The 288,358-nt window shown below is 37.3% G+C and overlaps 1 long non-coding RNA gene, 1 other non-coding gene and 1 pseudogene across 2 annotated transcripts; 2 read left to right on the forward strand and 1 right to left on the reverse strand.

The window, feature by feature from the left end:
• Positions 1–60,689: 60,689 nt before the first annotated feature.
• Positions 60,690–185,828, forward strand: LOC104674897. Its single transcript, XR_749698.2, has 3 exons — positions 60,690–60,826; positions 115,176–115,277; positions 185,537–185,828. It is a non-coding gene; the product is annotated as an uncharacterized LOC104674897 (long non-coding RNA).
• Positions 92,453–92,514, forward strand: LOC115896128. The gene has a single exon (XR_004056086.1). It is a non-coding gene; the product is annotated as a U7 small nuclear RNA (small nuclear RNA).
• A 57,336-nt stretch (positions 185,829–243,164) lies between the features above and the next one.
• On the reverse strand, positions 243,165–244,008 carry LOC104674898 (annotated as a pseudogene).
• Positions 244,009–288,358: the final 44,350 nt, after the last annotated feature.

The following is a 288,358-nucleotide window of genomic DNA, read 5'->3' on the forward strand; positions in this document are numbered from 1 at the left end:
AAGGGCTTGTTTTTGGCCATCAGATATAAAATATGAACCTCCACACTTAATGCTTACCATTTGCTATATCATAATCCTGTTTTACTTTTTTATATCAGTCATTATCAATGCTGAGAAGGGAATAGGCACTTTGTCTATTGTGTTTGCTGCTGTACCCCTAGATCTAGTACCTGGCACGTAGTATTCTCTGAATAGAATATTTAAAGAATTGTGAAAATGAAAAAAGAAAATGAGACTATAAAGTATTTGTACGTGTATGATATTAAATTAAAAATTTTCTGTACATTAAACTTACTATAAACATAGAAATAGTCCATATCCAAGAGACCATATTTGTTTTGCATCTAAGAGAAAGTTGTAAAGTCCAGAATGTGTGCGTGTGTGTGTGTGTGTGTGTGTGGAAATGTATAAGAAAAGCAAACAATTCAAGATAGAAAGGACAAAGGATTTAATTAGATTATTCAAAGAAGAGACAATTTAACTGGCAGAACACATGAAAAAGTGACCTTAGATATGATAGCAACAGGAGACAGATGAATCCCTAGGCAGACAGGAGAGGTTCCCTGATGAAACCTGACCTTCAAACCAAAGACAGCCTGAAGCCTGAGAACCTGAGCTGCCAGTTCTGGGTGGAGTCCACAACTGGAGTTGAATTGAATGCTGCTTTTCCCAGGCCTGCCTGTGGACCAATCAGCATGTGCTTCCCCATTCTGAGCCCATAAAAATTGTGGACTCATCATCACAGAGGGCTACCCACTTTGGGTCCCCTCTTGTTGTTGAGAGCTTTTCTGTCACTCAATAAAATTCTTCTCTGCCTTGCTCACCCTCTGATGTCCACCATACCTCATTCCTCTTGGTCATGAGACAAGAACCCAGAACCCGTGGAAGAGCAGGTGTAAAAGGTGCTGTTTACACACACTCCTGCTAATCAAGCTACAGGAGTGAAAAAAACTGCTGGGCACCACACACCCCCGTTCATTGAGCTCCAGGCGGTGGGACCAAACAAGATGTGTGACGTACCCACCTTCACCAAGTTGCAGGCAGCAGGAAGAAAGAGAGCCATAACACTTCCTTGGGGTTCAGACCTCAGGACTCCCTGAGCAAAGCTGTAACAACCCTTGGGACTCCACGGTTGCTGGCATCTCTGAGTTTTGGGGTGCCACTGTCTCCCTTTTGTCCAGATACCAGGGCCCAGTGGCCCCAACAAAACCTGGGGAGAGGTGCCACTGGCCGTGGAGGATTCCGGCTGGTGAAGCAGCATTGAAAAAATTGTGTATCAGGTACACAACCGCTTTGTTGACATTTGTCTATAATAAACATTGACTGGCACTGCTTGTGGAAATCAAGTAGTGTTTACTTACCTGAAGCACAGAGAAAAGAAAGCAAGTGTAGTCAAGGTATACCACAGAGATCTTAGCTACATTCTTCAGCACTGATGGTGTTTCCCTTTCACCACTTGCAGACCATAACATACAAGAAAGCTGAGGCTTTCTGTTGCCATGACATTCTCTTTCTAGATCTGAAAGCAATCTACATCTAAGAAAATCTGGCATATGCCAGTATCTCATCTGAGTCAGGTTTACCTCATCAATCTCAAAATTGTACAATCCACAATTCAATTACAAGTTATAAGGCATTATACCTAGATATTAACATAGATCCTCATCTGTTCCCTTGCACGTTCGCAGGCTAATATAGTCTCATCAAAGACAACACTGGTGGAAAAAACATATTCCTCCCAAACACATATGGAAGAGTTATCACAGTTGACTACATCCTATGACATTTAAGAAATCTCAAAATACTTCAGATAAGACCTATTATACAATTCATGTTCGTTGACTGCAACACAATTAAGTTAGAAGTTAGAAACAGGAAAATCAAAATCCCCATTAAAACTCATTGGTCTAAAAGAAAAATAAATGGTAAGAAATGTTACAATTCTTAGGGGTGAATAATAATAATAATAGTATATCTAAATGTGTGAGGAATACCTTAGGCCACATTGAGAGGGGGATTTACCGCCTTTACTGCTCCCATTAGAAAAGAAGAAAGACTAAAAATTAAAGAGTAACTGTCCAACATAAAAGATTAAGAGTAAGCAATAGGCCCAAAGAAAGTTAAGTAAAGAAGATAATTAAGATAACAAAATAGATGAAGACAAAATAGAAAAACTCAACAAATTCTAGCTATTTTAAGAGTAGGGAAATAAAAGCAAACTTCTGGTAATATTGATGAATAAAAAGATAGAGACAGAAAATGCAAATATAGTATTATGAATGACAAAGGAGACAGTACTAATGATACAACTGAAATTATAAAGAGAACTAGCAAATATTATCAATAACCTTGTTCAAATTAGATTGAAAACGTAGGTGAAATGAACATATTTCTGTTAAAAGTAAACCTAAGAAAACTAACTTGTGAGAACATAGAACATCTGAATAGCACTATCCTTAGTAAAGAAATGGAAGTGTTGCTAAAATCTTACACAGAATTAATACAAGCTCTGGATGAGTTTCCAGGCGATCTTACAAAACATTTCAAAGACCAGTATAGTAGAAATTTGTATACCCCAAACCCACCAATTCCACTCATAGCAATTTAGCTAAGCAAAAACTTTATCCATGTGCACCAAGAGATGTTGACAAGAATAATCAAAAAGCAAAAAATTACAAACATCCCAAATTGTCTTTGACTGGAGAATGTTAAATGAATTGTGTTTTATTCACACCATGGAGCATGAAAAAGAAGAAACTACAACTGCATGCAAAAACGTGGGAAAATCTTAACATAATAAAACCCCCAAAGCAATTCAATATGACACACTCTTTATAAAGTTTAGCAACAAGCAAATGCAAACCACACACACACACACACACACACACACATCACACAAATTCCTAAAAGGCAAACTAAACTTTAGGGCTGAGTGATGCAAAGGGAGAGGGGTTTGAGAGGTCATTGGTGTCCACGGCATTATTTATAAACAAACAGATAAGCAAAAATATGGCCATGACTGGACTAATAATGTTGTGTCATGAACCTAGGAATGTAATGAATGTCATTCCTCAGGCCAGAGGTCTTACAGAAAAGAAAAAGAAGTAATTGTATCTTCTGGTCTTATCGTAACAAATCTTAACCAACTACTTTACACGGGGAAAGAAAAGTTAAGGTTTCACCTGTCTTCAGTTGGCAAATATTTAGGATGATTAACATCCACATGTTGGTGAGGATATGGGGAAAGGAAACCTAAATATTGACCTTCAAATGTAAATTTATACAATGACTTTAGGGAGCAATTTAGAAATATCTAGAATACTTAGAATATTATCTGTTATCTAGATATTTAGAATATCTGAAGTCACACTTGCACTATGAGTTAGGAATTACACTTCCATATATCTGCGTTAAATAAATTTCTTTACAAGCGCTCAATGGAGACAAGCACAAGGATCCTTCACTGCAGTATTGTTTATCACAGCAAAAACGCAGAAACATCACAGAGAAATGAACGAACTATGGTATATTCCTACTGGTAAACTGTATGTACTAAATTTGCATGTATTAACAACTCAAAACTATCAAGTTAAGTGAGAAAAGCAAACCGCAGTCAGATACACAGGGTATGATACTATTTAAGTAAAGTTTAAGAGTACACAATACAGTTTTGCATATTGTTTATGAATTCATTCAATACTTAGTAAAAGAACATTAGGTTATTACCAGTTCCTGAATAGCGAGTAGTTTACCTACAAGGCAAGAGAAGGGAGGGTTCCAGCGATCAAGCTTTGCTGGGATCTTTAATGTATTATTTCTTTAAAGTAAAAATAAGCTGTGAATTCAAGGAATATGGCAAAATAGGATCCGTTAAACCTAAATCGCACGTCGTGTGTTTGTTACATTATTTTCTTTTTTTCTGTAGGTTTTAATTATTTCATCAATAAAATTGAATTGAATTAAATTCTATTGAATTATGCAACAAAATAGCATGCCATCTCAAACTACCTTAAATGCCAGAGAACACCATCGGTTCCACAGCACAAGAGAATTATCGGAATCCTTGGAATGGTCTGATGTGTCCAGTCTTGCCTGTAATTATTTCACTCAGCTAAAGCCTAAATTCCAACATGAAAAAGGAAAGAGATTTTGGGAAGAGTACTTAGCTTTCTGTAATATAAATTTTTATCAGTTATCAGAGAATGCTGAAAGTGCTCTTTTCTAACAGATAGTTGAGGCTATATTAAATCTAGACAAACTAAAATCATTCATAAATAAGCAGTTTCAAAACACCTTAAATAAAGTCAATTAAAATATTTAATTTTTGTAGCATGTCTCTTTTAAAGAAATGTGTAAACACCGGAGAAAATATATAGAAGCAAAGTAACAAAATTATAAATACATGTATAAATGTAGGTCATATGAACATCTGAAATACCATAATTATGACGTTGTTTCCATTTCAAAAATTCAACCTATCAAAAAAATGTGGTCCTTGATTTCAGTCATGATACTGAGTCATCAAAATGTAACCACAAGCAAGTCTCCACTTGGATTTCCACTCCCTGTTCTTTTAAGAAGCAGGAAATCATAATCTCTGAAAAGGACACACCCGTCATCACTAATGACAGCCTATCTACAGTGTAATTTACATCAATATTCACTTGAATAATTTGTTAGAGGCCTTGTACTTCACACTTTGCAGTGGGGAAAGTGATTATTAAAGGAATTTGCCACAGGAAATAGTTACAAATAAAACAAAAACATTACTGAAGTTGGGGGGGGGGCAAGAATCTTAGTCCATAACATAAAAAAATCCATGCATTTTAATCTATTAAACAAGTAATAAGCAATTAGTTCAAATCTAGTTAAATTCAATTATGAGTTATATGAAAATCTCAACATGAAATTCAGGGCCAGAATTCACTAAAACAATGTCTATTAAAATGACTAACTCACCATGAGTTGTCACGAAGAACTCTAAATAAATTCTAAAGTTTTAAAAAATGTAAAATAATTTTCCTAAAATCAGATTGTTTTAAAAATCTGTTTATGTTAATAAATATTTGACTTAATTTTAGTAAGTAAATTCTCCTTACACTTGAACATCCTTAGGAGGCATATAAATGATATACAAAGTCACATATACCTGATTGACAATTAGCCCTTAGGTGAGAATGTTCACTTTGGATAAGCTGGGTCAGTTCATTGACCTCTTTAAGTGTCTCCCCTCTGCATCTGTCATTTTATTCCTTCTTTAGGCAAATATTTAATGACTACCATGTTCCAGGCATTATACTAGGTGGGGATATATAGAGGTTAACAATAAGAGTATGTAAGTGCCTGTCACTGTATAAGCAATTTACAGTCCCTGACATCATAAAATTTACAATGTAGTAGAGAAGACACAACTAATAAACTGATTTCAATTGTAATAAGAGCCAACAAGAAGATCTATAGGAGTCTAAATAACAGGGAAATGGTCTGAAAGGCAGGGTTGGTGTCCTTGAGAAAGGATAAGAACACTATCAGTTTCCAGCAATTGCTTATTATTTTTCCCCAGTTGCCCCATACAGCTTTTCTCTGAAAACCAATGCTGTATTTCTACAAACTTTATTAAGCCATTTCCTCATTCTTACCCACTTTTCTCCCACATCTGACGAGCTCTTCACTAAGAAGCCTACACTTGCCCTCCATATTTAGGTAAATATACTTCATCCCACTGAAGATTCGGAGACTCATATGAACACTCATTCACAATTAATTTCCTGCATGATGTTAGTAAAACCAAAGAGAATGCAGGTGTTGCTGATTAAAAGCTGCCTTTCTCCAAAATTGTTATATACCATTTCTACTGCAATCTGTTCTCTTTCATTGCCAGGAAGACAATGAGAGCAGGAGGGAAGAAAAGAAGGGAGGAATAAAAGAAGGTATATTAGTCTGTTTTCACACTGCTATATATAACTACCTGAGACTGGGTAATTGATGCAGGAGAGAGGCTTCATTGACTTACAGTGCTGCAATCTTTTTTTTTTTTTTTTGGAGACGGAGTCTTGCTCTGTTGCCCGGGCTGGAGTGCAGTGGCCGGATCTCAGCTCACTGCAAGCTCCGCCTCCCGGGTTTACGCCATTCTCCTGCCTCAGCCTCCCGAGTAGCTGGGACTACAGGCGCCCGTCACCACGCCCGGCTAGTTTTTTGTATTTTTTTAGTAGAGACGGGGTTTCGCCGTGTTCGCCAGGATGGTCTCGATCTCCTGACCTCGTGATCCGCCCGTCTCGGCCTCCCAAAGTGCTGGGATTACAGGCTTGAGCCACCGCGCCCGGCCATGTGCTGCAATCTTAACAGAAAGCATGACGGGGAGACCTCAGGAAACTTATAATCATGGCAGAAGGCGAAGGGGAAGCAAGGACCTTCTTCACATGGTGACAGAAGAGAGAGAGTGCAAAGGGAGAATGTGCCACACACTTTTCAACCATCAAATCTCATGAGAAGTCACTCACTCTTGTGAGAAGAGCATGGGGAAAATCCATCCCCATGATCCAATCACCTCTCACCAGGCCCCTCCTCCAATTCAACATGAGATTTGGGTGGGGACATAAATCCAAACCATTTTAGAAGGGAAAAAGAAAATGAAGAAAAGAAGAGAGGTTAAAAAGGAAGGGAGGAGGAAAGAGGGGCAGTAGCAGAAAGTTCATGCCGTCCACATGAAGAGAACTTTGGTACATCTTTTTCCCGTCTTCCTTTTCCCTTTTTCTTCCTCTTCTCTTCTTTACCTCCCTCCTCCTGTTTCTTCTTATCTCCTTTGTCTAACAATACACATAAATGTACAATTTAAAACTGATATCATGGGATATCCTCAGAACTCTTTTCTAAATGCAGTTTATATTGTAATGCAAAAATCAGCTCCTGGATGCAATAAGCACTCCACAGTATTGAAGACATTTTAAATAAAGCTGTCAAATCTCACTTCTCATATTTGCTACAGATTTAGAGTGAGAAGTGGTGGCACTTAAATTTCTGCCAGCCACCATTGGCACTGAAATGTTACTTTTGCTGAAGTTTATATCACTACTCTGCCTTTGCTTCTTGCTTATGCCTTTGATTTTCCTCACCTCTTCACCCACTGTACACCACCCCCAATCATTTCACACCCTCAAATAGCAACTACTCGGAGTTGTGTATTTATCTATGACTAGCAGACTAGTGTGAAGTTTTGGTGCAAAGTGATTGGAGAAGGGTTGTTCCCATATTATGGTAACATAGGCAACAACTTGGAATTAAGAATTAGTTATGTCTGATTTTAAAGCCTCTTAGCCATTTCTGACATTGGAGACTTCACTCTTCTTTAATATAGAATGTCAACCATTGCCTAAGTTTCTAGATTTGTAGTTCCCCACCTACTTTCATCTTCTTTCTTGTTCTCAGGCTGCCTAGAGAAGCTCAAAATGCTTCTCACGTGACCATTCATAGTAGTATGTTTCCCTTTGCCTCACTTCTTACCCAGCCTATTCCTGTGCTGAAAGACATTCATTGTTCAACCAAAGGTGAGGTGAATTCCTCACCTAAGAGGAATTCCTTCTCAGTTCTTAAATTAACAGGTTATTTTTTTCTTCTTTCTTACAATTTGAAAGCAGAGTTGTAAAAGAAAAGTAAACATTAAAAAAAAAAAAAAGCACAAGCAAGCAGAACAAAGTCTGCAAGGAAGAGTACTAAAAGGTAAAATATGCTAGAATAAATGGTTTAAAAGTCCTGACTAGTGACTTCCAGTAACAGTGCTTTGTTGAAACCATCATAATGGAATTCTCTCCAGCAAATAGCACAGTGCAACTTTCATTCAGTTTGTATGTGCATGTATGTGTGTGTATCCATCAGTTTCCAGAATTGTAGTAAAAAATCTAAGTATGTGGTGTAATGCAATGTGAGGATGAAGGAAAAAGAATGTTAAGACTTTGGCTAAGTGGTAAAATCCATTAGCAGAAACCTCAAAAATGCAAGCATAATTATGACCCCTGAAACTCAAATCAATTGTGCATGTCTGTGTGGGGAGTCAGGGTGAGGAGGAGTGGGGCTGAGTTGAATGAAATGGGGAAAATGAATGTGATTGGTGAAAATGAGAAACTCTAAAGCAGCCACTCAAATGACAAAGTACATCAATATGGTACATTTGTTCTGTCTTTTTCTAAAACTTTGAACTGATCATTCTGCCAAATAAATGAACAAACTGAAACTTAGCCGTCTGTCCCATCCAGCCCTACAATGATTAAATGCACAACAGCTTGTGAAAGAACCAAAAAGGAAAGCCAGGCTGGAGCTAGCCAACAACATATATCATGTGGTAGGAAAGTGTCAATGAATATGGAACCAACCCTTTTTAAAAAAAAAAAAAAGAAATGAAAAGAAAAAAAAGACTTGACAGTTGTTCATGAGAAGGCTGAGAAGGAGGGGGAAGATGATAAGTAAAGCTGACTCAGAAAGCACATGGTACGGTTTTGAAGTACAGCAGGTAGTTATGCAATGCTTGGTGATTACACCCTCAAATACAGCACGACAGGCGAGAACTTAATTTTTCAAACCTCCATGTTAAAAGCAAATTTTGAATCTGGCAATGAGGCCTTTTCCTTCCACTAGTGCCAAGTCAGAGTACAGCCATTTCAGTTGAATGCCCAGCTACAACATCCAGTGCATTTATCATAGCTAGTTATTTGACCACATTTTTGTGACTTATATTTCTTGATAAGAATAGTAGTAAATTGGACAAGTTTTTGCTTTGAAGTCTTCATATTCAACAGTGGAATAAAGGTTCGTCTTGTACCTATTAGTATCACATATCTTTTCCTAGCAAACTGAGACAACACTGGTTTGCATTTTAAAAACTGATATAAATGTAAGGGGTACAAGTACAGTTTTGTTACATGGATATATTATATATGGTGAAGTCTGGGCTTTTAGTGTTGACTGTCACCTGAATAGTGTACATTGCATCCCTAATTTCTTATCCCTCACCTCCTTTCCCTTCCCTGCCTTTCCAAGTCTCCAATAGCTATTCCACACTCTATGTCCCTGTGTACACATTATTTAGCCTCCACTTATATGTAAGAACAATGCAGTATTTGACTTTCTGTTTCTGAGTTGTTTCACTTAAGGTAATGGCCTCCAGTTAAGAAAAGGAAAGAAGGAAGGTGTATTAGCCAGTGTTCACACTGCTATAAAGAACTGCCCGACAGGGAGTAATTTATAAAGAAAAGAGATTTAATTGACTCACAGTTTCACATGACTGGGGAGGCCTCAGGAGACTTACAATCATGGCAGAAGGTACCTCTTCACAGGGTGGCGGGAGAAGAAGAAACAAATAAGAAAGGAGCTTCCAAATACTCATAAAACCATCAGAATGACATGGGGCAACCTGCCCCATGATCTGCTCTCCCGCCACCAGGTCTCTCCCTCAACACCTAGGGATTACAATGCAAGATGAGATTTGCATGGGGACACAAAGCCTAACCAGATCAGAAGCTAAAGAGACAGAGAAGGAAGGAAGGGCGGAAACAAGATATATAGGTAGGGAAGGAGCAATAGAAAGGAGCCATTAAAAAAATAGATGTGCATGGCTGAGTGTTTTATGGTCATTTTAATCGAGAATATGCTATGGTCTGAAGTATATATCCTCCTAAAATCCATATGCTGAAGACTAATCAGTATGTGACAGTATTAAGAGGTGAGACTTAGAGAGGTGAATAAATCATGAGGGCTCGATGGGATTTGTGTTCTTATAAAAGAGGCCCGAGGGAGCTGCCTTGCCCTTTCCACCATGTGAGGACACAGCAAGAAGGTGCCATCTATGAAGGAGGAAATGTGCTCTCGCCAGACACCAAAAATGCCTGCACCTTGATCTTGGACTTCTCAGCCTCCAGAACTGTGAAAAATCAATTTCTGCTCTTTATAAGCTACTCAGTCTATGATATTTTGTTGTAGCAGCCCAAATGGACTAAGATAGAGTGCCATGAGAAAAACATCCAATTACAATAACTCGTGTTTCTATGACACATTTTCAAATATGAGAGAGAAAGAAATTGGAGCCAACCATTTTACGGATTTGACAAAACCAAAACATTTTTCCTGTTTTAAAAGATAACATACAGGCAATCTGTGTCATGCAAAGTCTTACAAAGAGAAAATTTTCGGTGGCACACTTAAAATGGAAAATTAGGAAAAATGTGTTGTTAGTATCATTTGATCATCCTTCCCTCCTCCTTTTTTATATGAATATTTTTGTTCCTTCTTGCTCTGTTCCACTTCCCCAATTGCATCCAATTTTCACTAAAGTGCCCCATAACACAAAATAATTCCTTCTTCACTGATAACTTATTTTTCTTTACTTATAACAATAAAAAAAAGCAATTTTTGTTGGAGAACTTCGTGCAAAGTGTGAATGGTTGCTATAAGTCTTAACCTCAAAGAAATACTTTCTAATAAAATTCAATTAGAGGTATACGTAGGATGGTTTTTTGTTTGTTTTGGTTTGTTAATTGTTTGTTTTGGCATGGAAGCCTTCAAAGTATACCTTGCTCATTCTGATAGAGTAGACTTTTATTCCATGTGTTTTTAGAATAATTATATAACTATTCAGTAGACTTTCTAATAAGTTGGGGACCTTTGGTTAAAAACTGACAACTTATCCTTTTGTTTGTAGCCTTGTGGCATCTTCTTGACTCCTCCCCTTATTTCTAGATTCACTATCATGGGAGGGTTTATTTCTCTCAAGTTCTACACCAGGGTGATGATGAGAGCAAGTAGTGAATGATCAGCCTCATTCAGTGACCAGCTCTGATTAGAAAGCCTTCTCACCCTTTCCCCAGTGGTCAGGTCCTCAGATACCCCTGCTCACCCACATGCCCAGCCTGTTACTACTGTTCCAAGCCCACCACATGCTAGCCTAGTCCATGTTAATAAGTGTCTGTCTCAATTTCTCTCCACATTCTCTTCTGGGAGCCCTACCATCACTGCATCTCTTTTGTGAGACCTGGACCCTTCATCACCTTCAGGAACTAGGGTCCCGTAAACGTTTTACTCTACCACCTCAAGTCACTCACACACACTCGGCCCAGGTCTTCTTATCAGTAACATGGAGCTAACACATCTTCATAAGGCTCTGAGAAATACATAACATAAAGAACCTAAATTACTCAGCCCAGTGCCTGACTGGAAAAGCTGAATAAAATAGCTTTGACTCGTTTTGCAAAAAGAGACAACAGAAGCCTAGGCCAGCCGCGGTGGCTCATGCCTGTAATTCCAGCACTTTGGGAGGTGGAGGCAGGCGGATCACGAGGTCAGGAGATCAAGATCAATCTGGCTAACACGATGAAACCCTGTCTCTACTAAAAATATAAAAAATTAGCTGGGCATGGTGGTGGGTACCTATAGTCCTCGCTACTCAGGAGGCTGAGGCAGGAGGATGGCGTGAACCTGGGAGGCGGAGCTTGTAGTGAGCCGAGATCACACCACTGCCATCCAGCTTGGGCGACACAGTGAGACTCCACCTCAAAAAGAAAATAAAAAAAAAGCATAGCTCTCCTATTTCTCTGTCTCTCTGATCTTCTGCCTCTCTCTTAAAAGGATGCTTATGACTACATTGAGCCCACCCAGATAATCCACGATAATCTCTCCATTTCAATATTCTTAATTTGACGACATCTGTAAAGTTGTTTTTGCAATTTGTATGGCAAAAGTAACATGCTCATAGGTTTCAGGGATTAGGATGTGGACATCTTTAGGGTGGTATTATTGAGTCTATAATAAGCTAAGATGAGCCTCTCTATATGAAATGCAAAGTGAGATGTGTCTTCTACTTACTTAAAGCTGTGGTTTGTTACTAAGTGCATATCTCCACTAACATTTTAAACTAGTTTTTTAGGGCTCTTGAAGAATGTTTAGTTTTTAAAACAATCACTGCACTTTGAACTTTAAACGTATCAGTGGAATCTGAGCGGAAGACATTTCAAAGAAGGTTTATATTTAGAGCAAATATCTATTCACTCTAATCTACTTTAAAATCTGCTGTTTTCCCAGAGAGACTTAATCAGGATTCCAAATCATAAATCAAAATGAAAAAAGGAATATAGTGTACATTTAAAAATCATATTTACCATTCATCTATACCAACTAAACACTGTCAAAATATACAGAGCCTACATTTATGAACCAGTGTTTTAAATACTCTACCATAGCTGATAATTCATTTGCTAATCGAAGTAGTATTTGATATGATTTACAGAAAACTGGTGACCATCAGTCCCCGCTACAAAATACAGTATGTGGATCTGTGAAGATATTTTCATTCACTCATGGTCATTAATACAAAAGGCAATGTATTTGATTAAACACTAATAATTAAACTACATAGTGGAAAGAACTGAATTTTTAAAAATCTATATACACACATAGGTATAAAATATTTAGATCTCATTTAATGTCCTGTAGGGGAAGACATATTAGAGTCTGAACTCTAGAACCAGATCTTCTCAATGTGACTTACTAGCTCTGTGATCTGAGAAAAGTTCCTTAACTCTGTAAACTCTTCTTCCTACCCATGAGATAAGGATAATATATGTACCATATGTCATATTATTGGAGGAAGTTAATGAGATTATATAATATTAAATCTATACAAGATAGATCTACACTTGGTGTATAGTAAAATTTGAATAAATATATGTTACTATTCTTACCATTTATTCTACCATTTCACATGTTAAGATTTTAAACAAACCGTCTTCCTAATCTCCTTTACAGATCACTGAGAACTTGCAACACAGAAGCCAGAGTGAATGTTGCTCTAAAGTAAGTCTTATCAGGTGTCTCCTCTGGCTTACCAACTCAGGCTAAATGAAAGCAGAAGTCCTTATAATACATGCAAGGTCCCTCAGTTCTTTGATAGCAGTTGCTCCCCCACTCCCCACAGTGCCTTTCATGCTGTTTTTGAGGGAATGCCATCTTTCTTCCTGCCTAAATGCATTTACACTTGTTCTTCTTTCTGTTTGGAATATTTTAGTCGCAGAAATCTGCTGGCTTCCTACCTCTTTCAAATCATGAACATTGAGCCCTTCCCTGATCATGTGGGATAAAATAACCCTTTGCTCCTCACAACATTCTCAATTACTTTCTGGTTGATTTTTCTCCAGAGCACTTATTCCTTTTCTGTCATATGTTATAAATTACCTGTTTTTCTTATCTATTGCCTGTGTTTCCCATGCAGTTACAAACTCTAAGAAATCAGAAAATTTTGTCTCCTTTGTTCATTACTGCATCCCCGTTGCCTAAAATGATGCCAGGGAGATATAAGATATTCTGGTGTCTTTGTTTAAATTGATGCTTTTATTTTCTTTCAAATGAGGGAGAGCCAGACCAGGGCCCCTCATTGACCGTAAATCTCTTCTACCATCCTTTGAACAGTATGCTCCCCTTTACTGTTCTCCATTGTCAGGACCAAGTTGTTGATGGGGCTTCCTGTCTAATACTTTTTACACATCCCTGGCTCATTTACTTTACCCCTCATGTTTCATGTGGCAAGAGCAAATATGACTGGAATATATGATATAATGGGAACAGCTCCAAACTCCTTATTGCCATTTGATAAAATTTCCACCCTCTTTATAATAGTCATCTTCCACTGTTGATGTTTTACTTTGCTAATCACACATGATTCCATTTAATGTTCATAGTAATCCTGTGACATATATACTACAATCCATAGTTTACAGATGAGGGAACAGAGTCTCAAGGAGTTTAAGGAAATCTGAAAATGGTGGGTAAGTCCCATGAGAAGTGACTTGGACTTAAAGATGTCTCTCTCCAAAGTCTATGTTTTCAGCATTCTGTTATATCGCCTCTTTAACTGTGGAAAATCTGACACCATTTTTGAAGTCTTGAAACCTAAAACTGCATTGTTTTCTGGCATCCCCAGAGAAAAACTAGTAGTTGAAATATATATAAATGTATTTCTACTCCATACAAATTCCAATACAGATAAATGCTTTCTTTTTATGTTTCTTAAATACATGTGAATTCCAGATGCAGTTTTGCAACAAAACATCCTCTGTGTTGTTGTAGAAGGCAGTCATTACTTCTGCTGATAAAGGATGGTATAAGAAGAATCAGGATATTCATATGAGATTTAAGTCAGATCAGAGAAGAATCTGATTTATGAAGTTGACTAAGTAATAGAGCAGAGAGCCACGCTCAAAAGAAATAAACATTGAAAACAAACAGAATGCAGGGAGAAAACGAGTCAATACAAATTCTCTGTAGTAAGAAATAAATTAAAAATAAAACTGGAGACTACATCCTGAGTATGAAAAAAAAAAAGGCTTCTGGATGAGTGATATCAGATCGCATATGTGCTCTCAGAGTTAAGAGTTGAATTGCTGTCAACAGATTCTAGAGGGGCTCGTTTTCCTGACATCTCAATGTGCATATTGCATCTTCCTAAACAACAAATGCTCACACGGAAAGGACATTACCTGGAGCTCAGCCAAGGAGGTTTACCAGTTTACAGGAACACAGTCTATATTTTATTCCTGCATTTTTATTGCAATCATTATTTTAGTCTCACAAATATTTTTCAAAATTTATTCCTACCTTTTTTACTTTTTGCCTATCTGAAAAGCATCAGAGCTCAACTCCCCACTTTTGCAATATGCTCTTCAGTTTAGCATATTATCTTTTAACAATTATGTCTAAAAAACGCAACCTAATGATAACAGACAAAATACCACCATGTTGAGGTGAATGTGTTGCATAAATAATTCCTAATCATATTCAAGAATATTTTGTAGTTGAGGACTTGTGTCATTCTATTTTTTTAAAAAACTATATTGAAAATATATCCTTAATGTTTGCCCAACCATAGGTTCTTAAGAATCGTGATCATATGCCTAGTTGACATATGACTGTATCATGTACTTCATATTGCTTTGGTGATTAAAAATTATTTTAAATGACTAAATTAAAATATACAAATAAAATACTTGAAAACTAGGAAAAGCTAAAACTTTTAAGGTTACATTATATTTAAATCAAAACCCACAAAATCTAATAAAAAATACAGTTCTGTTTCCTCATTACCTAGGGTGAATACTCAGGAGGCATCAATCTTTTGCTCTTTTCTTTAGTTGCAACTGATACAGGCACCAATTTTGCATGTTATAGGCATCAATATACCAATCTTATTTAACTCTAATTGTTCTATGTCACAGATCAGGGAGGGAGACATGAAGGCAAGTTTCAGCTTTAGCTAAAGTCATTAACTTCCAGTCTCTTAGAAGCAGTGCCTGCTCCAACATGTTGAAGAAACTTGGGCCCCACTATTTCTACAAAGCTCTGTTAAGAAGGCTGAAATTTTGGATAACCCTGGGCACGTGAGAAAAACATTCAAAACTGCTGTAGACAAGGGGTGGAAATTTAAGTAAATTCAACTGGAATCTGAAATTTTGCTGCACTCAATGGATTTTGTTATATTACATTTACTTTAAACAGAAACAGGCAGCCAAAACCAAAAATGTGTTCATTGAAAACCCATTCTCAAGGCATATCTATGTGCAGTGAAAATAGGCACCTCCTGAAAGACAATGAACAAATAAAAATAGTTGATCTACAAATGTGAAGCATCAGAACACTTACAAGATGATTTATTCTGATCTTCAGATACTAAAATGAAGCTTGAATTCACAAATAACTTCAGCTGTAATGATTCATTTACTCTCTTGACATTGGTGATATCACTACCAACAATGGTATAACTAGATCTTGATTAAACTTACGTTTATTTTCATTTGAAGAGCATTTTGTTATGATTATCCTAATTGCTAACTTTTGAAGTTCACTTAAGTTCTTGGTACTTATTTGTCCAGTTAATCCTCATAACAAAAGTGTTAAAACTTACTCCAATGGGTTATCCTGATGGCTAACGAATTTATATATGCAAAGTGCTTTGTTCCTGGCACAAAATATAAATTTAATAAGTGCTAAACATTTGTCAAGTAGAATTATTTTCCACATTTTACAGTTAGAGAGAACTTTTAAATTATAGAGCTGAGCTTCTAGGGTCATGTTCTTGTCCACAATTCTGTGTTTCATACAGTGTGAACTGTACGCAGTTAGAAGTCATGTGCATACACATCTCTTTAATGTCTAATTCTCTTCCTTTACAGTTCCACACTGTCAGTCTCATTTCTCACTAGCCTCTGCTTTATACTTTCTCTAGCAATATGCTTTTCTTGCTTCAGAGTGACCTTTAAATCCCAGAGCTACTTCTTACTTCTGGAACAATTTCCAGGAAAGCATATTTTATCTTATGTCTAAATGTTTGCTTCAGGTATACCTATTTTCTGAAGCTTTTTCAGGTTGACTCCATCTCTTTTCAACTTCTAACTTATCTGTATATACCCTGACCCCTTAATATTCTTCATTTCTTTTCTTTGTATAGAGAAGCATGCTTAGGAACACATCTGTTATTCTCTCTTTTGAATTCTGTATTCTTAGGAAGTAGCAACTATATCTGAAGCCTCTGTTGTTGTTCCATACAAAGTTCCAATGTATTATAAATTGTAACCTTCTAAGGACATCTACATGAAGAAGACTGCATCTTTGCCAACATGTCCCAAAGAATAATACATCATCAATGATCAAACAAAACTATAAGAAAAATTTGATTATGAAATCCAAATTTTTAATATACTAAATATTGTACTATTATGATGTATATTCCAAAGATTCAAACTACTTCTTCTCCTCCATTTAACAGGTCTGAAGTTCAAAAGCAAAACCTTCTATCCATTAATAAATCATATGCTGTATGTCTAAGAACTGAAGTAGAGTATACAATTATACAAAGAACCCACAATGTTCAAATAATAAATCACCTTGGTATTTAGAAAGTATTGTGCCATGAATCAAAACCTTTATTAGAATCATAAGATATCTTACATCAGAGTAACTATGAAATATTACACAGGTTTTTTCAGTATGAAGTCATGTAAAATTTTTCTGATAGGAGATTTACACGATACATATTAATATGACAGTTTTGTATTCTAAAAGCATTCTTACACTTGGGAGTGAGTCTGATAAATTAAGAATGGTCCTCCATGTCTATTCTGTACCAGGTATTAATGAGACAATAAACAAATGATTTATCTTATCCAGGTCTCAATTTTCTAATCTGCAAAATGGATGGATTGACACAATCCTAACTTGTTTCTAAATTCTACCAAAAATTTCTAAATATTTCATACAATTTTTTTAATGATTAGAAATTACTATTCATAAAAATAATTCATTTAGTCATCATATTCTATATTAAATATCTATGGCATTCATACTTCACTATTGAAAATCCAACCTATGGTGCTACACTGCTGATGGAATTATATTATAAGCTGTGCTACTCTGAGCAGTTTTATAATTTATTCTACTTAGAATGTTTCTGTAATGAACATTGTCTTGATCATTATAGGAAAATAATTTCTCTATTAAGACAGCTTTCAGAGAAAAACTGATAAAATACAAATATTGCACATAAATTTTCAATTGGGTGCTTTTAAAAAATTAACTAATTCATTAAAGTAATTATAAAAATTAAACATGTTTTCAGAGAGGGAGAGGTAAGGATGGTGGTATTTTAGGGTAGTTTGTGACATTATTAGGATGTAAATATTCTTGCCAACTTCTCCCTCTCTCCTTTGCTTCTGAACCTCTGTTTTTCTACTGTTTTTCTACTCTCAACTTATAAATGCAAAGAGAGCTAGGAGACATATCAAAAAGCAAACAAAAAATACATCATCTTAGTAAATCACACCCATTTTCCAAGCATGAACATTGGTACAGTTTTTCTGAAGAGTATATTTCTTTATAGTGATCTCTGTCCATATCAGCTCTGATTATCAATAGTTGTAGAAAACATATTCAGACAGGAGAGACATTCAACACTGAAGACCAGGATGCCAGAGGCAAATAATGACTTAATAGAAATACTTCATTTTAGATAACACCAGGGATTTTTCAAGTAGATGCTCCTGGGTTCTCGTGCCTGACAGCTGTGTGAGGTACAGAAATGGTAGCTACTTTCTGCAGTGGCTGTCAAAAGTAACAACTTCTAAACTTTTTTTTTCAAATGGCCTTTTGAACTGGAAAGGAAAATATCAGAGAGAACGGAAATCAGATTATTTTTTGCTCCTCCTTTCCAACAACTTTAAAATAGATTTAGAGGTTGCCTTGCTAAGGAATTTGCTAGCAACATACAAATAAATCCATTTTCAAAGTAAAATGAACAAAGATGGTATGACTATAAATACATCAGCTACCTTTCTGGATTTGTCCTTATTTATCTCATCACTCAGTTCTTTGCTTCACAAAAGCTTGATTATTCCTGTTAGGATATATTAAGGAAAATGTCATTTGAAAGGAAAAGGCCTCTGCAAAGATCCAAGTAGCAGAGTATAAAAAGAAAATCTCCATTTGGCTTCACTGTTTTTTTTTTTTTTTTATGATATTGACCCTTACTATTTACTTACAGACTTTTAAATCTAGAAAGGAAATGACACAATTATCTAGCTTACCTCCCTATTTTAAAGTAAACAGATTTTTGTTTCATTCATGAAATGCAAAAATCATTGCTGTACTGTAATACAATATTTCCTAATATGAACATACTTTGATTCTGTATCTACCATGCTGTTTATTCCAAAGAACATCCTTTTCAGCAGAGTAACTGTTAAAATTGCACAGCAATTGAAACCTTTATTTTCAAATATATTTGCAAGTAACTGTGTCCAATTTTGAAGCCCTAGACTTAGGAACATATGTGTAACATTTTTAAGTTACCTAGTAACCTTAGGATAGGTTGCACCTCATCAAACTGGTTATATTATGTGCAGTTCAATGTCAGGCCTGCTGAATCAATTAGAAAATACATAAACTGAAATATGAGTTATGTCTTGCTAGAATGAAAAATCAGATGTTACGTCTGTTTTTTAGCTTGATATGTGCCCTTGATCTTCAGCTGTCAGATCAACTTTGGACGTTTTGTTTTTTATGGTTTACAAAGTATTCACAGGTGTGAGACCCCAATTTTTTTCAACAAAGGGAGTATTTCTTCACAATTCAAATAATCTTATATACAAAATACCTTGTCTATAAACTACATCTTACTGTTACCACTGAGATAGGACATCATGAAATAGTAAAACAGAAATCTAGTCTTTTATGGTTCTCTGTTTTTAAAATGTACATATACACACACATATGTATTTAATTATTATATACTTATATATATCCACCAACACTTGAATGTGTATCAGTTATAAGTCACAGAACTAAAAATCACACAGTATGTGTCATTTTTTATTTGTATTCAAAATCTGTAAACTGAACACAAAGTTTGACAACTTATGGGGTTACAAACCACAAACAGGCATAAGCGTGACCAGAAATTATGATTTTCCCCTTTTAATTCTGAAATTAATTCTGTGAAATTTATTCACAGTATCAAGATAAAGTTTGGAGAGATAAGGAATCAGGAACTACTAACAACATCTGTGACCATTATCTCTATGATATGGGGGAAAAAAAGCTTTAATAGAAATTTGTGAAAAAAAAACATTGTCAATATTATAAAAACTAGGAAGGAAAGAATAGGGAGAAGAAAGATTAGCCAAGCTAATTATGTGCTTAAGTAGATTTTTATCTTATACTTTATTGCACTATATTTATTTAAGGGTGCCCAGGAATATGCTTTTATTTACCTTTGCAATATTTTTCTTAATTAAAAATGTCTTCAAACATATGATTCACGAAAATCTGCATTGCTCCAAAGAAAATTATTTTCAGAAAATTGCATTCTATTCAGTAGGCATAATTAGAACCATAAGACTTCCAAGAACTTTTTAGAAAGTCCCCTTAAATCTTTGCAAATTTTTAAAATAAGAATTCCTGCCATGCACAGATTATTAGGTCAATATTTATATTCAAATAGAGAGAAACAGAATTGTAAAACATGAAATAATTATGTTTGGCTATAATAGTTTACATGCTCCAAAGTGTTTTAATATATTCAACCTTATTTAGTTGAAACGACTCTACATCATAGGTACTTCGTTATTATTACACGGCCTAAACTTCATCTGTATATCAATTTATCTCCCTGATGTCATCCTACCATTGTCTTTTGTACCCTTCCCATGGCAACAACAAAGATAACAAAAAAACCATCTGAGCTCAACCTGGTAGGTAGGTTATAAAGAATCCATCTCATATGCATCTGTATTTCAAATCCCAGTTGAAGTATTCACAATCTAACATTAATCGCTATTTTAAATATCTGAACACCAGTGTGCCCAGTTACAGGGAAAGGCCATTCACTGTTGGTAGAGACACGGTATTGTCTTTGTCTTTGTTTGTGTTTGTTAAAATTCCTCAAAAAATAAGAATACTTTATATGCATTTTATATGTATAGCATACCTCTGTATATATCTGTACATGTGATAACTATTTAAATTACAAGTTCAAAAGTGCAAAATAAGCAGCACCAGAAATCAATATGATGAAGAATATTTTATTTCTGGACTCAGAAAAATGTCTTTGTGACTTTGGTATACTATCCATCATTTGACAGAGTGGAGAAATACAGATTTTTATCTGAGACCTTCAGGTGCTGGCTTCATTTAAAATTACAAGCATCGACAGCTCATTCAAGTGTTTTGATAATAAAATTGTCAGTAGTCCAAAATATTGATTTCAATATTTAATTATTCAGCAAATGATTAAAAATAAAATTAGTATTAACATGTGAATGTGTAGTTTTCTTAACAATATTGGCCAATATTATTTTAAAGAACATCTCTGAAAGTTTTTACGTAAGAAAACAGACTGTCCCAGAAATCCTGGTCCCAGTTATTCTGAAGTTTCCTCTGATTCATCAAGTTTCCAGGCCAACAGAAGCCTGGGGCTCAAATATTTGTAGCAAATCCGTGACTCAGGGTAACACAGCAGAACCCTGAGAAACAATCAAGAAGGAATTGCTTATAATCATGTGCTCAGTTACACAAAAGATACTCATTTCTTTTCACCACCACCCACCAAAGACCCGGGAGGATCCAGAGGCCATAATAATAGAATAGGTTACCAAAGGAAACACAAGATGACCCATTAAATTTGAATTTCAGATACACAAACAAAAAATTTAAAGTATGCTACAGGCACTATTTGAAGTATACTTATACCAAAAGAAAATGTTGTTTATCTGAAATTCAAATTTAACTGGGCAATTTTTATTTTTGTTTTTGTTTTATTATTTTGATAAATCTAAGAACATCCTTACCTCCACATACATTCAAGGCTGATCAGTGAGGGAAGGCTAAGAGTTTTAGACAAGAGGCTAGGCATGGCGGCTCATGCCTGTAGTCCCAGCACTTTGGGAGGCTGAGGTGGGACAATTGCTTAAGACCAGGAGTTTGAGACCAGCATGGGAAATATAGCAAGACACCACCTCTACAAAAAAAAACAAATTAGCTGGTTATGGTGGCAAATGCCTGTAGTTCCAGCTACTTGGGAGGCTGAAGCAGGAAGATTGCTTGAGCCCAGGAGGTTGAGGCTGCAGTGAGCCATGATTGCACCACTGCACTGCAGCCGAGGTGACAGAGCAAGACCCCATCTTAAAAAAAAAAAAAAAAGAAAAGAAAAGAAACAAATTCTAAACTAATCTAGGCCAGACTGGACTTTTTTCAATACAAAAGTGACAGGAAAGTTTTAAGTCTCCCATAAATCTCATCAAAGGGTGACAAGGAGAAAAAAAGTAAAACTTTAAGTTTCATGTTTTTATGCCCCTTCAATTTCAGATTTTCTCAATAAGACAATTAAATATTCAGAGCTTGATAATTGAGTTCAACTCTGCATTGTTATTAATCCTATCTTAGTCCGTACAGAGTAACCATTACCATCCCTAGAAATAGATGCAACGGGCATTTTAGAATAATAGTTGTGACATCCTTTGAGGACAAATGCAAAAGTTCTGATGTGGATTCTCAGACATCAGTGCAGGTTTGGGAAATACTGACAGCCGAGATGGTGCTGAAAATGAGAACTCTCCAGCCTCTCCTTTAAAACCCCTGGGCAGACATAAAAGTGCTTGGCTGGATGTTTAAAGTGGGAATCTCATGAATGCATTCTTGATAAAGCTTGCTGAAGATGGTAATTCCTCTGCAGTTTCCAGTGAGCTCTCATGAAAGAGGGATGTCTAGAAAGTGACATTTAAACACAAACTCAGATACTGATTTGTCTTTTAAAAATTGAGCCTCTTCCTATAGAAATAAGGAGGAAAAAATGTATGAAAGTGGCCGAAGTCTTACATTCTGACATCCCTTCCTAAAGTGTCTGGGCATGCCATAAAAGAAGCAGGCTCATCTAGTAGAATGGGCAGAGCAATGTATGCTATCCAGCTACTTGGGGAAACTCAGAAGGCATAAAAATGCAGGGAATTCTGGACCTGTCCCAGGGAGACACTTTTCAGCCTTGATTAGAATAGGTCATTGGGATGCTTAGAAGACTGATAGCTGATATGAAAAAGAAAACATCTTTTCCTCTCTGTCCTAGAGACTGCCATGTGCCAAAAATGCCTCTACATGAAAAGATATAAGAAATATCATGAGAGAGCTGTAGGAATAAAATGTTTGAAGATACATCAGAAGGAAAGGAAAATAAATTCTCCACATATATGTCATGGTTATAAACTTTGCTCCAAAACGATGTCCAAAAAGTGATTAAAGATAGCAGAAATGGTAATCAGGTTCAAGTGACAAAAGTTGTTTTTGTGGCCATAGTTAACATCTTTGAAGTCAGGTATAAACTGCACGAATAACAAAGGAAGCCTACTGTCATAGACTAAATGTCTGTGCTATGGTTTGAATATATCTTCCAAAAGTGTGTTGGAAACTTAATCCCCAATTCAACAATGAGGTGAGGCCTACTCAGAGGTAATTAGACCGTGAGGGTGGTGTCCTCATGAATGAATTAATGTTAGTATTGCAAGAGTGGATTTGTTATAAAAAGGGGAGTTCAGTACCCTTCTCTTTCTCTCCCTCTCTCTCTCTCTTTCTTTCTCTCTCATTCTCTCTCATCCTTTCTTACCTTCTCACCATCCACCATGAGATGATGCAGAAGAAGGCCTTTTCCAGATGCCAGTCCCTCGATCTGGGACTTCTCAACCTTTGGAACGGTAAGCCAAAAATTTCTGTTCATTATAAATTACCCAGTCTGTGGTATTCTGTTATAGCAGCACAAAATGGACTAATATAGTTTGTGTCTCCCCAAAATTTATATGTTGAAGTCTTAATGCCCGATGTAATGGTATTAGAAGATGAGGCCTTTGGGAGGTAATCAGAATTAGATGAAGTCATGAGGCTGAAGCCCTGTGATATTAGTATCCTCATAAGAAGAGAAAGAGACACCAAAGTTTCCTGTTTTAATTGCATGAGGACATAATAAGAAGGCAGCCATCTGTAAGCCACGAAGAGGGCCTTATACAAGGACCAAATCTGCCAGCACCTTGATCTTGGACTTTCTAGCCTACAGAACTATGAGAAATAAATGACTGTTGTTTAAGCCACCCTGTCTATGGTATTTTGTTATGGAAGCACAAGCTGACTAAGACATCTACCATTCTCCTAAAGCTAATAAAATTAATTTTGGAAAAGAAGGAGAGAGAGGTCAAAGTCACCGAAGAGAGAAAGAGAGAAAAGACCAAACTATGTACAATTATGAACATCCCTGCCAGGGCTTTAAGGGAACAGATGACAACTTCCTGGAACATATGATGACTTCAGAGGCTTGGGAGTAAATCAGACAGACTGACCCTGTTTCCTTGAATGAGTGCTTAAGTATTCAATACCAGCTTGGTAGGTCTTCTGCTCATGAACTGATAGGATTCTACCAGAAAGTTAAAAATAATACAGAAAGCCTAACTTGTGCCAGGCAAAGAGAGAAACTGGTCTGCATAAGATGCTTAGAGAAGCCCCCTCTGAGAATGCAACATTTAAGATGAGAAGGGGCCAGCTTTGAACATTGGAAGGCAGAAAAGAAGAGCAGTCCAGACTGATGGGACAGTGCATGCAATCGTTTCAAGGTGAAAAAAATCTTGACATCTCTGAGGTACCGAACAGAAGTTGGTTTAACTAGAGCATAATGAGAGAGCAAGTCACTCCAAAGAATTTAAAGAGGTAAGTTGTAAGTTGAACAGGAAAATAAACGAGTGAATAAATAAATGATTACTATGAAGAATGATTGCATTCCATTTATTAGACAGATTTGTGAAGGAAGGATTATCTAGGTACACAGTGAGTTATGGCAATTTTATAGAGGAAGCAAAGCACAACGAATTTCTAAGACCTACAGAAAGAACAGCATTTGAAATCTCGGGGGAAAACAACATGTATGTCAGTGGACATGGAGCTCTGTGGTCCAAAGGCCCAGGAAGTAACAAATGGTAAGAGAGACACACTTCTCCTGATGTGCCAAGAAAACTGATGGAGCAGAGATTCCTCACGCATGACCCCATGTTTGAAAAGTGCCAGTGCAAAGAAAAGCTCCAGTTGCTTTCCATGAAATTGCAAGATCATCCCTCGAGACAGGTGTTAAGCGATATCCTGTGTACTTACAATTTTCTTACTTAGCAAAGAATAGCTTGTAAAAACTCATTTTTGAGAAAATGGTGGTTATTCTCATTGATAATTATTAAATATGACATAGTTAATAGTGAGAAGAACTATCTAAATAACCATAACTGTCAATTTCTTGATGCTAAGTAGAATTTAGTCTTCAAGAAAAGAGGATTTTAAATTACTAAAGTTTGTAGCTAGAAAATAACTTGAAGCAAACGTCATTACTCACTCTATTTTGCAAATTAGGAAAGTGAAACAAAGATGCATTAATTTAAGAATAGGGATAACGCATTCAATATTGACTAGTTTAGTGTACACTTCCCATTGTTCTTCTTTTGTCCCCAAAGTTAGCATTAACAAGATTCCTAAGAACTCAGCAGAGTGCAAATGGTATACAAGCACAAGTTTTTCATTACTAAATTAAGTAAATAGAATGGAATGAAGGTTTTTATCTATTTATTTCTCACAAGACAGAAATGCGGGGGACTTGACACTTCCTCCTTTGAGAGTACACAGTCCTTTTCAGAAATGGTGACCTCTAAATCATGCTTATGTTGTTGCCTAAGGAGCCATGCCTTAGCTAACTCAATAATCTTGCTGCAAAAGTAACCAGTGATCAGATGAAAAGATAAGTAATACTCCGGTCTCAGAGACATGAGTCTCTAACAATTTTTTTTTTTTTTTTTTTGCCAGCAAAATGTATTTCAGCAAAAGTAATTATTAATTTTGAATTAAATCATTCTTTTACTTAAATGACAAACATATCTACTTTTAAAGTATAAATAGTAAAAGAGATTTATCTATTTTTACAATACAAATTATTTTAGAAGGTGCAGTAATTCAGGAATAATTAGTAAAATGAATAATTCCAGAGTTTGGGACCATGTGAATTTTGGGATATCCAAATTTCAAAGAAAAAATTTTTGAAATACTGTATCTCAAAGTATACCTACACATTTTTCTTCCTAGAAGGTGAAATTAAAAACAGTAATATATAAAAATTTTCTTAAAAGGTTTATTATTTCTGATTCTTCCTAATCTATTTCATTGTTATCCAACAAAACAATATGGTAGACGAAGTAATGACCCCAGACAGATTCTGCAGCTTAATCCTTAGAACTTGTGAATATGTTAGATTACTTGGCAAAGGGGAATCAAGTGTACACATGGAATTAAGGTTTGCCAGTCCATGTACACATGGAATTAAGGCAAAACTCAGTGTCAGAATGATACAACGTGAAACAGACTTGAATGGCCATTGCTGTCTTTGAAGATGGAAGGAAGCCAAGAGCCAAGGAGCATGGGCAGCCTTTAGAATCTGGAAAGGAAAAGAAAATGCATTCTCTCCTAGAGCCTCCAGAAAAGAATATAGCCCTGCCAACATTTTGACTTTAGCCCAGTGAGACTGTTTTGGACTTCTGACCACTAGAACTGTAAAATGATCATTATGTTGTGTTAAGCTACCAAGTGCTAGAATTTGTTACAGGAACCATAGATAACTCACACACCAGACATAAAATCATCCAAGTTTGCAAACAATGTTAAATAAATTGGAATTGGGAAAAAGTAATTGAATTTGGGAATTAACTTCTCAGAAATTTCATGCTACACATCCCAAAAGTAAATCAACAAATTCAGCTTCTAAAACAGTATGAGAAAAGTGACACGGTATCCACAGAACATGCAACTTGTTTAATGTTATTTTACCTTTACCACATCCTCTATTCTTTGGAACAATTATTTCTTTTATACCTCTGGTCATCTATTGCACATTTAAGAAGAAAACTGTAACATTTTACTTAGGTATCCTAACTATTCACTCAATATTTCTTGAGTTCTCTCTGCCCAGCTGTTCTCATAGTACTTACAGTATAAGTTTAGAAACTAATATTTTATTTTTAAACATAAAAGAGTGGTACAATAAAAATAAAAGTTGTACAACCAAACCAGATGGAGTGATTTGAGAGGATTCTAATAAATTTTCATGTAAAGGTTAATAAAACGATGTTTTTACTCAAGATTCTAAGGAATAGGATTAAGATTAGTCTGATATATTTGCAAGCCTTCAAAAGCCAGAAATAAAATGATAATTCTTTTAGATGCATGATAAAAATATAAATGCTTGTTTTTTAGAAAAATAATTTGAATTGTATCACATAATAATGAATGTCAACTTTAATTAATGAACAAATATAGCTGACAATTTGAACAATCTTATCCTTATAAGAGAAAACTACTATTACAAAATCTTTTATTAGTAGGAAATTTTTGCTTTCACATTTGTTGTGTTTATTTTTTATGCTGTATTAGAACTTACTTTCAAATTACAAAAGCAATACATGATCATTTTAATATGGAATGACATAAGCCATGTAAAGAAAAAAATAACAAATCTTATCTCTTTCACAGAATTGTGTGTGGTTTTTTTTTTTTTTTTTTTGACTATACAAATTAGTCTTTGTCTCGCTTTTATTTTCCTCTTACTAATATCTTGTGCAAATTGATATGATTACCAGATGCATAATATTCCTCGGATTGCGTAGTAGCTATACTATAATTTCTTTAACATTTCTCACTTAATATTTTAGTTTGTTTGCAAGTTTTGTCACAGAATACAATGCTGATTCACATATCACTTCATATACACTCTCACATATTTATGGTTTATGTCCTTAAGATAGATTTCCCAAAATATACTGCTATGTCAAAGGGAACAAATACTCTTAATTTTAGTAGATATTGTTGGATTGTATTCCAAAAACTTTGGCAATTTAACTTCTAAGAGCAATGCATGAAAATATTCATTCTTGCACCCTGTAAATAACTGAATGTTTTCAGTCTTCTAAGTTTTGACTATTTTGTGGGTGGAAATGAAAGAATCACTGATCTTTCAATATGTAGATCTTTCAGATTAATAATTTTTTGTACATTTATTTTCTGTTTTCATTTCTATTTTTATTGGTGGCTTGCTTTGTCTTTTGTTCAATCTTGCACTAAATAAGTTTTCCTTTTATTGTCTTCTTAACTTACAAGAGCTTTTTGTTTTTAGGGTTGATTACATTTATTCTACCATATGACTTGCAAATATTGTCTCACAAATGATCTTCTATATTTTAATGTTTTATGGTATCTTTTGCCATGTAGAAAATTTCAGTTTCTGTAGACTCAAATTTGTCAATTTTATATACTCATTTTTTACTTCTGAGGTACCATTTTTTATTAATAGAAAAATACTTATTAAGCATTGAATTGATCCTGCTAGCATTCCATTCATTTTTACTTCACTAAATTCAATACTAAAAGTGTTCCAAAACTTGCTTGTTCAAATATCAAATTTTCTTACATTATAGCTCAATGAAAATTCTTTTCAAAATACAGTACTTCTGCTTAAAATATTCTTAAATCATTTTTTAAATTGCATGCTTTTGTAAAATTTGAATTTTGAGAAGGTATATATATATATCTTTGTTTTTGTTGTTCTTTTCTTTTCTTTTTTCTTCCCTCCTCTCCTCTCTTCCCCTCTCCTCTCCTCTCCTTTCCTTTTCTTTTCTTTTGAGACAGAATCTTGCTCTGTTGCCCAGCCTGGAAAGCAGTGGTGCAATCTTGGTTAACTGCCATTTCCACCTCCCAGGTTCAAGTAATTCTCATGCCTCAGTCTCTCAAGTAGCTAGGATTACAGATATGCACCACCATACCCAGTTAATTTTTGTATTTTTTAGTAGAGATGGGGTTTCACCATGCTGGCCAGGCTGGTCTCAAACTCCTGGCCTCAAGTGATCAGCCTGCCTTGGCCTCCCCAAAGTGCTGGGATTATAGTCATGAGCAACTGCGCCTGGCCAATGTATTTATATTTGATCGTTTATAGTTAATATTTACTGATGTTATAGTGGTCTTACTGGCTAATCCTTTCTTACAATGTTCAGAGTATTCTGTCATTATCAATATAAAGTTTTTCACCTGAAAAACAAGAGGAAATAAATTAATTACAGATAAATTAATAAGTAAATAAATAAATGTATGTGGGTCCATGTATTATTTTGCCTGCAAACAAATGAATACATACAGAGATAGGTTACTAGTCTAGGACCCAAGTAAATTAGCAGGCAAGGATAATATCATCTGCAATTTAACACGTGAAAAATTCAAGTTAGTGTAAATTGTATTATATTCTATATATAGAAGATAAACCTCACAAGTAAACCCTCGCTATTAGAAATAAGTAAAATTTACAAGTAAATTGACAGGAAGTTCCTCAGAATTATCACATATTAGTTTGGCTATATGGAAGACATAGAAACCACCCAGTTGCCAAGTACACTGACTTGAATCAAGTGGCTTAGAGAGTAATTTACAAATTTGAATGGCATTATATAAGAGATATGAATATGCCACATTCCAAAAACTATTACACGTTCCCATCCCATTCAATTGTATATTATCATTGAATGATCATTTTTCTGTTCAATAACCACGATCTGCTTACTAATTAAATAATAATTATAGAAAGAAGTCAATATGATAACAATACATTACAAAATTATCTACTAATTTTTGATGTATAATAATAACACATTATAGAATGTAATAATAATATTCAACACTTTATCATGTTGGATAAATGCAGGAATCATTGTAAGTGCTCTTAATTAATTATTTAATTTATCACCCAAGCAAACCTTGAAGTAAAAACATGTATTATCCCCATTTCACAGATGAAGAAAGTGAAGTCTAAATAGGTTAAATTACATGCTTGACTTCACAAAAACTAGTGAGTTGCAGGTGTGAGGCTTGAATCCAGAAAATATGATCCAGAGCCCGTCTTAATTGTTATTCTATAGTACCTCAAAGTATACAGATAAACGGAAAAACAGCCTTTTCCAAAACATTGTCAATGTTTACTTTAATAGTTTTTAATATCAATCTATTAGTGTTTCCTTGTTATTAAAACATTTGTGTGTTATACATTTATAATATAAAATTCTGCCTCATTTATAGATATTATTGTTACAAAAACACAAGTTCTGATTTCAGTAAAAGCATGTCAGGTAATCTTAAGAACAGCTAGAAAATTTGGAGTTAACAATTTTTCTTTTAATCTATTGAAGATCTCAAAGAGCTAGCAAAGCAGTCACAAATTTTAGGGCAAAGGTCTAGAGGATAAGGAGAAAACCTAGGGTGGCTAAGACAGTTATAAATTTGACCAACGTTATATGAGAGATTTTGGGTTCATTTCAATCACATCATTCTGAAGCACTATTACATCATTCTATCCTGTGCAGTTGAATAGAATGTGAGAGGTGAGACTGGCATTTAGATCCTCTTTCCTCCTAGTGGAATCTACCTAAAAATGAAATAAATGTATTTAAATAATCTAAGATTGCTGGAATTTTTATCTACCTGCCAGATGCCAAGGCAAATCTTCTCTGAATAAAGACAATTGTATCTTAAGCCTCAAACTATTTCTACTAATCTTAAAAGCTAATATACAACACTCAATTATAAAGAAATAAACACATGAAGTGATAAATTAAGTTGATCAAGAACAAAATAAGCAATAAATAGTAGAAACAGATCCTCAGAGAATCCAGGTAAGAAAAAGATAATTCAAAAGAAATATGTTGCCTAAGCTCAAAAAAAAAAAAAAAAAAAAAAAAAAAAGACAGGATTAAGAATTTTGTCAGAAAACTAGACACTATAAAAAAATTTAGGAACTCTAACTAAAAGGTACACTAGTCAAAAAAGAAAATTTAATGGATAGATTCAACAGGAAATTAGACATGACTAAAGAACGAATTGGTAAACTAGAAGATAAGTGAGAAGAAAATAAGCAACCTAAAGCATGGAGGGACAGATGAATAGAACATATCGAAAAGAATATAGAAGACATACAGGATATAGTAAAGAGGTAAAGGGTCTATTATATGCGTAATTGGAGAAAAGAGAGATAATAGGGCATAAGTAATACTTGAAGAGACAATGGCCTAGAGATTTGACTGATTGTTTCAGTCATATATCGGGATACTATAAAACAGTGAAAATGAATGGCCTCCAGGTACGTCAGAACAACATGGGTTAATATACATGTAATATTGAGGCAAGGAAGCCAAACACAAAGAGTACTACACGATTATGTTAACATAAAATGCAAACACAGACAAAATTATATTGTAATTTGAGAAGTCAGAACAGTGGTTATATCTTGGACAGAGGGAAAGAATACTGATTTGGTGGATCATGAGGCAGTCTTCCGAGTGTTGACAATCGTCTATTTCTTGGTCTCGGCACTGAATACCCAGGCATATTTACTTCGTAATAATTCACATACTTTTTGTTTACTTTATTGTATATATGTTACATTTTATATAAAAGTTTAAAAACAAAATAAAAATAATTATTATGTGTTAGTGGGAGAAAAATTATTAATTCAAGAAATAAAAAATATTTTTTCATTCTTAAATCAAGAATTACATTTTAAGACTCGTATTTTAAATATTTGATTATTGGCTGGGCATGGAGGCTCACACCTGTAATTCCAGCACTTTGGGAGGCCAAGGCGGGTGGATCACCTGAGGTCAGGAGTTCTAAACCAGCCTGGCTAACATGGTGAAACCCCGTCTCTACCGAAAATACAAAATTAGCCAGGCGTGGTGGCGCGTGTCTGTAATCCCAGCTACTTGGGAGACTGAGGCAGGAGAATTGCTTGAACCTGGGAGGTGGAGGTTGCAGTGTGCCAAGATCACACCATTGCACTCCAGCCTGGGAAACAAGAGCAAAACTCTGTCTCAAAAACATAAACTAAATAAATATTTAATTATTAATAAGACTATGGATTTTTCCAATTTTCTATTCTTTCTATAATTTCTATAATTTAGGACTTACATGATTTTATAAAATGGTCTAAAACACTTTACTTTAGAAAAAAGAAACTGTGATGGTGCATATACAATTTCTCTTCTACTTTCCATTTTTTCTGATTTCCAAAATAGTCAGATAGAATATGTGAATAATAAAAGCTACATGTGAATGTCTTCACTTTTTCAGAATCATGACCCTCTTTTGAATGGTAATACATGCAGGAAAAAAACTTCTAGCCACAATATTTACTCTAGTTTGGATATAAGGCAGCAAGTAACAAGAGGTGTTCATGTTAAATTATCTGATTAAGTTGAATCCTGATTGTTTGCTTGATATAGTATCCTTGTTGTATAATAATCTTTGTGATGATATCTGTGACCTTAAGTCATATTTGAATGAGGCTTGAAGAAAGTATATACAGTCAAAAATAGTTGAAACATTTGATAATTTTCACAAGAAAACATCAGTATGCCAAATATAAGTAAATGCATAAAATTATCTTCACATTATTGGGTGTGAAGGCTAAAATCAAGGGTCATTTCACTGTTTAACAAACTCTTGGGAACAGGACACTTAATCACTTATAATTGAAACTGTAAATAACTGTTGATTATATAAGACATGAATTACTCTAACACTTGCGGAGGGAGGTCTGAAAAGGCATTTATTCAATCAAGTGTATGAAAAATAATACCTATCATCCTCAATAATAAATGGTGAAAATGCCAAGAGAAAAGTTATAAGAATTAATCTATATATCTCTGCATTCTTTAAAAATTTACTTTTCAGAAGCAAATCGATCCTCAAAAGAATTAGGAAAAAAAAATAAATTCCACTTTATAAATCAGTCATAGGTAAGATATCACCCACAATAATAAGAGACTTATAGAGGTTGCTCCTTTGTTTAAAACAAGAGTTTATCCACATGCTATTGTTTCTCTACACATTTTACTGGGATAATTGGAGGGATAGTTTCTGTTCTCTGTACCATTTCTCTTGTTATACATGTACCAAATTATTTTTGAAAAATCAAATTTATTTGTGATTGGTTTCATAGAATAATAGTGTTTTCCTTATATCCTTGGCATTTTTGATTAGCCTCCATAGTTCTTTGAGTCACAGAAATTTCTTTTTCATGCTTGGTAACTACATTATCATATTTGTTTTGACAATTTGAAAATATCTGTTTTAAAATAATGATGGATAAATACACCAAAAATGTACCTTTTATGTAATCTTATTCTTTTAAAGAAGGGTAACTTGCAAGAAAATAAAATTTAAATGTACATCACTATAAGTTTTTTCATATAAATAAATCAATGAATGAGCAAGTGCTTAGACAGACAGTTGAACCTCTGTCAATGGGTTTATCACATCATCTTAAAATTGTTTATTTCTTTGTTCTTCTAGTGCATGTAAGCACTCCATACATAGGAGCAATATCTTATTTAAATCCCCAGGACCTTATACAATATGGTGCTCAGTAACAATTATTGAATGAAACTGAGCCTTAAAAAGTAGTCTTATTCCTAGAATGCCCCAAGGTTGAGGCAATATCTGCTGGATGTGTTTTTACTTAAAATGAAGATTGAAGAGATGTAGAATGGCAATAGATAAGGCTATTGGGACAGGAACAGAAACAAATCTTTACTACATTCAGGCATAGACTGTTACCAGACAGGTTAAACATTATATAGTTTCTATGGAAAACATTTTTATATTTTAAGAAAATATAAAAACTAAAGTGGAATTAAAAAGGAGGATCTGTCTGTAGTGTTCGGTAAATGTGGGTATTGACTAAACAGGAAAGAAACCACGTCAGGGAGTAGTGGAGGAACAGGACTTCAAGGTATGTGTAAGTGGCCTGTCTACAGAAGTGGGAAGCAGAGAGGAAAAAATGACTGAGTAACCATGAGGTTAGAGTGAAACATCATCAGAATTCATGAGAGTAATAAACCAAGGGAAAATTTCCTTAGTCAAGGCATAATCTAGGAAAGGCATGTTGAGTTACTACTGCTGAGTGATGGTTATGGAACCTTAGGAGGTGCTCCTAGACCTTAAAAGAATTTCCTTTTAGTTATTCCACTGAAAGTTCAGTGGCTTATTTCTGCCCTAAACCCCTTTCATCCTCACCTCCTCAATCTGTAGTTGTCCCAACATCCACAGATTCCTCTGCTATTTTACTTTCAAGTATTAGTGTTCTGGTCTTCCACCTAAAGTTGGACTCACATAAGGATATCTTTTCTTAGGATCCGTTTCCAAGTATGTGCATCGAGCATTTGACTTATCCTGTAGGTCTAGGTAGACTCTAATTTAATCTGTTCTTCCACCTACAATCCCTGGTTAAAGCTCCAAGTGAGGTTTTGGCTGCACAAGCTGATGCTAAAAAAGTGCATTGAGTCTGAAAGTACCATGGTCAAGTGAGATTGGAAATTCTCATCCTACACATGCCCAATAATCTGTCTTTTGCGTAATTTCTTCCCAACCCACATTCTTTTCTCCTTCAGCTCTGCGCCAATCCTACTCATAACATGCATATACATAATTGCATTTACCGTATGCTTTGTCTTGATTTTAAAAAGTAGTGGTGTTTTCTTTGCTTTAGGTATATACTTATTCTTTTACTCTTATATGAATAAATGTCACTAGATTTTAATAAATCAAATGTCAAAAAACTTTAGTACTCACCCATAGTATTTGATAAAATATATTTTGTGGAATGTTTCATCCTTTAAGAAATAATTTCTCATAAAACTAATATTTCTATCTGCATCTGTGAAAATAATCCAATTTTTCAGACTATTAAACTGTGAAACAAAATGTAATTATTTGATATTCAGCTCCTATTTTCTTAAAAACATATTATAATAAGAGAAATATTAATGCAAGCAAGAGCAAGAATGAGCCAAGATTTAATACATATTCTCACCTAATTTTAGAGTATTTATTGAGTATTTGTTATATATTTAGCATGATGTTAGGCATTATGGAGGCATGTGTATATTTGAATCCTCCTAATGTGTATAGTTACAGATGTTTGGTAGATTATAAATTTATAGAAATAACTATAGTAAAGGTAGGCCAATAAAGAGATAAGAGGACAGTTACTTATAAAACACAAAGACTTCCTTGATGACAAACAGGCATGAACATATATAGCCTATTTAAAAATAAATAAAAATGGCTGAGTGCAGTGGCTCATACTTGTAATTCTAGCACTTTCGAAGGCCAGGGCGGGAGGATACCTTGAGCCCAGAAGTTCAAGACCAACACCTGGGCAACAAAGGGAGACCTTGTCTCTACAAAACAATTTTTAAAAATTATCTAGGTATAGTGGTACATACCTGTAGTCCCAGCTACTCAGAAGGCTGAGGAGGGAAGATCACTTGAGTCCAGAAGATAGACAGCAATTTACTCTGTGCCACTGCACTCCAGCCTGGGCAACAGAGCAAACCCTGCCTCAAAAATAAATTAATTAATTAATTAATTAAATTAAAATAAAGCAGCTGGTTAATATAAAAAATTTTAACCCCACTTGCAATCAACCAAATGGAAAATATGCTTAAATAAAAAACTATTTTTTAATTGGCCAAAAAAATTTAAATTATGTCGTCCAATGGTATGATACAAAGCTATGCTGCAGAGCTGTACTGATAAATGCTTAAGGACTTGCTCTCTGGAGGGAACGAAAACAACACCACCTCTTTGTAGTATTTGCTGATTTCTGTTTTATAAATACTGTCACCATGGCTGATTGCAAGCTACCAAATACACGTCACTAAACACTAAATTGTGAAGCTATTAATGATAGGCTTTCCTGAGCCAATCTGAGTAGACTCCAGCACACCTCTGATTGTGTGTACTCCTTGAAAAAACGTGAATTAGGTAAATCTTTTGTAACACCGATTTGGCAATATGTTTCATTTGCCTTGAAACCATTTATGGCATTTTGAATCAGTAATCTTATTTCCAGAATCTATCCTAAATAACTTCAAATAATTTTTTAACTTTACACAAATAGTTGTTTGCTGTCATAATAATTATGATAGTGCTAATAATTAAATAGTAAGTAAGTATAACACATCTACAGTGTAATAGCCATCATTAAAAGCATGTTTATAAAAGGTATGAAATAACAGGGATGATGCTTTCTTTATACAATTGAATTTAAAAGACAAGAAAAAGTGATCATGTGTGGTATGAACACAATTCCTTTTTAAAACCTGTACATAGAAAAAAGAAGTGATACTATATTGATAATGATGGGTTTTGGTGCAATTTTTTCATTCCTTCATAACCCAGCACCAAGGAAATATTTGAAAAATATTTATCAATCTTGAATATTTTCTGCTACTTTTCTACATTTCCCAGATTTGTTCTAATATAATCTACTTAGATAAGCATTAAAAAGAATTTTCATTGTGCTAGGTATGAGAGAAGTATAAAACCAGGGTTGCTGGTTTGAGAGGATTATGGGAAAATAAGACCTGAAACAAGTAGGGAACAACAAGTAGTGGAAGAAGAGAAGAAGCACAGAGGAAAGAAGGTATGCAAGATAACACTTAAGTTAAAATCACATTTCCTTAACCACAAAACTTTTTTTAACATTGAAAGACCATATATAAGGAGAGAAAATAATAGAACTAGTTCATGGAGAAAGACAAAGTTCAAAGCAAGAGCCCCCATGATTTGTCAAGAGATTAATCTAAATAACATTAAGAGGTCTAGAGGTTGGCAAACTATAGCCAATGGAGCAAATTTATCCCATTGCCTATTTTTTTTAAATAAAGCTTTTTGGAACACAACCATGTCCACAAATTTGTACACTGAGCAGTTGAGACAGAGAATATATGACCCAAAAAGCCTGTAACATGTACTATCTGACCCCCTACAGAAAAAGTTTGGCAATCCTTGATCTAGAAAAGAAAGCTCAAAATGTAAATATTCCACATTTTTAAACAAAATTCTGTGAAATTAGATCTATCTAATCATTAGAAAATGTCTTCTGAAAAGTCAAAGTGCCTGACTTTACTTCTCTAATTTCCCCAGTCCTTTGTGTGAATGTGTGTGTGCGTGCACACATGTGCTTAGTGGTAAATCCACTTAGAAAGTCAAGGCCACATACTGTTACATTAGAATTGGAAGATAGATATAAAATGCTCTAAACAAAATAGAGATTAATTACAAATTTGAATGCATTAACATTATATGAATGGCCAATTCAATAACTGATTATCTGAAAAATTAATTGCATGCTTAAGTGGACAACCACACCCCACCACATATCCTCGCTCAGCCCACACAGGTGTTCTATGTCTCCTGGACTTCTCAAATGATTTGGCATTCATATGTCATGGCTTAAAAAGCCAGACACATGTTTTTAACATTCAATTATCTATTCATTCTACAAACATAATAAATGACAATTTTGCATTGAGAACTAGATTAGTATTTAGGAATATAGTAAAGAAAGATGGTACTTGACCTCAAAAAGAATGTCTGTCCCCCACTCCCTCCGCCACCAATTTGTTGTATGTTATAGGACTCATTCCAAAAAGTACACATTCCTAGGGCAATTAGTTTATGTCTCTATAATGAAATGGACAAATAAATAAAAATAGCTGCTGTTACAGTTGATACTGACAAAATGTGGTTTGGTTTGTAAAAGTATTTATCAGAGCCTTTTGCTTGTACCCAGAATTGCTCCCAGGATGGTGTGGGAAAAGAGGTTGAGATTGAAAGGAGCAAATTTATTCTGCATAACTAAGTGTATTTAACTTTTGATTCTACCTGGTGACTTGGGAAGTTATTTCTAAAACTTGGGAATGGAGATGGAGGTGGATCTTGGTTAGTGTGAGGATGAACTCTGGCAGTGTGTTGGGGGTCTGGAACCAAAAGAAATACATCATGAGTGAGTAATTTCCATATGCATCTTGACCTAAGTGAGGAATTTCAAAATAACTTGGTACCCAAGTGTAGTTGGTGTCTATACTATAATGAACCTCCATTGTCTCTAAAGCCTGTTGCCCAACACAATAGCGTCATATTTGTGCTTCTTTTGGAAAAGGAGACATGTCCACACTTGGGATAAAGCCCTGAGAACCAGGAAGAGACAGGCAGGAGTGGTGATAAGTGATCCAGGACTGACCCTGGAGTGAAAAATGCGCTTGCTAGGTGATTGTAAGCACCACCAGGCAGGAATCATCATAAACAACAGAAATGGCACTGGACTCCTCAGACTGTGTGGGATGGAACCTTGAGTTATTTTATTGGAACAAAAAAAGACTTGGAGACTTGGAAACTTATACAGCTTATTATTATAAACCTGATTTTTGTTTTATGTTATGCTTATTTACATCACATCAACCTCCTTCAGTGGGATGCAAGCAGAAGTCACATTTATCTTTACATTCCTCCTGTACCAAGCTTAGTGCATTATAGAGTAGGGGCTCATTAAATTAAGCAGAAAAAGAATTTCAAACTCAGAAAGAAGAGATGACCTTAGCTTCACCATAGAAGCAATATAGAATTGACTGAGGGCTAAATAAACTACTTTTGTTAGTTGGGTGTCCCCAACTAAAAAAGTGTCTCTAGAGTTAGGACTGGAGAAGTTTGGGAAGTGTGAATGTTGGAGAGAAAAAGTTAGATAGGACTTTTCTGTAGCAAAACCTCAAGCTAGGAAAACAAATGTTTTTAAGAAGGAGAATATATTTACCTGTTAGGTAAAGAGAAAAAAGGTGTCCCTAATGTAAACTTGACTTATTCTGAGGATCACACACAATATGGGCCAGAAATTTCTAAATACAGCAATACAATAAAAAAACACTAAAAACAGGTTTTTTTTTTTCAGTTTATCAAAAGCATATGCTCATGTTCAACCTTGTGGGATTCTGATATCCTTGGTCTGGGTGAAAGACTAAAATCTATATTTTTATTGTATTTCCCACAACCCATTAAAATTCTAGAGGAAATTTCCTACTCCTCTTGGTCTTTTCAACTTGAGGTCTGGCATGTTTACTGAATTAATTAACAACGTGTTCACCATGCAGAATTGCTCTCTTGCCTTCATAAATTAGAAATTTGTCAATAAAAATACTTTAATGCAACCTACTTCTCACTTTGTTTTGCTTTAAATGAATTCTCATAATACCAGTATTATATATATTGAATACACTTCTCATTCTACTTGATAAGTAGAAACTTAGAGAATGGCTAAAATAAGGCTGTTGGCTAGGAAAAAGACATAGCAAAAAAAAAAAAGAAAAAGAAAAAGACAAAAGAGTACTGAATAAACACGTTTTTATTATGTTATCAATGACCAAGATGATATTGAAAGCACATGTAACAGACGATATTATTTTCGTGCTTCGGATTTCCAATCTACAGTCATGTTCTTGCACTTACTTTGAATAGTATGATAGATGGATGGATGGATAGACAGATAGATAGATAGGGATAGATAGATAGATAGACACACGGATTCACAGATGAGAAGAGAGAGATAATAGTTTGATAATAGATAGATATATAAACATAGAGAGATGGCTAGAGATAAAGTTGGAGATTTTTTTAAAAGTAAGAAATCCTGGAATTTAAGAAATGCCACACAAAAATACAAAAGAGAAAGGGAAATAAAGATTTCTTTCAATGTAAAGTTTTTATTTGCTGTTTTACCTTAAAAATAATAATGTCAATTTCTGTCACACTGTCATGTGATTATACAATGAAGTTGCTTTCAGTATTGTCATTCATCTGTTCTAATTTCAGGTATCAGATGTATTAAGCAGTTCAAACTGAGAGTGTAACAATACCTTTTTAAAACCATATTATAGATTCAGGGGGTACATGTGCAGATTTGTTACATGGGTAGAGTTTGGGCTTCTAGTGAGCCCATCCCTCAAATAATGAACCTAGTACACAATAGGTAGTTTTTCAACTATCATCCCCCTCCTTCAATTCATTCCCCCTTTTGGAGTTCCCATTGACTATTATTTCCATCTTTATGACCATATGTACCCATTATTTAGCAGCCACTTATAAGTGAGAACATGTGGTATTTGATTTTCTGAGTTATTTCACTTAGGATAATGGCCTCCAGTCCATTCATGTTATTGCAAAGAACATGATTTCATTCTTTTTTAAGTACTCCATGGTGTATATGTACCACATTTTCTTTATCCAATCCACCATTGATGGGTGCATAGGTTGACTCCATAATTTTGCTATTGTGAATAGTGCTATGATAAACATATGAGTGTAAGAGTCTTTTAGATAACAAAAAAATTATTTTATTTTAGGTGGATGTCTAGTAGTCAGATTGCTGGGTCAAATGGTAGTTCTGTTTTTAGTTCTTTGAGAAATCACCATACTGTTTTCCAAAGGGGTTGAACCATTTTGCATTCCCACCAACAGTATATAAGCGTTCCCTTTTCTAGTCATTGTTGCCAACGTCTGTTATTTTTTTGACTTTTTAATAATAGCCTTTCTGACTGGTGTGAAATGATATTTCACTGTGGTTTTAACTTGCATTTCCCTGATGATTAGTGATGCTGAGCTGTCTTCCATTTTGTTGGCAACCTGTACGCCTTCTTTTGAGAAGTGTTTGTTCATGTCCTTTGCCCACTTTTTAACAGAGTTATGTTTTCTTCTTGTTGATTGGTAACCATACACTTACACTTTCAAAGACAGTAAAGAAGACATAAAAATTATTGCAAAGCTCCTTTTCTTATAGGACGTAGCACAGAAGTTTGGAGTCTACTCGCTACCTACAAATGTTGTGACGTAAGGGTGCCGATGATTTGAAACTATCAAGGGGGAGAAAAAATCCATCCCTCCCCCTTCTCCCATTGAAAGAGCACAATCCTAGGATAGCTGTGCTGACACTACCCCAAAGCTTTCAAAATTATTCATATATCATCATCTTGTTTCCTTATAAGTTGTACACTCTTAGTTTTCATATACACACACACACACATAAACACTTCTGGTTCTGGAAAAAGAATGTTTTTTTCATAACTGTAGTTTGCTTTCCATGAAAACTACTATAAAATCAAAGGTATATTTTGCAACTGATGGCATATCAAACTTGAGAGCATATTGCATTTATGCCCCCGAGTTTTAGTTTATGCTGTAAGCCTAGCTCTAGAGAGAAAGGAAGTTCTGTGGAAGTCAAGAAAAGAACTAGGGGAAAGAGTGAGATCGAGATTATGTCTGCTGTGCACTTACACCAGGTGCCATTAATTTAGCAAGTTATTAGATAATCCGAAGGTCACAGCTCTTCCATTACTTCTTGCAGTTCCCACACAGTCAAAAGAATACTGCCCTGTCCTTGCTAGATAATGAAAACCACTAAGATCAGAAAAGTAATAAGTTGAAAGAAGATAATTCAGACAGTTCTAAAAGTTACCAAAGTAGGCCCTGTATTCCCATTTTCCCAGAGAAAGAGGATAAGTACTTTCTAGGGGTGCTAGAGCCTGCTCTTGTGGACTCACTAGAGCTGATTAATAAATGTTCAGGAATTTTGTGAGCCAGGCATTACATTGTTGGTCATTTGTGATTGGCCATAGTGGGAGTATGCACAAAACAGAAAGCAGGGAATGCTACAAATCAGGGCCTTTTGTTTCCCCCTGAGTGCCTATTTATTTACCCAGCACATACAAAAATATATTATAGTAGAATGTTTACATTTTAAAAAGATGTAAAAATAACTATTCTATTGAAAAACGTTTACTTTTAGGCAACTGTTTCTCTTTTTCAAAATTCATAAACCTGTGTCTTCATTTTTAGAAATGATCTAGAAAACACAAGCAACTTTATTAATGAGAAAGTATTAATTATCTTTAAAGTAATATTTTGGATTAAAAAATAAATTGACCTAATTTTAACCTAGCCCAATCCACCCAATGTCATTTGAAAATATTTGCTTTTCAGTATTTCTAGGGACACATAGGGTGTTCTTTCCCTAAACCAAACTACTGACCTAAATTTAAAATTAAATTACACACACACGCACACACACACACGGGTGTGCATGCAGACACTGAAGAAGGCCACATTGTTCCAATCCAAATACAGTGATTATCATCCACAAAGAAGACACCCCTCGGGGTGTCTGAAATTTACAGGGAAGACAGCTGAGCTCCCAGCAGGCATAACCCATCTGAAGATGTCTTCCTGCAAATACCACAGGTACAAAACAATATTGCCTCACTCTTGAAATCTGACTGCCTGCTGCAGTGAAAACACAGGCCTCTGTGAACACTGAATTGAGGATAAAGGACAAAATGTTTAAGTTTATTATACTTTTTATACGTGGATGTTTTGAGACAAAATTACAAAGATTTTTTAAAACAAAAATATTTTAAAGCATTGAATTGAGTCCAAATATAGAAATAAATAAGTCATGAATATCACAGTTTACTTTTATAATTTTTATAAATATTAAAGAATACATATCTTGGAAACATAATGATCTTTATACAATCATTTCTCATATTAATAATTAACCTGATCTCAGTTAATCTGGTATGGCAAGTCAATGCACTGTATCAGGAGAAGAAGACTATAGCCAGCAATACAAGATAAATGGAATATACACTTATTGTATGTTCTATAGGGGGAAAAAGCCTTTTTAAAGCTTAACACTCTTTTTTTGAGATGGAGTCTTGTACTGTCACCTGGGTTGGAGTGCAGTGGTGTGCTCTTGGCTCACTGCGACCTCCACCTCCTGGGTTCAAACGATTCTCCTGCCTCAGCCACCTGTAGCTGGGATAACCAGCAACCGCTACCATACCCAGCTAATTTTTTTTTTTTTTTGTATTTTTAGTAGAGACGGGGTTTCACTATGTTGGCCAGGCTGGTCTCAAACTCCTGACCTCGTGAGTCACCCGACTTAGCCTCCCAAAGTGCTGGGATTACAGGCGTGAGCCACCGTGCCCAGCCAAGCTTAAGACTCTTGAACCAAATATTAGTAGCACCTTTAAGCAAAATTGTTTTGCTAAAGCATAAGCAATGAGAATGTTTGCTCCCCAGGAACTCAAATATATTTCAATACACTTCTTTTGTTATTTATTTATAGAAATAAATGACGGCATTGAAGGTAAAAGTAACTGTGGATAATATATCTCTATTTCAGTTTTCCTTTTAACTATGAATTACTTTTAAACAATGAATATATTTAACTCAATTTTAGTTTGGTCATGAATAGTAAATATCTGTATCTGAAAGTCTGCTCTAATATATATTCATTTCTTTGCTGTTCATTAAATACCTGAGTTATTCTCCCATCTCAGGGCACTTACATCTACGATTTTCTCTGTCTGGAACATTCTCTCAGACATCAGGATTGTTTCTTCCCTCACTTCCCCTATGCCTTTTCTTAAGTATCACACTGTTAGTAGGTCCTTCCAATGTGAAACAGCAAATGGCGCTTGCTTCCTCCATCCACATTTCGTATCTCTCTTATCATTTCTCCACAGCACTTACTACCAACATACACACACTCACACACACATATATACTTTTAGAATTTTATACATATAGAAATATATAGAGACATATATATATATATGCTTTTTAAAATTCCATTGTCATAAACGCAGGATTATTAGCTGTTTTATTCGTCACTAAATCTTGAGCACCTAAAGTGATGCCCACATGTAGTGATAGCTCAGTTAATGAATCTTAATAGGGTCAGAAGGAACTCGAATGTTCTCTGATAGCTTCAGCATTACTTAATGGCAAAATCACAACCGTAACCAGAATTAGTACCAAAAAATTCTTGTTTAAATACAGTAAACACGATTTCTTCACAATCCTGTTATGGAATCTATGTAACTGTATCATTCTATATAAAGAATAAAGGGTTGTTGTTATAGTACCAAAGGAAAGCCAGTTACAATTTTATTCCCCAAATAATGCAAACTATAAGACAACAAAAAACTCTATGACCAAAATTTTACCAAGTGGAGAAAGTAAATAGGTAAATCAATAGAATGTTATAAATATTAAATTTATTTTTATATTAGCAAAGAAATTATTATTTTACAAGTGAAAATTATACACCAATTTATAGTTTGGGACTCCATGATTTAAAGGCAGATCACCTATATTATATATGTAGCCCACAGTAATCATTGAGAATTTTTGCTTCTCACAGACTTGAACTTCTGAATTGGATAATAAACATCACTATGAGATAAGAATAATCACAATTACCAGAACACTCTGTATGTTCCAGGAGCTGTGCTTGCACTGGCCACTGTCCCAAAACAATTCTACAAAGTAGGTATTACTTTCCCATTTTTATAGATTAAAAAAAAAGAGAGCTACTAGAATTTTTGTGCTGAATTAATATTGACGTTATCAGAGGGCATTTGGGTTCCTTCTGACCTTGTGGTTACATTAATTCATTTAAGGTTTATTAATTGAGAGACCATTACATGAGTAACATTGCTTAGGGACTTAGCAATGAATAAAACAGATAATGATCCTGATACAAATAAGTGATTGAGTAAATAAACAAATGGGTGGAGAAGTGCCAAATATCCTTTACAGAAAAATTCTGAATTATCTATGTAAATATTCCCTCTAAGGATTTCAATCTTAACTCTTATTCATTGATTGTAGACTAAGTGTATTGGCTTATTGATTTGCTTCTAAGGACTAGAGTGTGGAAAGTGAAGAGAGGAGAATAACTTTACAGTGGAGAAACCTGGCAACACTAACTCAGCTAGGTGATCAAGGTCAACATTATTAGTGATGTCATGCCAATAACAAGTGCGCTTGACATGATGAGATGAGAATGGCATCTCACCTTTGTGATCTTCCTCCTCAAAATACATAATCCTGGTCTAATTATGAGAAAAGCTTCAGATAAGTCCAAATCGAAGGATAGTGTACAAAATACCTGTCTGGTACTCAACACTGTCAAGGTCACCAAAAACAAGGAAAGCCAGAGAAACTGTCACACAGGAAACAAAGGAGATTTGACAGCTAAATGTAGTGTGGAATGCTGGATTGGATCCTTAAACAGAAAAATGGCATTGGGGAATAATTAGGAAAGTCTAAATAAAGTATAGAGTTGAGTTAATAATAATGTATGTTTAGTTGTAAAAATGCACCATAGTAACATAAAATATTAACAATAGGAGAAACTGGGAAAGGAGTAGACAGGAACCCTCTGTACTATCTAGCAACTTTTCTGTGAATCTAAAACCATTTAAAATTAAATTCTTTTTTAAAATATATACTTGACACACACACACACACTTTCAGCCTCTTAAACAAAAATGCAAAGAGGACATGCTCCCATTTCTGACCAAGCACATTTACTACTCTCCTAACAAAAAAATGAGGCAAAATGGACCCCAAGATATTCAAACTGGAACCACCATGGAGGATAGTGTTTTACTTTGGATAAGTGAGGATGGCTTTACTGGCTAAGCATAAGAGAGAGACTGTAGAGTATAATTACCTGGATGAAAGATTTTGGTTTTTCTAATTTCAGGGATGGATGGGAGCTTCAAAATCTCAGTTTAACATTAGAACGTCAGGGAAGCTTTCTTGTGCATGAGAAAAGGCTCATTAAGAATTTCTGTTACTGGAGGTGAAAATCAGAAGGGGTTACTTTGGAGATACTGGGAGTAATCTACAAAATAGGCCAGCTATGGCAGCAGTAAACCACAGGAAAACAATTGCCAGAGATGCCTTTAGGGTGCAGGGGCAGAAAAGCTTATCTGCTCAGTGGAATGTGATTGAGTAATCTCAGGGACTGATTCCTGACTGTGGAGACCAAGGCACCAAAGGCTCTGGTCTCCAAAGTGCCATAGGAGCATTGTAGGCCTCAGGTTTAAGGGGTTTTGCTGTTGTAATTAAACATCAAAACACGTATGAAGAATGTTTGCTAGTTAGATTATGTTTTTCCCTTTATGGAACAGACCAGTGAACTTTTATCACCTCATAATATAAATTTGCAGTCTATGTTCCTGAAACCTTGAATGTAAAGATTCAGATATAATTCTCAATTTGAGAGAAGCCCAAACATGGAAATGGGTTATACAAAGCAGTATTATAAAGAGTAAATTCAATTTTTGCTTTGATTATTTTATGTCTCTTGCCATGTCTACACTGATCAAAAGAAGAAGTGGAATTTTTTTTTTCTTTTTGCTTCCAAAATGAACTTTGTCCTTCTGAAAAAGAGACACACACTTCAGGCAAAATAAAAATATGTACCTTTCTTTTGGGCGCTGGCCATTTACTGCTCTTATATATGATTGCTTTTCTCAGGTGTAATAATTTATTGCCTATTAGTTCACTATTGTGCAGGATCACTTTTCTCCCTTTGGTTGCATGAGTAACTCCATTAGTGGTAATGAACTGTGTCATGGGTAATCACGCCATTAAGACCTATCTACCTTAAACCCCAAAGCTTGAAACCCTCTCAGCTCTCAGTTCGGCAAAGAGAAAAAGAGCAATGACCTGCAAAGGTAGAGACCTGAGAACCTCTGGAGATATTAAGTTTAAGCTTAATAGTGAGTCATTAATAAATAAGATGCAGTATAATTATCAATACGAAGCACATTTAATAATTAATACATTGCAAACAAAAAAGAAATGAAATACCGAGTGGAATTAGACAGAGGTTATATTCAGTTCCCCTTGACAATCCTGACTTGAAGGAGAATTCACAAGCTGTTTAAAATTATGAAAGAGCCATTTCCCCAAAGCTCAAGAAGGGAAGCCACTTCGTAAATAGGATTCTTAACACTCATCTATCTGCGCTCTTACAAACTTTACCCATACTTGATTCTAAAAGTACAACTCCTCCCACTTAATTACAACTTTTCATCTTTCAATTAAATATAAAAATGTTTGGGTGTATGTGTGTGATTAATAAAAACAAGTGGCAAATGTAGCTGCAACACAGCCTCTTTCATCTCTCATTTTTATGACATGGGAGTCTCAGAATGGAATTTGCTGGCAGTAACTTCCAGTTTCTACTCACTATCCCAATTTTTGACAACCTATACTTTGTTGAGTAAGGGAAGATAACTAATATTTATTGAGTATTCACCAAAATAGATTAATTTTGCATTGGTTATCGCATGCAATTATCTAAACAAGCCCATGTAATTAAGCTTATTAACCTCAATTTTAGACCAGAAATTTGAGGCTAAGAGAGGCAAAATCACTTTCCCCAAGATTACAAGTAATAGATTGACAATTTCATTACTGACCTTTCTGATCGTCAAGCTCGTAGTTTTTCAATTCTGTTCCTGAATATATCTTTAAATAAGATATGAAAGTCTTCTTGTTGCTTTGCAAATGATCATATCAAAGCAATGATGTGTTTATTTCTGTAACACTTCAATCAATCACCCATATTATTTAGCAGTTTGTCAACAGGTGGGAAACCAAGGGATAATAGCATTTCCCAAGTCACTGATTTGAAAGAAAATCGAGTCATTGCTCTGCCTTAGTGGCCAGTCAAATCTGTGATGAAAGGAAAGAATCAGGCTTTCACCATCATCAGCTCATAAACTTGGCCACATCACCAGCCTTCCCCACTGCACTAACCACTCAGCTCTCCTGAGAGGTTGAAAGAGAGAGTTCTAATTTCTTTCTATCACTTTCAGCCTAGCATGAGCAATTCTAGCCTTCATCATGAAATATGTTCACTTTAGGCTAAATAAAACCAGAGAGGTAACTCGGTATGTTTTAGAGTTCCCAACTGCAATGTGTGTTTTGTTTTTTGTTTTTTTTAAATTCTCTTCTACTAGAAGACCAACTGCTTACAAGGATATGAGATTTTCTTAGGAATGGAATGTTTATTTAGTCATGATGAAGCCACACTTTAACCATCTATGCTCCCAGTGACCCCAATCTTACTTTCTCTACCAAGTGTTTTCCAGCATGCTGTGAACAGTTAGTTGTTCCATACTTTTAAGATTGAATGCCTGAGTTTGTTTGTATTTCAGATTCTGTTCAAAATACTCCTCAATTCTATTGACATTCTTTAAATTTTACAACCAAATTTGACTAAAAAACACACCTTTAAGGTAATGATGATAATAATTATAATAAAAATAGAGCAACTGGTGTCATAAAATAGTTTATTACTTAACAAGTTTTAACAATTAATAAGTGTTAGAAAAATGACAGAATGCTTACTATCATTAGTGATTTCTTTCTCACTGAATTGAACAATACAAGGAAGCCTTAAGGTTTCAGAAATTCACCTTCCTCAAAGGTCAGACAGGCAGGTAGCCTCATCCACTATGACCTAAAGGAAAATGAAAGAGAAACAAAATTGCCATGGGAAATATGAACTTGGTATAAACTTGTCAAAAAGAATTCATCTATCCAAACAGAATTAAATTAGGATCCCCCATATATGTAGTCTCTCATAATAACAGCTGCAAAATATCACATTCAGCTAATTTCAGGAAATGGCCTTCCTGCTCTTTGGTACTTATCTGAATTCTAGTCGTCTTTCAAAGCTTATATCATTGCATTTTCCTCCTGAAGCCATTGGTTCTTACTCTGTTCCTTTCTCCATTTTGAGCTATGTTATATATAGGATTGTACCACAGAAATAAACATGTAACACAAACTTATTTTACATTTTAAGGCAGATAATTTCATGTGTCATTCTCATCTTTTGCCCAAGAAGCTGAGCCTCTTGAATGCAGAAATTTCTCCTCCTTCCTATATTTCCTCACTGCAACTAGCAATGAGCTAGGCACATGTATTATACTCAATAAATGCCCATAAACTGACTACTGGGTGAATATTAAATGATCCTCTGATGTTATTGTATGTTCCACTTGGAGCATGTTTCATTATTTGTTATTCTCTTAGAGTGTTTTATTTCCTTTTAATTTATGTTCTGATTTATATTTCTGAACCTCATATGCAAATGCTCTTTCCTTTCCTCTTGATCAATCCAAAAGCAACATTTCATTAAAATCCATCCTTAAATCCAGCTTCTTCCAGGAAGTCTCTGTGATACACCCGTGTGTAGTGCTTTCCCCTCCCACAGTCGTGATTTCAATGACACTAGCATGTTCTTAAACATCATTGCCTCACACTATTCTTCAGTGTTTCCTACCACACTTTTTTTTTTTTTTTTTTGAGAAGAGTCTTGCTCTGTAGTCCAGGTTGGAGTGCAGTGGCACAATCTTGGCTCACTGCAACCTCTGCCTCCCAGGTTCAAGTGATTCTCCTGCCTCAGCCTCCAGAGTAGCCTGGATTGCAGGCACTTGCCACCACACCGGGCTAATTTTTGTATTTTTATTAGAGACAGGGTATCACCATGTTGTCAAAGCTGGTCTTGAACTCCTGACCTCATGTGATTTGCCTGCCTCAGCCTCCCAAAGTACTGGGATTACAGGTGTGAATCACCTATCACACGTTTTATTTCTCCAATATGATATATGATATTTCTCCAATATCTCCAAGACATATATTATTACAGAAAATGTGTTTTTATGGTTGAATTAAGTGTGTGCGTATGGAGAAAAGCATAAACCATTTTAAACCACTTAAAATTATTAAAATTGAGATAACTAAACATTTTGTTATGTTTGTCTTATCTTAAAGAGGTCTCTAAAAAGTACAATAGTCAAAAATATGTAATTTTCATTTTTAAAGCAAAGGAAGAAAAAATAGAGTGTTTATAAATGTTAGTGGATATGAATTTTATTGGGATGTATTTTACACTTTTACCACCATCTGGCATAGAAATGTCACTATTTGATAGTTTAGGATTTTCAATAAGAAATTTTGGATGATGTATGCGTGGGGGTGTATATGTAATTATCAAGTACTTAATGGAGACTACTGAACTTTTAATTTGTTAAATTAAGATCTGATCATAAACAAACAGTTCTTTCAATTGCTTTATTGGTTTTAAAAATGAGTTCTCTTACTATCCATATCAGTGATTTGTAGATTTATGAACTTCTCTCCATTGTAAGGTACTTGCTTTGTAAATAATATATGCTTTCATCAAAGCCATTGTAACTCTAAAAGAAAAGATTGTAAAATTACCTTTAAAAACTTGGAGAAGAAACAGAGAATTTTGAAGAATAGAAGATAATATGAAAAAGAATAAATATTGAAAACAAATATATATTTAATAATTAACTGTACAAAATATGACTCGAAGGCTTCTTTGCGTTTGTTTATTTATTTATTTTCTTTTTCTTAGAGACAAGGTCTCACTCTGTCACCCAGGCTGGAGTACAGTGTCAAGATCGTAAGTCACTGCAGGCTTGACCTCTTGGGCTCAAGTGATCTTCTCACTTCAGCCTCCTGAGAGGCTGGGACTCAGTGACTTGGAGAAGGGGTGGGGAAGGGGGGGGCAGAGAGAGAGAGAGAGAGAGAGAGAGAGAGAGAGAGAGAGACTGTGTTATAACAGGCGTGCTTTTCAGTTGCCAGCCCAATCCCCTTTCCTTTGTAAAAGTCTCCTCTACCCTTCAGCATCAGCTCCTTTACGGCCTCCCTCAACTTTTTACCTCTTAGTTTCTCAATTTACAATTAATTTGATGAGAATAATAAATTATTTCCTGACCAGTAAAGCAACTGAATGAGGCAAACATCATTAGAGCTTAATTTAACAAATTAGTTTTCAACTGTGTTGACCCTAAGCAGCGTAGAGTCCCGGGCATAATAACATGCTGTGTGAATTCTGATGGTGTCTATCTGTGACTCACAGTCATCACTGCTTCTTGTTGCTCTAGTTGAATCTGTTCTGTACTGGCACCCCTTCCAGTGCCTCATAGGCCTGTGGTGCATTATGTTTTCCACAACAGTGAATTAAGTTGGAAGAGTCAATGACATTTCCACAAAGCTTTATGAATAATTAAAAGGGGGAGTATCACGTCCGTGTCTCTTGATTCTATGCATGTTGTTTTCTGTGCCCCCTAATCATGTCCCTTCTTGCTCCTTTGCTTCCTCCTGTTTCTCTGTTAAGACTTCCCTGAGACACCTTCTTTAGCAGAAAGTCTTTGCTGACCTCCCAGGCTAGCCTTGCTCTTCTGTCTCTCTGCCTCTGTGTCCTGGGCATCCATCATGGTACTCACTACCTCGTTAATTGCCTCTTTACTTGTCTATCTTTCAAAGCATTCTGTCACCCACATTGAAAGTTCTCTCTAAGTGTGTACTGAGATGTCTTTAACATCTGTGTCTCTGCTACAAAGCATCAGGGTGCCTGATAATATAAATTTGAATGAATGAATGAATGAATGAATGAATGAATGAATGAAAATTTGAAGGAAGGCATGAATGAATAGCCGTATTCATGAATAGCTATCTCCCTTTGTCTCACAGTCTAGGCTCCTTAGCCTGGTCACCAGATTTGCCCCCTTCCTTTTCATCTTCATCTCTGTAACTTTTCTCAAGTTGCCTGGTTATTCAAGTAGTCCAGTCATCCAGGACTTACTCTTTCTCACTTAAGCCTTGTAGTCTTACACCACAAGTCTGTCCTGGTCATTCTAGTTAAAATGTTTTCTGTTTTGTATGCAGTGAAAATCAAGGTTAGGCTTAAATGTTGCTGCCTCTATGTTCCCTGAGCATTTTGATCATAACGCTAATTTAGCACAGATTACATTGCATCCTGGCTGGTGATCTATCTATGTTTCCCGTCAAACTGAACCCTTTCTTTAATGACCAAGAGCCATTTGTACCTTCAAAGAGATTAAATAATTTGCTTAAGACCGTAAAACTGCAAAAAAAAAAAAAAAAAAAAAGGCATGCAGGCAAACTCAGGTAGTTTGCCTCCAAATCCAGTACTCTAAAAATACTTCTTCTGAACATCTCTTTCTCTTCCACACCGGCTTAAGAATTTTATTACTTTTACTAATATACAAATACACACAGACATACGCATATATTTTTCTTTGTAACTTCTTTTCAAATACATGTCTCATAAAACTCTGGAAACAAAAAAATGTAGTTGGTAAATGCAGAGACCCTTATTAGAGAAAATTCTGAATGGAAAACCAGGTACTAGCATATATTCCCAAAGTTATGCAAACTTCTGTAGTAGTATTTACCATGATTAGGCAGCTTCTTTTGCTATTATTTCCTACTCCTAAATAGTTTACGTTCCTATGAACAAGATAAAGACTAATGAAGGCTGAATAAATTGCTTTAATATTCCTACATTTGAAAAAAACCTTTTGAAAATTCCTATATGAAAACCAGTTTTGGAGGAGAAACTGTCTGTCAAGCTATAATGAAGCCCAACTGTAACTAGCCAATGTCGGATATATTTTCTAGGCTGTGTCTCCCGACCTCTTTCACATTTGCTGACAGCAGTTCAAATACTCAACAGAGTGCCCCGGGGGCAGGAGGAAGGGAAGGAGGAATTATTTTAAGTAGGCCAGCTCAGCTTGAAATAAGTGCAGTCTGATCATAGGTCTCGGAATTTGGGGCTTTCTGAACTGTAATCCTAGCTCAGACACTGATCCCTCCTGTGACCTAGGATAAATTACTCAACCTCTTTGCCTTGGTTTCCAGATCCCCTAAATAGGGATAATAATCCTGACCTCAGAAGGCTAGCGTATGAATTAAATATCTGCAAGGCCTGATCTTAACGACAGGCAAATGAAGCATCTCGTTCTTGCAGATATAATAACTCTTTCAACTCAATTTAACAAGAACTATTTCTGCTAAAGAAACAAAAGGTGGCTGATTCTGGTATCTCACCAGCCTGAAATTGTTGATGCAGCCTCAAAAGGAAATCACCCTCATAAATGAAAAAAACTTGAGGCTGAAAACAAAACATTAACAAAATATTGATTTTACCCCAAACCAGCATGCTTGGTTGGTTCTTTTGCTGTAACAAGACAGCTTTTGAGTTTGGCCTTCCTGAGCATTGGGACAGTAGTTAGCTTTCCTGAGCACTGCTCTCTCAAGGTAAGACTTATCAGTATATTTCTGTTGTTTATTTCAATAGTTTGAAGATAACATTTAGTTGGAGAAAGATTCAAACTATGATCACCAACAGTTCAAGGACAAGACTTTTTGACACCTGGAAGTTCTATCAAAAGTGGTATTTTATACAAAAATTACCTGGGCATGGTTGTTGTGTGTGCCTATATTCCTAGCACTTTGAAAGGCCTAGGTGGGCAGATGACTTGAGCCCAGGAATTCGAGACCAGCCTGGGCAACATAATGAGACTGTGTCTCTAAAAAAAAAAAAATTAGCCAGGTATGGTGACATGCACCTATAGTACCAGCTACTCAGGAGGCTGAAGTGGGAGGATATCTTAAGCCTGGGGAGGCCACAGTGAGCCATGATCGCACCATTGCACTCCAGCCTGGGTTGAAAGCAAGACTCTGCTTCAAAAAAAAAAAAAAATAGAGAGAGAGAAAAGTAAGATTCTGTTATTTTAGCAATACAATTAAATATGCATAGAATAAAGTTACTTTTAGAGTAAGTGAGGAATATGTTCTAGAACATCATATATAATCCCAAATTCATGCAGATTAAGATTAATATTTCCGAAGGAAAAAAATGTGAAAGGAAAAATGCATCCTTGAAAAGGTTGACTCCAAAACCAACAGAATATATCCTTACATTCCTGCTGCTTTTTCTTTTCTTAGCATTATCTCTCTCTCATAAAACATAGAGTCAGCTGGGTGTGGTGGCTTACGCCTGTAATCCTAGCACTTTGGGAGGCCAAGGTGGGTAGATTGCCTGAGCTCAGGAGTTTGAGACCAGCCTGGCAACATGGGCAACATGGTGAAATCCCATCTCTACTAAAATACAAAAGAATTAGCTGGGCGTGGTGGTGTGCACCTGTAATCCCAGCTACTTGGGAGACTGAGGCAGGAGAACTGCCTGAACCCAGGAGGCAGAGGTTCCAGTGAGCTGAGATCACACCACTACAGTACAGCCGGGGCAACAAAAAAACCCCAGTCTGTCCTAAATTAACAATAAAATAGAACATTGTCAGTATTTGTCTTTGAATTAGTATCTATTATGTGTAATAAACTACCCCAGAACTTAGTGGCTTAAAACAAGAATATTTACTGTCTCACAGTATCTGTTGGTCAGGAATCTGGGCATGGCATAATTAGGTCCTCTGGCTCAGGGTCTTACACAGTCATGATGCAATCAAGGTGTTAAAGAAGTTGCAATCATCTCAAGCCTCAACTGGGGGTCAGCTTCCCTGCTCACTTGGAACTTGGTTGCTGGCAGGATATACTTCTTCATAGGCTGTTGGACCGAAGGCCTCAGTTCCTCGCCAGCTATTGGCCTGAGGCCTCTCTCAGCTCCTTGCCACATGGGTCTTTCCATAGGGCAGCTCATAGCATAGCAACTCGTCTTATCAAAACACACAAGCAAAGAGTGCTGGAGAGAAAGAGAGAGAGAGATGGAATATGCCAACAAGGCTGAAGTCAGTCTTTTGTAACTTAGTATCAGACATGACATCCCATCCCTTTTACCATAGTCTATTGATAGAAGTGAGTTGCTAGCTCCAGCTCACACTCAAGGGAAGGAGATTACACAAGGCTATAAATACCAGAAGGCGGAGGTGATCATTGGAGGCCATCTTAAAAGACTACCTACAGCTGACTTCTGCATACTATATACTACACCTAACTTCCTTTCCAACATTCCTGAGAGTCAAGAGTGTTTTTTAGTATTAGCATAAGCTTTACTTCCCAGAAAATACTTGTATGACATTGCTATAAGATATTTAAAAACTCTTAAAGATAACAGTATATGTTTTAGAAAAAAAAAAAAAAAACAGGACAATAGTTAAGTGCTGAGACCAGCTCGGTCAGGGAGACCCTAACCCAGCGGCACTAGAGGAATTAAAGACACACACACACAGAAATATAGAGGTGTGAAGTGGGAAATCAGGGGTCTCACAGCCTTCAGAACTGAGAGCCCCAAACAGAGATTTACCCCCTTATTTATTAACAGCAAGTCAGTCATTAGCATTGTTTCTATAGATATTAGATTAACTAAAAGTATCCCTTATGGGAAATGAAGGGATGGGCCAAATTAAAGGAATGGGTTGGGCTAGTTAACAGCAGCAGGAGCATGTCCTTAAGGTACAGATCGCTCATGCTAATGTTTGTGGTGTAAGAATACCTTTAAGCGGTTTTCCACCCTGGGCGGGGCCAGGTGTTCTTTGCCCTCCTTCCAGTAAACCTTCCACCGTGGGCGTTATGGCCATCACGAGCATGTCACAGTACTGCAGAGATTTTATTTATGGCCAATTTTGGGGCGAGTTTTTGGCCAGATTTTGGGGGACTTGTTCCCAACAGTTAAGCAAATCATTCAGGGATATGTCACTAACAGTCTAGGAGGTCTGGGTAAGGGATAAGGAAGCATTACCCTGTGACAAGAGCAACAACTTGTTTTATAATTCCTTCAGACCAATTCAATGGTTCTCACGTAATGCAATGCTTAAAAATTGGGGGGAAAAAAGCTTAGATTTCTTTTAAAGCATTAGTTCATGCCCATAAAGTGAGACTTTTACTAATGTGCTATGTCACATTATTTCAAGTTAATGCAAAATATGACCACATTCTATGTTTCTGTGACTATGTAAATAGTGACTATGTGAATGCTTATAAAAATAAGGCTTATATTCCATATATGTCACTGTGTGAAATGTTTTTGAAATTTAATCCATTAGCTCATTTGGACCATGGCATTAATTCAAAGTCATATGCTTGATATTCAGGTAAGTTTTCTAGTTTTGCAATAGAAACCATTGTTGCTAAAAGTCTTATCCTCCTCTAGGTTGGTTTTAAATATATATATATATACACACACACATATACATATATATACACACACATATATGTATATATACCTAAACATGTACATATTTGTGTGACATGTATATTTTTGGGCATATAAAGATTGTGGATAGATGGAGAGAATTTATCACCACCCTTATGAAAACAACTCAAGTTACATTACCTCCAAAAAGAAGGCCAACATCATGATTTATATATTCCTCCTCAACAGTCATCATTTGTTTGCACAGAAAGTGGTTATCTGAGAATACTCATTCTACTTTTATTCTGATATTTGTGAATATGAATTTGATTAGAAACGCTACTTTTAATATGTTTGCTAAGAGTCCTGTTACAGTTGTGACAGATACTTTTACTCGCCAGTAAATTCTTCTTTTGTGACAACAATTTTTCGTCACTCTAAAATGTTTTGTACTTGTTATTTCCAAATTTATGGCTATGTAGATTGCTTCCAGTTTAGTGATCTGAGATAAGATGTATTACAAAAACGTATTTCCATTTCTGTGTCATCAAAGAGAGAAAATGGAGAAAAATACAAAGTTCATTTTTTTCTCCAAATTTTGTGTCTGTGATTAATGAGCTGCTGACTTTGTGGAGAAGGATTCCCCTCCTCCACAAGGGTTTCAAAGCATTGTTTGTGAATCAGAAAAGCAGAAGCTCTCTCTGAGTCCAAAGTTTCAGTTGTTTGAACTCAGTGCAACTCATAGTGCGTTAAGGAACAGTAACCAGAAAGAAAGTTAACCATTACTCTCTTCTTTTCACTTGTTAGACTACATCTGTTTAGCCTTGACCTCAAATTTCAAATGGGGTATTGATATACTAAAATGCCTGTGGTCAAAACCCGACAGGAAACGAAGTGTTGTAAAAGATAGCTGAAGAATCTGTAGATATATTCGTTTGCTAGGGCTGCCATAACTAAGTTCCATCACAAACCGGCTCACTTAACAGACATGTTTTGTCTCACAGTTCTGGAGGCTAGCTATCTGAAATCAAGATGTTGACAAGATTGGTTCCTTCCAAAGGCTGTGAGGGGAGGGTCTTTTGTCTGTTCCAGGCCTGTCTCCTAGGCTTGTAGACGGTGTCTTCCCTGCAATTTCGTATCACCTTCCCTCTATGCATGTTTCTGTGCCCAAATTCCCCCTTTTTATAAGGAAATTTGTGATGCAGGATTAAGTTCCACCTTTTAACCTTACTTGAGCTTGATTACTTCTGTAAATACCCTATCACCAAGTAAGGTCACATTCTAAGGTACTCAGGTGTGAAGTCTTCAACACACAAATTTTTAGGGGAAACAATTCAGTCCATAACATTGTCTTATTCCATTCAGTCTAACATAACAAAATATCACAGACTGGATGTTTTATTCCTCACACCCCTGGAGTCTTAGAAGACCAAGACCAAAGTGCCACTAGATCTGGTGTCTGGCAAGGGTCCTCTTCATAGATGGCTGTCTTTTCACTGTGTCCTCACATGGCAGAAGAAATAAGAGACTTCTCTGGGGTTTCTTTTATAAAGGCACTAATTCCATTCATGTACAAATGTTTTAGAGGGTATATAATAACTATTTTCAAATTTCTGAAAGACTGTGCTGAAAAAGAGGGATAAGATTTTTCTGGGCTGCTCTAAAAGACAAAACTAAAATGAATATATAAAACTATTCATATATTAGTTTTGTAAAACTAATTGTCATTAAATATAAACAATACATTATTTGAGAACTTGTATATTTCATAAGAAAGGCTTTGGATTTTGCAGTCATTGAGACAATGATGCAAAATCACATCACCAATAATTGCTAGCGGATGAGGACTTACATTTTTGCCTTCTCTCAGTCTTGGCTATTCCCTGTTAGTAAAACAGGGGTAATGACACCTATTTCATGTGATTGCTGTGAAAGCTATATGAGATTATGTATATTTGACATCTAGCACTGTGTTCAGCCCAGATTACAACCTTAGAGAAGATGATTAATAATATTACTATTACTATTTTGAGTTTTCTAATTATTCTAAAGTAAAGAGACTATTTCGAAGAATTAAAATACTGGGTAGAGGGCCACTTTTCACAGATATTACAGCAATTCTTATATTGTTTGGAGGTCAAATAAAGGATTTTTAAAAGTGACTTATACATTAATATTTTATGGTTCTAGAAGAAGATGAGAAGCTGAAAGTAGATTGAGTAGCCTTGGTTTTATATCTTCCTCAAACCCCCACCCCCACTAGACAAAAACTACAGTTTCTATTGCTTACTTTGGTTGTATCATTCCTCAACCACTTAATTTCATAACTTGTAGCAATATTTCCCCTGTCATTGTTTGATTAATGTTTAAAAATGCCTGTACAAACACCAACATCAATTTTAATGTAATCTTCAATGTCAAATATTATCACAAAATGCAGCACTGAATATTCAACTGTTGCAGCTCCTTGAAACTGAATGAATGCCCCTAAATACAAGTCTGTTGTGGGTTTATTGGAATAAGTACAAATTAATCTCTTCCTCATAAAAGGAAATATAGAGGATCCATCATCCATTCATTCGTTAATTCCTAAGTCATCAAGGAATTGTGTGTCCTGTTGTGTGTCCTGAGACTGCTAGGCATTGGGAATACAAATGCTTAGCAGTCTCAGGGCACACAATAGGGTATACATCAGGGAAAGTGCCATCTTGCAGGAGCTTTCAGTTTAGTGGAGAAAACATCCAGGTAGACATTTTTTTATGACAGTGTTTACTGCAGGTGATATGGTTTGGCTGTGTCCCCACCCAAGTCTCATCTCAAATTGTAATCCCCATGTGTTGGAGGAAGGACCTGGTAGGAGGTGATTGGATCACAAAGGCAGACTTCCCCCTTGCTGTTCTCACGTTAGTAAGTGAGTTCTCGTGAGATATGGTTGTTTGAAAGTGTGTGGGGTTGTTTGAAAGTGTGTGGCACTTCCCCCTTTGCTCTCTCTCTCTCTCTCCTGCTCTGCCGTGGTAAGACGGACTTATTTCCTCTTTGCCTTCTACCATGATTTTAAGTTTTCTGAGGTATCTTAGTCATGCTTCCTGTTAAGCCTGTGGAACTGTGAGTCGATTAAGCCTCTTTTCTTCATAAATTACCCAGTCTCAGATAGTTCTTTATAGCAGTATAAAAATGTAGTAGGATAGCAGGTTACTAAAATGAGCACTTAGCCACACTTTGATGGTCAGGAAGGGCTTGGCAGAAGAAGTGTTTCTAAGCTTAGACTATAATGGTTAGTAGGAGTTCACAGGTAAAAAGGAGGAGGAAAGAGTGCTCTGGAAAATATAAAGGTATATATATGAATGTTCAAGAAAAAATATGCATCAAAGAAGGAATTAACCTGGGGTGAGAAGGAACACAATGTGGTGGGAAAACTGTATGAGCCCAGAGTCAGAAGACCTTCTGTAGCCGTTAAGTAGTGATGCCCCTTTCCCATCCATGAATGCAGGATGCACTGTGTAACGCTAAGAATGCGAGGCAGCTTTAGTGTTCATATATTATTTAAGATCTCTTATGCAAATTTTTAAAATGATGACACTCTTATAATGAGATATGAAAAACAGATTGGGGATGATTAGATGTTGAGTTGCTAAAAACGAAATCTCTTTTTTCTTATCTTTGCAATAATTCACAGTGCCTAGCATGGTGAATTTATGTAAAATTGAACCAAGATATGCTTCTCTAGGCAAAAGGAGTTTAACGTGGAGTCACTCCACAAGTACTGGTTTTTCCATTGGAGAACTGAATAAGAATGGTCTCGTTCCGTTAAAAGGAAAGCTCAGTCTCCCATGGTGCAAAATGAAGCTCTCTGTGAAGTGCTCTGCGGAGTACTTAAACCAGAAGCCAGATCACGGAGGCCTGATGGACCTGTAGCAGTGGCTCTTAAACTATTTTACCACAAAATAAACTTGGTGATTTGTTGAGAATACAAGTTTCCTTGTTTTAGCTTCCTGCAATCTAATTGTGTTGCCCCAGGCAGAAGCATGTAAGTCAGGTATACACTCAAGTTTCATTGCCAGAACCAAGTCCTTGCCCCTCACGTTGTATCTTTCCTGTGTTTTCAACCTTTCATCTCACTTTAAACCCTACCTCAATCCTCGCTTCAACCACGTGGAAGTGGTTCAAACATAGCAGTTTATTCATGCCTCTATGCCTTTGTTATCAGCCCTCCCTCTATCTTAAAATGCTTTTGCCCTTAAAATGCAGTGTTCTGTTCCCCAGGTAACTGCCCACACATATTTCAAGACTCATCTATTTTAAATTTCTTCTCTGCCTTTCTTGTTTAGACTTGACCGCTCACTCCTTAGTGTCTTTACTTTAACCCTGACCTGTGATGTAATCTACAAAACATTTCTCCACTTATTTTTTATACATTTCTTTCTTCTCTATTACAGTGTTTGATACAATAAGCACTTAATAAATGTTTTCTAAATGGATAAATGCATGAATGTATGAACGAATGAGATACATTCTAAAACAGGGCTTAAAGCATGGATTCTGCAGTTAGACTGCCTGGTTTCAAATCCTTTCTCTATCACTTACCAGGGGTGTGAATTTAGGAAAGTTACTTTAAGCCTCTGTCTCAGTTTCTCAATTATAAATGAGAATGATAATTATAGTATCTGCCTCAGGTAGCTGTTAAGAGGTTTTAAATAAACTAATATTTGTAAACTAATATTAGTTTACAAACTAATATTTGTAAACATCCTGGTGGTGTCCCAGCTGGCTTGAGACCAGAGAGGTTGTCTCTTCTGATAACTTTGCATCCTGAAATGGTGCAAATAGTTTAAAAATAGTTTAAAATAAACTAATATTTGTACAAACTAATATTTGTAATATTTATATATTATATAAATATTATATAAATATATAATATTTATATAAATAAAACTAATATTTGTAAAACTAATATTTGTAAAGTTTATTTGTAAATAAACTAATAATTGTAAAATGTTTACATTTATATCTAGAAACAGAGATTGAGAGCAGAGACAAATCCAGAAGATGTAAGAAGAAAAAAGTGATGGGCTTGATGATTGAGGAAGAAAAAGGACTGGGATTAAGTCTTTGGATTCTAATAGTCACCAGGAGTGGTCGGCAAGTTTCTTCCATTAATTCATTACTTTTAATTATTTGATCATAAGAAAGGAGAGTCTGACTTTGTGGAAAAACACACAGTCAGTTTCATTAGAAAAGAGAGAGTCAGACGTTTTTAAAACAACAACAACAATATGCCCTGAATAGTAGAGAAACAGAAGAGCGATGGATCTACAAAGGCAAGACTCAGACTGAGACCACAGTGAACCTGCAAAATAGAGGAGCCCCTGGGTGGGAGAGGATATAACTGGAACTCTGGGAATGTAACGTGCATGGTGTGCTCATCTGACAGACATGGCAGCTTAGGGGAATGAGTCTCTGCAGCATTGTCGTGAAGAGAGGATACAGGACAACTGTAGAACCACAGCTCAGCCAAGAGTAAGTATAAATTTCTTGATCTCTCTAAAGTCTCTTTTCTGTTAAATGCAAATAATAATGCATGCTTCATTCAGCAAGTTATTGTGAGGACTAAACGAGACAGTATTTGAAATTACTATGTAACAGGAAATAAGGTACAGATAATCCTCAGTACAAGCACAATAATGTGGGACTGTAAAGATGATTGTGCAAAGCAATCTTAATAATCAATGAGAAAACTAATGATCGGGACTTGGCCTTTAAAAAGTTTTGCCAAAACATCAAAATCTTTCTTCCTGTCATTGACAAAGGTACAAGGAAATAAAAATAGTAAAACTAATACCTAGTACAAAATAACTTAAAACATGAGAAATGTTTAAAACTAACGTGTTTTACTTTTCATAAAAACTTATCAAAAGTAGTTTAAACCATGTCTGCCCCCTTGTCATGTAACTGACAATGTGGAGCACCATCTTTCTTTATGCACTGGTGAACTGTCATACGCTTTTGTAAGTTCGGAATGCCTTCCAGCATTGTATTCTTTGTTCTTTCAGTGTCTTGAAACACTTCCAAGAGTTTTTTCTAATGTGAAAATTTTCTGCCAGCATTACTTCCTCTAGGACATCTTCATTCTGTTCATCACAACTACCTTTCTCATTTATGTTAAGTTCTCTTTCAGTAAATTTCCGTGGCCTCATACCTAGAAACTCAATGACAGCAATGTCAATATTCCATCGTCAGCTGTCTTCTTATTGGATCTAATTTCACATCCAGCATTATTGCTTTTCATTTCTTTACTGCACTTTGGTCTGTTGCACAATTTCTTCTTTTAATCATCTGTTTTGTAAAACGTCACGTGAGTTTATGATTGGAAGATGTGGAGGCAACACAATTACATGCTTTGCTGGGTGGTAACTGAGTAACAGATGTGCAGTAGCCATACTGAGGTGATCTGTTACTGATCAGGGTGTGCATCTGCTATTTATGTAGTGATTTCTGAACTGAAGTGCTATCAGTGAGGTTAGAACTTCATGAAATTGCAGTTAATATACCATAGTTAATGAAATGTGAACCATGTTATTGAGGGACTGGTGTTATTTAACTAAACCATGGTAACTGAAATTGATACATATGAATTAGCAAATCGAGAGCTGCCAGTATTTTTAATTTCATCCTTTAAATGTTCTTAATTTCTTTTTAATCAGCAAGACTTATGTTTTTATGCACACCATTGTGATGAGGATCCCAAGATTTTGATGGCTAAGCTGCAATTTGAGTAAGAGGTTCAGAATTAGGCTTAGTTCCTAACCCCACTCTCTGCGTGATCCTCCTTCCCACACCATTCCAAACATATCAGTGTGGCACACACCCAGGCTGAGAACCACTGCTCTAAAGCCTTCCACATAATTGAAAGTTTAGTCACTCTAGCTTTGAATTTTTCTACTTAAAAAAAATTATTAAGAAAGCTGTTGATTTAGAATTTTTGTGTCTTTGCTTTTAATTATTTCTTCTTATTTTGTTTTTGCTTATTTCATTTCCATTTGCTCATTTCATTGTAAAGAAATGGCTCTGAGAGAAATTTAAATTACCTTTGACTTTTCAGGCTGTGCCCCTAGATCTCACTTCCACCCCTTTTCCCTCTTTCCATCTCAAGAAACAAAATTAAGAATAAACATAAAGGGAGACAATGTGAGTGAGAAAGAACAGAAATATAGCCCCACGTAAATTAAAATGTCAAAAATAAAAAAAAAACACATATTTTAAAAGGATTTTTCCATTAAACATAGGAATTAAATAAGAATTTATGTTAGAGAACTAGGTTTGGGGAGACAAAAGCTTTCATGAAAATGTTTAGATTTATTTTTTAATATCAAGTATTGCAAATATTCTACATACTAAATAATAGGAAAATGACAGAAAAAAATATACTAACTAGGTGGAATATTACATAAATTTAGTGAATGTAATTGTCAGTTTTAAATACATTGTAGCAAGAAGAAAAAATGCAAAAGATACAATGTGAAGTGAAAAAAGTAGGAAACAGAATACCTTCCCTGTAAGACAACAATGCAAGGGAGTTGATGCTTCTGCCCCTTTCCTCACAGCAGGAATGCCATTGCTCTCTCCCTCCCAGCACAAGGAACAAGGTGATGCTCGGCCAATTCCTTAGAGTTACTGCTCAGAAGAAACACTTCAAGGAGAAATAGTAACTGGCATGGAAAGGTCCTGTTGTCTTCAGGTTCCTGGCACTAATAGAATCAAAATACTAGACAAAACCCATCCTGATGCTTCACATAAGTTTAATAGTATGCTCCACTCTGAATTTCTAAGCCTACCCCCAACCACATCCCAAATGGTGTACCAGTGTGGCCCACTGCCAAAAAGAATATAATAATATTCCTAATAGTGGATCATAGTTATACCCAGAGGAATAGAAGGTCCATTTACCTGGAATTCCTTCTCCTCTTGTTGTGAAGCAGGTTCACTGTGTACTGGTCACCAACTTGTCTGAGTCCAGTGAGACAAAATACCTGGGCATACAACAAACTGCATGAAGAGACTTTTTACTACTTACAGAGAGACAGCAAGGGACAACAGAAACCTGTGACACCTTGTAAGCCAGTCTGCAAGGCTCAAGAAATTTGCCCAGGATAAATGGAGTGTCCTCAAAGACTCCTTAAAGAATTCCAGTCACATCCTGGTGGTGTCCCAGCTGGCTTGAGACCAGAGAGGTTGTCTCTTCTGATAACTTTGCATCCTGAAATGGTGCAAACAAATGCATAAATAACTGATCTTTTGGTCTTTTGAAGGAATCTACTCCCCAGTGTGTTTCTAATTCTCTAGGGTAGAATGTTTAGAGGAGAACAAATAAACTCCCCTCTTGATAATATGAATCCTCTTTTATAACATATCTGGACATGTGTTACTTTTCTATTCTCCTTTTACCGTGAGTGAGAAGAGAGAAGAATAAAAGGGATACCAAGATATAAGGACTGTGAAATACTGAAAGCTGAGGATTGGCAATTCATAGAAACTATTTCTCTGGATACTATTTTTCTTACAGCACAACTACATGACTGAAGACAGAGCTCATCTGGGTCAGTGTTTCAGAAAATGTTGCCAAGTTACTTCTTCAAATGCAGATTCCTGGACCTCAGTGCAAACTACCATGTTAGAAATGAGAGTTGGGGTGAGATGGAGGAGAGGTGATATTGATAATCTGCATTTTTTTAAACTTTTATTTTAGTTTCAGGGGTACATGTGAGGGTTTGTTACATGGGTAAGCTCATGTCACAGGGGTTTGTTGTATAGATTATTTCATCACCCACATATTAAGCCTAGTACCCAATAGTTACTTTTTCTGCTCCTCTCCCTTCTCCTACCCTCCATGCTCAAGCAGACCCCAGTGTCTGTTGTTCCCTTCTTTATGTTCATGAGTTCTCATCATTTATCTCTCACTTATAAGTGAGAACATGTATATTTGGTTTTCTGTTCCTCTGTTAGTTTGCTAAGGCAAATAGCCTCCAGCTCCATCCATGTTCCCACAAAAGACATGATCTCGTTTGTTTGTTTGTTTTTTTAATAACTGCATCATACTCCATGGTGTATATCTACCACATTTTCTTTATCCAATCTGTCACTGATGAGCATTTAGGTTGATTCTATATTTTTGCTGTTGTGAATCGTGCTTAAATAAACATTCATGGCCAGGTGCGGTGGCTCATGCCTGTAATCCCAGCACTTTGGGAGGCCAAGGTGGGTGGATCACGAGGTCAAGAAATCTAGACCATCCTGGCCAACATGGTGAAATCCCGTCTCTACTAAAAATACTAAAGTTAGCTGGGCATGGTGATTCGTGCCTGTAGTCCCAGCTACTCAGGAGGCTGAGGCAGGTGAATTGCTTGAATCCAGGAAGTGGAGGTTGCAGTGAGCCAAGATCGTGCCATTGCACTCCAGCCTGGTGATGAAGCAAGTCTACGTCTCAAAAAGAAAAAAAAACAAACAAAAACATTTGTGTGCATGTGTCTTTATGGCAGAATGATTTTAGCTCTTTGAGGAATCACCATACTGCTTTCCACAATGGTTACACTAACTTACATCCCTACCAACAGTGTGCAAGTGTTTCCTTTTCTCTGTAACCTTGTCAGCAACAGTTACTTTTTGACTTTTTCTCAACAGCCATTTTGACCTGTGTGAAGTGGTTTTGATTTGCATTTCTCTAACGATGAGTGATATTGAGCCTTTTTTCAAAGCTTGTTGACCACACGTATGTCTTTAAAAAATAAAAGTGTCTGTTCATGTCCTTTGCCCACTTTTTTTTTTTTTTTTTTTTTTTTGAGATGGAGTCTCACTCTGTCACCCAGGCTGGAGTGCAGTGGCCTGATCTCTGCTCACTGCAACCTCCACTTCCTGGGTTCATGCCATTCTCCTGTCTCAGCCTCCTGAATAGCTGGGACTACAGGCGCCCGCCACCATGCCCAGCTAACTTTTTTTTTTTTAAATAGAGATGGGGTTTCACCATGTTAGCTAGGATGGTTTCAATCTCCTGACCTCATAATCTGCCTGCATCAGCCTCCCAAAGTGCTGGGATTACAAGCGTGAGTCGCTATGCCCAGCCCCTTTGCCTGCTTTTTAACGGGGTTGTTTGTTTTCCTTTGGCAAATTTGTCTTAGTTCCTTATAGATGCTGGATATTAGACCTTTGTCAGATGGATAGTTTGCAGGTATTTTCTTCCCATTCTGTAGGCTGTCTGTTTATTAACAGTTTCTCTTCCTGTACAGAAGCTCTTAAATTTAATTAGATCCCATTTTTTAATTTTTGCTTTTGTTGGGATTGCTTTTGGTGTCTTTGTCATGAAATTTTTGCCCATGCTTGTGTCCTGATTGGTATTGCTTAGATAAGAAAATCTAGAAGAAACTATAAGAAACCCCTAGAAGACACTAGGGTTTTTAGAGTTCTGGGTTTTACATTTAAGTCTTTAATCCATCTTGAGTGAATTTTTGCATATGGTTTAAGGAAGGGATCCAGTTTCAATTTTCTGCATCTAGCTAGCCAGTTATCCTAGCACCATTTATTGAATATAGAGTCTTTTCTCCATCGCTTGTTTTTGTCAGCTTTGTTGAAGATCAAATGTCTGTAGATCTGTGGCCTTGTTTGGGGGCTGTCTATTCTGTTCCATTGGTCTATGTGCCTGTTTTTGTACCAGTATCTTGCTGTTCTGGTTACGGTAGCCCTGTAGTATAGTTTGAAGTCAGGTAGTGTGGTGCATCCAGATTTGTTCTTCTTGCTTAGGACTGCGTTGGTTATTTGGGTTTGTTTTTGGTTCCATATGAATTAAAAATTTTTTTCTAATTCTCTGAAGAATGTTGTTGGTAGTTTGATAAGAATAGTATTGAATCTATAAATTGCTTTGGGCAGTATGGCCATTTTAAGGATATTGATTCTTGCTATCCATGAGCATGGGATGTTTTTCCATTTGTTTGTGTCTTCTCTGATTTATTTGACAGTGTTTTGTAATTCTTATTGTAGAGATCTTTTACCTCCATGGTTATCTGTAGTCCTAGGTATTTTATTCTTTTTGTGGAAGTTGTCAGTTGTGAATGGGATTGCCTTCCTGAATTAGTTCTCAGCTTGGCTGTTGTTGGTGTATAAGAATGCTAGTGATTTTAGTACATTGATTTTGTGTCATGAAACTTTGGTGAAATTGTTTATCAGCTGAAGATTACGGAGTTTTCTAGATATAGCATCATGTCATCTACTAACAGGGATAGTTTGACTTCCTCTCTTATTTGGATGCACTTTATTTCTTTCTCTTACCTAATTGCTCTAGTTAAGACTTCCAATACGATGTTGAATAGAATTGGTGAGAGAGGGCATCCTTGTCTTGCGTCAGAGAACCTGCTGTTTTTATTCAGTATTTAAAAAAACTTTTCATTGTAAAATCTAACAGATATAGAAGACTATATAAAACAAAGCAAATACCCTTGTAACCACAGCTATTTAAAAACATATATTTTTTCCATCCACCTATCCTAACCACAGTCCCTTCCCTCTTTTCAACAGTAATTACAGTCCTGATCTTTATGGTAATCACATCTTTATTTTCTTTGTAATTTTATCACCCAAATGTTCATGCCTAAGCACTAGTTTAGTTATGCTTCATACTCCTTTTTCTAGAACAGGAGTGTTTTGTTTTTAATTGTTCCTCCTTTTGTTTATTTCTTTTTTTTTTCAACGTGTTTTTGGGAACACGTGATATTTGGTTACATGACTAGGTTCTTTAGTGGTGATTTGTAAGATTATGGTACAACCATCACCCAGGCAGTGTACACTGTACCCAATGTGTAGTCTTTTATCTCTCACCCCCTCCAACCCTTTCCCCCAAGTCCCCAAAGCCCATTGTATCATTCTTAGGCCTTTGCATCCCCCCATAGCTTAGCTCCCACTTGTAAGTGAGAACATATGATGTTTGGTTTTCCATTCCTGAGTTACTTCACTTAGAATAATGGTCTTCAGTTCCAACCAGGTTGCTTCAAATGTCATTATTTCATTTATTTTTATGGCTGAATAGTATCTCATGGTGTGTGTGTATATATATATATATCATAATTTCTTTATTTACTCTTTGAATGATGGGCATTGGGCTGAAAGAACTTACATTTTTAACAACTTATTTAAGTGATCCTCAGGAACTCTAAACCGTGGGAATCACTGCTAGCCTAACTCCGTATACACCTAAGGAGCAAGATCTATAGCCTCCAATGTATCACATTTTATTTCCATAAGCCTTCAAAACTGATCAAGGGTGATGAAGATGGCATTATTTATCTCAATTATGTATTTTCATTCTCCTTCCTAAAAGAAAATTATATGCCTCTATCTGTTAGCATGTGACTTGAAATGCTTGTCTTTGCGAATACTCCATGGTCTGAGGAGGTCATTTATATCACACTTGGCCATGTAACTTACTATGGCCAATGCAGTGTGAGTAAAAGTGCTATCTGCCACCTCTGGGTGGATGCTTCAAGAGCTATCCCATGGCTCTGTCACTGTTCTTTCCCTTTGCCACAAGACCAAGATAAGGCTCTTTCCTTTAGTCTCAATCACCAAATAAGGAAGATATGTGAGGCAGACCCACAGCTCTCCTAGAACCTACATTGACAGAGTAGAAAATAAACTGTTATTGTCATAAAGCACTGAGACCTTGAACTTGTTTTTCTTTTTTAATGGAGCATAACATAAAGAAAGATTTCCAATCCATGGAGATAAAATAGTTTTTAAAATTTTCTTTCCTATGACAAATATATGGCCACATAAAAGCAAAAAGTAGCTTGTGCCGCCTCTAAGGTGGTGCAGTAAGTGCACTTATGAATGCCTAATGAAAGGACAGTTCCAATGTGTATACTAGCTACATACCAGTTTCATCCTGCCTTAGCACTCCCATCCTGCACTGTCTCAAGGACAGCAATAGAGCTTTAATCTGTCTTCAAAACAATGGAAGAATGGATTATTTGCCCTGCCCTCCTCCTATACGTATATACAGTTTGGGCAAGAGGAATACCACCAGGCAAATTGTTTTCAAATCTATCTAATTTCTTCAAGACTTCTCCTGTTTGTTTTTCTAAAATCACTTTCTCTCCTTCCATGGCAACAGGACAAGACAAAATGGTTCTCTTTTAATATTCAAGAGCTGTTGCTCTTAGACAATGTAGTGCTGTTCAGCAGAAAAGCCCTATTCAGCATATTAAAAATCCCATTAACTCTTCCCTTCTCATCACTTGTGAATTACAGATACCCTGGTCAATGCCCTTGTCAGATACTGATTTCATCTCGTTTTAAACACATATCAGAATGAAAAACAAAGTATACGGCTGTTTCTATCTACTCATGTCTCACTGTAAATAAATGAAATGGCAGGGTTCTGAAGTTGATACATAACATTAACTTGATAAATACTATTTGAATATGGAGACTTATACATGGAAAGGAATTTCCAGAAGCTACCTTTCTGTAGCTCCCAGTCATCTAAATTAATGAAAACATTTTGCAGTTAAAAAAAATCTAAAAGATACTGGAAGCAAGTTTAATATGCTGAAAATATACATGCAAGTCTACTCTATACATGAGTGACAAGAAAGTCACATAGAATTATATTAAAGCAATTATTACATGTCATTTGTGCTTCTTGATTAGTCCAGAGTCCCTATATAGTACAAAAGCAAATGTCTTTGTTTGATGATAAAAAGCCAATAATTCCTCCAGGTATAACTGGAAACATGTCATTTCACACAATATGCTTTAAAATGGTATCTAGCTTCCTTCAAAACCCAAAGATTTATCAAATATAATTTTGCAAGTGTGCTTACAGGAGCTAACATAAACTTATTTTCTAATATTTTGTTTCAAATGTAAGGAAAAGATGCTTCCATATGGAATAGAACCATTTAGGAGCCACAATCAATCACTGAAGATAATCAAATGTCCCTGAGCTTCATGACCTGGGCTAACTGAGTTAGAGGTAAAGATATTTGAATTTCCTCTTGTTGCCTGATTTAGAAGCCCATGACACTGCTGAGATATTTATATTCAACTCTTAACAGGATTCCAGTGTGGTCCAGAAGCTTCTGAGACTGTTGAAGTTGGGGAAAAAAAAAGGGGTGCTCTAAACTCCACCAGGACTACCTCCAAGAGGACAATTCGCAGGCCAAGATAACTAGTGGAAATCTGGCAAATTATTTATAGAGTTTTTCCTCTTCCTTTCTTAACTACAAGAATTCAAGACATTCCAAGAGGTTTAGGAGAGTTTACTTGGTCCCACACTTCCTGGAATACCTCAGAAGACCCCAAAATTGTTTTATAACCCCAGGGAACATCCACATTTCTATAATATGAAAAAAATACATGTACACTGATTATGGGCTAGACTGTGTGCCTATCAGACTTATATATGACAGACACTTGGATACATCCAGAATCCTTAAAGTTTGGGGGTGCAAAATATGAGGCTTCATTCATCAACTGGCATTCACAACCACAGGCATTGCCACCCCACTACACTTATTATCACTTTGATGGGGACATGTATGCCCTCCATTTCTCGGGCATTCTTTTCCTTCTCTTACACCTTCTTCTTATATCAGTCTCTTCCCCATCACACTTCCAAAATATATGACCATAATAAGAATGCCATCTAGACTGCTTAGGGCATTTGTTCATTAAAAAGCCAACTCTCAGCTGAATGAAGAGCCAAAGATCATTAGAGGTGACAGAGCATGGAATTTTTGAAATGAGTACCTCCCATAAGGCCTCAAATATCACCTTGGCCGTTTATGACTCTCTTGGTGTGTATTTTATACACCATTTATTTAAAACAGCTTTGAGAGAAGGTCATTCAGGTATTTGGATGTGGGTTAACATCTAAAATGAACCACGGTTTATTATTCTTCTTATTGTCCACTTACTAAGGATAGTATAGTAGATGGTTGAAGTCTATGGCCTCATTTACGAAAGTGCAAAAACAGCACTTTTCCTCTGTTCATATTAGAATGAATATCTTGATATTTAAGGCTCTAACCCTTTAGGAGTGAGTGGTAATTTTGTGCATATAGTATATCTGCACTTCATCCTTCTAACTCTCGAGCATAATATTCTAACTCAGGCAGAGAAGAGCTGTGGCAAAGGGATGTTAGTGTCCGCAGCAATGTTCCCTTTAAATGAATTGGATCTATAAGACAATCTTATCAAGCTTGTCTTAGCACAAGTGGCAGCTTTATGTTTAAGAACAAGAGGAGGTAGTGAAGGATACCGTGATGCATCATAAACCTGCAGGATTTTTACAAGCCAAGATAGATGTTGAGATAATGAGAACAGATTCACTTGTCAGAGGCTCTGATGTCAAAACTGGAGTCTTCCATTATTTTCAAAAAGAATACTTTTTAATACATTCACAACACGAAAGCATGCAACAGCAATTGATGATACACAGAAATATATGTGGTTAATATCAAAAAGAAGCATCTACCTCTGATTGTCCAGAGTGCCTGTGGGTGATAGGATAGTTACTTTAAACATTATATATTTTTGAATGATAACTTTTGCAAGTCCATCTTGTTTGCTCTCATTAGTCTGGAACTACTTGAAGGGCCATTCTACAAAAAGCAATTCATTTCAGACTATAAGCAGGATTTTTATGAAACTTCCACCAAGTGGGAACTGAAGAAATTTAGTCACCATAAGACAAAAGATGAAGCTCCATCATTAAAATATCTTTGAGAGGAACTGAGAAGACTCACATGGGTAAGGCTCAGAATGTAAAGAGGTTAATGCTAAAATGCCCCCAGAGTACAGTGTGAAACTGTTAATGTCCTATGAATTTGTTAACCTAGAAAAAGAATGGGTTGTGAATCTGAAAGTGTAGTCATGTTACAGAAGCGTTGAGAGAATTCAGGAATGAGAGCATTGTGAGAGCCCTCACCAAGGGCCATCTGATTTCTTTCTGTGATGCTCTCTAAGTAAAGCATAGAAATAGGCATGATGTAGAATACTTCTGCTTTAAGAGACCAAGACTGAATATCCTAAACAAGGACCAAAGAAAGTATCTTGGATTCTGAAAAGGAAGTGGGGGCAGAGGGCATTGTAGTCAGAACTCCACTAGAAAAAGAAATGACTTAACTATTTGTTGCTTACTGATAAACAAAATTATTGGACATTTAGGAAAGAAGTTATTCAGTGTCAGGGATCAAAAAGAATCTGGAAGGTTCGAACGGGCTTAAGAAATGAAAATAGAGGAAGATGTATGAATAGCTTGGGTCAGTATATAAACCAGTGATGTAGGCATGTGGTGAACACCATTTTTTAGTTTGATGAGAAAACTTAGTACAATTTTATTTAAAAATGTAAAGGATGTCAAGCACTCAGTCCTATTATTTCCCTCAAGATCAGTACCCCTAGCTGCTCCAAATGGAGCAGCAAAGTGAAATTAGCCAATTCCCTTGAAAGGCTGTAGTTGTTCAGCTTCAGGGGGCTTGTTAATTTTCCTTCTCCAAGGGTTCCAAGTGAGGTCTGAGAGCAGAGCAGGGAGGCAGAGTGAAAAGAGGAATTAATAAGCTTTCTAAAGTATTGCTACCCCTACTTCTTTCAAGGGAATTAGTTAATTTCACTTTGTAACTCCATTCAGATCAGCTCAAGTTTGAGAAAACCTCCAATTAAATAGAGGGAGAGGGGAGACAAAGGCAATTGGTAGGAAAGAGAGGGAATGGACAGAATTTAAATCAGTGACCCCAATCCAAAGCATTGCCCCAAATACTGAAAGTACTTTACAAATAAATATTACAAATAGTTATGAAAGATCTGGCCAGGACATAAAAAGTTTTCATTTTTATTAATTGTATTCTTCCTTCGAATCTTGGTAAAACTTCTGAAATACGAATATTTTCTACTTCACCTGAATCACAGGGTTCACAGCAATATCTTTGTGCCTGATCCATATAACATTCTCTCACTTTCTTCACACCTGGATGGTATGAATGTCTCTACCCATTTCTAATATGAAATAACATTATCAAGTGTTTTAAAATTGAAAACAAGAAATAAACACATAGAGGGGACTTCTCTTAAGCACTGCCTTGAATTATAAAAAGGGGGAAAATGACAAAAGAATGAAAGAAACTAATAGGAAAAAATAAAGAGATGATAAGTGGAAGAGGTTAAAAGGGAAGATATACATGAAAATAGTAAGCGCATATAAATTACCTATGGACAGGAAGTATCATATGTTAAAGGTATTATAAAGCGCTTAAGTCAATACATTCATTCAAATTATAATACATAGGTAACGGACAAATTGTCCCTAAGAAACCTTCAAACACATAAAAATCACTGAAATAAATAATGTAATATAGCCCTTAACCTAGTGTAAATAAGTGTTCAATAAACTACTAGTATTTTAAAATTATTTTTCCATTAACTGTAGGACACTTCTGTTTATGCTTCTCTAGAATATTTAAGACCCTTTCTGAAAAAATAATATTTTACCTTTGACAAACTGGACTGACATGAACCAATAATATTAAAACATTAAGGATATACAGACTAGTCTTTTGATAGGCAGCATGATTAAATAGAAAAAGCACAGTTTTGGTGCCAGGTCACAAATAAAAATTATGTTTATTATTTTCTAGACAGACTTCATATGTGGCCTTGGGCAAATTCCTAGGCCATTCTAAGAAAGAAATATCAACCTTCTTTCAGAAAATGAGGATAATAAGATCTGCTGTGTAAGACTAGGGGGCTAGGGCACATGTATGTAAGGCACCCAAGACGGTACATATGCAGTGCTCAATAAATGATAGCTAGTATTATCGTTACTAAAAGTTAAATATGAGTAAGGCTAGAGTTGAAAAGCAGTGTAAGAGCTCATCTTATCAGCAGACTCCCAAACTAGTTTTGCATCAATATAACTGGTATAAAACATAACAAAAATAGAGATTTGAAGGCCCCACTTCAAATGTGTTAGATCAGAATTTCTGTGAATGCTGTCCAGAAATCAATTTCCAAGTCACCATACTATTTTTATTAATAGTACTTAGATGGGTTAGGTCACTTGCCAGTATCTCACAGTGTCCATGCAAAAACTAGAACCCTAGGCTTTCTTTGTCTCCATTTGAGCTTGCCTATTATATCACTGTATTTCTACAGTCAACTACAGTCTTGTACTCATGGTGTCCTTAGAAGTCTAATTATTATTATTAACCATTTTGTTGTCTGATTTTGTGCACTTGGTATATCTCACTATGTTTTTTTTCCCCCAAACTCCAGACTCCTCCTGGCAGACGTTAGCCAAGCACATATTTCGCCCACTTTCTATGGATTCTTCCTGTTACTTTGCCACTGTTTTGTTTACAAACACAGAGCTGAATCAAGAATTCCTATATAGTAGCTTCACTGAAAGCACATGAAAACAATATTTAACCTAAATACAAACTTGTGCTTCTAAACAAGATAGAGTAGCAGGGACCAGATTTACCTTCCTACCTGAAACGACTGAAAATCTGGACCAAATATAGAAAACAACAGTGCTTAAGACATTGGCCCTCAGGCAACAAAGGACAGTGATCACTAAAATGTGGGAAACAATGCCTCCCATGCTCCAGCTCACTTTCTAAAGTGAATTCCCAGGCCACAGTGTAGGAAGAGAAAAGACTGACAGAACTAAAAAAGGTTCAAATCATACAATGTATTGTTTCTGGCCACAATAAAATTAAATTCAAAATCAACAACAGAAAGATCCCTAGAAAATCCTCAAATATTTGGAAACTGAATAACCCTCTACTAAATAACCTATCGGTCAAAAAAGAAATCAGAGTAAAATTAGAAAGTATTTTGTAATAAATGAAAATGAAAGCACACATCTCAAAAATTGTCTAATATGGCCAAAGTAATATATGAGGGACACTTATAGCATGAATATGCCTGCATTAGAAAAGAAGAAAGGTCTTAGATTTCACCTTAAAAAAAAAGAAAATTAAGTATTTAAGTATAGAAAAGGAAATAACAAAGATCAGGGTGCAAATTAATAAAATAGTAAACAAAGAAACAATGAAGAACATAAATCATGAAAACCAAAATGCGGTTATTATTGATGAATAAAATCAATTAACTAACCATACTGATCAGAAGAAAAGAGAAAACACATAAGTTACTAATATCTGAAATGAGAGAGGTAATGTCATTACAGATTGTACAGCTATTAAAAGAATTATAAAGGGATATTATTAATAACTTTATGGTAATAAATTTGATGACAGACAAAATGGACAATTTCCTTGAGAAACAAACAACACTTACTGAAGAAGAAATAGCTTGCATAGTCTCATATACTTTAGTATATAGCCTCATATATACTAAAGAAATGGAAACTGAAATTTAAAAAACCTTCTCACAGAGAGAAGTGCTATGTGTTTGGGGGTGGGGAGGAGATTCCAAAGGGGCATGAGAAAATTTTTGGAAATTAATGGCTATGTTTATTATTGTGATGATGGTTTCAAAGATGACTGTCTCTGTCAAGACTTATCAAATTGTACGTTTTTAATATGTGCTGTTAATTGCATTTCAATAACGCTGGTTTAAAATGTGATGAAAAAATACTTATTGCATTTAAAAATCCTCTGATAGTTGGCAGTTCGTATTCACTCAAGAGGACTCCAAAAATTAATCAGAAACATACAATTCCAATCTTAGAAAATAATCACCAAAAGAACCTTAAACTTCAAAGTGAGAATCCCTCAAGTTTAATGACATTGTAGATCTTCTAGAAGTGTTTTTTTCCTTTCTTGGATGAAAGGTGATTATTTGAATTTCTAATAAAAAAATAACATTTTCAAAGATAGTGTGTTTCCTAATGGCGAGGAGAAAACACCTAAAATCACTATCACTGACATCAGAGAGGAATAATATCCCCATGTCAAAGTGTGTGCAAGTCTGTCTACACCTCTTTCAGCTCTTCATCACCAGTATCTGTGCACTTCATAGGCCTCTCATGAGAACAGAAGAAAATAATATCTAAAAGGAGCTTTTTGTACAAAATGTTTAGTGTTTCCAATACTTTGAATGAACAAGACTCATAAGGTGGAATGGAAAATAATTTTATTCATTTATCAAATCTGCCTCTACATATCAGTTCACAGCTGATTATTCCACCCTTCACTGCCTCTCACATCCCCAGTTTATATGGAATCTAGGGAAAGTCCCATGATTTTTCTGGTCAAACTCAAAAAATTAAGAAGTCTTCACTCTTCCAAGCTGTTCTGGAACATTGAATATGTTCTGCCCAATGTAATACCAACCCTGGATGTAATTCAGTGTTAAAGCTTCGCTCCTGATTACCTTTGACCACCTACAGTGGGAGAAGAGAGAAGGAATGATTGCCTTTTTCCTTTTTATCCTCTTTGTGCTTTAGCATCTCCTCCTTCAGCTTGCTACTGTGGATTTGTTACCTCTCCAGGACCTAAATAGGAGGTAAAGTAGATAAAAAGGCAGGAGAGTTTTTACTTAGGCCCTGATATGGTTGTGTTGAGGTTTAAAGCAGATCCTTTCTCTTATGAAAATATTCATGGGTTCTTGGGAAACCCTTATCACAGAAAATCATGAAAATCTTTTTATTTGCATTTTTATTTTATTTTACTTGAAGTTCTGGGAAAATCATGAAAATCTTTAACTAGCAGCCCTCAGTGGAAGCACTCCCTAGAGCATTACTCAGAACTCTTCTCTTCTTGGGTATACTTTCAACATCTTTTTGCTGAGTTTTCCTTGCACCACCAAGTAGTCCATTTGCACGAGATCTGAAAGGACCCTGGAGCACTCTTTGTTTCTCTCATATGTCTCACAACCTGACCAAGGAAAACTGCCTATATTTTGTATCACTTGGAGCCTAACTACATTCTGTATTACTTTCCTAGGGCTGCTGTAACAAAGTAGCGCAAACTGGGAGGCTTCAAACAAGGGAAAGTTATTTATTGTTTCATGGTTCTGGAGGTTGGTAATCCAGAATCAAGAGGATGTCAGGGCCATGCTCCTTCTGAAACGTATAGGGGAAAATCTTTGCCTCCCCTAGCTTCTGGTGTTTGCCAGCATTCTTTGCCTTACAGGTGCATCATGCCAACCTCTGCCTCTGCCATCATGTGTCCATTTTCTTCCTATGTGTCTTTGTTTCTCATCTTGAATCTCATAATTTCACCCATCACATAGGCTGACCAACCCAATGGCAGCCCTGTGCTCTACTGCCACTGGATCCTCAAGCTGATACATGGAGGCACTATTCCTCTCTGACTTCAGCTATTTTTTTTTATTAGAAATTCAAATAATCACCTTTCACCCAAGAAAGGAAAAGAACACTTCTACAAGATCTACCACATAATTCAACTTGAGGGATTTTCACTTTCTGGTTTAAGGCTCTTTTCGTGATCATTTTCCAAGATTGGAATTGTGTGTTTCCAATTATTAATTTCTGGAGTCTTCTTGAGTGACTACAGACTAACTACTACAGGCTTTTTAAATGCAATAAGTATTTTTTCATCACATTTTTAATCAGTTTTATTGAAATACAATTAACAGCATCTCCTTTTGGAACACGGGTATTGTTAGCATCTATTATATTAGGGCCTCAAGACTGAAGCTGAAATAGTTCCATATTTATTTACATACATAATTGTGAGAGTAGAATAACAATATTTCTGTTAAAGCAAATGCATACCAACCACATCTATAATCAGAAATTTGATTCTTAAGGGTTAAAAAAAGAAGCATACATTGTGCAGAGAAGTGTCTATCTTCTCTGTTGTTTTCTTGGTGAGGGAAGCCAGATGAGTTTGATTACAAGTAATATGCTATTATCGGCTCATTAATACAGAGTGTGACCATGAGTAATAAACCCAAAAGCATAACCACTGAAATCAATAAGTCATTCAGAAAACTAAAATTAGGCTGTAGTATAAATAGCTATCTCTCCAAATAACTTTTGAAGATAAATAATAAAAATGGTTAATTTGATATCTTTCTTTCTTTTTCTTTTTTTGTGACGGAGTCTCTCTCTGTCACCCAGGCTGGAGTGCAGTGGTGCGAGCTCAGCTCACTGCAAGCTCCGCCTCCCAGGTTCACGCCATTCTCCTGCCTCAGCCTCCCGAGTAGCTGGGACTACAGTTGCCACCACACCTGGCTAATTTTTTGTATTTTCAGTAGAGACAGGGTTTCACCGTGTTAGCCAGGATGGTCTCGATCTCCTAACCTCAAGATCCACCTGCCTCGGCCTCCCAGTGTGCTGGGATTACAGGCTTGAGCCACCACATGCGGCCAATTTGATATCTTTCACCTAATTGGTTTGCAGGTAAATGCAGATGAGAATCAAATGACCAAAAACAAGCATAAAATAGCAAACATGGAAGGCTAAAAAACTTAAAGAATAGGGACAATAAAAAATGCAATATCTGTGTTAAGAAATACTGAATATATTTAAAATGATAAAAAGTAAAAAGGGGAAAGTGGTTTTACTGCACATGACTCATGCAGACAACTAACTTTCTTAGCACCTATTTCTTACAGAAAAATAATTAGCTACACATAAAAACTAAGATTAAATGAGAACAATTTGCAATCATTCTTGAGATGTGGGAAGTTCATGATCACATCCCTGTAACATGGACTACCACCCACTGCATAGCTCATAGCCCCATTGATCATAATTTCCATCCATTACATGCCAACAGCTATATGAACTCTTAAGAGAGAGGAATAATAGCTACTTTATCCTTTTAAAATTTCATCAGATAAGACGTTTTCCTTTTCCTGCCAATATGCTAATATAACTTTATCTGAGCTTATGTAATTGCATATGTCCAAACTATTGAGTCAAAAAGCTATTTTGTACCATTAAAAATATTCTAAATACATGTAATAGCACTCCTTCTCAATCTCAACCCCTCCAGTTACATGCTAGACTTAAACTGATTCCCTAATGTATGCTTTATTCAACCATATCAGCTCACATTATTCCCTACTTAGTACTTCTGTGCAATTCAGACCAGCATCAGTGACTTCCTGTGACACCTATGTGGTTAGAATTACAGAGGGTTTTGGGGAAAACCCAGCTGTGACATTCTCCTTCTTTATTTCACCCCAGTCAAACATTTGGCTCTTAGAGACCTTCCATTCTCACTTAGAATCTCCTACCAACAGGTTCTGTTTAGTTTCTATCTTATGAATGAAAATTTTCAAACTTTGATCTCAGCTCCAGCTTCATTATCCCAAACTTTCTGTGACTTACAATGAAATTTCAAAACAAACATAGTGCTTGAGGAACAAACACTCAAAGCAATTCAGGGTCCAGGTATGTGGTACTGAATGAACAACGTTAGGACATTTGAGAAGTGAATAGAGTTTCACTCCTGTCTGTCCACAGTCACCTTTTCTTTCTTTCTTTTTTTTTTAATATTATTATTATACTTTAAGTTCTAGGGTACATGTGCATAATGTGCAGTTTTGTTACATTTGTACCATGTTGGTGTGCTGCACCCATCAACTCGTTAGCACCCATCAACTCGTCATTTACATCAGGTATAACTCCCAATGCAATTCCTCCCCCCTCCCCACGATAGGCCCCGGTGTGTGATGTTCCCCTTCCCAAGTCCAAGTGATCTCATTGTTCAGTTCCCACCTATGAGTGAGAACATGCGGTGTTTGGTTTTCTCTTCTTGTGATAGTTTGCTAAGAATGATGGTTTCCAGCTGCATCCATGTCCTTACAAAGGACACAAACTCATCCTTTTTTATGGCTGCGTACTATTCCATGGTGTATATGTGCCACATTTTCTTAATCCAGTCTGTCACTGATGGACATTTGGGTTGATTCCAAGTCTTTGCTATTGTGAATAGTGCCGCAATAAACATACGTGTGCATGTGTCTTTATAGCAGCATGATTTATAATCCTTTGGGTATATACCCAGTAATGGGATGGCTGGGTCATATGGTACTTCTAGTTCCAGATCCTTGAGGAATCCCCACACTGTTTTCCATAATGGTTGAACTAGTTTACAATCCCATCAACAGTGTAAAAGTGTTCCTATTTCTCCACATCCTCTCCAGCACCTGTTGTTTCCTGACTTTTTAATGATTGCCGTTCTAACTGGTGTGAGATGGTATCTCATTGTGGTTTTGATTTGCATTTCTCTGATGGCCAGTGATGATGAGCATTTTTTCATGTGTCTGTTGGCTGTATGAATGTCTTCTTTTGAGAAATGTCTGTTCATATCCTTTCCCCACTTTTTGATGGGGTTGTTTTTTTCTTGTAAATTTGTTTGAGTTCTTTGTAGGTTCTGGATATTAGCCCTTTGTCAGATGAGTAGATTGCAAAAATTTTCTCCCATTCTGTAGGTTGCCTGTTCACTCTGATGGTAGTTTCTTTTGCTGTGCAGAAGCTCTTTAGTTTAATTAGATCCCATTTGTCAATTTTGGCTTTTGTTGCTGTTGCTTTTGGTGTTTTAGACATGAAGTCCTTGCCCATGCCTATGTCCTGAATGGTATTACCTAGGTTTTCTTCTAGGGTTTTTATGGTTTTAGGTCTAACATTTAAGTCTCTAATCCATCTTGAATTAATTTTTGTATAAGGAGTAAGGAAAGATCCAGTTTCAGCTTTCTACTTATGGCTAGCCAATTTTCCCAGCACCATTTATTAAATAGGGAATCCTTTCCCCATTTCTTGTTTTTCTCAGGTTAATCAAAGATCAGATGGCTGTAGATGTGTGGTATTATTTCTGAGGACTCTGTTCTGTTCCATTGGTCTATAGCTCTGTTTTGGTACCAGTACCATGCTGTTTTGGTTACTGTAGCCTTGTAGTATAGTTTGAAGTCAGGTAGCGTGATGCCTCCAGCTTTGTTCTTTTGACTTAGGATTATCTTGGCAATGTGGGGTCTTTTTTGGTTCCATATGAACTTTAAAGCAGTTTTTTCCAATTCTGTGAAGAAAGTCATTGGTAGCTTGATGGGGATGGCATTGAATCTATAAATTACCTTGGGCAGTATAGCCATTTTCATGATATTGATTCTTCCTATCCATGAGCATGGTATGTTCTTCCATTTGTTTGTGTCCTCTTTGATTTCACTGAGCAGTGGTTTGTAGTTCTCCTTGAAGAGGTCCTTTACATCCCTTGTAAGTTGGATTCCTAGGTGTTTTATTCTCTTTGAAGCAATTGTGAATGGAAGTTCATTCATGGTTTGGCTCTCTGTTTGTCTGTTACTGGTGTATAAGAATGCTTGTGATTTTTGCATATTAATTTTGTATCCTGAGACTTTGCTGAAGTTGCTTATCAGCTTAAGGAGATTCTGGGCTGAGACAATGGGCTTTTCTAAATATACAATCATATCATCTGCAAACAGGGACAATTTGACTTCTTCTTTTCCTAACTGAATACCCTTTATTTCTTTCTCTTGCCTGATTGCCCTAGCCAGAACTTCCAACACTATGTTGAATAGGAGTGGTGAGAGAAGGCATCCTATCTTGTGCCAGTTTTCAAAGGGAATTTTCCCAGTTTTTGCCCATTCAGTATGATATTGGCTGTGGGTTTGTCATAAATAGCTCTTCTTATTTTGAGATACATTCCATCAATACTGAATTTATTGAGCGTTTTTAGCATGAAGGGCTGTTGAATTTTGTCAAAGGCCTTTTCTGCATCTATTGAGATAATCATGTGGCAGCCCATCAGACTAACAGCAGATCTCTCGGCAGAAACTCTACAAGCCAGAAGAGAGTGGGGGCCTATATTCAACATTCTTAAAGAAAAGAATTTTAAACCCAGAATTTCATATCCAGCCAAACTAAGTTTCATAAGTGAAGGAGAAATAAAATCCTTTACAGATAAGCAAATGCTTAGAGATTTTGTCACCACCAGGCCTGCCTTACAAGAGACCTTGAAGGAAGCACTAAACATGGAAAGGAACAACTGGTACCAGCCATTGCAAAAACATGCCAAAATGTAAAGACCATCGAGGCTAGGAAGGAACTGCATCAACTAACGAGCAAAATAACCAGTTAATATCATAATGGCAGGATCAAGTTCACACATAACAATATTAACCTTAAATGTAAATGGACTAAATGCTCCAATTAAAAGACACAGACTGGCAAACTGGATAAAGAGTCAAGACCCATCAGTTTGCTGTATTCAGGAGACCCATCTCACATGCAGAGACATACATAGGCTCAAAATAAAGGGATGGAGGAAGATCTATCAAGCAAATGGAGAACAAAAAAAAGCAGGGGTTGCAATACTAGTCTCTGATAAAACAGACTTTAAACCATCAAAGATCAAAAGAGACGAAGAAGGACATTACATAATGGTAAAGGGATCAATTCAACAGGAAGAGCTAACTATCCTAAATATATATGCACCCAATACAGGAGCACCCACATTCATAAAGCAAGTCCTTAGAGACTTACAAAGAGACTTAGACTCCCATACAATAATAATGGGAGACTTCAACACCCCACTGTCAACATTAGACAGATCAACAAGACAGAAAGTTAACAAGGATATCCAGGAATTGAACTCATCTCTGCACCAAGCAGACCTAATAGACATCTACAGAACTCTCCACCCCAAATCAACAGAATATACATTCTTCTTAGCACCACATCACACTTATTCCAAAATTGACCACGTAATTGGAAGTAAAGCACTCCTCAGCAAATGTACAAGAACAGAAATTATAACAAACTGTCTCTCAGACCACAGTGCAATCAAACTAGAACTCAGGACTAAGAAACTCAATCAAAACCGCTCAACTACATGGAAACTGAATAACCTGCTCCTGAATGACTACTGGGTACATAACGAAATGAAGGCCAACAAAAAGATGTTCTTTGAAACCAATGAGAACAATGATACAACATACCAGAATCTCTGGAACACATATAAAGCAGTGTGTAGAGGGAAATTTATAGCACTAAATGCCCACAAGAGAAAGCCGGAAAGATCAAAAATTGACACTCTAACATCACAATTAAAAGGACTAGAGAAGCAAGAGCAAACACATTCAAAAGCTAGCAGAAGACAGTCACCTTTTCTAAACCTTGTTTTCTCCCTCTTCTTGTCTGTTCTTCCCTGCCAGCAAGATGCTTTGTATTCTTCAGCTCTCTGTGACTGCCATGATAATTCATTTACAAAAAAAAAAAAAAGTGTTATTTGTGTAATAAGTTACATCTTAGGAATATTTAAATTTCTAAATAATACCAGACAAAGGGAAGAAACTCTTTAAAAGGGGGACCAGTACAAGAATCACTGAGTTATAAAACAGGAAGGGACACAAATTCTTCTTCCTTGGGTTTCACTGTGTGTGGTAGTTTATTCATCCAATTTTTCAACAAATATTTTTTGAGAGCCAATATATACCTTCATGGTGCTTGAATTCTTTTATCTTATTTCAATTTGTTCTGTATCAGTGTTAGCTGGACATTTGTCTAGCTTCCCTCTCACTTCTGGACTAGTTTCAAGAACAAATCGAGCTGATTATATGGTACCATAGTGCCTTATTTATAGTACTTGTTCAATAAATGAAGAATTTAATTCATTCTCATCTAGTTCCCCATTGGAAAAAAAGTGCATTGTAATCTTAAGGGACTTCTCCGGTGTTCTACATCTGGTCAGTGGAAAACAAAATAATTCACTAGCATTTTAGGTGCCAGTGTAGAAAAACACTTTTTGCATAATATTAACAATCAAATCATACCATATTGCCACCCATCTAACTATTCCACCTAAACAGAAGAATGGCCTTATCTTTAAAATGCATCTGATTCAAATTTGAATCTTCATCACCAATTTATTTGAAAATTATACTTTTAATTTTTACTTTCTCACAACTATTAAGCTAACTATTCCTGGTTGGTCCTGTTGCATTATAGAGTTTTATGATCACTATGCAGTGTGGCCTGACAGGATCTATGGCAGGAACAGCCTCACTATGCTCAGAGTACATTTGTAAGAAAAGCCTCAGTTTTAAGACAAATGATATAAACCTAGCATGACAGGGGGAGAGGGTGACCAGGTATAGGATAAAAATACAGTTAAATGAAAACTGGCTAAGGAATCAGAGGATTTTGGACCTTGAATATCAATAATTTCAGAGGCCCCATTAATGCTATTTTCAAATCTTTGAAGGTGTTGAATTTAGTACATGAATAAATGATTTATGTGTGTCTTCAGAGACAGGAATAAAACCAAAGCTGAAGAAAAAGAAAATCAATTGCTATCAGTTTAAGTATAACTAATTTATTGAATCAGCTAGACTCAGTAGGATAGAAAAAGGAAGAGCAAGAGAGTGAGTGAATGAGAGAGAGAGAGAAAGAGAAAAGAAAGAAAGAGAAAGAAGAAGGAAGGAAGGAAGGAAAAGAAAGAGAGAAAGAAAGAAAGAAAGAAAGAAAGAAAGAAAGAAAGAAAGAAAGAAAGAAAGAAAGAAAGAAAGAAAGAAAGAAAGAAAGAAAGAAAGAAAGGGGAAGGGAAAAGGAAAGGAAAAGGAAGGAAAGGAAAGGGGAAAGGAAAGGAAAAGAAAGGAAAGGAAAGGAACAAGGAAGAAAGAAAGGGAGGGAGGGAGGGAAAGAAAGAGAGAGAAAGAAAGAAAAAGCAAGCAAGCAAGGTTTTGCCCTCTGACCTTTCATATATACCCCTAGGGTGTTTCTCTTTCCCCATCATTTATTGGCATCTAGGACAAGCCTCTCTGCCCCCGTTTAGTCACAAGAACAGTCTCATTTCAGTACTTTTCAAAGCCCTACCCAATAATATAAAAAGCTTTGAATCTTATCCTATTTGAAGCTTCTCCCTTCCCCTGTATCTGGCTGGAAATCTGAAGTGCATGAGTGATTGACCTCCTCTCTCTTCCCAGCTCCACTTCTTCTCCTCACTCCCTAGCTACTCTTTGATGGCTCCCGGGTCAGACCCAGGCAGTGAGAGAAGATTAGGCAAAAGTGGCTCAGTTGTATGTGGTTGGTTGAGTTACTTTCAGGGCTTTTTTGCTCACAGTGTCTCTCAACAGTGTTTCTGCAGATTCCTAGAAACTCTTCTACTGAGGATTCCTCTACTGCTGGTCAACCTGGGCAAGGCTGCTCCTCCAGCCGGCTGCTTAGGACTAATCTGGACTTTTGCTGGGTCCCTCTGCTGTGCTCTCCTTGTCTCTTCAGGCAGTCCTTTTGGGTGGAATTCTTTTCAAGCTGACCTACAGCCAATTCCTTTCGGTGGGATTCAAATCTAGATACTAGTAAGGACACGCATTTGCCTATAGCTGGAGCAAGTGCAGCTCATTCTATAGCTTACTCTCAAAGTCATTTTTCTTCCTCTTGTCACCAGCAAGGCACAGATCCAGCCACAGCCTCTCCCATTAGACCAAGAGTAACTCAAGTATCACATCTTCACACATCAAGAGCTTGACCAAAACATTATTTCAGGGTTTTAGCCTGATTCTTCCTTGAAGGCTTCTCACTTAGAGTGGGATGGAAAGTACTTAATTCTCCCCTCATCCTAGTGACACAGGAAATGCTCCCCAAAGAAATGTCTTTCTTGAAGGCTTTCAACCCTGGCCTTTTATAGAAGCTTGTGAATGAGTGATAACTACTGCAGGCAGGCCCAATTTAGGATCACCCCCTTTGCAAGTCTAGTGCCATGATTTAGAATGTTTTGTTCTCCAACTTTGGGCCACTGGAGACAACAGAAAATAATTTTATTGAACATCTTTTGGCTTACCTAAAAATGTTTCAATAATTCAGAGGTTCAGAAAATTTAACTATCAGCCTTGTGAACCCCTGAATAATTCAAGTCGGGACTAAATCTCTATTCTAGACTGTGAGAGAACAGGTAAGTCTCCAGCATAGATTGAGAAGGTGATAATCCCTAAGGTCCTTTTAGCTGTTAGGATTTGCTGATCCACAGGCTGCCTCTGTCAGATGAGCCAAGAAGTCCCCTAGTCTTCAAAAACAAACAAAAGGAAGAACATCAACAGAAAACTAGAATGTGATGCAACTCAATAAACATCTCCACATATCCTACTTGGCTATTATGTATTTGATCTCTTCTCATCTTGTTTGAGTTGGCAAATCATGATAGCACCAAGATTGTTATTTCAACTCTAAAATGAAATCTCTAGAGGGATAAAAGGAGAGTTCTGAGTTCAGATGTGTTAAGTATTAAGATAATCAGAAGAGGCTTAGAAAAGAAAATAGTAACAACATTGGAACAATTAAGCAATGTGGAAATCTTTGACTCTATTTAAAAATAATTACAATAATGATAATTAAAATAATTTTATTATCTCTTTCCTTTCCTTCAGGATATTTCATTTTAATTGCACTTAGGCATTTTCTTTCTCAGGCTGGAGTTAGTATCCTCCCTGCCCCCCAAAACTTGCTTGGTTTGATTTCTCTCCAGTAACTGAAAGAATTAGGTTAGCTTTTTCCTAATCTTCTTGATACTGAGGTGGTCAGTGAATGCACTTTTTGCTCTCGCTGAGAAAACTTGGGTGCGGAACTTGTTACTTCTCTGAGTGGTCTTATGGAATACACAAACATACACACCCCATAAGTGTGAAATGTAGATTTGTCACCAGAAAGTGGTGCTGATCCAGACCCCAAGAGAGAGTTCTTGGATCTCACTCAAGAAGGAATTCGGGGTGAGTCCACAGAGTAAAGTGAAAGCAAGTTTATTAAGAGAGTAAAGGAATAAAATAATGGCTACTCCAGAAGCAGAGCAGCCACGAGGGTAGCTGGTGGCTGATTTTTATGGTTATTTCTTGATTATAGGCTAAACAAGGGGTGAATTATTCATGCCTCTCTTTTCAGACCATGTAAGTAACTTCCTGACATAGTCATGGCATTTCTAACCTGTCATGTCACTGGTCAGAGTATAACAGTGAGGACAACGAGAGGCCACTCAAGTTGCCACCTTGGTTTCAATAGGTTTTGGCCAGCTTCCTTACTGCAACCTGTTTTATCAGCAAGGTCTCTATGACCTGCATCTTGTGCTGACCTCCTGTCTCATCCTGTGGCTAAGAATGCCTTATCTATCTGGGAAGGCAGCCGAGGTGGTTTTAGCCTTATTCTACCTAGCCCCAATTCAAGATGGAGTTACTCTGGTTTAAATGCCTCTGACAGATTTTCTAACATTTGCATAAAGAAGATGGAGAAGAAGGTTAACGTTTTGCACCCTACATCAAATAATTTAAAATTTATTAGATATTCTTGCCTCTAAAACCCTGCTTCATCTAAACTTCCATGGAAGATTATTTTCTTTTGACTTTTCACTTTCTTACTGCAATATCTTGACTTTGGATCCTTCTCTCCTCTCCCCTAGGTTTTCCTCAAAAATTTCTCATTCTTTCCTTTACATGAGGAGTCAATTCACTACCTCAGCACCTATTGCATATTTTTTATATTCAAACACATTCCAGTGGTGTTCAGCAAACAAAGAGAGCCTCAAACAGCTCCTGCCTTCCTGAGAATACAATTTAGCCAAGACCTTTGGCTACTAAAACACACTGACCACAGTTTATCCTCCTTATCCCTAAGGTTTATCAAGGTAGTCTTCTGAATGAGATGTTCTCCTTCTGTATTAGTCAGTTTTCATGCTGCTGTTAAAGACATACCCAAGACTGGGAAGAAAAAGAGGTTTAATGGACTCACAGTTCCACATGGATGGAGAGGCCTCACAATCATGGCAGAAGGTGAAATGTACATCTCACATGGCAGTAGAAAAGAGAGGAGAGCTTGTGCAGGGAAACTCCCCTTTGTAAAACCACCAGATCTCACGAGACTTATTTACTATCAGAAGAAGAGCACAGGAAAGTCCTGTCCCCCAAATTCAGTCACCTCCCACTGCATTACTGCCACAACACATGGGAATTCAAGATAAGATTTGGTGGGGACACAGCCAAACCATATCATCCTGTCCCTGGCACCACCCAAATCTCATGTCCTCACATTTCAAAACCAATCATACCTTCCCAACAGTTCCCCAAAGTCTTAACTCATTTCAGCATTAACTCAAAAGTCTACAGTCCAAAGTCTCATCCAAGACAAGGCAAGTGCCTTTCACCTACCAGCCTGTAAAATCAAAAGCAAGTTAGTTACTTCCTAGATACAATGTGGGTACAGGGATTGGGTAAATACATTCATTCCCAATGGGAGAAATTGGCCAAAACAAAAGGGCTATAGGCCCCACGCAAGTTCAAAATCCAGTGAGATAGTCACATCTTTTTTTTTTTTTTTTTTTTTTTTTTTTTTTTTTTTTTTTTTAGACAGAGTCTCGCTCTGTCACCCAGGCTGGAGTGCAGTGGCGTGATCTCGGCTCACTGCAAGCTCCGCCTCCCGGGTTCAGGCCATTCTCCTGCCTCACCCTCCGGAGTAGCTGGAACTACAGGTGCCCGCCACCATGCCCGGCTAATTTTTTTTTGTATTTTAGTAGAGACGGGGTTTCACCGTGTTAGCCAGGATGATCTCCATCTCCTGACCTCGTGATTCGCCCCTCTCGGCCTCCCAAAGTGCTGGGATTATAGGCGTGAGCCACCGCGCCCGGCCGATAGTCACATATTAAAGCTCCAAAATGATCTCCTTTGACTCTATGTCTCACATTCAGGTCACGATGATGCAAGAGGTGAGCTCCCATGGCCTTGGGCAGCTCCACCTCTGTGACTTTGCAGGGCATAGCCCCCTCCTGGCTTCTTCTTTCCTGGCATTGAGTGTCTGTGACTTTTCCAGGCACACAGTGCAAGCTGTTGGTGAATCTACCATTCTGGGGTCTGGAGAATGGTGGCCCTCTACTCACAGCTCCACTAGGCAGTGCCCCAGTAGGGACTCTGTGTGGGGACTCCGAACTCACATTTCCCTTCTGTGCTGCCCTAGCAGAGGTTCTCCATGAGGGCCTGCCACTGCAGCAAACTTCTGCCTGGGCATGGAGGCGTTTCCGCACATCTTCTGAAATCTAGGCGGAGGTTCCCAAACCTTAATTCTTGACTTCTGTGCACCCGTAGTCTCAACACCAATAGAAGCTGCCAAGGCTTGGGGCTTCCACCCTCTGAAGCAACAGCTTGAGCTATACCTTGGCCCCTTTTAGTCGCCGCTAGAGCAGCTGGGATGCAGGGCACCAAGGGCTTCACACAGCAGTGCCCCACTCTACTGGTACCGATTTACTGTATTCATCAGTTTTCATGCTGCTGATAAAGACATACCTGAGACTGGGAAGAAAAAGAGGTTTATTGGACTTTTCAGTTCCACATGGCTGGGAAGGCCTCTCAGTCATGGCAGAAGGTGGAAGGCATGTCTCACATGGCAGCAGACAAGAGGAAAGAGCTTGAGCAGGGAAATTCCCCTTTTTAAAACCATCAGATATTGTGAGACTTATTCACTATCACAAGAACAGCCTGGGAAAGACCTGCCCCCATGATTCAATTACCTTCCACCGGGTCCCTCCCAGAACACATGGGGACACAGCCAAACCATATCACCTCGCATTGATACATGTAATCTCCATGAAATAATGCAAATTTTCTTTTTGCTTTGTTCCTCTGTTCTGACAAATGAAGCTAAGTGGATAATTTGGGGTATTATTTTCATCAGTAGTTACAGTAATCACGTTCAACCAGATGGCACAAATATATGAGGAAGCAGTTGTGCAAAGTGAAGAGGGTTCTTGGATCTCACACAGCTTTCCTGTGCTCTGCGTTTTAAAAGTTTCTGAGTCAGCAAGCCCTGAAGACATCGCCAATAGGATGCTATTTCTTCCCAGGGTCTGCCCACATTTCTCATGGCTCCAAGAACTACATTCCACAAGATTATTTTTATGTCCAATCATACATCTAGAAACTTGTTTAGATGGAAATAATGACAAAAATGACCCAGATGATTACCCTTTGAATTTATAGGGCACTTTTCTGAGGGACTCCAAATTCTTCTAAGGCTAGAAGGCTCCCCATCACTTCTCCTCCCTAACCACCATATTCCAAAAAGTAGTGATTATACCTAAACATGAAGACTTATTTCAAGAATTTAAATAATTTTTAAAGAGTTAACCATAAATACAGAGCCCTGGCATGTTCCACCCATACCCAGCGCCAGGAGCTATGAAATAGGAAGCTGGCAGTGAGTTATGGTGCCTACTCTGGCTGTAAAGTAGTTTACTTTCTGCCTGAGTAAAGCATTAAGACATGCGTCAGGTATCATTAGGGAAGTTGTTCAGCAACTGTCAGCCCCCAGATAATTACAGACCATGGTTTCTTCTAAGATGTGCTCCCTACTTTCCACCATGGCGGTAACTGCCTTACACCACCTGTTCCATCAGCACTGCATGCGAGAATGTGAGGGACAGGCCTGCTGCTTGCCTGAGGTTAATGATTACCCTGTGGATTTTCTCTACAATTTACACATTCTAATGTTTTCCTGCTGTGTATGATCACCTGGCAACTTTTTCAGGGAAAGAAAGAAGTGCACTGTAGGTCAAAATTACCCATAGACTTTCACACTGACTCTGAGTGTGTGTGGGTGTGGGTGTCGGTGTGTGTGGTGTGTGTGTGTAATCAACAACACTGCTGCAGTACCTTTGAACCACATTGGAAAAGGAGGAACCAAAGGCAAGAAAATGACTTGAATCAAAATCATCTCTCCAAGTGTGTTATCGATCCGTAGAAGGAATGTTCTTGTAGGGTTGCAAAATGACATTCCTGAGGGCTATGTGCATACTGCTTAGGACAGATATTACTGCTCTATATATTTAAATTGATGTTTTGCAAAACACACACAAGCACATGACATTAACCTTTGTCAACATTCCTTAAATACAGGCTTTACTAAGGAAAGCACGGGTCTTCGTGTGGTTAAGAGACCATAATTTTGGCCTAGGAAAGGTAGTCTTTATGTTGAGAAAATGAAAGCCCTTTGAAGATTAATACTTCTGCATGTCTTCATTCACTTTACAAGGGCACAGCCGTGCTGATTCCTGCACAGTAGCAATTTAAGGAGAGTAAGCATCAGCCTCACCTGAGAGATATGAATCATGATGTAATCTTCCCCAGATTGCCCCCATTCTCCAGCCTCCCACAACTTCCCAGTTCACTACAGTAATACACATCTCCTCCAGACACTTCTGAGAGTTGAGGCTGGACATCTCAGTAAATACGAACAGAGCCTCTTTCCCAATAAGTTAGCTAATTTAGGTTAGTACATTAAAATTCCCTGAAATGGTATTTGGAGTCTCTTGGAACATTTTATTCCTTAGGCAAATGTGGCCCAAAATAAAATTGCATTTCCCCAAAATGCATCCGTTCCAAGGTTCAGGCCCATCCACAGAAAAATACAGCTGCCTCTCTGTGGCTTACCCTGCCTGGATCCCTAATGAGGCTCTGCTAATCTCCAATTCCTATAAGCGGCTCATTTCTTACTACATCTTGGGCTTACAGCTGTGTGGCTTTTGGGATGAGATTCTTTTTAAAAAGCTATGTTGAAAGGCAATCCATTTGATCAGAGAGTAATATCCTGACTTCATCTTTTATCAGTTCCCAGTGATACTTGGGCTGCAGGTGGAATCCTGCAGGTACCTTGTTTAACATTAAAAACAATTTCATTTTCCTGCCAGAAGCTGGTCTTACTGATCATGTTGCTGCTTAGAAGCCTGGAGAATCATGACTTTTACCTAACTTTTAGTAGTGAGAGATGGCAGATAATCCTAATTAAGAAAGAAACACAGATGGGGAGAAAGACTGCAATGCAGAACAAGAATAACAAGTCTACTGTAGTAGTGATTTCCATAATCCAAAGAGAAAGGGAAATTGTCAAGGCAGCAGGAATTTCTTTCAAGAGCAGTCTCTACTCCAAGAATAAAGTAGAGATGCAGCTGAACTTACTCAGATCCTCTACTTCTTTCTTCAGTTCGGTTGAGGATTTCGATTTAATCTAGTGCTGCAAAACCAACAGTTCAGTAGAAAACACCACCGATTCTGAAGGGAAAATCAGTTTACTATTGCATTAACTATATTTAAATTCAGAAGGTCTGACGACATTTTCCCCAAGGAATTACTTCTTTTCTTTACTTCAAATCATTAGTTAAATCTTCTTTTCAAAGATTTAACATTGATATAGGAACTGTCAATGCCTGTAGTCCTGTGACTTGCTGTAGTTGATAGTCTGCTGACTTGGGTATCTAATCCTGTTGCCAAATGATTGAATGCTTATTAATTATATCCCTGGGCAATGGCAGTGGCCATTACCCAGGGTAGCACAACATGAATGCTAAATCCGAATACACCACAGAGAAAATCTAAGATTCTCAATAAATCAGAACCTATTTGTATATATGGCTGTCAAAACAGACAATAGATCTTCTATGTATGAGCAATAAAAAACACAAAGCAAATCTATCTCTAGAATTAGAGAAGTCATGGCTTTAGGGTCAGCTAAACCTAACTCCATGTAAACACATGAAGAGTCTATATTGCCTTCTGGATAATCCATATATTCACAATTTGAGTGGTTTATAACAGATACAACCAACTCAATAACTCACAAATGGAGAAAGTTGTGGAAATTGATCAAAGAAATACTAAACACCAAGTATCTCTCATTTGACACTGAAAATTTACAAAAATAGTCTTTAAAATTCAGAATCTAAAGGACTGTTAATGAGTCTAAAGGACTTACCATATCAGTGTCAAAGGTCCTGTAACCGAATGTAGAGAGAAATTTGGGTTCTGTTTTGGCTAGAAAGGGTTAGTGAAACAATTTCAATTGATTGAGTATTGCATATCACACATTTTATATATAGCTGTTTTACTTCTCATGGCAGTGCAGATATTATTGTCTTCATTTTAAAGAAAAATAAATTGGGACCAAGATAATAGTAATAACACTTACAATGATTGTTTTTATTACTATTAGAGTTAACGTTTGGAGGAACAATATGTCAGTTAGCCATACTAAGTCCTTTAACTGTATTATCTTACAGGAACCTTTCCAGAAAAGGTCAATATTTTCATCCTCAATTTATAGATGAAGAAATTAAGGCTTGCAGAGTTAGAATAATTTGCCCAAAATTACACAGTAAAAATAATAAGGCCAAGATTAATACCACAGTCAAGAGTTGCAGCTCTTTCAGAATTTGTCTAGCAGGATTTCTAGTTTTTACCAGAAAACCTCCCACAAAAATAAAACCAAACAGCAACACCAACAACAACAAAACCCAGTCACTTCTACTAGGCCACAACCACCAATTGGGACAGATATGATATGCTTTACTTGCTATAAATCTGATAATTTTTCAAGTTACTAGTAATGTGAAATGTAATGGTCCTCTGTAAATTACCGGTAACAAGTGCAATAATTGAAAGTACATGGTATTCATTAGGAAAATAAAGGCAATATTTAAAGTATGAAACCTAGACCAGGCCCAGTGGCTCACACTTATAATCGTAACCTTTTGGGAGTTGATTGCTTGAGGCCAGGAGTTTGAGACCAGCCTGGGCAACATAGTGAAACCCTGTCTCTACAAAAAAAAAAACTCCAAAAACTTAGTTGGGCATGGTGGAAGACACCTGTAGTCCTAACCACTAGGGAGGCTGAGGTCGGGGAGGAGAGATGATTTGAGCCCAAGAGTTTGAGATTGCAGTGACCTATGATTGTGCCACTGCACTCCAGCCTGGGCAACAGAGCGAGACCCTATCAAAAATAAATAAATAAATAAAGCATGAAATCTAGTGTCAGGTATTTGTGGTCTAGTCAGTGATATACTCAGCAGGAGTATTACAGTTGTTAGTCCCTGCATTAGTATAGCAAATAAACAACTTCCCTGAATTTCTCACCAAAAAATTTCATGGTAATACCAACATTGCTTTGAGCACCAATAAATACATTCATAGCTAATTTATCCTCATCAGTTAACCTTCATCTTATAAAAGTACAATTAACTATTGACTTCATTATTAAAGGTTGTTCTCAATTTCAAGAGTAGGGACCCTTGAAGATTTTGCCAGCCAAGGTTACATTTGTTTTTTGATTATTGCTGTCTCAGCAAAATTATGAAATACCGGCCGAGCACAGTGGCTCATGCCTGTAATCCCAGCACTTTGGGAGACCAAGGTAGGTGGATCACCTGAGGTCAGGAGTTTGAGACCAGCCTGGCTAATGTAGTGAAATCCTGTCTCTACTAAAAATGCAAAAATTAGCCAGGCCTGGTGACACGCACCTGTAAACCTAGCTACTAGGGAGTCTGAGGCAGGAGAATCGCTTGAAATCAGGAGGAGGAGGTTGCAGTGAGCCGAGATTGCACCATTGCACTCCAGCCTTGGCAAAGAGTGAAATTCCATCTCAAAACAAAAATATACATTATATATATATATATAATGTATATTTATATGAAATACCTTAAGATCTACAAATTGATAAACAAAAAGTTCCTTGAAGAAGTTTGGAAATATTCTTGAATTGTCCTAAAGCACCTACAGGATTTCAAAGTAATTTGCCAGACATGTTTTCTAATGTAGGTTTTGTAGTCTCTGGGGTTTTTCTGCTTACTGACTGCATGAGGGGCCCAGGAACTATTAGAGTGTGCATACAACAGTGTGTGTCTCTCTACTTCCCAGGCTCCCTTGCAGCTGAGTTGGCCATATGACTGACAGCAAGTCCTGGAATGCAGCCAGAAGTGATAGAAGCCTCTTTCACACCATACTCCTAAAATATTCCAAGAAATTTCCCAAACCCACTCTCTTTAGTCCATGCATCTGGAAGTGAAAATTTTAGAAAGGGTAAAGTCACTTAATGGAAGGGGCCTAGGTCTAGCCCCTTGGAGTCAAGCTGCCCAACTAGAAATTCTGCATTAACATTTGTGGGTGGGTATTAACCTTTGTTGGGCTAAGTCATAGAGAATTGTTTTAATTGCAGTCAGCCTGATTTTATAGTGACCTTGGATCCAGAATATTATTTAGATATTACTAGCATCTACTTCATAAAGTGTCTGTGTGGATGAAATACGATAATGAACTCAAATGTAAAGCAACTCCTTCTTTACATGAGTTTGAGTCTGTAGTATATAAACTATAAGTTATGTGTTTTATGATACATGCCTCTAAAAATAAATACACATGCAATTGTATATATATACACACACAAGTATATATATATATATATGTGTGTAAACACACACCTCATTCAGTCCATATATTTCTCCACTGTGAATAAAAATGTATAGAAAGCGAGCATTCTTTAGGATGACCATTTGGTGGTTACCAGACATAGAAAAAGACGGTAATAAAATATAAATTTTAGGACGGTCTTTTGGTGATTATGCCAGACTCCTACCAGCATCTTTCCTCACCAGATCAATGGAACAGAAAATTCAATCATGTAGACTCATAGAATGGCAAGCCCACAGAGTGAATGAACTCAATATAGCTCTTTATATCAAAAGATGAGAACTAGAGAATTCAGGTTTGTGTCCCAATATGATAGCCTCTGCACGTTATTATAAAGCAAATGTGAGCTTTTCCCAAGATAGAAAACTATTGTGACTGATTTCTGGGACTTTTAGAAGCCCTTCTACATGCAACTGAATTAAATAGCCAAAGAACTCTTACTAACAGTGGCTATTTCTGCATCAGGTAGTAGAAAATGAGGATCACAATTTTAGAAAAGATCCCAACACTTTCTCACTAGAAGTTAGAGTAATCATCAGAATGACTAGCCTGAGTAAAATCAGTTATACCTATAGGTTTTCAGAAGTAAAAACATGTCTTTTGAATTTGCTTTTTTTTTTTTTTTTTGGTTAAATAAACATGTATCCCAGAATCTAAAGTAAAATAAAATAAAAAATTATAAAAATAAAGATGGACAAAGTACACTAGGCAGTTAATTACCACAAATAAAATACACATTGCCAATAAAGAGAAGAAATAGTTAACCAAAAAAATTTTCTAAAATTTAGTTTATCTTGAGGCAATCTGGGGAGCTTGGACATTGGGTATATACAAACACTGGGGCTATTTAGGTAATCCTATCACAGGAACCCAACATTTTTCACTTTTCTCCAGTTCTGTTAAAAAAGAAAGGAAAAATATGTATACTCAGTACAACATTCACCTAATGCCACCAAGGGCATTGTTTACATGTGCAATAGATATTAGTTACAGTGTTGAATATAGAAATGTGTACATATGAGTTATATAGTTCCTATCCAAAAGTCAGGAGGCCCAAGATCCAGGAAGAGTTGATGTTCTTTGTAACATATGACATCAGGTCACAAAAAATACAAGAATAGTTTTGTTAAATAATTTTCTTGAGTACTAAAATTTTATAAAATTATTCTATTTTTGGGATCTGGTTAAACTGAAGAGCTTCTGCACAGCAAAAGAAACTACCATCAGAGTGAACAGGCAACCTACAGAATGGGAGAAAATTTTTGCAATCTACTCATCTGACAAAGGGCTAATATCCAGAAGCTACAAAGAACTCAAACAAATTTACAAGAAAAAAACAAACAACCCCATCAAAAAGTGGGCAAAGGATATGAACAGACATTTCTCAAAAGAAGACATTCATACAGCCAACAGACACATGAAAAAATGCTCATCATCACTGGCCATCAGAGAAATGCAAATCAAAACTACAATGAGATACCATCTCACACCAGTTAGAATGGCAATCATTAAAAAGTCAGGAAACAACAGGTGCTGGAGAGGATGTGGAGAAATAGGAACACTTTTACACTGTTTGTGGGATTGTAAACTAGTTCAACCATTATGGAAAACAGTGTGGCGATTCCTCAAGGATCTAGAACTAGAAGTACCATATGACCCAGCCATCGCATTACTGGGTATATACCCAAAGGATTATAAATCATGCTGCTATAAAGACACATGCACACATATGTTTATTGCGGCACTATTCACAATAGCAAAGACTTGGAATCAACCCAAATGTCCATCAGTGACAGACTGGATTAAGAAAATGTGGCACATATACACCATGGAATACTATGCAGCCATAAAAATGGATGAGTTTGTGTCCTTTGTAGGGACATGGATGCAGCTGGAAACCATCATTCTCAGCAAACTATCACAAGAACAGAAAACCGAACACCGCATGTTCTCACTCATAGGTGGGAACTGAACAATGAGATCACTTGGACTCGGGAAGGAGAACATCACACATCGGGGCCTATCATGGGGAGTGGGGAGGGGGGAGGAATTGCATTGGGAGTTATACCTGATGTAAATGACGAGTTGATGGGTGCAGCACACCAACATGGCACAAGTATACATATGTAACAAACCTGCACATTATGCACATGTACCCTAGAACTTAAAGTATGATAATAATTTTAAAAATTATTCTATTTTTAAAATATGTTATCTTAATATACATAGCAATACTTCGAAAAATTACTTGACTGTATCAGATATATTCCTATGTATATAGTTTTCTAGGAATACCATAACAAAATATCAAAAGCTGGGTGGCTTATAGAGCAGAAATGTATCTTCCCACAGTCCTGGAGGCTGGAGGGCCACGACCAGGGAGCAGCAGGGTGGCTTCTTTTGTGGCCTCTCTCCTTGACCACGCAGTGTTTTCACGTGGTTTTTCCCTCTGCACCTGTATCCCTGGCATCTCTCTGTGTATCCAGATGTCCTTTTTTTGTAAGTACACCAGTTAGATTGGATTTGGGGTCACCCTAATGGCCCTATTTTATGTTAATCATCTTTTTAAAGACTCTCCAAATACAGTCAGTCTGAGGTACTGGAAGTTAGAGCTTTAACATACGAATTTTGAGAATACACAATTCAACTCCTAACACCATGTCATGAATTAAATAATATAGGAGAATATAATGGAATAATCATGGACCTTAGGGGAAATTGTATTACAAGCAAATTCCCGGTTGATCCAGAAGTAGATGCATCCTATGGTGGTTTTTAATCCAATGGGGGTCTTCGTCACTGGCTAAGTCATTTAAGAATATGTTGAGCATCTTCTTCAGGCCAGATACTGTGGCAGGAGATGTACACGTCAGCAATAGTCCCCGTCTTGAAGAAGTTCAGAACCCAGTGAATACCCAGGAAAAGACATGAACTGTACAAATTTAATGTAATAATAAATAAGCACAACCATAGAAGAATAGATAGTGCATTAGAAGAGCAAACGTAACTATATCATTCTTCCCGGAAATAAGGAAATTTCCACAGCATAAAGGACACTTCAGTGAAATAAGAGGTTGAGCAAGAAGAAGAAAAACGAAGAAAGACCATTTCCGAGAGAGGAAGCAATCTAGGTGAAGTTTAAAAAGTGGCTGTATGCCTAGATGAAGATGTAAGCTAGAGAATAATGATGATTTGGTCAGAAGAAGGAAAGACCTGGTGTACTCTAATGCACTTGGACGTATGTAGTGTAATGCTGCCAAATAAAACATTTTGCAATGAGGGAAATCTTCTATGTCTGAGGTGGGTTAGATAAGGTGGTCATAGCCTCTCTTAAAGAGGAACAAACCACCCAACAGTGCACAAACCATATCCTGGGTTCATGGTTAGAACATCCTGCCACAAGCTGGTAAAAGAGAAAGGGAGAAAATCCCCAAATTTTTGCAAGCACAGAAGCCCATGAACAGTGTCTTTGGGTTGATCTATGCTCATTATAATAGTTAAAAACACTGCTGTGTAGAGAATTAAGATGCTAAGAAGGCATGCAATATATGTACTAGCATGGCAGCTGTAGTGCGTATGTGTCCAGAAGAGCACCCACAACATGCATTGCAACAATGCCCATTCCCACCCCTTCATGAAAATCATGTAAGACTCGCATAAAGGGAGTTTCCCCAGCATCAGTAGGTGCTGTCTTACTTTTGAGCAGCCTACTCTGATCAGCTGTCAGAGTGTACTTTTACTTTCCAATAAACTCCTTTATCTATTTTATTATTATTATTATTATTATTATTATTATTATTATTATTTTGAGATGGAGTTTCACTCTTTTTGCCCAGGCTATAGTGCAATGGTGCGATCTCAGCTCACCACAACCTCTGCCTCCTGGGTTCAATCAATTCTCCTGCCTCAGCCTCCTGAGTAGCTGAGATTACAGGCATGCACCACCACACCCGGCTAATTTTTGTATTTTTAGTAGAGATGGGGTTTCTCCATGTTGGTCAGACTGGTCTCAAACTCCTGGCCTCAGGTGATCCACCCGCCTCAGCCTCCCAAAATGCTGGGATTACAGGTGTGAGTCACCACACACGGCCTCCATTGTCTACTTTTATTTGGACTCACTCTCAAATTCCTTTGTGTGGTGAAATCAGGAACCTGAACTGGCTCACGGACAACATGTGTGTGCTGTGCAATATGGTAGCCACTAGCCACATGTGCCTATTGAGAATTTGAAATGTGTCTTGTGCCACAGAGTAACTCAATTTTTTAAAATTTTATTTGTTTTAAATTTAAATTTAGATAGCCAACATGACTCATGACTACTGTATTTGACAGTGTAGATTTAGAAAGAAAGGGTTTTTTATCTTTTTTCTTCATCTATACTGTCCACATGCACAATACACTCAATTAGATACATTTTTCATTACATGTGAGATGTGTAGCAGGATGTTTAAGTGGAAACTTGACTGTGAATATATGGCAACAAGCATTAGAAACCAAAATGAGTTGCAAAATAGATCACCAAGTTTATTAGTAAGGGTTCTTCAGAAAAACAGAACCAATAGGATATGTGTGTGGATAGAGACAGAGCCAGCAAGCTGGAGATGCAGGACAGCTGAAGGTGGAGTGCCTGTCCAAGAGTTGGCAGGCTCAAGATCCAAGAAGAGCTAATGTTTCAGTTTGAGTCTAAAGGCAAGAAAAAGCTGATGTCCCAGTTTCAAAGGAAGCAAGGCAGGAGGAATTCTGTCTTACACAGGGGAGGGTTGGTGTTTTTGTTCTATTCAGACCTTCCACTGACTGGATGTACCCACATTAGGGAGGCCAATCTGCTTTCCTCCGCCTATTGTTTTCAGTGCTGATCTCATCCAAAACACCTGCACAGAAACACCTAGAATGTTTGACCAAATATCTGGGCACCTGTAGCTCACACAAGTTAACTCATGAAATTAACCATCACACCAAGTGAAAACTAAAAAAAGTACTTAATTAGAGACTCAAACCTCTCACGCATGTGAAGAATATAAGAGTTTAGACAGCAGTTGTGGAGAGAATTTGTGGGGACTTTAGAGAGAGCTACTCATAGGTTAGTCTACTGTGAGAAACACCAACTCCAAGGGAAAGGATTTGTTCACTTCTCACCTTGACCCTAATGAGAGAGCTTCGACCAAGAGCTTGGTAGCTGTCCTTGCTATGGAAGTGATGCAGTGGATTGATGTCTAATTCCCACAGGGAAAATTCAAAAAGCAAGTGGGACTGGCTAGCTCTTCCAAGCAGGAGGAAGGAAGGGGAGGGAGCATATTTCAGTTGCCTGACTCCCAACTTTGGTTGACACAAAGCATGAAAGAGTGTTTGCCATAACTAGATTCGGACTACATGTGAACTGCTTTATTACAGGGTCACCCATAGGGGCAAACAGGCCTCAGCACAACGATGCTTAAAATACAGCATTCCTAGAGTCAGAGAAAAGTATGTCACCTGCATCAAGGGAAATGTAGATGAGCACTCCCCAGTATTGAGACTTCTAAAGAGAACCACAATTTCAGCACCCAAGAAGGCGGCTTTTAACTTCAGCCATGTCCTGAGAGTATGAAACCAACTTTTGAATGTACCGGTCAAGTAGGATATTTCCAGCCCACATATCACTTCCTCCACTACACTTAAAACAATTAGAAACCACACTTTTCAACTTGAGAGAAGAACTTGTCCAGAATGAAAAGGCTGACCACATCCACTTCTCCAACTGCAAGCTTTCCACCATTCAGCCTTAGTTAGGCAAAGGAGAATAGCTGTAATCTGAGTGCAGTTGGACATTTTACCTGTGATATGAAACTAGACAAATCCAAGAGATGTCTAAGAGGCATAATGAAGGCTTTTGATGAACATATTTTATGTAGGTTGTGAGGAAGACAGGGTTTTGAATACCATGCTTGGGTTTCTCCTTGTGTAACTCTCCCCAGCTATATATATTTGATGATCCTATGACTTTGTATTACCTAAGATTAATTACAAAGGTCAGTGGTAAGGTGGAATTTTCATCAAGAGCAGAGAGAAAACTAGCCCCACAGAACAAAGCATTAAGGGACCATGGAGAGAAAAATAAATCACTCTGTATCTAATAGTTGTGCTTATTTGTGTACCAGATACTTACACAATGGTATTCAAATGGTTGATCAATGGGGGGAAGGGGTATGATCCCTAAAGCAACATCTTAGAAACTTGGGCTAGGTGAGTGAAAATTCACATTTGAGTAGTTCAAAATGCCTTTTTAGAAAGATTGTTATTCTCTTAAGATGAGAATCTCTCCTATGAAGGATGGGGAGCCGTTACGTGATTACTAAAGGAGAATGACCTAAACAGCCTTGTGTTTTAGAAAGCCCACCCTGATGCTTATGTGGGAAATAGAGATGGGCTAACTTCAGACTTTAAACACAAACACCTGCTGGGAGATAAATGCAATTGTTCTGGTGAAAGTTGATGAGAACCTGAGCTAACAAGATAAGGTAAGAAATGCAACAAAGGGAAGAATTTCAGGAGATATTTAAGAGGCAAAATTAACAGATCTTGATAACAAAATCAGATGTAGATGATGGAAAAGAGAGGCTTTGGGGATGATGTTCAGGTTTCTGACTTGGGTAATTTTCTCTAGCTATATTAGAGTAGAAACTCCAGAGGCATGAGCTGTGGCTTGGATCAAGGTGGTCCTTATATTTATCAAGTTAGAGCCAGTCCTGACTTTACGAGGTGGACACTCTGCTATATCACATCATTGTATCATATTACCTTCCTGTGATAGGCAGAATAAGGGTCCTCCAAAGATGTCTATGTTCTAATCCTGGAAACTAAATATGTTAGGGTATCTATCAAAGGGAATTAAGGTTGCTTGTGGAATTAGGTTGCTAACCAGCTAACCTTAAAATAGGGGTAGTATGCTGGATTTATCCAGGTAGGCCCAATGTAATGAAAAGTCCCTTAAACTTGAAAGAGGGAGGCCGAAGAGTCAGTGTTATGGTGATACAATGTGAGACTTGAACAGCCTTTGCTGACTTTGAAAATGGAAGGGAGCCAGAAATGGAAGAACATAGGCAGCCTTCGAAACTGGGGGAAAAAAAATCACATTTTTTCCCTAGAACCTCCAGAAAAGAATATAGTCAAGCCAATACCTTGATTTTGTCCCAGTGAGACCCATTTCAGACTTCTCACCTCCAGAACAGTAAGATGATAAATCTGTATTGTTTGAGTCCACTGAGTTTGTGGGAATTTGATACAGGTGCCCTGGGAAACAAACGCTTTTATCATTTATCCTTTCTCAGCAAATCCCTGCTCTCAGATTCATCCACACTTCTAATTTGTTTACCTCTAACTAATGCTTTATTTATAGTTTTCTTGACTTGTTATTTGCAACTTATTTAAACAGTACTTACTATAAGCTAGTCATTGTGTGCCTACTTGCTGTGTAACTAACACTGGAGTAAGTTAAACTACCAGGTGTATTCCCTATGAACAGTTAGGCCCATCAAATTATCTCAGTGCAAACATGAACAATAAGAACACCTTGTGTTGCAGTCTCTTTTTTTCTGCTTATCCGATTGCCATACAACTAAAACATTTCCCAAGTAATAAATAATTTAGTTATAAAATTTAGGCAGCTTTCCGTCACAAGATATAATATTTATTTTGCTGTTGAATTAATTAATGTTTGGGAAATGCCATGTAAATGTTAGCTCTTATCCTCTTCTTATTTATAGTAAGTACATAACCTGAAACTTAATTCTATGCAATAGAAAATGCTGTGGACTATAAGTGGTAATGATGGATTAACATTCTTTGTCCTTATGACTTTATCTGTAACCTGCATATAAAATTCAGAACTTGAAATGATGAAGATAATATCTGTCCATCCCAGCTTGGTCCAGCACTCATGAAACACAGATGTGAATGATTTTTGACTGGCAGATTTCAAATGAATATGCAGCCACTACAACTTTTACATAAATTTAAAATTCTGAAAGAGGAGGGAAGAGGAATGCAAGACTCTGTCCAAATTGTGTGTTTGGGGCAATAAGCATATTGTATGCACAGTCCAAAATATATTTCCAAATACAGGTAAACAAAGGCTATTTTGATTCTGTTTTAAGGTCGCAAACAGTCTGTCATGGAGTTTAGATGGTGAGTCTCCCTGCTAGAAGATGGGTCACACTTGGAAGAGTGCTTTATATTCTCCACGCCACTGCCAAATGATCCTAGAGGTTAACAGAAAACAGCAATGGGGCTTCCAAAGACAAGGACTGAATTCCATACTTGGTAAGACTGGGAATGATGAGAACATTGTATTCTTCAAACAAAGTAACAGCCGGACAGATAGGCAAAAGTACAAAGAATCTGACCTCCAAGTAATCCTTAATTATAACTCTGCAACCTAAAAGGACAAGACTATAAAGTGGGTCAATAAGAAATGCATGAATTATGTAAGTAAAGAAAACTGAAACATATCTCCAGGCACAAAGCAAGCTAGCTATAATTTGCTACTATAAAATTCAAGAATTTTGCACCCTAGCTTATGCCATTAATCCATAAAGATACCAAAGCCTTCAATATAAAATGATACTAGAAGCTGTAATTTAATGAAGGCCAAGGTACTAAGTTATTAATTACATGTGAAATAGTAAATATTTAAAATATTTGAAAATTGCTTATATTTCTTAAAATTGAGTAATATGCTATAAATCTCAGAAGGCAGGGTAATTCCAATCTCCGTGGCAAGTCTGTTTGTACAGCAAAACCTGTATAGCCTCTCTGGAGAACTAAGGTATAATCTGCCACAGCTGTGTAATTGAAGAAGCTCTGACACATGGAACTATACAAAAAGTTATTTCCAACTAGCAAAGCTTAGGATATTTTTCTTTCAGAATAAAAGTGCAGAATTCTGGACTATAATTATATTTCTACCACACTGAAAGAGCTCACAAATGCTTATTCTGTGTTAGAAGCAGGTCTTGAAATGGATAGTACAAATGTATGGAATTTCACCTCTTTTTGACAATGTAATTTTGATTAACTTTCAAACACCATAAGCAAAAGGCACCTGAACCCATGTACACAGTGAATCCTGGGTGGGAATGTTGATTTAAATGTGTGTTTGCAATAAGTAAACATCCTGAAACACATCATCTTCCTGATCACATTAACTGCCTCTCAAATATTGAAACCAAAGTATTTTGTGGCATATTCAAAAGAAGATTGTTTTATGCCTGTGTATGGATGGTTGTTCCAATCATCTTACAGACTCTGGTGCAATATGAGATACTTGAAAACTTCCATAGCCTATGCTATGGAAGCTTTGTAGTTTCTTCTCCACTTCCTTAATCTGAGAGTAGCTGGTTTGTCCCTGAGTTTTCCTGGGTGAATTGACTTTCCACCAAGTATCATCAAGAGAGTTTGATTTCTGGTTCTTGCCTTAATGAATAAGAGTTGCAATTCCAAGTAGTTAGCTGTGGACCACACCTAGGTATACCTCTGAAGTAACCTTAGCATAAGTTCAGTTAGTAGATACAACCCAGATCCTCTCTACCTCATGAGAATCTAACTAAAGGAAAGGCCACAGGACCACCAAGGGCTCCTAAGAAGTTTCCAGCTGTTTGCTGGCCATTTAAAAAACATCATATCATTTGTGGGACTTGGAACAATGAGGACTCTGTTCTTCATAAATGGACCTTGAGATTGTTTTAGAGGTAAAAGGAGGGAATTCAGCTCATTACAAAGGCTTCATTCAAGGTCAGGACATGACTGGAAGAGCGGCCTCTCTAAGAACATGGTTTGAAAGGAAATCTTGTGAGGAAGTAAGAGAAAATGACTCACAAGCCAGCTGCATGCATATCAGTGCAAGTTAGCAGGATGGCAGATGTCACACGGAGGTAGAGTGCCTTTGGTGTCTTTTGGATACCAATATTTTAATTTTTACCCCTTATTGTTATCCAGTAATAACTCTAACCCTGCATGTGGCACAATTGCTTTAATAAAGACAGTTACAATGAGTGGATAAAGAAAATGTGGTATATATACACTATGGAACACTACTCAGCCATTAAAAGGAACAACATAATGTCTTTTGCAGCAACTTGGATAGAGCTGAAGACCATTATTCTTTTTTTTTTTTTTTTTTTTTTGAGACAGAGTCTCGCTCTGTCGCCCAGGCTGGAGTGCAGTGGCCGGATCTCAGCTTACTGCAAGCTCCGCCTCCTGGGTTTACGCCATTCTCCCGCCTCAGCCTCCCGAGTAGCTGGGACTACAGGCGCCCGCCACCTCGCCCGGCTAGTTTTTTTTTTTTTTTTTTTTTTTGCATTTTTTAGTAGAGACGGTGTTTCACCGTGTTAGCCAGGATGGTCTCGATCTCCTGACCTTGTGATCCGCCCGTCTCGGCCTCCCAAAGTGCTGGGATTACAGGCTTGAGCCACCATGCCTGACCTTGGAGACCATTATTCTAAATGAAGTTAACACCTGAGTGGAAAACCAAAACTCGTATGTTCTCACTCATAAGTGGGAGCTAAGCTAAGAGTACACAAAAATATACAGAGTGATATAATGAACTTTAGAGACACAGAAGGAGGAGGGTGGGAGGGGGGCTAGGGATAAAACAACTACACGTTAAGTACAATGTATACTACTCAGGTGACGGGGACACTGAAATATCAGAATTCACCACTATATAATTCATCCATGTTACAAAAAAAAACCACTTGTACCCCAAAAGCTAAGGAAGACAGACATACTTATGGTAACATCATACACAGTATCACAAGATTGATCATAACCTAGCTTCACTTTCATGCACCTTCTATTTCACTTATTACATAGATGTGAGTGAACACCCCAAGGAAAGACAGGTGTTAGGGCTTTAGACATATTTACGAACGTGAACTTGCCCATTAGCCTAAGACAGTTTCCCAAAGTTTGGGAGCAACACAAACACTAGAAAACTTCATTAGTCTCCTTCAAGGGTGTGTTCATAGTAGGTACTCAATAGATGTTAAGTGACTGACTGCTAAAGGAATAATGGGGGCTTTGAGCACCCGTCAAAAATAAAAGCTGAATTAATGATGAAAATGAATTTCTGACCAACATGGGAAAAACACCTGTACTATTAAATCCTGGATAGCTATAATTGTGCCCAGTATCCCATTTCTTCCATTCCACTGGCCAATTCAAAAGCAGAGCAAATGTGCAAAAGATTCTGTGATATGATTTTTAGAGCACAATTTTCTTCATCTTCCTTTCTTTCAGCCCGAAGAAAACAAAAAAGTCCCACAAAGATGTAGGATCTCACTTTGCCTGCATTAATTCCCTGTCCTTTGCCCAGTTTCTCCTCTCTTGGAAGGCAGAGGCAGCTTCTGATTTTGATCACTTCGTGTCCAGGTAAGCAGTGCTGGGAAGCACATGGGGGAAGTCATTGAAGAGAAGAGGTACCATGCTTCCAGCTTCACTCAGGACACAGACTGCAAAGGCTCAATAGTCCAGAACAAAACAATCTTGATCTGAAGCTTGACAATCCCTATTTGCAGAACACTTGCTGGCATTAGTAGAAAATTTGCTTTTCTTTAAAACCTTTCTCCCTGGAAATGTCACATGCAGGGCAGCTCACCTCTGTCATGGGAATGGCACCTCCTCTAGTTGAGGTGAAAACTGGAAAGATGAAAAAACTGGGCTGTTCTTGACCTGAACTTCCATGAACCCTTGGGAGCATTCAGTAAGGTATTCCAAAGCCTGAGTGAAGGATGAGGTAGAGAGGCAAGACAAAAATGTGGTTATTCTTATGACTTAATATCTTGGAAAACTCAGATCTGTTGGTGCTTGATTTATTTGCAGATTTCCATAATGTCAGAAAACTAAGCAGAGTTCGTAGGATTAACATTTTCTCTATTTTTAGTACACACACATACACATAAAGCACAGTTACTCAATGACCAAAGAGAAAACTTCCAAGAAACCTCTTATGCAGGAGAGCCCTACCAAGATTTTCAGGTCTTGATGTTCAGTTCCATTAGCATAGCAGGTTAATATCCATTAAGTGTAGACAGTCCCTCAGATAGTAAGAACCACTGTGGGTTAGTGGTTCAGAGCATGGTTTTGGAGATGCACTGCTGGGCTTGGAATCCTAGCTCATCCCTTCAATATTATGTGACTCTTTGTACATTATTTAACTCCTTGGAGCTTCATTCTTATCTATGAAGTGGAGAAAAGATGATGATAATGTACCTCCCTCACAAGTATGTAATAAGAGTGATGAACTTGGAAAAGCATATGTAACATGGTGAGTGCTTCACAAGCAAGCATTAGTCATACCTAAATTGGCATTTGAACACTACTTTAGAAAGAAAGTTGGAAAAGATAGTAGGTAGGCTCTGTTGTCTTAGATAGGATGAGAAAGTACTGTTTAAATGATTTTTAAAAAGAAGAAAAAAAGAAAAAATCCTTGGGAGAATAAAAAGAAATAAGGCCCAAGACTGTTGTAATAACATTATGCAAGAAGAAGAAAGGTCCTTTAACTATGGTAATAAAGATAAATGTGTTTTTCATGAACATTTAAAAATTTCTGTGATTGAATCAGCAAACCATTAAATTTTAAATTAAGAAAGACTTATAGCAAACATAGACAACTATCTAGGCAACAAAAATGAAGATTAAAAGAAGTATTAATATGATTTGTACATAATCTCTTTATAAGATTAATATAAATGTCTGCAAAGTTGACTAAATTAGGTATACCAAAACTTCTGTACAAAAAAATTAAACTTAGATTAAGTATTCCTAACAAATCAAGCAAGTAGCCCATAGAATATATGTTTTTGCTTCCATATGTAAGCACATCTAAATACCTATTACAAAAGAAAAAGCAAGAAAAATTCTTTCTTTTTAAATGCACCCCAAGGTAGTAATAATGTTATTAGTTCCACTTGGGATTTATTCACATATTCGTTATATGAATGATATATAGATATATACACATGTAGAGAGAGATCAGTTTCCTCACCTCCATATTAGTATTTGCATAAAGCATTGTGACATTTTAAAGGTATTTAAAAATCATTGAACACCATCCCCAATTTTCAAGATTTAAAATTAAGGCCCACAAAGAAGAACGAATTTCTCTAAATTATATAGAAACTAATTCACAGTCTGATGATCGTTTCTTTTGCTGTATGGAAGTTCTTTAGTTTAATTAGATCCCATTTGTCAATTTTGGTTTTGTTGTAATTACTTTTGGTGTTTTAGTCATCAAGTCTTTGCCCATGCCTATATCCTGAATGGTATTACCTAGGTTTTCTTCTAGGGTTCGTCTGGTTTTAGGTTTTACATTTAAGTCTCTAATCCATCTTGAGTTAATTTTTGCATAAGGCGTAAGGAAGGGGTCCAGTATCAGTTTTCTGCATATGGCTAGCCAGTTTTCCCGGCACCATGTATTAAATAGGGAATCCTTTCCTCATTGCTTGTTTTTGTCAGGTTTGTCAAAGATCACATGGTTGTAGATGTGTGGCATTATTTCTGAGGCCTCTGTTCTGTTCCATTGGTCTATATATCTGTTTTGGTACCAGTACCATGTTTTGGTTACTGTAGCCTTGTAGTATAGTCTGAAGTCAGGCAGCAAGATGCCTCCAGCTTTGTTGTTTTTGCTAAGGATTGTCTTGACTATACAGGCTCTTTTTTGGTTCCATATGAAATTTAAAGTCATTTTTTCTAATTTTGCAAAGAAAGTCAAAGGTAACTTGATGGGACTAGCTTGAATCTATACATTAGTTTGGGTAGTATGGCCATTTTCATGATATTGATTCTTCCTATCCATGAGCATGGGATGTTTTTCCGTTTGTTTGTGTCCTCTCTCATTTCCTTGAGCAGTGGTTTGTAGTTCTCCTTGAAGAGGTCCTTCACATCCCTTGTAAGTTGTGTTTCTAAGAATTTTATTGTCTTTGTAGCAATTGTGAAACTATCATCAGAGTGAACAGGCAACCTACAGAATGGGAGAAAATTTTTGCAATCTATCCATCTAACAAAAGTTTAATATCCAGAATCTACAAGAAACTTAAACAAATTATAAGAAAAAAAAAATAACCCCATCGAAAAGTAGGCAAAGGATATGAACACTTTCTCAAAGAAGACATTTATGTGGCCAAGAAACATATGAATGAAAAAAGTTTATCATCACTGGTCATTAGAGAAATGCAAATCAAAACCATAATGAGATACCATCATATGCCAGTTAGAATGGCGATGATTAAAAAGTCAGGAAACAACAGATGCTGGCAAGGCTGTGAAGAAATAGGAACACTTTTACACTGTTGGTGGGAGTGTAGATTAGTTCAACCATTGTAGAAGACAGCGTAGCGATTCCTCAAGGATCTAGAACCAGAACTACCATTTGACCAGCAATCCCATTACTGGGTATATACCCAAAGGATTATAAATCATTCTACTATAAAGAGACATGCACATATATGTTTACTGCAGCACTATTTACAATAGTAAAGACTTGGAACCAACCCAAATGCTCATCAAGGATAGACTGGATAAAGAAAATGTGGCACATATACACCATGGAATACTGTGCAGCTATAAAAAAGAATGAGTTTGTGTCCTTTGTAGGGACATGGATGTAGCTGGAAACCATCATTCTCAGCAACTAACACAGGAACAGAAAACCAAACACTGCATGTTCTCACTCATAGGTGGGAGCTGAACAGTGAGACTATATGGACACAGGGAGGGGAACATCATACATTGGGGCCTGTAGGGGGTTGGGAGCCAAGGGAAGGGAGAGCATTAGGACAAATACCTAATGCATGCGGGGCTTAAAACCTAGATGATGGGTTGATAGGTACAGCAAACCACTATGACACATGTGTATCTATGTAACAAACCCACACATTCTGCACATGTATCCCAGAACTTAAAGTAAAATAAATAAAAAATAAATGACCAGATGCAGTGACTCGCACCTGTAATCCCAGCACTTTGGGAGGCCAAGGCGGGTGGTCACAAGGTCAGAAGATCAAGATCATCCTGGCCAACATGGTGAAACCCCGTCTGTAATAAAAATACAAAAATTAGTGCGTGGTGGCATGCATCTGTAGTCTCAGCTACTCACAAAATAACCAGCTAACATCATAATGACAGGATCAAATGTACACATAACAATATTAACCTCAAATGTAAATGGGTCAAATGCTCCAATTAAAAGACACAGACTGGCAAATTGGATAAAGAGTCAAGAACCGACCAGGCGCACTGGCTCAAGCCTGTAATCCCAGCACTTTGGGAGGCCGAGACGGGCGGATCACGAGGTCAGGAGATTGAGACCATCCTGGCTAACACAGTGAAACCCCGTCTCTACTAAAAAATACAAAAAACGAGCCGGACGAGGTGGCGGGCGCCTGTAGTCCCAGCTACTCGGGAGGCTGAGGCAGGAGAATGGCGTGAACCCGGGAGACGGAGCTTGCAGTGAGCTGAGATCTGGCCACTGCACTCCAGCCTGGGCGACAGAGCGAGACTCCGTCTCAAAAAAAAAAAAAAAAAAAAAAAAAAAAAAAAAAAAAAAAAAAAAAAAAAAAAAAGAGTCAAGAACCATCAGTGTGCTATATTCAGGAGACCCATCTCATGTGCAGAGACACACGTAGGCTCAAAATAAAGGGATGGAGGAAGATCTACCAAGCAAATGGAAAAAAAAAAAAAAAAAAAAAAACACGGTTGCAATCCTAGTCTCTGATAAAACAGACTTTAAACCAACAAAGATCAAAAGAGACAAAGAAGGCCATTACATAATGGTAAAGCAATCAATTCAACAAGAAGAGCTAACTATCCTGCATATATACGCACCCAATACAGGAGCACCCAGATTCATAAAGCAAGTCCTTAGAGACCTACAAAGAGACTTAGACTCCCACATAATAATAATGGGAGATTTTAACACTCCACTGTCAACATTAGACAGATCAACGAGACAGAAAGTTAACAAGGATATTCAGGAACTGAACTCAGCTCTGCACCAAGCAGACCTAATAGACATCTACAGAACTCTCCACCCCATCAACAGAATATACATTCTTCTCAGCATCACATTGCACTTATTATAAAATTGACCACACAGTTGGAAGTAAAGCACTCATCAGCAAATGTAAAAGAACAAAAATTATAACAAACTGTCTCTCAGACCACAGTGCAATCAAACTAGAACTCAGGATTAAGAAACTCACTCAAAACCACTCAACTACATGGAAACGGAACAACCTGCCCCTAAATGACTACTGGGTACATAACGAAATGAAGGCAGAAATAAAGACGTTCTTTGAAACCAGTGAGAACAAAGATACAACATACCAGAATCTCTGGGACATGTTTAAAGCAGTGTGTAGAGGGAAATTTATAGCACTAAATACCCACAAGAGAAAGCAGGAAAGATCTAAAATTGACACCCTAACATCACAATTAAAAGAACTAGAGAAGCAAGAGCAAACACATTCAAAAGCCAGCAGAAGGCAAGAAATAACTAAGATCAGAGCAGAACTGAAGGAGATAGATACATAAAAAAACCCTTAAAAAAAAAAATCAGTGAAACAAGCAGCTGGTTTTAAAAGATCAACAAAATTGATAGATCGTTAACAAGACTAGTAAAGAAGAAAAGAGAGAAGAATCAAATACACGTAATAAAAAATGATAAAGGGGATATCGCCACCAATCCCACAGAAATACAAACTACCATCAGAGAATACTATAAACACCTCTACGTAAATAAACTAGAAAATCTAGAAGAAATGGATAAATTCCTGAACACATACACCCTCCCAAGACTAAACCAGGAAGAAGTTGAATCCCCGAATAGACCAATCACAGGCTCTGAAATTGAGGCAATAATTAATAGCCTACCAACCAAAAAAAGTCCAGGGACAGACAGGTTCACAGCTGAATTCTACCAGAGATACAAAGAGGAGCTGGTACCATTCCTTATGAAACCATTCCAATCAATAGAAAAAGAGAGAATCCTCCCTAACTCACTTTATGAGGCCAGAATCATCCTGATACCAAAGCCTGGCAGAGACACAACAAAAAAAGAGAATTTTAGACCGATATCCCTGATGAACATTGATGCCAAAATCCTCAATAAAATACTGGCAAACAAAATCCAGCATCACATCAAAAAGCTTATCCACCACGATCAAGTGGGCTTCATCCCTGGGATGCAAGGCTGGTTCAACATATGCAAATCAATAAAGCAGTCCATCATATAAACAGAACCAAAGACAAAAACCACATAATTATCTCAATAGATGCAGAAAGGCCTTCAACAAAATTCAACAGCCCTTCATGCTAAAAACTCTCAGTAAACTAGGTATTGATGGGACATACCTCAAAATAATAAGAGCTATTTATGACAAACCCACACCCAATATCATACTGAATGGGCAAAAATTGGAAGCATTCCCTTTGAAAACTGGCACAAGACAGGGATGCCCTCTCTCATTACTCCTATTCAACATAGTGTTGGAAATCCTGGCCAGGGCAATCAGGCAGGAGAAAGAAATAAAGGGTATTCAACTAGGAAAACAGGAAGTCAAATTGTCCCTGTTTGCAGACGACATGACTGTATATTTAGAAAACCCTATCGTCTCAGCCCAAAATCTCCTTAAGCTGATAAGAAACTTCAGCAAAGTCTCAGGATACAAAATCAATGTGCAAAAATCACAAGCATTCCTATACACCAGTAACAGACAAACAGAGAGCCAAATCATGAATGAACTCCCATTCACAATTTCTTCAAAGAGAATAAAATACCTAGGAATCCAACTTATAAGGTATGTGAAGGACCTCTTCAAGGAGAACTACAAGCCACTGCTCAAGGAAATAAAAGAGGACACAAACAAATGGAAGAACATTCCATGCTCATGGATAGGAAGAATCAATATCATGAAAATGGCCATACTGCCCAAGGTAATTTATAGATTCAATGCCATCCCCATCAAGCTACCAATGACTTTCTTCACAGAATTGGAAAAAACTATTTTTAAGTTTATATGGTACCAAAAAGAGCCCACATTGCCAAGACAATCCTAAGCCAAAAGAACAAAGCTGGAGGCACCACGCTACCTGACTTCAAACTATACTACAAGGCTACAATAACCAAAATAGCATGGTACTGGTACCAAAACAGATATATAGACCAATGGAACAGAACAGAGCCCTCAGAAATAATACCACACATCTACAACCAACTGATCTTTGACAAACCTGACAAAAACAAGAAATGGATAAAAGATTCCCTGTTTAATAAATGGTGCTGGGAAAACTAGCTAGCCATATATAGAAAGCTAAAACTGGATCCCTTCCTTACACATTATACAAAAATTAATTCAAGATGGATTAAAGACTTAAATGTTAGACCTAAAACCATAAAAACCCTAGAAGAAAACCTAGGTAATACCATTCAGGGCATAGGCATGGGCAAGGACTTCATGACTAAAACACCAAAAGCAATGGCAACAAAAGCCAAAATTGACAAATGGGATCTAATTAAACTAAAGAGCTTCTGCAGAGCAAAAGAAACTACCATCAGAGTGAACAGGCAACCTACAGAATGGGAGAAAATTTTTAAAATCTACCCATCTGGCAAAGGGCTAATATGCAGAATCTACAAAGAACTTAAATTTACAAGAAAAAATCTAACAACTTCAAAAAAAATGGGTGAAGTGTATGAACAGACACTTCTCAAAAGAAGACATTTATGCAGCCAACAGACACATGAAAAAATGCTCATCATCACTGGTCATCAGATAAATGCAAATCAAAACCACAATGAGATACCATCTCATACCAGTTAGAATGGCCTTCATTAAAAAGTCAGGAAACAACAAGTGCTGGAGAGGATGTGGAGAAATAGGAACACTTTTACACTGTTGGTGGGACTGTAAACTAGTTCAACCATTGTGGAAGACAGTGTGGTGATTCCTCAAGGATCTAGAACTAGAAATACCATTTGACCCAGCCATCCGATTACTGAGTATATACCCAAAGGATTATAAACCATGCTGCTATAAAGACACATGCACACGTATGTTTATTGTGGCACTATTCACAATAGCAAAGACTTGGAACCAACCCAAATGTCCATCAATGATAGACTGGATTAAGAAAATGTGGCACATATACGTCATGGAATACTATGCAGCCATAAAAAAGGATGAGTTCATGTCCTTTGTAGGGACATGGATGAAGCTAGAAACCATCATTCTGATCAAACTATCTCAAGGACAGAAAACCGAACACCGCATGTTCTCACTCATAGGTGGGAACTGAACAATGAGAACACTTGGACATGGGGTGGGAAACATCATACACTTGGGCCTGTGGTGTGGTGGGGGAATGGGGGACGGATAGCATTAGGAGATATACCTAATGTAAATGAGGAGTTAATGGGTGCAGCACACCAGCGGGGAACATGTATACATATGTAACAAACCTGCACGTTGTGCATGTGTACCCTAGAACTTAAAGTATAATTGAAAAAAAAAAAAAAAGAAAGAAATCATTGTCCTTTACCTTTTCACTGCAACTTGCTCCTCTTAATTAATTGAGATGTGATTGTAGAATATAGAGTTGTATTAACTCAGCAAACCATTTTTTTCTAGATCTCAGGGTTCTGGTTAACCCTTGGCCGGTGAATTACAGTTAAACATGGCAGATTGGACACATCTCTGCTCATTCCTGAAATTCCACTAAGAAGGCTGTTAAGTAATAAAACTGGTAAAGACATACATGTTCAAACATTACGGTAGAAGATACAAAAGGTGAAAAGTAATATCAGCCATATTTTGGAAGATGGAAAGCAGATGGACAAGTGGTATCAGATTCAACAGTGCAGAAAAAGACAACCCTAATCTTGCAAAGGGAGAAGTCAATAAGATGCACATGAATTCAATTTCCAGAAAACTTGGAGAATTGGAGGCATCATTAACCATTGAAGGACAGAGGGAGATTCAATCATTCTTTTCCTGCAGCTCCTAAATCCAAAATTTTTGAAACCCAAAAAATTTTATAAAACTTATTTGGCAGCAAAATTTTACTTTATCCAGACAAATTTGCTGTCAAAATGTGAACTAAAATATGTAAAGCTAATTCATAGTCTTGATTTACCCCTCTTAGTATAAATATTCATGCTCCTGTGCAGGAAATTCAATGTGTTTGATTAAGGAGGCTCCTACACGTCCCACTAGGTAATACAGTTGACCCTTGAACAATATGGGTTTGAACTGTGCAGGTCCAATTATATGTAGATTTTTTTCAGTAAGTATCTTGGAAAGTTCTTTGGAGATTTGTGACAATCTGAAGACTCACAGATGAACTCCCATTACCTAGAAATATCAAAAATTAATAAAAAGTTATATATCTCATGAATGCATAAAACATATGAGTCTATTTTGTGATTTACTACCATAAAGTATACACAAATCTATTATACAGAGTTAAAATTTATCAAAACTTACACACATGCTTACAGACTGTACAGGGTTCCATTTGCAGTCAAGAGAAATGTAAACAAACATAAAGTTGCAGTATTAAACCATAGCTGAATAAAATTAACTGTAGTAATGCTGTAGTGCTGTAATAATTTCATAGTCACCTCCTGTTGCTATTGCAGTGAGCTCAAGTGTTGCAAGTGTCTGCTTAGAACGCCATGTGATGCTAATTATCTCTGTGTGAGCAGTTCATCTCTCCAGTAAATTGCTTATCACAGTAAAAAGTAATCTCTCATGGTTCTTGAGTATTTCTTACTGTGTTTAATGCAATACCGTAAACCTTGAACTGCACCATGAGATCCATTCAGAGTGCCACTAGTGATGCTGGAGGTGCTCCCAAGAAGCAGAGAAAGGCATGACATTACAAGAAAAAGTTGAATTGCTTGATATATACCATGGATTGAGGTTTGCAGCTTCAGTTGTCACCCCTGCCCTCCATTTCAGACAGATGATTAATCTTCTAAGTAGGCAATATAAACTTATAGTCTCGATAAATACAGTAAAGTACTATAAATATATTTTCTCTTCCTTATGATTTTCTTAACATTTTCAAGATGGACTAGAGACTTAAATGTTAGACCTAATACCATAAAAACCCTAGAAGAAAACCTAGGTAGTACCATTCAGGACATAGGCATGGGCAAGGACTTCATGTCTAAAACACCAAAAGCAATGGCAGCAAAAGCCAAAATTGACAAATGGGATCTAATTAAACTAAAGAGCTTCTGCACAGCAAAAGAAACTACCATCAGAGTGAACAGGCAACCTACAGAATGGGAGAAAATTTTTACAATCTACTCATCTGACAAAGGGCTAATATCCAGAATCTACAAAGAACTCAAACAAATTTACAAGAAAAAAACAAATAACCCCATCAAAAAGTGGGCAAAGGATATGAACAGACATTTCTCAAAAGAAGACATTCATACAGCCAACAGACACATGAAAAAATGCTCATCATCACTGGCCATCAGAGAAATGCAAATCAAAACCACAATGAGATACCATCTCACACCAGTTAGAATGGCAATCATTAAAAAGTCAGGCAACAACAGGTGCTGGAGAGGATGTGGAGAAATAGGAACACTTTTACACTGTTGGTGGGATTGTAAACTAGTTCAACCATTATGGAAAACAGTGTGGCGATTCCTCAAGGATCTAGAACTAGATGTACCATATGACCCAGCCATCCCACTACTGGGTATATACCCAAAGGATTATAAATCATGCTGCTATAAAGACACATGCACACGTATGTTTATTGTGGCACTATTCACAATAGCAAAGACTTGGAATCAACCCAAATGTCCATCAGTGACAGACTGGATTAAGAAAATGTGGCACATATACACCATGGAATACTATGCAGCCATAAAAAAGGATGAGTTTGCGTTCTTTGTAGGGACATGGATGCAGCTGGAAACCATCATTCTTAGCAAACTATCACAAGAACAGAAAACCAAACACCGCATGTTCTCACTCATAGGTGGGAACTGAACAATGAGATCACTTGGACTCAGGAAGGGGAACATCACACACCAGGGCCTATCATGGGGAGGGGGGAGAGGGGAGGGATTGCATTGGGAGTTATACCTGATATAAATGACGAATTGATGGGTGCTGACGATTTGATGGGTGCAGCACACCAACATGGCACAAGTATACATATGTAACAAACCTGCACGTTATGCACATGTACCCTAGAACTTAAAGTATAATAAAATAAAAAATAAAAAAAAGAATACCATAATAACATGCAAAATAGGCATTAATTGACTGTGTTATCAGTAAGGCTTCTGGTCAACAATAGGGTTTTGGGGGAGTCAGAGTTATGTGGTAGATTTTCTGGTGCTTAGGTTTCAGCACCCCAACTCATGTATTGTTCAAAGACCAAATTTATATCCGTTCTGCACCATATTACTTTCTAAAATCTAAAAAAATCTGAATCTTCAAACATGTCTGGCTCAAAGAGTTTCAGATAAGCGATTATGGAACTATGCAATGCACAATTTCTAGTCCAAGATTTCTCCTCTACTGCTCAGCCTCCCAACAGGGGGTGAGGCTTATTCTTTGGTGGAATTGAACCTGAGAGGTCATAATCTCTGTGAGCCCTTGCATACCAATGGCTAATATAATGTATGGTACCATTCTAAAACAGGAGAATTAAGTGAAAGTTTACAGAGTGAAGAGTGAAGAACCCTGTCAATCCAAGTTCCCCTATTTGGTTCATAGAAAAGAGCAGCTGGATTTATGCTCTCTGGGCAGAATATTGCAGATTAGAGGAATTTTCCCTGAGTTGACCCAAAATAAAAGACCTATACAGTTGACACTTGAGGGTTCCTATGCAAAACACTGGGAATGCTGTCTATTTGCCCTATAGAGATGTCTCAGCCAAGAATAAATCAGAATGAATCAACCTTAAATCACACTGAATAGAAGTCAAGGATCGTTAGACCTTTGAGAACATGAAATACGAGATAAAATAAATGAGAAGAAGAACTCTGAGTAAAAAATTTCCCCAAAGCTGTAGTTAATATTCTCAGAAAGGAACAATTATATCCATGAAATGAGAACAGAAATTTTATTTTTAAAAATCTTCAGAAAATAAATAACATAAGATGATTAAGAGTATATAATACTTGTATTCATTTGAAGTATTAGAAATTAAAACTGGAGGAAACAACTGTCAAAAACAGAACAAAAAGGTAATTCCTGGAAAATAAGGAAGAAGTACCATATTAGCCTGTTCTCACACTTCTTTACAGAAATTACTGAGACTGGGTAACTTATAAATAAAAGGGGTTTAATTGGCTCATGGTTCTGCAGGCTGTACAGGAAGCATGGCAGGATCTGCTTCTTGGGGAGGTCTCAGGAAACTTACAATCATGGCAGAAGGTGAAGCAAAGCAGGCACGTCTTACATGGCTGAGACAGGAGAAAGAGAGGGCAGGGGAGGTGCTACACACTTTTAAACAACCAGATCTCACAATAGCTTACTAACTACCATGAGAACAGCACCAAAGGGATGGTGTTAAACATTCATGAAGGATATACCCCCATCATACAATTGCCTCCCAACAGGCCTCACCTCCAACATTGGGGATTTCAATTGAACATGGGATGTGGTAGAGACACAGACCCAAACCATATCAAGTACCTGCACCAAGGCATACATTAGTGAGGTTTCAGAACATCATGGATTGTTTTTAAACCTCAGCAACTCCCAAGGATAACAAACATACTGCATGGAAAAAATCAGAAATCAAAAAGGCATACCACTAGGCACTAGAAGATAACTGGCAAGTCTTCAAAATTCTCAGGAAAAACTAATTTCGAACTAGACTTTTATATCCATCTAATATATTAATTAGAAAAATAGTATATAGACATACAATCTTTTAAGACTATTACCTTTCAAATATCAGAGTAAGTTCCTTGGAGAACATACTTCAAGAAAAAATCAAAGAAACAAGAGTGTCCATTTCTTTAAAAGGCAGTTAGAATTTCAAAGACAATATGTCTTATAGTAATATATTATCCTAAGAACAATCTTAGAAAATATTTGCTCCAAATTGGTGCCTTAGACTTCATAGTGTGCTTAACCACGTTGAAAGAGCTATGGAAAACTAAGTAAATAAAAAACAAAGCAATTATTACCTTCAACAAAAACAAAAAGTTATATAAGAAAGAAATTGTGATAATCATAGTAGACCATATGGCTTAGCCATTGGTCTAGCCATTATGTATGATAAATTTGTAAACATCAAATATTGATTAGCAAAAATGATTATCTATACTAGACAGATGGGGAAAAGGAATTATGGGAGTGAGTATAAGGGATTACGATTCAGTATGAGAAAGTGAAATGCTCATTTTTCAGAGTGGAGAGTCAAAAAATAGTACATAAAATTTCAAAATTAAGAACTAGTCTTATGTGTTTGAAACTTAAAAATGAGGTAAATATTACAATAAATGGTTAAAAGAGTTGAAAGCTGCTATCTTTGTTACAGAGATACTGGGGTTGTTCTGCTTGAACAGGAGACTGGTATTTTTCATTATAAATCACTGATTTTTATAAGGTGTTAATTTGATATAAACAAAAATCAAATTTTTAATGAAAAGAGCCTAGTGATTATTTTAGCAAACAAATAAGATTACTATAATTATAATTTCTCACTTGTACAAATTTAATATTTTCCTTCATCTCCCTTTCCATCTGAACTGCTTTTTTTGCCAGATTAATCTTTCCACAGAGCAGCTCAAATCATGTTGTTTTGCTTAAAAACTTTTAAGTGGCTAAACTCATTAATTTGGCATTGGAGATCTTCACAACTTATTTTCCATCTATTTTTCCTTCCATTAATCAACAGATATTTGTGGAGCAATTGCTGCATGTTTTGTTGGACGCAAAGAGGATATAATGATGAAAAAGGCAGACATAATTCAGGTGTTCAAGGCACTTTAACATCCTGTTTTCCTAGGCCTTTGTTCTAATACTTTTGGCTTGTCTTCTGCTTCACCTTCAAGTATGCATGTACAAGCTCTGGTTATATTTCAGGGCAGAATACAAATGCTACGTCCTTCACAAAGTCCCCAAGTGGAAGTTCATTTTTCTATTCCAAATGTCCTTTGAACTTTAGCCTCGTGGCTTTTATGCATTTTCTCACTATTACAGCAACTCACAAATGTGTTATCATCCGAACTAGAACTTGGGTTCCTTGAGAAGGGGGATCCTGAAAGATTCATTTTTATATACCCTACGGTTCCCCTGCACATGGTAGATACTTAATAAAGTATTATCTGGATCATCCATTTGGCATTTGGATAGTTTTACCTACAACATTGGAACACCATTTTAATAGTGGCTTATATACTAAGACATTTACTTTGTATTCTTTGTTAAATGTTTCATTTTAGAATAGTTTTAGGTTTACAGAAAAATTACAAAGATACTACAGAAAGCTCCCATGTACCTGACACGCAGCTTTCCCTATTAACACTGCACATTTGGCACAATTAATTAATTAATATTTAATTAGTATCCACAATTTGTATGGATTTCCTTAATTTTTACTTAATGCTCTTTTTTCTGTTCCTGGATCCCATCCAGATACTACATTTCATTTAGTTGTCAAGTCTTCTTAGACTCCTCTTGGCTGTGACAGTTTCTCAGACTTTTCTTGTTTTTGATGACAGTATTACTTTTCTCTTGCTGTAGTAAAATATTACCACAAACTCAGTGGCTTAAAATAATCTAAATTTATTATCTCCCAGTTCTGTAGACCATAAGTCTAATACAGGTCTAACTGGGCTGAAATCAATGTGTCAAGTGGGCTTGGTCCTTTCTGGAGGCTCTAGGGAAGAGTCTATTTCCTTGTCCTTTCCAGCACCTAGGGACCATTCACATTCCTACCACAATGACCTTTGATAGTTTGGAGTAGTATTGTTCAGGTATTTTATTGAATGTCTCTCAATAGGTGTGCCTGGTATTAATATTTTTCTCATGATTAGACTTGGGTATGGTTGGGTTGGAGGGGGGAAACATCACAGAGGTAATGTAACACTCTCATCATCAATCAAATGTACATGATTTATCAGCATGACTTACCACTATTGCTGTGAGCCCTGACCACTTGGCTAAGACAACATTAGCCAGATGTAGTAGACAGAATACTAGCCCCTGCTCCCGGCAAATGTTTCTATGCCCTAATCACTGGAATCTGTGAATAAGTCAGGTTACATGACAAAAGGAAATTAAGATTACTAATGGAATTAAGCTTTCCAATCAATGGACCTTCTGATAGGAAAGCTATCCCAAATTACCTGGGTAGGCCCAATGCAATCAAAAGGAAGAAGAAAGAGTCAGAGGAAAAGAAGAAAGCAGATGAAGGAAGCAGGTCCAAGTGATGTAATGTGAGAAGAACTGGACCTGTTGTTTTATGACTTTAAAGATAGAGAAAGGGGACCTTGAGCCAAGGAATGTGGGCAGCCTCTAGAAGCTGGAGAAGGCAAGGAAACTGATTCTTTCCTGGAGCCCACCAAAAAGAATGCAGCCCTGTCCACATCCCTGCTAAGAACTTGATGTTAGTCCAGTGTTAAAACCCCAAAACTATAAGGTAATAAAGTTCCATTGTTTTACATCACTAACTTTGTGAGCACTTGTTACACCAATAGAAAACTAATACATTGGGCTTTTCCACTGAGAAGTTACTCTCTTCTACCTCTTTCCATACTCTACTCTTTGGAAAGAGGCTACTGTGTGCACCATCCATACTTAAGGAGTAGGAGTTGTTCTCTACTTCCTTGGGGCTGGAGCAGCTACATAAATTCTTTGAAATTCTTCTGCAGAAGAAATTTGGTTATCTTCCCCCATTTGTTTACCTATTTAGTCATTTACATCAGTATGGGCTTATGGATATAGATGAATATTTAGGATTATAACCCAATATTATCTCATTTGTTTTATTGTTCCAATTTTTTTTCAGTTTTAGCTATTGACAGTTTTTTCAGTTGGCTTCTGTGTCTCTTTGACATACCTCTACCATTGTAGGGTTTTTTGAGCATTTCCTTATTTTCTGGCACTATAGTATGGTCCATACTTGTAAAGTCTGATGGTGGAATATGCAGGTTAGTTCAGTAGCTCCAGGGTATTATCAGAATATGGCTCTTCCCTTTTGCTCTGCTATCCACAAAGTGCCAATAATGTATCCTTTTATGATCACGTGTTGTCTCCAGAACTCCAAGCATTACAGTATCATTCCAAAGTCTTCCCAAGCAGGAATAGGGCAGGACCAAAAGAGCTTCTTTCTTTTGTGCCTCTCTCATAGGGATGCTAAATCCTTCTGAAAAGCTTCCATTTGATCTCCACTTATATTCCCTTGGCCAAAACTGGGTCACATGACCATTCCTGGCCCAGTTACTAGCAAAAAGATCTCCATGACTGGTTTTAACTGATCACGTCCACTGGGGCTGGATACAATATCTAACCCTTGCCACCAAAAATAAACAAGTTGGAATTTGCTTGCAAAAATGAGGGAAGGAATGTAGTTTGTTCTTCAGTGGGCAAAAACTCTGCATTTGACTAACAGATAATCTGTTTCATCTTGCTTTATTTTTAATATGAAATGAATTTGAAAGACATAGCAGAAACACTGCACTGATTCATTAATCATCACATTTTAAAATACATTTCTCATGGTCTTGACAAGTATTGACAGCTGAAAAGACAAAAGCGTACTTTTCACATTGAAACAAAAAAATTTTTTTTTTAAGTTAGAAGCCTTAAAGGGAAAGTTACATATTTCAGGGCTTTGCAATACATATCCCAATTAGGATTCTCAAAAATCAGATTTACAAGGTGACTTATCTGTTTTTGTTTTGTTTTTGATGTATCAACTTATCTAGGCTACAGTGTCCAGTTATTCGATCAAACACCATCCTAGGTGTTGCCATGAAGGAACCTTGCATCTGTAATTAAAGCTCCTAACCAGTTGACTTTGAGTGTGGTAGATTATCCATGGTAATCTAAATGGGCATGATTGAATGAGCTAGAAAAACTTAAAAGCAAGGCTGATGTTTCAGAGAAAAAGAAATTCTGCCTATGGAGAGTAGCTCCCACTCACACCCCATATGTTGGAGCTTACCCATGAGCTTCCTTTCCTTATTGCCTGCCCAGTGGATTTCAGACTCACTTAACCAGCTCCCACAGTCCAGTAAGTCAATTCCTTGTAATAAATCTCTCTTCCTCCCTTCCTTACTCCCTCCCTTTCTTTTCCTCCACTCCATCTAGCTTTCTAGCTATCTACGACCTATCTATCATCCATCTATCTGTCTATCTATCCATTCTACTAGTTCTGCTTCTCAGGCTGAACACTGACTGAAACACTTAGAGATGAACTACTTCAGACAAGATCATATTCTGGTTCTGTATTCGAGTAACATTCCTTCTTCACCCCAATATTTCTAAAACGCTTTTTCTCTGAAAATTGCAGTAACTCATATAGATAAAGAATTAGCAGTTTTACTGTGACCCATTCAGTGTTCAGTGTACTCTACCTAAGACACATCCTCCACAAGAAAATTTCTTCCAAGCTTGGCTAAATTAGAAGGGAGGATTTGAGGAAAGGTTGATATGAGGAAAAACTAGGGCAGAGTGCAGAAGGTGAGGACACATTCACAAGATGAAAAATAATACATGTTGACTTTTCAACAAAGTAAATATGTCAGAAACATCTGCTGGTCTTTGGTGTTTTGAGTACTCCACAGGCTTGTTGACACAATGCTAGAAGTAAACAGGAATCCAAAGCTGACTGATTCTAACTCTGGCCTTTCAACAGGGGCCAAATAGCAGTGCTTGCTTTTATTTGTTTGAAAACAACTCCTCTAGCTTCCTTAGTTGTGATGATACGCCAACCCTTCTTCTTTCCGGGACACTTATTCAGATTTATTGCTTATCTTAAGAGTAATTCATGAACCACAGAAATTATTCTTTCCTATGAATCCATCTCAGGCAGTATCTTCAGATGAAAATCTCTGGTTCTTTGTATCTTACTGTAATCAGAGTAGCAGAGGGTTTGAAGATAGAATACCTAGATTTGAGACCTGTCAAATCTTGTATCAGAACACTCTATAGCCCTTTCCTCTTTATTTTTCACCATAATACTTACTACCTTCTTGCACTTAATATATCTATTCATCTCATTGGTTGTCTATCTCCCCTACTAGAATACAAACTCCAAGAGGGCTAGGATTTTCTTCCATGAAATCATTGCCATATCCCAGTATTCAGTGCATTTCCTAAACATAGTAGATGCTAACTATTGAACCAACAAACCTCACTCTGTTACTCTATTTGTAATGTGGACATAATAATATAATCTAATTTACTACATTAGTATGAGGGGGAAGATATTAATGCATGTGGCACTCTGGGATATCTCAGTCAGCCTGAACTCAAACTTTCTATAAGGATTTCAACATCTGCTTCTTTCCAAACAGAGTCTATGGAAGACAGAAAAACATGGAGCAGAAATAAAGCATTAATTAATTTTAGCCTTTCTCAGAATTTACTATTCTGCTATCTGTAATTTTTTAATTCTTTATCTACAACATTGTCGTGGGCTGTAATTCATTGAGAAGTTTGTTTATTTGCTTCAACCTATCCCACACTAAGTAGGGATTTAGGAAAAGCCTCTTCTGCTTACCATTTAGTCAAGTCAGTCAGCCAGTCAACAAATAGGATAATTGCTGCCTGGCTTGATGCTGGAAGTGCTGAAGTATTCATGATGAATAACATATTTGTTCCAGTAACTAATAATAATATCAAGCAAATTTTCTTCAGACATAACCCAAATACCTTAGGTTACACTTGGGGCAGTTTATATCTCTTATTCTTTCTTTAGTGGAAATGAAAAAAAAAAAAAAAAAAAAAAAAAAAAGATAATCCCCCCCTTGCAGTAACATACTGAACATAGCTTGCAAATAAACTAATTTGAATATTCAGATTTTAACCCTGAGACCAAAAAACAGAAATTTGCAAGGCTTCGTTCTCTAGTACCCCATAATTGAGAATGAATGATCCAATGTTAAATAAAATATATTCGTATATTTCGTATATTAAGTTCACAGGAACGTAAACAAGAATGTTAACAGTGCTTCTCTCTGGGTCATGGGTGATGTTTGTCGTTGTTGATATCTTTATTTTTTTTTCTGCAGTGAGCATGCATTATTCGTATGCTAATAATAAAAAGAAAAAAGTATTTTTTCTTTAAAATTGCATTTTAGATGTTGGGGTAATAGAAATTTTCCAACTGTCTGCAAAGTCTTATTACCATTAAATAAGTAGAATAAGGGGGAAAGGTGAAAAACAAAACAGGAGTTTAACACTTGAAAATAGGTAACCACAAGTCATATAAGAAATGTGCAGTCAAAAGTTCAATAAACAAATGGTTTTGGCAGCACAGTTAAACCATTTATAAGCAACTTCTCTTGGCCCTTCTGATATTTTCCCGTAAACACTAGGATATCACTGTGGTTACGGACTGCCAGGCTATTGGCAGGGGACAAAACACAAAGCACATTTTTTACTAATACTATTTTATTTTAAAATGCAATTGATCTTAAGTTACCTCCACAATTGCAAATTGGGGGCTTTTCAAGTGATTTATAGGGAAAAACTGTGAAGTTTATCTTTGAAATGAAATGAAATAATACCTGCACTTCCTACTTTGGGGAAATTTTATGTTAAATCATGCCGAAAGGCAGAGATGACAAAACATTGAGAAATATTTAAAGATTTCATTTCTCTTCCTGATAATGACAAGGTTCATTTTGTGCTCTCAGAGGGGAAATCAAATCTGATTTACCGTCAACTACCTCAGTGCCATGATCCACATTTCATATTCTTTAAGCAGCCTCAGCATAGCAGCGACATTACTGTCCTTTCACAATGTGGCTGATCAACTGCCAAAGGCCTGACAAATCATCAAATGCTTTCATTTAAAACTACCTGTTTCTTTATCATGATAAAGCATGATGCGTAGCATGTGGCAAACTATCATAATTTTATGGGCAAAAGGAAGCTTGATTTACACAATCTTTCTTTGAAAGGGAAAATAGTAGCAGTGAAAGGGACAGACTACATCTAGATGTATTCTTCCATTCATCTCACTTTCCCTCCTTTCTTTGTTTCACCTAAACAGCACAATATCTCACTCCCTTCCTTGGCCCTGTCTGAGAAAAGCTCAAGAAAGATAACCAGAAAAGCATGTGAAAAGTAACATTGATCAGTCTTGTTCTCATAATCCTCAAATTACAATTCTGATCTTGAACCCCAAGCAGGCCAGCAGTAATCTAAAAGGAAATGTTAGTGAACAGGCAATGAATTTAAACATTCAGCAGAGAAGGAATTAAAATGTCTAATCACCCTACCGAGCTCATAAGATGTAGCAAAGCAAATGCTACCTGCCTAGATTGAATTACTGCTTGGAGCAAAGATTGTTTGCATCTCTTTAAAGATATGTGGGGGTTATATTTTATTGTTTCTAGTTTTCTATTGGAGCTAGATCCAACTTAGTCAAAATTGTGGTGCTTGATAAAACTCCCAGGGGCACATCCACATTCCCAAGTCTGCCCCAGGTCATCATTATGGCCTATTTGGGTTTTCCTTTTTCCTCCGTGACAACTGCCATAAATTTCTAGTGATAAGAATCGGAAGTGGAATGAGGAAGGTAAGAGACAATTTTCTGTGTTCTTGAAGAGATATCAAGATGAAGAATATACTTTATCCATCAATGTTTTCCTCTTGGATAACTGAGAGGAGAAAGTTTAAAAAAAAAAAAAAAAAAGTTTGGAAAACCAGGTCGGTGATTCAAGGAAACTTTATAAAGCAAAACAAAACAGCATGATGAATACTAAGTTTAACACAAAGAATAACTAATTGCCCATTTTTCCTTTTCCAGAATCTAAAATCATTTGAAAGAGTTGCATCAAACTTGCTTTGCCTTTCTACTCAAAATCATTACCTCTTTTTAGAATCATATGTTCCCTACCAAGACCTGGACTCTTGCCATTCACAGAAGACAAATGTAGCTTTCTATTTAGTAATTCAGTCTTGTTATTGGACCACCTTTTAATTTAAAACATTTAAAGTTCAACTACATCCCTTTATCTCAGAATTACTAGGAAATACAGAAATAAATTATTCATATTACCAACCCCTTCTATGTGGAGAAAAAAATTAAAAAGTAAAAATAATGTTTTATGAAGGAAAAATGTTTTCCCAGATAAACAAAAGCTGAAAGATTTCATCAACACCAGACCTGTCCTACAAACAATGCTAAAGGAAATACTTCAATCTGAAAGAAAATGGTGTTAAAGAGCAATACTAATATCATCTGAGGGTACAAAACTCCCTGGTAATAGTAAGTACACAACAAAACCCAGAATACTATAATACTGTAATTGTGGTATATAAACTACTTATATCTTAACTAGACAGACTAAAAGATGAACCAATTAGAAAAAAATTACAACTTTTCAAGACATACATAGACAATACAATAAGATATAAATACAAACAAGAAAACATTAAAAAGTGGGAGCATTAAGTTAAAATGTGGAGTCTTCATTAGTTTTCTTTGCTTGTTTGTTTGTGCAATCAGTGTTGAATTGCCATCAGTTTAAATTAATGGGAGTATAAGATATTATCTGCAGTCCTCATGGTAACCTTAAATCAAAAAACATGCACAAATACACAAAAACTAAGAAGCAAGACATTAAAACATGTCACCAGTGAAAATTACCTTCATGAAAAGGAAGACAAGAAGGAAGGAAAAAAAAAAGATAAGACCACAAAACAACCAGAAAATAAATAACAAAATGGCAGGAGTAAGTCCTTACTTATCAACAATAACATTGAATGCAAATGGACTAAGTTCTTCAGTCAAAAGATATGGAATGGCTGAATGGATTAACAAAAAACAGCCAATATCAGTCACCTATAACAAACACTTCACCCCATAAAGACACACATAGACTAATAAAACGGACGAAAAAATATAGTCCATGCAAATGGAAACCTATTAAGAGCAGGAGTAGCTAAGACAAAATAGACTTCAAGACAAAAACTGTAAAAAGAGACAAAGAAGGTCACTACATAATTTGCTATTATATTATTATACATAATTTGCTAAATATTATTATACAAATAATATTTGCTAAATACATACAGCAAATATTATTAGAGCTAAAAAGAGAGATAGACTCCAATAAAATAACAGCTAGAGACTTCAACACTCCACTTTCAGCCTTGGATAGATCATCCAGACAAAAAATCAACAAGAAACATCAGACTTAATCTGCACCACGGACCAAATGGCCCTAACAGATATCATGCAATGACTACAGAATACACATTCTTCTCCTTAGTATGTGGATCAGTTTCAAAGATAGACCATATGTTAGGTCACAAAACAACTCTTGAAACATTCAAAAAATAGAAATTATATGAAGTATCTTCTCTGACCACAGTGAAGTAAAACTAGAAATCAATAACAAGAGGAGTTTTGGAAACTATACAAATACATGGAAATTAAACAATATGCTTCTTAATGACCAGCGGGTCAATGAAGAAAAAAGAAGGAAATTGAAAAATTTTTTGAAACAAAAGATAATGGAAACACAACATACCAAAACCTATCGGATACACCAAAAGCAGTACTCAGAGGGAAGTTTACACCTATAAGCACTGTATTAGTCTGTTTTAACACTGCTCATAAAGACACACCTGAGACTGGGTAATTTACAAAGAAGAGGTTTAATGGACTCAGTTCCATGTGGCTGGGAGGCCTCACAATCATGGTGGAAGACACATCTTACATGGCAGCAGTAAAGACAGAATGAGAGTCAAGCGAAAAGGGAAATGACATATAAAACCATCAGATTTCATGAGACTTATTCACTACCACAAGAACAATATGCGGGAAACTGCGCCCATGATTCCATTATCTTCCACTGGGTCCCTCCCATAACATATGGGAATCATGGGAGCTACAATTTAAGATGAGATTTGGTGGGGACACAGCCAAACCATATCATCCTACCTGGCCTCTCCCAAATCTCATGTCCTCACATTTCAAAACAAACCCTGCCTTCCCAAAAGCCTCCCAAAGGCTAAACTCATTTCAGCATTAACTCAAAAGTCCACAGTCTGAAGTCTCATATAAGACAAGGCAAGTCCCTTCCATATATGAGCCAGTAAAATCAAAAGCAAGTTAGTTACTTCCTAGATAAAATGGGGATACAGGCATTGGATAAATACAGCCCTTCCAAATGGGAGAAATTGAGCAAAATAAAGGGGCTACAGGTCACATGCAAGTCTGAAATCTAGTGGGGTAGTCAAATCTTAAAGCTCCAAAATAACCTTCTTTGACTCCACGTCTCATATCCAGGTCACGCTGATGTAAGAGATGGGTTCCCATGGTCTTAGGCAGACCTACCCCTGTGGCTTGGCAGGGTACAACCTCATTCCCAGCTGCTTTCATGGGCTGGTGTTGTCTGCAGGTTCTCCAGGTGCATGGTGCAAGCTGTCAGTGGATCTACCATCCTAGGTTCTGGAGTACAGTAGCCCTTTTCTCACAGCCCTGCTAGGCAGTGCCCAGTGGAGACTCTGTGTGGGAGCTCTGACCCCTCATTTCCCTTCCACACTGCTCTAGCAGAGATTCTCCATGAGGGGCCCACCCCTGCAGCAAATTTCTGCCTGGACCAGGTATTTTCATACATCCTCTGAAATCTAGGCAGAGGTTCCCAAACCTCAGTTCTTGACTCCTGTGCCCCCGCAGGCTCAACACCACATGAAAGCTGCCAAGGCTTGGGGTTTGCACCCTCTGAACCCATGGCCCAAGCTGTACCTTGGACCTTTTTAGTCATGGCTGGAGCAGCTGGGCCACAGGGTACCAAGTCCCTAGACTGCACACAGCAAAGGGACCCTTGGCCCATCCCACAAAACCATTCTTTTCTCCTAGGCCTCTCATCACCGTGTGATGAGAGAGGCTGCTGCAAAGTTCTCTGAAGTGTCCTGGAGACATTTTCCCCATAGTCTTGGTGATTAACATTTGGCTTCTTGTTAATTATGCAAATTTCTGCCTCTAACTTGAATTTCTCCTCAGAAAATGGGTATTTCTTTTCTATTGCAATGTCAGGCTGCAAATTCTCTGAACTTTTATGCTCTGTTTCCCTTTTAAAACTGAATGCCTTTAATAGCATCCAAGTCACCTCTTGAATGCTTTGTTGCTTTGAAAATTTCTTCCACCAGACACCCTAAATTATCTCTTTCAAGTTCAAAGTTCCACAAATCTCTAGGGCAGGGGCAAAATGCTGCCAGTCTCTTTGCTAAAATATAACAAGAGTCACCTTTACTCCAGTTCCCAAGAAGTTCCTCATCTCCATCTGAGACCATCTCAGCCTGAATTTCATTATCCCTATCATTATCAGCATTTTGGTCAAAGCTATTCAACAAATCTCTAGGGAGTTCCAAATTTTCCCACATTTTCCTGTCTTCCTCTGAGTCCTCCAAACTGTTCCAACCTCTGCCTGTTACCCAATTCCAAAGTCACTTCCACATTTTGGGGTATCTTTTCAGAAGCATCCTACTCCCAATACCAATTTACCGTATTAGTCCATTTTCATGCTGCTGAAAAAGACACACCAAAGAGTGGGTAATTTATAAAGCAAAAGAGGTTTAATGGACTCACAGTTCACATTGGCTGGGGAGGCCTCGTAGTCATGGTGGAAGGCACATATTACATGGTGGCAGGCAAGAAAGAATGAGAGCCAAGTGAAAAAGGAAATGCCTTATGAAACCCCAAGATTTTGTGAGACTTATTCACTAGCGCGAAAACAGTATGGGTGAAACTGCACCAATGATTCAGTTATCTTCCACTGAGCCCCCCCACAATATGTGGGAATCATGGGAGCTACAACTCAAGATGAGATTTGGGTAAGAACACAGCCAAACCCATATCAAGCACCTACTTTTAAAAAAGTCAAAAAACTTCAAATAAACAACTTGATGACTTTTAAAGAACTAGAAAAGCAAGCAAATCAAGCCTAAAATTAGTAGAAGAAAAGAAATAAGATCAGAGCAGAAAGAGTTGAAAGGAAGAAAACAATACAAAAGATCAACAAAATAAAAAAGTTATTTTTTTGAAAAGATAAACAAAATTGACAAACCTTTAGCCAGACTAAGAAAAAAAGAGAGAAGATCCAAATAAACAAAATCAGAGATGAAAAAGAAGACATTACAACTGATACCACAGAAATTCAAAGGCTCACTGGAGGCTACACTGAGCAATTATATGCCAATAAATTGGAAAATCTAGAAGAAAAATGGATTAATTCCTAGACACACAGAGCCTACCCAGATTGAACCATAAAGAAATTCAAAACCTGTCGAGACCAAAAACAAGTAACAAGATCAAAGTTGTAATAAAAAGTCTCATGGCAAAGAAACACCCAGGACTAGTTGGCTTTACTGCTGAATTTTACCCAAACATTTAAGGAAGAATTAATACCAATCCTACTCAACTACTCCAAAAAATAGAGGAGAAGGGAATACTTCAAACTCGTCCTATGAAGCCAGTGTTACCCTGATATCAAAATCAGACAAAGACACATCAGAAAAGGCAACTACAGGCCAATGTCACTGATGAACATTGATGCAAAAATCCTCAACAAAAAAATTAGCAAACAGAATTCAACAACAAATTAAAAAGAATATTCATCATGACCAAGTGGGATTTATCCCAAAGATGCAAGGATGGTTCAACATACTCAAATCAATCAATGTGATACACCATATCCACAAAATGAAGGACAAAATTATATGATCACTTTAATTGATTATGAAAAAGGCTTTGATGAAATTTAACATTCCTCCATGATAAAAAAAAAAAAAAAACAAACAAACAAAAAAAAAAAACCTGGATAAACTGGATGTAGAAGGAACATACCTCAACACAAGAAAAGAAATATATGACAGACTCACAGCTAGTATCATATAAATGGGGAAAAACTATAGTCATTCTTCTAAGATCTGGAACATGACAAGGATGCCCACTTTCACCACTGTTATTCAACATAGTACTGGAATTCCAGCTAGAGCAGTCAGACAAAAAAATAAACGAAGAGCATCCAAATTAGAATGGAAGAGGTCAAATTATCCTTGTTTGCAAATAATATGATCTTATGTTTGGAAAAACTAAGACTTCACCAAAAAAACTATTAGAACTGATGAAAAAATTCAGTAAAGCTGCAGGATACAAAATCAGCATACAAAAATTAGTAGCATTTCTATATGCCAATAGCAGACAGTCTGAAAAAGAAATCAAGAAAGTAATCCCATTTGCAATAGCTACAAATAAAATAAAACACCTAGAAATTAACAACCAAAGTGAAAGAGCTCTACAATAAAAATTATAAAACATTGATGAAATAAATTGAAGAGGACACATGAGAAAAGGAAAGCTATTTCATGTTCATGGATTGGAAGAAGCAATATTGTTAAAATGTCCACACTACCTGAAACAATCTATAGATTCAATGCAATCCCTATTAAAATATCAATGACATTATTCATAGGAATAGAAAAAACAATTTTAACATTTACATGAGTGCACAAAAGACCAAGAATAGTCAACACTATCTTGAACAAAAAGAACAAAAGTAGAGGAATCACATTATTTGACTTCAAATTATACTACAAAACTATGGTAACCAAAAGAGCATGGTACTGGCATAAAAAAACAAGCACATAGACCAGTGGAACAGAACAGGAAACCCAGAAAAAAATCTATACAAATGATTGAACCCACTTTTGACAAAGTTGCCAAGAGTATACATTGGGAAAAGACAGTCTTTTCAATAAATGGTGCTAGAAAAACTAGATATCCATATACAGAAGAATGAAACTAGAACCCTATCTCTCACCATATACAACAATCAAATCGAAATGGGTTAAAGACTTAAACCTAAGACCTCAAACTATGAAAGTACCAAAAGAAAACATTGGGGAAACTCTCCAGGACATTGGTCTGGGCAAAGATTGCTTGAGTAATATTCTACAAGCACAGGCAACTAAAGCAAAAATGGACGAATGCAATCACATCAAGTTTAAAAGCTGCAGCATAGCAAAGAAAACTATCAGCAAAGTGAAGAAACAACCCACAGATGGGAGAAGATATTTGCAAACTATCCATCTGACAGGGAATTAATAACTAGAATATATAAGGAGCTCAAACAACTCTATATGAAAATATCTAATAATATGATTTAAAAAATAGGCAAAAGATATGAATAGACATTTCTCAAAAGAAGACATACGAATGGCAAGCAGGTATATAAAAAGGTGTTCAACATCACTGATCATCAGAGAAATAGAAATCAAAACTGCAATAAGGTAACATCTCACACCAGTTAAAATGGTTTTTATCCGAAAGACAGGTAATAACAAATGCTGACAAGCATGTTAAAAAAAAAAAGGAACCCTCGTACACTGTTGATGGGAATGTAAATTAGTACAACCACTAGGAAAAAGAGTTTGGAGGTCCTCAGAAAACTAAAAATGGCACTACTACCATATGATCTAGCAATTCCACTCCTAAGTTTATACCCAAAAGAAAGGAAATCAGTATATTGAAGAGATATCTGCACTCCCATGTTTATTGCAGCACTATTAGCATAGCCAAGATTTGGAAGCAACTTAAATTGAATGGATCAACAGATAAATGAATAAAGAAAATGTGATATATATACACAAAGGACTGCTATTCAGCCATAAAAAATGAATGAGATACCATAATTTGTAACAACATAGATGGACTTGGAGGACACTATGTTAAGTGAAATAAGCCACACACCAAAAGACAAACTTTATATGTTCCTACTTACTTGTGGGAGCTAAAATTTAAACGATTGAACTCATGGAGATACAGAGTAAAATGATGACTACCAGAGGCTAGGAAGGGCTGTCGGGTGCGGGGACAGAAGGGATGGTTAATAGGTACAGAAATATAGCTATATAGAATGAATAAGATCTCATATTTGATAGCACAACAGCATGACTACAGTCAACAATATGTTATTGCACATTTTAAAATAACTAAAAGATATAATTGGATTGTTTATAACACAAAGAAAGGATAAATGCTTGAGATGATGGATATCCCATTTACCCTAGTGTGATTATTACATATTGTATGAGTGTACCAAAATAGCACATGTATCCCGTACATACACCTATTATGTACACACAAAAAACTCATGTAACCCATAAATATACACTCCTATGTACCCACAAACATTATTAAATATAATTAAACATTAAATTTAAACATTAAATTTAATTAAATTTTAAAAAATGTAATAATGTTGCCATATTTAGACAAAAGAAATTCATAGCAAGAATTTGACAGGCACAAATTCGGGCCTGTCAATTTTTCTGTTTTCTGAAAGTATATATAGCAGATTTTTTTAAAAGTAAAACGCTATCATTTGTAGTATTTTTGTTTTTTTGTTCTGTTTTGTTTTGTTTTGATTTTTTGAGATGGAATGTTGCTCTGTCACCCAGGCTGGAGTACAGTGGCACCATCTCGGCTCACTGCAACCTCTGACTCCAGGGTCCAAGTGATTCTCCCGCCTTAGCCTCCCAAGTAGGTGGGATTACAGGTGCCCACCACCACACCCAGCTAATTTTCGTATTGTTAGTAGAGATAGGGTTGCACCATGTTGTCCAGGCTGGTCTCAAACTCCTGACCTCAGGTGATCCACCCATCTTGGCCTTCTAAAGTGCTGGGATCATAGGAATGAGCCTCATTTGTATTTTTAAATATGCAAATTACCTCTTGACAGATTTGATAAATTGATCATTACATTCTTTGTAAATCTCTTTTTCCTTTATTTAGGGAACCTCTAGTCTTTTGGATTTTCTCCTCCCTTTCAAGTTGCTAGACAATAGCTCCTTTAATATCTCTCTCTCCAGTAGTAAATTTTTCAAGTTGAGATTCCACTCATAGCTTACATTATCCTGAATATGTAATTAACATGTTTATTTTGCAGGAAAGCATTTGTTTACTCTTTACAGTCTTCCCTGTCCTTTCAAACTTCACCATTCTTTGGCAGGTAGCTTCTGAACTGGATCTTTGTTTTGATGAGAAGGTGAGTGGTGACTCTATTGATGACAGGAAATAAAGGAAAGCTAAACTTACAGAAATAAAGATTTATTGTGGAAGATGGGGGTGAGGCAGTGGTAAGGGTGAAGTTGAGGATTGTAGAAAAAGAGGGTAAGAGATGAAGCAGCTGCTGTTGAGAAAGAGCCCTTGGGAAAGAGCTAAAATATTTCAAGGGAGCTAAATGAGAAGCTTTGCTATGCCATGAACATCCTTTCTTGCCTCACAAAACTTTGCTAATAAATGCATATTATTCATCAACATTTCTGAAACTGAATTTGTGTGAGGGTACTTTTTATTTTTTGTCTGTTTAGTTTTGGTGTACAAAAGTATGCTGAAACTGCTCTCATTTGGAGAAAATTAGGAACAAAAGTGGCTCAAATTCTGTGTCCTGTTCAGTACTGCTGTCTCAGTTATCCATTGACTATCCAACTGCATTCCTCCCAGCCCCATTTTAGGCAACTCAGGACCCAACCTGGCCTAAACTAAACTCAAAAACCTGTTTCTTTTCTACCATTTCCTATTCAGTAAATGAGAGTACCATTCATCAACTTGTTTCTACCACAAATCTTGAAGGACAGCTCTTCTCTCTTATCCTCTACTTAACAGCAATCGCCATGTTCTACCTCCCTGATCCATCTCAAATCCATCCCCTTCTCTCCTGACCCAAGTACCTTCATCTCTCTCTCTCTCTCTGAAAGTATTGCTAAAACTTCCTAGCTGATCTCCTGCTTCCAGTCTTTTTCCTTTCAAAAATCAGAGTAATCTTTGAAATGGGTCATGTCATTCGAGTAGGGCTTCCCACTCTCTTAAAATAAAATTCAAACTTCTTATGTTTACTAACAACATTTTTTTTGTGATATGGCCTCTATTCACTTTTTCATCCAGCCTCACATATCCTCCTTTCTTTTCTCATTATGTTCAAGGCACATGATTACTCCTTCATTACTCTGAAGAGCTAAGTAACTTCTTGCCACTAAACAAGTTGTTTCCTTGGCTTAAAAGCCCCATCCCCACTCAATCCCCAATCTTAACCTAACCCAATCCTTTCTTCTATTCACACTTCCTGTCTCTTTGAATGTCACTTCTTCAGAGAAGCTTCCCTGGCCCTGCTCCTCCCCTAACTCCCCTGTCCCTCCCAAACTGATCAGGTCTCTGTTATGTACTCATTTTGTTCATAGCACTTATTTCATCTATAATTAAATAACCTTTGCTATAATTACTAACGTCTGCTTCTACTGCAGACTCTCAATTATATGATTTGTGATGTTGGTGGTGGTATTATGTTGGTGAACTGCTAATTATTTAATGTTGTGTAGACAGACATTCCTGGGACTAGCAGTTCTGTGATAGATTCCTTTAAGGCTAAGACATTAAAAATTAAAAGTTCTATAGATAAATCATATTTATATTTGCTATTTATCTTTCTCTCATTACTTTAAAGGAAAGAGAACACCTGAAACGTCCAATAAGTATAGGAAATTAAGATTGAGATGAAGATAAGACTAAAATAAAAATTCTGGGAATTTCAGCAGAATGGCATTCTTTCATCAAAAAAACACATCAATCACAGGCAAGGACAGGATCTCACACCTACAAGTGCAATTTTTGCACCTCTAGAAATAAAGAATCATGTCCATTTCAATTCAAATATTACCCTCATTTCTTAGGGAGCTCACAAAAGTAGTTCATTAGTGCCACCTCGGGTGACAGGTTTATGGTTCTGTCATTATATCTTCTAATAAATGAACTGATGATATGAATCAAATTCACTAAAATCTCTGTTCATCCTGAATACATTGTAAAAAATCAAAGTCAAGATTATGTGTTCCATGGTATTTCAGATGTGATAAAGCCTAAAGCTCTAACTGCAAAATGAGAATGATGTGCAGTGAGATATCTTATTTAACGCAAAATGTTTTGGGGGCTAATAGCCCATGGCATACTGCTCATCAAAATGGACCAAGAGAAAAGACATGTGTTAAATCAGGGCTGACTCTATTGGCACTCACAACTATTTCCAATTCCAAGAGAATCAGTATAAGCACATCTACCCACAGATATCTTACAGGTCTTTCCCTGGGAAGTCACTTTGGTCCATTTCTCCATTTAACATATACTACTTATAATTTTTTATTTCCTCACATTTGATAGGAATTTGATGTGTGTTTAATATATGTTCATGGTATACACTGCTTTAGATTCTATGGAAATTATAAAATGAAATATAGAGTCATGGATTTTAAAATAGGAAAGTGATGTTTGTAACTTTTACATACACATGTAAACAAACTAGTGGACAGCTATTTTAAAAAGTGGATATTCTTTTGACATAAATCACATGGTGGGTTTTAAGTTAATTTCAAAATAAAAGAAAGGTTATTGTGGGATAAGTTAGGTCTAAGAAATATTCTTGGAGGGACACAAAAGATTGTAAGATTTTACCTATACTTGTATCTATAGCTTGTGTGTTGGGTTGAGGGGAGTCAAAGGGAACAAACTGGCTGACATTTGGAAGCAGTAAGAGAAAATATTGATAAGCTGGGGCCACATTAAGAAAGATTTTAAATACTGGATTGAGAAAATCTGAACGCATTGAAAGGATTAAGTGTTTTATTCTTAATGAGAGTGACATAAAAGTATACGAAAGGAAATTACAGATTAAGGACTATATATGCAAATATTAGAAAGACATGTTAAGAAGTTGTGGCAATACAGGTCTAAATTGTTGAGGGCCTTGATTGGACAGATGAGAACAAATAACATAATAATTAAGAACATAATAATTGAGAAATAAGAACCGGTAGGCTTAGGTGACTGGTGAGTTATGAGAGATTTTAGGAGAAATAAATATGAAAAAGATTAACATTTTGATACTTGGAATTGGGAAAAGTGGTATTTTAATCAATGAACTTGGAAAATTAGGAGGCGGGCATGCATTTGAGAACTACTTGAGTTTTGTATTTCAGATTTTGCGGTAAAAACAGATTCTAATGGAACTGCCAAAATGTTAGAGTTTAGAGGTTTATAGGACCTATGGGTTCAAGTCCTCAGCAGGATTCAGGAATCCTTTCTACAATATTCCTCACAGAAGTATGAATACTTTCTGTATTTAGGAACATTACTAGGAACCCCTTCCTTAAGTTGAATTAAAAAGCACTCTCCCATAACTTACACCTAAATTTTTCATTTCTACCTTCTGGCTCAAAATTGAACAAGACTATGTCCTCTTCCATGTTATAATTTTCAACTATATTATAGTCATTGCATCCTCCTTTAGTTCCAGCTTTTCAAGAATCCCCTAGTTCCTTCAGGTGCAGCTCATTAACATAACTTAGAAACTCTTTATTAACAGAGATGAATAAGGCATCACAAATATCTCCCAACTATGAGAACCACTGATCCTATTTTAATCTTATAGTTGAATTTTATAATAGTCTCTTACAAAAAAAAAAAAAACGGCAGGCAACTTTCTTTTCCCTAAAAGCAAAAACTATAAAAGCAACATTCAAAATTAAAACACCTTAAGTCTAATAAAAGCCCAAGCTCAGCAAGTCTGAGAAACCTGTGATTGGACTTGTAACTGGAATGAACAAATAAATTAAAAAGAATCAAATTCAATTTTCCAAAGGATTGTGATTTTCTGCTCTTTTCATGCAACAAATTTGGCAGGCCATAAAGATTTTTGAAAAATTATCGTTTTTATTATCTGATCTTTCTAACAATGCATTTGCTTCTAAACTTTGAAGTGCATTCATGAAATAGAAAAATCCATTTAAGTATCTATTATCATGGAATGGAGACTTGATTTAATGAAACCTCCATACAACTAACAAATGTTTGCCTCCCCAAATGACTTTTGCACTGGCATTATGCTTCGGAAAATAGATTATTATTATTTATGATCATAATAACGTATATTTACATAATAAGTTTCTCAGAGGAGTTAAAACCCATTTTTTGCTTATTCTACAGCACTTTTCATTTGTAAAAGTCAGAAACCTGCAGCTTTGTTGTTGCAAGTGAAAAAATGTGTTAGGAAGGCACAGGCCCCTCAAAGCCAAAGTCAGTATTCAATGTGCCAGCAGTCAGAGGATACCTGTGAATCAGCATTCCTGTGATGTTTAATTTTTCCATTCAGTATCAGAAATTCTTATAAAATGCAAAATTTTAAAAACTTTAAAAACATATATCAAGGACTATAAGCATTTACTGTATGATCAGTGTTATATGATATGGAAGAAGTGGCCCAGTCCCAAATCTAATTGAGAAGACAGGATTTCAAAATAAGAAATAACTTGAGACACTTGTGAAAGAGAAATAATGACTTGTTAAGGGAAAGCAGTAGCCAAATTACAGGGTAAGAAGTAAAAAGAGCTCTGTTTTATTCCCTACTCCAAAAACAATGTGAAACTAGTTATTTATCCCACCTGTAAAACACAATAAAACTGCACACTACAATCTTACCCCAGAAGGATAGGTGAGGATTAAATGTGGGTGTCTGGAGGTTCACAAATGGTGTTGTGATCTGCAAATTGCAGTACCTTCACTTTGCTTTTATAACACATTCGTGGTCCTTACACACCAGAGTCTACCTTTACCTGTCCAGATACTATATCAACATGCATCCAACATCCCTCTTTAGAATCTCCTGAGGATGAGCTGAAGACCAAGCTAAAAATATGATTCAGTGATTGCATATTAAATCATACAAGGTTGAGACATACAAGGTCTCAATTTACTTTTGTAATACAAAATTAACCTTGTAGGTGCAAAATCGAGTATTATTTTATAATTATAGATATATCCTCTATATTTATTAGACATTACAAAATACCTGACCTTCCCAATGTAGGTTAGCTAATTATTTTATATCTAGCAAGAGCAGATTCATTAAACCTGCATCTCAGTATAAGTGGGACTTTTTCATCTTACCAGTTTCTATTACCATTGTTCGTGACACATTAATTAGATTTCATATTTAAATATTAAAATTTAAAAATTTTGCTGAGTGCACCACAGTGACAGTTAGTTGTTTATAGTATCAAACTGTTAGTGAAAAATGGTCATAGATAACTTTATATTTATTTATCTCTGTATTTTTAATTCTCTCTACTATAAGCTACTTTGGGGCAGGAAAAATTATTTTTTAAAATTCACGTTTGTAGCAATAGCTCCTAGAAAGACACTTTGCACACGGTACACAAATAATACATACTCACTGCAAACTTGAAAAATAGTTGGATTGAAATGCAAGATATGCCTTTTCCAGTACATTGTGTTGTTATGTGAGTAGAATGTCGTTCATTCATATTGCTCAGTTTTAACTATTTGATCATATTCTTGTTTCTATGAGTTTTAAACAACTGCAAATCTAAAGCCCAAGATACAATTTGATGAAGCTGTATTTACTTGTCTTTTCTTTTAATGGTCATTTCTTAAAGCATATATTTTAAAAACATAAAATAAAATGCCATAATGCAGGCATATAATGTATAATACTGAGAAATCTACTTTTCTCAAAATGAGTAGAATCGAGGTATGGACTCGTTTTAATTACTGCAGATTGCAAAAGATACAGACATCATCCTTTCTTATTTTTTAATTTCAAATATTCATTTTGAGAAGAAACACATTAATATTCAAATGTGCATAAAAACCTTCAAGTAAATAAAAATTAAAACTTGAAAGTTATTTTGTAAGTATAAAATCAAGAAAATTTTTGATATATATATTCCCCCAACCATCATAGTTTCTTTTTTAGAATTTTCTCATCCTGCAACATTATGTTTCTCTTTCTTTTCTGTAAAAAATGCAAGAAGAATTTACTTGCTACTTCCTTTCTCTGAATGGAACCATAGGCAACCTGTATTTTTAATATAAATGTTTGAGTTTTAAAATAACTAAGAAAAAATTTCAAATAACTAAGAAAACAATGGGTGAATGAGATGATGGATATTTTAATTATCTTGATTTAATCAACCACATTGTATACATATATCAAAAATCGCATTGTACCCCATAAATGTATACAATTATTTGTCACTTAAAAGTAATGTTGGCCGGGCGCGGTGGCTCAAGCCTGTAATCCCAGCACTTTGGGAGGCCAAGACGGGCGGATCACGAGGTCAGGAGATCGAGACCATCCTGGCTAACATGGTGAAACCCCGTCTCTACTAAAAAATACAAAAAACTAGCCGGGCGAGGTGGCGGGCGCCTGTAGTCCCAGCTACCTGGAAGACTGAGGCAGGAGAATGGTGTAAACCCGGGAGGTGGAGCTTGCAGTGAGCTGAGATCCGGCCACTGCACTCCAGCTTGGGCGACAGAGCGAGACTCCGTCTCAAAAAAAAAAAAAAAAAAAAGTCATGTTAATAATAAGAATTCTAATGTATATTATAGAAACCCTTTATATAAAATAAGAAAAATGAAGGTCCAAAGACAAAGCTTTGGAATTAGGTGAGATGTTCACTTTTCTCCATGTATGTTCTATATCCCTTTGTAACACTGGTGCACTATCAATTTGACTTTACTCGAGTGAGCTACAATGTTAATTATTTTCAAATAATTTATTTAGTTTTCACTAAGAGTAGAAAACTATTAGGTGCTGGTAGAAATGCAAATGAAATAAAGACCCTGGATCTTAAAAAGTTTAATGTACATTTGAAGGGACAAAACATAGACCCCAGAAATGAGGAAGAAGAATTATAAATAGGAAGTCAAGAGGTGCAAATCATATTCTAATTCTACCTATTGAATACATCAGTCCTTTAAAAAATAAAAATAAAAAACGATGGCTAACAATAGAGCTGGTTTCACAGGTTAGCAAGGCCTCCGAGTAGACATCGCAGGTTTCAGCAGATGAGGATCAGCTTTCTTTCACATTCATTTGAAGCACTCTCACTGGCTACAGTGTTCATATTGAAACAGTGGATTAATAAAGACAGAAAGATGACCAATAACTAACTTGTAAAAGTTGTCCCATGACACACCAGCTTTGATCCTAGAGCACTTCTATATTCAATCCTCTCTTGCTTTCCTCTCTGTTTTACATCAATTCACTTTATTTCTAAGTAAATACAAAGTAAAATTATATTAAATGTCAATTAGTAACTAAATATTAACCCTCACTGAGAGTTCAGAAATCAGTACAATTTCTTTTGCATCTTCTTTTTATGCCACTAGATAAAAACACTCCTTTTTTTATTATTATTCAATGACAGTGAATATCAGAGTGGGTTTGCTCACTACTACTGTGATCAGAGAATTTAATGAAACTGTAAAAAAAAAAAAAAAAAAAAAAAAAACAAGCAACAGATTTGTTTTCCTTATGGAAGTTAAATTACATGTGGAGAAACAGTGACATTTTTCTTTTTCTACTTTCCAACTCTGAAGTTCAGTTTCAAGTTATTGATTCAAAACTTAATGAAGCACCTCTCAGGTTTTGAACCTGGAAAACAATATCCAAAACCATGACTTGAAACTACTGGTAAATATAAAAATAAGGAAATCCAAAAAAGAGCAAGCATTAGCAAAAGCACCAAGCAGACAAAATCTAGCAATTGCTGCAATATCTAAACTACAATAGTGCACTCATTTCTTCTAAAAAAAAAAAAAAAAAAAAAAAATACTTAAAGTGAAAGCTCTCTGTATTTCAATTATAAAATTATGCTGTTTTTCCCAGTGGTGTGTATTTGGGTCTGTTGAACCAATATAACCAGGAACAAAGAAAACTTTCAGCCATATTTGCCTCTAATTAACTTTATCAAGAAGTCAGTATAGGCCAAGGAGCTGGTTCCCAACCATTACCTGCAGCCAAGCTTCAGAATCACATGAAGAGCTGCTTAAGTGGACTTCTGAATCTGCGTGGGCTTCTGAATCTGCCCACCTTAGGGGTTTCAGGTTAGGCTTAGGGATTGGGGACTGACTGTCCAGATTTTGTTTTCCAACAAGTTCCCAGGTGGCTGGTGGTGCTGATATTGTAATCACCCTTTATAAACACTGGGTTAAAAGAATTGGGACAAAGGAGATTGTCAATAACTGAAATATGTCAATATTTGGGTTCCTCGGAATCTAGCTGAACTGAGAATTTCAATCAAGGAATTTAACTGCTGATGAATGTACTATGTAGAGGCAGCAAATATTTTTAAATTGTTCTAGATATTACCTAATAAATACTTACCAGATGGAATGTCTAAAATTAATCTCATGTACCAAAGAATCTATTTTATTTTGACGACAAAGAATGACAGGTCCAAGAGCAATGCTGGAAAATTGATTTATCTTACATCCCCACCCCCTCCACTCCTGTTATCACTGTGTGCCTCTTCAACAAATGTGTGCATATGTATACACACAAAACACACCCTCTGCCAGCCCAGCGGGAAAACCGCACAGCAGGGACAAGCGCACAAACCAAAGCCCACATACCACATGTCTAAATAGTTGAAAGGTATAAATCCAGCTAAAAACTACTAAATAAAATATGCTCTATCCACTTAACTTGATAAATACAGTTTCATAACAACTTGACAGGGCAGGTTCTAATTCAGAATATGCAGACTCAGTGCTTTGTGCCTACATATTGAGGCTCTAGGAAAAGCAGTTCCCCACTTTCAAGACATTCACCTTCTCTTTGGAACTTCGACTTTAGCTTATACTATGACGGGCCTGGGAACTGTGTACACCCCACAAAAACAGCCACCATCCCTTGGCCACCCTTTGGGTCCACTGCATGGATGCCGTGGCATGGTCTGCCTTCGAAGGGTGGTCCCAGGGAAGATACTTGCCCGCATCTGAGGAACGGCGGCAAGGCCCTTTAGCAGGGCAACTCTGGGCTCTCTGGTAGCTGAAATATGGTCTAAAGGGGAAATGTGGGCTCTGGGTGGAAAAGTTATATTGGCCACTGCACAAGTCTCACCCCACAGGGATGGTGTGGCCAGAGAAAGTAAAAGTAGGACCTCTAAAAAAGCAGAGTCCAGGGAAGCACTGAACTCCTCTTCAGTGACCTAGGATCCTCAGTTATTACGTATTTTTCCATAATTCTTTTTCTTTTTTTTTTTTTCTTGAGACAGGGTCTTACTCTGTTGCCCAGACTGGAGCTTATTGGCCTGGTCTCAGCTCACTGCAACCTCCTCCTCCCAGGCTCAAGCAATTCCCCTGCCTCAGCCTCCCAAGTAGCTGGGATTACAGGCATGCACCACTACCTCCTGGCTAATTTTTATTTATTTGTTTGTTTGTTTATTTATTTATTTATTTATTTATTTATTTATTTATTTATTGTATTTTTAGTAGAGACAGAGTTTCACCATGTTGGCCAGGCTGGCCTCGAACTCCTGACCTCAAATGATCCACCCGCCTCAGCCTCCTGAAGTGCTAGGATTGCAGGCGTGGGCCACTACGCCCAGCTATCAAAACCGTAAATACTTAATTCATCCTAAATTGCAAGCAATTGCTAACAGAATAAAGTGTTTTTCCTCCTAAAGACTTTTTCACTTGTACTGAAGCTTCCATTACAAACACTCGGATGGCTGAGTTTCAGGTCATGGTATAATGGAAGGGCAGGAGAAGTGAGTCAATGGGAAAAACAGGCATTGCTTCTTATTTTATTTTATTTTTTGAGTTCCGGGGTATATGTGCAGGATGTGCAGGTTTATTACATAAGTCAACGTGTACCATGGTGGTTTGCTGCACCTATCAACCCATCACCTAGGTATTAAGCCAAGTATGCATTAGCTCTTTTTCCTAATGCTCTCTCCCCCCACATCCTCCCCATCAGGCCCCAGTGTGTGTTGTTCCCCTCTCTGTATCCATGTGTTCTCATTGTTCTCACTTATAATTGAGAACATGTGCTGTTTGGTTTTCTGTTCCTGCATTAATTTGCTGAGGATAATGGCTTCCAGCTTCATCTATGTCCTTGCAAAGGACATGAGCTTGTTTCATTTTATGGCTGCATAGTATTCCATGATGTATATGTGCCACATTTTCTTTATGCAGTCTATCATTGATGGGCATTTGGGTTAATTCCATATCATCACTATTGTGAATATTGCTCCAGTGAACATATGCATGCATGTATCTTTGTAACACAATGATTTATATTCCTTTGAGTGTATACCCAGTAATGGGATTGCTGGGCCAAATGGCATTTCCAGTTCTAAATCTTTGAGAAATCATCACACTGTCTTGCACAATGGTTGAAATAATTTCCATTCCACCAACAGTGTAAAAGTGTTCCTATTCCTCCACAACCTCGCCAGCATTTGTTGTTTCATGGCTTTTTAATAATCACTATTCTGATTGGTGTGAGATGATATCTCAGGCCTCGCCTCTTGATGCTATTAACCATCTGCTCACGTATTCCCCTAAAGCAAACTTTGATCAGCAGAGGTAAAGGACACAGGAACCAAGAGGCCTGAGTTCTAATTTTGTTATGCTCTAAACTCATTTTTCTGCCTAAATTAAGAGACTTTGAGAAAGCTCCAACCTCTCTACCATTCAATTTCTTTTTTTTTTTTTTTTTTTTATTTTTGAGACAGAATCTCACTCTGTCACCCAGACTGGAGTGCAATGGCACGATCTCTGCTCACTGCAACCTCTGCCTCGCAGGTTCAAGTGATTCTCCTGCCTCAGCCTCCTGAGTAGCTGGGATTACAGGCACCTGCCACCAGGCCCGGCTAATTTTTTGTATCTTTAGTAGAGACGGGGTTTCACAGTGTTGGTCAGGCTGGTCTTGAGCTCCTGACTTCAGGTGATCCACCCACCTCGGCCTCCCAAAGTGCTGGGATTACAGGCATGAGCCACCATGCCTGGCTCAATTTCTTATTTTAAAAAGTATAGGAAAATTAGAGTAAACCAAAATTTTACAAAAGGTATCCTAAAGGCTGTTAGTAGACACTACTTGAAAATAGGTGGCAGGGGAGGAAGTAGCAGGGGGTGACCCACAGTCAAATTAATGTACTTCACATTTGAGTTAAATTGTGTGAAAGTTTATTTCCTACTAATGTATATTTTAATTATCCAAGAGTAGGCATAGAGTATATAGTGTTCCTTAATGTTATTAGAACAAGGAATCACTGTTTAAAAAAGCATCTAATTGAATTAGTGACCCTCAGAACACATGTCAAAAGTGAAATTCAGTGTAGTCTCCTGAAAGAGGAAATATGTCCTTCAAAATAATTTCACCACAATACATTTTCTGACTCAGGGGATTTTGATTTTTGTCAGTTTGGTCTCAAGGCAAACATTGAGTGTAAAGAAATAAAATGCAATGATAATGATACAGGGATGGCAAATTCCATTGGCTAATATTCTATGTTTATGTGGAATAATGAACTAATTCAAGATTTTAATATACTAAAGTATTTAAAATTTAAATTATTACAGTAATTACATAGTTTCCTATTGCTATTACAACAAATAACCACAGACTTAGTGGTAGATCATATGATGCATTCGTTTTCTATTGCTGTGTAACAAAATACCCCACACTGTGACTCAGAGTCCTGTGTCACAATGTCAATGTCAATCTAGATGTCAGCCAGGACTGAGTCATCCAAAAACTGGACTGGGACTGGAGGATTCACTTGGCCCTCACCGTTGCTGGTTTTGAAGCTGGAGGAAGGGGCCAGTGATGCCAGTGGTCTCTAAAAGCTGGAAAAGGCAAGAAAATAAAATCTCCCCTACGTTCTGCAGGAAGAAAGCAGCCTTCAGATGCTTTGATTTTAGCTCTCAGAGACTCATGTTGAACTTCTGATCTATGAGGCTGTAAATACACATAAATTTCTGCTCTTTGAAGCCACTAAGTCTGTGGGTGTTATAGCAGCAATCAGAAATGATGCAATCACTGTAGTAATTTAATTTTTAATACTTTAGTATATTAAAATCTTGAATTAGTTCATTATTCCACATAAATAGAGAATATTATCTAATGGAATTTGCAGTCTCTGTATCATTAGCATTGTGTTTTATTTCTTTATATTAATACTCAAGGTTTGCCTTGAGACCAAGTTGACAAAAATCAAAATCTCCTGAGTCAGAAAATGTATTGTGGTGAAATTATTTTGAAGGACATATTTCATCTCTCAGGAGACTACACTGAATTTCATTTTTAACAATAATTCTTGTGGGATCTGTTAGAAGAGATGGGACTTAAAAATTGCAAGGACAAGTCTGAATAGGATAGAAGGTTGAAAATGCCCACTTAAAAATAAACTTGATTGTTCAAAAATTTGTGTATAAAAATAGTTAAAACCATTTTATGTCAGTATTGGAGTTAAATCAGGGTAGAAAAGAAGATACTAACTTACCCAGTAAAATGTACTTAATATTTATCATTTGAAACATGTTTTCATTTGAATACCTAATAGCAATGTAGTATAAAGTTTAGGGGAGACTATAAAGAAGCTTAAGACCTAATCGCTAATCTTGGAACATGGACAACCTAAATGAGAATACAAGACAAAACATTAAACATTAAATTACAGTTAAAATTGACATTGGAAGAAATGACAAACTAGCGGGTGGTTAATTTCCAAATAAATGATTCAGAGAATAAATTATGTAGTACTTCAAATGAAGGAAATATGATCAGAGAGACAAGGAAAAACAGCACAATGTAGATGGTATTTTATCTAGGTCTTTAAAATGGCAAGAAATTGTATAGTATAAAGAGGAATGGAATGCTAAGCAGCTGCTTTAGAAGTAGGAAAATACTTATATCATTACACAAATCATCCTGTATTATAGTTATGGGTTACCTGTTTAGGAATTGCTTGAAGACAAGATCATGTTTCACATTTGTACACCAGAATTTATGCAAGTCCCAAGCACATAGTACAAACTCAATACATATTTTTATTGTATATATTTCAGGTATATAACATGATGTTTTCATCTTTTATTTTTTTTTTTTTCCTTTTTGTGGAGAACGGGGTCTCGCTGTATTACCCAGGCAGGTCTCGAACTCCTGGGCTCAAGCTATCCTCCCGCCTCTGCCTCCCTGAGAGCTGGGATTACAGGCGTGAGCCACCGCGCCCGGCCGATGTTTTCATATACAAAGTGAAATGATTACAAGTAAGCAAATTTTACATCACCTTCCATAGTTAATTCGTGTGTACGTGTGTGTGCGTGTGTGTGAGTGTCAAGAGCATGCAAAATATATTCTCTTAACAAATTTTTAATACGATATTATTAACTATAGTCCTCCTGCAGCACATTAGCACTCTAAACTTATTCATCGTACATAACAACAAGTTTTTATCCTTTGAACTACATCTCCCTATTTTCTTTGCTTCCCTGCTCCTGGTAAACACTATTCTACTGTTTCTATGTATTTGATTTTTTTTTCTTTTTAAGATTCCACATATAAATGAGATCATGCCACATTTGTCTTTCTGTGTCTGGCTTACTTCGCTTAGCATAATGTTCTCCAGGTTCATCATTGTTGTCAGTATGTCCTTTTTTAAGGCTGAAAAATACTCTTCTCTGTGTGTCTATCACAGCATTTTTATCCATTCTTCAGCAACAGACACAGGTTCTTTCCGTGCCTTGGCTATTGTGAATAATGCTGCTGTAAACATGGCAGCACAGATATCTCTGAGATATTGATTTCATTTTCTTTAGGTACATATCCAACAAAGGGATTCCTTAGTCATATGTAGTTCTACTCGATAAATATTTAGTGAGTGAGACAGAGGACTGTTAAAACAGTGAAGTGATACTGAAAAAAATTTTTTTCACAAAAATAAATCTGAAAGTATTTTACGAGATGAATTGAAATCCAAAAAGAGACTTAGATCCCTGTTAAAAGGTTGTATTAACTTTCTGAGAAGAAGGCAATAAAAACATGAACTGAGGGTTGACAATGAGAAAGGAGGGGATCTAAGAGGATCTAAGACACAACAATAAGAAGGAAATGACATAATTTGATGAATCTTTAGATCTTGAGGCAAAAGGAGAGTGAAGACAAATTTGGATCCCATCTAACCATAATAGTGATGCTGCAGTTATCAAGAATGAGGAATCGAGAATGAGAAGACAATTTTAAGGAACTTCAAAATGGTGACTGACGTATGATACATATGAAACACACAAGCACTGTGGGAGTGTGCTCCCGTAATTCAGGAGGGAGGATATAAACTTGAGAGCTATTTCACACAAATCGTAATTGGAGCCATGTGAGAGGATGAGATTACCAATGAACACCAAGAAGGAAAAGAGTAAAGACACAAATTAGGAAGCTCCTGCATTTAAAGAAATAAAGGAAAGAAGAGAAGCTAGCAAAGGAAAGAGAAAAAGCAGAGATGCCCACAGGAGGCATGGGACAGATAGAACAGGTCAGCAGTCAAGGCCAACTGCTTCAAAGTGAGAAAAGGGGTCTTCCCATTTAGGAAGTGGTTTTGGATTCGTGTTAGGTGACAGCTTGTGACCACGGAGCAAGTACTTTCAGAAGAAAGACTAAGAGAGCAATTAAAATCATGTATCTCAAAAATCTTTTTGATTCTGAAATTTATTAAACCAAAAATTGACATTTGGAAACTAAAATAATGGCACTCTCCAGTAAGAAGTATCCAATATCCCATCACACCTTCACTTCTGTAATTTCTCCTGGGTATATATTCAAAGTAGCGCAAGTAACTGTGTGTTAGTGGAGCAGCTAATGGCCAACATGCCCATCCATCTGTGTAAGCTCAGGTGTGTGTGTACTGGAGGGCTAGGGTTTCCTATACCTTGAATCTAGTGAGGTTGAGAACAGAAAGGACCCAGGAAATTCAATTTTATCCTGGTAGGAACAGAGATCTATAATCTAGGTGATCCCAGTGCTCTTCTAGTAGGGCATTCAAGTAAATTGTGAGCATTTCTTTATTCTTTTGGTAGAGAGAACCTAATGTCTGAAGCACAGAAGAAAGACAGTCACCCCTCTCCCAACCAAATAACTGACGCAGTAACAATTTCCCATGATATACACCATGACATAGAATAGAAACAGTTTCTTTTAAGACAAGGACTACCTTTACCAAATTTATAGTAAGAATATACAGTGTGCCTGTAAGATGAAAACACATTAAATTAGCAAAACTTTGGGTTCAAAAAGGTGTATCTCACACGCCAGTAGATGAAGTACACTGCCTCCGCTCATGCTGACATTTTTGTCAACACACTCTGCTGATTATTCCGGATAACATTTCTCATAATTGGCAAGGCCATGCCCCCTGCGTGGACTTTCTCAGTGAATGTTGAAAATTGCTAAATACAATGTATGTAATTTATTTTCGTCAATGACCTTATTAGTACTTCCACTGCCGAACTGTGTTTGTGGGTGGCTGTGTGTATGAAAATGCAGCCTTGACTTTTTCAAAAAAGAAGTTATATAACTTCACACTTCATAAATTTAACCACCAAAATGTTATCTGTAAAAAGGGTTTCAGAGAAGCACTGTTTTACCACTGACTGGTTTGATGGGAGTTGATTAGATAATGGTTTTTCATCTGTGTGTTGTTACTGATACTGGCCACATTCCAGTTGGCTGCTAAGGTGTCTAAATGCTCCCAAACAAAAATTACCCATAAAACCTGTGACAGAGTTCTCTGAGATCATGGATACAGATCACTGCACATCTGGATGAGTTGTTTTGACTGAGTTTATAATGTCACATTCCTTGTAAACATGATACATCTGTCTCTGTTTAACAGATACTTTTTGAAGCTAAAGCATTTATTTTCTCACAGAACTCAGCAATGCCACATTATTTACCGATACTGAACCTGGGAGACACTAAAACATTCCAGGATTCCAACTATTTCATCTTCAGCTACAATAACCCTTTGCTTAGGTAAATTAGCAGGAAAAAATCTGCTTTATTTTGTCATAAAAGGGGAAGTAAAGGAGAGACAATGAGAGGATCAAATAGTTCGAGGTTTCCATTACCTTTTAGAGATTAAAGACAGAGATTTGTAACTATTTTCATTTTTTACATGTTGAAAGTTATGTTTGCTGTTAGTGTTACAAAGAATCAATCACAAAAAAACCTTCTGTGAGCATCAAGTATATACAAGGCACTGTGCAACAGACTTACAAATCTACAAAGAAGTGTATCCCTATTGTCACACTGCTCCAGAGGGGCTTACAACCCATTTAGGAGGATAGGATTGACACACATGAAAAGATACTAAACTGGGCAGTAAATAGGTGTCAATCATGTGCAAGGTGGGAATAAAGCAGCTGATGAATGGCAGGTGCCTGGGTCCATAGGAAACAAGGATGAAAGCTGCCCTTTGATTTAAGACCTAATCTGCGGCCTGCTGAGTCAATCACTGGTTGCTACTGTGCCCCTCATCTCAAAATCACTGACTTCAAATGAGCCACTTTATTAGTGTAGGCCTCAGGATTTATTTGCAGCCAGGGCCACAAAATATATATCAGATTTTCAGCTCCTCATCCCCAGCATTCTGCTGCTAAGCCCCGACTACAGACTTCCATTCCCAAGGTGCATACACATATTCACACTCATCTCTATAATTACTGGATATATCAATCAAAATAATAACATTAGGAAGGAAACATTGGTGCCAATACTTATATACTGCTAGGGCATTTGGAGTTGGGGGTTGAGTAATTTTCAGAAAAAAACCCTTGGGGGTGTATCTTCATAATTATGATGTATATAAAGTGGTGTAAGACAGCAGCATGGAAGATGAACAGTTTCTGAAGAAGAAAACACACTCATGGATTTTCTTTGTGACTATAAGACTTAACTGTTATAATTCAGTATTGGTGGATTAAAAATTGATCTTAGCTCTTAGATCTTCTCATAATTCATTACTCCATTCCAAATACCTTTATCCAATACCTACTGTATGCCAGGTTCTGTGTGTGATAGGCACTGGGAAGATGCAGATGAACCCATCAGTCTCTGCACCCAAGAAGCTTGCAGTTTGGTGGGGGAGAGACAAGAAAATAAGCTATGCAGAAGGAAGCATGTGATTCCACAGGAGCACAGAAGAAGAAAGGAGGAAAACCAAGAGGGAATGATGCCTGAGATGAATATGTAAAAGATAAAAAGAAAGGAAAAGACACAGCAAGAAAAGACAACATGTGTTGTAGTTTCATGAGAGCCCAAAAATAACACCCCTTTTCTCAAAATAATAATCAATTGAGACATAATCCAAAGAAGACAGCAAAGGGGGACTGTTATAAACTGAGTGTTTCCCCTCAAAATTCATATGTTGAAATCCTAACCCCCACTGGCATGGCATTAGGAGGTACTAGGAGGTGGGGCCTTTGGGATGTGATTAGGTCGTAAGAGTGGAGGAGTCATAAATAGGATGTCTTTGTAAAAGGGACCCTGAGAATTTCTTCATCCCTTTCTTCTATGTAATGGTACAGAAAGAAACTGGCAACCTGGAAGAGGGCCCTTATGAAAACCTGACCGTGCTGGCACCCTGATCTTGGACTTCCAGCCCGCAGAACTGTGGGAAACAAATCTATGTTGTTTATAGTCCCCTCAGTCTATGTCTGTGGTAGTTTGTTACAACACCCCCAACTGATTAAGACAGGAACCATGAAGAAAACCTTAAAAAGAGGCTCAGGTGGAGGATACAGGTGTCATCTGTGGGCAAGTGGACCCTAGACTCTAATAGTGATTTGGTCAGACAACCAGTTGCAGGCAATGCTGGACCAGGAGAACATGAGGAGCCAAGGAGAATGGACCAGCTCCTGATAAAAAGAAAGAGAAGGAGCTGGCATACTCATGATCACTTTCTCTTTCCAAACCCTCTGATTAGAGAAGCCACAATCTACCTGCTCTGGAGTGAAGAGTGTGAGGATATGAAAAGGGAAATAAAGTCAGGAATGTTATTCTAGCAGAACTTCCTCCCTCATCATAGAAACACCAGACTAGAGAAAGAAATATTATTCCCTAACATTGTGCAAATGCACAGACATGGAAGAGTGTGGCATGACATGAGAGAGAAGCCTTCAATAAGTTGACATGGCTGAAATAAAGTACATATAAACAGCTGTAGCTGAGGATGAGGCTGTTAGAGGCCATCTCATAAAGCACTGTGTTGTGGGCTGAATGCTAGTATCTCCTCAAAATTCATATGTTGAAACCTCATCTCCTAATGTGATGTTATTAGGAGGTAGGGTCCTTGGGAAGTAATTAGGATTAAATGAGGTTGTGAGATTAGAGCCTTCATAAACCTGATTAGTGTCCCTATAGAGTCCCCAAAGAGCTTGCTCTCTCTTCACCATGTAAGCATACAGTGAAAAGTCAGCAGTTTGCAACCCAGAAGAGAGCCCTCACCAGAACCTGACCATGTTGGCACCCTGATCTCAAACTTCCAGCTTCTGGAACTGGGAGAAATAAATATCTGTTATTTTAAAAGCCTAGTCTATAGTACTTTATTATAGCATCCCAAATTAAGACACATTGAAAACAAGAAGCCAGAAATTCTGTATATTTTAGACATCATGACCACAATATGAAGAACCTATTCCTTATACCAAATATAATCAGAGTTTTAATACTCTGAGGCCTGTGACCAAATGTTGGTGATGCTTTCATTCTGTAGGGAATATACAAGTTACCAAGAGTCAGCAGGCGAATAATGGCTAAATGATGGAAATAGTATGAATAATACTAACTAGAAGCAACAAACCATCCCTTCTGCCTGTCTATTCCTTTTTAGTGTCTTCTAAACCCTAGTGTTACTGTGAAAGTTTTAAAGTGGTATACAGTTATAGAAATTTTATTTTCTATGTCATCAAACAATCATTCTTAAGAATGTGAGTGGACATAGTTTTAAAGTTATTAATTGTTGACTATCTTATAAAAAAAAAAGATCAGGCTGGCCGCAGTGGCTCACACCTGTAATCCCAGCACTTTGGGAAGCCGAGGCGGGTAGATCATGAGGTCAGGAGTTCAAGACCAGCCTGGACAAGATGGTGAAACCCCATCTCTACTAAAAATACAAAAAATTAACTGGACTTGGTGACAGCACCTATAGTCCCAGCTACTCGGGAGGCTGAGGCAGAGAATTGCTTGAAACTGGGAGGCAGAAGTTGCAGTGAGCCGATACCACGCCACTGTACTCCAGCCTGGGCAACAGAGCAAGACTCCATCTCAAAAAAAAAGATCAATTCCGCCAAAACATTTCCTCTCAACTTCCAGCAAAATTAGGATTTTGTTTCGACCAACGGAAACAACTTCTGAAGGGATGAAGGGACATTAATACAATTGCTTTTATTAACTGCATTGTTAAGATGAGTACCCTAAAACATTTTGTCTGGTTTTATCTATAAAAGATAATATGGAAGGCCTTAAATAAAAATGTGTAATGTGTGTATGTGTGTATGCACATGTCTGTGTGTGTATAAGAGACTGAAACATGAGATACTTCAAATTCTTTTCAGAAGAAAATGTTTAAATGTTTAAAAATAAGAAGTTAAACATAAATACATACACGTAAACACCAAATACAAAGCAAAAACATTCTAACAGCGGTCCTCTGTTGTTTCTCTGTCCATTAAATAAAAATTGCATCAGCCTGAAGTTTTCTCCTCTAATGGTACTCAAAGATCCCAAACAGAAAACAAAGTACAGGTGCCTTTATTTGCATAGTGTCACCTCACCTAAAGAAAATCCCTCCCCTGCTCCTCTCCACTCTTCTGGGCTAGGGAAGTCCTTTGATTCCTGCTGCTGAAGTTCCTGTTTGCTCTCAGTATTGTTTGATCACTTAGGGCACAACAGAACAGCATGTAGCTGTTGCCTTTTTGGCACCGGCTTGATATTCAGCAGTAGGTGGTTTCTCACCAGTTTGGCTTTTGCTTTAGGACAATGAGTGACAAGATGTTAGTTCACACAGCACGACTTACGTAACTTACAAAAGAAAAAGATCAGGCTGGAGGTTTGTTCAGCAAATCAGCAAGATTTTCAAAACAAGAATAAAAGTCTTTTCCCTGCATCTCAAAATAAGGTTGACTTGGCCAAACTAAAAAAGGGCAACTCAGTCAAGAAAATGAATCAATATGTTGGGTTAATGCCATTCAAAATAGCCAGACTGGATTCCCTAAAGAAGATGTCTTTTGGGTGGAGGGGGTTGAAAACAGAAAATATTATTTATCGATGTGTTTATTTATTTACACAGTGGCCATGTTACTATAAGGAGTCTAAACCTAGAGGAACAAAAGGTCTGCCCCAGAGTTTCAAGAAACCAAAATTACATGGGATAATTTTGCTTGATTCTAATAAACTCACGTAAATGCTTGTCTCTTGCTTAGAGTATTTTTAGCTCCACAAAGATTGGTTGTTAGAAAGTCAAACATTCCTTCACATGAAAGCACTGTAATAGCCATTTTTTAATTTGGGAACTAGTGTACTTGAGGTGTCAGTTGTGATTTGTTTTCACAGCTACAGGAAAAACTTCCTGAGAAGTCGTATAATAATTGTTAAAACTCAGAGTCTAGATTTCTGAATGAATCATGAATGTTCACATTTGACTCTTCCTCTTTGCTTCCTAGAAATAACAGTCACATAGCAAGAAAAATTTCCAAGATTGTTCAATGTTTAATTACTATGTTTTCATGAGTGTTTTTCTAAAAAAAATAGAGTCTATGCATTCCTCTGGAGTTTGTAATTCTGACCTCAATATTCTTTCCTATAGTTATGTCTTAAGGGGACAATGTTTCCCCACATTTAAAAAGGCAGGTTGGTTTTGACAGGCAATTTATTGCCCATATCCACTACCCACTAGCCATATAGATATATTCTTTTTTAAGACTGTCACCCAATATAATAATAGACATGTAGGATTTTTCCCCTTATACCTGTAAGAAGTTAACATTTTCCACATACCTTTGAAAACAAAGTAAAAGCAAAAATAGCTTCCACAACAATTTCACAATCTGAGTTTTAAAATATAACTAGAAGTCAAATACATTGAAAAGCCGATGAAACATGGTTTCAGGAAGCTAAAAGCAAATGCACATCTTTTATATAGAAAGGTTCTATTTTTTTCTAAGTCAGAAAACGTATTAGAAGGGTTATTAGCAGTAAATAAAGCATAAAGGTAGGGTCATACCATGGAACAGTCATTGTGTTAGTAACAAAAGAAATGGACTCATGCAAGCTTACCACTAACCACTTGATCTCTCTGACTTGACCTTTCTGAGATGCTGGACAATAGCTGCTCTATTCACCCACTAGACCAGGTGGTTGTGAAGTTCAACTCGCATCATGTATGTAATGGTGCTTCACAAATTGTAATATACTTAGAAGAAGGTTAGGAGTTATTGTGTAAATGTGAGGTGTTATGATTTTGTTAAGATGAGGTGAAAGCTGCTATTCTTATTCTTCTATTCTCACTTTAATTCCTTATAAAAGAGAATGACTTAAAAAGTCAATTTATGATAATAAAATCTCCATGAATCAAAGTAGCAATATTTTCAACTTATTTCTTAAGTTCTCACTTCCATCCTGTAACCCAGTTATGTCACATAACCCTATGCTTTTAGATATGGAAAGAACATTTGTCATTTTATAGTCCCAAATCATAATATTATAGACAAGGAGACAGAGGTACAGATATAAAGTGATATGACTAAGGTTGTGCCTCAAAGGACCTCGCCATAAGCATAAGAAGTCAGCAGGCAGTGAAGAGTGAGGATTCCTTCTCAATGTTTTGGCTACCACTGTGGCTGATGATAGTTTTAAGAAACAGTCCTGGAGTCATTGATGGCCAATAGGTATCTGCAAGAGCACAAATATCATTTCTATGAAAGTTACAAATAACAATCAAATTTGGTCATCTGTTTTATTTTGTTTGAAAAGTGTCCATGCTGATTGAACAAACACATTCAGGCACGGCACATCTGTGCTGTGTAGTGCTGCATAGCTTTCATCACCCTAAGGCTGTTCGTTGAGAGAGACCAGTTTCATGCTGAACTCAGCATGAGGACAACAGGGCAGGACACCAATTAGTGGAGGCATTTGCACCAACTTGACAGAACACTGTGCAGGGAAGTTCACGGGAACCAAAGCAATAGTGAAAGCATGTCCTTTGGCAGTAAATAATTAAACTGGAAGTAAAAACTTTATCCTTCATAGATGGAAGTTTGATTTATATTCAAGAAAATCTGCAGCCTTCAGAAAATCTAATCAGTTACCAATCCCACGTGATCTTGATGAAGCCATGAGAAATTGCACTGTTTTCCTGAACTGCACTTTCTATATAATCTAAATTCACTTTTTTGACCTTCAGCAGAATAGGATTGGAAACAGAGGTCATGACTGTGAGTTAGCATAGTATCAAATAGATGCTGTCAGGACCCCAAATCCCTACTCCCTGAAAATAAACACCATTTGCTTGTCTGGCCAGCTAATGCCATATTTTTGTAGTTCATAAGTTTCATTTAACTATAATTTTTAACTTCATAGTTGCTAAGTTTTTACAACATGAATTGTTTTTAGAGAAAAAAAGAGTGAGATAAGTAGCCATGTATTGGCTGCGTTTTTTGTAGTAGATGTTTTGCTTTTAATCCTAATTTCCTGATCTAATTCCCTCTTGGCCTATTTCCATTCAGAGTGCTCTGCTAGAAAATACTAAGAAAAGATCACAAATCAAATGTCTTATGATAATATCCTCAGAAATTTTAAACAGCTCTAAGAGATTTGGCCTCAGACCCAAACATTTACATGATCGCTCAATTTTAATGAGGTCAAACAAGCTGCTTGGCATCTGGCCGGTGCTCAAGGTCTTGGCCTGAGTGGGGAGGGCCATCTTGTTCTTACAGCGAACGTAAGACACAGTGACAGGTGATAATGTAATGCATGAGGCTGCTGCCCTTGGCCATTTCATCTTTTCAACCCTCTGGATTCCCAGAGGCAACGTTTTGGCCAGATGTACACAGTTTTACCAGTAGCTAAGGATCTGAAGAATAACCATACTTTGCAGAGAAGCATTTTAAAGGATTTAAGTAACCCCCTAATGTTTGTCACAATGGGTTCATCAACCTGAGAAGAGAAGAAAGAAAACAGACCTCTGGAAGTGCTAAGCAGAGTGACGGAGGCTACTAAGTAGTCAAATTAATACAGCTGTATTTTCATCTTGATTTTAGACAGCCAACTCTTGAGTATTAAAGTCACATCAAAGATATATGTTCCTTTATAACTCCTCCATCATAAATATTATCTTTGAAAAAATTAAGTTATTCTTGAGTAGGCTGTTTATTCTTCAAGTAACAGCAAAGTATTTAAGTCTACTAAAATCTTATTTAAATCATTTACTAATTCTATAGGGTTGTTCAATAGAAACCAAGATTGAATTAAAAAAAAATTTAAGGAGCACAATCTCAGATGTAACTCACTTGACAAACAATTGCTTGTGTTTTTTATTCTAATTATCAATACGAAATGTTCATCTTAATATCTTGATTAGTACAGAGCCTGCCATGATACCAGTGAGGGGCCTTGTCACCAAATGTGGGAAGGAGAAAAGCACTTATAAACAATCTTAACACTTACTTTTACAATAAAACATTGAGATCAATACATATATATGGTGTATTAGTCTGCTCTCACACTGCCATAAAGATACTGCCTGACTCTGTAATTTATAAAGAAAAGAGGTTTAATTGACTCACAGTTCTGCATGGCTGGGGAAACCTCAGGAAACTTACAATCATGGCGGAAGGGGAAGGGGAAGCAAGAATCTTCTTCACAAGGTGGTAAGAGAGAGAGAGAGAGAGACAGAGAGAGAGCACACCAGGGAAACTGCTAGACATTTATCAAAGAACCAGATCTCATGAGAACTCCCTGACTATTGTGAGAACAGCATGGGGGAAACTGCCCCTGTGATCCAATCACCTCCTACCAGGTCCCTCCCTCAACACCTGGGGATTACAATTCGAGATGATATTTGGGTGGGAACACAGAACCAAACCATATCATATAGGAACCCAAAAGTAAAAACAGTAAAATCATTCTCTACTAATATGATGTTACCTTAGAATCCACAAAAATCCCACTTTTTCATACATTTAAAGGGTTATGAAGAAAGTAGAGTTTTAAATCATAGAAATGAATATTAAAACTTGGTTCAGTTGACTTGTAAATAACAGCAAGCTACTTTATTATGGAGGTTGTAAATGTTCTCTAACAGAATTTCAGGCCAGGCATGTTGGCTCACACCTGTAATCTCAGCACTTTGGGAGGCTAAGGTGGGCAGATCACTTGAGGCTAGGAGTTCAAGAGCTGCCTGGTCAACATGGTGAAACCTCATCTCTACTAATAATACAAAAACTAGTTGGGCATGGTGGCATGTGCCTGTAATCCCAGCTATTTGGGAGCCTGAGGCAGCAAAATCGCTTGAACCTGAGAGGTGGAGGCTGCAGTGAGCTGATTTCATGCCACTGCAGTGAGCCAAGATCACATCACTCCACTCCAGCCTGGGCAACAGAGCAAGACCCTGTCATGAAAAATAAAAATAACAAATAATTTGAGAAAGTACTTATTATAAAATGATGTTGAAAATAAAAGGCAAACAAAGTAAAAAACTCAGTGGCTTTCCTAATTCCTAACAAGAGAATTACCATATGGATAAGCAGTCAGGCAGGAAAAGATGACTATTTTCTGAGACCAGAGAGAAGCTCTGTAAGTCCCTCTCATGTTAAGTCTGTCCTACTGTTGAGAATATGTGTATGGGGTAGAAATTATTTCCCCATCTCTAATATTCTTTTGCCACGCACTGAACAACCTAAGGATATGGTCTTTGGTTGTAGAGATCTTTAAAAGGTACTTTTCTGTGTCACTACAAGCATGCAGGCAGAAGACCAGGGTTGTTCTGCACTAGGACCACCCTCCATCAGAACTTCCTGCAATGTTAGAAATGCGCCATAATTGTACCATCCAGTATGTCAGCCATTACCCTCATGTAATCAAATGTAGCTACCATGACTGAAGAACCAAATTTTTTATTTTATTTTTATTTTATTTTATCTATTTTAAACTTAAAAAGCTACATGGGTCTAGTGGCTTCGTCATTGGATAGAACAGTTGCAAAAGCAAACATAAAGCTTGTTGGTTGGTAATCAATTAGATCTACTAAAAACATGCATCAGTCTGCACCATAAAGAATAAACTATTCCTCTTTGAAACATCTATGTTAGTTCTATCACCGCCACTGTCTCAATTCTTTAATATCATCTGCTGTGGATTTCTAAAAATTGGGAAATTGAAAGCCAGGGTAGAAAATCTTATTGATTAAATCAGCACATTCCAGGTGACAGAAAATATTGGGAACCTGTTCACTTATCCACAGATTCCAGGTGTGAAGTTTACGTCATGTACTGCATTGTGTGGCCCTCTTCATACGTGTGGCAAACTAGCCCATCAGCAACTATGAATAACAAAAGTTTTTTAGCTTAAAGAAAGAAATATAAACTTGACTTAATAAGAGTATTCTGACCAATGGAGGAGTTCTTTTAAGAATCAGCTATTTTCACCTCCCAGACAGACAGTCCAAGAAGAAAGAAACTTGGTTGCATAAAGGAAAATAAAGATCAGATGCAAAAAGCTTCTTTCCAACTTCAGTATTAGGCAATGAAATGGGTTCCCAAAGGGTGACTTCAGAATCTCTAACAGAGGACATTGTCATACATGCCATCTGGTTTAGCTTACTGCTGTCATCCACTATATGCTATTTCTAGAATCGGGTATTTTATTTTAGCTGAATATGTTTGGTTGAGTATCTTACATAAAGGTCTAGCTATATTTTTTCCAGATTTTCGACTCCCACATAGTCTAGTGGGTATGCATAATTATTTCCTTAAAAGTATAAGTTCAGAGCTAAGGTTAATAAGATCTTATATATGTTGGTACTAAGGTTGTTATTTAGTTGTAAAGTGTAGCAATGTGATTGGCACTGAATTGAGTTGCAAAAGATACAGTTCTTCACCTAAGGTCATAATCCAAAATCTAGCCAAGTGAAAGATAAAGACATGATTATGATTTTATTATTCAACACTTCTATTGGTAGAAAAACTCTAGGAAAAAAAGTTTTTAGAAGCATTATTGAGTAGTATGAAATAATATGGATTTCAACTTTTAAAAATTAGGGGTACGAGAAAAGAAATGAGATGGAAACAAGCTGACATATTGGGCAAGAATTTAGAGAGAGTAATAAACTTGGTATGTGTTTATTAGCGGTAGACAATAAGTTTAGAGGATTAATTATTAACTGTGATGCAGATAAAAAAAAATCCTGCTAGGGGCTGTATTTATTAAGTGCGGTTTTGACAAGCAATAATTATGTAAGCTCAACATTCCCTTTCAGAATTAGTTGGGGTTTTTTTAAGCTTTCACCATTCACAATTTGACCCCAAAATGTTAACCATAATACAATACCACAGATGCAAAACATTCAAGGTGTCTTCATGCACACTTTCAGCCTTCTGCAAATACACTCTGCCCTCAGGAATCAGTGAATATTTGAGACAAGCTCTCTCTTAAACCATTGCCTTCCTGCACCCCAGGCCACAAGCAAAATGGAAGATACAAAACGAGGTGATCCAGGATGGTAAGAAAGAGAGCTTTGGGTAGTGACCAAAGAGAAAGTAGATCTGAGAGACCACAGGTGATGAAAGAATTAAAAATCAGAGACAAAGAAAGAGCTAGGAGGGTCAAAACTTCAGGAGCCCTGCTTTCCTGTCTCCAGTCCTTGATCTGGCTGAAACTGTGCAGCAGTGAAAGCGAGGGCCTGTGACAGGTGACTCTCTCATAGTACTTTCTGCAAGAGATCATCTGACTCCTGCCACCAGTGTGACAAAGACCACATGGAGGTCTGGGCTGAAAATCAGATCACCAGCCTTTAGCAGGTAAGGCTGCTGCTATTAGATTTGCCCTAAGACTGCTGGATATTTTTTATGACAGGTACCATTGGGTAACTCATTGGTTAGGAATGTGGGTTCCGGAGTCAGACTGCCTGAGTTCAGGCTTCAACCCACTGCCTGGTTGTGTGACCCTAGGTAAGTTAATTACACTGCCCAGGACTCAGTTCCCCTAACTATGAATAGGACACAGTGACATGACCTGTGAGTACTAAAGGAAATTGTGCTCAGGAAAATGTTAGAGTAGTGGCTAGCTTGCTATAAATACTCAAAAATATTATATTACTCATTGTTATTATTTGTAGCTTTCTGACTCTCTTGGAATAGTTTAACTGTATTTTCCATAACGAACAAAATTACTGATATTTAACGGCTTCTTAACTGATAGACATGATGGTTTTAGTGGTTGGTAAATCTCATTAAACAGATTTCTAGTAGCCAAATTGTATTTAATGAGCATATTAATGGTCTTACTGTCTTTAAATTAAACCTTATTTCAACCATTTAATTTCTGTTTATAACATACTTCCATCCTTTTAAAAGAAGCATATAAAGCTTCTCTTGAAAAGAATAATGCTGTCCATTGACTTTTTTCTTCCCTGTTTTATTGACTGCCTAAATTCTTAGTAGTATTTCGGCAGACACTTCATGCTATTCAAGCCTATTGAGTCATAAGTTTTTGTGAAATTATTTTCTACCTAACCACAAATGCAATATGCTGGTATAACTTCCTCTTTTACATTTCAACAGTTTTTGATTGTCAGACAATCCTAAACATATTCTCTTTTCACTTGACAATACAATTTTATCTATATGCCCTTCTTTCTTATTTACCTTTTTATCTTTGCCCCTCGTAGATGACTTCAACTCCATCATTACTACTCCTGTCTACTTACAATATTAATATTATTTATCATTGTGTTGATCTGTGCTTTCTTCTATCCCATACATCCTATCAGTATAAACTCTTTCATTATATTGATTAACCAACTCAGTTTATGGTACTGTTTCTTTATCTGTCATCCATTGATTATCACACATTCATCAGGCACTAGATAGAATTCATGGGATGTGCCACAAAGTGAGAAGGGGGATCATTTGCTTCTAGAGGAAGACACATTTACTGATCATACTGCAAAGAGAAAGCTGACCCCTGCTTGAGATCTTACGGAGAACTGCAGAAAATTCACAAAAGCCCCCACAAAAGAATCTGCTGTGACCATCTGTCAAGTTGTCAGCTGTAAACACCTGCCAAAATGCTAAATCACCTCACAAGGAGCTGTGAAGTAACATCTTTCCTGCCTTTCTTACTTCTTCTTCCTTCCTGGCGCCAATCCTTGAAGAGCCAGAAAACTCTGCTGGTGAATTGGAGAAGGAGTAGAAGGAGTATTAGATTAGGTAATAAATCTTTTCCACCCCTACTTCAACTTCTGGCTTCCCACTCACAGCAGACTCAAGCTGCCAGAAGGAAAGAAAAGCCTCAACTTTAACACAAGATCAAAGTTTTTACAAATACATGCTTCTGACAGTTAAGTTACTAAACCGGGACAGTTTTCTGTGATCTGCAGTAACGAGAAAACTGTATTACTCAACAGTGACCAGAAACATCAGGGAGTTTGCCTAACTTTTCACAAAGAAATAAAAAGGTTAAACTTACAAACTACATTTAAAAGGGTAGCGGGAGAGAACATTTAAGCTACTTCTTGACTATATTCCACAAGTCATCTCTGTTCAATGTATCAGCTGTTTCTTGGAAGAGAAAATGGTGATATCAGGGTACAGGATGGCTTCCTCAAGAATGAAGTTGTCATGCCCAGGCCAAACTTAATGACAGCCCTTGAATTCATGGAAATTATCCCAGGCAGAACACACGTCCTTGTCATCATTGTCAACGATTACTGATTACACCATCATGTTTCCTCTGCACCTATGGACATAGGAAGGCATCAAATTATAAGTCTCTTAATGTCCTCAAGCTGCTAAAAAGGAATCATCTAAAATGTCTCTTGCTGGCCTCTCAGGAAGGTGTTGTAGAGATTCTCATGAAGAATTGTTATTATCATTTTTAAATAATAGCTCGGCATTTAACAGAAAATTTTCTCTGTGTTATCGCCATCACTTAAAGACAGAACTTAACGACACCACAAATGACCCAGAGAAAAAGTAACTCTAAATCAATGCAAAATAACAAAAGGATAAAAAGCATATCCCCAGAGACACACCAGGAGATGCACGCTGAGTTGCATTTATTAAAATGCAGGTGTAAGCATAAGGCATAAAATGACAATATTAAACCAAGAATTTAAATTATGTAGAATATTTTATAAGATTATAACTTTAATTTCCTTTGGGAAAACTAAGGTGGAAAACTGTAGTTTCATGAGACTGTTCACTGTTGATTTGAAAGCCATCTGGCTAATCCTTAGCATTTATTTTTTGATGAATAAATGAAAATCAAAAGAAGGATGCAGTATTATTCAAGAAAAAGATTTGTGCTCTGATAGTTTTAAAATAATATTGCAACTCCAAAATTATATGTAAATTCCTCAGAATAGACCAAGTAGGCATATTCTCCCAATCTAATGTCTGTTTAACTCCAATGAAACAGGTTATCTATTTTTTAATATTGCCTATGTATGGGCAAGAAATGTGGGTATTTGCTCTGTTTTGTTTTAAATAGAAACTTCTAATTGCATATTCTTTCTCTGGGAATCACATCTCCAAGATGGCACACTGTAGGAAATAGAACAATCCTAGAGGCCATGGGCCTTCGTGAGAGGTATAAGTCTTGTTCCATCCCATTTCAGATGTGCAAGATGTTTACTCTGACACAGCCTATGTATCTTTAGGAAGCTCAAATAATACTAATTCAATGCCATTCCTAAATTATCAAGAGGATCCAACAAGACAGTGAGCATAAAATTATAAAGACAAGTAATCTAAAATGGTGATTATTTTATTCTTTTTGTTATAGTGTTTCAATGAGGAATTATATTTCAGTAAAGAACAAGGAAAGTAATAGACAAAAGAATGTATAATGCTATAAATAAGGACCACATATTTCTCTATGCCCTGTTTACCCTAATATGTAAATATAGAGGGCTACAAAGAATAAATAACAATTCAAAGAAATAAAGGGGCCATTTAATATTGAATCACAAAGACCTCTGATGAACCCCAAATCCACTCTCCTAAAGCAAATCACCACTTTTCAAGCCATGGGATAACCTATTGAGTTTCTCTAGCTCTTCAAAGTTCTTTCTTCTTTTGCCTTGCTGTGTCCACTTCTCCAAAAGAGAGACTGAAAGCTTACTATGAAGTAACTTTGAATGTCCACATTTTATTCTCCCTCTTCCTTATGACTTGCTCCACTAAAGGGAGATTTTGTTTCCTCTGTTCCGATTCTACATCAAAATAAAACTACTGTGTTTCATTACTTCCACGTTTGAAGCACTTGCCTTGATCATTTGGGTAAGCGTAAATTTTTCACCTACAATTTGATCATTCTTATTTCCTTAGCAGTAATTTACAGTTTTGGAAGTCCTATCAGAAAACTATAATTGTTCTGAAAAAAATTGTCTTAACTTTATCTTCTAAATTTTAAAAACAATAGGGGCACATCGTGGAATATGTTAAAAAGTGTAATTTTTAAAAAGCAGAAAAATAATTTTGGGGTTTTTTGTCGCTGGTTTATTCTTGTTCTTTAGTACAGTCAAATTCTTATTGCATATATATTTGCTATCCTACTTTTTACTTACTATCATATCATTCACACTTTTCATGTCAAAAATTATTTGTAACATAAAGTTTAATGCTAGTTATAGTTGATTATTTGGATATAATGCCCAATTTTACAATAGTGAAATCTCAATTGCTTTGTATTGGTTTATAATAAATGCAAGCTAGTTTGCTATGGAAGCTTGGATCTACTCATAATTTGTTTTTTAAATATCGGAAATAGTTTTGAATTCAAGCAAATGTCTTTGTAGCACTAATTGAGATATTCTTCAATTTTTCTCTGTTACCTGTTAAAACATGAGCTGTTACCTTCGTTTTCCTCCTTTTCTTTTTTGTTTTAAAGTGTTGCAGTTGTGAAATGTGGTCAGAAACATGTCTTACTTTTTAGAATGATCTGAGATTGTCTTTGGGAGTATCTTGTTTATAAATACACACGTTCAGTGGTATTTTGAGCTTTGGCAATAGAGAACGAAGCTTAAGGTTATTTTTCTTAAACTTATAAGGTCACTTGCAAGTCTCTCTGTTTTCACTTTCATTGTTTATCTATGAATAAAAGGTATAACTATGACCAAGAAGTGAATCGGTTCAATACAGAAGGCCAGATGGCATGCCACTGTTTTCTCCCTCGTTTCCTAAGGAACATTTTTAAGAAACTGTGGACAGTGACTAACCATCCCAGTTTGTACCGGACTGAAGAGTTTCCTAGGATATAGGACTTTAGGTGCTAACACTAGGACAGTTCCAGGCAAACTAGGATGTTTGGTCACCCCTGAACAATTTTCCAGAGTTAAGTTTATTCAACATCAGACTCTCAGAACTGAAATCCAACCAAGGGAACCAGTTCCTGCTGAAGAGATTCACATTTATAATCCCCTTGCTGTGACAGGGAGTCTTCACAACTGAATCAAAGGAATCACCACAATAATCTTGAATGATGGACATTGAGCTTATCATCTTAGTGATGATGTTCTAAAAACATTTGTGAAGGTTGCATGTACCAATTATAATATGCCATAACCAGGTGACCTGGCCACCAGTCCCTTTCATTCTCTGTCCCTGGCTTCTTGCCCACTCTGCTCCAGTCACTCTGGCTTCCTGCAGCTCAAGTGTTTCTGCTTGCAGTTCCCCCTGCCTCTGTCCTTACTCTTCCGCCAAATATCATGTAGTTTGCTCCTCATTCAAGTCTTGGCACAAATCTCACCTTATCAGGGAGGACCTCCCTGACAACCCATTATAAAATAACTCCTTTACTCGCTATCCCTTTACCTTTTATTTATTTATTTTGAGACAGAGTATTGCTGTGTCACCCAGGCTGGAGTGTAGTGGCACGATCTTGGCTCACAGCAACCTCTGCCTCCTGGGTTCAAGCGATTCTCCTGCCTCAGCCTCTCGAGTAGCTGGGATTACAGGCGCCCACGACCATGTCTGGCTAATTTTCTGTATTTTAGTAGAGACGGGGTTTCACCATGTTGTCCAGGTCGGTCTCAAACTCCTGAGATCAGGCAATCCACCCACCTCAGCCTCCTAAAGCGCTGGGATTACAGGCATGAGCCACCGCACCCAGCCCTACCATTATTTTTACATTCCAGTTACAAACCCCTGACATATATTTATGTATTTGTTTAGTGTCTGTTTTCACCCCCACTAGACTGTGAACTCAGAGGATAAGGTAGGCACTTAACGAATGAAGGGATATGGTAAACACCACCGATGCTGGAGTTGGAATGGCTAGATTGAGAACTCAGCTCTGCCTGGAATAATTATGTGACCCTTAGCAGATTACCTCACTGAAATTCTCTACGCCCCAGGTTCCACAAGGATAAAATGAGCGTCACAATAACCCCTATCGCTAAAGGTTGTTTTGAAGAGGAAACAAAGTAATACACGGGAACCAGTTAGGGCCCTGTCAGATGTGTGGTAAGTGCTCAGTAGGTGTTGTCCTGTATTTCCCTCATTAATGAATTAATGAATTAATGAATATGTTTCCACATATTGAATTAAACAGAAGCATCAAGCCTGGGGTTATCTGAATATGAATATGTAAACTATCAAGATCACAAAATGGCAGATGTTGTATATTGCTATTTAAGATTTGCTATAAATATACATATATATGTATGTATGTATATATATATATATATATATATATGAGACGGAGTCTTGTGTTGTCGCCCAGGTTGGAGTACAGTGGCGCTATCTTGGCTCACTGCAACCTCCACCTCCCGGGTTCAAGCAGTTCTCCTGCCTCAGCCTTCTGAGTAACAGGGACTGCAGGCGAATGCCACCACACCCGGCTAATTTTTGTATTTTAGTACAGACGAGGTTTCACTGTGTTGCCCAGGCTGGTCTCAAACTCCTGAGCTCAGGCAATCTGTCTGCCTTGGCCTCCCAAAGTGCTAGGATTACCGGCGTGAGCCACTGCGCCAGGCCAACAATATGATAAAATGTTTTGAATGCCAGATTATTTCAAAGTACTTTTCATTTTTGCAAAATTGTTTACTTTGTAATGGTTACTCTGGTTTCAAGCAGACTTGCTAATCCAACACTTTCGAGCTGGGTAGTAAGTGACTATTTAAGCACATCTTACAGGTTTCCCAAGATGGCCTGGTGTTGGGTTTTACTGAGCACATTTGCATTGTGAGCAACATTTGTATTGGGAATTGTTCCTTTAATTTCTAAGGCTTTTACACAACCAGTTTCCCTGACCAGAATCATTTTCTGGGCCATAAAACACACTAAATTTGGTTTAGTGGGAGGCATCAGTGGAAGCCTTTGTCATGAACTCCACCAGCAGGGTATTCCTACAACACGTTACCTAAATGTTTCTGAAATTTTACAGAGTTGAGCAGATGGTTGAGCTCTCTGATATTGTCTATAATGGTCCCACAAAGCTTTGATTTCATTTGTAAAATTTTAATCTTTAAACAATAAATCATGGACATGGGGATTAAGAAGTACTTTTTAAAATTATTCAAGGGTATCATCCTATGTGCCTATAAGGAGTTAGATACAGGTTCCTGTTTACAATCTTAAAATCTATTGGCTTGAAGATGTTTTGGAAGAAAGAAGGGAAGCATGCAGATTTATAATTTTGGAATTTTGAGTTTTGTCACTGTATTAGTTCATTCTTGCATTGCTATAAAGAAATACCTGAGACTGGGTAATTTATAAAGAAAAGAGGTTTAATTGGCTCATAGTCCTGCAGGCTTTACAGGAAGCATGGCCATGGCATCTGCCTAGCTTCTGGGAAAACCTCAGGGAGTGTTCAATCATGGCGGAAGGTGAAGGTGGAACAGGCACATCACATGTCAAAAACAGGAGCAAGCTAGAGAGAGTGGTGGCAAGGTGCTACACACTTTTAAACAACCAGAACTCACATGAACTCAGAGCAAGAGCTAGCTTGTCACCAAGGGGATGGCCCAAGCCATTCATGAGGAATTCATTCCCATGATCCAAACACCTCCCACCAGGCCCCACCTCCAACATTGGAGATTACAATTTAACATGAGATTTGATGGGGACATGTATTCAAACTGTATCAGTTACTCACTGAAGGAAGAAATAATAAGAACGAGCCCACCAACCAAAAGCTAGGCAACTACCATACCTCAGGGCTCCCACATCAATTGCATGGCTCGCTTTGATATGAGGGCAAATCATAACCGCTCCCTCTCTAAGAGCTACTTTGTGGTCCACAGGAGAGTAACGGCCTCGTGACACTCAAATGGCCCTGGTACTCACAAGTTAACAAACTTCAAAATGCTATTTGAAAGGGAAACTAATAACATTAAAAAGAGGTCACAGTACTGTTTGAAAATCTACAAAGGAGTCATGATCTTTGTTCAAGGAAGTAAAATATTAAGGAAATTTGTGTTAGTTGAGTTCTTGACTGAACATGTGCTATGAAGTTCTGATTGTAGAAGCTGCTTCCTATTTGAAAATAAAATAAAACTCTCTTGATATGCAAATGATAAGAATATGCTTTGGTATCAAACAATATCTAAAAGCAAACTCTCTGCAGAGTATTCCAGAATGGTTTACTTAAGAACATCCTTGCTGAACTTCAAAGTAGAGCCTACTGGAAAATATTTACCCAGACTATTTGAAAAGAGATTTGAAAAGAGAGTTTCATTGGTTTCCATTGTCCAGCTTTATTTCATGGATTTCTATCATTCGACTTTATTTTTTATTATCAGATCATTACCACAAGAAAGTATTACAGTCAAGAGATGACAAATAATAATGATGATAGTAATTGTAAATCCAAAAACTTTTACCTGTTAATAACTCTGTAACTAACTACAATAAACTACCTTTAGTATACAAATAGGCCTGGTGTGGTGGATCATGCCTGTAATCCCAGCACTTTGGAAGGCTGAGGCAGGCGGATAACTTGAGGCCAGGAGTTTGAGACCAGCCTGACCAACATGGCAAAATCCCATGTTTACTACGAACATAAACATTAGTCAGGTGTGGTGGTGCATGCCTCTAATCCCAGCTACTCAGGAGGCTGAGGCATGAGAATCGTTTGAACCTAGGAGGCAGAGGTTGCAGTGAGCTGAGATCATGCCACTGCACTCCAGCCTGGATGACAGGGTGAGACTCTGTCTCAAAGAAATGAAAAATAAAAACAAATAAACCTGTAACTTGTATTTACCAATGCCACATCAAGCAGGACAGCATAACTGACCCAGTAAAAATTACTCCCTGGCTCAGCACAGTGTGAAAGTAGCTGGAAATTCATAATAAAGCCTTCTGCAACTAGATCAAGGGGCTTTCCAGGTTCTTTTGCTTGATTTTACCACATGATTGTGGCCACCATCTTCCCTGATTTGTATCCTCGATTTCCTCTGTTGTTCCCTCAAGTAGCTCTCTGCACATGTGATTATATTCCCGTGACAGCTGTTGCTTCTCTTGGTGGGCCTGTTAGTCTGACTGAAACCAGGAACTCTGGCCTGCAGAGATATGTTCTGTGTTGAGGACATAGTGGTTCTGTAATTCATCTGAGTTCCCATAGTTGAGCTCAGTTACTAGGCAACACCACCACGAGACCACGGATCCTGGTTGCACATGTACATGCCTTCTCTGGCTCACCTTCTTCATTAGCCTCCTTTCCCTGGGATTCAGAGAAAAGTCTTTGGAGACTGGGCCAGAAGACAGAGTGATTAACAAAGCTTATCTAAAATTACTAATGATCTTTCATAGCCATGCTGCCATCCTACATCCCAGTCTCTGTCAGAGGAAAACCCTAATTCCAAATAATTTTTTTAAAATTGGCACAGTTCTGTCATGGCAAAAAAAATACACAGGAGATGGCAACCTTAAAGCCTGGTGTACCTAGCTCTTTTGTCAAGATGCAAGCCTGAGGCAGAGCCTGAAAGTCCACTGTCAGCTCTTCTGTACCTGAGGCTTTGAGAGGAGTATGAAACTCACTCTACTGAAGCCTGTAGTGCTTATGGTGCCAATCTCTGAAAATAAAAGAATTGGAACCATGTTAGAAAATAAAAATGGATTACCTTTGATGGCTCAAATGATAAACGTCATTTGGAATAGACTTTGTGTTTCACTTAGGCTCACCTTTTACCCATTGCATTCATTTTCCCTAGATATCTGTGAATCAAGGCACTACAAATTCACTACTTGCTGATAAGATGTGTCCAATTTCTTAAAGAATAACAATGTATCTTCAAATACTCAGATTTAAAATACTGTAGTCCTAGTTTTTTCATACTTTTCACATTTCTCTTGCCACATTTTGGGTGACATAAAATGTCCCATGTAGCCACTAGTAATTATAAAACAGGTACACATGGAATTGGAAAGCACATATTTCATGCTTGATTATTAATTTTCTATCTTTGTCCACCAGCGTAATCTATTCTCTCAATTTAGTAAATTGGGCACCATAATAGCTACGGCAGGGCTAGTCCCATGCAGCCTCCATTGGGAGTAGGGAGTTTGGGAAGCCAAATAGAGGTGAAATAGGAACCAACAGGATAATACATCTGAAAGTATAAAGATAGTGACATAACTTTTATTCTGGTTGACATTGGTATTACAATTATCAGATCATCAGTGATATCAAATGTGCAGTGAGTCAAATTTGATATGAACAACCTTTCTAATGACATGATGCTTCAAACTTTCATTTGTACTGTCATTCACCATAACCTTTACTGGCTTCAGGCTGATTAGGTTATTGATAGCTAAAGTCATTTCTTCAGAGAATGCTGCTGGAATCTTAAACACACCCCAATATTTAAAGTATAAATTGTATAGATACTTTAAGACTACTCAAAAGACCCCAAATAATAGCTAAGTAAATTTCAACTCATCAGCTGCCAGAAGTATAGACACATCAGAATTCTCCTAGGATTCTGGTACATTTATGAGATTAAAACCAGCCATACATTGCCAAGTGCAACATCCATCCCAGATGATATCCAATCAATATTTATCAAGCTTCTCTAGAATGAGACAGACAAGGCTGAGAGCTAAGAGATCTGTCCAACTTCTGCCACTAATGAGCTGTGTGGCTTTGGGAATGTCACTTAGTGTTTCCTGGCCTTGGTTTCTTCTGCTGCAAACTGGGCAAGATAATCTGTGGTCCCATCCAAAGAATTTCCCTTCTCAGTTAACAAGGTCACGGTCATTTACAGAGAAGTTTCATTTTGGAGTCCATGGGAGGCCAGAACATAAAATTTCATAATTTCCAGCACTTTTCTATTTTAAGCATCATTATGTTTGAGGGAAAATAGTTCCAAATGTGTTAAACTAATTCTTCTTAGCAACTTTCTAACAGTCCCCAAATTTATTCAAATTAAGTAGCAAATTGAGACATCCTAGAGCAGATATACATTTAGTTTTAAATTGCTGCCTTTATATTTTACATATCATTGAATTTTCAAATAATACAATTAGCAAAAGTGCAAAAATATAAGTGCATTGAATTTAAACTGTGAAGCTAGAGGGGTAGAAGTTTTTAATCACTAGATGTTCCATAGCATAACTGAATCAAGTTGTTTATAATAATTTTATTACCTCAAACCTCTTTTTAACAGAGTTATTGCATTTTCTCATGATGTATGATATCACACTTTCGAAGCCCTTTCAGTAATTGGAGCTCCATGAAACTGGCTTCTAAGGCTCATTAATGTGAAAAATTATCTTAAAAGTTAGGTAAATGTGGTTTTACTTTGTCTTAGAACTACCAACTATGAAAGATATTTTCTATATCTTTGACAATATTTCTGATTAAAGTATCTTTTTTGCCAACATTGTATCTTCACGAAGTTCATTTACATTAAACCTATTTGTGGCCGGGCGCGGTGGCTCAAGCCTGTAATCCCAGCACTTTGGGAGGCCGAGACGGGCGGATCACAAGGTCAGGAGATCGAGACAATCCTGGCTAACACGGTGAAACCCCGTTTCTACTAAAAAATACAAAAAACTAGCCAGGCGAGGTGGCGGGCGCCTGTAGTCCCAGCTACTCGGGAGGCTGAGGCAGGAGAATGGCATGAACCCGGGAGGCGGAGCTTGCAGTGAGCTGAGATCTGGCCAGTGCACTCCAGCTTGGGTGACAGAGCGAGACTCCGTCTCAAAAAAAAAAAAAAAAAAAAAAAAAAAAAAAGACACACACAAAGAGGAAAGAAAGGCAACTCATGTTGTGTGTAGGCCCACTGACTACCTGTATTCAGCCCATGATAATTCCTTCAAGGGCTTTGGCAAGACCTTCAATGTTTAATTATAGACATTTTATCTTACTAAAGATAAGTCATTTTAATAAACAATTAATTCACTAGCTTTTAGTCAATTATCAATTAGTTGAAGAGTAGCAGCTAAAATTATGCTCTAGTCTGTTTTTCTCTGTTACTTTGTCCCCTTGTTTCCAAACTCCTCTTCCCTAATTAAAAAAATTCCCAACTCTGACAGCTCTGGCCCCCACAGCTAGAAGGAAAAACAAGAACCTTTACATTCCTGGCAACATATTTTAAATGTATATAATTAAAGCATTAAAATTAAAGAAAAAAATATAAGAAATGCTTTCAGAGCAAAGTACCTTGACTTCAAGATCTGCTAACATAGAATTACATTAATTGTTCAGCAATTTTGATTTTCATAAATCAATCCAAAATCTCAACACATTTTCCTCAACAACAGATTATATTATTTTGCTTTAATAATCCAAATAATTGTTTAAACTGCATATTTCTCTTTATTTCTGTATAAAAGCCATCCATAATAATATCTCAATAATGTAATTAACTCAAGAGATTTCTAGGTAATAAAATACAAATCATATTTTAATTTTAAAAAAATTATATGTAATGAAGAAGACTTACAGATTAATTCTCATTTATTGGCTAGTGGTAAGCTAAAAAATCAACATCCCTGGCCATCCAAACATAGCAGAAAGGAAGCAAAAAATTTCCCACAAGCACTACATACATTAGTGTGGAATATCAATGAAGAGTAGAAATCATGTACCTAGTTCCAATGCTTCTCTATGTTGCCTTAGTTTCCTCATCTACGACATAGGGATAATAAAATTTTTTGCCACACAAAGTTGTTGTGAAGATTAAATGAAGTCATGTATATAAAAGTCTTGTAACTGCCTGGCACACTGAACAAGGGCTACCTCCCTAAGTGTAGGTAGGACTCGTATTATCAGATTGTTGGCATTTGACATTTTTAATTCTTCTTTCCTAATTCTTGCTCTCTTCAAGGTTGCTTCACAGCCAGAACTTTTGTTTTCAAACTCTGAATTCATCACAGGTACATGAACTTACATTGAAGAGTGACTATACTGGGTTCATATAGCCAATATGTAATTGTCCCAAAATTGGATGATGATTTAAATGAAAGAAACCTCATTTATGGGAATGACTGGATTCATTGGACACATGTGCAGAGCATTGCTCCATTGAAGATAAGGTGATTCCTAAGATGTCCCCAACGATTTCAGAACTCCTTACCCTAAGCACACAGTCGTACATTCATACTGTACCCCATACCACACAACACACACCAGAAAACACACATGCACACATACATACACATGTCATACACCAGGCAACACACACACATACACGCAACACCACTGCCACATACACACACTGCCAAAAGTTTTTGTAGCAATAAGAAGGGAAAAGGCTGAAATTGGAACACAAACCTTGTGGCAAAATTTTAAGAATATCTCTACGATTTAGATCTATATTACTTCAGCCAGTATTAAACACTCTTCAAGATACATTCTTTCGTTTGATACTGACTTCAATCTGTGTTTTCCCTCTTTAGAATTCCAGAACTCTCTGACCGTATAATAAGGCCTGCTGACCTCCAGCCTCCTGGACAGAGTCTTTTGACCATCCATAAAAAACTTGTGAAAGACTTGCTGGTAATGAATGCTATCTTAAATGCTTTACAAACATTATTGAATTTAATCTTCACAATTAACCTTTTGAGGACTATTTGGTGAATGAAGTGAGTTTTGAACTCAGGCTGACTTAGATTGTACAAGCCCACATTTCTACTCCTGCCTCAACCTCCCAAGTAGCTTTGACTACAGGTGTGCGTGTCACCATGGCCCAGCTAATTTTTGTATTGCCCAGGATGGTCTTGAACTCCTGGGCTCAAGCATCCTCCCGCCTCAGCCTCCCAAAGTGCTGGAATTATAGGCATGAACCACCATCCCTGGCTTAAAACAACAAATCTCTTAAACTTGACTTGAGTTATTCCAAATTAACCCACTAAATAGTGGGAATAGAATTTCCTGCTTTGGGACAGAAAACAACTTAATACTTTGTACCCAAATACATAACTCATTCAAATCCTATAATATCCATTTCTTCCAAGCAGAATGAAATTCTATCAGTTGTAGCTCATACCTTCTTTTATTACATGAGATGAATAAAACAGATTTGTACATTTTTAGGGATTTAAAACCTAGCAATAGAATTACAGTCTTTATACCTTTTGACAATGACCCTGATACTGCATAAATGTCACCAGTGAATGAAAACTAATTACAGTTCTTCCAGGCTAAAAAGCAGCAGCTGAATACCACTAATTATGCAATGAAGCTAACAATACAACTAAAAACACTGGCAATAAATGTGTTCACAGGGAAGACAAATAAAGAATAAATGCAGCAAATCAACCATTGTAGAAAAAAAAATGGCAAATGTTGAAATCTTTCCACATTACACAAAAATTTTAAATAAGCATTTAAGTATTCATTTTGTTATTGTACAACGATTACTTCTATCTCAGCACAAAAGTAATTTTCATAGCTGACACATACTCCCAAATGCCTCTTTAACACATATTTTTAATTGTGAGTTTAGAATTAATGGAGATATGCCTAGGCTCAGATGGCAAACAACAAGAGTTGACATTCAGGTATGCCAATAATCATAGACCAGTTTCTAAGATCACAGTTATCCAAATGATTGAGAAGAAAAAAAAGTGAGATTTTGTTTGGATTTGGGAGAAATAATTGCAATTCAACTTTGTTAACCTGGCCAAGTTATTCTTCCACACAGACTTCTATTCTAGTCAAATTAGATGCTACATAAAATCCTAAGGATTCAATTGGGACGATATGCCAATTTTATCCTTAATATGGTCTGATTCAGGAGAGACTACGTGGAGAAAAAGAAGTATTGTTAATTTGAATATAAACCTATCATAGCTGGGTATCTATTTGAAGAGTGCCATAGGCATCGTTCCCGTTGTCAGGGAGCATTTGCCCCAGAGTGAGAGTGGGATGAGAAATGTGAATCTGCTCTCACCCCCACCTTGGCTCAGTTTTCCTCTGTCCCTTGAGCATCTCACTTGTTATGGACTATTTAAGGGACTTTCAAGAGTAATTTGGTAAATTTAACTTCATGTGATTTTTGCCTTACATGCCCTTTTTAGAATCTAATTGTAAGGAGATTATTAAAACTGAAAGTGAGTTTCTCTATAATAATGTATATTTTATGTAAAGAGGCTGAGGATTTTAATATAGTCTTAATAGTGAGCTTGGGGTAAGTACTAAGCTCTATAGAAAGAAACTTGTGTATGTTTGTAATATTTTAGTGAAGGAATAGATAGAAATGCTGAAATTAATATTAGCATAAGAGACAGCAAACTAAGTGCTACGCCTAACTCTGAAATTAATTATATGTGACCTTGAAAAGTCACTTATAGTTTATTTACCTGACAAAATAAGGAAGTGGGAAAGAAAGAAACAAAAGAAAAAGTGAGGATGGAAGAACCCAACACCTTTTTTATGTCACTAGGAGTAAACAGTTCCTTCTTATATCAAAACCAGAAAATAAAAAGCTACCTCCAAACACAGTGCAGAGTCATGGCAGACCCTTAATGAACAAGCATAAAACAGTCATGACTCCAAAGACTGGGAAGATCAAAATCTCCTGGACTTCATGCAGAGGGAAATGGGCTTAGAAAGAGCACAAAATTATGAAAACAATTAGCTACAAAAATGAGTATGTATTTTGAATGAGTAAAGCTATTCAAATAAGTTACAGATTTTAAAAGCTCTTGAAGGACAAACTAAAGATCAACTTTGAAAATAAAATGAGATCTTCATTTTGCTTGCAAGTCAAAGGAGAGCCTAAAAAATCAAGAAACAAATGCCAAGGGACTCTCAGAGCTAAACAGCAAAAGAATCATCTTCTATATTGGCGGGATTCCTAGACAAGAAGTTCTGATGGTTTAAGGACAGCATGGCGAAGTCCTTAGAACCGATCATTGTACCCTCCATTACAAGAGACCCGGTACAGTTTCAAAGAGCCCAGGCATCTGTGTTAGGCACAGGGTCACATGGGAGGAACTACCTCATACTTACACTTAAGAGTTGTTAAGATTTTCCTATAACAATACAAATAGCCTTGGCTGTCTTTCATATAACAATTATTTTGTAACATAAATTCTAAAATCAATATTTTCTCACTTTTATTTTATAATTAAAATCAATGATATGGATCAGTCGCACAATAATATGAACAGACTTAACACTACTGGATTGTACACTTAATAATAGTCAAGATCTTCAATTTTATGTTATGTATTTTTAGCACAATTAAAAAATTTAATAACCAACAATCGTTTAGAGAAGTTTCTTTCAGCTTCACTATTCATTATTGGTAATGTACGTTTTTAGGATGTTGTGATATTGGGCCAAGCTGCTGTATAAGTGAAACTGTTTTGAGTTTGGCTGTGCAATAAAATACATAATAATAATAATAATAATAATAATCTTAAATACTCCAGATTGTTGAGTCTTTTTAACTAGTTTGAAGTTGATGGTCTCACTGTAGCTGTGCATAGTTTTATTTTATTTCCACCTATATCAATATTTATGTCAAAATGCCAAGAAATCTAAATCTTTTTCCAATGTTTTCATATGCTTCATTCTTGTCAATTAATTGGATTATCACAAATCTAAAACCCATCTATTATCTCTACCCAAAATGTATCTCTTCCCATAAATCAATTACTGCTTTGGATGTGATTATTTAAATATAATAGTTTCTTTTTTTTTTTTTAATACTTGAAGTTCTACGGTACATGTGCATAACGTGCAGGTTTGTTACATATGTATACTGGTGCCATGTTGGTGTGCTGCACCCATCAAATCGTCAGCACCCATCAATTCATCATTTATATCAGGTATAACTACCAATGCAATCCCTCCCCTCTCCCCCCTCCCATGATAGATCACGATGTGTGATGTTCCCCTTCTCGAGTCCAAGTGATCTCATTGTTCAGTTCCCACCTATGAGTGAGAACATGCGGTGTTTGGTTTTCTGTTCTTGTGATAGTTTGCTAAGAATGATGGTTTCCAGCTGCATCCATGTCCCTACAAAGGACTCAAACTCATCCTTTTTTATGGCTGCATAATATTCCATGGTGTATATGTGCCACATTTTCTTAATCCAGTCTGTCACAGATGGACATTTGGGTTGATTCCAAGTCTTTGCTATTGTGAATAGTGCCACAATAAACATACGTGTGCATGTGTCTTTATAGCAGCATGATTTATAATCCTTTGGGTATATACCCAGTAGTGGGATGGCTGGGTCATATGGTACATCTAGTTCTAGATCCTTGAGAAATTGCCATACTGTTTTCCATAATGGTTGAACTAGTTTACAATCCCACAAACAGTGTAAAAGTGTTCCTATTTCTCCACATCCTCTCCAACACCTGTTGTTTCCTGACTTCTTAATGATTGCCGTTCTAACTGGTGTGAGATGGTATCTCATTGTGGTTTTGATTTGCATTTCTCTGATGGCCAGTGATGATGAGCATTTTTTCATGTGTCTGTTGGCTGTATGAATGTCTTCTTTTGAGAAATGTCTGTTCATATCCTTTGCCCACTTTTTGATGGGGTTGTCTGTTTTTTTCTTGTAAATTTGTTTGAGTTCTTTGTAGGTTCTGGATATTAGCCCTTTGTCAGATGAGTAGATTGCAAAAATTTTCTCCCATTCTGTAGGTGGCCTGTTCACTCTGATGGTAGTTTCTTTTGCTGTGCAGAAGCTCTTTAGTTTAATGAGATCCCATTTGTCAATTTTGGCTTTTGTTGCCGTTGCTTTTGGTGTTTTAGACATGAAGTCCTTGCCCATGCCTATGTCCTGAATGGTACTACCTAGGTTTTCTTCTAGGGTTTTTATGGTATTAGGTCTAACATTTAAGTCTCTAATCCATCTTGAATTAATTTTCGTATAAGGAGTAAGGAAAGGATCCAGTTTCAGCTTTCTACTTATGGCTAGCCAATTTTCCCAGCACCATTTATTAAATAGGGAATCCTTTCCCCATTTCTTGTTTCTCTCAGATTTGTCAAAGATCAGATGGCTGTAGATGTGTGGTATTATTTCTGAGGACTCTGTTCTGTTCCATTGGTCTATATCTCTGTTTTGGTACCCGTACCATGCTGTTTTGGTTTCTGTAGCCTTGTAGTATAGTTTGAAGTCAGGTAGCGTGATGCCTCCAGCTTTGTTCTTTTGACTTAGGATTGTCTTGGCAATGTGGGCTCTTTTTTGATTCCATATGAACTTTAAAGCAGTTTTTTCCAATTCTGTGAAGAAACTCATTGGTAGCTTGATGGGGATGGCATTGAATCTATAAATAACCTTGGGCAGTATGGCCATTTTCACGATATTGATTCTTCCTATCCATGAGCATGGTGTGTTCTTCCATTTGTTTGTGTCCTCTTTGATTTCACTGAGCAGTGGTTTGTAGTTCTCCTTGAAGAGGTCCTTTACATCCCTTGTAAGTTGGATTCCTAGGTATTTTATTCTCTTTGAAGCAATTGTGAATGGAAGTTCATTCATGATTTGGCTCTCTGTTTGTCTGTTACTGGTGTATAAGAATGCTTGTGATTTTTGCACATTAATTTTGTATCCTGAGACTTTGCTGAAGTTGCTTATCAGCTTAAGGAGATTTTGGGCTGAGACAATGGGGTTTTCTAAATATACAATCATGTCATCTGCAAACAGGGACAATTTGACTTCTTCTTTTCCTAACTGGATACCCTTGATTTCTTTCTCTTGCCTGATTGCCCTAGCCAGAACTTCCAACACTATGTTGAATAGGAGTGGTGAGAGAGGGCATCCCTGTGTTGTGCCAGTTTTCAAAGGGAATTTTTCCAGTTTTTGCCCATTCAGTATGATATTGGCTGTGGGTTTGTCATAAATAGCTCTTATTATTTTGAGGTACGTTCCATCAATACCAAATTTATTGAGCGTTTTTAGCATGAAGGGCTGTTGAATTTTGTCAAAAGCCTTTTCTGCATCTATTGAGATAATCATGTGGTTCTTGTCTTTGGTTCTGTTTATATGCTGGATTACGTTTATTGATTTGCGAATGTTGAATCAGTCTTGCATCCCAGGGATGAAGCCCACTTGATCATGGTGGATAAGCTTTTTGATGTGCTGCTGAATCCAGTTTGCCAGTATTTTATTGAGGATTTTTGCATCGATGTTCATCAGGGATATTGGTCTAAAATTCTCTTTTTTTGTTGTGTCTCTGCCAGGCTTTGGTATCAGGATGATGTTGGCTTCATAAAATGAGTTAGGGAGGATTCCCTCTTTTTCTATTGATTGGAATAGTTTCAGAAGGAATGGTACCAGCTCCTCCTTGTACCTCTGGTAGAATTCAGCTGTGAATCCATCTGGTCCTGGACTTTTTTTGGTGGGTAGGCTATTAATTATTGCCTCAATTTCAGAGCCTGCTATTGGTCTATTCAGGGATTGAACTTCTTCCTGGTTTAGTCTTGGAAGAGTCTAAGTGTTCAGGAATTTATCCATTTCTTCTAGATTTTCTAGCTGATTTGCGTAGAGGTGTTTATAGTATTCTCTGATGGTAGTTTGTATTTCTGTGGGGTCATTGGTGATATCCCCTTTATCATTTTTTATTGCATCTATTTGAGTCTTCTCTCTTTTCTTCTTTGTTAGTCTTGCTAGCAGTCTGTCAATATTGTTGATTTTTTCAAAAAACCAACTCCTGGATTCATTGATTTTTTGGAGGGTTTTTTGTGTCTCTATCTCCTTCAGTTTGGCTCTGATCTTAGTTATTTCTTGTCTTCTGCTAGCTTTTGAATGTGTTTGCTCTTGCTTCTCCAGTTCTTTTAATTGTGATGTTAGAGTGTCAATTTTAGATCTTTCCAGCTTTCTTTTGTGGGCATTTAGTGCTATAAATTTCCCTCTACACACTGCTTTAAATGTGTCCCAGAGATTCTGGTATGTTGTATCTTTGTTCTCATTGGTTTCAAAGAACATCTTTATTTCTGCCTTCATTTTGTTATGTACCCAGTAGTCATTCAGGAGCAGGTTGTTCAGTTTCCATGTAGTTGAGCGGTTTTGATTGAGTTTCTTAGTCCTGAGTTCTAGTTTGATTGCACTGTGGTCTGAGAGACAGTTTGCTATAATTGCTGTTCTTTCACATTTGCTAAGGAGTGCTTTACTTCCAATTATGTGGTCAATTTTGGAATAAGTGCGATGTGGTGCTGAGAAGAATGTATATTCTGTTGATTTGGGGTGGAGAGTTCTGTAGATGTCTATTAGGTCCACTTGGTGCAGAGATGAGTTCAATTCCTGGATATCCTTGTTAACTTTCTGTCTCGTTGATCTGTCTAATACTGACAGTGGAGTGTTGAAGTCTCCCATTATTATTGTATGTGAGTCTAAGTCTCTTTGTAAGTCTCTAAGGACTTGCTTTATGAATTTGGGTGCTCCTGTATTGGGTGCATATATATTTAGGATAGTTAGCTCTTCCTGTTGAATTGATCCCTTTACCATTATGTAATGGCCTTCTTTGTCTCTTTTGATCTTTGATGGTTTAAAGTCTATTTTATCTGAGACTAGGGTTGCAACCCCTGCTTTTTTTTGTTCTCCATTTGCTTGGTAGGTCTTCCTCCATCCCTTTATTTTGAGCCTATGTATGTCTCTGCATGTGAGATGGGTCTCCTGAATACAGCAGACTGATGGGTCTTGACTCTTTATCCAGTTTGCCAGTCTGTGTCTTTTAATTGGAGCATTTAGTCCATTTACATTTAAGGTTAATATTGTTATGTGTGAACTTGATCCTGCCATTATGATATTAACTGGTTATTTTGCTCGTTAGTTGATGCAGTTTCTTCCTAGCCTCGATGGTCTTTACATTTTGGCATGTTTTTGCAATGGCTGGTACCGGTTGTTCCTTTCCATGTTTAGGGCTTCCTTCAGGGTCTCTTGTAAGGCAGGACTGGTGGTGACAAAATCTCTAAGCATTTGCTTATCTGTAAAGGATTTTATTTCTCCCTCACTTATGAAACTTAGTTTGGCTGGATATGAAATTCTGGGTTTAAAATTCTTTTCTTTAAGAATGTTGAATATTGGCCCCCACTCTCTTCTGGCTTGTAGAGTTTCTGCCGAGAGGTCTGCTGTTAGTCTGATGGGCTTCCCTTTGTGGGTAACCCGACCTTTCTCTCTGGCTACCCTTAAGATTTTTTCCTTCATTTCAACTTTGGTGAATCTGGCAATTATGTGTCTTGGAGTTGCTCTTCTCAAGGAGTATCTTTGTGGCGTTCTCTGTATTTCCTGAATTTGAATGTTGGCCTGCCCTACTAGGTTGAGGAAGTTCTCCTGGATGATATCCTGAAGAGTGTTTTCCAACTTGGTTCCATTTTCCCCTCACTTTCAGGCACCCCAATCAGACGTAGATTTGGTCTTTTTACATAATCCCATACTTCTTGCAGGCTTTGTTCATTTCTTTTTCTTCTTTTTTCTTTTGGTTTCTCTTCTCACTTCATTTCATTCATTTGATCCTCAATCGCTGATACTCTTTCTTCCAGTTGATCGAGTCGGTTACTGAAGCTTGTGGATTTGTCACGTATTTCTCGTGTCATGGTTTTCATCTCTGTCATTTCGTTTATGACCTTCTCTGCATTAATTATTCTAGCTATCAATTCTTCCACTCTTTTTTCAAGATTTTTAGTTTCTTTGCGCTGAGTACGTAATTCCTCCTTTAGCTCTGAGAAGTTTGATGGACTGAAGCCTTCTTCTCTCATCTCGTCAAAGTCATTCTCTGACCAGCTTTGATCCATTGCTGGCAATGAGCTGCGCTCCTTTGCAGGGGGAGATGTGCTCTTATTTTTTGAATTTCCAGCTTTTCTGCCCTGCTTCTTCCCCATCTTTGTGGTTTTATCTGCCTCTGGTCTTTGATGATGGTGACGTACTGATGGGGTTTTGGTATAGGTGTTCTTCCTGTTTGATAGTTTTCCTTCTAATAGTCAGGACCCTAAGCTGTATGTCTGTTGGAGATTGCTTGAGGTCCACTCCAGACCCTGTTTGCCTGGGTATCAGCAGCAGAGGTTGCAGAAGATAGAATATTGCTGAACAGCGAGTGTACCTGTCTGATTCTTACTTTGGAAGCTTCCTCTTGGGGGTGTACTCCACCCTGTGAGGTGTGGGGTGTCAGACTGCCCCTAGTGGGGGATGTTTCCCAGTTAGGCTACTCAGGGGTCAGGGACCCACTTGAGCAGGCAGTCTGTCCCTTCTCAGATCTCAGCCTCTGTGTTGGGAGATCCACTGCTCTCTTCAAAGCTGTCAGACAGAGTCGTTGGCGTCTGCAGAGGTTTCTGCTGCTGTTTTTGTTGTTGTTGTTGTTTAGCTGTGCCCTGTCCCCAGAGGTGGAGTCTACAGAGACAGGCAGGTTTCCTTGAGCTGCTGTGAGCTCCACCCAGTTTGAGCTTCCCAGCGGCTTTGTTTACCTACTTAAGCCTCAGCAATGGCGGGCGCCCCTTCCCCAGCCTCCCTGCTGCCTTGCAGTGAGATCGCAGACTGCTGTGCTAGCAACGAGGGAGGCTCTGTGGCCGTGGGACCCTCCCAGCCAGGGGTTGGTATAATCTCCTGGTGTGCCCATTTGCTTAAAGCACAGTATTGGGGTGGGAGTTACCCGATTTTCCAGGTGTTGTGTCTCTCAGTTCCCCTGGCTAGGAAAAGGGATTCCCTTCCCCCTTGAGCTTCCCAGGTGAGGCGATGCCTCGCCCTGCTTCAGCTCTCGCTGGTCGGGCTGCAGCAGCTGACCAGCACCGATTGTCCGGCACTCCCTAGTGAGATGACCCCAGTAACTCAGTTGAAAATGCAGAAATCACTGATCTTCTGTGTCGCTCGTGCTGGGAATTGGAGACTGGAGCTGTTCCTATTCAGCCATCTTGCTCCGCCCTCCAGAATCAGTTTCTTTTTATTTTCTTGTTGAGATGGAGTCTCACTCTGTAGCCCAAGCTGTAGTATAGTGGCATGATCTTGGCTCACTGCAACCTCCACCTCCCAGGCTCAGTGATTTTCATGCCTCAGCCTCCCGAGTAGCTGAGACTACAGGCATGCACCACCATGCCCAGCTAATTTTTGGGTTTTGGTTTTTTTTTTTTTTTTTGTATTTTAGTAGAGACAGGGTTTTACCATGTTGCCCAGAGTGGTCTCGAACTGCTGAGCTCAGGCAATCTGCCCACCTTGGCCTCCTAAAGTGCTGGGATCACAGACGTGAGCCACAGCACCCATCCGGTTTTTTTTTTTTTTTTTTTTTTTTTTTTTTTTTTTTTTTTGATATTCCATCTTTATCTGAATATCCTCTTAGCTCCCTAAAATTTAAATCTAAAGATGATGAAAGAAGTGTTTATTGAATCATTACAAAACATTTTTCCAAAATGCATTTCAAATGGAGTATTTGATCTTTATAAATTATTTTGAACAAATTTTTTTAATCTACATAGTGTTTTGGTTTCTTTCAAGTGTGCTTATTTCATTAAAAACACGTTACAAGGCACAAACCACTTTAAAATTCAAATAATCCCATTAACCACAGCCTCCAAAGACAATCCATGTTTGCCCTATCCAAGCAAAGAAAGAGAAATGCAAAAAAGGACAAAACTGTCCACTGAAGTAGCCCACAGCCTCTAAAACTGTGAAGGGAGCAGTGCAGGGGGAAGGGAGGGAAGCCACCAGATGATGGGGAGTGAGTGGCTCTGGCCTCAGATGCCAGCGCCTCCCACTGAGCAGAGTTAGCACCATGATTTGGGAGACAGGAACAGGGTCTTTCTCCCTGATCTTTACTGTAGATAGCACCCTGGGAAAATGACTTTCAGACAGATATGGCCTTTCAAAGGGAGGTTCCTGAGAAAGGAAGAGACAATTAGCTATAGTTTTTTAGTAATAAAAGAATTCACCTTAAAAGCTCCCAGTTTCCTGACTTTTGAGGATAAGAGTCATCCTGGGATCAGAGCAGTTTCCAAGGCCTCACCAGACCCTTCTCAGCAGATTTCCTTGCTCGCTATAATTGAACCATTTACGAAAGTATCTACAAATCAGGTAACTATATCCTGCTAAACCCAAACAAATTGTATCCCAACTCAACTCCCCCTTAGCTGAATGCAAAAATGCCAGTAGCCATTTAAACACCACCCAAGAGGAAGAGAATTTTCAGAGGAGTCAGAACTAGATGTCAAAATTTCTTAACCAAATGCAGGCTAATTGGCTTACTTTTGCAAAATAGTTTCAAATGTATGACCATATGAACCCATTCCTAGGGCCCCCTCTGGAGCCCTGAATGGGATCAAGACAAGTGAGTGACCCTGAAACTCAACCTTTGTATTCACAGTAGGACCTCCTGCTTCAAACTCCAAGCTTCTGGAGAACAGGAACTACATCTTTTCTATTTCACTTACCCAACTCCTCACACAACGCATAATGCAAGTGGGAATCTACATAAAATATCCTACGGATAAATGGAGTAGCACTGATGCATATGAGACCCAGTGTTAACCAGAGGAGGCAATCAACTCCAAGATCAGCTGCCAAGATGAAAACCAGGACCAAGGAAAGCTTCTGAGATAAAATGATTTTTAAGATTAATATAGTAGATATTTCCAATTTTTAATACCCTTCATCTGACCTCTCCTTCCTAAATTTGAGAGTTAGCCATCAGTTGAGTCTTGTGAGAGGTTGTACCCTGCCACTAATTACAGAAAGAAAAAAGGCCAGCTACCTGCTTTCTCTGACTCTAGGAGGTAAAGTTACAAGAACATGAACTAACCTTTGTCAATAAGATACAACCATCAGGGAATTGCATCTGGAGTTAATGATCGAATCCATTCTAGAAGTGGCAAGGGCATCTAGTGTCCAATGGCAGAGGGCCAGCCATGGTGTGCTGTCTCGGAGGCATGATGTGGTGATGGTACCAGGGCCAGAATTTTTTCTCTAGAAGCATCTCTCAAGACGAATTGCTGTACAGAAACATATGTAGCCTCTCTTCATTTGTCTCCATGACTACATACTCAACTGTTTCTTCCTTGTCTCCTTTGAGGGCATACCAGCTTGTTGTTCTCCTGTCTCTCTGACCATTTATCTGTCAGTCTTGAAGGCTGTTTCTGATCTCCCTGGTCTTTAACTGTTAGATCTTCAAAGTTCATCATCAGGCTCTCTTCTTTCCTCATGCTATAATCACCCACTGTCAATCTCTTCCACCCCTCTCTGCTTTAGTTCCAGCCATCATCACCTCTAGGCAAGACTACCCCAGTAATATCCTTCCTGTCACCCCACATTACCATCTTCCACCCAACCTCTAAAATCCAGTGGCTACATTGAAACCAGAATAACCTTGCCTAATGGCAATCAGATCAACCTCTGTGTAAACCCCTCATTGGATTCCCAGTGCCTTGGGATAAATACCAAAATTCTTACCACTTGTGATGGTTAATATTGAGTGTCAAGTTGATTGGATTGAAGGAGGCAAAGTATTGCTCCTGGTTGTGTCTGTGAGGATGTTGCCAAAGGAGATTAACATTTGAGTCAGTGGAAGACAAAGAGGCAGACCAACCCCTCAATCCGGATGGGCACCATCTAATCAGCTACCAGTGCAGCTAGGATAAAAGCAGGCAGATGAACATGGAAGGACCATGACTGGCTGAGTCTTCCAGCCTTCATCTTTCTCATGCTGGATGCTTCCTGCCTTTGAATATCAGACTCCAAATTCTTCAGCTTTTGGACTCTTGAACCTACAACAGTGGTTTGCCAAGGGCTCTTGGACCTTCAGCCACAGACTGAAGACTGCACTGTTGACTTCCCTACTTTTGAGGTTTGGGGCCTTGGACTGGCTTTCTTGCTTCTCAGCTTGCAGACGACCTATTGTGGGACTTCACCCTGTGATTGTGTGAATCAATAATAACTCCTTAGTAACCTCCCTTTCATACATACATCTATTCTATCACTCTGTACCTCTAGAGAACCCTGACTAATAGACCATGGTGTATAAAATTCTACATAGTCTTGCTTCTGCCTAATTCTCCAAACTCATAACATGATGTTTGTATTTGATGAACCAACCTAGCTCCTCTACCCCTGACCCTCCTTTCATCCAACTATATATTTTCATAACTCAAATCTCAGTTCAAATATGACATACTTCAGGAAGTTAATATTGCCCAACTGTCCCACTCTCCGCATGCTCAAAACCTGGAAGCTGTCATTGACTCTTCATTTCCTTAGTTCTTTATTTCATCATCTGGTCTCATCACTTCCTTGACAATTTTCACCTGCATCTTCACTTCATATTCATACTGTCAACATGCTAGTACAAACATCATGCTTTCAGAAATAAATTTTTATAATTGCTTTCTGCATGCTTGAGGCTCTCCATCTCACTGTGCATCCCACATACTGCTGCAAAATTTAGAATAGCTCCAAAAAATAAAGTAAAATATTCATAATATTATAAGCTTATAGTGATAAGTATAAGGGAACTTATCAGAGTTCTTGAGTATATTAAAAGTCAGCTTCTCAACATAATCATCTTAGTTCATCAGTCTGCAATCAATGCACCTAAATAACTTCATTGCCCAAATGTTTCCGATATAAATTACAACTTTTTCTAGAAAAGTGTAATTATTTTCTGATTAGCATAACCTGTGACTCTCATCTCTTCTTTTTTCAAATTGCTCTCACTTTTTAGAATGTCCTCATCTTTTGACTGTAAAAATGCAATCCATCTACACGTGGAGCCTCACTCAGCCCGATTTGTTCATAACCTTCAAATGAGAGAAAAATTGTAAATGAAAGTTATGCCAGTTCTTACTCTCTACCACCAAGGGACAGGATGGCAGAGGTAAGATCAAGAAATATTCAATGCATTCGAAAACATTATAAAATCTGCTCTATTTCTACTACTTTTCATAATACTCTCTCCTTTACTCCCAATTTTTAACACAAAACATTTTCTAAATGTAGCCCATAACTCTCAACTAATCCCCCCATCCTCTCTATTTAAAATATGTCTGCCTTTCCCCTGATAGAGATACCTAGTAGGTTATTCTTTTTATTTTACGATTCTGCTTAACTGGATCAATATATTCTTTGTCTATACCTCCAACACACAAGCCATAAATAAATGCACAGCAAAGTCATCCTTAAGAATCAAGACTTCAGTAAGATCACAAGTTTCAGAGTTTTATCCTCAGCATCTCTGTCCTATTTAAATAATCTTATATTTCCACAGTTATCGCTCTCTGGTTTAATTGATGCATCCATGAAACTTACTGAGATAGAACAAGATTTCTTCCATAGCTCAAATGGGATGAAAACAAATGCCTATTCTCATGCTATCTACAAGCAAAGATTCTAGCTTTTAAGGAAGTGCTCATGAGACCAGGGTGTGGTACAGGAAAGCATTTAATTTGCTGAGGGAATGAGGAGATGAACAATAAAGTAGTTATACACTTACACAGTCTTTTTTCCCTGCAGTATTTCATTACTAAATTTTCAAACCTACAGAGAAGTTGAAAGAATTGTATAGTATTCACCTACATACTTACTACCTAGAATGTGTTTTGGTTTCATATTTTTCTAATTGTTTTTTATCATTTTCTATCCATTAATCTGGCTTAATTGGGGATGCATCTAAAAGTAGGTTGTATTAGAGATACCAATGCCCATCACCCTAAAACCCTTCAATACCACTTTTATTGGGGTTTTTGTGACATTAACAATTTATTATCTGTGAAATACACAAAACAGAAGTGTACCACTTGAGAAGTTGTGAGAATGCATGCAACCCAGCAATTAAACCACTATCCATCACCCCAGCAAGCTCCCTCTTGCTGCCTCTCAATTTCTACTCTCCATATACAGGAACAACTGCTGTTTTGACTCTCTCACATTGTCTTTGACTAACATAGAACTTCATATAAATGGAATTACACAGTATTCATTTTTGCATAGAGCTTCTTTCACTCGGCATAATGTTGCTTTATGCATCACAAGAGCATTCAGTTACATTGCTTAGTAGTATTCCACTGTATCATTGTATTTATATAACACTTTTGTTTATCCAGTCTACTTTCCATGGCTAGTTTAGGGCTATTAGGGATAGCCCAAAACTATTCTTTTCACACTCTAATATGTCTTTTTGTGGATATTTGCTTTGGTTTCTTCTGGGTGAGTTTCCAGGAATAAAATTGCTGGGTCATAAGTAAATATAAGTTTAATTAAAAAAACAAAAAGAGCTGCCAGAAAATTTTCCAAAGTGATAGTAACATTTTACACTGGCACCAACAATATATGAGTAGATCCAAATCCTTAGGGACATAGTATTGCCACAGTCTTTTAAGATTTTAACTAAATCAATAATAGCTTCCTTTAAATGTGGCAAATCATACCATGTTTTCCTAGATATCTTCATGAGCTAAATAATTAGGTTGAAGTGGTCTGGTATTAAAGATAAAACTACAGTAAATACACGCAGTAATTTTATGAAGTATCAAAATGATTGTTACTAGTTCATATAAGCATCGACTGCTAAAATTTTCTGAGTCTCATTGCTGTTCCTCTCTCAACTGCAGCTCTTGAAAGACTGGTATTTTATTCTTTCTTATATTTCTAACATGTTTGTTGATTTCAGCAGTTTACATAAAAATTATAGCCAGATTAATTATAGATGCAAAGTTCCAAGAGAGCAAAAACCAGGCCTGTTTATCCACCACTGTATTCCCAGTATCTAGCACAGTGTCTGGAGCCCAGGAAACACTCAATATGTATTCTTTTATGAATAAATGATTTATTTGGCAGATAATGTAACATTTCTCCTCCCATTCTTTATCTCGAATAATGCTGACTGTTTCTCAGGGTTCCTTTGAAGTTTAAGATAATATATGTAAAAGTATCTCACACAATATGAGATACATAGTACACAGTCACCAAGTGTCTTTTTGAACTACTACTTTTTATAACTGTAAGTATTATTATAAAATGTAGCTTGCTTTTCCCTTTTCTTTTCTGTAATTTATGAAACCTCATCCAGTCTCACAGCTGGAGTACTCACCACTAAACCTGATGTCTCTCATAAGTTCTGGTTCTATAGTCCCAAAGGACTGCTGCACATCTATATTTACATAAAACTCCCCATGTTTCCAAAGTCGACATGTCTAAAACCAAATGCTCCCACTTCATTCCTAACGGAAACTATAATGGAACCGCATACCCAAGCAGTTACCATACTTTTCTGACTTCTTTTTCTTCCTATAGACCTTTGTAAAATTCAGTGAACTCTCCCGACATGACATATTTATATTTTACTTCCCATTTCTCCTTTATTTTCAATGCCAGTACCCTAATCCAGGTCACTACTTACCTATGAATTGTACTGCTTGAAATGGCATCCCAACAAAGTTCCTTGTCTCCCGTCTCTCCCTGTTTTTAATTCATACACTTTGCCGTGGTTAATCTCCCTAAAGTATTGCTATACTCATTTTACTCAGCCCTTTTGAGGAAGCTGAGGATCAGTCATATACGTAGTAAGAGAGACCATCATTCATGTTTGTTTCTCATGGTACCATGCCATGTACATAATAGGTTTCTAGTTAACAAAAGATAGTCAGTGAATGATTCAAATTGTTTAAAGCAAAAGACAAACAAACAAACAAAAACAGAAAGAAAATACTGAATTCTGACCAAAACCAAATTAAGTAACTATCCCAATAAGTCAGTTATAGTTAATGTTTTAAGTTACATTTCTTTATGATGTGGAAAAAGGCAATGACAACATATACTTAAAAGTAATTATAAATTTGGGAGTGGTCATGAGAAACGAGGAAGGAAATAAGAAAAAAATGTTCTGCTTCAGACAAAGCAAACAATGTATCTTAGGTAAAATAATCCAAAACATCTAGAAGGCAGTAATGACAAAAAAGACCTGGAGAAAAGAAAGGATAACAGATGATATATGGGCTTGCACTACAATACAGAAACAGAAGGATGAAAGAAGAAAAAACTAATGTAATTTTGCTGTAAGCTCAGAGGATTCCTGAGACTGAGCAGAATTTCACCTACAAAGCTCTGGTCAATGCTGGATATCAAGGTGTGTAATAATTGGAAAACACTGGAGGCATTTCCAAAGAAAGCAATAAAAGTAAGCCCAAGAATAGTTGCATATGGGCTGAATCTACACATTGCTTCTGTGTGCAAGTGGACTGTAAAATTCAGTCCCAACCATTTATTTCCATTAACACAGTAGCAAAGAACAGATCGACTTGAAGAATCGAACAGTTTTGCAAACGTCTACATTTGTGCGTGAAAACTTATTACCTCTCCAAAAAGTCAGTATGTAGTCTTTTTTCAGAATTTAAAACCTAGAGGAGATGGGCCACTTTCCAGGTTTCTCTAGATACAAGACAGGTAAACTCAGATAGATTTTTGTTTCTAATGAACGTTTTTCCTGCTACAAGAAGTGGGTCAACCAGGCAAAATTAACATTAACAAGGAGGGAATGAGTGCATTGCTAAAAAAAAGAGGCACAGTAACTAATGGTTTAAAAGAAGCAGTTTTCTAGTTACATGCTTGGGTTCAATCTTAGCTCCACTAGATATTAAGCTATATTAACCCTGGGCAAATTACTCAACCTCGCTGGACCTCAGTTCACTCAAGTGAGACTGATGTCAGCACTTACCATCAAAGGAGGTAATAAGGATTAAATAAACTAATACAGCTACTGCACTTAGAACAGTATCCAACACACAATTAGCATTTACTAAGTGTTAGTTACTACATATTTTTCAAAGAGTAGGCTTAAAATCAAATGACAAAGAGCAATGACGATTAGGGGGAACCATTCAAAATTTCCAGTCAGAAATTCTGGGTTCAAGTCAGAGTTGTAAGATTTACTTCATGTGTGATGCCTTACTTTTGTTCTTTGTGCCTCAGTTTCCTTGGATGTGACGATATTTCTTATATCAAATGATTGTTATGATGATCGAATTATATAAAATAAGGATTTTTATAAAAGACTATACAGGTTACTTTGTTATGATGATGATCATCACCTCACAGTACATGGTGCTTAATAGCTTTTCAGTAAATGTTGAAGTTAGATGAATCTCATGACTCACTAATTGTTTCCAGGTAATTATTTGAGAAACTTTTTTGAGGTAATTATTTAAAAAATAGAAAAGAGAAGACTTCACATAGCTAACATAAAGCAATGCTTATGGGGTTTTAGTTTATTGATTGATTTGTTTGAATTTTCCAGATTATCTCTAATTTCAATTTTTGCATATATTAAGTGCTTGTATATAAAATACACAAAGTTAAGGTATTTTTCTCATTAAGAAAAGCAAAACAGGAGAGGGGCCAACATGGCTGAATAGAAACAGCCCTGATCTGTGGCTCCCAGGGAGACCAGTGCAGAAGGTGGGTGTTTTCTGCATTTGCAACTGAGGTACCAAGTTCATCTCATTGGAACTGGTTAGACAGTGAGTGCAACCCACGGACAGCAAGCAGAAGCAGGGTGGGGCATTGCTACATCTGGGAGGTGCACAGAGCTGGGGAACCTCCCTTCTCTGCCCAAGGGAAGCATGAGGGACTATGCTACCTGCCTGGGGCACTATGCTTTTTGCATGGATTTTTGCAATCCGCAGATCAGGAGATTCTCTCGTGAGTGTACACCACAAGGGCCCTGGGTTTCAAGCACAAACCTGGGTGGCTGTTTGGGCAGGCACTGAGCTGCAGGAGTTTTTTCATACTCCAGTGGCACCTGGAACTCCAGTGAGACAGGAGTACCATCCGCTCCCCTGGAAAGGGGGCTGAAGCCAGGGAGCCAAGCAGTCTCACTCAGCAGGTCCCACTCCCACAGAGCCCAGCAAGCTAAGAACCACTGGCTTGAAATTCTTACTGTCAGCACAGCAGTCTGGAGTCAGCCTGAGTCAATGAGTTTGGTGGGGGCAGGGGCAACCACCATTACTGTGACTTTAGTAGGTGGTTTTCCCCTGACAGTGCTAAGGAGACTGGGAAGTTTGGACTGGACAGAATTGCTCCTCTACATTACTCTTCAATGGGCAGGGAATCTGTAGGAAATCCAGCAGCTCCAGTCAGGGGCTTACAGACAAGACTCTCATCTCCCTGGGACAGAGCACCTGTCAGGAGAGGTGGCTGCAGTCACAGCTTCAGTGGATTTAATTGTTCCTGCCTGCTGGCTCTGAAGAGAGTGGCTTATCCTGACAAAGGAGTTTCTCCTAGCACAGCGTACCAGCTCTGCTAAGGGACAGGCTGCCTCCTCAAGTGGGTCGCTGACCCCGTGCCTTCTGACCAGACCTCCCAACAGGAACCAACAGACACCTTAGAGAGGAGAGCTCTGGCTGGCATCACGCTGGTGCCTCTGTGGGATGAAGCTTCCAAAAGAGCAGGCAGCAATCTTTGCTGTTCTGCAGTCTTCACTGGTGATACCTAGGCAAACAGGGTTTGGAGTGGACCTCTGGCAAACTGCAGCAGAACTGCAGAAGAGGGGCCTGACCGTTAGAAGAAAAACTAACAAACAGAAAACAACAACATCAGCAAAAAAGATCCCCCACAAAACCCTATCCAAAGGTCATCAGCCTCAAAATCAAAGGTAGATAAATCCATGAAGATGAGGAAAAACCAGCACAAAAACACTGAGAATTCCAAAAGCCAGAATGCCTCTTCTCTTCCAAATGATCTCAATGCCACTCCAGCAAGGGTGCAGAACTAGAAGGAGCATGAGATGGACAAGTTGACAGAAGTAGGCTTCAGAAGATTGGTAATGACAAACTCCGCTGAGCTAAAGGAGCATGTTCTAAACCAATGCGAAGAAGCTAGGAACCTTGATAAAAGGTTACAGGAGCTGATAACAAGAATAATCAGTTTAGATAGGAATATAAATGACCTGATAGAGCTGAAAAACACAGCACGAGAACTTTGTGAAGCATAAACAACTATCAATACCTGAATTGACCAAGGAGAAAAAAGGATATCAGAATTTGAAGCCCACCTTGCTGAAATAAGGCCTGCAGACAAGAGTAGAGAAAAAAGAATGAAAAGGAATGAACAAAGCCTCTAAGAAATGTAAAACTATGTCAAAAGATCAAATCTATGATAGATTGGAGTACCCGAAAGTGACCAGAAGAATGGAACCAAGTTGGAAAACATACTTCAGGATATTATCCAGGAGAACTTCCCCAACCTACCAAGACAGGCGAACATGCAATTTCAGGAAATAAAGGGAACTCCACTAAGATACCCCACAAGAAGATCAACCCCAAGACACATAATCATCAGATTCTCCAAGGTCGAAATGAAGGAAAACGTGTTAAGAGCAGCCAGAAAGTTTGGATCACCTACAAAGGGAAGCCCATCAGACTAACAGCATATCTTTCAGCAGAAACCCTACAAGCCAGAAGATGGTGGGGGCAATATTCAACATGCTTAAAGAAAAGAATTTTCAACCAAGAATTTTATAGCCAGCCAAACTAAGCTTCATAAGTGAGGGAGAAATAAAATCCTTTCTGGACGAGAAATGACAAGGGATTTCATTGCCACCAGGCCTGCCCTGCAAGAGCTTCTGAAGTAAGTAAGCACTAACTATGGAAAAGGAAAACCAGTACCAGCCACTGCAAAAACATACCAAAATATAAAGACCAATGACACTATGAAAAAGCTGCATCAACTGGTATGCAAAATAACCAGCTAGCATCATGATGACAGTATCAAATTCACACATAACAATAAAACCTCAAATGTAAATAGGCTAAATGCACCAATTAAAAGACACAGAGTGGCAAATTGGACAAAGAGTCAAGACATATCAATGTGCTGTATTCAGGAAACCCATCTCACATGCAAAGACACACATAGTCTCAAAATAAAGGAATGGAGGAAAATTTACCAAGCAAATGGAAAACAAACAAACAAACAAAGCAGGGGTTGCAATCCTAGTGTCTGATAAAACAGACTTTAAACCAACAAAGATCAAAAAAGACAAAGAAGGGCATTACATAATGGTAAAGAGATCAACACAACAAGAAGAGCTAATTATCCTAAATATATATGCACCCAATACAGGAACACCCAGATTCATAAAACAACTTCTTAGAGATCTACAAAGAGACTTAGACTCCCACACAATAATAGTGAGAGACTTTAACACCCCACTGTCAATATTAGACAGATGAACAAAACAGAAAATTAACAAGGATATTCAGGACTTGAAATCAACTCTGGATCAAGTGGACTTAATAGACATCTACAGAACTCTGCACCACAAATCAACAGAATATACATTCTTCACAGTGCCACGTCTCTTACTCTAAAATCAACCACATGTTTGGAAGTAAAACACTCCGCAGTAATTGCAAAAGAACAGAAATCATAACAAACTGTCTCTCAGACCACTGTGCAATCAAATTAGAACTCAGAATTAAGAAACTCACTCAAAACCACACAACTACATGGAAATTGAACAACCTTCCCCTGAATGACTCCTGGGTAAATAATGAAATTAATGCAGAAATCAAGAAGTTCTTTGAAACCAGTAAGAACAAAGAGACCATGTACCAGAATCTCAGGGACACAGCTAAAGTAGTGTTAAGAGGGAAATTTATAGCACTAAATGCTCACATATGAAAGTTAGAAAGATCTCAGATTGACACCCTAACATCACAATTAAAAGAATTAGAGATGCAAGAGCAAAAAAAAAAAAAAAAAAAAAAAAAAAAAATCCAAAAGCCAGAAGAAGACAAGAAATAACTAAGATCATAGCAGAACTGAAGAAGATAGAGACACACAAAACCCTTCAAAAAATCAATGAATCCAGGAGTTGGTTTTTTGAAAAAATTAATAAAATAGACTGCTAGGTAAACAAAGAAGAAAAGGGAGAAGAATCAAATAGGCACAATAAAAAATGATAAAGGAGATATGACCACTGACCCCACAGAAATACAAACTATTCCTATCAAGCTACCATAGACTTTCTTCACAGAATTAGAAAAAACTACTTTAAATTTCATATGGAACCTAAAAAGAGCCCATATAGCCAAGACAATCCTAAGCAAAAAGAACAAAACTAGAGGTATCATGCTACCTGATTTCAAACTATACTGCAAGGCTATGGTAACCAAAACAGCATGGTACTGGTACCAAAACAGACATATAGAACAATGGAACAGAACAGACACTCCGGAAATAGCAGCACACATCTACAACCATCTGATCTTCAACAAACCTGACAAAAAAAAGCAATGAGGAAAGGATTCCCTACTTAATAAATGGTGCTGGGAAAACTGGTTAGCCATATGCAGAAAACTGAAACTTGAACCCTTCCTTACATCTTATGCAAAAATTAACTCAAGATGTATTAAATACATAAATGTAAAACCCAAAACCATAAAACCCTAGAATAAAACCAGGCAATATCACTTAGGACATAGGCATGGGCAAAGACTTCGTGATGAAATCACCAAAAACAATTGCAACAAAAGCCACAAGTGACAAATGGAATCTAATTAAACTAAAGAGCTTCTGCACAGCAAAAGAAACTATCATCAGAGTGAACAGATGACCTATAGAATAGGGGAAAATTTTTGCGATCTATCCATCTGACAAAGGTCTAATATCCAGAATCTATAAGGAACTTAAACAAATTTACAAGAAAAAAAACATACCCCATCAAAAAGTGGGCAAAGGATATGAACAGACATTTCTCAAAAGAAGACATTTATGTGGCCAACAAACATGAAAAAAAGCTCATCATCACTGGTCATTAGAGAAAGGCAAATCAAAACCGCAATGAGATACCATCTCACACCAGTCAGAATGGCGATCATTAAAAAGTCAAGAAACAACTGAGGCTGGTGAGGCTTTGGAGAAATAGGAACACTTTTACACCATTGGTGGGAATGTAAATTAGTTCAATCACTGTGAAAGACAGTGTGGCGATTCCTCAAGGATCTAGAACCAGAAATACCATTTGACCCCACAATCTCATTACTGGGTATATACCCAAAGGAATATAAATCATTCTACTATAAAGACACATGTACATGTGTTTATTGCAGCACTGTTTACAATAGCAAAGACATGTAATCAACCCAAATGTCCATCAATGATAGACTGGATAAAGAAAATGTGGTACATGTACACCATGGAATACTATGCAGCCATAAAAAAGAATAAGTTCATGTCCTTTGCAGGGACATGGAAGAAGCTGGAAGTCATCATTCTCAGCAAATTAACATAGCAACAGAAAACCAAACACTGCATGTTCTCACTCATAAGTGGAAGTTGAATAATGAGAACACATGGACCCAGAGAGGGCAACAACACACACCAGGGCGTGTCAGGGGCTGGGGGGCAAGGGGAGGGAGAGCATTAGGACAAATACCTAATGCACACAGGGCTTAAAACCTAGATGATGGGTTAATAGGTGTAGCAAACCACCGTGGCACATGTATACCTATGTAACAAAAAATAAAAGAAAAGCAAAATAATATGTAAAGTTACTAAATATAAATAATATTCCATATATTATATGTCAAGCTATAGATCATACATTTCATCTATTTCAGAGGTGACAGATCAATGGAAAACATCAAAAATGTATTAAAGTTAACAGATTCAATTTATTTCTCCACAGTCCTCTTCTGGAACTGATTACAAGGAGTGAAATGGACTAATTTTAGAATAAGCAACTCTACTATGGAACATCTACAAAAAAAGAGCATTTTTTAAATTACAGCAAAATATTTTTTGATATAAATTTATGTCTGGCTTCCACAGAAAACAGTAGACACATATAAGGTATTGCTCCAAGAACAGACTGGAAATGTGGACAAATGAAATGACTTATATATATCCACAAGGGACACGTTTTTAACGCAGTTGTCAGAGGAGAAAGAGGAGAAGCATGTGGAAGGAAGGCTTCCTGATGACTAAATTATATGTATGTTTCTGTATGTCTCATTTCATGGGAACTATCTCTACTTTCAAATGATCATTTCTTCCCAACATTTCAATCTATATGTCACTTCTCTTTGTAATGAAAAGCATGTCACTTTTCTAACTTTTGACCTAAATACTAAGAAATAAAAATTTATTCAATGGTCCATTAGACCCACTTATTTCTGTATAGTGGCACCAATGAGATATTTTATAGAACACATAGTTCTGTTTCTTATGCCATTAAACATAGGAGGTTATTAATTATTAACAACAATAATAATACTGAAAAAGTTTGTGGAGTGCATGCTATATGCCAGACAAATGTGGTATAGCTTTTTACAATTACTTGGCATTTTGATATTTATTAGTGCATTTGATCCTTATAACAATCTTACAAAGTAAAACAGACGTCATTATCCCGATTTTAAATTTGAAAAATCACCACAGGCAACACCATACTTAATAGTAAAACTGTAGCAGCATTCCCATTACAGTCAAGCATAAGAGAAAAATGTTGATTTTGTCATCCTTATATAGCACTGTTCTGAAATTTCTAGCTAATGAAGTATAAACACTGCAAAGGAAAAGAGAAAAATTATTTTCTTTGTGTGCAGCATTATTGCTCAATATACATAATTCAGTAAAATTACCTTAAAGACCTGAACAGAAAAAAGAAAAAACACTGTAGCTGTCAGGTTTGCATATGGCTGCAAATGATAAGGCAACTGTAATAGGCAGTGGCTTACACATGCAAAGATTATGCTCTCAAATAAAGAGTGTGGAGGTAGATGACAAGGCCACAAAATCCTTAGGGAGCTAGCTTCTTCCAGGTTTCTACTCTACCATTCCTAGGGAGCCTGGTCAGGTTGGCTCCTGGATCTCACAATCACTGCATTCCAGACAGCAAAGCTTAAGAATCACTGTCCAAAAGTGACATATGGCATTCTGTTCATATCCTATTGGCCAAAATTTAGTCACATGGCCACACTGAATGTCAAAGGAGGGTAAGAAATGTCTTTATCCAAAATAGCCATGTGTACAGCTATTTAAAAAAATCAAGAGTTCTGTTAAGGAAGAAGGGGAGAATGCATTCTAGACATCAGCTAAAAGTCATGCTCCCAACACGGTTCAAAGTATCCACAAAAAAGGAATTATGAAGGAATGAAGTTAATTAAAAATGCACTAGGAACTATAAAACCTTGTGGAAAATGTTTAAATGTCTTAAATAAATGAAAATAAAGATTATGTTCCTGGACTGGAAGATTTAGTAATGTAAATATCTAAATTGTTCCCCAGAGTTCAACCAACTAGTGGTACACGATTAGAATAAAATTCCAAAGAAGTTATCTGGAATTTAACAAAAATGATTCTGAAGTGCTAGAAAACAAGTAAATGACAGTAGGTGAGAAAACTTAGGGGGAAAAAAAGAAGTCTAGCTGTCAACTCAATCTATCAGATTTTACAGCATACAATAAAGTTACAATCATTACAGAAGTATGAAATGGCACAACAATAGACACCACTAACAATACACATAATATGAAATCTAGAGAGATAGGTAATTATTCACAAAAATTTAGCAAATCATAAAACACTGGTATACAGGCATATGGTGATGAAGTAGCAATACGATTTTTCAAAAGACAGTCAAACCCTCACACATCTAATTCTATGCCTAATTATTTATTTCACCTACCAAAGGTAAAATGATTCTCACCTCTTTCCTCCCAGTGGCTAAATCCCAGTGGCTAAGACCTCAGGCTCTGGACCTAGAAAAGGCTGAAGTTTAAATGCTGCCTCTGTATGTTGGCTGCATAACACTGAGGAACAGCCTTCCCTTTTCTAGATCTCCATGGATTAAAGAATTAAGGTTGCCCAAAGAAAAGTGTACTCCTTGCCCAGCTCCTAGGAGTTAATGTCTAAGATTTTTCTGCCTGTTAAGAGTATCTTTGCTTACCCAGAGGTCTTGGTCCATGTCTCAGGATTATTTATGGTGAGGAACTTGGGCTATGTGCTATCAGCTTGACCTCTGAGGGGGCTAGAACTAAGGTCACCCATGTCGGCAGTCAGCTATATCTATATGACCAACCTCCAATAAAAACGCTGGATGCCGGCCGGGCGCGGTGGCTCAAGCCTGTAATCCCAGCACTTTGGGAGGCCGAGACGGGCGGATCACGAGGTCAGGAGATCGAGACCATCCTGGCTAACACGGTGAAACCCCGTCTCTACTAAAAAATACAAAAAAACTAGCCGGGCGAGGTGGCGGGTACCTGTAGTCCCAGCTACTCGGGAGGCTGAGGCAGGAGAATGGCGTAAACCCGGGAGGCGGAGCTTGCAGTGAGCTGAGATCCGGCCACTGCACTCCAGCCTCGGCGACAGAGCGAGACTCCGTCTCCAAAAAAAAAAAAAAAACAAAACAAAACAAAAAACGCTGGATGGCAAGGCTCAAGTGAGCATCTCTGGTTGGCAACGCACCATGCATATTGCCACAGATCATTGCTAGGAAAAATAAACACTGTCCACGACTCCACTGCAAGAGGAGAGCTGAAAGCTTAAACCTGGTACCTTCTGGATCCTGCCCTATGTGTCCCTTTCCTTGGCCAATTTTAATCTCTACCTTTTTGCTGGAATAAACTATCAACATTTGGATAACAGCTTTTAAAAGGCTTGTAGGCTCTTCTGGCATATCATTCAACATGAAGGTTATCTTGGAGGCCCCTGAGGTGCAGCCTGTCTTCATATCTATAACAGGGGTAATAATAACAATACAATCTCATGGGTTTTTCTGAAGATAGATGAGACAATGTCTGTACCACACTTGCACAAAGCCTGCCACACAATAATTACTCAGTAAATATTAGCTTTTATTACTTTAAGTCAGTGGGGGGAAATGGATTATTCAATGAATCATATTGAGATAGCTGTTTGACAATTTATGACCAAAAAAACAAAGTCAAACAATACCTCACATTTTATCTTCAAATGAATCTAGGGAAGTTTTAATATTTATTCATAAAAAACAAAGCCACAAAAGAATTTTGGGAAAATACAGATGAATATATTTCTGTAGTCAGTAAGAAGGTGCCTTGTCTAAGCATACAATTGGAGAGAACTCCCTGAAAGGAAATGATACATGATCTTAAAATATACAGAAATTTAAGACTTTTGTATGCCCCCAAACGTACCTTGAACAAAGTTAAAACAAAAAAACAAAGGGTGAAAATATTTGAAACATAGATAACAGACAGTTTATATATTTAATATACATTTTAAATAGCACATGTAAATCAATAAGAAAAATTTCAACACTCCATAGAATAATGGGTAAAGGGCTTGAAAGACAATTGAAAAAGATTAGCATATTTATTTCATTAATAAACTCATAAAAATATTTTCTCTTACTAGTAATCAAAGAAATATGGTATTTTTAAAATGCAGTGTTTTTTTCTCATTCAAACAGAAAGTTTATATTTTTAAATGACAATATGCAATGTTAACAAGGGTGGGTGTCATAGACATTCTTGTATTGCTAATTGGAGTATTAATTGGCATAATTCTTCTGGCTGGCATAATGGAGAAGGACTGGCATAATCCTTCTCCACTGTCATCAAAACTCTGGCAACCACTCTTCCAAACTTCCCTTCCTCTAAGTTAAAATTAGTATCTGACTTTGACTTCTATTTCACAGAGAAAACAGAAATTATAAGGCATATTTTCTTGCCAACAAATCTACAACTCCATCATACTTTTACTGATTCTTCTTCTCTTCTGGCAATTAGAGTTCTACCTTTCCTCCTGGCTAGAGCCAATCCTGCTTCCCTTGTTCCAGACCCTAATTCCCACTCCCCTTGTTCAAGAAATTTATACCACAATTTATACTTCTTCTCATTGAGAGATCTTCTCTAGTATCTATCACTTTAATGTACTTCTTACTTAATTGACTTCTTGTCAGTCTTACTTGCTAGTTCCTTAATCTTTATCTGACTTTGAATTGCCATGTACTGAGTATTCATTATTTCTGGCGATCTTATCTAGTGCCATGGATTTAATATTATCTCCATACTAATGATTCCCCAAATTATGTCTCCATACATATCTCTTTCTTGAAACCAATATTCACACATCCAGCTGCCTGCTTGATATCTCCACTTGCATATCCAACAGCAATCTCAAGGTTAATAAATCTCAAACAGATTTCTTAATTTACAACCCCCCAACATACATGTTCTTCTGGCTTCCTTGTCCTGGTCTTGGCAAAAATCTAGATATTTTCTCAGATTCCTATTTCTCACATTCCCCCATCCACTCCACCATCCTTCAACTCCTATCAGTTCTACTCCATAATGGTATCTCTTTTCACCATCCTGTAGGATCAATATGAAACCAAAAGAGCTCTTGGATATCCTATGGAGTCATAAGAAAGAGCTTCCACAACTGTACTAAGGGGTTGAACTAAACATGTGGCCTGTAACATCTCTATCTGGAATGGTAGAGCGAAAATATTCTCTTTTTTTACGGGTCTTTCAATATAAGTGTGTATCATTACAAAGATGAAGAAACAGAAACATGCCATCATGTTAAATTAATAGTGATTGCCTTGGAGTAGCAGAATGATTGAAAAGTAATGTTTATTCTTTGCGTTTCCTGTAGTTTTTACGTTCTTAGCTATGTGTGTTTATAATTTTCATGTGAAACTACTGAAAACTAGAAAGATGTATCTAATAAAATAGCCTCAAAATATAAAAATGATAGAACTACTCAAAGAAATTGATAAATTGACTATTATGATAGATTTCAATAATCATCTCACAATAATGAGAAATCAAGCAGACAAAAAAGTCAATACAAATATAAAGGATTTTAATAACAGAAGTAACAAGCTTGATCTAATTGGGCAGAGATATAACTCCCAACCCAACAATTACAGAACATACATTTTTAACATACTGTGATTAATATTTGCCAATGTTTTTTGTGCTTGAAAAAATGTATATTCTGTAACAAGCAAGTCTCAACAATTTTTGTAAAAAGGTACAATATGGACCATGTTTACTGACCAAAGGGCAATTAAGTTAGAAATCAATAACCAATAAGCACGTGAACAAGAAAAATATCCACGTATATTGGGAAACCAAACACTTCTAAATACCTTAGGAACAAATAAGAAATCTTAACAAATGTTAAAAGTATATTTCAATTTTCAAAAATTCCAAAAATTCACCTTGTTGATGAAACTGTTGGGAAACTGACTCTCCCATACTCTGATGATGTTAAAACAAAGCAATTCCCATATGGAGGCAATTTTGGTGATACTAATAAAAATAGATATAGATCTACCACCTGACCCAATAATTCCATTTCTAGGAATTTTTCTTATGCATGTGCTCATGTACAAAATGACTTATGTACAAGATTACTCATTACAGTACTAGTTACTGTAGCAAAAGATAGAAAGTAGCACAGGTCTCTCAATAGAAAACTTGTAAAACAAGTTTTCACTCTTCCTCACAATGGAATATTATGCAGCCATAATAAGGATAAGGAATTTTGTATGAAATTTTCTATAGATAAGGTACTCCGTCTAGAACAAGGGCAAGAAGTTTACAGTATATTTTCCCTTTTGTGTAGAAAAGAGAAAAATCAAGAATAGGTGTTCATATTTTCTTGTATTTACATAAAGAAACAGTGGAAGAATGCATGAAAAATTAATAAAAGTCATCACCCATAGAATGTCAGGGAATAGGGTGGGTAAGGAAAGGCAGGCACAAGATTCCTCAGTCTACAGTTATTCTATAGTTTTGATTTTTAGGTTATGTGCATATATTAGCTATTCAAAACTAAAATAATAAAAATTTTAAAATAAAAAGACTACATAGAATTTGTGGAATTAATGAAAGTAATATCTAGATGTAAATTCAAAGCCTAAAGGACATATTTAGAATAGACAGAAGGTCAAAAATTAATAACCTAGATAACTAACTTAAAAAGAGAGACAACTAAGTTGGAAAAATTAATAACTAAAGTTTCTAACTTCAAGGATTAGAAAAATAAAACCAAGAAAGTATAAGGAAAGAGATAAAAATAAGTGTAGAAACAATAAATATTTTGAAAATCTGAAAATAAAATGGAAGAGGATCAATAAGGACAAAAGTTGTAACCTCTAGGCAAAAATGATCAAGGGTACAGAAAGAAAACACAGAGAGGCAGAGACAACAAATATTAGAAATAAAGGTAAAAATAAATAAATCTAGAGAAAGTGCAGCTCAAAGTGTAGGGGTATTTCAAGAACCGCCTAAGATTACATATGCAAAAACGTTTAGAGGTAGGCCTCAAATTCAAGACTTCCGACTCAAAACTAGTGTTTCACTTATTCATCTCTATGTTCCTGAGATATATCTTCCCATAATCAATTCAATCAATAATCATTGACCTGCATAAGAGAAAGGAAAGCTAGGCCGGGAGCGGTGGCTCATGCCTGTAATCCCAGCACTTTGGGAGGCCGAGGCAGGTGGATCACAAGGTCAGGAGATCCAGACCATCCTGGCTAACACAGTGAAACCCCGTCTCTACTAAAAATACAAAAAAAATTAACCGGGTGTGGTGGCAGTCACCTGTAGTCCCAGCTACTCAGGAGAATGGCGTGAACCTGGGAAGCGGAGCTTGCAGTGAGCCAAGATCATGCCATTGCACTCCAGCCTGGGTGACAGAGCAAGACTCCATCTCAAAAAACAAAAATTAAAAAAGAGAGAGAGAGAAGGGAAACCTAGCAAGTACTTGATTTTTCTTCTCTCAAGCTGCCTCTCATTCTTTGTATAGACTTTGTCCCACTTCTTCCTGGCAAGGAATATCACACAAAGATGTGACTGCTGTACAGATTAGGATTCCAGCAGCTGTCTGTTTCTACTTTTCTGGAATTAAAAGTCTTCAAGGCCAAACCTGAAACTTGAAAAAAAATATATTTAATATTAACAGAATTTTAAAGACCGTGAACTCTATCCACCTCACTCCTGTTGCTATTGCAGCAATGTGTATGCTGCAGACATTCACTCTAAGGACTCACTGAGCCACATCAGCTGCATCACCTTCCAAGGCCCTTCAGACATCTGGACGCACCATGCCATTCACAAAATCTAAGGTACCGTCCTGGGCACTCTGTAAATTTCCTTCCACTCTGACATTCTGTGATTCTGTGCTTTCAGGAATGTGAGAAATCACCGAAGGATATGTTTCAGAGATCTAGACTGGTTTACCACTGATTAGGTTTACCACAGAGCATATGGGAATGAGACTCTCAAAATCTAATAGAAATTGCTCATGCTGAATATTTACTATTATTCAAATATTCATATTCTCTACTCTTGTTGATCTACAAGTTTAAAGACAAAACACCAAGGGAAATGGCATCAAAATAATGATCAGTAGATCCATATATTGTCAAGATTTCAAGTTTCATTTGTAAACTCCAGCCTAATGTTGGAGGAGAAGTAGTGCCTACAGCTTATAGGAAAAATAAATGTTAAACTTTTAATACAAATTTATACCTAGATCTACTGTAAATTTAAAAAAAAAAAAAAAGGCTATTCCTAACTGCATTATCTTTCTTTTTAAGAGGAAGCAAGTAACCTAAAGACCTTAATCAAAAAATTGAATTACTGTTCTCAATTCTTTCATTCCCTGAAATAAACAGTACACATCTTACCTACAACATACCAGGTAAGATATACGTCACTGTCCCTTGGTTTGGGTTTGACCATGTGACTTACTGTGGCCAAGAGGATGGTAGCAAATGTACAGTGATGCAAGTGATCTTGCATTCTCGTACTCTGCCTTTGTCCATGAGAAGAACATACCTCTGGAATCTGCTGGCCCAAAAACAAGAAGGAATACGCACAAGCCAGGACTCAACCATTAACCTTAATCCAAGTCCAACTGAGCCTATCATAAATCAGCTTTAGCCAGCTGATCTCATGGGCGAGAACAATAGGATTTCATCTGTGCCACTGAGATTTTTACGGTGGTTTGTTACACAGCATTATTATGGCAATATTTGACTAATACACTTACCTACCCAACACACTTATTAAGGTAACCTTAACTATGAAATACTTTTCCAAAAGAAAACATGCATTACAATTTCAGAGCACTAACAAAGGAAGGAAAAACACCTGTAAAAACTAGATCTTAGGAGGAAGGGGTGGGACACAGCAACACGGTGATAATGTGTTACAGTAACAAAGCCCTTTTTAGTAAGTTTTCTTATTACATCTGTTTTGGAGATCATAAAACAGGGGCTCAATAATTAACTGGAAGTGGTAAAAACAGCATTTCTGCTTAGGTTTTTCTGGTTCCAAATCCTGTGCACCTCCAGTAAGTAAAGCTCTTTTCAAATGTTCTTTAAAAATAAATAAATAAAGACATCATCTCACTATATTGCCCAGGCTGGTATCAAACGCCTGCGCTCAAGCAATCCTCTTGCTTTGGCCTCCCAAAGTCTTGGGATTACAGGCTTGAGCCACTGCATCAGGCCTCAAATATTCTAATGAATAGAAAGTATAGAAAGAAATCTCTACACTTTGGGGAAAGTTGTGTGTCACTCAGAAATTAAATAAGGATGTGTTCTAAAGCAGGTGCCTCCAGGTTCATTTCAAATCACTAAACCATTGATGGATAAGCTTGGTTTCTCAATGAAAACATCCAGCAATGGGGTGAAAGACATTTATGCAGTGTTTTCTAAGAAAACCCTTAGAGACTAGATGAAATAGAAGTTCCTTAGAGAGGAAGGGTGAAATCTCCACTTCAAAACACCCACCTCCAAGACATGAATTTGTTGTCTTTCCAAAATAGAAATTAAAGTTTTCTCAAGGATACTCATTTATGAAAATGCTCTTTATTAAAAACATATGGTCTGCAGCTGATTCAGGAATGCTCATCTATGTTGCCATTGGGTGTATATTATTATGTAAAATTCTTATGATCTCTACATCCCTAGAGCCATATAGAGTTTTCTCTTTCATTCTTGTATCTCAAGAGAAAAATACAGAGATGTTACATGAATTACTCTTTCTCTAGTGTGAACATTTGGCAGGGATGATATCATTTCCAGATGCTTTCTTATTTTTCATCTGTTTAACGACCTTACTCATCAGAGAGTTGAAGGGTTTCTAAGTTTGGCTCTATCTAGGTATTATGGGGAAGAAGTTGAAAGCATTCTTGCCAGCAATGTCTCAATTAAGACTGCCAAACAAAGCTTTGGTGTATAAAATGATTTCTGTCCCCTTCCTGTTTGGTTATGGAAATACACACACACACACACACACACACACACACACACACACACACAACTATTAACATCTGTCTTCAAGGCCAATAAGAGAGAGTTAAATGTAAGCAGCATGCTGTGATTCTGCTATTCAGGTAGTAATTGATAGTTTCGTGGACATCAATAATTGTTTCAGGACCGGGATGACTACAGACTTCAGATTTATAAGTTATTAAAAATACATAGATACGTACACAGTGATGAAAATGTTGGACATAGGCTACTCTAGAAAACATGTGCTTGGAAAATCTTTTAGCAGGACTGATCTCCTGAGATTCTCCAAGTATTATAATCTCAAATTTTGTTGAGAATCCTGTGTATACCATTTAGACAGCTTAATGTTACATAATGGGTTAAATTTATTTCCAATAAAGTAATGAAAAAATATATAGATGAATTTAATTAACACGAAGAAGCACAGAAACAATTTACCTACGCAGAATTCAGCTATGCCTTTGTCTTATTCAACCAGAAATAATACCTAACAAAACCAAAATTAGGCAGAAAAGACCAATTTCAGGGGAACTAAAGGAGGTGTGACAAAATAGCTCCTCCTCTCAGAGAGCATTTATTCTTATTTTTAAACATTTGTAATAATTCAGATTTTCCATTCTCTGTATTCAGAGTTGATCATTTGAAATGATTTAGAATTCAATTTAGAATGTCATCTTTTTTTTTTTTTTTTTTTGAGACAGGGTCTCAGTCAGTCACCCAGGCTGGAATTAAGTGGCATAATCATGGCTTACTGAAACCTCGGCTCCCCAGGGTTAAGCAATCCTCCCACCTCAGACTCTGGAGTAGGTAAGGTGCTCACCACCACTCCAGTCTTTTTTTTTTTTTTTTTTTTTTTTTTTGTACTTTTAATAGAGACAGGACCCTTGCCATATTGCCCAGGATGGTCTTGAACTCCTGAGCTCAAGCAGTCGGCCTGCCTAAGCCTCCCAAAGTGCTGGGATTACAGGCATGTGCCAATGTGCCCAGTCAGAATGTCTTATCTTTTAAAAAATATTGTTTTAAATTTGGTGTTGCATTTTCTTTGAATGTGTAAGATTGCATTAATGATTGCATTAATGAGACATTCTGTTTCATTCAGAAGACTTTGGAGACCTTCATTCCAAGAGCAACATACTTACAAACTGACTAATTTTAAAAAATTAAAATATGCTACTGTGCTTTTTCTCACCTAGAGAAGGGATGATCTCAGCAGTCTCATATCTGTATAGCACCATGAAGGCCAGGGCTGTATATCTCACTCTGTATTCACCTAGCACTCCATAGAACTTATCTGGGCATTTATGTTTTTGATGCTAGTGCTAATGACAATGAAGAAACATGGGATGAATATTTCACCTATCCCTAAACATTTACAATTTTCCTACTACTTTCCATGGAACTACTATGATTTGGGAAAAAATCATATAAAATTATCATTTATTTGTGTAAACTTGCTATTACCCTGATTAGGCCAATGCATTTGCATTTGTCTTTCAGGTTTTTAAGAAGTATACATAACTTTTTTTTTTTTTTTTTTTTTAGATAAAATCTCACTCTGTCACCCAGGCTGGAGTGTAGTGGAACAATCACAACTCACTGCAGCCTTGACCTCAGGGGGGTCAAGTGATCCTTCCGCATCAGCCTCCCAAGTAGCTGGAACTACAGGCACATGCCACTGTCTTGATATTTAAAAAAAAAAAAATCTGTAGAGGTCATGTCCCGCTATGTTGCCCAGGCTGATCTTGAACTCCTGGGCTCAAGCAATCCTCCTGCTTCAGCCTCCTAAAGCCCCTGGCCCTTAAGTTTCATGTTATGTGATTACCATGTCTTTACTGGGAGCCTAAGGACAGGGTAGTAACAAGTATACCACCATGTAATGTCTTTGACATAGGCTCTGCATGTATGGACAGAATCTAGGAGGGCCGATTGGCAGTCTTGTTCCATTGGTTTCCTCTTTTCCCACTGCCTTGTCCCTCCTCCAGGGTCCTGGCTTTCTCCTTGCTAAAGCAAACTAAATATGGCCTGAGAAAGACTTTCTATTTCTATATTTGGGTCCTTGTGGACAAATTGTAACCTCGCTTAATAATCAGACAAGATTGAAAACCTAACTTAGGAGCTTGTGCCTGTAACAATAGCTGAGTCTTGGCCAATTCCAGTGGCCATACTTTGATCATTCACAGACTGCAAAGTGTTCAAACTGTGTTCAAATTAAGGCAAACGCCAACCTGTAACCAATCCAGCTGTTTCTCTACCTCACTGCTGATTTCTGTACACCAGTTTTCTTTCTTTGTCTTTGAATTTTTTCTAACTATGAGGTGTCCCTGGAGTCTCTCTGAATTTGCTATGATTCTGGGGGCTGCCCAATTCATGAATCATTCATTGCTCAATTAAATGTATTTAAATTTAATTTGACTGAAGTTTTTCTTTTAACATCCTGAATCTAGCCTTTTGACCCTTCCTAGTTTCAACCTGAGAAAAGAACAACAGGTCTTTCTTCTTCAGAGACCAACATTTACCAAAAGAAAAAAAAAAAAGTTTATCTCCTACTAATGCTCACAGCATTTATACACTAAAAGATCCCTCCTCACCAAGACTGAAATAGAAACGATTAAATAAGTAAAGAAATGAAGAGATAGATAATCATTTTCTATTCATAGGCATGTTCATCAAAAACCACAAAGTACGGAAAGGACAATGATCAGATAAGAGCCAGGCCTTTTTGCATTCAATAAGGCATAGCATGAACCTGGCAGAACTTTTATCAATAGCATCTGTTATTTCTCATGACAGTGAGCAAGCCGTGACCTCAAGTCTACACCATCAAATAGCCATAGAGATGACAAATCTTCCTTTGTGATATAATGTATTTCCAAATGTAGAGATTTCCGCCACACTTGCAGAACAACATATACATAATAACATATATAATTATCTCCTGAGACACCAATCAACGTCTGTCTAAAATTTAGATGCTGTTGTTTGGGAGATGTATTTTTTTTTTCTTAAAACATACATAAAAATAAGTTTTTAAAAAGCTTTACTTTCTCTGTGAAAATCTCCAATCTAAAAAAAAAAAAAGAGTTAACATTAAAAATTGAATAGATCCCTATTTCAAGTATCCATTCTTTTTTGTATTTTTTTAATTATTTTTAGTTTTTTTTTTTTTTTTTTTTTTAAGGGATGGGTCTCACTATGTTGCCCAGGCTTGTCTTGTACCCCTGGGCCCAAGCGATCCACTCGCCTCAGCATCCCAAAATGTTGGTATTACAGGCATGAGCCACTGCACTCATCTAAGTATCCGTTCTGATTTTAAAAATCAAACTTAAAAATATATAATTACTCTTTTAAAGCTATTTATTAAAATTTTAAAATTTAATAGGCAACCTAACCTTTTCAAAAAGAACTTATAGTGTGAACCATGAAATAAGTCACTTAGCAGATTTTATTTTCACATTGTCCTATGCAAATAATAAGCTAAAGTATTTTTTTTTTCATTTAGAACAAGTGAGATGAAATAGTTGTTATTCTTATTTTGATGTTCTTGAAGGGCAGATCAAATGAAGCTTATCTACTATAATAATGATTGATGAGCTTCATCTAATGATAATCCTTAATACCTTAGAGAACAATCTCAATAGATCCAAACAGCAGCAACATTCTGGCTCAATGAAGGGCATTGTGAGTAAGCACAAAGAGGTGAATTAGTAATTTACATAGAAAAGTATTTAAGTCAATTCTAGCAAAGCATAAAGAAAAGAGGGTTAACATTGTAATTTAAAATTTCTGGGTGTTTATTTCTGCAGTGACACTTCAGAACAGTGAATGTTAAGGAATTTAGTTAATTTCTATGAAGTTTACAGTTTACATGTATTAAACAGGCACTTGCTTAATTATTTTCTCTCTTAATTTTAAGTTCTACCAGGTTACAGTCCTTACCTTTCTGGTTCATTTTAGTGTTCCATGTGTCTAGAATAATACCCATATCTTGGTAAATGCAGAATAAATATTCGATGACTGAAAGAATGAAATCATTCCACATTCAATAAAGATTTATTGTAAGCCTCATCTGGTCCAGAAACTCTTCTAGTTGCTGGGTGGGGATGGGGCAAAATAGAGAAAAATCCCTTCCTTTGTGGAGCTTATACTCTAATGGAAAAGACAATTAACAAAGCAAATGGGCAAATTTGATACCAAAAAAAATCAAAACTGGAAAGGAGGATATGAAATGTTGAGTGTTGGAGGAGGTGGTGAAATTTTAGTTAGGATTACTAAGGAAGTCCTTAGCAAGAAGGTGGCTTTCAAGTAAATACCTGAAGAAAGTGGGCTGCTCCCTCTGTTGCCATCTTGGAAGAGACCATTTCAAACAGATGGGACAGAAAGTACAAAAACCCTGAGGCAGGAGTGATGAGAAAACTGCACAGGGCCAGTGTGATTCACCAAGCAATGAATGGAGGGAAGGAGGATGAAATCAGAGATTTCATTGGTCCCCACCAAAAATGAAAAAGGGAAGAGGAAAATGATATGACTTGTTGGCTAAAGCAAGGACTTTGGCTTTTATTCTGATAGACAAGAAGCTACTGGAAGGTTCTGGGCAGAGGAGTGACATAATGTGACTTACGTTTGAGCATGAACACTCTGGCTGCTGTTAATAATAGACTTCAGGAGGCTGGGCATGGTGGCTCACGCCTGTAATCCTAGCACTTTGGGAGGCCGAGGTGGGCGGATCACGAGGTCAGGAGATCGACACCATCCTGACTAACACAGTGAAACCCCGTCTCTACTAAAAATGCAAAAATTAACTGGGGTGGTGGTGGGCACCTGTAGTCCCAGCTACTCCGGAGGCTGAGGCAGGGGAATGACGTGAACCCAGGAGGCGGAGCTCGCAGTGAGCCGAGTTCACACCACTGCACTCCAGCCTAGGCAACAGAGCGAGACTCCACCTCAAAAAAAAAAAATAATAATAATAATAATAATAATAATAATAGACTACAGGAGGGCATGGATGGAAGTAAAATAAACACCTACTTTGTAGCATTTTTATAAAAATTACTCAAAAAAGTATATGATGAGCCCAGCAGAGACCTGTCACTAATTGCCCTTACTCACTTAAGGAGAGCTGTGATAATTCTCATAAGGAATGCCTTTCCTGCTCCAACAGACGCATATACAGAGGCTCTGGGTTGTCACCATTAACAATCCCAAGAAACTACACCTCCTTTAAGGCAGCCCGGGAATTGGGGGTGTTGGCTTAATACAAGCAACAATAATCAGTGGACTTTCCCTTGGCCCCCTCCAAAAAAGAAATGGCTCTGGCATCCAATGGAGTCATTCCGACAAAGTGAAGCAGCCATCCTATCTGCTGTCTCTGCCCTGTACCAAGGGAGCTCATCACTTAATGTTGAAGCATCAAAGGGTTGTGAAGATGCTGGGAATTTAGCCGTTAACAAAATGTTTATATCCAAATTCCACAGTACTAACATCAAAGGGCAGCCATTCACACCAACATCAACTAACAAAGCACACAGGGGTGCTTTACACTCACTTCATGTCTAATACGTTTTCCAGAGGAAAGGCTAAAGGCTACATGAAACATGACAAAATCCATGAACCCTAATTAAATTTCACCTTAAAACACCATCATCAGACATTAACTAGGGATGTTTTACTCTCTGAAGGAGTAACTGCTTAGTTTTATTTCTTAATAGTATAAAAAAGAACTTAGCAATCTGAGGGGAAGCAGTCCAAGCAGTCCTGACTTTGCAAACAAACAACTGAGCAGGTAGTGTTTCCTTCCCATTCTGTCCCCTTGCTGCTTGTACATGTTGAAAGATTTCTGTTCCTAATTCTGGCCTCATTTCACTGCTATTCCTGGGAGGGTTTGCAACAATTCATTCAGCAATGGTTTACTGAGTGTCTACTTTGTGCCAGGTGCTATTCTAGCTGTTAATGATACAACAGTAAACCAAACAGACACTGCTCTCTGGGAAGTACCTATAAAGGTTAAGGGAGAGGAAGAGGTGAGATCAAGAAAGGTTAATCCACCTTCAGATTCTCCCTTGACTGCATCTCTCCATCCCCAACCACCCTCATTGGTGGGCTTCAGTAGGCGCCAACAATAGCCTTCTTTCAGAAGGAAAACACTTTAGAATAAGTCAGGGCTTTCCTCTGAAATGTTGAGGAGTCACATACCACTTCAAAGGGATCTAATCACCCACCACATCATCTGTGTGCATTTGTGGCTGCATATGTAATATTGAGCATAAAGAAAGAGAGACAGAAAAAGAAGACAGAGGAGACATGTGTTGGAAATTTTTACATAATAAAAAAGTGGAATCCAGGAATATCAGGGTTTTTTCATCTTTTGAAGTATCTTTTAAAATGTGGTGATTTGCCCTTTAATAATAATTATTATTATCCCCATTCTGATTTTAGTTTCTACAGTTGCCACATCATTCAGAGCTACTTTTCTCCAGAGGATGTTTACTAGAATTACCTACTATGTAAGACACTTTTTGTTACCTCCTCAGCCTCCTTTCCTTATTCTGCCTTCCTACCAGAACCCACATTTTATTCAGAGATCCCCTGCCTATTCACGATGGTGGGCAACTTAACATTCCCAGCTCCAGCAGTATTCAATCAGCTTGGGGCATTCCCAGGGACATGTTGATACTTTAGGAGTGGATGCATGACCTAAGATGACCGAATGAAGAAGACCATGGCTAGGGGAGAAGTTTTCTCTCTCTCTCTCTCTCCTGCTAGATAAAAACAAGAGATTAGAGCGAACACTTTGAGAGACAGAAACTTAGCCCACCATTCAGTTCTTAAATGAATCAAACCTGAGGCTACAGGAGATGATAAATGTCCTTATTGTGTAAGCCCATCTGAACCAGGTACTCTGTTACTTGCAGCCCAAAGCATTATATCAGATACACAATGGAATTGGCACAGCTCTGGGCAGAGGCAGAATTTATTTGCAGCTCAGATTCCAAACAGGAAGAGATTCTTCACATCACAGGATCTTTTAAAATCACTCCTGTTTTTTATAATATGAAAAAAGAAAGCTGTGCCAGAGCACAATGATCTGATCCCAACAGAGAACATCCACACAAAACTTTCAGGTTAGATTTTAACACTACAGTGCCACTGCATTATGGTATTACTTTGGGTACTCAAAGATGGAATTTAAATAAGTGCTTAAGTAAAGACCATATTATAGAAACAGGGTTCTGAAATGGCTCTGCCAACAGCTTAACTGTGTAGGACAAGAAAAATGTGGTACATGAGAAAAGAATTGAATCCAGATTGGACTATCCATATTCCCTAAAACCAGTGATCCCATTTCTTAAAGGAGAGGAATGGGAGACAGACAACAGAAACTGTATATCTTATATATTGCATTATACTATAAAATATAAATACCATATACATGCAGTAAATGTTGTTTTTCTTATGGCCTGTTCAGTCATTCTTAGCAGGACCTGTTCTTAAAATCATAAATAAATTCTAAGTATTGTTACCTGTAGACATATTGATAGATTATGGGAAATCATTTCTGACAGATTGTTTGCAAAGATGGGTGCATCAATTTCTCCAGTTCCTAGAAGCCTATGTCTCTGGAAGGTGACTTTGCTACTCTTCTCCAGATGGAACTATTTTCCCTCCTCTTGATATAGGCTAACCCTGTCCTGTGACTTCCTATAACTAATAGTTGCAGCAGAAGTGATATTGTGTAACTTCAGAGCCTCAACTTCAAAAAGCCTTGCAGCTTCCTCTCTTGCCCTTTTGCTGCCCTGAGACTGACACATAAAAAAGCCCAGACTAGCCTCCTGGAGATGGGCCATGAGAGAGACCTTGTGAAAAAGTCTGGCCCCCTGTCCTGAGGCCCCAGTCATGTTACCGAGACTATCCGGAACCAGCGAACTCCCAGTCAACGTAACAATTGACAGCAGCCTCATCAATGTCACTGGTGAGACATTCAGAAGGGACACCCTGTTGATCCTAGTAAACATTTCAGAAATGCAAGCAATTAAATTATTTACAAGCCACTAGGTTTTGGGGTAGAAAACTGATGCATCCTCCGTGTCTACCAAAGTCAGGATTCTGGTATAAAAATCAATCCCTTGCAGGACTCTAGCTTAAGGAAATTTTTTTTTCTTGTTTCGTCTCCTTGAATATGCAATGTATTATGCTGCAAGTAAATGTCTTGAAAACCTCAAAGTGTTTTTAAGAAAGGAGTCATTCTGGAAAGACAACAACTCCCTCCTCAATGGAAGATCCCGTTCTCTCCATTCTATACCTCTGACACCTTCCCTCTGTCTATACCTCTGACACGCTCCTCTTTTCCTTCCACCTGCCTGCCATAGGTCATAAGAAATTTGTCCATAATTGGAGCTAGAATATTAGAAAGACATGTTCCTATTCCAAGAGCCCCAGCATCGGGATGGCCGTATCACACATTCTAACAATACAACCATTTAGGTGCACTGCATGGTGGGCTTTGGTGAGCTGGTCTGAGACCTAACTCATATATGCTGTATTAATTATAAGTCCCAAACCACTAACTTACAAGCTGATTTTGTAATACCTGTAGCCAATTAATTTATTTTATTTTATTTTTTATTCTACTCTAAGTTCTAGGGTACATGTGCACAACGTGCAGGTATGTTACGTATGTATACAGGTGCCGTGTTGGTTTGCTACACCTGTTAGTGGTCAATTAATTTAAAAGTGAACTCAGGAGGGTGAAATCAAGAAATGGCTCTATTCTGCCAAGCTGACTTTTGGCTCATGCATCCAGTCTCCCTCTTCTGTTCCTTGGCAGCATGGGGTTCAGACTCCACAGTTTTCAGATCACTTTCAAGGCTTTCAAAACTCCAATCAATCCCAAAGCATTAGTCTCTGTGCTAATTCAAAGCTTCTCTCCTCTTTTCAGCATAAGCCTTACTCTGGATATTCAGTCTAGATGTTCTAGACTCTACTTGAGAATTTCTGAACCTCGGCACCATTGATATTTAATATCAGATAAATCTTTGTTGGAGGAAGCTGCCCTGTGCATTGTAGTATGTTCAACATAAAACTGGGCCCTACCCAACTGATTCCAGTATCACCCACTAGTTGTGAGAACCAAAAATGTCTCCAGATATTGCCAAATGTCCCCTGGAAGGCGAACTTATCCCCAGTGAAGAATTACTGCTCTAGACTATCCATTCTTAATCAGGATGATATTGTCCCCATGGGGATTGTAATTGGCTCCTGGGCAGGGCAAAAAAATGTGTTCCAATGATTTGTGGACCCCAAAAGACCACACTACCCAGCATACAGTGTGCCTGTGGCATACAATCCACAGAGGAAGGGGAAGGCAGTGAGAAGAAAGGTCAAAAAATAGCACTTTGGGAGAGCGGAATGAAACAAGTTTATGAAACACGGCACTAGACCAATGGTGGGGTGTGAGATCTGTTCCTTCCCTCTTCCCTCCCTCATTTACTTTGCCGGTGGGGGTAAGCAATGGAGGGGCAACGTCTTTTTACTTAGCTGGTGTTGTGTAATTCACCCCCGGCTGTTGAATACCCCCTGTTATGTAAAGCATCAAAGGCAGGTCTCCTTGCAGTCCTGGGCCTGGGTGGCTGTTCATGGATTCCTACTTTGAATATCTATGTGATATGGCTAGAACACTCTCCAATTTCCCTCTAGCAATTAACCACACACAGCATCTTTCTGCTGGGGACCCTCAATTCCCATGGAATGCCCTTGGGTGGAATTATTTAGAGATGGCTTTAGTTTGGCTACCTATACTGGCTCCAGTGATCCAGGAGAATTTCTACTGTCTTATTCTGCCCAGCAGCGAAGGCAGCTCCAGCCACCTCTAGCTTTCACACTTCTCCCAAACAAAGGCAGTCACTAGTCGCTGTGCCTACCACACCTCAGGGAGCTCACATTTGGATCTATAAAGAGTTCTCTAGTTCTCTGCTTTGGTAGTAGGACAAATGGCAGTGTCAGAAATACACAACAGGTAGCTCAGCAAGCCTCCAGGCAGGAAGTAAGACACAGGACTGCCTGCTGGCACACAGCTTTCCCAGGGGTCCCACTCGCCTTGTGGGAAAAGTATCTCCGTCTCCCCTCTCTCATCCACTGCTCTTTCTGCTCCCATTCCATATACCTTTACTTATGTGGGCGGAAGCTGGGAAAGCAGGGTTGATATTTTGGCTACCTTTTAATACATGTTTTGAGGATCTGTCTAAAACCGCCCTATAGAACATTTTGTTCTCAACTTTGTGGCCATTAGAAATTCTTAGATGACAGGATAACACTCATTAAATGCTCATTTATATGACCCATTGGGGTTGATTGGGACTACATGGGGAGAGAAGAATCTAAGCCGGTGTTTCCCAGTCTGTCAGCTGAAAAATTGGGACTTTATTAAGAGTTCTGCAAACTGATTTGTATTCTCTTTTATTCGGTCAACAAACACTTAGTGAACTCCTTTCAGGAGCACCTGTGGATACTATAGGCAACAAGAAAGGCAAGGTCTCTGCTCTCATGGAGAATAACTTAGCAGAGGAACATAACTAATAAATAACATAATGCCAGATTGTAACAAGTGCTGTGGAAAAAATAAGGCACTTAACATAACAGAGTGATTGGCTGTGGGGGGGATAGGCGGAGGAGAGTGCTGCTTTGGAATGAGTGACCACAGAAGGGTTCTTTGTGGAGGAAATATTTGAACTGAAATCAGAATAACAAGAAGGGGCCAATCTTGTGAACATTTTGGGGGGAAAAAATTCCCAGGAGAGAAACAGCAGGTGCAGAGGCCCCGAGCAGAAGTGAGCTGGGCATGTTCCAGAAGGGATGCAGCTATGGTGCTGGGGGTGGTAACATTGGGAGAATGCTGTGAGAGGACACAGAAGCAGCAGGGAAGAAAAGGAAATCCTGGGAATGACATGAAGCCAGAGAATTTGGTTGTTTATTTTTTTATAAAAGCGCTTTTAAAAAAAATAATTCTGGTGTACATGCGTAGGAAGTGAAGGTTTGTCACATAGGTAAACGTGTGCCATGATGGCTTGCTTCACCTATCAACCCATCACCTGGTATTAAGCCTTGCATGCGTTAGCTATTCTTCCTGATGCTCAGGCCCTGCCCCCCTCCCCTGACAGGCCCCAGTGTGTGTTGTCCCCCTCCCTGTGATTCATGCATGCATGTGTTCATTGCAGCACTAGTCACAATAGCAAAGACATGGAATTAACCCAAATGCCTATCAATGTAGAATGGATAAAGAAAATGTGGTACATATATACCATGGAATACTATGCAGCCATAAAAAGGAATGAGATCATGTCCTTTGCAGGGACATGGATGGAGATGGAAGTCATTATTGTCACCAAACTAACACAGGAACAGAAAACCAAACACCCCATGTTCTTACTTATAAGCGGGAGCTGAATAATGAGAACACAGAGGGATTTCAAGTGCAACAGTCGCACTACTCACAGACTGAATCTGTTTCACACACATGGCCACAATTGTCCAAATGCATGTAAATCTTGAAAATGATGCAGACATGCATTGAACATGTTACTAAATGTCTAGCAGCTTTCTGTCATGAGGAGAGGGATGGTGACATATGTTGATGTTAAAAGTCCTTATCTCTGAAAATATTAGAAACTACTGCCTGCTCTTACTTTCTGATTTTAGATTTCTTTGTACAAAATTGAGTTCCTATTCTTTCATCTATATTGAGAATAAACAAAACTTTACAAAGAGGAAAACACATACAGACCTACTATGTATCTTTCCTGAAAGGACCCCATTCTGTATACAACAGACAAACCTGAGTGTCATTGATGGGACAAGCACAGAAATGAGGTATCACCCTCAGGCAAGTATCTGCATTCTTGAAACAAAAATTACTCATGTAGAAACACAGTATCTAATATCTCCAGGGATTCTGCATATTTACATTTCAAATAATTCAGAGTGAACCAAGAGTGGTACTTTATCACCTTAATGGGCATAGATTTTCACTAATAGAGGTTATAAATACAGTTATTTATAATGATTTAAATTGCAAGCAGGCTGTTTTTAGTGGCTGATGCCAAAATCATCCTGGAACTACCTCTAACTTACTATCAGAGGCTTATTTACCATAATTGACTGTCTCATTGTTTTACCTTGTCTTTGACCCTGTACACCAAGCATGATGCTCCTGAATTTAAAGAGAAAGTGATTAATGTGGCAAGTGCAGAGATAGTCAGGCTTGTATACCCCAGTGGGGATATGAGAGAAGTCTGACAAATAATAAACACTACCACTTTCTCACACTCCGACACTCCGACGTCCTCTTTTGCTGCATCTTCCAGGCAGCCCTTTAAACGAGAGGTCACTTATTTTAAAGCCAGATATGCCTTTGTGCTATTCTAAACTTATTTATGCCCTGGTCAGGAAAAAAATATTTATATCTAAAAATGCTGAATCATGAAACTCTAGCTACAGGAAAGGTTGCTTCTATAGAAAACAGTGTCAGCATCAACATAATTTCCACAATCATTATTTCTTCTCATGAAACAATTCTTTTTCTTTTTCTTTTTTTTTTTTTTTTTTTTTTTTGAGACGGAGTCGCTCTGCCGCCCAGGCTGGAGTGCAGTGGCCGGATCTCAGCTCACTGCAAGCTCCGCCTCCCGGGTTTACGCCATTCTCCTGCCTCAGCCTCCGGAGTAGCTGGGACTACAGGCGCCCGCCACCTCGCCCGGCTAGTTTTTTTGTATTTTTTAGTAAAGACGGGGTTTCACTGTGTTAGCCAGGATGGTCTCGATCTGCTGACCTCGTGATCCGCCCGTCTCGGCCTCCCAAAGTGCTGGGATTACAGGCTTGAGCCACCGCGCGCGGCCGAAACAATTCTTACCTGAAGAGATTAACTATGGGTATTCTTCCTGCTCAAATTTCTCTATGAGACAAATCCCAAATGAAAAGCTTTTAAGGATGAATGTAAAAATCCTTTAAGTATGAGGAGAAAATAACAAAGATAATCAATTCCGTGAATATAAATGATAGAACAATGGTTTTCTGAAATTAAAGAACAACAATAGTGAATTTTAAATTCCTTGTGCATAGGATGTACAGAAATAGAAATGAAATATCCAGTTTCTAATTTCTTAGTAATCAGGAGTTAATGAATACTATAATTCACTTTTGCTTTCAAAGATCATTTATATCTCCCTCCCACTACTTACCTCTTAGTTTTTCATCCTATTGCTCCTAGGGTCTATTCTGATAGCTGTTAGTCTACTAGAAATTGTGCTGTCTCTTTCTCATAAGGAGTAATGTAAGTCAAGTTACTGGAAATTAGTGGAATATTCAGTTAACATATGTGGTGCACAGGCATAACTCTGAGACATTGCCGGTTTGATTCCAGAATACCACATAAAAGTGAATATTACAGTAAAACAAGTCACAAAAATGTTTTGATTTCCCAGTACCTATGAAAAATACGTTTGCACTATACTGTAGTGTATTAAGTGTACAATTGCATTATGTATAAAATAACAATGTATATAACTAAGTTAAAAATTCTTTATTGCTTAAAAAAATGCTACCATCTGATCATTTAGCAAGTCATAATCTCATTGCTGCTGGAGGGTTTTGCCTCCATGTCAACAGCTGCTGACTAATCAACGTGGTGGTTGCTGAAGATTGGAGTGGCTGTGGAAATTTCTTAAAACAAGACGACAGTGGAATTTGCCTCATCAGTTGACTCTTCCTTTCATGAAAGGTTTCTGTGTAGCATGCAATGCTGTTTGGTAGCATTTTACCCCCAGAACTTCTTTCAAAATTAGAGTCCATCCTCTCAAACTCTGTTGCTGCATTATCAACTAAGTTTATGTCATATTCTAAATTCTTGCCTGCTATTTCAAAAATGTTCACAGCATCTTCCCCATAAAGATTCCATCTAAAGAAACCACTGTCTTTACTCATCCGTAAGAAGCAACTCCTCCTCCGTTGAAGTTTCAACATGAGATTGCAGCAATTCAGTCACATCTTCAGATTTGACTTCTAATTCTAATTCTCTTGCAATTTCGACCATATCTGCAGTTACTTCCTCCACTGAACTTTTCAAAGTCATCTATAAGGATTAGAATAAACTTCTTCCAAGCTCCTGTCAATGTTAACGTTATGACCTCCTCCCATGAATCATGAATATTTTTAATGACAACTAAGATGATGAATCCCTTCCAGAAGGTTTTTATCCTCCTTTGCCCACACGTATCACAGGAATCACTATCTATAGCAGCTATACCTTAATAAAATGTCTTTCGTCAGTGATAAGACTTGAAAGTCAAAATTACTCTGATTCATGGGCTGCAGAATAGATGTTGTGTTAGAGGGCATAACAACAACATTAATCTCCTTGTACATCTCCATCACAGCTCTTGGATGACCAGGTGCATTGTCAATGAGCAGTCATATTTAGAAGAGAATCTTTTTTTCTGAGCAGTAGATCTCAAGTGTGTACTTAAAATATTCAGTAAACCATGTTATAAACATATATGCTGTCATCCAGGCTTTGTTTTTCCATTTGTAGAGCACAAGCAGAGTAGATTTAGCATAATTCATAAGGAGCCTAGGATTTTCAGAATGGTAAATGAGCACTGACTTCACCTAAAGCCACTGCTGCGTTAGCCCCTAAGAAGAGAGTTACCCTGTCCTTTGAAGCTTTGAAGCCAGGCATTAACTTATCCTCTCTAACTATGAAAGTCCTATATGGCATCTTCTTTCAATATGAGCCTGTTTTGTCTACATGAAAAACCTTGTTGTTTTGTGTAGCCACCTTCATCAATGATCTTAGCTAGATTTTCTGCATAGTTTGCTGCAGCTTCTACTTGCTGCTTCATCTTGCAATGTTATGTCATGGAAATGGCTTCTTTTATTAAATCTTATGAAGCAAGCTCTAGCTTCAAACTTTTCTTCCTGCAGCTTCTTCACCTCTCTCAGCCTTCATAGAATTGAAGAGAATTAGGGACCTGCTCCAGATTAGGCTATGGCTTAAGAAAATGCTGTAGCTGGTTTGATCTTCTATCCACACCAATAAAATGTTCTCCCTATCAGCAATAAGGTTGTTTCTTTTTCTTATCATTTGTGTGTTCACTGAAGTAGCACTTTTAATTTCCTTCAAGAACTTTCTTTTTCTGTATGTTCACAACTTGGTTAAGCATTTGGTACAAGAGGTCTAGCTTTTTGCCTATCTCAGCTTTTGACATGCTTTCCTCACTAACAGTAATCATTTTCTAGCTTTCGATTTAAAGTGATACAACTCTTCCATTCACTCGAACACTTAAATGACATTGTAGGGTTGTAAATTGGCCTTTTATCAATATTATTTTGCCTCATGGATTAGGGAGGCCTGAGAATAGGAAGAGAGGCAAGAACACACTGATTAATTAAGTTCACCATGTTATATGGATGGGTGTGGTTCATGGCATACTGTAACAGTACAATAATAACATCAAAGAAGATGGATCATAGATCACTATAACAGATATAAGAATAATTTAAAAGTTGAAAATATTGCAAGACTGAGCAAAATTGACACAGAGATACAAAGTGAGCATATGCTATTGGAAAAATGACACTGAGAGATTTGCTCAACATAGATTTGCCACAAGCCTTCAATTGGTAAAAAACACAGAATCTGGGAAGTGCAACACAGTAAAGCACAACAAAACAAGGTGTGCCTGTATTAACAGAGAAATGTCATAAATGCTGTGTGGAGGGAAGTAAGATAGGGGAGGGAGGGTCAGCAATTGGTATTTAGATTATTGGACTAGAATAAACTCATATGTTGCCGTCAGCTTCATGTTTTATTCAAATATGTTAAGATTATTCTATTTTAGTGATAATTTCTTCCTCTTCCCATCAAAAGTTACAAAGTTGAATCTCTATTAACGCATGTATAGTAACTCTGTAGTAAGTTGGGAAATGCATTGGGTTTAAATCTTGCCTGTGCCCTGTAGCATCAAGTTATGTAAATCTGTCAAGTTTCAGGTTCTCTTTCTACATCATGTTATATGGCAACCTCTGTGCTTGGCACAAGGTAATTATTTACATCAGTCATTGAAAGTGATTCTAGGATACCCACTCTCTCTGTTTGAGGGAATTCTTTCATTCTTTCTGTTATTCTTCTATGAGTTTAAATATTTACTGAGCTCCAAATATACACCAGGCTTTAAACCAAGTGCAGAGATACATGGGCATGACAGAAGTCCCTAACTTTACGGGACTCACAATCAAACAGGAATTTTATTTTTAATTGAAAGATGTTCTCAAATTGAGAGTCTTCATATTTGTTAAGACTTCTGCACTCATACTGGAGCTTGGTGGCTCACTAGAGCAGATTTCAAAGCAAAAGTCACTGTCTCAGAATTACTCAAGCCAAAACCTCATTAGCAGCAACCAGTATAATTAAACATAAAATATAGATCGACAAAGCTTAAAGTTAAAACCTAATAACAGAATACGTGTATTTATACACCTTTTCAAATATCTAGATATAATTTTAAAATTCTGTTTTTGACAGACTTTTCAAAAGAGTACCAAACTGCTTCCATCTCCTCTTGGGTATGATGTAAAGCCCACACATGTCAAAGCCAACATCACCCAGAGAATACCAACAGAGAGAAAACAGGAGAGGAAGTGGCCAACACAGTGTTTTATTAGTTTGTGATATTATCAAGATAAATGACATTGGGACATTCCCTCCAACACCTTCTTGATGCCTGAGTTCAGGTAGAGAAAATTACTGCTCATCTATTTATTCCTTGCTTTTTCCCTACCAAACAAACAGACATGAAGTGCCAGGATGACATCATATCTGGGTTGACACTGACTGTAGTAAGAAACAGGGAATCTGAAAAGAATAGAAACATGACTTATCTACTCCATTTGGCATTTGGTTAACAACTCACTACATCTTTTGAACTCTATCAAGCATCTTAAGTGTTAGCATGTATTCAAATTCATCAAGATAAGACCAATTAGCTTTCCATTTTCACTGAAATGACTGATGAATTACATTTAAATATGTAATGTTAATGAAGAGGGGATGCGTGGGAATGCCTTACTGAACCTATTTTCTTAATCTACTGATTGAATTATCACATCACTTTTCCCCCAAACCATTATTTTCCCAATGCTGTACATTGGTAGGGCTGAATGGCACCCAGAGCCAGCACACTTTTAAAAAGCCAAGATCGACTAGATAATTTTGGGAGACGTGTCCCAAGGCCACAAAACTAAAAACTTTATTGACATGAAGCTCAATGTTCCTGAACTGAACCTCCAGCATAGACTATACTCCAACAGGGAAGACTTGGATTAGAGACACTGGGGCTTTCTCTCCAGCACCAAAATAGCCAGTGAATTCAGTCAGTGCAGTGGTGGAAATGCCAATTGTATTGTTCTATTGATCTGGAACAGAGTTAAGTCAATCAAAAGAATCAATCCTGTTAGTCTGCATACTAAGGAAAAGAGCAGAATCAATTATTTAGGGACTTTATGTTAAAAAAACAAAATAAAACTTTTATTCTCTAATGGATATCGGACATGTGCAAGTATTTTTGGCCTGATTTATTCTAAAATACACATTAGTTCCCCACTGAAACCAGAATAAGTAGATGCTATTAAAGCTACCAGTGAACAGATCTTACTCTCATCTAAATGAACTATATTGGTTTTATCCTCTCTGACACACACATACACACACACACACACATTAGTCATCAACTGTGTCAGCTTGAGTAAAAATTAATTATTCAAATGGATTTTTTTCAACTGAATTCAAGAAAATGTTATTTATATCCTTCCATCAGGAACTTTTACTCTTTTTTGGGGTGCCTATGGTCCACTTTCAGAATCTGATGACAATTGAAAGAATGTCTTTGTAGATAAATTAGATATTTCCATTGATGCATTTATATATATTCACACACTCAAATGCACAAAATATTGCATATTAATTTCAGGGACATCACAGATTCTCAGAGCCATTTACTCAGGGTTAAGAACCCCTGTTTCATGTACTTGCGATTGAGTTAGACACTGAAGGTCTGAAGCAAGGAAGACAGGGTCCCATGTACAAGGATATGAAACAAAATGGTATGACTGGAGGAGAAATAACAGCTTGATAACCCTGAAACACAAATGGGAAGTAAGAAGACAAATGGTGGGCAAAAGCAGGGTATTAAAAGCCATGTATGTCATGCTAAGGAATTTAGACAGGATGCTGTAGCCCCCAGTTTCTTATTATAAGCCAAGAACATTTGCGAAGAATCATCTAGGGTCATTTACTGAATTAAAATGGGCCCAGGAATGTGCATTTCAAAATCACTATTCAGGTTACACTGGAGCATATACAATTTTAGAACCCTTCACAGGGCTTGAGGGAGGGAGCACCACAGGCAGTAAGAACAGCAGCCCAAGGGTTCTGAGCAGGGCTGGGGATGACGATCAGATTTTCATTTTAGGTACAGCAGCCTGCAGACTACAGAGTACAGGTTTAATGAGGCCAGACTGAAAGATGGAGACTAGTTAAATTAGCTTGCATAGAGATTCTGTGCCATGTACTAAGGTGGAAGTTGTCCTCAGGACAGATGTGGAGGATTCTTAGGGACTGAAAAGTAGCAGACTCCATTATTGAGAAGTACAAAGAGAAAATCAATGATGACCGGGTTTTTCGGCTTGAGAGACTAGCCCGATGGCAGTATTACTATCAAAATGGGTATAAAAAGCAGATTTAAGAGGCAAAATAGAGTACAGATTTGGATTTTGAGATATGTAAGGAACATCTGGTGGAGAGAAACACGTGTCTGGCATTTGGTGGAGGTGTCAGTGCATGCAAGACTTCAGATGCCTATTTTGTCAGGTCTTTTCTCCTAGGACAGCTCTCTCTGAGGACACCACAATCTCCTCTGCCCGCAGCAAACTGCAGACATTCTGGGAGCCCGCTTGGGAGGTGGTGGGGGCCTCACCAGTTACTTAGTCCCCTTATGCTCAGTCAGGATCTCCTCCACCTTCCATTTGCCTGAGCTGCAAGCCTGGACCTGCTCTGGCTCAGTTCTCCTTGTGCCTCTCAAAGCCTCGAGGACTCAGCTTTTCTCTTGCCACCATTCTCCCTGCCCACATTGTCTTCCCTGGCTCTACCATTTCAGCCTCCACCCTTCCATCACCTGTTTATCCTCACTTAGGGAGATTTCAGATTCTACTTCCATCCTAGAGTTTCATAAGTAAATTCCTGCATTTTTGTCTTCAGCCTCATTGTTACTTGGGAGCTAGTTTCTCAGAAAGAGAGGGCGAGGAAGAAAAGACTTAGCCATCTTAAATGTAATTAGCATTGCTCTTGAATTGCTCTTGAATAACGCAGACATTTATTTCATTGACCCAGCAGTTCCATTTCTAGGAACCTATCCCAAAGAAATTCTCATTTTAAGTGCACAAAGATGTATGTACATTGATGTTTTTTTCATCATTATTTGGAAAAGAAAATTTTGAAAAATGGAGGCAAATACAACAATCACTAAAAATAGAGTGGATGAATAAGTTATGACTCATTCATACCATGTAATACTACATGGCTGGCAAAAAGAATCACGTGAACCTAAAAATTCAAACTAATATTTTGTAACATTGTAAAATATTATACACAATTATAATATTTCATAATATTTTATAAAAAATATTCTTATTTATAACTTAATTCATTAATATCTCCACCAGTAAAAGACTTAGCCAGAGGAGAGGCAGTCACTTGTGCCCAGAAATACCAACTTAAGTAGGAAAACAATGAAAAATTTGAAGCATTGGGGACAATGAGTACAATCAGAATTCAGCTGCTGAAAGCTAGAAAACTGAAAAATAGTGGAAAAAACAAAAACACTGTTTCTGAGAATTGAAGTATGAAGACACAATTAAATCAAGAAAAAGTCCAAGTTTATACTGAGCATCCGCAGATATTGCTCTCCAGACAGCAAACCATACTAACATATTCCTAATTGAGACAATTTGGTATCATGCAGAAATCAAAAAACAACTCAATAGAATAGAGACCAGAAGCATACCCACACACACATGGGAATTTTAGTTATAAAATTTATAATAAAGTTGATATTACAAATTAAGGGAAGAAATGGACTATTCGATAAATGGCATAAGACAATCAACTGTTTGTAAGGAAAAAATAAATTTAGATTCCAGTTCCACAACTAGGGCTGTAACATTGCATACAGCATTTACAAACTACAGATAGATTAAAGAACTAAATTTTTGTGTTCATTTGTTAAGGGGAAATTCAGAAGGATGTTTCTATAATTTTAGAATGTAAAAGGCCTCCCTAAGCAAGCCATAAAGCAGAAATGTCCTAAAGGATAAACTGAGAGTTTTTAGCTCATAAAAATTAAAAGCCTGTTTATAACAAAAGACTAAAAACTGAGTCCGGGACAAGTGGCTGACAGAGAAAAAAACATCTGTAGCATATTCTACAAAAGCTTAATATCTATACTATATAAAAATTACTTGACCTTTTATTAAAGAAACCCAAACAGCCCAGTAGAAAACAACATAACAAATGAATAAGCAATTCCCAGAAGAACCAACAATGACCAACAAACTTATGAGATGAAACCACCTCACCAATTATTAGGGAAATATAAAGTTTTAAAATAAAATATCAGGGGGTGGGTATTATTGTGGTAAGAACACTTAGGATGGCATCTACCCTCTTAACAAATTTATATGTGCACAACATAGTGTTGCTGACTACAGGCACAATGTTGTACAGCAGATCTCTGGAAGCTATTCATCTTGCATAACTGAAACTTACCTATTGAACAGCAACACCCTTTTTATCATTTTTTATCTCTCAGATTGGCAACAGTTAAAAAAAACTTAACTATGTGTGAGAAATGCAAGAAACAGACATTCTTGTACACTTTTGAAATGAGTATAAATTAATGAAATATTTTTGAAAGGCAATGTCAGGAACAAAATTCAAGAATTTAATATTCAATTTGGCACAGGCATTAGCTCCTCTGAGCAGGTGTCAGCTACCACCAGTTGTTAAGGTCCTACGAACATACTGTCCCCAGTATACACCAGCTGAATATCAACTCCAGCAGAATTTATCCAGTCTTAAATCGTGTGTGCTCTTTGACAGGGCAATTCCATTTCTAGGAATCTATCCAAAGGAAATTCTCTTTTAAATACATAAAAGATGCACACACATTTATGTTAATTTTGTCATTGTTTTGAAACGCTAAAAAAGAAAAGAATATAGAAACATCCTAATGATCACTAAAAAAAAGGGAGTGGTTAAATAAATTACGACACATTCATGCCATGGAACACTATATAATCACTGAAAAAAAAAAGAGATGACCCTGAATAGGTCAATACAGAAAAATACAGCATGATACTAAGAAGAAAAAAAAAAAAACAGCAAGTTGCAAATCACAGACCAAAATTTACATATTTAATCCCATGTTTTTTAAAATATTTATGTCGTGATAGTTAATTTTACCGTCAATGTGACTGAATTACAAGATGCCCAGGTATCTGGTTAAACATAATTGCTGGGTGTGTCTATGAGAGTGTTTTCAAAAGAGATTAGCATTTAAATCTGTAGACTGAGTAAAGAGGATTACCCTGCCCAATGTGGATGGGCACAATCCAATGCACTGAGGCTCTGGATAGAAAAAAATGGTAGAGGAAGGGATGATTGGCCCTCCCTCTCTGCCTAAATGCTTGAGCTGGAACATCGATCTCCTCTTGCCCTTGATACTCCTGGCTCTCACGTCTTCAGACATTAACTGAAATCTACACTATTGGCTCTCTAGGTCTTAAATCTTCAAACTACACCACTGGCCTTCCAGGTCTTCAGCTTGCAGACAGCAGATCATGGGAGTCCTCAACCTCCATAATTACATTAGCCAATACCTTATAAATTGCTTTAGTGTATACACACACACACACACACACACACACACACACATGCATCAGCTGAGAGGGATACATTCTCAGAAGTGCATCATTAGGTGGTTTTTCCATTGTATGAACATCATAGAGTGTACTTATATAAACCTAGATGATATAGCCTACTACATACTATTCAGGACAGTAACATTTGTACAGATTTGGAGCCTAGGAGCAATAGCATAGGCTACATGCGATGGGCTATTGCTCCTAGGCTCCAAATCCATACAAATGTTACTGTGCTGAATAGTGTAAGGAAATAGTAACATAATGATAAGTATTTATGTGACAGGAAATTACAGCTTCATTATAATCTTATGGTACCACTGTTGTATATGTGGTCCATTGTTGAACAAAACATCGTGACTGTTTTTTAAATACACACACACACATACACACATATATATGCATATACACACATATATGTACATATATAAACAGACACGTGTGTGTGTGTATATATTTTTATTGGTTTTGTTTTTTGGAGAACTCTAATAGACATATATGTGTATGCATAAGTTTTCATATAACATAATGTGTATGAATCCATAATCATAAATAGAAAAGAAGATGCAAGAATCTGTAATGCTAGTTATAGGAGTTATAGTTAGGAAAGAATATAGAATAGAAGGGTGGAAAGCAGAAGAGGCTTAGCATTTTGTTTTGCATACTCTTCATTGTATATATCATCTACAATGAGAACACATATACAGGCACACCTCGATTTATTTCACTTTGCTTTATTGTACTTCACAGATACAGCCTTCTTTTTTTTTTTTTTTTTTAACAAATTAAAGATTTGTGGCAACTCATGTCAAGCAAGTCTATCAGCACCGCTTTTCCAACAGCGTTTGCTTACTTCTTGTCTCTGTGTTACATTTTGGTAATTCTTGAAATATTTCCAACTTTTTCATTATTGTTGTATCTGTTACGGTAATCTGTGATCAGTGATTTTTGAGGTTACTATTATAATTGTTCTGGGGCACCACAAGTTGCACCCATATAAGACAGTGAACTTAATAAATGTGTGTGTTCTGACTACTCTGCTATCTGGCTCTTCCCTTATCTCTCTCCCTCTATTCAGGCCTCTCTATTCCCTAAGATACAACAATATTGAAAATAGGCCAATTAATAACCACACAATTGCCTCCAGGTATTCAAGTAAAAGGAAGAATGACATGTCAAAAGCTAGAAATGATTAAGCCTAATGATTGAGGCATGTCAATAGCTGAGATAAGCTGAACACTAGACCTCTTGTGCCAAACAGCCAAGTTGTGAATGCGAAGGAAAATTTCCTAAAGGAAATTAAATGTGCTACTCCAGTGAACACACAAATGATAAGAAAGAGAAACAACCTTATTGCTGATAAGGAAAACATTTTAGTGGTCTGGATAGAAGATTAAACCAGCTACAACATCTCCTTAAACCAAAGCCTAATCCAGAGCAAGGCCCTAACACTCTTCAATTCTGTGAAGACTAAGAGGTGAAGAGACTACAGAAGAAAAGTTTACAACTAGCAGAGAGGTTGCTTCATGATGTAAAGGTGCAAGGTGACGCAGCAGTGCTAACGCAGAAGCTGCAGCAAATTATCCAGAATTTTTATCTAAGATAATTGATGAAGGTGGCTATGCTAAACAAAAGATTTTTGATGAATGTAATACCAGCACTTTGGGAGGCTGAGGTGGGTGGATAACTTAAGGTCAGGAGTTCAAGACCACCCTGGTCAACATGGTGAAACCCTGTCTCGACTAAATAAATACAAAAATTATCCAGTCATGGTCGTGGGTGCCTGTGATCCCAGCTGCTTGGGAGGCTGAGGCAGGAGAACTACTTGAACCCAGGAGGCAGAGGTTTCAGTGAGCCAAAATCACGCCACTGTACTCTAGCCTGGGTGACAGAATGAAACTCCATCTCAAAAAAAAAAAAAAAGATTTTCATTGTAGACAAAATAGCCTTCTATTGGAAGAAGATGCCATCTAGGACTTTCACAGCTAGAAGTCAATGCTTGGCTTCAAAGCTTCAAAGGTCAGGGTAACTCTCTTCTTAGGAGCTAATGCACCTGGTGACTTACAGTTGAAGACAATGTTCATTTACCATTTTGAAAATCTAGGGCCCTTAAGAATTATGGTAAATCTATTCTGCTTGTGCTCTGTAAACCTAACAACAATGCCTGTTTGATAACACATCTGTTTATGCATGGCTTAATATTTTAATATTTACTGAATACTTTAAACATACTGTTGAGACCAACTACTTAAAGAAATGTTATTCAAAATATGACTATTCATTGGCAATGCACCTGGTCATAAAAAAATCTAAAGGAGATATACAAGGAGAATTTTTTCACACCTGCTAATACAACATGCATTCTGCAGCCCATGGATCAAGGAGTTATTTTAACTTTTTTTTTCTTCATCTTTTATTTTTAAGGTCAGGGGTACACGTGCGGGATGTGCAGGTCTGTTACATAAGTAAACATATGCCATGGTGGTTTGCTGCACAGATCATTTTATTACCTAAGTATTAAGCCCAGCATCCATTAGCTATTCTTCATGATGCTCTCCCACCCCCACCCCACCAACAGGTCCCAGTGTGTGTTATTCCTGCTCATGTGTCCATGTGTTCTCATCATTCAGCTCCCACTTATAAGTGAGAACATGCAGTGCTTGGTTTTCTGTTCCTGCATTAGTTTGTTGAGGATAATGGCTTCCAACTCCATTCATGTCCCTACAAAGGACATGATCTCCTTCCTTTTTATGGCTGAATAGTATTCCATGGTGTATTTGTACCCATTTTCTTTATCCAGTCTATCACCGATGGGCATATATATTGATCCCATGTCTTTGCTATTGTGAATAGTGCTGTAATAAACATACCCCCATGCATGTATCTTTATGATAGAATGATTTATATTCCTTTGGGTATATACCCAGTAATAACATTGTTGGATCAAATGGTATTTCTGCCTCTAGGTTTTTGAGGAATTGTCACACTGTTCTCCACAATGGTTGCACTAATTCACACTCCCACCAACAGTGTAAAAGCATTCTTGTCTCTCCGTAAACTTGCCAGCATCTGTTGTTTTTTGACTTTTTAATAATAGCCATCCTGACTGGTGTGAGATGGTATCTCATTATAGTTTTGATTTGCACTTCTCTAATGATCAGTAATGTTGAGCTTTTTTTCATGTTTGTTGGCCACATGTATGTCTTTTTTGAGAAGTGTCTGTTCATGTCCTCTGCCCACTTTGTAATGGGGTTGTTTCTTTCTCATAAATTTGTTTAAGTTCCTAATAGACTCTGAATACTAGACCTTTGTCTGATGCAAAAATTTTCTCCCATTCTGTAGGGAATCTGTTCACTCTGATGATTGTTTCTTTTGCTGTGCAGAACCTCTGTAGTTTAAATAGATCTCATTTGTCAATTTTTGCCTTTGTTACACTTGAAATCTTTGCCTGTGCCTATATCCTGAATGTTATGCCTAGATTTTCTTGTAGGGTTTTTACAGTTTAAGGTTTTGAGCTTAAGTCTTTAATCCATCTTGAGTTAATTTTTGTGTATGGCATAAGGAAGGGGTCCAGTTTCAGTCTTCTGCATTTGGCTAACCAGCTCTCCCAGCACCGTTTATTAAATAGGGAATCCTTTCCCCATTGCTTGTTTTTGTCTGGTTTGTCAAAGATCAGATGGTTGTAGGTGTGTGGTCTTATTTCTGAGGTCTCTATTCTGTTCTATTGGTCTATGTTTCTGTTTTTGTACTAGTACCATGCTGTTTTGGTTACTATTGCCTTATAGTATCATTTGAAGTCAGGTAGCATCATGCCCCCAGCTTTGCTCTTTGTGCTTAGAATTGTCTTGGCTATTTGGACTCTTTTTTAGTTCCATATGAATTTTAAAACAGTTTTTCCTAATTTTCTGAAGAATATCAATAGTAGTATAATGGCAATAGCATTCAATCTATAAATTACTTTGGGCAGTATGGCCATTTTCGTGATATTGATTCTTCCTATCCATGAGCATGGAATGTTTCTCCATTTGTTTGTGTCCTCTCTGATTTCTTTGAGCAGTGTTTTGTAGTTCTCCTTGAAGATGTCCTTCACTTGTGTTCCTAGGTATCTTGTTGTGGTAGCATTTATGAATGGGAGTTCTTTCATGATTTGTCCCTCTACTTGCCTGTTGTTGGTGTATAGGAATGCTAGCAATTTTTGCACATTGATTTTATACCCTGAGACTGTGCTAAAGTTGCTTGTCAGTTTAAGAAGCTTTTTGGCTGAAACAATAGTGTTTTCTAGATATAAGATCATGTCATGTTCAAACAAAGATAATTTGACTTTCTCTCTTCCTATTTGGGTACACTTTATTTCTTTCTCTTGCCTGATTGCCTTGGCCAGAACTTCCAATACTATGTCGAATAGGAGCGATGAAAGAGGACATCCTTGTCTTGTGCTGGTTTTCAAGGGGAATACTTCCAGCTTTTGCCCATTCAGTATGATGTTGGTTGTGGGTTTGTCATATATAGCTCTTATTATTTTGAGGTATTTTCCTTCAATACTTAGTTTACTGAGAGTTTTTAACACGAAGGGATGTTGAATTTTATGTAAGGCTTTTTCTGCATTTATTGAGACAATCGTGGATTTTGTTGTTAGTTCTGTTTATGTGATGAATCACTTTTATAGACTTGTGTATGTTAAACCAATCTTGCATCCTGGTGATGAAGCCAACTTGATTGTGGTGGATAAGTTTCTTGATGTGTTGCTGAATTTGGTTTGCCAGTATTTTATTGAGGATTTTTGCATTGATGTTCATCAAGGATATTGGCCTGAAGTTTTCTTTTTTGTTGTTGTTGTGTCTCTGCCAGGTCTTGGTATCAGGATGATACTGGCCTTATAGAAATAGTTAGGGAGGAGTCCTTCCTTTTCAATGTTTTGAAATCATTTCACCAGAAATAGTACCAGCTCTTCTTTGTGCCTGTGATGGAAATTCTGCTGTGAATCTGTCTGGTCCTAGGGCTTTTTTAATTATTTTGGTTGGTAGGCTATTTATTACTGCCTCAATTTCAGAACTCATTATTGGTCTATTCAGGGATTCAATTATTTAAGAAATACATTTATCAAGTTATAGCTGTCACAGATAGTGATTCCTCTGATGGATCTGGAAAGAGTAAATTGAAAACCTTCTGGAAAGGATTTATTATTCTGGATGCCATTAAGAACACTGGTAATTCATAGGAGGTGGTCAAAATGTCAACATTGACAGGAATTTGGAAGAAGTTTACTCCAGCTCACATAGATGACTTTGAAGGGTTTGAAACATCAGTGGAATAAGTTATCGCAGATGTGGTAGAATTTGCAAGAGAACTAGAATTAGAAGTGAAACCTGAAGATGTGACTGAATTGCTGCAATCTCATGATAAAATAATGGAGAAGGAGTTGTTTGTAATGAATGAGCAAAGAAAATGGTTTCTTGAGATGAAACCTACTCCTGATGATGTTACTGTGAACATTCTTGAAATGACAAAGTATTTTGAATAGTATATAAACTTAATTGATAAAGCAGTGGCAGGGTTTGAGAACAATGACTAATTTTGAAAGTTCTTCTGTGAGTAAAATGCTATCACACAGCATCACATGGAACAGAGAAAACTTTCATAAAAGGAAAAGTCAATCAATTCAGCAATCTTCATTGTTGTCTTATTTTAAGAAATTGCCACAGCCACCCCAACCTTCAGCAACCATCGACATCAAGGGAGCACCTTCCACCAGCAAAATTATTATAGCTCACTGATAGCTCAGATGAACATTAGCAAATTTTAGTAATAAAATACTTTTAATTGAGATATGTACTTTTTTAGATATAATGCTATTGCACACTTAATAGACTACGATATAGTGTGAATATATAATTTACACACACATTTATATGTACTGGGAAACCAACATATTCAGGTGACTCACTTTATTGCAATATTTGCTTTATTGTGGCGGTCTGGTACCAAACCAGCAATATCTCCAAGGTATGACTTCATTGTAATTTTTTTTAAAAGAACTAAAAACACATATAAGAAGCTCTCAAGTTATGAGGCACATTCTTCGAAATCAAGCATAACTAAATTACGCATTCACCTTTAGAACTTAAAGTCAATGTCACTTCTCAACATATAATCTGAAATATTAAAAGTAAATGGAATAAGCCACATCTCAAGGGCAGCATTCTAAATGGAATTTATTGAACCATTTTTAAGTTAACTAATTTTCAGTTTTAAATATTTGACCTCTAGGTCCTTACACTCTCATATATTCCTAATTTTGTGCTTTTCTTTAAAGAGAATTCCTAGAAGCACTTAGGGAAAACAAGCTAGCTCACTTGTTAAACATGGAATAATCTGAACCAAAAGCCCAAATGCATAATTGTCTCCATATTTTTTGGAGCAGAACATCGTTTGCAATTGATATTCCTCTCCATAGTAATGGTATTTTATTTCATATTCTGTATCTCTAACTCCACAAGGTGAACGACCAGGCTTCCAGTTATAAAATGTCTGTACCTAACTCCTTAATGTCCATTATATCTGCTATATAATGTGCCATAAATGTGAAACTCAGCCCTTAAAATATTAAACAGAATTTAAAGCTAACAAAAATATTCAACAAAAACACTATATATAACCAGATCTCTCTGCCTTATAGTCAACAATACAACTATTCAGGGGATTTTTTTTAATTGGATAGCCTTAATTAGTAAGGGAAAAGCCATTAGGTGATGGAGGGGTCCATACCCTGAGAAACTCGGATCTACAAATCCTTATCATCTCCGCCTTGTGAGGTGACATAAAAAAATAAAGATATCAAGGACTCCAGTGCTGGTATATTCTGAAGAGCTGCATTTCTCACAAGCAAACTTATTCTATCTAATTTACAGCAGGTTCTAGAACATATTTCTGTTATGTCTATTAAATACATATTTTTAATATCACATATTCACCAAATTAACTGTTCTAGAGTACTTTCAACAAGGAATAAAGGAACTAAAAGACTCTCATCTCAATTCTATGTCATATCCTCATTTAGAATGCCTAGAGAACAAAACAGTAATTTAAATAAATTGAATATATTTTCCTTAGGTAATTAGATTGTGTTTTCATTTAACTTGCCTGATGTATATTCTTCCTAGATTCCTATGAGATAAATGAGCCATTGTTTTTAAGGTGACAAGAATACTCAATGAACTTGGGACAACCTAATGAAGTGATGGTTGAAGTCTAAATACAAGACAATCTAAGCTCTCCTATGCTTACAGTAATTTTGGCCCATGAGTTTTGCCTCTAGTTTTAATTGTGAATTCTACTTTTTCGTGAATATACTGTGTGAGATTACAGTTGTTCGAATAATGGAATTCAAATGGTATTAATGCAGATGTCTTTATATCCTTTAGAGAAGAACTTTTTCACTCTCATTAACCCACCTCCACAAGGCAGAGTGCAATACTTCTCTTTTCTGCATAGCTAAAATCACAGAAAATACAAATAACTGGATATTTTAAACCAAAAATATTGATAATGTAGGATGAATTTTTCATTTTTTTGTTGTTCTACCTTAATCTTTAAATGACTTTCTATACTTAAGTTTAACAAATCTTTTGAGAACAAAATGTACGATTACTGGATGTCATAAAGAGGCCTTTTGTTTCCACTGCAATTTGAAACATGATGTTCCAGAAATCAAAAGTGCATAACAGAGCAAATATTCATACATTCTCAGCTGTTTCGGGTTATTTCTTTCAAAAGGTTATGGCTTTAAATGCTCACAGGCAAAAGCAAGATGCCTATTAGAGTGGCCAAATGGAGAAAGACAAGGTACATAGAAAACAAAGCATCAACTGCCTCCCTAACCCTAATTATTCAGAATAGAGAAACAAAGAAAAAAGTGTGCATTGCTATGCTGCTAAATCAAGGATTATTCCACTTCAAATCTGGTCAAGCCTGCTCATTGGAGGTCTATATTTTGTCAGGTATCCAGACAACAAACCTGACAGGTGGCTTGCAAAATGCAGGGAAGCGAAGACATATTGTTTAACCCACATTCTTGACATAGATAGGAAAATATAGCATATCTGAGGTTATTCACTCAGCCCTTCGGAGAGCTGGTCCCCCATTTCTCCTTCACCCAGTCTTTCCAGGCTGTTGCTCTGATGCAGCATCAAAGCCAGTAAAAGCACATTTGAAAATGAAAGGTCTATCACATTCCACGCTTCTTTTGAACCATCAAAAAGGCACAAAAAGAAGCGGTAGGACTAGAAAAAGCGGACAAGGAGCAGGACAGTGCCTGTTAGAACGGCAGGAATAGCTGGAGGTGAACCAATGTGAGGTCTATGAAAAGGCAAGTGAGAGAACCAGAAATTTGCTGCTGACAAGATGAAAGAGCCCACAGCTGTGTCATGCTAATAAAAAGTTAATTTCAACTTTCAGACACTCTTCATGGTACTTTACAGTTCAATGGCACCAAGCTCATCCATTGTGCTGCATCACCTGCAGAGGCTGGGTCTATTTACAAGCTCTCAGAATCCAGATAGAATTGGAGGAAACTATTTTATTCCTGGGAGATGTCCATGGGGATAAGAACATTTGCGATCAGGTTGAACTGCTACCCCAGTAAGCTTGCAAACTGGAGCTTCAGGCGTTGAATAAGTCCTAAAACACAAACACGGGTGGATCAGGAGCTTTTCCTTAGCCCTAGTTCATGCCATCACCGTCAAAATCTGAGGATAAGCAGTTTCAGCTGAAATAAAAAAAATCTTAAATACCTTGATAAATCTGTGGTCACCCTCATGACCTACTTCTTTCAGGCTGAAATAGACAACCTACAAAACTTTTTAAAAAGTCATGTCCCTAAGTTTTCTACTGTGTTATTTCCTGAGACCATAAATCCAAGTTGTTATGTATACATAGAAGCTGCCTCTAGAAATCTTGTGCTTGGTGATGTTTAAAAAATGCGAGTAGAAAACAAAAATCTAATAATTCTTCACATGCACATCTTCTCAGCGCCATTGCACCCTGACCTCAGAAAATGTCATAGTGGCTATTTCACTCTATAAGGTAGAATAAGCATTACATTTCCTGCAGTAGCCATGTAATTTAGAAGAGCTATGTATTTGAAATTTTAAATCCTGGATGTGAATTTCAGCTTTGTCACTGACTGTTTCACTGTAAGCAAGACATTTAACTCTGTTCCAACCCACATGCCCTGATGTGTAAAATGAACTATAAAAGCTGCCCTGCCCTGCCCTGCCCTATTCACTTTATAGGGATGTTATCAGGAGCTAATGAGAAAAATCCTTTGCAAACTGTATAGAAAAGTATACTATTATTACACATAACAAGATATTGCTGTGCCTAACAAGGAGTATAGTCAACATATTTGTTGAATTAATGAAAAAATTAATTACTCATAAAAGTAAGTAAGAAAAATTTACCATATGATTTTATTTCAACAAATATATTTCAATTTAATGTACTTTATGGCTCATGGTTGCAATATCCTTGAAATTCCATTGCATAGCCCTGAAGGTATTAATTATATTTACTCTAATATTTCTGTTTGCTATATTAACTCTTTTTCTTAGATACTAGTTCTTCTAGTGTGTTTAGTGTCTCACATATACTGATGCTTGTTTTCTTATTTTTAATATCCATTCAATTTTAATTATGTTACCTTTTATTATTTTACAATGTATTCCAAAAAATGCTGTTACAGTTGCCTTAACTGCTCTATATGATCTGGAATAAAAGAACACTTAGAATTAGAACACACAAACATCAAGCTGTAATACTTACTTATCCTGAACAATTACTACCAAAGGGATGTAGTTTTTAAATAAGCACATATGTGGCAATGCAAAATAAAATACAAATTTGTTAGAAGAGTAAACTTTGCTTTAGTGGCGATAGAAAGAAGGTGGTTTTATTTTCTTTTTTTCAACATATCTGGTTCTGGCAGCAAGTTATATTATGTATTTAGAACAATAGGTGCCCTGAAAGTTTCTTTTTTTTTTTTTTTCAGTTTGTGCATGTCACTTGAATCAGAAACAAGACACATGAAAAAGATACCATCCTCAATAACCCCCAACAACTCTCCCTCCAGAAGGTCACAATGTTAGTGAACTCAAGACTCTCACTGGTGATGGTATTTTACAATGAAAACATAAGAAAATCCTTTGGGGTCCAATTTTCACATCACACTCTCCAAATAGTAAAATAGCAGCTCTACATGTGGATGAAAAGGAATTTCAATTTCTTGCTATTTGTTTTTAGTCATATCATATTAACATGTATCTGGATTTAGTTAATTTCCAAAAAGAAAATTTTAGTTACAATATTTCATAAATTTAATAAAGCATTACATATATGTAATTAGCACTTATCTGCCAAAAAGTATTCTATGTAAATGTATTTATTTATCTTACCTTCACTGAAGTTCTTTTTTTCTGGCTAGACATGAAAAACCAGATTAAGTGATCAATGCTGGCTTTATTTCTTCATAAGCAATAATTTGGGTCTTTTTCATTCAATACAACTGCAACATTTTCATAATAAATTCACAAAAGGCAATACAAAGAAACATCTACTGAATAGGCTTCTGTCAAGCAATTCATGGTTTAAAGTTAGGCTCTATACCAAAATGGCATTATGGTATTATGGGCATTTCATTTTTGTTGTTTTCAGTTTGTCAGTTCTTTACTACCATTATTTTTTTCTAGCAGGAGATAACATATAATCACAATGTAAGGCCTAGAGACCATTTACAGTTGTTTGCAATATCATGGTCAGACTTAACTCTCAAGAGCTGATATAAACCAAAGTGAAAAGAAGTCAACTAGAACCACATTTATGTCGTCACATTCAAATAGTCTCCAAAAACACTTTGCTAACATACATGTTTCCTTCTTCTTGACTGATTTTGTTAATTTTATTAAGATTATAATGAATAAGGCTGCAAAATTTTTGTGGAGTTGTTTTTCTAGAGGACTATGTTCAAGTGAATGTTTTTAATTTGCAAAATGTCATTAGTAATGTCCTTTCTATAAACATGGTTGGCAAAATAAGAAGGCACAAAAGAGGGTAACAAGAAATGTTTTCAGCTTTCAGTGAAGAATACCAAAGCATGTATCTTTCATAGTAAAGCATGTATATTTCATAGAGTAAAATATTTGGTAATTCATGCACAACTTGAGCTACAAGAAAACTTCTCTTCAGGTAGGTCCTGAGGTTTGAGGAGAAAATGAGTGTTCCTAATGACATGCTTCATGTAAAATAAAATGTAAAGCTGTACATATATTTTTTTTAATTATTATTATACTTCAAGTTTTAGGGCACATGTGCACAACGTGCAGGTTTGTTTATACGTATACATGTGCTATGTTGTTGTGCTGCACCCATTAACTTGTCATTTACATTAGGTATATCTCCTAATGCTATCCCTCCCCCCCTCCCCTCCTCCCACCCCACGACAGGCCCCAGTGTGTGATGTTCCCCACCCTGTGTCCAAGTGTTCTCATTGTTCAGTTCCCCACTATGAGTGAGAACATGCGGTGTTTAGTTTTCTGTCCTTGCAATAGTTTGCTCAGAATGATGGTTTCTAGTTTCATCCATGTACCTGTAAAGGACATGAATTCATCCTTTTTTATGGCTGCATAGTATTCCATGATGTATATGTGCCACATTTTCTTAATCCACTCTGTCATTGGTGGACATTTGAGTTGATTCCAAGTCTTTGCTATTGTGAATAGTGCCACAGTAAACTTACGTGTGCATGTGTCTTTATAGCAGCATGGTTTATGATCCTTTGGGTATATACTCAGTAATGGGATGGCTGGGTCAAATGGAATTTCTGGTTCTAGATCCTTGAGGAATCGCCACACTGTCCTCCACAATGGTTGAACTAGTTTACAGTCTCACCAACAGTGTAAAAGTGTTCCTATTTCTCCACATCCTCTCCAGCACCTGTTGTTTCCTGACTTTTTAATGATTGCCATTCTAACTGGTGTGAGATGCTATCTCACTGTGGTTTTGATTTGCATTTCTCTGATGGCCAGTGATGATGAGCATTTTTTCATGTGTCTGTTGGCTGCATAAATGTCTTCTTTTGAGAAGTGTCTGTTCATATCCTTTGCCCACTTTTTGATGGGGTTGTTTGGTTTTTTCTTGTAAATTTGTTTAAGTTCTTTATAGATTACTTTGGCCAGTATGGCCATTTTCACGACATTGATTCTTCCTATCCATGAGCATGGAACATTCTTCCATTTGTTTGTGTCCTCTTTTATTTTGTTGAGCAGTGGTTTGTAGTTCTCCTTGAAGAGGTCCTTCACATCCCTTGTAAGTTGGATTCCTAGGTATTTGATTCTCTTGGAAGCAATTGTGAGTGGGAGTTCACTCATGATTTGGTTCTCTGTTTGTCTGTTATTGGTGTATAGGAATGTTTGTGATTTTTGCATATTGATTTTGTGTCCTGAGACTTTGCTGAAGTTGCTTATTAGCTTAAGGAGATTTTGGGCTGAGACGATGGAGTTTTCTAAATATACAGTCATGTCATCTGCAAACAGGGACAATTTGACTTCCTCTTTTCCTAATTGAATACCCTTTATTTCTTTCTCTTGCCTGATTGCCCTAGCCAGAACTTCCAACACTATGTTGAATAGGAGTGGTGAGAGAGGGCATCCCTGTCTTGTGCCAGTTTTCAAAGGGAATACTTCCAATTTTTGCCCATTCAGTGTGATATTGGCTGTGGGTCTGTCATAAATAGCTCTTATTATTTTGAGGTATGTCCCATCAATACCTAGTTTACTGAGAGTTTTTAGCATGAAGGGCTGTTGAACTTTGTCGAAGGCCTTTTCTGCATCTATTGAGATAATCATGTGGTTTTTGTCTTTGGTTCTGTTTACATGATGGACTACGTTTATCGATTTGCATATGTTGAACCAGTCTTGCATCCCAGGGATGAAGTCAACTTGATCTTGGTGGATAAGCTTTTTGATGTGCTGCTGGATTTCATTTTCCAGTATTTTATTGAGGATTTTTGCATCAATGTTCATCAGGGATGTAATCTCCTGGTGTGCCATTTGCTAAAACCATTGGAAAAGCACAGTATTAGGGTGGGAGTGTCCCGATTTTCCAGGTACCAACTGTCATGGCTTCCCTTGGCTAGGAAAGGGAATTCCCCAACCCCTTGTGCTTCCCAGGTGAGGTGATGCGCCCCCCTGCTTCGGCTTACACTCCATGGGCTGCACCCACTGTCCGACAAGCCCCAGTGAGATGAACCTGGTACCTCAGTTGGAAGTGCAGAAATCACTCGTCTTCTGCGTCACTCACACTGGGAGCTGTAGACTGGAGCTGTTCCTATTCGTCCATCTTGGAACCTCCTCCCATGTTTGGTTTTAAAGGTGGACCAATGGTTTATAAAATATGAGGCAATTAAATGAAAGAAAAAAAATACTTTCATAAACAAAGCAACTCCCTCCATAGCCTCTTTTCTTTTTACCATTCAGTGGGGTAAAATGTCCAATAAAATGTAAAATGCAGCATATGCGATCATGTAATCTAAAAGCTTTTCATGATAACTTATTGCAAATTGCACTTGACAGTTCACCACAACAATGGAAAACTGACCCCTGGTTGGTTCACATAGTCCTTGAGCCCCAAATTGAAGTTACCAATAAAACGATCTTGATAAAAAGTTTGCAGCTGTGCTCAGCCAGCTAGTTCCACCCACTGGGTGTGAGCTGACCCAGGACACTACTTTGTCCTGTTCCTTTGTGGGACTCTCATCTTCAGACAGGTAGTCAGGTAGCTCTGTGTTCTGTTCTACCACAGGAAGGTGGTAGAATGGGACCAGCATCTCTTCTCCACTTTCACTTGTCACAACTTACTGATCTTTCGTAAACTTGGTTGATGCTTTCGCAGATGCCAAAGCCTCAGCTTTCAAATCTGAATGGATTCGCACCACACCTTTGACAGTCATTTGAAAAGTAAAGCTAATAACACCTTTAATTTTTAACAAAGCCTCTTACATAGATTTCTCCAAGACGTATCATCAAGGCCATCTGTATGCACAACCACTGTTTTGGCACATTTGTTTGTAGTTCCCGGAAAACAACTGAGCTTTCCTTCGACATGAATTCATTTCATTGAAACTATCACCATCTGCCTTATTGGAAGACTGAAGTATGTCATAGATTTCAGAGGCCAGAAGTTTTGTTCCTCCTAGAGTTACAGTTTTCTGTATGACATTTTGTAGGCTCAATATCATATCCAGTTCTTCTTTCATCTTTTCTCTGTTTGCACGGCATTCTCCCAAGTATGGAAGAGCAAGCAAAGCCGAATGAATGACTGGAGGGTTGGGGTGGTCCATAAATAAAATAAGGCCAGGCAGACATCCCTGATCCTGGACGATGGCTCTTGTGTTTAATGGGTCTGCGGCTATATCCCATAACTAGTTAACTACCGATAGAACATCAGATTCTTCCACTCATGGCGAAGGTGGAAGAATTCATCTTCTATGCCACGCTCAAGAATAAAATCTTAAATTAGCTCCAGAGCTTTAGGAGTCCAGAGCCTGTTGCACCATCAGGGCCACACCTACAGATGAGATAGAAAACCAGACCTGGTGCGAGCCCCTCGGTTCACAGCCACAGCCTAGGGGATCGCAAACAACCAGACTAACTCAGGGAGCCAAAGAGCAAGGCACTCTTTGGTGGTGGGGAAAGGAGATGCTTGTTTTCACGTGTTCAATGAGTCAGTGCTGTTTGAACACCTTTTTTTTTTTTTTTTTTTTTTTTTTTGATACAGAGTCTCACTCTATCATATAAGCTAGAGTGCAGTGGCGTGATCTCGGCTCACTGAAGCCTCCATCTCCCAGGGTCAGTTGATTCTCCTGCCTCTGCCTCCCGAGAAGTAGGGATTACAGGCGTGTGCCACCATGCTCCACTAATTTTTGTATTTTTAGTATAGACAGGGTTTCTCCATGTTGGCCAGGCTGGTTTCGAACTCCTGACCTCAAATGATCCGCCTGCCTCGGCCTCCCAAAGTGCTGGGATTATAGGGTGAGCCACTGTGCCCAGTCAAGCACCTTTGTTTTTGAGAATGCCAGTTCTATGGCTTTGCTACTCTATCTTGCCCAAGGTTATTGTGGAAGAATGGTGAGACATGGTACCTAGTGAGATGTATTGGTAGAGTCTCTTCTGTGAAGGTGAATTCCTCATTTTCCTGATCTTGGTAATTACCAAGGACACCGCTCTACCGCTGCACAGCCAGGACACACGGTGACTTTATTTGTACATCCAGTGCGCACAGTGACCTCATAATGTGGGCACATATCGTCATTGACCCATTCTCAGAAAAAGCAAGGGTCCAGAAAGAGGCAAGCACCCCAGCTGTGCCACCTAGTAGATAGTACCTGGTGATTGCCCCAAGGCCTCTTCCCTCCTGCTCTCTGTTAACTGTGAGAGAGAGGACTGGCAACTAGCTCAACTTGCCCAGGAGACCTTTCCCTCATGGTGTATCACTTTGAATCTCTCTCTTTCCTATTTTTCAGAAATGCTTCAGTATTTCCCATCCTGTGATAATAATTCATTCTTGTTTTTGATTTGATGATATGAAGGAGACACTAATTGCAACATGAACAAAAGAAATTAGCTTAGAAAGATTCCTAAGCGATTGATTTGCTCATCACTCTGTCTCTATCAGTTCATCAACTTATCATGAAAATAACACATAATTTGAATTTTGGTTGGAAATTCAAAATAGCACCAAAGGGTATCCAAAGTAAAGTAAGTCTTCTTCTCAGCCCAGTTCCTGAATCCCACTCCCTGTAGATAAACACCATTGACCATTTCTTATACACTCTTCCAGAAATGTTCCATGTAAATATATGTCTATAGACATTATTAATACCTTCCTTTTAACTTAATCATATATCTTGAAGATCTGTCCATATCAGCACATGTAGATACACTAAATTATTTCTAATGATGATATAACAATTTATTATATGACCACATCAAAATTTGTTTAGTCAGTCTCCTGTTGATGGGCATATGGCTGTTTCCTGGTTTTTGTTTTTCAGATCTCTCTGTGTAGAGGTGAAAATAAAATCAGAGGACAAATTGCTACGTTTGCTAGCAGGCCTTGGAAGATCAGCATGTTTTAAATTTTAATAATATTGTCCAATTGCATTTCAAAGAGGGTGTACTAATTTTTATAGCACCTACATTGCATATGTACCTGTATCCTTACATCCTTAGCCACTGTGAATTTCCATGTTTTATAACTATTGCCACTATGGTAGGCAAAACATTGTTTCATGGTCTGAATTTGTATTTCTTAATTATGAATGAGATTGAGATTTTTTTAATATGCATAAAAATTTATTTTTCTTTCTGAACTCCTCTTTCATACATAACTTTTGCCTATTTTGTGAGGCCATTTATATTTTTCTTGTTGGCCTATACTAATGTTTTATACATATCTAGAGAGGATATAGTACATATAGAGTGCAGATGTGGTAAAAATTCGTACAACCTCTCTGGAATGCCGTTGGAGATAAAGATGCATGTGTACAAAGTCCAGGGTTCTTTTGTTTTGTTTTGTTTTGTTTTTTGAGACCGAGTCTCGCCCTGTTGCCCAGGCTAGAATGTAATGGTATGATCTTGGCTCACTGCAACCTCTGCATCCCGGGTTCAAGGGATTCTCCTGCCTCAGCCTCCCAAGTAGCTGGGAATACAGGTGCATGCCACCACACCAGCTAATTTTTTTTGTATTTTTGGTAGAGACGGGGTTTCACCATGTTGGCCAGGCTGGTCTTGAACTCCTGACCTCATGATCCACCTGCCTCAGCCTCCCAAAGTGCTGGGATTACAGGCATGAGCCGCTGCATCCGGCCTAGGTTTTTTTTTTTAATCTTGCCTTTTGCCTTTAATTACTGTAGTTTTCCATGAAAGAAATTTAATATTTTATAGTAAAATTTATTCCTCTACCTCTATTCCTAATATCTGCTTAGATTTTTTTTCTTACTTAGGAAAATATTACTCACTCCAAGATTACTTTAAATTTTTTTCATGATGCCTTATAAAATTTTTTAGTTTTGCATTTTATCTTTAAAGCTTTGGTAGAAATTCAAAATAGCAAATCTAGAATGTACTTTAATGCAAGGAGGGAGACACAGAACTATTTTTTTTTCTAAATGGCTGAAAACGTCTCAATGCCATCTATTAAATAATCCATCTTTCTTCACTGATTTAAAATGCCACCTTTATCATATACTGGATTCCCTGAAGTGTTTGGGCCTACTTAAGATTCTACTCTGTTCCATTGATCTGCCTGCCTATGCAGATATTTTAGAAATGAATGCATTTATGTATCTATAATTTAGCCTATGTGGGTCTATTTCCAGGCTTCAGTTATTTGCATTCTACAGTATGTTTATTTGTCATTGTGTACCTCGGTTTTGACTTCCTCAAGGGTAAAGATTATGGATTCTCTTCCCTTTGTAATTCCCTAAAACATGAGTCTCTGCCAAGTTTGGCATTTTGAAAACTGAAATCAAGCCATGTCCTTAGGCAGAACCAGTGGTAGTCTGAGTGGTTTCAGTGAGTGAAGCCCCTGATCAAAATATTCAACCTCTAAATGTAATATATAAAACACTATGACAACTTATTCCTTTCATTAAAGGGATGCTCCTTTAAACACTAATATTGTGCATGGTGCTGAGAATACATTCATCATAATTTCTCCTTGGTGTAAGTTTTAGTAGAAAGGCAACATGAACTAACATTTAAGATCCATGAAATCTGTTAAGAATAGCACATATTCCATCTCATGTAATATCACAAACAGCCTACAAAATTGGTGTTATTAATCTCACTTTACAGAGGAGAAAACAGGCTTAGAAAAGTAAGTTAATTTGCCAACGTAGTTAGTGGCAAACCCTGGATTCAAACCCAAGCCCGTTTGATGCCAAATATCATGTTCTTCTTACTTTCCTATGCCGCCTCCCAGAGACAGAGATCCTCAAACAATTATGGAAAATAGTTTTCACTTCTCGTCCTAGCCCTGCAGTGCCTCCCTTGATCACTGAATGGAGAATAATTTCTAGCTACAACCATGCTTAGCAGGAAACAGGACCATGATAAATGATTGACATCTGCCACAGAAGTAAAAGGCAGCAGTGGCCATACAGGACACTGTATTTGTCATTATTTGCTACAACACAACATAGGAGACCAAAGGAACATTTTCCCAACTTCACAGTTAAGTTTAGGAACAACCCTAAAAATCAGTTGATCGATAAAATTTCACTCCCTATATAAAGCCTAAGAAGCCAACGTTAAAAATAAATTTTGAGAAATATAGTAAATAAAAGAGAGATTTATATGTGGTATCCAAAGTATACCAGTCCTGCCAACTTGACATGCTAAATATTCAGCCTCTTTTTGTAATAATCAACTTGGCTGTAGTAGTCATAGGAAGGCACTACCTCAAACCAGTTTTCCCCAGGCAGAAGAGAGAGAAGAAACTCTATTCCATTCTAGAGCTATGTATCAAATCAAGTACCTGAACTTTCAATCAAGCTCTACCCAGATCGACCAGTTCTAAGAACTGGGCCCCTGGGTTTGTGTGATACTCAATAGTTCCACATCTGGCCTCTCTAGAGTAGCCAATGAGTGGCCACCCAACTCCTATTCCTCCTTCCTCTCCCTTAGGGATCTGCAAATTTATCTAAGTTTTCTGCCCACTTCTCCAACTTCATATGGCTCAGGTAAGATTAGCCCCACTCCAGCCCCTCATAGTCCACGTATAATCCCATGCCCTTTGTCAGTAACTGGATTAGCAATGGGACTAATTGCTATTTGCCATTAGCAATGTGATTGGATTCAGAGTCCTGAATTGTGGTAGAGGTCTGCTCTAAGCATAAAAAAAGTTCTGCCTTGCTCCTCTGGAACAGCACCAGGGAACAACCCTTACTTTTCATCTGGCCAGTCTTCTTTGCTGATATAAGATCCAGAACTGCTGCAGCACGTTCCCACCAGCCATCATTCAGAGAAGGGCAGAGCCAAAACGATCACAGGGAATTGAACCTGTAGCCATCATGGACTCAGCCATGATGCCCACAATAGCACTGAACTTGCAGTTACTGAAGCAGTAAACAAGTTTAAATTGTAAGCCATTATTGGCCTCCAAATGTTTCCTAACTGACCTCACTCATACACCTCCACTATGAATCTCTGAGGCAGTCACTCTGTAAACTCTAGACAAGGATTGCCAAAGTATTTACCTACTTAAAGGACACTGTAGGAGTTAAGAGGATAGGCTCAAACCCTGGCCCTGCCACTTATTTTCTGTGTGATCTTGGCAAGTTACCTAAACTCTCCAAGCATGTTCCTTCACCTGTAAACTGGGGATAATCGTCACATCTAAAAGTTGTGAGGATTGAGGCAACTCATGCCTAGTGCTTAAAATCCAGCCTGGCATGTAAATACTGCCCTGATTATGTATACTTTTGTTAATATCTATGCCTGATTTTCCTCTCCCAACAGTGACCCAAATTCCACACTTCCTGTGTTTATTTGGATTTCACAATCTTCAATTCTGAATCTAATCCATGTGTCTGTCTAGCCACTGCACCACAGTGATTCCAAGTTTGGACACTTTTCAAATATAGCCATAGTCATTGACATTTTCCCATCTAGGAATCCCAAGGATGATATAGCTAATGTGAGCCTGAACCCTAATGAAATACAAGTCTAATGCTAATTGGTATCTTGTAGATTTTAATCCATTCTTCTTACCACAGCAGTACTTCTTAAGAGCCTGTTCCTGTGGGTTAATGTGTACAGAAAAATAAGATACTAATTACTATGGATATTTAGCTCTGTGTCTCTATGAACAATCATCCTACTACAGTAACCCTCCCTTCCCCTTTGGCCCCAGCTGTTTAATTCATTAGGTATTACTTTTTGTTTTTTCCTCTATGAGCTGTTAGGCTGAATTTCAAAAAGAGACTGACCAGGAAAATTTTCAAAGACATCTTTCAAATTTCTTTTCTTCTTGAAAATAAAGTTGAACAGTCCTCATACCATTAAACGTGGCAATTGAGTTGACAGGACAGCTCCTTTCAAAGCGCATACCTACGGCTATTTTCCACACCCTGGCATTGCTTGTCCGCTGCTTTCCAAGCAGGTTCACTGGGAACTGTGCCATGCTCAGCTATCATTTTCTGCTTATAAGAAGGAAGTGAGAGATCAGGGTCGTTAGAGTCTATAAACACTTGAATGCTTAGAAATGCAAAGCAATGAGCTATTTTGCAGGGCTGCTGGAGAAAAGGAGTGGAGAAAAGAGAAAAGAAATCATGTCCTGAAACTCCGATGAGTACCATTCTTACATGATGTCTAAACAGACAGGAATTCAAGTTGAGCATTTGAATGTTAAAAGAAAATAGACAATGCAATGATCTTCCCAGCAAAATAGCAGCCATACATGGGCTGCCTTGAATGGAAAAGGGAAGAAAAAAGGAGAAACAAAGATAAAATGAGACACAGGGAAAAGAGGCAGACAGATTGTCCAGGGAGGGTACAGTTAAGATTTCTGTAGTTTTACATGAAAAAAAAAAAAAAAAATCTGTTTCATAAAAGGAATTCAAATGAGAGAAATAAGAAAAAGTCAGGCTGAACTTCAGAATCCATGATATCCTGACCTATAATATTTCCTCATCTAATTCCAACAATTTCAGGTAGCCAGTTCAATGCTATATAATTCTGAAAATGATTCATGGGACCAAAAAAGCAACTTTGGAGCATCTAAACTACCTGGTTCAAATTTGAGAACATTATTTTCATATTTTTCTTTATCTGCTCCACAGTTCCATGGCAAATTAATAGAAAGCCGATGAGACTTCAATGTGTGGGCTGTATTGTTCTTTTCTATGTGATACGTATAACCTTTCCTCGTCTGCACAGATACAGAGAGGCCTATTTTGGTGTGCTTTTTTAATTTGCTGCTTGTCCGTGAAATGGAATGCTCCTGAGAAACTAGAGCGGTAAAGAACTTAGAACAGGTGATAAAACCTCATTTTTGCACTGTCGCTCAATGACACTGTGCTGCTGAAGCCCCACAGCAGTTAATGGCCATGGAAATTATACTGGCCCACCAGTCCTTGGACAGGAAGAAAACTAACTGTGAGAACTTGAATTTTATTGAAAATCAAAAGCCAACTGACAGGATGCTCTCTGAACTCACCCAGGAAATGCTTAGTCAGACTCATCAGATATAACAATACTCAGAAAAAGATTCAGAAGCAAAACCTATGGAATTGTTTTTTTAAAAAAATATATATATATATATCACACACGTCAGGGTGAATTTTATAAAGTATACGAAAGGCTGTAGGAAAAAGTAGATTGCAAGGCAGTATACCACAGCCATCAAACATCTAGTGCATTTTTAAGTTCAATAAATTCCTAGTCACTGTAATTGTGCCTAAAAACACAGAGTAAAAAAAAAAAAAAAAAAAAAAAAATGGCAAAATAAGCAAATAATTATTTTAAGGCTAGAGGATAATATTTTTATAAAAAAATGTAAGAGAGGTATGGGTGTATACGAAGACATATATAATGAGTATGACTATGTAAAACAGTAATTCCTCACTCACGAGTTCCACAAGTGTCTACTGAGTACCTGCTCTGGGCTAGTATCTGTTCTATGTGCTGTAGTTATAACTACGAACAACACAACACCTCTACTCCTACAGAATTTATTTTCTCATTAGGAAGAAATGCAAAATAAATATATTTATGAAGCTACATTCAATAATTGGAAATGATCAAGATCAGCCCCTTTGCTTAATATTTTTTCAAACTTATTTTGTATAGACAATTCCACTGGAATTTACTCTATATTCATACCAGCTATCATGAGGAAGAGAGGTAGAAACCTATCTGGGTCATGGCACCTTTTCACACATTTAAAAAAACATGGCTTCTTTAAGTGGAGTATGATTATATTTACGAAGTGTACATTTTTTAATTTTTTCAAATATATGGGTTGTTACACAGAAATCATCTTAGTGCCAATAAGTATTTAACATTTCCACTTTCAGCAGGTAAAAGAATTTCTATCTCTGTTTCATTATAATTATGCTAAACACTTTTAGGCTTCCATTTTCCTTTTTTTATAATAATGAAACAAAATGCAATCAAATATTCAAATCACTGGACAAACAACCATACAAAAGGCAATACTGCTGAAAATGAATTGTTACCTAGCCCACGGCTCCACTATGCAACAGCTTGAATTTTTGTCAGCTGACATGAGAGTCCAAATTTAATAATGAAAGGCAATTAAGACAGGTGAGAGTATAACATAATAAAAAGGTGGATTGTATGGAAATTGAATTTTTAAAAGTCTCTATACCAAGTGAGGCACAGATGCTGGACTGCCATAATTGACATTGGAGCCTTCTATTGGAAGTCTATCCTGGGACCCAGTATTCCATCTCTTGTCTCTGGGCTGGGAAAGACAGGGGTCTGAGCCCTGACTGAAGTCCAAAGAAGCCATTAACATAATGTCTGCCATAATACAGTTCCACCCAAAGAGTATGGAAGACCAGACGCATTAATCTTCTACTCAGAGTCAAAGGATAGAGAACAGGGAATCAGGTGATGGGTGCCATTTCTCTCTCTGTCTCTCTTTTTTTTATATATCCACACTTAATCCAGTGAAATCACATATGTGGGCTAGTAAGATCTGAAATAGGCTGCACATTTTTGAAGATGGCCCACAGAAGCTTTTCTGTACCAATGCCCTTCAATGCCTCCTTTACTCTCTCTGAGATTGTTTTCTCACCTCTATAATGAGGAAGGATAATTACATGAAATAACCTTTGTAAAAGTAACATACTATTGGCCGGGTGCAGTGGCTCACGCCTGTAATCTCAGCACTCTGGGAGGCCACAGCGGGCAGATCACCTGAGGTCAGGGGTTCGAGACCAGCCTAACTAACATGGTAAAACTCCATCTCTACTCAAAATACAAAACTTAGCTAGGCGTGGTGGTGCATACCTGTAATCCCAGCTACTCAGGAGGCTGAGGCAGGAGAATCACTTGAACCCTGGAGGCGGAGGTTGCAGTGAGCCGAGATTGTGCCACTACACTCTAGCCTGGGTGACAGATTGAGACTCTGTCTCAAAAATAAATAAATAACATACTATTAAGCAGGGACGCAGAAAATCCTCAATGTGAGTTACTGAATAAACAAGCTAGTACCATTCTTAATAGGTAGCTAAAGCTGCATATACTGGTGAGAGTAAAAATTCATCTAACCCTAGATACATCTATCACCTATTGCTAAGATAACAGAATAATCAAGAATAATTTTTATTTATTTTTATTTTATTATTATTATATTTTTTTGAGACGGAGTCTCACTCTGTCACCCAGGCTGGAGTGTAGTGGCATGATCTCAGCTCACTACAACCTGTGCCGCCTGGGTTCAAGCAATTCTCCTGCCTCAGCCTCCTGAGTAGCTGGGATTACAGGCACCTTCCACTGCTCCTGGTTAATTTTTGTAGTTTTGTTTTGTTTTATTTTCAGCAGAGACAGTGGCCAAACTGGTCTTGAACTCCTGACCTCAAGTGATCTGCCCACCTCAGCCTCCCAAAGTGCTGGGATGACTGGCATGAGTCACCATGCCCAGCTAAGAATAATTTTTAAACCAACATTGGAACTTAAGACAATTTTATTTAAAATACAGCAAAATGGATATGATCGGTGAATACAGAACTTTAAAATGTCCTATGAAATACAGATTTTTATTTCAGATAAATCAATTGCCTGTCTTCCTTTTCATATATTTAGTTAAGCTTTTGAAAACTTCAGTTTTTCATATTATTTATGTCTATGTTTGTAATGAAATTTGTTTATCAGAGAAATTACTGCTTATGAATCAATGGTTTTGTCTATTTATGTCTTTCAATCAGCTACAGAATAACATTTTAAGTGTATAAAATACAAATTTTCTATCCTAGAAATAAATGTACAATACTTTAATTGCTTTCTAAACTCTTTAATATTTTTCTAATCCTGTTAGGCTTTTAGTAATGTTTTTAATTCCCTACTTTTCAAAGGATTTTTTGTGAGACACTTTTCTATTTTCTTTAGAGTGGATTTAAAACAGTTCAGAATATAGCAATCATTGCTGCATTGCATGTACATCACCTTCTCACAACACCATACATAATGTATAAGAATCAATCATGATTTATATCTGATTGCTGGCTCAATGTCACGTTATAAAAAAGAATTCCTTTGTGTGTATTCTAATATTCTTCTATGTTCTCTTGAGAAAATTAGTAGCTTTTGCAGTTTTTTATCCTCAGTCAGTTTTACTTGGAGTTCTTCAGAAATGAAAGAGATTGAGGGTCATATACAGAAACATATTCAACCTCAAACATATCAAAATGTATTCAATATTCAACCTAACTAGAGTCTGTTAGACTATTCTGTTCTTAACTCAAGAAAAAAAAAGTTAGACTTAACTAGGCAAGATTAATTTACTAGAGGCCCCTTTAATTTTAAGACATGGAATTATGTTTTAATATGTAATATTAATTACTAAAGGCTTACTATATAAATTAATTTATTAACATAATACCTAAATTTTCTAATGTTAAAAAAACTCAGAAGATTAATATATACAAGGAATGCCACACACTGACCATCTCCAGAACATAATCTGCCACTTTCATTCACAGCATCCCTCAGAACCAACACTGTGTACTGCCCTCACAAGTTTCCCTAAGGAGTCACATTGGGCAAGTTATGCTGCAATAAGAAGCAACCCTCAAAATCTCAGCAGTTTGAAACCACAGAGTTTTATATCTGCCTCATGCTATGTGTCCATCATAGACCTCTACTCCTCACAGCCTCTCAGGGATCCAACTTGCTTGTGTTTAAACAATCACTGAAGAAGTGGGGAGAAAGCTTAATTAATCAAGCAGTAAAATTCTTCTTAAAAGTCATAAACATCACTTGTTCTCACACTTCATTGGCCAAAGCAAGCCACATGGCATCACCCAAGTTCCTGTGGCAGGGAAGTACAATTCCTCCGTGAACTGGGGATAACCAGATATATTTGGTGGCAGCTCCCACTCACCTTGTGATAAAGGAAAGAAGTAAGAAAGCAGAAGTTTTAAAAATTGGCCCGGAAAATACCCAAACTCTTTTCAATGACATTCATCCTATTTTTTTATAACGCATACCAGGAAGAAGAGGATGAATGGAGTAAAAGTTACCATTTCCCTCATAGTACATTCTACCTGTAAATGCAGGGTTTAAATCATCTTTTCATCCTCTTTTGTTTCCATGATAAAGCTAAATGTGAACTTAGCTGGATTGAGACCTTCCCAGCAAAATTAGGAATAGGTTAGTGCAAACTTGAGGCTATTAGATTAAAATGGATAGTTCCTAATGTTTATTTACAGTCTACCCCAGATGCTATTCATAGTGGCTTATGTGGATCATCACATATAATCTTCATAACAACTTATATGAAGTAGGTAGATACTATCACCATCCTCATGTTACAAGTAAAGAAGGTCAAGAAGAACACAGAACTCATTAGTGAAAGAGGGTAGATTCCATTTCAGGCATGGACTCCACACCCCATACTCTCAATCAACACACAACAGTGAGTAGCACTGATAAAATATTTTGTTATATAATGCCATTTGAGCTTGTGTATTTGTATAAATGCCAGTGAACAATTGTAATTCTGAGAAAGAGGTTCCAAAACAGCATTCCAGCACATTCCTCCATTTTTGAAAAAAAAACACTGGTTTTTCACTTCATTAGATTTCATACATTAAAGGGAAAAATATGTAAAGAGTGTTTTGGAGCTATTTTATAAACTTTACGTGACTCTAAACTAATTAGAGAACTTAAAATTTTACTAAAAATGAGTAAGACTGAAAATTTATGAAGAGCATACTGGGATCATGATAATATTCACAGATGCCACATTTATAACTCTGGAATGGCATCCATGGAGACCACGTAAATGTCACCCCCTGAAGTTGTGCAATGCACAATGTGTGACCATATGCTGAGGCCCTAATGTTTTTATGGGATATCTGCCATCACTTGTATTTCTATTCTGATGCTGTGTCTTAATATGCAATCTTATTTTGATTTTTGTTTCCCAAATAGCTTCAAAATTTTAATACCTTAAGTTATTCTCCAAATTGGAAGTAGAGAATGTTGTCATACTGATATGATAAGCATTATAAAAACCAGTCTTAAATGAGCACATCTCAGGTTGTCATTTCATTTGCTTAAAGAGTCAGTGTCTGGGTTTACATATGTAAATTATATTAACTGAACTGGAGAGCTGCAAAAACAGTTGAATTTAAGGAACTATATTTACTCAAGCATACAATAACAGCTAATCAATTCAATTATTTTAAAACTTCTTAGAAATATGTCACATTACAGACATTATATGTACTGGTATCTATGGGAGGAAATCATAATTATTTTCAGGCATGCAAGAAAAGAAACACTACTTCAGTTCATCAACTTCAACAGCTTCCCATTCCAATCTCAGGAAAACTGCTCGAGTATTCCTCTCCTTCCACAGGACCCCATTACAGGCCCCACGGGATCTCTCCACTATTGCTATTGTGTCTTAATTTTGTTTTAATCATATTTCCAATCCTCCAACCCTCTCCAATGTCAGCAAAGTGCTGTTGATCTTGAGAAGTCCTTTGTTGTAAATCCCACTAGCCACTTTCTGCAGAGACGCTCCCCTTTTGAAGACTTGCCCCAGTGGTCTTTGTGTTGGTTGCTTCACTGAAGGAATAAAGCAGCATGCCTTAGGTAAAAATTTTTTGCAGTGCCTTTTCAAACAGTATTTGTACACTTCAGTAGTCATCACAGAGTCTGTGCTGACCTAAAAGATTTGCAGTTTTATAAAAGCTGTGGCAGATGCTAAGAATATTCATCAACCCTTTTCTTCTTTTGAAACAGGCCCAAAAATGAATGACTTGTGGGCAAATATTGATTTTGTTTCCCAAAGATCAACTATTAAGCATGAAAGAACACCTAAACACAAAATCGAAGGGTTTACCTTGTCAAACTAGGACAGAACGTAGACCACCACACTTACCTACCTGAGGACACAAGGGCCAGGGAACAAATCAGAAATGTAATGTCTGTGGCACTTCCTATGAGTCTTCTCTGGCAACCAAAGCCATATAAACGAAGCAACATAAGGCTGTGCTTCTCTAACTTAAACTTTAATGTGAGTACGAATTACCAGGGATCTTATTAAAATACAGATTCTGATTCACTGGGTCTGGGATAGAGTCTGGTATTCTGCATTTCTGACTAGCCTCCAGGTGATACTGATTCTGCTCATGTAGAGACCTCGCTTTGAGTAGCAAGTATTTAGGCCACTTACTAGCAGGAACTAAGCACAGTCTCCTACAACCACAAATGTCTGAGCTCTTTCCAACAAGAAAGACAAGAGCAAATGCTGATGCCACATCTGCACTGCCTCAGAAAATAAAGAAGGGATGAGGAGCCCCCCAGTGGCACTCTGTGCCCATAAAAAGATCACATCAACATGAGAAGAAGTGAGCGAGGCAATGGGGTTGGTGCAAGGAGTTCAGCAATCCATCTGCTGTGCGCTGGGGGCACTTGGTTTGGTTTCCACATTACCAGCCTCAGTGAGGTGGAACAGAGGATTACAAAGGGATAATCTAAATGGCAATTGCAAGTGCATTGTTGTGGTCACCAGCACCTTTTCCATCAGTATTTTCCATTTCTCCAAAGCCATATGGAGCAGTTAATCTATGTGGGTGATTTCTTAAGAGAAAATGAACAACACATGGTCCTGAGTGGCAACTGTAGTGAAAGTTAAAAATGATATTTTCTTTTATCCCAAAGACTCCATAATGTTCACAGATCTTACTATTACCACAACAATAAATGACAAAAGGGATTTAGTTCAGTTAGAAAGCATCCTGCTATTGGCCATGTGGAGAAACTTAAAATAAAACACACTGTCTTCTAGCCTTCAGCAGCTTCTAGCCTTGAGCATTGAGATAAAAGTCCAATATGAAGTTTCCTAATGATTTGAAGAGCTGGCTGTTTTAACAGAGATCATGGGAAAAAGAGTTAGAAAAAGAGAGATTTCAAATCCAAAACTAAAAAAAAAAAAAAAAAAATGGTAGATTTACGCTTCAATAGATCTGTTCCTTTAGCATATGCTCCATTGATCTTTCTGAAATTCTTCCAGGTGAGTTACCTGCTCTGTCCAAAAGGAATCACCATCAAAAAAACAAGAAGTCTTTTTAAACTAACAATCCCCTTTAGCTGAGGCAGAGACTTTGGCAAAATTTACAAAGAAACATTTTTCACTGACTTTCAAAGATATATATCAAGAGCATAAGTAAAAATGGAAAAGAAATTAGACACAATTGTTTAAAAGCCAAATATGATAGCACCAGATCAACAGTGGTAGAGATTTGATTTGGAGCTTGATTAGAAGGAGACCAGCCAAACAGAATCTGGCCTGATTTAGAATATTACATCCAAAGCAGGGACAATCTAATTGGTGGGCTGAGTAGGTAGCCACCTACATGAAATAAAAGAGCTATAGGGAATCTTCCTCTATCCCAGTCCAAAAGCATCTTTTGCCTAAAATTTCAAATTAGACACCCTATTCCTATTAATATATCCATGGGAGAAGTAATACAATAAATTCTCTTAAATCCTTAATATATTTCATTGGTTTGTTATTAGAGCCTCTTTGCATTATCTAGCCATAGATACATTTTTAATAGGTTTTTGGGGGAACAAGTGGTGTTTAGTTACATAAATAAGTTCTTTAGTGGAGACTTCCAAGATTTTGATGCACCCATCACCCCAGCAGTGTACACTGTACCCAATGTGTAGTCTTTTATCCCTCGCTACCCCCCACCCATTCCCCCAACTCCCCAAAGTCCGATGTATCATTCTTATGCCTTTGAGTCCTAATAGCTTAGCTCCCACATAGGAGTGAGAACATGCAATGTCTTATTTTTCATTCCTGAATTACTTCATTTAGAATAATAGTCTCCAATTCCCTCCAAGTTGTTGTGAATATCATTGTTTCATTCCACTTTATGTCTGAGTAGTATTCCATGGTATTATGTATCACATTTTCTTTATCCACTCATTGATTGATGAGCATTTGGGCTTGTTCCATATTTCTGCAATTGCAAATTGTGCTGCTATAAACATGCGTGTGCAAGTATCTTTTCTCTATAATGACTTCTTTTCCTTTGGGTAGATACCTAGCAGTGGGATTTGCTAGATCAACAGTAAGTCTACTTTTAGTTCTTTAGGAACTGCCACACTGTTTTTCATAGTGGTTGTATTAGTTTACATTCCCACCAACATTGTAATATTGTTTCCTTTTCACTGCATCCTCATCAACATCTATTAATTTTTATTATGACTATTCTTGCAGGAGTGAGGTGGTATCACATTGTAGTTTTGATTTGCATTTATCTTCTAGAATCATTTTGTCATTCTGTATCTTTTAAGTGGAGCATTTAGGCCATTTATATTCAATGTTAATATTGAGATATGAGGTACTATTCTATTCATCAGGCAATTTGTTGTCTGAATACCTTGGTTTTGTTTTTTTCATTGTGTTACTGTTATATAGGCCCTGTGAGATTTATGCCTTAAGAAGGTTCTATTTTGTTGTATTTGGAGGATTTGTTTCCAGATTTAGAGCTCCTTTTAGCAGTTCTTGTAGTGCTGGCTTCATAGTGGTGAATTCTCTCAGCATTTGTTTGTCTGGTAAAGATTATATCTTTCTTTCATTTATGACACTTAGTTTCACTGGATACAAAATTCTTGGCTGAAATTGTTTTGTTTAAGGAGGTCAGAAATAGGACCCAAATCCTTTCTAGCTTGTAGGATTTTTGCTGAGAAATCTGCTCTTAATCTGATAGGTTTTCCTTTAAAGGTTACCTGATGCTTTTACCTCACAGCTCTTAAGATTCTTTTCTTTGTTTTTACTTTAGATAACCTATGACTTTAGATTTCTCTTCTTCCTCAGGAACACCAATTATTCTTAGGTTTGCATGTTTAACATAGTCCCAAACTTCTTGAAGTCTTTATTCATTTTTTTAATTCTTTTTTTCTTTGTCATTCATGGATTGGGTTAATTCAAAAGCTTTGTCTTCAAGCTCTGAGGTTCTGTCTTCTGCTTGTTCAGTTCTATTGCTGAGACTTTCTAGTGCACTTTGCATTTCTCTAAGTGTGTCCTTTATTTCTGGAAGTTGTGATTTTTTTTTTTATTTATGCTATCTTTTTCACTGAAGAATTTTTCATTCCTATCCTGTATCATGTTTTTCATTTCTTTAAGTTGGACTTTACCTTTCTCTGGTGCCTCCTTGATTAGCTTAATAATCAACCTAAATTCTTTTTCTGGCAATTTGGAGATTTTATCTTGGTGTGGACCAATTGCTGGTTAGCTGGCATGATCTTTTCAGGGTGTTAAAGAACCTTGTTTTGTCATGTTACCAGGATTGTTTTTCTAGTTTCTTCTCATTTGGGTAGACTATGTCAGAGGGAAGATCTGAGGCTCAAGGGCTACTGTTCAGATTCTTTTATCCCATGAGGTGCTCCCTTGATGTGGTGTTCTCCCCCTTCCCCTAGGAATGAGGCTTCCTAAGAACCAAACTGCAGTGATTATTTTCACTCTTCTGGGTCTAGCCATCCAGTGGAGCTACCAGGCTCCAGGCTGAGAAGTTTCTGCAAAGAGTCCTGAGATGTGATCCATCTTCACATCTCGTAGCCATGGATATCAGCACATGCTCTGGTGGAGGTAGCAGGGGAGTGAAGTGGACTCTGTGAGGGTTCTTGGTTGTGTTTTTGTTTATGCACTGGTTTTGTGTCAGTTGGCCTCCAGCCAGGAAGTGGTGCTTTCAAGAGCACATCAGCTGTGGTACTACAGGTAGGACAGAAACTTGCCCTAGGGAAACCTGATTAAGTATTCAGGTTTCTCAGGCAGTGGGTAGTGTCATGCAGCTCCCAAGAGACCTTTTTCTTTGGCTACCAGGGCAAGTAGAGAAAGACTACCAGGTGGGGGCAGGCATGGGTGTGTCTGAGCTCAGCTTCTCCTTGGGCAGGGTTTGCTGTGGCTGCTGTGGAGGATGAAGGTGTGGTTCCCGTTCCAATGGAGTTATATTCCCAGGGGGGTTATGGCTGCCTCTGCTGAGTCATGCAGGTTGCCAGGGAAGTTGGGGAAAGCCAGCAGTCACAGGTCTCACCCAGCTCCCATACATACTGCAGTTCTAAAGCCAGGGCTCACTCCCACCATTCCCCGCCACAACACCACTGAATCTATTTCCATGTGCCTGGTGGCCAGGGCTGAGAAATTGCCTCAGACCACGAGCCTCTCCACTAAGAAAGCAAGCTGACACACAGGTTTTCAGCATCTCAAGGAGCCCACAGTGGTGATCCAGTTCCCTCAAAGCATCTGTAGATTCTCTCGGCTTTCCTAATGTGTTCCTGCAGTAGTTCTTGGAGCAAAAGTTAATGATGTGAGTTTCCACATGCTGCTCTGTCCACCTGAGTGGGAGCTGCAAGCTAGTCCAACCGCCTATCCACCATCGTAATCCTTACTCTAATAAATATTTTTTTTATGAAAAGAGTAAGGGGAGGAGCAAAAGAAGTGTCCAGAGTCAATGCAGGGCTGATTAGCAAGCCATCTGGGGGTGATTATAAGAGTACTCGGGTATCTGGTTCTTGAATACAGAATCAGACCTTTACCAAAGGCAATATTCTTTAAATTTTTGCCTACAATGTCAATCACAGCAATCACAGAACGTGAGCAACAGGCCACAGCTTGTGCCCCACACCTCAAGCTAAATCTTGTGGAACACATATAGTGGCTCTTTTACATTAGAAATACAATAACTGAGATTAATTGTTTAACAAAATTTGAGTAAAACAACCTTACTGGATTTTGTCCACTGTAGTTTAGGTATTCCAAATAGACAGGAAATAAAGCTCTTCATAACCTGGATTATTTATATTCACTTAGGAGACATGTTTTCTTCCTCTGGCAGGATAACATTTCTGGTAGTAAACAGCTGCTTCCATCTTCACATAACAAATGGCTTTGACTCACCCCTGTTCAAGTGATCTAGTCAAACTCTGTCAGGAGTAACTTGAGGCAGAAAAGTACACATGTTGCTTTTTATAGAAATGGATATTAAAAGTGTAAGGGAATGGGTGCCACAGGTAATGCTGTCACACCAAAAAGACTTCGAACAGATGCCAGAGACAAATTCTCCTGGTCCTCTGCATCTCCTTTTTCTACTTAACTACATTGTTCCCCCCTCAGGTGTCCCTGAGGCGACTCTGAACATCCTGATAATGATTTTCAAACCTAATACATTTCTACGATTATGGAATAAATGCCTCTGTGAAACAGAGAGATGGGCTTAAAAGAAAAGATGAAATTTGCATGTTTCTTTGCAACTAGGGTTTTCTTTTTTTATTTCCTTTTGGAGCTCCAACTTTGTCTTTAATCATCAAAAGTTGCCCCTTGACAAAAGGATGGTATAGGAAAAAGCAGTGATGTTTTGTGGGTTTTAGCTGATCACCACTGACAAAGACCCTCTTCATGACCAAACTTTAGTCAGGCTTCTCTGAGCCCACTTCTCAACTAGGCCTCAACTTTGGCCTGTAACAACTGCAACTTTCAGCACAATTTGTCCACCCACCACCCCCCACTCAACACACACACACATACACACTAAGAGGCCTGAACAAACACTAGCACAGTTTCTATCAACTCAAGGCCATTTCCCTAGTATAACAATCCTAGCCCCCTTAAAATGCCTTCCTGAGATAGTTCAACGCTGCCAAAAGGCCATTTCCCTAGGATGGCAATCCCAGCCCCGCCTTAAAATGCCTTCCTAAGACAGTTCAATGCTGCCAAAAGAATTTACTGTTTGTTCAGGCCAAAACCTGACTACAGGCCCTGAGTCCCTTTCCTGACAGCAAGTACTTTAGAAAACTTACTATTGTACATTCTTTCTCTCTTCTTTTAAGATCTATCTTCTACAACCCAGGATGGTCTTTCTCAACAACCTAGAAGCCATCCCTTTGTAATGTAATGATCAAGAAAAATAGGGTCCATGCCTCCCTGTCTCTATGGGAAGATAGGAGTTTAACTTTCTTTTCTTTGATTTTACTTTCTTTTTTATTTCATCTCTTTTTTTATAGCTCTTAATTTTTTTATTATACTTTAAATTCTAGGATACATATGCAGAGCGTATAGGCTATTACATAGGTATACATGTGCCACAGTGGTTTGCAGCACCCATCAACCCGTCACCTACATTAGGTATTTCTCCTAATGCTATCCCTCCCCTTGCCTTCCACCCCCCAACAGGCCCCAGTGTGTAATGTTCCCCTCCCTGTGTCCATGTGTTCTCATTGTTCATCTCCCACTTGTGAGTAAGAACATGCAGTGTTTGGTTTCCTGTTCTTGTGTTAGTTTCCTGAGAATGAAGGTTTCCAGCTTCATCCATGTCCCTGCAAAGGATGTGAACTCATTCTTTTTTATGGCTGCATAGTATTCCATGGTGTGTATGTGCCCCATTTTCTTTATCCAGTCTATCACTGATGAGCATTTGGGTTGGTTCCAAGTCTTTGCTATTACGAATAGTGCTGCAATAAACATATGTGTGCATGTGTTTTATAGTATAATGTTTTATAATCCTTTGGGTATATACCCAGTAATGGGATTGCTGGGTCAAATACTATTTCTAGTTCCAGATCCTTGAGGAATCACTGTCTTCCACAATGGTTGAACTAATTTACACTCCCACCAACACTGTAAAACTGTTTCTATTTCTCCACATCATCTCCAGCATCTGTTATTTCCTGACTTTTTAATGATCGCCATTCTAACTGGTGTGACATGATTTTCATTTCTCTAATGACCAGTGATGATGAGCTTTGTTTCATGTTTCTTGGCCTCATAAATGTCTTTTTTTGAAAAGTGTCTGTTCATATCCTTCGCTCACTTTTTGATGAAATTGCTCTATTCTTGTAAATGTGTTTAAGTTCCTTGTGGATTCTGGATAGTAGCCCTTTGTCAGATGGATAGATTGCAAAAATTTTCTCCCATTCTGCAGGTTGCTTGTTTACTCTGATGATAGTTTGCTTTGCTGTACAGAAGCTCTTTAGTTTAATTAGATCCCATTTGTCAATTTTGGCTTTTGTTGCCATTGCGTTTGGTGTTTTAGTCATGAAGTCTTTGCCCTTGCCTATGACCTGAATACTATTACCTAGGATTTCTTCTGGGGCTTTTATGGTTTTAGGTCTTACATTTAAGTCTTTAACCCATCTTGAATTAATTTTTGTATAAGGTGTAAGGAAGTGGCCCAGTTTCAGTTTTCTGCATATGGCTAGCCAGTTTTCCCAACACCATTTATTAAATAGGGAATCCTTTCCCCATTGCTTGTTTTTGTCAGATTTGTCAAAGATTAGATGGTTGTAGATGTATGGCATTGTTTCTGAGGCCTGTGTTCTGATCCATTGGGCTATAAATCTGTTTTGATAGCAGTAGCATGCTGTTTTGATTACTGTAGCCTTGTAGTTTGAAGTTAGGTAACATGATGCCTCCAGTTTTGTTCTTTTTGCTTAGGATTGTCTTGGCTATGCGGGCTCTTTTTGGGTTCCATGTGAAATTTAAACTTGTTTTTTCTAATTCTCTGAAGAAAGTTAATGGTAGTTTGATGGGGATAGCATTGAATCTATAAATTACTTTGGCCAGTATGGCCATTTTCATGATACTGATTCTTCCTATCCATGAGCATGGAATGTTCTTCCATTTGTTTGTGTCCTCTTTTATTTCCTTGAGCAGTGGTTTGTAGTTCTCCTTGAAGAGGTCCTTCACATCCCTTGTAAGCTGGATTCCTAGGTATTTTATTCTCTTTGAAGCAATTGTGAATGGGAGTTCACTCATGATTTGGCTCTCTGTTTGTTTATTATTGGTGTATAGAAATGCTTGTGATTTTTGCACACTGATTTTGTATCCTGAGACTTTGTTGAAGTTGCTTATCAGCTTAAGGAGATTTTGGGCTGAGAAGATGGGATTTTCTAAAAATAGAATCATGTCATCTGCTAACAGAGACCATTTGGCTTCCTCCCTTCCTATCTGAATACGCTTTATTTCTTTCTCTTGCTTGATTGCCCTGGTCAGAACTTCCAATACTATGTTGAATAGGAGTGGTGAGAAAGGGCATCCTTGTCTTGTGCCAGTTTTCAAAGGGAATGCTTCCAGCTTTTGCCCTTTCAGGATATCGGCTGTGGGTCTCTCAGAAATAGTTCTTACTATTTTGAGATACGTTCCATCAGTACCTAATTTATTGAGAGGTTTTTGCATGAAGTGGTGTTAAATTTTATCAAAGGCCTTTTCTGCATCTATTGAGATAATCATGTGGTTTTTGTCATTGGTTCCGTTTATGTGATGGATTATGTTTATTAATTTGCATATGTTAAACCAGCCTTGCATCAGAGGGATGAAACCAACTCGTTCATGGTAAATAAGCTTTTTAGTGTGCCACTGGAATCAGTTTGCCAGTATTTTATTGAGAATTTTTGCACTGATGTTCATCAGGGATATTGGCCTAGAATTTTCTCTTTTTGTTGTGTCTCTCTGCCAGGTTTTGGTATCAGGATGTTGCTGACATCATAAAATGAGTTAGGGAGGAGTCCCCCTTTTTCTATTGTTTGGAATAGTTTTAGAAGGAATAGTACCAGCTCCTCTTTGTACCTCTGGTAAAATTCAGCTGTGAATCCGTCTGGTCCTGGGCTTTTATTGGTTGGTACACTGTTAATTACTGCCTCAATTTCAGAACTTGTGATTGGTCTGTTCAGGGATTCAACTTCTTCCTGGTTTAGTCTTAGAAGGGTGTATGTGTCCAGGAATTTATCCATTTTTTCTAGATTGTCTAGTTTATTTGCATAGAGATGTTTATAGTATTCTCTGATGGTTGTTTATATTTCTGTGGGATCAGTGGTAATATCCCCCTTTATCATTTTTTATTGTGTCTGTTTGATTCTTCTCTCTTTTCTTTTTTATTAATCTGGCTACTGGTCTATTTATTTTGTTAATCTTTTCAAAAAAAAAAAAAAACTCCTGGATTCGTTGATTTTTTGAAGAGTTTTTTGTGTCTCTACCTCTTTCAGTTCTGCTCTGATCTTAGTTACTTCTTGTCTTCTGCTAACTTTTGAATTTGTTTACTCCTGCTTCTCTAGTTCTTTTAATTGTGATGTTAGGGTGTCAATTTTAGATCTTTCCTGCTTTCTCCTGTGGGTATTTAGTGCTATAAATTTCCCTCTAAACACCACTTTAGCTGTGTCTCAGAGATTCTGGTACATTGTGTCTTTGTTCTCATTGTTTTCAAAGAACTTACTTATTTCTGCCTTAATATCTTTATTTACTCAGGAGTCCTTCAGGAGCAGGTTGTTCAGTTTCCATGTAGTTGTGCAGTTTTGAGTGAGTTTCTTAATCCTGAGTTCTAATTTGATTGCACTGTGGTCTGAGAGACTGTTATGATTTCCATTCCTTTGCATTTGCTGAGGAGTGTTTTACTTCCATTATGTGGTCAGTTTTAAAATAACCACCGCATGGTCAGCTATGTGGTGCTGAGAAGAATGTATATTCTGTTTATTTGGGGTGGAGAGTTCTGTAGATGCCTGTTAGGTCCACTTGGTCCAGAGCTGCACTCAAGTCCTGAATATCCTTGTTAATTTTCTGTCTCATTGTCTATCTAATATTGACTATGGGGTGTTAAAGTCTCCCACTATTATTGTACAGGAGTCTAAGTCTCTTTGTAGGTCTCTAAGAACTTGTTTTATGAATCTGTGTGCTCCTGTATTTAAGATAGTTAGCTCTTCTTGTTACATTGATCCCTTTACCATTATGTAATGCCCTTCTTTGTCTTTTTTGATCTTTGTTGGTTTAAAGTGTGTTTTATCAGAGACTAGGATTGCAACCCCTGCTTTTTTTTTTTTTTTTTTTTTTTTTTTTTTTTTTTTTTTTTTACTTTTCATCTGCTTGGTAAATCTTCCTCCATCCCTTTATTTTGAGCTTATTTGTGTCTTTGCACATGAGATGGGTCTCCTGAATACAGCACACTGATAGGTCTTGACTCTTTATCCAATTTGCCAGTCTGTGTCTTTTAATTGCAGCATTTAGCCCATTTATATTTAAGTTTAATATTGTTATGTGTGAATTTGATCCTGTCATTATGATGCTAGCTGGTTATTTTGCCCATTAGTTGATGTAGTTTCTTTATAGTGTCGATGGTCTTTACATTTTGGTATGTAATGCAGTGGCTGGTACTAGTTTTTCTTCTCCATATTTAGTGCTTCCTTCAGGAGCCCTTGTAAGGAAGGCCTGGTGGTGACAAAATCCCCGGCATTATTGTCTGTAAAGGATTTTATTTCTTCTTCACTTATGAAGCTTTGTTTGGCTGGATATAAAATTCTGGGTTGAAATTATTTTCTTTAAGAATGTTGAATATTGGCCTCTACTCTATTCTGGCTTGTAGGGTGTCTGCCGAGAGATCCACTGTTAGTCTCATGGGCTTCCCTTTTTGGGTAACCTGACCTTTCTTCTGGCTGCCCTTTACATTTTTTCCTTCCCTTCAACTTTGGTGAATCTGACAACTATGGGTCTTGGGGTTGCTCTTCTCAAGGAATATCTTTGTGGTGTTCTCTGTATTTCCTGAATTTGAATATTGGCCTGCCTTGCTAGGTTGGGGAAGTTCTCCTGAATAATATCCTGAAGTGTGTTTTCTAACTTGGTTCCTTTCTCCCCGTCACTTTCACATACACCAATCAAACATAGGTTTGGTCTTTTCACATAGTCCCATATTTCTTGGATGCTTTGTTCATTCCTTTTCATTTTTTTTTTCTCTAATCTTGTCTTCACACTTTATTTCATTAAGTTGATCTTCAATCTCTGATATCCTTTCTTCCACTTGATTGATTTGGCTCTTGATACTTGTGTGTGTTTCATGAAGTTCTTATACTGTGTTTTTCAGCTCCTCAGGTCATTTATGTTCGTCTCTAAACTGGTTATTCTAGTTAGCAGTTCCTGTAACCTTTTATCAATGTGCTTAGCTTCTTTGCATTGCATTAAAACATGCTCCTTTAGCTCAGAGGAGTTTGTTTTTACCCATCTTCTGAAGCCTACTTCTGTCAATTCATCAAACTCCTTCTCCATCCAGTTTTGTTCCCTTGCTGGTGAGGAGATGTGATCCTTTGGAGGAGCACAGGCATTCTGGCAACCAGTATTTTCTAGGGTATTGCTTGATTCAGGAGAATATTCTCCATATTTTTCCATGTTTGAAGTAAAACATTCACTCAAGCAGCCAATGGATCTGTTTCTGACCACAGTGCCATCTTTGGAATACAAACCTTGCAGAGTTTGCCTCAGACTGACCTTTGCCTCCATGCTACTCTTGATCTTGCTTCATACTGATATGTTCTTCCAGAAAAAGCAAAGGCATGAGGGCTAAACAATCCAGGAGATATTAAATGAGAACATTTTTTAAATTCTATTCTTCTTTAGGTAACTAACTGCAGTCTCTCTAAGGCTGCAGAATCATTCACTCATATATTAACATCACATGCATATATATCACTTTGAACTTTTCTAGTCATATCTAGGGAATAAAAGATTAAGCAAGACAAAGCCTACAACTTCATGGAACTTACACTGTAGAGGAGATAGACAACAAAGAAACCAAAATTTTCTGTGTACCTGTCGTGCAGTCTTGTGTAGTCATAAGTATTGTGGAAAAATAAGCCTGGGTAAAGGGATCGAGATGAAGGGACTGTGCACACCCACAGTAGGTTCATCTGAGAAGGTAATCTAGAATAAAGACCTATATGAGTCAGAGAAGCAGTCCTTACAGAGGAAATAACATGTCCAAATATCCTGATGGAAATGGAAATGTAGTATTTTTGAGAAACATGAAGAGCCAGAATGGTAGAGCCTAAAGCGAAAGTAGTAGGAAATGAAATCGCGTGAACAGAAAGAGGTCAGATCTAACGGATCCTGAAAAGCCATAGTAAGAAGCTGTGTTTTTGTTCTGAGTGAGCTGCTGCAGGATTTTGAATAGAAAACTGACTTATATAATCTGGTTTACATTTTACTCAGCTAACTCTGTAACTCTCAACTTGGAGTAAAAGTCTTGCGGGTACCATCAGAAGCAGAGAAACCAGTCTGGAATCTAAATGGGGTCTTTTACTAGGAAAGGAATGGTGAAAATGGTGAAACTGATCAAATTCTGAATACATTTTGATGTTGAAGTGAAGATTTTCTAATACATTAAATGGAAGGTTTGCAGGATAGAGAGGCATCAAGGATTAACACTTGGTTTTTTTACCCATATCACTTGGCAAATGGTGGTGCCTTTCTCTAAAATGGAAGGAAGAAATGGTTAGGAAAAGGGAATCCAGAGCTCTAAACCGAACGTGTTAAATTTGAACGTCCTCTTTAGACACCAAGTGGAGATGTTGAGTAGGGAGTCTGACATAAAAGTCTGGAGTCCAGATTAAAAGAAATGGTGGAAGTTATAAATTTCAGAACCATCAAAAAATAGATGATATTTAAAGCTATGGTACTGAATAAACTTCCCTAGGAAGAAAGCATAGAAAAAGAAGAGAAAGCACTCCAAAATCTTTAGGTCAGGGAGAAGAGGAGCCAGCAAAGAAGAATGGAAAAGTACAATCGCTGTAGAAATAAAACAAGGGGCCAATAGAATTACCCAAGCCAGTAAAAGAATATGCTTCCAGAGGGTGGAATTGGACAACAGGGTTCAGCACTACTGACATGTCAAGGAAGATTAAGACTGAGAAATGTCCACAAGATTTGGCAAGAGGAGAATCATTGGTAACTTTGATAAGAAGGATTCCAGTAGTGTGTTAAGGATGAAAGCCTTAGTGGAATAGGCCAATGAATGAATAGTAAAACATTCTTTCAAAGAAATCCTACCTGAAAGGGGATGTGACATCTGGTCTGCAGTAAAGGATTTTGTCAAGGAAAATTTTAGAATGTCTTTGGATGTTGGTAGAAATGATTGTATAGGGAAGGAGAAAATAATGTCAGAGAAAGAGAACATAATTGCAGGAGCAAAGTCATTGAGCAGGCAAGAAGGATGGGATCCAGCATATAAATGTGGAGTTGGGCTTCAAAAGAAACAGGATTTTTCATGCATTATAACAAAAGAAAAGGCCAAGTGTATGGATACAGGCACAGGTGGACTCATACTGTAGTGGTAAGAAATGGAAGAAATTACCTTGTGTTTGTCTTTATTCTCTCAGTGAAATGAGACAAGACCATCAACTAAATGTGAAGGGAAAGGGTGTCAGATGCTGGAGGAGCAAGAGAAGGTGTGAAGCAGTGTCCCAGAGGGTGCTGGACTGAGCTGACCAGGGAACACTAACAGCTGTCCAGGCAGGGCAAACTGCCCACTTGAGATTTATGGTCAGAAGCTAGATGATCCTCTGACTTTCATTGTTTCAGCAATGTTAATGGATGGGAAATTTGGATATAATCTTTATATTCTAAGAAGATTTTTTAAGTATATTTTAAACTGGGGGGGATAAAAGTAGAATAGAAACCATGTTATAATAGGCAACTATGCATAAATGGAAGGATGCTTAAAACCACACTTTCTAACCTAACTTTAAAATAATAATGATCTTTATTCTCATTTCCCTCTATACACAACTTTGCTCCATATAAGACTAGAGGGTCATTTTCTTTGATTTAAAGAGTACTGTATCATCAAGGGATATACTTCTAATCTCTGCCACTAGAAAACTGTAAGATCCTAAGCAATTATTTAATACCCCTGCAGCAGAGATAGTAGGTTAACACCTCTATGTCTTGTTTGCCTTTCTCTTAGAAAAAACTCTCAAATCCTTAGCTGAGCAGATGGCTCCAAGAATCAAGACTACATTTCCCAACTTCTTTTGCAGCTAAGTGCATCCATGGAACTAAATTTGGACCAATGAGACATAGAGAAAAGTGGTATGACACAGCTTCTAGAAAACTTCCTTTAAGAACGTGACATGTTCTCCTTATCTTCCTTTTAATCTCTTCCTCCACAGTATGGCTAGAGTTCTAGTCATCATCCTGGACCATCCTAAAAATTGTAAAGCAGTTAGCTAGAGGAGTATGAGTCACTAACTGTTTTCTAGAAGCGACATCAACCCTGGAATACAAACCTTCAGCCTTCAACAATGTGATAGAGAGTGCTATCTCTATCAAGCCAACTGAACTGAATCATGATTGATATGCTTAGTCTCAAGTCTTAGTTTCCTCTTCCTTAAACTAAAGCTATCGTCAAGTTTTCTGTGTGAATGTAAAATTCTCATTTACAATGCCATTTCTGTTTCAGAGATCAAAGTGGAATCTACAGTAGCTAGCATCCAAAATTTCTGGCTTCAATCCTATCTTTAATGCCCTCCTGAAATCTACTTAGTGTTGCCAAGGAAGGTGATACCCAGAATTTTAAGTCCTCTCTTCATGTGTATATTTCCACAGAGTTAATGATCATAATGTTTGATCTCTGAGGTTCAGCAACACAGTTCTGACTCCAGACTTGGTTTGACATTTGGTGCAAAGAGGCATTGTGGGGTATTTTCTATGAGCTACTGGAACACCCTCTGCCCAACAGTTTCACTAGTTTTGACTCATGTATTGTCCTATGTGGAAAACAAAAATTGAAAATAATACCTCTTGTGAAAATTTGCTACCAAAATCATCCTTTCTTTTGCCGTTCTGAATAAAATGATCAGTATCTGCTCATAAAGTTTATTAACTAAGGAAGGATGCCTTTATTTTTAGTTCTAAAATGCTAACACAAAAAGTACAAAAGGAAACGTGCCAGATGAAAACAATTATTCAAAACAAGTTGACAAAAGCTATGATCTTTAGGAAATAAAATATTGAACTTACATGATATTGATAATTTTAAGTAACTGTGTAAAAATATTTTCCACATTGCATTATTATTAAACTGGACTAGAACCCTTTCCCTATCGTTTATTAAAAGTCTCCCTGGATTTTCAAGCAATTTAGAGAAATGTAACTTGCAAGAGAAAAAACGTATAAAACATAGTATTTTAATAAAATTTCTCTTTTTGCACACTACACAAATAATATTGAGCCAACAGAAACTTTCGTAAAAGCCAGCATGGAGGTCTGTCTCTGTATTTTTTTTTTTTTAATCTCTCTCTGGATTTAATGCCCTCATGAAGCTTGAATGGAATATATGCATGTCACAGCATAGCAGAGGGATAATATATTTTCCCCAGGTTCACTGAGCATGAGTTGTGTATCTTGCCATCTTGAAAGTCCACAGTGCAGCACATTTATCCCTATTAGAAAAGCTCAGTCTAATAATATATGGATGCTGCAGCCATTTAGGACAAATATGTAAAATGATAACCTTATATGTATTCTGGAGATGGATGCATATACATTGAATCTATTAACTATGCATTGACAGATTTTTGTTAAAACTAGGTTTTCAACCTCAAAGACTAAAAGGGCAAATATATTGATTATATTTGTATATTTATGCAGCCTCAAACTTAATTTCAAGACAGAAAAAAAGAGCAGTGCCACTGTTGCCACTTTGGCCATACTTGGATTCACTTTGCCCACCCTGAGCACACAGCTATTCAGATCAGGGCGCATGTTTATAAATATTTGTGATTTATAAATTTGATTAATTTGATAATTTGTGATAAGACATTCAGCTTCTTCTCATCTCATTTTAGAAATGAAGATCACAGCAATGAAACAGTATATTTGTAAAAGTGACCAAAAAATAAGCAAATATTTATGGTTCAAATCCCAACATTTTCTAATTATATAACCTTGGGCAAATTTACTTAACCCAAGTCTCAATTTGCTCACCTATAAAACAGGGATGATAATCATACCTAACTAATAGGATTGTATGTAAAGTGTTTAGCATGTCATTGGGACTCAATAAATGTTGGCTATTTTCATCATGACTAGTCCCTCAGAACCCTTGCCAGTATACCAGTGGGGAAAAGTAAGCATAATCTATGAAAGAGAGTAGGTAGGAGAGCTATTATTAACTGTGCTCTCCAGTTACTCTTATCTGCTCCCAAGGGGTATAATGTGATACTGTCTCTAAACACACCTGAGAAAGACACAAGATCCTGAGAACAGCACAAAGGCCTGATCATCCCTGCAGAAGTCTTGTTTTAACCAGACTTAAACCATACACTCCAAAATTTAGGCCTGCATCTATATCTAATTAGTACACAGAAAAACAAACAACCTTACAACCAAAAGAATAATGGCCAGGGGTCACTTGAAGAGCACGATAGGATTAGATGTTTTTTTCCCCTCTATAACCATAGGTTATAGAATTTGCATCTTTCGCATCTCAGATTTAGCATTTCTTGGAACAAATTGTGCAAAAATATGTCAATTAGTTGATCCTCTGTGTTGATAAGGCTATAAATTCATTCCTCAAATTTTTTGGCTTTGAGAGTCCAAAGCCACAACAGTGAAAAATAATGTTTCACACTATTTTCCATAAAGTTAAGCACTCAAATACGTTGCCACTGTTAAAGTCTCATATTTGTAATATACCTGTTTCTCTAACACAGCACAGTCATTAATATACTATATTATGTTAGGAAGTCATAATTGCAGCCAAGCAGAAAATAATTACCATCTATCAGCCTTTATGTTTTACAAAAGCAAAATTATTTTTCCTTTGTTTTAGAACTTCCCCAGGACATATAATAGTTTTACAGTGGCAACACTTTCATTTCATGACCCAACTGCCAAATGTCTCTATAAAACTGTCATATATTCTTCTGAGCTCAACTCACATGCAGCTGTTTCAATTTTAAAATCTAATCAAAGAGCAAATCCTTCTCATTCCATTGTGAACAGCTGGTAATAACAACAGTGAAAAATATAGGGTCTCTTTCAAATGTGTCTGCCTGTGAAAACAAGTTGTTTCATATATCTCTCAGGTCAGACCTATAAAACAATTCCTTGAAATTAATTCATGTCAGCAAATCTGTAATGAACACTCACTCTAACGTGCATTGTTGGACAATGTGCTCTTGGAGGTACACAGCACATGCCCTCAGGCAGCTTATAGATCACTGGAAAACAAGACAAGGGGCACAAATAACTGTAACACAAAGGCAGAATAAGATAAAGGCCTGAAAGAAAGATAAACATTGTTACAAGGTTCAGAGGCAGGACAATTCAAGATCATTTAATTAAATAGATTGGCATCATTGAATGCAATGTAAGGTTGGTAGCACTTCATCCAGCAAAGGGCTGGGCATTCCTGGCAATGGACACAACTTTATCAAAGATCCCAATGCAAGAAAGCACATGATGTTTTGGGGTCAACAAGTAGTCCACTGTGCTTGAGTCAAGAAGAGCCTCATGTAATGGACTTCTGTTGTTACCGCTATCCAGGATTCATTTATTTAACTTCTAGGAACAGCCATATTTGTCTCACCATCCTTCTTCCTTCAGTGGTCCATAGGATCTGAGTGACCCTATTTTGCTCCAAAGAGAGAAATGAGATTTTCATAGTACACTTAATTGCAATGACTGATGGAGGAGTGGATAGGCAGCCTAATCTGCCCAATCAGCATTATTAGAGCCAATAGACAAGACAATTGCTCATCTTCTGCTAATGAACCAGGAAGTTTATGACTCCCCAATCTGCTGGCAATCATTTTGTAATGATAATGGGACCAACAATAAAGTAGACCAAGAGATGGCAAGAGAGAGGTCAGCTCCTTCTACTGTAACTGCAGATAGGTGTGTCTGGCATGGATGCTTCAAGGGCATTTCAAACTCAATGTGTCCCAAAGCAAACTCATTATCTCCCCACTATAATTCTCTTACCCATCCACCAAAACAAATTATTTTGTGTTCTCTACATTCATCAATGGTGTTACCATACAACCAGTTATCCAAATTAAAAAGTTGAGAGTCAGCCACAATTCCTTCTGCTCTGTAAATTCTACATTAGTCTGGATCGCCAACCCCTGAGGAGTCCATCTTAGTAATAACTTTCCATTCTCCCTCTCCATCCCTACACTCCTGCCTTCATGTCCCCCCAGAGGCCTCTGAGTCTGGAGATTAAGAATTCAATCTCTGCTGTCAGATATTCCTACTTTGGTCCTTATTAATTCCAGGATCTTTAACAAGTTCCTTAATATCTCTAACCTCAGTTTGCTTTTCTGTAAAATGGGGATAGTAATAATTTCTACCTGACAGTGTTGCAATTAGGATTATGTAAAATTATATGTAAAAAGCTTAGAAGAGCACATGACACAGAGTAAGCAACCGTAAGTACTATTATTCTTATTCTGATAATCTTCTAATTAATCTCTCTTCCTCCAAACCCTCATTATTTTTTATCCTCTAAATGATTTCCAGAGTTCTGTAAATATGTCACTTATCTGAATTTAAAATGTTGGTGGTTCTTCAAGCTACACAGACACAATACATTTGTTTCTTCAAGCTACACAGACAGAATACATTGGCAAATTTTGGAATTAATTTACTTTGTCTATCTGCCATATAGTCTACTTGAAGAGAAATGATATCAGAGTATGGCACATGTGGTTGACTAGAATAGTTTGACAGAACATTTTTTTTCAGGTTGGCGTGTGCACGCACATGAAATTGCATGGGTGTGTGTGAATTAGAGAGACTGGGTCACAATATAAAATGTCTTACTGTGGTCACGGTAAACAAATTGAAATCCATTGGCCTATGGAGTAGAGTCCAATCACCTCAGCATCTCTCTTCACCTCAGCATGCCTTTCAAGATAGTGATTCCAAGCAAAGTCTGCACAATGACTGCACTGGACCCCTTGCCATGTCTCAAAGGTACATTTCTACATCTCCTTGTTTTGTTTCATTTTGTTTACTTTTAAAATGCATTTTATTGAGAAAAAAATTATACACAATAAAATGTACCCATTTTAAGTATACAACACGGTAAGTTTTAACAAACACAGGCAGTCACAATCCAGATATAGAATATTTCCATCACCCCAAAATGCTTACTCATGTCCATTTGCAGTCATTCACTCTCCAGCTTCTAGCCCTAGGTCACCACAGATCACCTTTCTGTTCACTGATTTTGTCCATTCTCGAATTTTATATAAATGGGAACATACAGCATGTACTCTCGTGTCTGGTGTCTTTCACTCAGCCTAATGTTTCTGAGATTCATCCATGCTGTTGGGTATAACATTAGTTTGTTTCCTTTTATTCATGAAGAATATTCCATTTTATGGATATACTATGATTTGTTTATCCATTTTCCTACTGAGGAACACTTGAGTTATTTGCAGTTTTTGTCTATTATGAATAAAGTTTCTAGGAAAACGTATGTACAGATATTTGTGTGGATATATTTTCATTTCTCTTGGGTAAATATCTAGGAGTGGAATGGCTTGGTCTTCAGGAAAGTATATAATTAACCCTATAAGAAACTGCCAGTCTTCCAAAATGGCTATACCATTTTATATTCCCACCAGCATTGTTCGAGGGTTCCAGTTGCTCTACTTTCTTGTCAGTCAGTACTTGATATTTAGGTCTCTTTAATTTTAGCCATTCAAGTGGGTATACAGAGGCATCTCACTATAGTTTTAACTTGAGTTTTTCTCATGTCTAATGATGTTGAGCAACTTTTCACGTATCGTTGGTCATTCTTTTATCTTGTTTCATAAAATATCCTTTCAAATAATTTGCTTATTTTTATTGGGTTGTCTTCTTATATCCTTCAAAAATGAAATATTTACATATTCCTCATGTGTTTTATGTGATTCCCTGTGTGTTTGATGACCATCCACTCTATCTCTATCTGACATATTTTTTAAAGTCTGGCTCATAGCTCTCCTCATTGGAGGCTTTTCCCCACCTCCCCAATTACTACTTTCTCTGGGCCCTCACAACGTCTGGTTTCCACATTCCTCTGTAGTGGTCCTTACCAGATTGCATCATAATTCAGGGTTACATCCTGAACCCTGATAGGATAGAGTTTCTATCTTTCCCTAGATTGTGAGCTCCTTGAGAGCACAAGAGGAGTAATTTTTCTCCTTTGAATCTTCCCAGGGCTAACTACAATATCTAGCCTATTTAAGTACTTAGGCTAACCTGAGTACTTGAATGATTTAGATTTAGAAGCTAAGAGAAGGAAAAGTGAATTATTGAGATGAAAGCCATGGAAGGGTGAGTATGGCTTCAGAGTATTGTGGGAAAATATACAGGAATTAATTCATTCATTCACTTATTTAACAAATATTCATTTGACTCTTACTGTGTACCAGACACCTTGGATGCTAGGATGCAGAGATACATGAGCTAGACCAAACTCTGCTATGAAATAACTTAGCCTATAGCAAGAAAGACAGATCCATTAATCAAAAGTTAAAGTACAGTGTGACAAATATGATGACGAGGGAAACCCAGGATGCTAAGGGAGCTCATAGCAAAATCCCTAACTCAGGCTTTGAAATCAAAGGGACTTTCTGAAGAAGTGCTATCTAAGCTCTGACCTAAAGGATGCATCAAAGTGGCTAAAGTCAAAAAAAAATAGAACAGCAGGTTATACAAAAGCCCTGAGATAACAAAGAAAAAGTTAGTTCAGGGAATTGCAATAAGTAAGTAGAGCTAGAGAACTAGTTATTGGATATAGGAAATGACTACAGAGGAAAATGTTGGTATAATTCCATGAAATTATCAACAGATACAGGATAAAGAATGCTTACAAATTTTTATTTTTGTCATTTGTGAGAATCTCTTTGTCGTTCCCCCTCCACCATAATCCCACCTCTAACAACTACGTGTTTGATCTTGAGAAAATGAAACCTCCCTGTATCTTGGTTTCCTCATTTTTATCATGAAAAGAATAACTTCATAAAGTTGTGTGAAGTATGAACTAATGCAGGTAAAATACTTTGCCAGGAACTAGCTAGACACCAAATGTGTCACTCCTCTTGGACACAAACTCTGTTTTGCAGCAACCATATATCTAGATGAGCCAAGTAACTAGTTATCAACAATAAGATATGAGCCCAAGGGTTGGGTCAGTTTTGGGCTAAGGCAGTTAAGATTAGGTGTGCCTTTCTCATGATCTCTCACTCTTTTTTTTTATGGTCACTTTGGAGTACACATGTTGAATATTCACTAGGAAGAAGCCTGGTTCTCTGAATGACTGCATAGAGCAGAGCACCTTTGCACCATCCACACCTACCTTCTGCTTACCTCATTGGTCTGTGACATGTGGCAGCAAAACAAAGAAAAAAGAAAAAAAAACTTGTGTTATATTAAAAGACACAAAGGATTTGGTGTTGTTTGTTACAGGGGTTATCCTATCCCAGTTTATTCAAACATTTAGCCCAAGCAAGGCACGGTGGCTCACCCCTGTACTCCTGGCACTTTGGGAGGCCGAGGCAGGTGGATGATTTGAAGTCAGGAGTTTGAGACTAGACTGGCCAACATGGTGAAACCCCATCTCTACCTAAAATACAAAAATTAGCCAGGTGTTGTGGCAGGCGCCTATAATCCCAGCTACTCAGGAGGCTGAGCCAGGAGAATCACTTGAACCCAGGAGGCAGAGGTTACAGTGAGCCAAGATCATGCCACTGCACTCCAACCTGGGTGACAGAGCGAGATTCCATCTCAAAAACAAAAAACAAACACACATTTAGCCCAATGTTTAGTGTATACTAAGCATGCAAAACATGTGAGCTGAGGATGCTGTAATTATTTGTTTGTTTGTTTATTTTATTACACGAGGCAATATGAGATATTCAGGATCAAGTTCTGAAGTCAGACAGAATTGGGTCTGACTCCTGAATCTACATTTACCAATTTTGTTTGTTTCCTTGGCTAAGTGGCATAGTCTCTTGTGCTTATTTTACTTACTCATCTATAAAATGCAGCTAATAACAGTGCCTACCTCATAAGGTCATGGTGAGCACTGAATGAGATAAAACATACAAATCTTTTGCAACACCCATACATAGTAAGTGCTCAGTAAATGGAAGCTACTAATAATATTGAGAATGGAATCTGATATTAGGGAACATTGAGGATTTGTTGCTGCATTTGTACTTCATGCAATCACTCCAGGAATGTTGTTCTTAATGCATATCCACAGTATTTTCAGGTCAGTAATTACTCTGACTGACAAAGATAATAATGTGTTAACAGATCAGGCCTCCAGTGCTCATAAATTATTCTTTGTCTCTTTCCTCAGCAAGTCAGGGTTCAAGGGATTTGAGTTGTTATTGGCCTCAAAGGTTTTTCGATGGCTGGTTCTCTGACTGCTAATGCTCCTGGCATGTTCCATTTTCCCCAGTGCTACAAGTTGCAATCAACTCGTGCTGGCAGTTGACATCTTTTAATATTTGTTGCTCTCTTTCTGCCTAGTACTTGCGGCTCTATCTTGACATGAAGCCATTCCTGTTATTGCCATTACTAACTAAAAAGCCCTTGGACTCTAGCTGGGAAGCAGTACCATAAATTGCTTAGAGTTATCCTATTTCCTGCAAACAAAAATCCCGGCAGCTTTAGGCCCATTTTTACTTTATTATTTATATGGCCAGACCATTTATTGCAGGATACGGCTGCTCCCTGGGTTGAAGTAGGGAAATTATTCCATTTCCTATTGTAAATGGTGCAACCCCTGATTCAGCAGCCTAGACAAGAGGCGTACTTGGAATGGAAGAATTTGCAGATTTGTTGTTGAAAGTACAAATTCATTATCTGTGCCCTGTTCTTCTTTGGCACTTAAGATAGAGTGGGATAAAGAGACAGGTTTTCATATCTCTTTAGCCATTCGGTCAGGTTATTGTTGGAGAGAGAAAGATGAAGATAGATAGCGTGGACAGCACAAATTCGTTTTAATGGTCTCTTGGTTCCACTTAGTGAAGGCCTATTAATTGCAAACATGCATCTGTATCTGTGTCCTTCAAATAACATTTCTAACCACCTGGGGAACTGCTAAGAAGGCACAGAGGGACATATAAAGAATGGGTGCAATTAGAAAATTATCATCAAGAATGGAGAAAGGTTTGAAGGAGGAGAAGGGAAAGATGCTCCTACTTCAATGCTGTAGGATTATTTTATTTATTTTTTTTTTTTTTTTGGAGATGGAGTCTCAGTTTGTTGCCCAGGTTGGAGTGCAGTGGCACGATCTCAGCTCACTGCAAGCTCCGCCTCCCGGGTTCGCGCCATTCTCCCGCCTTAGCCTCCCGAGTAGCTGGGACTACAGGCACCTACCACCCCGCCTGGCTAATTTTTTGTATTTTTAGTAGAAATGGGGTTTCACCGTGTTAGCCAGGATGGTCTGGATCTCCTGACCTCGTGATCCGCCTATCTGGGCCTCCCAAAGTGCTGGGATTACAGGTGTGAGCCATCGCGCCCAGCGAATTTTTTTTAAAAAAAATAATCTGTTTCACTATGAAAGGCTTTATTTGTAAATTGCTACACAAGTAACAGTGGCTAAGGGAAATAAATTTATCAGTGAAGGAGAGGGTGTATTGTGAAAAGTAGAAGGTGAGCTGGGAGGTTTCTGATTGACTGAAAAAATTTTCATTTTTCTATTTTGATAAAAATCTACAATTATAGTTTTCATTCCTCTTTATTATTTCCCAGTGAAATTCCATTTTAATGAAATGTAGAAATTAATAACTATTTGGTATGTGTCAACCCTTCCTAGTATCTTGTGTTCACTGAGAGACCCCAAATATCTCCTCTTGCCAGAGATTGTGCATCTCTGTGGAAGAGGAAACATCCTATTCTCCCCATAACAGAAGCTGCCACCTGGTGGAATACTTGTCATTTCCTGACAGTACCATTCATCTAGCATTTATTAGTGCAGTATTATCTCCCATAACAGACTATAAACTGCTAAAGAACAACGGGGTTTCTTTAAATATACCGTTTTGACATGCCTTAGGAAAAAGGAAATAAGTACCTGAAAATTTTTGAAAAGATTTAGGTTTATATTTATTTGAGAGGAGAAACTGAGTAGCAACAGATCTTTTCTATTTTTGAGATTTACTATATTTTTCTCTGCTAAAAAAGGCAAAGCATTCAATAGAAGTATCTCTGTTTCTAGAACATTCTCAAGCAGCAGAAACAAGCTGATTAGGAGGTAGTTTTTTTGTGATGTGGCCAGTTTGAGGAAGAGGATCAGTGAGGATCAGCCTCTCTCCTCTGGTACAAACGGACTGAGAAATCATTGGGAGAACCAGAAACCGGCCTCTGACTAGCACACTTCTCTCCTTTGGATGATGCTTTGAAAACTAAGTCAACTCTTTGGTTTCTGAATAGAAGCCCAGCAGCAGATAAGCTGCAGTCCAAAAGGCTTGACGGGTATGGCACCTATTGGTAGCCAGTTTCATTAAAGAAGGATACCTGGACAGCAAACTTATTTTACCTTAAGTCTAGAGGTGAATATTAAGGGAATAAGTGATTGGCACCTCTAATCTTGGTCCTTCATATGTCCAATAAGTAAATGAGTCTCTGTTTTAAAACTATAAGTACTATCAGGAGTAATTAATTCCATATTCTCTCCTGAGAGTTGAGGCACTATCGTTAGCTAGTTCTGCTACTAACGTGGGTCTTCTTATGAATCCAGAACAAAATTTAATGGTAAAACTGTGGTGATAAGACCCAGGGAGGAAAAGGTCATGGTGTCTTAAGCTCCATCAAAAGCAATTATGAACAGCAACACGCTATGTCATTCAGGACATCAGTACTAGGGCACAGCACTTAGAATTCAGACTTGAATTGGGTTTGTTAAAAGTATTGCACATAAAGACTTCCACAGTGTCTCTTGGAGCTTATACTAAAAAGATTTTGACTAAGCCTAATGTACTACCAGCCAGAAACCACCTAATCTTATGCCATAATGTTATTTTGGACCATGGATAACAGTCATATATGACTTTATTTTACTTATATAAACAAGCATAGTGTTTTATAGTTGTTAATTAAAAAGTACTTGTTAAATAAAATGGAATGGAACTAAATAGATCTTCTTTAAGAATCTGAAACTTGGCTGGATGCCATGGCTCATGGCTATAATTCCAACATTTTGGGAAGCCAAGGTAGGCATATCGCTTGAGCCCAAGAGTTCGAGACCAGCCTGGCCAACATGGTAAAACCCCATGTCTACTGAAAAATAAATTAATAAAATATTTTTTTAGAAAACCTACAATTTAGTGTATTTTCTATCATATGACCATGATTTGGGTGACTTTGTTATGGAGAAATGATACATTCAATTAGAAAATATATAGACTTTGCCTTCCATCTACTACAAGAGTGATCAAAATTGTTACCTCTGAGGAATAAGTTTTCAAAGGCAGGTTTGCTGTCCTCATATACAAGACATAGTGGAGAATCATAACTAAGTCATGTAACATCATTGATTAAACAAATGTGTATCATGGAGACTAAAAGAAACATATTATATGATAGCAATTTCTGTAATTCCAGCTACTTAAGAGGCTGAGGCAAAGTATTACTTATGCCCAAAAATCTGAGGTTGCAGTGAGCTAAAATTGTGCCACTGCACTCCCGCCTGGGCGACAGAGTGAGACCCTGTCTCTAAAAAAAAGAAAAAGTGCTATTGGGTTGAGGTGGACAGACAAGATAGCTGACTAGACATAGCCAGGAAGTGTTGCTCCAACCAAAAGAAACCAAATTATCAAATGAACCACCACATTTTAGTAGATCTTTGGAGAGAAAATGCCAAAAGTGGATGGAGAGGCAATGTTGAAGCTGAGGCTGAAGTGGGAGGAAGCTGGGAACCCTGCATGGGGTATCTGAACTCCAGGGCAAGTTTCTGGCCCTGAATGGCTCCTGGGAAAGGGGGAGTGAGGGAACTGAGGGACGGCTCACTCTTACCATGGACCTCTGGGATCCAAGCTATAAGGGGACCCTGTATCCCCCATGGATGTGTAAGCTCGCAGGGGGAATCTCCCTGGGGTACAGGCAGAGATAGGTCTTCAGACAGTGTGGAGCCTGGGAGCTTTTGGGCATTGGGCAGCTCCAGCAGAGAGTGGCCATAGACACCCACCCAGGGCTCCTCATCCCCCTCCAGGAGGCACATGCCCTAACTGTTCTCCAAGCCAGGAGAGAGTGGAGCCTGCTTTGCTGGGGGACTGGGACATGTCTGCTCGGTGACGTCTTCTGCCTGGCAGCTCCTCCCAGGGCCCATGCCTAGCTGCCCTGCAGGAGTGCGTGAACAGCACAGCCCCCAAAGCCCAGCCTGAGTGCAATGTTGCACCTGAGTACTTTCCCAGTGACCCAGGAACACATTGGATCCCCCAGTGCAGCTAGAACCTGACTGCGAGCCACAAGGCATCCTGCTGCCCCAGGACTGCGGCACACAGCTTGGGAGTATGAAGCCAAGATCTGTGGCCAGCACTAGAGCTGTGGAGGAGCCTGCACCCTCAAACCACTGAGAAAGGTGAGATGTGCAGGTTTTCTGGCCAGGGCAGAGTAAGGGTGTACCTCCTCCATAGGGCCAGTTTAGAAAGGTTATGGCATATCTCCCTGCAGCAGCTTCTACCTGGCAGGGCCCCACAACCCAGGAGACCTAACAAAAGAAGTGCATATACAGTGCAAGTCTTCAGAGGGAGATCCACCAAGGCCCAGGAGTGGATCTGGTGAGGGGACCATCTCTCCCTCCCCCACAACCACAACAGAGCATCCTTGCAAAAACAAGGAAATACAAAACAGCCCCATGGCTGGGTATTAACCTAGCTACCAAGCCATTACACTTAACCACCATCTATTGGATCACAACCCAAACTGCAACAACAAAAATTATCCTGCTAATATATACACCTGTGAAACCAAGTTCACGAATTCACCCACACCTGGAGATACCACACAGAGCTCTGGCCCTCTGAAAGCATTCATAAATGAAGCCAACTGACTATACTCAACTTTCACCGCAATTAAAAAAAACACCAACCCCCGCCCCCTGCCCCACCACCACTAGAGTTCTGGCAATTCAAAAAACCACAATGTCCCCTTACTTCCAAATGAGTACACCAGCTCCCCAGCAATAGCTCTTAACCAGTCTGAAATGACTAAAATGATTGACATAAAGTTCAGATCAATGGCAAGGAAGCCCATCAAGATTCAGGAGAAAGTTAAAACCCAATCCAAAGAATCCAGTAAAATGATCCAAGAGCTGAATGAAAAAGAAATAGCTGTTTTAAGAATGAACCAAAGTAAACTTCTAGACTGAAAACCTCACTGCAAGAATTTCATAATACAATTGGAAGTATTACCAGCAGAATAAACCAAGCTGAGGTAAGAATCCCAGAGCTTGAAGATTGGTTCTTTAAATCAACTGAGTCAGATAAAAATAAAGAAAAAATAATTTTTAAAAAATGAATAAAACCTCCAAGAAATACGGGATTATGTAAAGAGAACAAATCTACAATTCATTGGCATTCCTGAGAGAGAAGAAAGGATAAGCAACTTGGAAACTATATTTGAGGATATAGTCCATGAAAATTTCCCTAATCTCACTAGGCACATTGACAGACAAATCCAAGAAATGCAGAGAACCCCAGCTAGATACTGTACAAGATGGCCAGTCCTAAGTCACATATTCATAAGATTCACCAAGGTCGATACAAAAGAAAAAAGCTTAAAGGTACCTAGACAGAGGGGTCAAGCCACATAAAGAGATAATCTCATCAGGCTAGCAGCAGACATGTAAGCAGAAATCGTATAAGTCAGAAGAAACTGGGGGCCTATTTTCGGTATCTTTAAAGAAAAGAAATTCCAACCAAGAATTTCTCCTAAACTTCATAAGTGAAGGAGAAGTAAAATCCTTCTCAAATGAGCAAATCCGGAGGGAATACATTTTAACTAGACCAGCCTTACCAAAAGGTCCTTAAGGGATTGCTAAATATGGAATCAAAAGAATGACACTTGTTACCACAAAAACACACTTTTAGCACATAGCTCACAGGCACTATAAAGCACCTATACAATCAAGTCTATATAACAACCAGCTAACAATGCAATGACATGATCAAAATCACACATATCAATACTAACCATGAATGTAAATGGACTAAACAACCCCCTTAAAAGTCACAGAGTGGCAAACTGGATAAAAAGACAAAACCCAACAATCTGTTGTCTTTAAGACACCCATCTCACAAACAGTGACACCCACAGGCTCAAAGTAAAAGGATGGAGAAAGAGCTACCGTGCAAAAAAAAAAAAAAAAAAAAAAAAAAAATGAGCAGGAGTCACTATTCTTATATCAGATAAAACAGTCATTACACAATAAAAATTAAGAAAAGCAATGAAGGACATTACATAATGATAAAGGGTATAATCCAACAAGAAATGTAACTATTCTAAATATATACACACCCAACACTGGGGCACCATAAAATAATTTCATAAAATAATTTCTTTTTAACCTATGAAAAGACTTAGACAAGCACACAATAATAGTGGGATACTTCAACACCTCATTGACAACATTACACAGATCATCAAGCCAGAAAACTGACCAAAAACCCCTGGACTTAAACTTGACACTTGAACTGGACCTAAGAGACATCTACAGAACACTCCATCCAACAACCACAGAAGATTCATTCTTCTCATCTGCACATTGGATCCAGATAAAGCAGTGTTAACAGGAAAGTTTATAGCCCTAAACACTTTTATCAAGAAGTAAGTTAGAAAGATTTCAAATTAACTATCGACATTTTTTCCTAAAGTAACTAGGAAAAAAAAAGAACAAACAAACACCGAAGCTAGCAGAAGAAAACAAACAACTAAAATTAGAGAGGAGCTTAATGAAATTAAGATGCAAAAATCCATACAAAAGATCAATGAAACCAAGAGTTGGTTTCTTGAAAAAATAAACATGATCAATAAACTGCTAGCTAGATTAACAGATAAAAAAGAGAAGATTCAAATAAGTACTCTCAGAAATTACAATGATGATATTACCACTAATCCTACAGAAATACAAAATATACAAAAGATCTTCAGAGAATACTGTGAACAATTCTATGCACACAAATTAGAAAATATAGAGGAAATGGGTAAATCTGGGAAACCCACAATATCTCAAGATTGAATCAGGAAGAGATTGAAACTCTGAATAGACCAATATTGAACTCTGCAACTGAATCAGTAGTAAAATGCCTACCAACTAAAAATAAAAGCCTGGACCAGATGGATTCACAGCCAAATTCTACCAAATGTACAAAGAAAAACTATTACCAGTCCTACTAAAACTATTCCAAAAAGTTGAGGAGGAGGAATTCCTTTCTAATTCATTCTATGAAGCCAGCATCAGCCTAATACCAAATCTGAAAGGGACGTGACAAAGAAAGAAAACATCAGGCTAATATCCTGATTAACATAGACACAAAAATCTCAACAAAATACTAGCAAGCCAAATCTAGTACCACATCAAAATATTAATTCACCACAATCAAGTAAGCTGTATTCCTGGCATGCAAGGTTGGTTCAACACATAGAAATCAATAAATGTGATTCACCACATAAACAGAATTAAAAACAAAAACCATATGATCATCTTAAGAGATGCAGAAAAAGCTTTTGATGAAATCCGACATCATTTTAGGATAAAAACCCTGAACTTATTAGGCATTGAAGGAATATACCTCCAAATAATAACAGCAATGTATGACAAACCCATAGCCAGTATCAAACCGAAAGGACAAAAGCTGGAAGCATTCCTCTTGAGAAGCGGAACAAGACAAAGATGCCCATTCTCACTATTCCTCTTCAATATAGTATTGGGGGTGCTGGGCAGAGCAATCAGGCAAGAGAAAGAAATAAAGGCATCCAAATAGGAAAAGAAGAAGTCAAACTATGTCTCTTCATAGATGATATGATTACCTACCTTGAAAACACTAAAGACCCCACTTAAAAGTGACTAAAACTGATCAATGACTTTACTGAGGTTTCACAATACAAAATCCATTTACAAAAATCAGTTGCATTTCTGTACACTGATAACATTAAGGCTGAGAATCAAATCAAGAACCCAATCCCATTCACAATGGCCACAAAGGAAATGAAATACCTAGGGATATAGCTAAGTAAGGAGGTGAAAGATCTCTGCCAGGGAAACTACAAAACATTGCTGAAATAAATTAGAGATGATACAAATAACTGGAAAATTGGAAGAATTGATATTGTAAAAATGATTATACTGCCCAAAGCAATTTACAGACTCAGTAGTATTCCTATTAAATCACCAACATCATTCTTCACAGAGTTAAAAATATATATATTCTAAAATTATTTAAAATTATTTTGGAACCAAAAAAAGCCTAAATAGCCGAAGAAATTCTAAGCAAAAAGAACAATGCCAGAGGCATCAAACTACCTGAATTCAAAGTATATTATAAGGCTACAGTAATCAAAACAAGATAGTACTGGTACATAAACAGACTTATGGAACAAAGTAGAAAACTCAGAAATACAACCGCACACCTATAACCATCTGATCTTCTATAAGACCAACAACAAAAAAGGAATGGGGAAAGGACTCCCTATTCAACAAATGGTGCTGGGATAATTTATTAGGCATATGCAGAAGAATGTAACCAGATCCTTACTTTTCACTATATACAAAAATTAACCAAGAAAGTTTAAATATTTAAATATAAAACCTCAAACTATAAAAATTCTAAAAGAAAACCTAGGAAATACCCTTCTTGACATTGGCTTTGGCAAAGAATTTTTGGCTAAGTCCCTAAAAACAACGGTAGCAAAAACAAAAATTGACGAGTGGGGCCTAATTAAAGTAAAGAGCTTCTGCACAGCAAAAGAAACCATCAACAGAGTAAACAGACAACCTACACAATGGAAGAAAATATTTGAAAATATGCATCCGGCAGAGGTCTAGTATTCAGAATCTATAAGGAATTTCAATAAATCAACAAGCAAAAAGCAAATAACCCCATTTTAAAAACGGGTAAAGGACATGAACAGACACTTGTCAAAAGATAACATACACAAGCAGCCAACAAACATATAAAAAATATTCATTGTCACTAATTATTAGAAAGATACAAGTCAAAACCACAATGAGATATCATCTTATACCAGTCAGAATGGCTACTATTTAAAAGCCAAAACCAACAGATATTGGTGAGACTGCAGAGAAAGGGAAATGCTTACACACGACTGGGGGATATAAAAACTGGTTCAGTCACTATGGAAAGCTGTTTGTAGATTTCTTGAAGAACTTAAAACAGAACTACCATGGGACCTAGTAATCCCATTAGTGAGTGTATACCCAAAGGAAAATAGAAAATTATATCAAAAAGACACACGTACTCATATGTTCATTGCACACTATTCACAATAGGAAAGACATAGACTTAACCTAGGTGCCTATCAATGGTGGATTGAATTTTAAAAACCATGATACAGATATGCCTTAGAATAACACACAGCCATAAAAAAAGAATGAAATCGTGTCTTTTGCAGCAATGAAGAGGGAGCCATAATCCTAAGTGAATTTATGCAGGAACAGAAAACCAAATACTTTATCTTCTCACTTATAAGTAGGACCTACACATTGAGCACACATGGGTAAACATGGGAACAATAGATCTATGGACTATTAAAAGGAGATGGGTTGAAAAACTACCTGTTGGG

The sequence above is a fragment of the Rhinopithecus roxellana genome, chromosome 2, assembly GCF_007565055.1.
Source record: "Rhinopithecus roxellana isolate Shanxi Qingling chromosome 2, ASM756505v1, whole genome shotgun sequence".
In the NCBI taxonomy this organism is placed as follows: domain Eukaryota; kingdom Metazoa; phylum Chordata; class Mammalia; order Primates; family Cercopithecidae; genus Rhinopithecus; species Rhinopithecus roxellana.